At 45.6% G+C, this 254,555-nt stretch overlaps 1 protein-coding gene and 1 pseudogene across 18 annotated transcripts; one reads left to right on the top strand and one right to left on the bottom strand.

Moving 5' to 3' along the window:
* Positions 1 to 40,676: 40,676 nt before the first annotated feature.
* Positions 40,677 to 230,398, top strand: LOC143923970 (FAST kinase domain-containing protein 1, mitochondrial-like). Of its 18 annotated transcripts, none has more exons than XM_077447932.1 (18): positions 40,677 to 40,786; positions 74,296 to 74,386; positions 74,502 to 74,593; positions 75,422 to 75,487; positions 78,581 to 79,040; positions 90,235 to 90,303; positions 96,545 to 96,670; positions 103,552 to 103,944; positions 108,122 to 108,235; positions 117,270 to 117,401; positions 131,652 to 132,123; positions 151,689 to 151,803; positions 155,369 to 155,497; positions 181,318 to 181,449; positions 189,288 to 189,401; positions 206,040 to 206,178; positions 219,218 to 219,332; positions 230,247 to 230,398. In XM_077447932.1, the coding sequence occupies exons 5-18, from the start codon at positions 78,712 to 78,714 to the stop codon at positions 230,337 to 230,339; spliced, it is 2,472 nt and encodes an 823-aa protein (XP_077304058.1). In that variant the 5' UTR covers positions 40,677 to 40,786; positions 74,296 to 74,386; positions 74,502 to 74,593; positions 75,422 to 75,487; positions 78,581 to 78,711; the 3' UTR covers positions 230,340 to 230,398. The 18 variants fall into 18 exon arrangements, 16 of the variants coding, with proteins under 16 accessions (XP_077304058.1, XP_077304062.1, XP_077304067.1 ...); XM_077447931.1 differs by having other exon boundaries at positions 40,678 to 40,786; positions 74,293 to 74,386; XM_077447934.1 differs by lacking the exon at positions 40,677 to 40,786 and adding an exon at positions 40,867 to 41,012 and having other exon boundaries at positions 74,293 to 74,386.
* Positions 164,920 to 166,112, bottom strand: LOC143925180 (gap junction gamma-1 protein pseudogene; annotated as a pseudogene).
* Positions 230,399 to 254,555: the final 24,157 nt, after the last annotated feature.

Genomic DNA, 254,555 nt, shown 5'->3' with positions numbered 1-254,555 from the left:
AGTTCTCTGGTCTCAGGGAAACCCCTTCTAAAAATTAGAAATCTACAACTCATGATACATTAGTGTGATGGTCAGTGGAAAAATGGTCCTAACACTTGTGGTCATTGGGAATAATTATCTCCTTACAGGTAGCTAAAAAGATCAATGGTGTGAGTGGGAACTTATCTGAGAGGCAGAAATTGCCCAATGCTGAAGGAACCCCTAACAACCTCTGGAGGAACCCTAGGGTTCCACTGAAACCCTGGTTGAGAATCACTGCTCTAAGCCCTTACTCATTCCTGCATTCCTGGGTCCCAAATAGACTATTTCCATTTCTGTGTTTATCTGATAGTAAGTACCCAAAATATTTATTTTTAAATGTGTTTTCTCCCTAGCATAACTTGTATCTGAAGCTACTCTTTTCTGCGTTCCTTGAGATTATTGCCAATGATTTTAGTATCTTCCTGCAGCCTCTTTATTTTCCCCTCCCAACTAACATTGTCACAGGTTGTGGCGTGGCTACTGAGCTGTTTTTATAATTGACTGGAATGCAAATGTGTTCCCTATTACAAGCATGGTCTAATGAGCAAAACACTAGTCTCTTGCATGCTGTTAACCCTTAGTGATTTAATGAAACATATTTTTCATATGCATTTTTAAAACACAATCCCTTTAAAAGTACTAGGTATAGTTGAACCCTACTTCCCAATACAACATAACAAGGAGTATGGAATATTGCACCTACCCTTGCTGGTCCATACTAGATTTCAGGGCAAAGAAAAGAGAAGAGATATAGTGAAAGTGGGTTATAATAAAATACATACAGTAACATAAAAGACATACAGAATTTAGAATGCGTTCCCTTAGCTCAGTGAATGTGGTGAAAATTACTTTGCAAAAAATCATGTGCAAGGAGGAAATAAAACAGTATTTTTGCTTGTACATGATAGGATGTGTAGCTTCACCTCCTTCGCCAAGCTAATAGACAATTCCATTGCAAATTGAAAATTCCCTTGGTACATTAACCCCATAGAGTCTTTCATGCAGAATGCCCATATGATTGAGTCAGAGGCTATTTAAAGGAACAGATTCAGGGATAGAAAAGAAAAGGGGAAAAGCAAATATTGGCAACAGAGCTGACATTCATTTGGTCAGCAAAGCTTGTATTCTTGCTTTTTCATCCAGAGGGGGATCACAGGCTTTGCTTGTTGAGAGATTGGTAAAGGCAACTTCATATAACTGTTATAGCTGGAAGCCCATCACTCAAACAACCCTTACAACACCTCTCTTTATTGCCCAAAGACCACTGTACTCTCAGAACTTCTCTCAAGGCCAATATCAGCATTCTCAGGTTATCAGAACTACATTGCAAAAACACTTGGTTTAAACTGCCTAAGCCCTTGCACATTCCTGCATTTATCTGATACTAAGTACCAAAAGTGTTATTTTTAACTGTAATTTCTCTCTAGCATATCTTGTAACTTGTTCCTAAAGCAACTTTTGGAGTTGTTCCTTGGGACTATCTCCAATGATTGTAGCATCCTCCTGCAAGATCTTCATTCTCCACTCCCAACTAGCATTATATCATAGGTAGCGTTGCTACCTGTCCAGGATTCACCTGGACAGTCTGGGTTTTGAATCATGTGTCCAGGTTTCACTCTGCTAAGATGTGTACACATTATTCGGACCAGATTGTGGCTCCCCATGCTCCACGGGGGTCCATGTGGCCTCCCTGTGACACCTGGACAGGAGGGTTTGTGGGGGCAGCATTTACTAGAGCCAATCCACTGTATTTTTCTCCTGCAGCTGCTGACAGCCTGCTTCTCCTCCACTCCCTCCTGCCAGCATTCAGCAGAGGCAGAAGGAAAATAAAGCTGATCAGTTATAGTAAATCGTCCGTAGCATGATCCACGCTAATGCATATTACTCCATAAAAAGACCTTATGCAAAGCCTGGTTATATCTAAACTGACAACACAGATTTATAGCAGACCAGAATAGATCCACCTCTAAAAATAAAGGGACCTGGTTATTTGGGGAATGGCTAAAGGCGGAGTGGTCGTGAGATTAAAGTGGTTGTAAAGTCAGAAGGTTATTTTATCATAATGCATTCTATGCGTTAAGATAAAAAAAACTTTTGTGTGCAGCAGCCCCCCTAATATTTACCTGAGCCCATCTTTATCCAGCGATGTTGCACGAGAGTCTCGGCTGGCCAGGACTCTTCCTCCTCATTGATTGAGTCATTGGCTCCCACTGTTGTCAATCAAAGTCAGTGAGTCAATGAGGAGAGAGAATGTGTCTGAATGGACACACAGAGCAGCAACTCGGCTCGGGTGCCCCATAGCGCTCGCCAGAAGGGAGGAGCCAAGAGTGCCGACGAGGGATCCAAGAAGAAGAGGATCTGGGCTCCTCTGTGCAAAACCACTGCACAGAGCAGGTAAATATAACTTGTTTGTAATTTTTAAATGAAAAGAAATGAGACTTTAGTATCACTTTAACAAAGGAGCAATATTCTGCTGAAGTTCTTAGACAACTAAATGACCGCTCCACTTATCAGCCCCTCAAATTGGATTCTACTAAGCATTTCAGCACAGGTTTACAGGTCTTGATTTATAGAGGTAAAAACATGGGGTTAATTAGCCCTAAAACTGCAGAGTACATAATGGTCCAGGATCCAGTTATGCCCATTTTTTGCTGAAAGTGCATAAAGCGGGTGAACTGATGCAGGGCCGCCCTTTTGTAGCTGGCATCGGCTCTCTGCTGGAAAGACTTAGCCAATGGGTGGACATAAACCACCAACCTTTGGCTCACTGATTACTAGGGTATATAAAAGATACAGGTACAGTGCTTTCACAGGTGCAAAAAATTCATTGGATCCCCAGTTTTGAATGGGTCAATGGGTCACATTAGAGCACTGTTCTCCTGTATCCCCCATCATCTACCTTTTACAGGCTGTAAAATATCACCTAAAACACTATGGGGGTAATTTATGAAAGGAAAATCCACTTTGCACTGCAAGTGCACTTGGAAGCGCAGTCGTTCTAAATTTAAGGGGCAGATCTCAAATGAGGGGAAGCTCTGCTGATTTTATCATCCAATCATGTGCAGGCTAAAATGCTGTTTTTTTTTTCCTTGCATGTCCCCCTCGGATCTACAGCAACTTTAATTCCAAGTGCACTTGCAGTGCAAAGTGGATTTTGCTTTAGTAAATAACCCACTATAGCTCCTATTCTATTGCATTGCAGTATTGGCTCCAGTGTATGAAGTATCTTTTAACTTTTAATTTACAATTTTTTTTAATGTTTGTTGGCTCCTATTATATACAATCATGTGGAGCATTGATGAGAGCAACATTTTCCCCTTCTATGGCAAATTTATTTATGGTATGGTGAGAGGAGCATTTTCTCTTTACACATAAAAATCCATTCTGCATTGGTTCGTTCGCTTTATAGATGACATTCTGGTTATATGGGAAGGTGACACCTTAAGCCCCATACACACTATCAGATTTTCTGCAGATTTTTTCCTTCAGATTTACCAAAACCATACAATATGAGGTCAAACCTTAGGAGTTTCAATGTGTATGTAATCAGGCAGGCCCTTCTACTACATGATTTTGGTAAATCTGAAGGAAAAAATCAGAAGAAAATCTGATAGTGTGTATGGGGCTTTAAAGTTGGAGGATTTTCTGGGATATTTAAATAATAATAACTTTAATCTTCAATTTAACGACAATTATCATGCTACCTGTATAGATTTTTTGGATGTCACTCTACAGAGTAATATGGAAACGGGATCTGTTTCTTCAACAACCTTCCAGGGTCATGTGCAGGGAACACTACCCTGTATGTGACCAGTTGTCATGTGTTTCATACCATTAAAGCTATACCAGTGGGGGGAATTATTGGGAGCTTATTAGGGCGCATAGGAATCGTTCAACCATTGAACTTTTCAGTAAAGAATCTGAAGTTATTAAAAAAAAAGACCCCTGATAGAGGCTTCCCCATTTGGAGTTCAGAACAAGGAAGAAGAATTGCTGAAACAAAAGACAGGAATCACTTCACTGTACATAAAGAAGGAGAGGTTTGTTATATAAGAGGAATGGAGATAATAAAAAAGTTGCATTTGTAACTACCGGTACATTTTCAAAAGAGTACCACCATATTGTAAATATTATTAAGAATCTTCCTATTTTATACACAGACAAGGAACTGCATGCTGTGTTGTAATATGGATTGCAGAGGCTCAGATTTGATAAAAGACATCTCACAAAACGAGACATGATTGATATTTGAAATGGGTACTCTCACCCCCATAGATCTGGATCTAAACTGATTCATCTCTAATTATTGATGGCAGTGCTAGCTGGTGCTCAATATTTGGGGGGGGTTGTGCCAAACCAATGCCCAAAGGTGTTCTATCGGGTTGGAGTCAGGACTCTGTGCAGGCCAGTCAAGTTCCTCCACCCCAAACTCACTCATCCATGGCTTTGTGGACCTTACTTTGTGCACAGGTGCTCAGTCATGATGGAACAAAAAAGGGGCCATCCCCAAGCTGTACCCACAAAGATGGGAGCATGAAATTGTCTAAAATGTCTCGGTATGCTGACACCTCAAGAGTTCCCTTCACTGGAACTAAGGGACCAAGCCCAAGCTCTTAAAAACAACCTCACACCATAATCTCCCTTCACCAAATGATTTGAACCAGTGCCTAAAGCAAGGTCCATAAAGACATGGATGAGTGAGTTTGGGGTGGAGGAACTTGACTGGTCTGCGAGAGTCCTGACCTCAACCTGAAAGAACAACTTTGGGATGAATTAGAGTGGAGACTGCGAGCCAGGCCTTGTCATCCACATCAGTGCCTGACCTCAGAAATGCTGTTCTAGAAGAATGGTCAAACATTCCCATAGACACACTCCCTAACCTTGTGGACAGTATTCACAGAAGATTTGAAGCTGTTATAGCTGCAAAGGGTGGGCCAACTCAATATTGAACCCTATGGACTAAGACTGGGATGTCATTAAAGTTAATGTGCATGTAAAGGCAGACGTCCCAATAATTTTGACAATATAGTGTACCTGTGTAGCATGATCTGCAATGTTTTAAATAAATACAAGGTGGCAGAGTGACTCCTGATGAGTTTACTTCCTCTTTGTCTCCCTGCAAAGGTAAAGCATAATGGGCTACTATGCGTCGCATAGTAGCCCATTATGTGTCACTTACCTGACACAGGAGCCAGTGAAGTCACCGCTGTCCCCTGTAGCACGAAGCGTTCATCTTCTTCTGGGCATCACTGCTCCGGCCACTCACAGCGCCAGAGCAGCGATGATATCACCCCCGCACGTGCGCACAGGAGCTGCCACTAACAGCATATCGTCGTTACCAGCGGCATGGTTAGTGCGCCTGCGCGCCACTGTCTATGGCTTATGCGCTGTAGACAGTGGTGCCTGTCTTTTTGTAAATATCTCCTAAACTGTGTAGGTTTAGGAGACATTTCTTGGACCTACAGGTAAGCCTTAATCTAGGCTTACCTGTAGGTCAAAGTGGTTTGTAAGGGTTTACAACCACTTTAGGTGCCCAGTTGTCAAGTGGTTAAGTGGTTGCATTCATGATTTACTGTTATATGTGAAAAAAAAAAAATAACAACAATTTAGCCCCTTATAAACCTTTAACAAACCCTAATATGTTTTTATTAACTATATCTTTCCCTTCTTGTCTTAGTTTTGTTGGTGATTTTTTTTTTTTATGTTTGTATGTAAACTTTTAAAATTTGCATTTGTTCATGTTTATAGCACCAAATAAATAAAAAAATGCTTTGTACCAGAGTCAAGAATCTGGTAGCATTTTCAGAATAAGATATGCAAAATTTTAAGGAAATATCCACAATTATAATTTACTATACAAATAGTATCAGAAACAGAAAACTAGACATGTAATTTACAATCTCACCTGTGCCAGTGGGAAGGCTGAGTGTAAGAAGCACCAAATAGAGTACAAGTGCTGGAGTTTCCATAATGGTTGGCGGCTATATGAGCACAATGCATATTCTTCTGATGTATTATCTTATATATACACAATTCTGATTCCTGGCAGATTGTTCCAGGAAACTGGCACATCAACGGTACTGAGGTAGATAATAATACCAAGGTAGATAATAAAGGTTTGTTTATGGTTACACATGCTGTTCTTCAATTAGTTGATTAATTAAATGTAACTGAGATTTAATTATTCTGGCTAAACAAAAAAAGAATCAGCCAGCAAAAACAAGACATCATGCCCTGGGATTAACACTAAACTGGATTGTTGATTGTAACAAACTAGTTATTCTCAGCCAACAAATCGCAATGCCACCATCTCTTAAATCTTCTTAAAATCAGAGTTCTCCGCAATCCAAATATACCCGTTGGTCATGGTGGGGAACCATGTTCATTTGCCAAGTGTGTGCACAGAGATCCCCTTTTCATGTGTGGGTTAGCACCCCAAGTGGCTGGAGGCGTAACAATTACATTGAGCCCCACACCGGAAGGATAACATCTTTCCACCTGCCAGTGACACCTGTCCCGACACCGACTATGAAGCTATTTTGAGGGAAAAAGCATTAAACTTTGATTTTCCTACACCAGTTCCTTAATACGTTGCACTTTATACTTTGTTCAGCTCGAAGACATGGAGGGAAACTGCAGTATAATTCCCAAGGCCTTGCATACTCATGGTCTTGGACCAGTCCATAGGATAGCTCTGCTTAACAGAGGGTCCTAACCTAGGATGCCTGCCACTGAGTCAGGTAGACCATACAGCCACCAATCCACCCCTTTGACAGAGAGTCCATTACCGGCCACCACCGCCTCCTTTCTCAAACTAGCTGCTTCTCCTTCCTTAGTTACTTGACACTTTCCATTACCCAGAAAGTTAACACAAGATGTATATTTCATTCCCCATTCCCATACACTGTAGGATTTCAGTCACTTGTCATTCAAGTCAATTCACTTAACCAGTGTAGCCGAGTGCTGGGCTACAGCAATATGGAAAAGGAGACATTACTTTTCTTTGCTTTCTCCCTCTACTGTGATATTGATGTTGTGCTGCATTATTCTCCTCCAGCCAGCAGGGGGAGAGCTAGAGCCAAACATGCCCGTAGACTTTTATGCAGAGCACTGAGAGTGCTGGTAGTTGTGGTTTGAAATGACAGCCATATAATGGGAGGAATAGACTTACAATACATACACCAATAGGTACTGTGCAGTGGGAGTGGAAAGATGATTTTTATTAACCACTTGACCACTGGGCACTTAAACACCCTTAATAACCAGACCAATTTTCAGCTTTCGGTGCTCTCACATTTTGAATGACAATTACTCAGTCATGCAACACTGGACCTATATGAAATTTTTGTCCTTTTTTTCACACAAATGGAGCTTTCTTTTGGTGGTATTTAATCACCGCTGGGTTTTTTATTTTTTGTGCTATAAAAGAAAAAATACAGAAAATTCTGTAAAAAAATGAATTTTTCTTCATTTCTGTTATAAAATTTAGCAGATTAGTAATTTTTTCTTCATAAATTTTGGCCAAAATTTATACTACTACATATCTTTGGTAAAAATAAGTACAAATTGGTGGATATTATTTGGTCTTTGTGAAAGTTATAGAGTCCACAAGCTATGGTGCCAATATCTGAAAATTGATCACACCTGAAGTACTGACGGCCTATTTCAATTCTTGAGACCCTAACATGCCAGAAAAGTACAAATACCCCCCAAATGACCCCTTTTTGGAAAGAAGACATTCCAAGGTATTTAGTAAGAGGCATGATGAGTTTTTTGAAGTTGTCATTTTTTCCCACAATTCTTTGCAAAATCAAGATTTTTTTTACTTTTTTTTTTTTTTTCACAAAATTGTCATATTATCAGTTTATTTCTCACACAGCATATGCATACCACAAATTACACCCCAAAACACATTCTGCTATTACTCCCGAGTACGGCGATACCACATGTGTGAGACTTTTACACAGTGCGGCCACATACAGAGGCCCAACATGCAGGGAGCGCCATCAGGCGTTCTGGAGCACCCAGGACAATTCTGACATTTCTCTCCTACATGTAAAAATCATCATTTATTTGCTAGAAAATTACATCGAATCCCAAAACATTATATATGTTTTTTTAGCAAACACCCTGGAGAATACAATGGTGGTCGTTGCAACTTTTTATCTCGCACGGTATTTGCGCAGCAATTTTTCGAATGCTTTTTTTTGGAAAAAAAAGAGTTTTGTGCTTAAAAAAAAAAAAACACAGTAAAGTTAGCCCAATTTTTGCATAATGTGAAAGATGAAGTTACTCCGAGTAAATCGATACCTAACATGTCACTCTTCAAAATTGCACAGGCTCGTGGAATGGCGCCAAACGTCGCTACTTAAAAATCCCCATAGGCGATGATTTAATTATTTTTTTTACTGGTTATATGTTTTGAGTTACAGAGGAGGTCTAGGGCTAGAATTATTGCTCTCGCACCAACGTACGCAGCGATACCTCACATGTGTGGTTTGAACACCGTTTTCATATGTGGGCGGGACTTACGTATGCGTTCGCTTCTGCATGCGAGCACATGGGGACAGGGGCGCTTTAAAAAAAAAAAAAAAAATTTTATTGTTCATTTTACTTTATTTATTTTAGTTTGACATTTTTTTTCCCCAAAAATAAATTTTTTGATCACTTTTATTCCTATTACAAGGAATGTAAACATCCCTTGTAATAGGAATATGGCATGACAGGTCCTCTTTACAGTGAGATGTGGGGTCAATAAGACCCCGCATCTCACCTCTAAGCTGGGAAGCCTGAAAAAAAAAAAAAAAAAAAAAAAGATTCTGGATTTGATAGTATTGGCGAGTCGGTAAAGAAGCACCGGAGGGCGGCGGGAGGGGGGGGGTGTCTATGGCTGGGTATTGCAGGGTATCACCGACTATGGCTGGGTATGGCTGGGTATATCAGAGTATGGCTAGGTATCTCAGAGTATGGCGTTGCAGAGCATTGCAGGATATTGGAGGGTGTTGCAGAGCATTGCAGAGTGTTGCACGGTATTGGCGGGTGTTGCAGAGCATTGCAGAGTGTTGCAGGGTATTGGCGGGTGTTGCAGAGCATTGCAGAGTGTTGCAGGGTATTGGTGGGTGTTGCAGAGCATTGCAGAGTGTTGCAGAGCATTGCAGAGTGTTGCAGGGCATTGGCGGGTGTTGCAGAGCGTTGCAGAGCATTGCAGGATATTGGAGGGTGTTGCAGAGCATTGCAGAGTGTTGCACGGTATTGGCGGGTGTTGCAGAGCATTGCAGAGTGTTGCAGGGTATTGGTGGGTGTTGCAGAGCATTGCAGAGTGTTGCAGGGTATTGCAGAGTAATGGCAGGGTATTGCAGAGTATTGCAGAGTAATGCAGACTATTGCAGAGTAATGCAGAGTAATGCAGAGTAATGCAGAGTAATGCAGGGTATTGCAGAGTAATGCAGAGTAATGCAGGGTATTGCAGAGTAATGCAGGGTATTGCAGGGTATTGCAGAGTAATGCAGAGTAATGCAGGGTATTGCAGAGTAATGCAGAGTAATGCAGAGTAATGCAAGGTATTGCAGAGTAATGCAGAGTAATGCAGAGTAATGCAGAGTAATGCAAGGTATTGCAGAGTAATGCAGAGTAATGGCAGGGTATTGCAGAGTATTTGCAGGGAATTGAGGGGTTAATTTCGGTGAGCAGCGATGTGGGCACTGCAGATGCAGCCCACATCGCTGCTGACACTGATCTCCTCCCCCTCCGCTGTTCCGATCGGTACAGAGAGGGGGAGGGAGGAACCGGCGTCATAACATGACGCCGGTTTGTTTACAAGTGATCACTCCGTCATTTGACGGAGCGATCACGTGGTAAACGGCCGCGACGAGCGGCCGTTTACCGCGATCCGTGATGCGCCGGGTCCTGTGGACCCGGCGGTCACGGACGCTCTCGAGTGCGCGCCCCAGGGGGCGCGCGAGAGCGGAATTCTGGGAGGACGTCATATGACGGCCTCCCACAGTTAAGAAACCGCCCTAAAGCCGTCATTCGGCTATAGGGCGGTTATTAAGTGGTTAAACTGTCCCGGAAAGTTCTTCCTCTTGGTTCTGAGAGAACCAAGGAGAGCACATCTGCTTCATGTTGACCACACCTGTGAGGGGCCAGACCAGCATGGACTGAGCCTAAGATCTGGGAGTAGAGAGTAGAGCATTCTGTGGAGAGACTGAGCCGGTTCCCTTTCTACAGCGAGAGATCACAGCCACACGACAGGGACCAGTGAGAGGGCACTGCCCATTGTTCACACTGCTAGCAGGGACTGAGTTACTGGAGGCAGGACATTGAATATACTGCACCTATACCGCACCTTGACTGCATCTTTACCGCTACTTTACTGCATCTTTTACCTCAAATATACTGCATGCTGGTTTACTAAATCTGTTGTTAAGTGCACCAACGCTTATGAAAAAAGGCCCCAACAATAGCCAGTGGAAAAACAACCTAGGGACTGCTCCTCCAGTAAAACCATTCTGCAAGTCCCCTTCACTCCTTTATTTCATTTCTACGAACAGTGCATATCCAGTTGATCTAGGCCTAGCATAGTCGCCATTATCGCACTTTGGCAGTATAGTCTCTTCTATTTAGTAAATCAAGCTTTACTACTGCCCATTGCTGCACTTTAGGCCTTATGTACACTACAGCTACTAAACTAAGATTTAGGAGCAATTGGGCATTTTTTTAGCAGTCCCTGAACTCTCCTCTATGTTATCTTATCTTTTATCAGTTGAGTTTACAGGCATTTTTTTGAAAGCAGAAAAATTGCATTCAGGACTGTAGTTTTCTGGCATTTTAAACGCCAAGTGCTTGTAACCACGTGTAACCTTGGTAAAGTGCATTTATGCTCGTGTGCATGTATAAGCGTTTTTAAAGGGAAAACATTTCTGATAATTGTTGATAAAAATTCTGAAAAAACTGAAATTTCACACACATGCTGTTGCCTGCATAAATAGATTAGTCCAGTAGCGACAAACTCTGGTCCTCTCTTTTCTACGTCGGAGCCTCAGCAACAGCAACATCAGGAGCATTTCTCCATAGCGAAAACACAAAATAATAAGACAGCCATCTACAATCACACTGCTCTCTCTGCTGCTGTTCTCTCACAGAATTGCAGAAATAGTTGATAATGTGGTTATCTTTAAAAAATGCTTCTAACGTCAAATGCTCATAACCGCTGCTAAACTTGTATAAATACAGTATGTAAAAGTAATACGGATGTTTTTCATGGTTGGTTTCCAGCTGTCAAGTTTCTAGCATTCAGAAAAGGTTTTCAACTGCCCTGTGTACTCTACCCGCAGCTCTCCTCCTGGTAGCCAGGTATTCTCAGCCCCGCCTGCTGTAGCTGCTGGATCAGCAGTGGGTAGACACATGAGCACCGAGCGGCGCTCTAAAATTAGATATGAAGTGGTATTGTTTTTATAAATAACATGCATGGGGGCACATACTGTAATATAACACTGGGGATTGTAGGAAGAAAAACATATTATTTGCAGCAGGAGGGAAGCGATCAGCTGACAGGCAGGCAGGGAGGAGAGGAAAGACAGAGCAAGGAGAAACAGTGGAAGATGCTTGTAGGAAGAAAAGTGACAAATGCAGCCTCATCAGTGCCCATCAAATGCAGCCTCATCAGTGGCCACCAATTGCAGCCTATCACTGCCCACCGATTGCCGCCTACCAGTGCCCACCAATTGCCACCTACCAGTGCCCACCAATTGCAGCCTCTCAGTGCCCCCCAATTGCAGCCTACCAGTGCCCCTGGATCACAGAGCAGCGCTGGTCTCCTGCTGTCACAGAGCTTGGATTGAAATCTCCTGGGCGGCCACTGTAACAAAGTTCTGCCTCCTACACCGGCCTAGACCTATGATACATGTCACACTGATTCAATTTCACTACATTGGATCAGTGTTCCGTCTATCTCACAGGAGGTGGATCTTTGTTACAGCACCGCCGGGCATTTCAGACCAAAGCTCGTGTTGTGTGTGAAAGCAGTGGCATCACTAGGGCTGATGTCACCTGGTGTGGTACATGGTGTCACAGCTGCACTGCATAAATTGTAGTTTTTCAGTGTGAAAGCAGACTTATAGGGGACTTAGGACAATAAGAGCTCATTCACATTTGTGGGTTGGGGGGCTCATTTACATTTTCGGTTTGGGGAGGAGGTAAAACCCCATAGTTGAGATGTGTTTTTAGCACCCCTCCGACCACTGGTGTAGCATCAGGGTCTATGCTCAGAGGGGCACGTGTGTTTACACTTGGATATGAGGGGGTAGCAGGAGCGGCATATAGAGGAACCTATGCCCTCCATTTTCCTTCTGAAACCACTGAAAGACGGGTTCTTCTTCTCTCCCTCCCATTGGGATTCAGCGGCTGCAGGAGGAACATGTTCACTATGCTGTTCAAAATCAAAAATTCTAAATTGTGAACAATTTCATTTAATTGTGGCCCACGAATAGTTACCAAACCACATAAGTGTCTCTCGCTCTTCAAAAGGTTGAGCACCCCTGCTTTAAGTTGTGAATGTGAATAATAAAGAACACTGTTATACTTATGGAGAACATGGGAAAATATTCCATCACAATCAACACATTGAAGAGCCTTGTTTAAAACCTTAGTATCCGTGATGTGTCAGTTTCCTGGTACTGGAAGAAAAATCTTGTGTACGTGTTTCATAATCATTCTTGTTTGTACATTCACCATTCACCATTCAAAAGAAAAACAGAGGACAAGGGTTTGAAACAATGAATCTTCTAAATGTCACTGGCCAAAATAATCTTCAGTTTTAACCATTTCAGAAACTAAAGGATTTACAAAGGGCATTAATATCAAACTTACACAGGAGCAAGAAAATGGGGGCACTAGTTCAATTGCCAAAAATAACATAAAAAGAGAATCTTTTAGTCCCAGGAAAAAAAAGTCCATAAAAACACAGTGGCATAAAGATGACATCATGGCAGCATCAGCAGTCTCTCTTCCAAGCAGGATCTGGGGAGGCTCCCACCAACAAAACATGTAAAAACAAAAAGAATGAGAGAAAAGTACCACTAATTAAGTGTAGCAATTATTAAAACATACAGTGCCTTGCGAAAGTATTCGGCCCCCTTGAACTTTTCAACCTTTTGCCACATTTCAGGCTTCAAACATAAAGATATAAAATTTTCATTTTTTGTGAAGAATCACCAACAAGTGGGACACAATTGTGAAGTGGAACGAAATCCATTGGATATTTTAAACTTTTTTAGCAACTTTTTTAGCAAATAAAAAACTGAAAAGTGGTGCGTGCAAAATTATTCGGCCCCTTTACTTTCAGTGCAGCAAACTCACTCTAGAAGTTCAGCGAGGATCCCAGAATGATCCAAATGTTGTCCTAAATGACTGATGGTGATAAATAGAATCCACCTGTGTGTAATCAAGTCTCTGTATAAATGCACCTGCTCTGTGATAGTCTCAGGGTTCTGTTGAAAGCGCAGAGAGCATCATGAAGACCAAGGAACACACCAGGCAGGTCCGTAATACTGTTGTGGAGAAGTTTAAAGCTGGATTTGGATACAAAAAGATTTCCCAAGCTTTAAACATCCCAAGGAGCACTGTGCAAGCGATCATTTTGAAATGGAAGGAGTATCAGACCACTGCAAATCTACCAAGACCTGGTCGTCCCTCTAAACTTTCAGCTCAGACAAGGAGAAGACTGATCAGAGATGCAGCCAAGAGGCCCATGATCACTCTGGATGAACTGCAGAGAACTACAGCTGAGGTGGGAGAGTCTGTCCATAGGACAACAATCAGTCGTACACTGCACAAATCTGGCCTTTATGGAAGAGTGGCAAGAAGAAAGCCATTTCTCAAAGATATCCATAAAAAGTCTCGTCTAAAGTTTGCCACAAGCCACCTGGGAGACACACCAAACATGTGGAAGAAGGTGCTCTGGTCAGATGAAACCAAAAATCGAACTTTTTGCCCACAATGCAAAACGATATGTTTGGCATAAAAGCAACACAGCTCATCACCCTCAACACACCATCCCAACTGTCAAACATGGTGGTGGCAGCATCATGGTTTGGGCCTGCTTTTCTTCAGCAGGGACAGGGAAGATGATTAAAATTGAGGGGAAGATGGATGCAGCCAAATACAGGACCATTCTGGATGAAAACCTGTTGGAGTCTGCAAAAGACCTGAAACTGGGACGGAGATTTATCTTCCAACAAGACAATGATCCCAAACATACAGCAAAATCTACAAAGGAATGGTTCACAAATAAATATATCCAGGTGTTAGAATGGCCAAGTCAAAGTCCAGACCTGAATCCAATCGAGAATCTGTGGAAAGAGCTTAAAAGTGCTGTTCACAAACGCTCTCCATCCAACCTCACTGAGCTCGAGCTGTTTTGCAAGGAAGAATGGGCAAGAATTTCAGTCTCTCGATGTGCAAAACTGATAGAGACATACCCCAAGCGACTTGCAGCTGTAATCACAGCAAAAGGTGGCTCTACAAAGTATTAACGCAAGGGGGCCGAATAATTTTGCACGCCCCACTTTTCATTTTTTTATTAGTTAAAAAAGTTTCAAAAATCCAATGGATTTCATTCCACTTCACAATTGTGTCCCACTTGTTGGTGATTCTTCACAAAAAATAAAAATGTTATATCTTTATGTTTGAAGCCTGAAATGTGGCAAAAGGTTGAAAAGTTCAAGGAGGCCGAATACTTTCGCAAGGCACTGTATTTGTGAAATGAAAAACAATATATATACACTCACATTTGCAAGATATTAAAAAGCACATTGATAAGTCTGCAGCAGTTGGCAACCTTCCAGGTGGTCACTCACTACAATGAAAGGCTGACCCCCCGATGCTTAGCCTTTCCAAGGTATCCCAATAAACTATATCACAAACCCAGTGTCCTGGTAATGTTGATAAACAAATAGTAACTAAAAAGTTTTCAAGTAGCAAACAGTTACAGAATGGTAACAAAAGTGCAGCCCTCAAAACACAGCCGATAAACGATACATCTCCGTGTATGTCGATAAATAGAGATGGGCCAGATGTTCGACTTGAACGTAAGTTTGCATCAAACATCGGGTGTACGTTTGTTCGTAGAACAAACTAACATATGGGGCATTCGCGTGATGTTAGCCTGCTGCGGAGCTCCTCGTAATGCACTGCGAGTTTGCAGTGCATTGACGACTGCTGATCGGCCAAAGCATACACCTGACCTGTATGCTTTGGCCAATCACAGTGCAATGTGCTGTGATTGGCTAATGATGATGGCTCATGGGCTAAGTCCACGCCACACACTATATAAGGCTTCTTACACGGCGGCCATATGTAGTGTGTTATAGTGGAGAGCAATAAGGCAGGTTAGTTAATTGATTCAGCGTGCAGTCAGTGTAGAATATATAAAACAGTGCAGTCAGTATAGAATATATAAAACAGTGCAGTCAGTATAGAATATATAAAACAGTGCAGTCAAAGTAGAATATATATATAATACAGTGCAGTCAGTGTAGTGCATATAACACACTGCAGTCAATGTAGTGTATATAGTGAAGTGCAGAGTATATAATACAGTGCAATGCAGAGTATATAATACAGTGCAGTGTGGAGTATATAGTGCAGTGCAGTGTGGAGTATATAATACAGTGTATTGAAGTGGTTAAGGGGAACCCTATGACAGAATTAAGAAAAAAGGCATGGGGTCCCCCCAAAATCCATACCAGACCCTTTGGGTCTGGTATAGATTTTAAGGGGAATTCCATGTCAACATTTGTTTTTAAAAATGGCGTGGGGTCCCCCCCCCAAAATCCATACCAAACCCTTATTTGAGCAGGCAGCCTGAAAGAACCAGGAAAGGGGGGCCAGGAGGTGTAAACTCCCTCCTCCTGAACCATACCAGGCCACTTGCCCTCAACATGGGGAGGGTGCTTTGGGGTACCCCCCCAAAGCACCTCGTCCCCATGTTGATGGGGACAAGGGCCTCTTCCCGACAACCCTGGCAGGTGGTTGTCAGGGTCTACGGGTGGGGGGCTTATCAGAATCTGCAAGCACCCTTTAGGAGTTTTTCGCAAATCCTTTATTTAAAAAAAGGGGAAAAAAAGTGTCCCGCGATTGAAATCTATCATCAATCATGGCGCCCCACAGACCCGAAAAATAGCAAGAAATAAAAATGCTCTACCTGCATGGGATGCCTCCCGCCAACTGCTCTCTCTTCACTTTGACAGCTCTTATATAGGCAAAGAAGGGGTCACCCGGCAGTCGGAAATGCATTACAGCCACGAGCAAGTTTAAATTAAAAAATTTTCCTTTAGAAATGTCATTATTGCTGCGGCATGTTCTATACATTGCACAGATGAGCCACTTTACAGGTAGACTAAGGGGATCCCCAGGCACACTATTTAAAGGAATATTTCACTTTTATTGTTCCACTTTAAACATCTTTAAAATCACTGCTCATTTAAAAAAATATTGTTTTAAAAACCTTTTTTTGCATTGATACATGTCCCCTAGGGCAGTACCCGGGTCTCCATACACTTTTTATGGCAATAACTTGCATATACGTTTTTAAAATGAGGATTTTTTGTGTCCATGCCACATAGACTTTAATAGAGTTTGCACCTTCACTCATGGGTGCTCTAATTCTTCTTTGGTATCAGGTAACTCATCGGGTGTGGCTAATGAGCTTTATTCTTGTATTTCATTTATTGATGAGACACATAAGGATGTTAACACTGCTATCTCATCCACACCCCATATTTCTCACAGTCACCTTTTTCACAACTGCACCATTCCCAAAACAAGCAAGGGCAACAAACCAGTGAACTCACACATCATGAATCTCAAATGAATATAATTAATCTTTCTTCATATACACTTCCAATTTGGAAACCACACTTTTATTTAAAGGTCTAGAATTTTGTCCTACCGCCACCTCGGACAAATTTGACCTTATTAAGGACTTACAAATGTTTTCCCGCAAACTCACACTTAAAAGTATGTACAATAAAGAAGAACAAAATCACACCTAGTTAAATAAACAATGAGGAACAAAAGGCAATTGACCAACTTATTTCACTTTTAGAGGAAAGCGATCAGACTGATTTAATAGATTGCATCGATGTGAAGCAAATTCTGCAAAAATGCGGCCAGCCCATGGATCCACCACCTCCATTAAGCTCTGTGCCCAAAAATAAATCTGATCGCTTCCCCCCCCCCCCCCCCCCAGGACCAACCCCAGTGTGGTGACATTTCTTAGATTTCTCGCTAAAGATATTGACAAATTACTCACTCAGTCCAAATGCAAACAAAATCTGACCAATGATGAACAACAAAGTCTTACGGATCTTGCTGATAATTTTTCTTTAACCAATAAACAGTCAGACAAGGGTGGGAAAATTTTGGTCATGGATAACAATTAATATGTGCTTATGTGTAATAAAAACGAGGACAATCCACAGTGGTATAGACCCATTTCCTCTAGATTGGTCGACAGATTTAATACTCTTTTTTTTTATGAATTTGTCGACAGTGGCTTTACTAATGGCATTATCCCAAAAAAAGAAATGTGACTATATACGTACTGATCCCCACCTTCTATTCCCTTCCTAAAGCTCACAAAAGCCTTAACAATCCACCTGGGAGACCAATTATCTCAGGTAATGGGGCTTTGACAGAAAACATAAGTCGTCTCATTGACGAACATTTGAGACCCCATGTGACTAATCTACCTTCAAAAATAAAGGACACTATACCCTTTTTTTAAATTCTTGAAAATCTCTGTATTCCCTCACGCTCGTATTTGATCACAATTGACGTTGAGGCCTTATACAGTTCAATTCCCCACAATCTTGGTTTGGCCGCTATTAGACACGTCCTCTCACAAAAAAACACAGGACAATTGAGCCTACAATTACTTCACTGTGCAGGCATTGGACTTTGTCCTTAATCATAATGTGTTCATTTTTGATGGTTCCTATTGCCTCCAGGCTCAGGGGGTTGTGATGGGGACATGTTGTGCCCCATCATATGCCAACCTTTACCTTGGGGAATGGAAACGCTTGATCATGTCAGATGAGCGACTTTCGATGTATGTGGACCACATAGCTACGTGGTACTGATACATCAATGTTATCTTCATGATCTGGGATGGTCCTGAGGACCTATTAAAATCTTTTTTAGGAAATTTAAACAAAAATGTATTCAATCTTATGTTTACCATGGGATATCACCCCCACAAGGTTACATTCCTTGATGTCACAGTGACACATGATCCCAATGACATACTACAAAGCCGCTTGTATTGTAAACCCATGGCAGGCAACTCTCTTTTGCATGCTTCCAGTTTTCATCCAAATACCATTATTGAGATCCATTCCCAACAGCCGATACCTTAGAACTAGAAGAAATTGCTCGGATGAAATATCCTTCCAGCAGGAGGCGCTAAAATTAAGAGAATGATTGCTCAAAAGAGGCTACACTCGAACATGTCTAAAGAAAGCCTATAAAAAGGCAATAGGCATTACTAGGAGTGAACTATTATATGATTCTAAAACATCGAATAAGCAGGAAAATTCCACTAGAACCATCATGAAATTCTCCAATCAACATTTCAGAATTAGACACATTATAGAAAAACACTGGCATCTTTTGTCCTTGGATTCAAACATAGGGAGATTTGTACTGCAGGTTCCTCAAATCACATAGACACTCTATGTCACTGAGAGATTCTATTACCCAGAGTGAATACAGGGGAGAAAAGACCCATGCAAGTAAAAGGGCACTTATACCTGTGGAGGATGATGTAACCAATGTAGATATATATATATATATATATATATACACTGTTTAATCTTTCGTATTACCTAGTGGGTGGACTTTTAAGGCAAAACATTTTGTAACTTGTAAAACCTGCTGTGTAGTATATCTTTTACTTTGCAGTTGTGGTTCATTCTATGTTAGAAAGACCAAAAATGAACCGTGTAAGAAAATCTATAGGCATATACTTACTATGCAAATCTCCAATCCTGAATTACCCCTTGGCAGACATGTTTTAGTCATGCATGAGGGGATTTTTCCTAGGGTTAAGTTTTGGGCTTTGGATCGGATCCACCCCAGCACCCGGGGAGGGGATTGGAACAAACGTATCTTCCAGAGGGAGCTGAGGTGGATTTACTCACTCAAGGCCACCATACATCCAGGCCTCAATCAAGCTGTCAATTACATGCCCTTTTTGGAGGGCTTTGTTTCTGGAGGAATGGAAAATTAGTCCAGTTCTCGCCCCCCCCCCCCCCCTTTCTTATTCTTGTCTTTTCTTGTTATGTCCCCTGCAGCGATTTTCTTATATGTATGTGGTTCTATGATGACACATATACACATATGCCAAAAATATTATTCTCTATTTTATATATATATATATATATATATATATATATATATTCTTTTATACTTATAATGTACCTTTTCTGCCCTCTTTCCTTTTTTTTATTTAATTTTAATTTATTCAAGCCACTTTGGTCTGTGATACTTGTTGGCTAAGGGAACTTTAAAGGCACCAACGGCTACCTTCTGAGCTGAGGTTCTTTCCATCTCCTATGGGGTAATCTCCTCTAGGATAAGGTGCATGTTTCAGACACATCTTTACCCTACTTATATACATGTATTTCTATATACACAGATGTGCTCATAAGTTCCTGTCACAGCCCATCTGAGTCCCTGTCACCTCCCTTTAGAGTACCCAAATACCGGTCACCAGCTCATCAGAGTACCCGAGTATCTAACTGTAGCCCATCAGAGTACCCGAGCACCTGTCACCAGCCCATCAGTGTACCTGAGTACCTATCACCAGCCTAATAGAGTAACCAAGTACCTGTCACCAGCCCATCAGAGTCCTCGAGTACCTATGTGCAGCTCATCAGGTTACTCGAGTACCTGTCTCCAGCCCATCAGAGTACCTATCTGCAGCCCATGCTTCATAGAATATACGTTGGGGTGTTTGCTTTACAAAATAGGGTAATTTTGTGGGTAATTCCACTGTCATGGTGCTCAAGGACCTTCAAAAGTGTGATAGGTAGGAATGAAATGAGATGTGTAATTTATGCTTCTAGCACGCCTGAAGGTACTACTTCAATGCTGGGCCTCTGTATGTGGTCAGGTTGTGTAAAAGTCTCACACATGTGGTATCACTATACTCAGGATGAGTAGCAGAATGTATTTTGGCATTTTATTTTGCTAAACACATGCTTTGAGTTAGAACTATCTTATAAAATGACCACTTTGTGTAAAAAAAAAAACAATATACCTTTTAATTTTCTTTCCACGTTTTCCAAAGACTTGTGAAAAAAAAAAATCATTCAAAAGACTCATTATGCCTCATAGCCATAATAGACGTTGGATTGTTTGGTTTCCAAAATTAGGCCATTTTGTGGGTAATTCCATTGTCCTGGTGCTCCATGGACTTCAAAAGTGTGATAGGTCGTCAGAGGTGTAATTTATGCTCCTAGAACCCCTGATGCAGCTCCCTGCATGTTGGACAAGCAGTGTAAAAGTCTCACACATGTGGTATCGCCATACTTGGGAGGAGTAGCTGTATTTTGGGGTGTAAGTGGAAGTATGCATATGCTGTGTGAGAGAAATAACTTGTTATTATGACAATTTTGTGAAAAAAAAAATGAAAAATTCTTAATTTTCCCAAGAAAACTTTAAAAAAAAACAAAAAAAAAACTCACCATGCCTCTTACTAAATACCTCTGACTGTCTACTTTTCAAAAAGGGGTAATTTGGGGGTATTTGTACTTTCCTGACATTTGAGGGCCTCGAGAAATGAGATAGGCCATCGGTACATCAGGTGTGATCAATTTTCAATGATTTGCCCCATAGCTTGTAGACTCTATAACTTTCACTGAGACTAAATAATATCCACTAATTTGGGTTATTTTTACCAAAGAGATGTAGCAGTATAAAGTTTGGCCCAAATTTATGAACAAAAATAACTTATTTCCAAAATTGTGTTTTCAAAATGTATACTCTTTTTTCACTTTCACTTTTTCACTTATGTCTCAAAAAAGAAAAAACCTAGTGGTGATTAAATACTATCAAAAGAAAGCTCTATTTTGTATTTTTTTAGCACTATATATATATATATATATATATTATATATATAAAAAAATAAAATAAAAAAAAAGAGAAGAGAAAAGAGCGAGAGTTTTGAACAAAAAATATATATATTTTTTACTTATTGCTATAATAAATATCCCCAAAAATGTTTTTAACCACTTAAGGGCCAGGCCTCTTTTTCAGACTCTGTGTTTACATGTTTAAAACATTTTTTTTTGCTCGAAAATTACTTAGAACCCGCAAACATTTTATATTGTTTTTTTTTCTAACACCCTAGAGAATAAAATGGCAGTCATTGCAATACTTTTTTTCACACCGTATTTGCGCAGCGGTCTTACAAAAAATTAACTTTTTTGAATCAGAAAAATAAGACAACAGTAAAATTAGCCCAATTTTTTTTTATATTGTGAAAGATAATGTTATGTCGAGTAAATTGATACCCAACATGTCACGCTTCAAAATTGCGCCTGCTCGTGGAATGGTATCAAACTTTTAGCCTCAAAAATCTCCATAAGCGACATTTAAAAAATTCTACAGATTGCATTTTTTGCGTTACAGAGGAGGTCTAGGGCTAGAATTATTTCTCTCTCTACCGATCGCGGCGATACCTCACATGTGTGGTTTGACTGCCGTTTTCATATGCAGACACTACTCACGTATGCGCTCACTTCTGCACGCAAGCTCGTCGTGACGGGGTGTTTTTAAAAACTTTTTTTTTTCTTATTTATTTTAATTGATTTTATTTATTTTTACACTGTTTTTAAAAAAAAAAAAAATGGATCACTTTTATTCCTATTACAAGGAATGTAAACATCCCTTGTAATAGAAAAAAGCATGGCAGGTCCTCTTAAATATGAGATCTGGGGTCAAAAAGTCCTCAGATCTCATATTTGGGCTTAAATGTAAAAAATAAAAATAAAAAAAGTCATTGGAAAAAATTACAGAATTTTCTCCCCTGCCATCTTAGCCTCACTCGTCTCTATACCCAGCTAGGAAGAGGACCCGATCGCCTCCGCCGCTACCGACAGCTCCGGTAAGCGGCGGAAGGCACGGGAGGGAGGCGGGAGGGGGGGTGGCACCTCTCCCACTGCCGATAGCGGTGATCTCGTGGCGAACCCGACGTGGAGACCACCGTTATCTTACAGACGACCAGTGCCTGAAGAGATGGATATCTCAGTTGTGGCAGCAGCTGCTGCCGTTACCGAGATATCCCTCTTCAAAAATAGGACGTACATCGGCGTGTGCTGGTCCTGGTAAGTGGTTAACCACTTTCAGACCGGACCAATTTGCTGGTCAAAGACCAGACCACTTTTTGCGATTCGGCACTGCGTCGCTTTAACTGACAATTGCGCGGTCGTGGGACGTGGCTCCCAAACAAAATTAACGTCCTTTTTTTCCCACAAATAGAGCTTTCTTTTGGTGGTATTTGATCACCCCTGCGGTTTTTATTTTTTGCGCTATAAACAAAAATAGAGCGATAATTTTGAAAAAAACGCATAATTTTTTACTTTTTGTAATAATAAATATCCCCCAAAAATATATAAAAAAACATTTTTTTCCCTCAGTTTAGGCCGATACGTATTCTTCTACATATTTTTGGTAAAAAAAAATCGCAATAAGCGATTATTGATTGGTTTGCGCAAAAGTTATAGCGTTTACAAAATAGGGATAGTTTTATAGCATTTTTATTAATAATTTTTTATTGTTTTTTTTTTTACTAGTAATGGCGGCGATCTGCGATTTTTATTGTGACTGCGACATTGTGGGGGACCCATCTGACATTTTTGACACATTTTTGGGACCATTGTCATTTATACAGTAATCACTGCTTTATAAATGCAGTGATTCCTGTGTAAATGACACTGGCAGTGAAAGGGTTAACCAGTGGGTGGCAGTGTAGGGGTTAAGTGTTCCTAGGGGTGTGTTACTAACTGTGGGGGGGTTGGGCTTTCATTTAGTGTACACTGATCTCTGCTCCAATCACATGGAGCAGAGATCAGCGTCACTAGTTGCTAGGCAGAATGGAAAAATGTTGTTTATACAGCATTTCCTCCATTCGGCCGCTCCGTGAGACGATCGCGGGGATGCCCGCGACGATCGAGTCCGCGGGTCCCGCGACCGGACTCACGGGGGTCCCGACCAGCACGGCGGCAACGAATATTGGACGTACATGTACGCCAATATGCCTGCCCGTGCCATTCTGTCGACGTACATCGTCGTGCGCTGGTCGGGAAGTGGTTAAAGAACAAATTTCTTCATCAGTTTAGGCCAATATAAATTTTTCTACATATTTAAAAAAAATATAAAAATAAAATGCAAGAAGCATATATTGATTGGTTTGTGCAAAATTTATAGTGTCTACAAACTATGGGAAAGATTTATGGCATGAAAAAATGGAAAATTGTATACTTACCTTTCCGTAATTTTCCTTTCCTGACGCATCTTCTTGGCAGCACACACTGGGTTGTGACTCCACCCCCACAACCTGACAGGATTGGATTAACTATAAATTTGAAGGGGAGACCCCCTGCTGCATTCTCTGTAAATAACATCACAAAAGAAACAGGGAGGGCAACTGTGTGCTGCCATGAAGATGCTTCAGGAAAAGAAAATTATGGAAAGGTGAGTATACAATTTTCCATTTTCCTGATGCCTTCATGGCAGCACACACTGGGAAATAACTCGCCAGTCGGGTGGGTGCAAGTAAAATAATATTTATTCCTTATAATGCTGAAGAATTGGCTCTAATGACAGATCTGCCGAAGTCTGCCATGGATAAATGAGCGGAATCCACCTTGTAGTGGGAAATAAAGGTATTCCTGGAGGACCATGTTGCTGCCCTGCATATTGTCTCTGGTGAGACCCTGCAATACGCTGCCCAAGAGGTAGCCACTGCCCTAGTTGAATGAGCCCTGATGTCTTCAGGAATCGCCATATGCTGGGTGGAGTAAGCTTTTTTAATGGTTCTGACTAACCAGGATGCAATAGTGCATGAGGAGGTGGTTTGCCCACGCCTGGTTCCATGGGGAATGATCAAAAGAGAGTCCGTATTCCTAAAAGAGGTGGTAGCAGTTAAGTAGTTCATGATGGTTGTTTTGACATCTAGTGGATGAGGATTACCCTGATCGTCCGTGAAGGATGGAAGGATGATGTCTTGGGTGTAATGGAAGGAAGTTGCCACTTTGGGTATGAAGTGTTCAGAAGGTCTTAGGACTATGTCAGGAAAGAGAACTAAGTGAGGCTCTGAAACCATTAATGCTTGGATCTCTGACACTCTCCTAGCTGATGTAATCACAATGAGAAAAGACAGTTTTAAAGTCAAGTCCCATAAAGAGATATTTTCAAATGGAACAAATGGAGGAGAAGAGAGAGCATGGAGAACTATTGAAAGATCCCATGAAGGAAAGACTGGCCCTCTCGGAGGGATTTAATCTTTAGGCTCTCAAAAATTGGATTACCAATGGGTGGAATGCCCACTTAGTATCTGTTTTAGCTGACAGAGCTGATACCTGAACCTTTAGGGTACTTAAGCTTAGACCCTTGTTGACCCCTGACTGGAGGAATTCCAGGACTTGAAAAGGTTCCGGAGAAAGGGAATTCCATCTTTTCTGTTGTGCCATGAAGCAGAATCTTCTCCAATGCTTTGAATAGATGGTATTGGTAGAGGCTTTCCTGGCTTGCATCAGGGTTGATATGACTTCATGAGAACAGCCTTGCGCTCTTAGTCTAGCCCTCTCAATCTCCAGGCCATCAGGTGCAATTTCTCTGGTGCAGGATGTTGGTACTCCTTCCCAGAGTTCTACAGAAGTTAACCTGCTCAAGGACAGACCTGGTGCTGATAGCACCCTGGTGGCCCAAGAGGGTTTGGTTTCCCACCATTCAGAGTCTCTCGGTAGCTCCCCCGCTGCATCTGCCGGTACAACGAGACCTGCTCAGTAAGGGTCCAGTCTTTCGACAGGAAGCTCTGCCAGCTCCTTTAAATTTCCCAGTAACCCCTCTGCCCTGGCTGGGTCCCTGGGAGGAAAAGTAATAAGAAAATTCTGTGGGGGAAGGCTCTGAAATTCCAGTCTGTACCCCTCCTTTAAGAGATTTAAAATATATGGACTCTGCGTAATCCTTTCCCACTGGGGAAGGAAGTCGCTGAGTCTTGCACCTACCTTTACGGTGGCGTCATTTGCCTTCTTTCTGAAAGGCTCCGGAACTTTCCCCTTATGATGAGTCTTTGAGTGGGGGCCTCGAAAAAATCTCTTACCCCTTTCCCTCTTGGGCCTCACAGGGAACTTCTTTCCCTTCTCAGTAGACCGGGACAGGACCTGATCTAGACCTGACCCAAACAACAGGGAACCCTCAAAGGGAATGCCGCATAAGCGAGACTTGGAAGTGAAATCTCCATCCCAGGTCTTTACCCATAGGGCCCTCCTGGCGGAGTTTAGAAGTGCTGCTGACTTAGCTGTGGTCCTAACAGTCTCCACCGCTGCATCTGCCACATACGCTACCGCTCGACTGATTACCTCCAGCGAGTCTACAAATTCTTTAGTCTCCTTACTCCGGGAGACGTGATCCATCAATCTGCCAAGCCAGGCGTTTGCATTTCTGGCTACACAGGCGGAGGCTAGGGCTGGCGTCATCGCTGCCGCATTCGCCTCCAAGGCCCTTTTGAGTAATGTCTCAGACTTTTTATCCATCTGATCCTGGATGTTTCCAGAGTCTTCAAAGGATAAAGCAGACCTCTTAGATACCTGTGCTAGAGCTGCATCCAAACGAGGAGTTTTAAAAAACTTCTCCTCCTCCTCATCCTTAAAGGGACACCTTCTCTTCCAAGCTTTCAGTTTGAGGAGCTTACGTTCAGGTTCCTTCCATTCTCTGAAGACTATCTCCTTCAGAGACTGGTGGATGGGAAAAGTTCTGGCCTGTAACCTTCCTAGGCCCCTATACCTATCCTGTGCTGAAACCTGAACAGAGGGGACTTGGATATCTTCTGAGGTGTAAATGGCCTTTAATAGGCCTTCCATGTCCTCTGTTGAGAACAAAAGTCCCCCAGGCTTAGCCTCCCCCTGGCTATCCTGGTCTGAATCTTCCTCCCCAGTACTAAAATCTGGGACCTGACCTTCCTCCACCTCAGACAACAGGGAGACCTGGCCCTGGGAACTTTCCGTATAAGATATGGAAAAGTTTTCCTGTGAATGAGGGGTCTCTCTCCCAGCAGGACCCTCATCCTGACTCTTCACTAGAGTAGTCTGTAAAGACTGGAGGGTGGCTAACATCTCTGACTGTAAGGCCCTACATTCTTTCACAACCTGGGCGGTCTCCTTGCCTGCGAGCTTAAAGATACATCTATCGCAGAAAGGCTTGCTGTGGTCTTGTGCTAATTTAGAATTACAATAACCACAACGCCTGGACTTCGAAGTAGCCTTTCCTTTAGACCTACAGGCTGACCCCTGGGCAGAGCCTTCAGTCCCTGGAAACAGTAAAAAATAGACAATTAGCTACTCATGTCCTAAAGGGGCAAGGGGGGTCTGCCTCAGAGTACCCTGCCTCTACAAAACACAGCTGGATCACTAACCCCCTGTGGCGACCTCAATGGCTGTTTGCTCAGACGGACCTTCCACTTCCATAGCGATTTAGCTGCCCTGCAGGATCGCTGGATCAGGTGCTGTCTTGAGCGTTCCCCTTGTTTGCCTTGGAGATGCTGCAATGCATGAAGCGCTTCACCAGAAATGCTGCCTAGGTGCTTTCCACTGCACCCTCTGCCGTTTAAATGACCGCTGATTGGCGCCATTTTTTGGAGGTCCGTCGCCCGGAAGTGACGCCGGACTTCCGGTCTTGCGCAGTGATGCTGGAACGCACGCCGGCGTCCAGAGAACACTGCACCAGCGAGATCTCCTCTATCCGGAAACTCGATGCTCGGAAGTGACGCGTCGCTTCAACGAACTTCCGGACATGCGCAGAAGTGCTGGAACGCACGCCATCTGCGTTCAGCACTGCTATGGAAAGATGCAGCTCACCGCACTCCACCAACGAACACAGTTCTAGGTAAGGCACAAACATAAATGGGGAGCAGTGTCAGGTACTCACCAAAGCCGAAGTGCTGAGAGCGGCTTCCCTTGCAGCTGGGTGCACAGTACCCCTGAGGATGGAACAGCGGGTACAGGGCACAGAGAGGCACGGGTTGCCAGCAGGTGACTGGAATGCAGCAGGTCCACTGAAGGAAGAGATGCCCGTGCAGAAGATCTTGGAACTGGTAGAGGTAAACGCCTGCCAGGGGTTCCAATACCTGGAGTGAAGGCTGAGGGTCAAACACAGGTACAGTCCGTGAGACAAAGGATATTCCAGAAGCAGGCCGAGGGTCAAGCACAGGTATCAGTCCGTGAGACAAGGGATATTCCAGAAACAGGCCGAGGGTCAAGCACAGGTATCAGTCCGTGAGATAAAGGATATTCCAGAGGCAGGCCGAGGGTCAAGCACAGGTATCAGTCCGTGAGCCAGCAAGGCTAAGTGCAGAAAGTCCGTTTAAACAAGCCAGGGGTCAGATCAGGAGAGAAGCAGAGTGGTCTTCAAACAAGCCGGGCACAACAGGAAGTGGTCAACAGGAACAGGAAACAGGAACACAGGAACACAGGAACACAGGAACACAGGAACACAGGAACACAGGTGAGCTGAGGAGACAAACCAGCAAAGACACAGAGCACATTGATGCCTTTTATAGGACTGTCAGGCCAATCAGGTAAGGCCCATAGCCGTGTGCATGGGCTTGCACATGCGTGTACGACATTGTGTCGTACGACGCATATGCATGCGTCGTTGTGCAGCTCTTCCCCGCAGGCGCACGGGGAAGTGCCGACGCTGAAGTCTGGTGATTCTCTGACAAGCAGCACAATTAGGACAACTCCCCTGTCCCATGAGGCTGAAGACAAAGCTTTCCTGAGGAAAAACCTTGAGTGAGGATTACCCTATCCCCCCCCCCCCCCCAGGTGCCCCTGGGGGTTACACAAGACTATCACAGACCCTGTCTGTCTGAGTCCCAGGGAAAATAATCCTGTAGAGAAAAAGGGGTCCCAGACCCCTCAGAAAAACAAAAAAAATGGAGAAACTTGGTTTTGCTGCCATCCTGTGGGAAACACAATCAAGAACTGAGGGTCTGAGGGAGGGGTGGGAACTTTTAAACTTGTTGTTGATTGTGTTTCCTGTCAGGTGGACCAGTCATCTCTCAGGTGTGCCGTCCTGGAAGATGACTGGAGAAAGAAGGTTTTGTATTTTTCCAGGCCCTTCTAAATTCCCTACCAGGACAGTAGGACCTGGACTCTCTATATTTGTCCGGAAGATTACTTCTGTAAACCGGTCCCTTCTGCGTCTTGGGTCTCCTATCGGAAGGGGATTAGGCCTTCTTCAATTCTAGGTCCATCTTTTGGTCGAGCACATACCGAAAGGAAACCGCATCCTCGATTGGTAGTGTGACCTGGCGGTCGAGGCGCATTAATGAGGAATCGACGATGGGAGCATTAATCAAAGGCTTCACTTTTGACTCTTTTAAAGGGTACATCTTGGCTAATCTGTTTTATAAGACTAGATCTTTTGTCAGACTTCCCCCACTCGTCTTTAATGGGATGGATACCGGATCTCTTTTTAGGTTTGGAAAATATTTCCGTATTTTCTGAGGTTCCGCCGCATCATCTTGCCAGCAGATTGCTAAGGGTTCCACCAGGGAAAAATCAAAGCCAACTGACATCTCCTGACCCTCATCTTCAGAGGAAGATTCTGATGCCTGAGTGAGATGGGGGTCTGCTGAAGACGTACTGGGAGCAGCTCTATCTAATGCTGGTGTTGTTTCCAGTATGGACTCCCGCACTGATTCTCTTATGAGGTCTGTAGCAATTCTTGCGTCTGCCTCTTTCTCTTTAGTAGCTTCATTGAAGCAAGAGCGACAGGCAAGTTTATCTGGCAGTGCCGGAGTGCCGCATACCCAGCAAGCGTTTGCTGCAGGTCGGGTGTGGCAGCTTTGACAGTGTGAGGAAGGAGATCTCCTGCGACTTGATCGACTGTGGCGTGAGTAGCTATGTTGTGAGTGGCTGTGTCTTCGGTGCCGTGAAGGAAATCTTGAGCGGCTCCTGCAGGACCTCCTGCTTGACATATGGCTAGATCTTCTCCCATGCCTGGAACATGCGGCTCTTGATCTAGACGGGCTGCCAAAAAAATGCAGCATTTAACGTCTGGCACTCTTTTTTTTTCTCCCCTTCAATACTTACCTTGCCCAGTAAAGCCTCTTACCTAACTTGCTGATGGTGGTCTGCGTGGGCAGTGGACTCCATAGAAAAAAAAGGGGGGGGAGGACAGTCTGAGAAATAATGTGTACATATATATATATATATAATACACACACACACACACACGCACACACATATAATTTATCTATTTAAATATTTATTATTCATAACAAAGTTTATCCGCAAGAAACAATATAATAATAATAATAATAATAATAATAATAATAATATAGGAGTCCCACAGGGACTTACCTTGAGACTGCAGAGTGATCTACATGCAGAGGCAGCAATCTTCCTTAAGTCTTGCAGAGTGCACAGCAGAATCACAGAGAAATACAGCTCTGTATTTGAAAATAGCGCCATTGCGGCAGCTAATTGACGCTCCGCGCATGCGCAGAAGTGTCCCGAGTGTTTCCGGCGCCATTTTGGATATGGGAACATACATTAAAAACATAGAGGAAAAAAATTAAATAAAACTGGCACTACATGTGCTCAGAGCGGCCGAACGGCGTCATCTAGGCTGGAATTACAGCACAGAGAAAACACCATTGAAGGAGAAACAAACGGCGGCCATGACAGGGGACTACAAGAGACAGCAATCCCAAAGGTAGACAAAAAAAATTAGTAGATTATAAATCACCACTTACTATAGAAATAAAATATGGATATTAATATTTAAATAAGAGGGATTAATAGGCAAAAGAAGAAGGGGAGTCCACTGCAAAGGTAAAAAAGCTTCTTTAAAGCTTTGGTAATGCCAGAAATCCAGTAGCCCCCTGAGACACCAGAATGGGGGTTCCCTCCATAGAAGCTCCTTTAGAGACTGCACAGGAGGGACTTCCAAACAGGAGAGGCTTGAATCTGCTGGGGCGAATGCGGTAGAGGCTTATTCATCTGTAACAAGAAAAACCCTTTCCGTCCAACCTGTCAGTCGGAATGAGCTTCGAGTTCGAGTTGAACTCATGTTCGACTCGAACATTGCCTGTTCGCCTGTTCAGCAAACAGTGAACAATTTGGGCTGTTCGCGGCAAATTCGAAAAGCCGGAACACCCTATACAAGTCTTTGGGAGAAATCTAAAGTGCTAATTTTAAAGGGTAATATGCAGGTTACTGTCCTAAAAAGTGTTTGGGGACCCGGGTCCTGCCCCAGGGGACATGGATCAATGCAAAAAAAAGTTTTAAAAACTGACGTTTTTTCAGGAGCAGTGATTTTAATAATGATTAAAGTGAAACAATAAAAGTGTAATATTTCTTTAAATTTCATAGCTGGGGGGTATCTATAGTATGCCTGTGAGGGGGCGCATGTTTCTGGTGCTTAGAACCAGGCCTGTACTGGCAATCGGGACTACCGGGAGTTTCCCGGTGGGCCGATTGGCTCAGTGGGCCGGTTGTCAGACAGTGTGTTATGTGTTTGAATCGCTGCACTCTCCCTGGACTCTCCGTGTCTGTCCTGTGTTACAATAAGGCTGGTGGCGGCAGCTCCGCTCCTGCATCTGGCACACAACCCCCCCCCCCTCGTGACGCTGCCATTTACTCCCCTAACATTACAGGCTGCCTCCTTGTCCTGGCGTCATGACGTCACTCACGGCCAGAGGGCGGAGGCGGCCCGGGGATATGGGAGGAGCCAGAGCATAGTAAGCTGCTGCCCAAGCTTAGCTGCTTGCGACTGCAACCAAGTGGAGCCAGCGCCGCCGAGGAGAAGCCTGAAAATTCCTTGCAGCAAGTCTAGTCCAGACAGCAGCACAGACAGGGTCAGGGGACAAAGAAAAGTCGATCAGTGTAATTCAAGTAAGCACTAAATAATAAGCTAATCGGATGCTATATGGGATGCAGGCTGCATGGCAGCATGATTAATAATAAATTGAGAGTCTGACTGTTACTGTCAGTGTCTGGGATTTCTGTAATATGCAGCATGGCGGGGGGAGGGGGTAGGGGTAAATGTACTGCCACTGGTCATGATAACTGATGAATAATTTAATGTCACTGGTCATGGTAACTGATTATTATTCATCAGTTACCGTGACCAGTGACATTAAATTATTCATCAGTTACCATGACCAGTGAATAATAATCAGTTACCATGACCAGTGGCATTAAATTATTCATCAGTTACCGTGACCAGTGGCATTAAATTATTGATCAGTTACCGTGGCCAGTGACATTAAGTTAAAAATTGACCAGTGGCATTAAATTAATATTAATGCCACTGGTCACGGTAACTGATTATTATTTAATGCCACTGGTCAATTATTAATTTAATGGCACTGGCCACGGTAACTGATTAATAATTTAATGCCACTGGTCATGGTAACTGATGAATAATTTAATGGCACTGGCCATGGTAACTGATGAATAATTTATTGGCACTGGCCACCAGTGGCGGCTGGTGAAGTTTTAGGATGGGGGGGCGCTAGACCACGCCATCCCACTTCTCATAAGCCCCACCCATTATAGAATCCATCAACTCCGTCCCCTGTAGTACATCATATACAAGGCTCTACATTATACACAGGGCTCTATACTTCATATACCAGGCTCTACATTATAGACAGGGCTCTGTACATCATATACCAGGCTCTACATTATACACCAGGTTCTAATGACACATCAATATGTCTGACAGCACAGCCACACTCCTCGTTCACCAGAGAAAAAAAAACAGGAAACACAAAAAAGGTGCTCGGGAAACAGCAATAGGCAGAGGTCACCGCAGACAATGAAGTACAAGAAAGCCTAATAAAATAAAACAAATACAGTCATCACATTTAGTGACTGCAATAATGCAATATCTTACATGTTTTCCTTTAGTGGTGGGATCAGAGGGATGGTGATGATCAGAGACAGAAGGATGGAGGTGGGGTGGGGAGTTGGATCAGTGGTGGGTGGGATGGGATCAGGGACAGAGGGATGGATCAGGGACAGAGGGGTGGATCAGGGACAGAGAGATGGTGGGTGGGATAGATCAGGGACAGAGATATGGTTGGTGGGATGGATCAGGGACAGAGAGATGGTGGGTGGGATGGACCAGGGACAGAGAGATGGTAGGTGGGATGGATCAGGGACAGAGAGATGGTGGGTGGGATGGATCAGGGAGAGAAGGACGGTGGGATGGATCAGGGACAGAGAGATGGTGGGTGGGAGGGATCAGGGACAGAGATATGGTTGGTGGGATGGATCAGGGACAGAGAGATGGTGGGTGGGATGGATCAGGGACAGAGATATGGTTGGTGGGATGGATCAGGGACAGAGAGATGGTGGGTGGGATGGACCAGGGACAGAGAGATGGTGGGTGGGATGGACCAGGGACAGAGAGATGGTAGGTGGGATGGATCAGGGACAGAAGGACGGTGGGATGGATCAGGGACAGAGAGATGGTGGGTGGGATGGATCAGGGACAGAGAGATGGTAAGTGGGATGGATCAGGGACAGAAGGACGGTGGGATGGATCAGGGACAGAGAGATGGTGGGTGGGATGGACCAGGGACAGAGAGATGGTAGGTGGGATGGATCAGGGACAGAAGGACGGTGGGATGGATCAGGGACAGAGAGATGGTGGGTGGGATGGATCAGGGAGAGAAGAAGGTGGGTGGGATGGATCAGGAACAGAGATATGGTTGGTGGGATGGATCAGGGACAGAGAGATGGTGGGTGGGATGGATCAGGGACAGAGAGATGGTGGGTGGGAGGGATCAGGGACAGAGATATGGTTGGTGGGATGGATCAGGGACAGAGAGATGGTGGGTGGGATGGACCAGGGACAGAGAGATGGTAGGTGGGATGGATCAGGGACAGAAGGACGGTGGGATGGATCAGGGACCGAGAGATGGTGGGTGGGATGGACCAGGGACAGAGAGATGGTAGGTGAGATGGATCAGGGACAGAAGGACGGTGGGATGGATCAGGGACAGAGAGATGGTGGGTGGGATGGATCAGGGAGAGAAGAAGGACGGTGGGATGGATCAGGGACAGAAGGACGGTGGGATGGATCAGGGACAGAGAGATGGTGGGTGGGATGGATCAGGGAGAGAAGGACGGTGGGATGGATCAGGGACAGAGAGATGGTGGGTGGGATGGATCAGGGACAGAGATATGGTTGGTGGGATGGATCAGGGACAGAGAGATGGTGGGTGGGATGGACCAGGGACAGAGAGATGGTAGGTGGGATGGATCAGGGACAGAAGGACGGTGGGATGGATCAGGGACAGAGAGATGGTGGGTGGGATGGACCAGGGACAGAGAGATGGTAGGTGGGATGGATCAGGGACAGAAGGACGGTGGGATGGATCAGGGACAGAGAGATGGTGGGTGGGATGGATCAGGGAGAGAAGAAGGACGGTGGGATGGATCAGGGACAGAAGGACGGTGGGATGGATCAGGGACAGAGAGATGGTGGGTGGGATGGATCAGGGAGAGAAGGACGGTGGGATGGATCAGGGACAGAGAGATGGTGGGTGGGAGGGATCAGGGACAGAGATATGGTTGGTGGGATGGATCAGGGACAGAGAGATGGTGGGTGGAATGGACCAGGGACAGAGAGATGGTAGGTGGGATGGATCAGGGACAGAAGGATGGTGGGGTGGGTGGGATGGATCAGGGATCAGGGACAGAGAGCTGGTGGGTGGGATGAATCAGGGACAGAGGGATGGTGGGTGGGTGGGATGGATCAGGGATCAGGGACAGAGAGCTGGTGGGTGGGATGAATCAGGGACAGAGGTATGGTGGGTGGGTGGGATGGATCAGGGATCAGGGACAGAGAGATGGTGGTTGGGATGAATCAGGGACAGAGGGATGGGTGGGTGGGGGGAGGCTTCATATGGGCTGTGTGTTTCACAAGAGCCTCCACTGACACTGCCAAACCGAGACACAGCAAAACCAGTGGAGATAATAGAAGTGCTGATCGTCAGTGCTGCCCGTGTGAAGCCTCCCCCTCCATCCATCCTGTAGCTCTGCCCCCCTCCTGTAGATTTCCAGCAATGCATCGCCATCTACCTTGTTGTTTCATAGTGCAGCAGCAGTTCACATTCCTCTGCTCCTCCGCTCCTCCGCTCGGCGCACTGATCCGACAGGGGAAGACCGGAAGTGACAGACTAACTAGTCTGTCACTCAAAGCCCATAGCATAGTAAACCTATGGGTGCCGGGCGGATGCAGATCGGCATTTGTAGTTGCGCCACAAGGCGGGTTAAAACCCCGCAAATGAAGCGCCGCGTCTGCAATCTTGTGATTGCGTTGACGTGGCGCTTCACATAGTGCACTGTGTCCAGCGCTGCACTGTGTCCGGCGCTCGTACACAGTGCACTTAAGGACTCTTTTTCATTTTTTTTTTTTAAAGGGCCATTTCAAAAAAAAAAAAATTTTTTTTGTGACTGCCTGGAGGGGGGGGGGGGGGGGGGGGGCGGCGCCCGGGCGCCCCCTATGGACGGGCCGCCACTGCTGGCCACGGTAACTGATGAATAATTTAATGGCACTGGCCACGGTAACTGATGAATAATTTAATGGCACTGGCCACGGTAACTGATGAATAATTTAATGGCACTGGCCACGGTAACTGATGAATAATTTAATGGCACTGGTCACGGTAACTGATGAATAATTTTATCTTATTTTTTTACGCAATTGTGTATAGTTTACATACTGTTTTTGTGCATGTTTGCAAAATTAAAGTGGGCCGGTCTGAATGAAGTCCAGGGCCAAATTTCTGTCCCAGTCCAACCCTGCTTAGAACTGTCCCTGCACAAAGTGTAATTTGTGCAGGAAAAAAAGTCTTTTAAAATCACTTGCGGCTATATTGTCGGCTCCCCATAATACAGTGAACACTCAATGAGTGTTCTCTGTATTAGCCGACAATTCATTCATTCATTGATAAAAAAAAAAAGCGTGGGGTTTCCCTAAATTCAATTACCAGGCCCTTCAGGTCTGACATGGATATTAAAGGGAACCCCGTGTCAAATTTAAAAAAAAATTGATGCGGGGGTCCCCCTAAATATACATACCAGACCCTTCAGGTCTGATATGGATATTAAGGGGAACCCCACATCAAATGAAAAAAAAAATTGACGTGGGGGTCCCCCTAAAAATCCATACCAGATCCTTTATCCGAGCACGCAACCTGGCAGGCCACAGGAAAAGAGGGGGGATGAGAGAGCGCCCCCCCTCCCTCCTGAACCGTACCAGGCCACATACCCTCAACATTGGGAGGATGCTTTGGGGGTCTGTGACCCCTCAAAGCACCTTGTCCCCATGTTGATGAGGACAAGGGCCTCATCCTCACAACCCTGGCCGGTGGTTGTGAGGGTCTGCGGGCGGGGGGCTTATCAGAATCTGGAAGCCCCCTTTAACAAGGGGACCCCCAGATCCCGCCCCCCCCATTTGGTACGGAAACCTGCGTTACATCAGAGGGGGCGGGGTCACCCATACGTCACTGGGGAACCCCTGGCTCCCCTCACCAGCGTCAGAGGGGCGGGGTCAGGTGACGGGTGGCCCCGCCCTCCTAATATAAGAAACGTCAGCGCTGGGATCTCCGCAGTGTCTCCGCAGTGGAGACAGAAGACGGATGTATGGACAGCGCTGGACTGAGAGATCCCCCGTCGCTGAATATGATCATCCATCGCTGGACCCCGGAGATTCGTCGCTAGATAGCAAGAGTGGATTAGCATCGCTGGAATCTTTTTTTTATTTTTAATAAAGTGTGTTTGTCTTATTTAACCATTTTTACACTTTCTTTGTGAAATGGTAGGGGTACCCCCTTACCATTTCAAACAGGGGGGGCGGGATCTGGGGGTCCCCTTGTTAAAGGGGGCTTCCAGATTCTGATAAGCCCCCCGCCCGCAGACCCTCACAACCACCGGCCAGGGTTGTGAGGATGAGGCCCTTGTCCTCATCAACATGGGGACAAGGTGCTTTGAGGGGTCACAGACCCCCAAAGCATCCTCCCAATGTTGAGGGTATGTGGCCTGGTACGGTTCAGGAGGGAGGGGGGGCCGCTCTCTCGTCCCCCCTCTTTTCCTGCGTCCTGCCAGGTTGCGTGCTCGGATAAAGGGTCTGGTATGGATTTTTAGGGGGACCCCCACGGCAATTTTTTTTTAAATTTGATGCGGGGTTCCCCTTAATATCCATATCAGACCTGAAGGGTCTGGTATGGATATTTAGGGGGACCCCCACATCAATTTTTTTTAAATTTGACACGGGGTTCCCCTTAATATCCATGTCAGACCTGAAGGGCCTGGTAATTGAATTTAGGGGAACCCCCACGCTTTTTTTTTTTTTTTATCAATGAATGAATGAATTGTCGGCTAATACAGAGAACACTCATTGAGTGTTCTCTGTATTACGGGGAGCCGACAATATAGCCGCAAGTGATTTTAAAAGACTTTTTTTCCTGCACAAATGACACTTTGTGCAGGGACAGTTCTAAGCCCCAGAAACATGCGCCCCTTCACAGGCAGACTATAGATACCCCCCAGGTACCACATTTAAAGGAATATTACACTTTTATTGTTTCACTTCAATCATTATTAAAATCACTGCTCCTGAAAAAACTGCCGTTTTTAAAACTTTTTTTTGCTTTGGTCCATGTCCCCTGGGGCAGGACCCAGGTCCCCAAACACTTTTTAGGACAGTAACTTGCATATTACCCTTTAAAATGAGCACTTTAGATTGTGAACGTTCGAGTCCCATAGACTTTAATAGGGTTCTAAAGTTCACACGAAGTTTAGGTCTGTTCGCAGGTTCTGGTGCGAACCGAACAGGGGGGTGTTCGGCTCATCCCTACCTGTCAGGTGAGAATAAAAAAGAGAATGCAGCAGGGGGTCTCCCCTTCAAATTTATAGTTAATCCAATCCTGTAAGGTTGTGGGGGCGGAGTCACAACCCAGTGTATGCTGCCGGTGTAGTGTCATATTTTGCTGCCTATCACAGCATGCTACGGAAGTGACGTTGCCGCCAGAAATTGCGTACTGCGCATGCGCAAAGCGTTCCAAACACTCGCGCCGTGCGTTCCAACATAGTTTCGGCAATACAGTTCAGCGAAACCATCACATAATGTTACGGAAGTGACGTTACAGACAACACAAACACTGGGCCGTGCATTACAACACTAATACTTCTCTTGTTACCTAGTATCATTTTTTACCAACCATGCTGAGCTACGTGCCGTGTTAGGTTCTGCATTGCTGGGACTTGTAGTGCCTATCCTGAGCTACATGCTTCAATGTTCAGTGTCCTCATCCCTATCCCCCTGCTTCAATGTTCAGTGTCCTCATCCCTATCCCCGAGCTTCAATGTTCAGTGTCCTCATCCCTATCCCCGAGCTTCAATGTTCAGTGTCCTTATCCCCGTGCTTCAATGTTCAGTGTCCTCATCCCTATCCCCAAGCTTCATTGTTCAGTGTCCTCATCCCTATCCCCATGCTTCAATGTTCAGTGTCCTCATCCCTATCCCCCTGCTTCAATGTTCAGTGTCCTCATCCCTATCCCCCTGCTTCAATGTTCAGTGTCCTCATCCTTATCCCCGAGCTTCAATGTTCAGTGTCCTCATCCCTATCCCCAAGCTTCAATGTTCAGTGTCCTCATCCCTATCCCCCTGCTTCAATGTTCAGTGTCCTCATCCTTGAGATTCAATGTTCAGTGTCCTCATACCTATCCCCCTGCTTCAATGTTCAGTGTCCTCATCCCCGAGCTTCAATGTTCAGTGTCCTCATCCCTATCCCCCTGCTTCAATGTTCAGTGTCCTCATCCTTATCCCCGAGCTTCAATGTTCAGTGTCCTCATCTCTATCCCCGAGCTTCAATGTTCAGTGTCCTCATCCCTATCCCAGAGCTTCAATGTTCAGTGTCCTCATCCTTATCCCCGAGCTTCAATGTTCAGTGTCCTCATCTCTATCCCAGAGCTTCAATGTTCAGTGTCCTTATCCCCGTGCTTCAATGTTCAGTGTCCTCATCCCTATCCCCGAGCTTCAATGTTCAGTGTCCTCATCCCTATCCCCATGCTTCAATGTTCAGTGTCCTCATCCCTATCCCCCTGCTTCAATGTTCAGTGTCCTCATCCCTATCTCCCTGCTTCAATGTTCAGTGTCCTCATCCTTATCCCCGAGGTTCAATGTTCAGTGTCCTCATCCCTATCCCCGAGCTTCAATGTTCAGTGTCCTCATCCCTATCCCCCTGCTTCAATGTTTAGTGTCCTCATCCTTATCCCCGAGCTTCAATGTTCAGTGTCCTCATCCCTATCCCCCTGCTTCAATGTTCAGTGTCCTTATCCCTATCCCCGAGCTTCAATGTTCAGTGTCCTTATCCCCGTGCTTCAATGTTCAGTGTCCTCATCCCTATCCCAGAGCTTCAATGTTCAGTGTCCTCATCCCTATCCCCCTGCTTCAATGTTCAGTGTCCTCATCCCTATCCCCGAGCTTCAATGTTCAGTGTCCTCATCCCTATCCCTGTCACTGAACATTGAAGCTCGGGGATAGGGATGAGGACACTGAACATTGAAGCTCGGGGATAAGGATGAGGACACTGAACATTGAAGCAGGGGGATAGGGATGAGGACACTGAACATTGAAGCACGGGGATAAGGATGAGGACACTGAACATTGAAGCAGGGGGATAAGGATGAGGACACTGAACATTGAAGCAGGGGGATAGGGATGAGGACACTGAACATTGAAGCTCGGGGATAGGGATGAGGACACTGAACATTGAAGCTCGGGGATAGGGATGAGGACACTGAACATTGAAGCTCGGGGATAGGGATGAGGACACTGAACATTGAAGCTCGGGGATAAGGATGAGGACACTTAACATTGAAGCAGGGGGATAGGGATGAGGACACTGAACATTGAAGCAGGGGGATAGGGATGTGGACACTGAACATTGAAGCATGGGGATAGGGATGAGGACACTGAACATTGAAGCTCGGGGATAAGGATGAGGACACTGAACATTGAAGCACGGGGATAAGGACACTAAACATTGAAGCTCGGGGATAGGGATGAGGACACTGAACATTGAAGCTCGGGGATAAGGATGAGGACACTGAACATTGAAGCAGGGGGATAGGGATGAGGACACTGAACATTGAAGCAGGGGGATAGGGATGAGGACACTGAACATTGAAGCTCGGGGATAAGGATGAGGACACTGAACATTGAAGCAGGGGGATAGGGATGAGGACACTGAACATTGAAGCAGGGGGATAGGGATGAGGACACTGAACATTGAAGCTCGGGGATAAGGATGAGAACACTGAACATTGAAGCTCTGGGATAGGGATGAGGACACTGAACATTGAAGCTCGGGGATAAGGATGAGGACACTGAACATTGAAGCAGGGGGATAGGGATGAGGACACTGAACAATGAAGCAGGGGGATAGGGATGAGGACACTGAACATTGAAGCATGGGGATAGGGATCAGGACACTGAACATTGAAGCTCGGGGATAGGGATGAGGACACTGATCATTGAAGCACGGGGATAAGGACACTGAACATTGAAGCTCGGGGATAAGGATGAGGACACTGAACATTGAAGCTCGGGGATAAGGATGAGGACACTGAACATTGAAGCTCGGGGATAAGGATGAGGACACTGAACATTGAAGCAGGGGGATAGGGATGAGGACACTGAACATTGAAGCATGTAGCTCAGGATAGGCACTACAAGTCCCAGCAATGCAGAACCTAACACGGCACGTAGCTCAGGATGGTTGGTAAAAAATGATACTAGGTAACAAGGGAAGTATTAGTGTTCTAACGCACGGCCCAGTGTTTGTGTTGTCTGTAACGTCACTTCCGTAACATTATGTGATGGTTTTGCTGAACTGTATTGCCGAAACTATGTTGGAACGCACGGCGCGAGTGTTTGGAACGCTTTGCGCAGTACGCAATTTCTGGCGGCAACGTCACTTCCGTAGCATGCTGTGATAGGCAGCAAAATATGACACTACACCATGAAGGCATCAGGAAAAAAGGAAATTCAGAGTGAGGCTTGGCTCTAGACAAGGGAAGAAAGGGAATTCAGAATGAGACTTGGCTCTAGACAAGGGGAAAAGGAATTCAGAGAAAGGCTTGGCTTTAGACAAGGGATGAAATGGAATTCAGAGTGAGGCTTGACTCTAGAGCAGGGAGGAAATGGAATTCAGAGTGAGGCTTGGTTCTAGACAAGGGATGAAATGGAATTCAGAGTGAGGCTTGACTCTAGAGCAGGGAGGAAATGAAATTCAGAGTGAGGCTTGGCTCTAGACAAGAGAGAGGAAATGGATTTCAGAGTGAGGCTTGGCTCTAGGTAAGGAAGGAAATGGAATTCAGAGTGAGGCTTGGCTCAGGAAGCGCGAGGTCTGTGGATGGTGAAATGTTTTGCCTGCAGTAGTGTACTATTGGAAGGTAGAGTATCCTGCTGTAAGGTATTTGGGATCTCTTTTATTGTTTACCAGACTTTTTTTTAAACTAGTGTTCTGGAAATGAACTCTGCGTGTCAGTTTGCTGCATGACTTTCAGTGACATCAGATGGAACAGGAAGTGAATGCTAGACTAGATAGTACATGCTTCTGTTGTCAGAGATCCTATCTTCCATGCCACTCTCTAATAAATGGAAAGTCTGCTTGTCTTTGTAAGTATTCCAAAATACTGAACATAATGAGAGAGACTCTTATATTTTTCTTATAATCACAACCCTAATTTTATAATATCCAGGGAAAATCCTATGAAATAAATTTTATGATATAATACTGTCATATATGATACAAATTACAATGCACAGTCATGCACTCTTTATTGCTATTGTGTTTTAAATTATTTTATTTTTTTAAAGCAGAGGTTCACCCAAAAGTGGTGAACTCCCACTTTCTGCTCCCTATCTTTGGTCGCCCAGGCGGCCCCTCCCTGCTAGCAATTTTCTGGGACACAACTCAGGTCCCAGAAGATCGGCTGGCCAATAGGAGAGCACAGCCCGACCTGCGCATGCGCAGTGCATGCCCGGCTGTGAAGTCGTAAGCTGTCAAGGCTTTGTGCCCACAGAGGAGAGGAGGGCGAGAGGAGCTAGCCTCTGGGAGGCCATATCGCTGGCCCATGGGTCAGGTAAGTGTCTGTTTATTAAAAGTCAGCAGCTATGCTTTTTGTAGCTGCTAACTTTTAATAAACTAAAAAATGGGTGGAACTCCGCTTTAATGATAAAGCAGCTTCAGTGCTAGATAAACAGCCTGTCTTCTGCCAAAAGGTTGCAGATAAAGACGACTGCTTTCTGTAGTAAGCTGGCCATACACTATACAATTTCATTACACCATCTCTGTACAATCTCCTTTACTTTCACAAAAAACAATTAACAGGACATCTAGGGGGGCTTGTTTACACCAGATGCTGTCAGGTGAGTTTTTTTAAATGAAGTACAAATGCACCTGCAAGAAAAAATGAATGCATTTAAAGAGCCCAGTGTACACCATTGCAGTGCTTTCATGTACATTTAAAAGAAGTGCAGAATACTGCATTTTTCTGCATCAAAATGTTCTAAACTTCGACGAATAGTCATGTTTGCATGAAAATGCAATTTAGTAAAGAAAATTAATTGAAGTGGAAAAAATGATTACACAATCTTACCACAAATGCTTTTAAATGCTCTGTAAACACACATGCTGAAACGCGGTGAATGCAGAGATTGTGATTTAAATGAGCCCTAAATAACCCACTAAGATTGTTTCAAATAATGCAGGGATGTTGACAGTACATCTTAAAATGATTCTAAACAAGTTATACTTACCTGCTCTGTGTATTGGTTTTGCACAGAGCAGCTCTGATTGTTCTCTTCTCAGGTCCTTGAGAGTGCCTATATAGCCAGTTGTTTGCTCTGGGGCACTCGTGCATGCTCGCTCCTGAGCCAGCCCTGTGTGTCTATTGTTTGGCTCCACCTTACTGGCTTTGATTGACAGCAGCAGGAGCCAATGGCTCCCTCTGCTGCCTCTCTGTTCATTGAGGAGAAAGAGACGCTGATCTTGTGCACATCACTGGATCGAGATCAGGCTCAGGTAAGTATAAGAGGGGAGCTAAATGTAATATAATGCATAAAGTTCACCTTTAAAAAAACTAATGCACATGTGTTTGCAGGTAAATATATGTGCCTATATTATTTTTTTTTTTACTTGGAAACTGTAAAGCTTTAGCAGATTGCGGGTGCCATGCAGAACTCCTGCAGACTTGGCAGTGTATCTGTCTGCTCGTACCTCACACAGGAAGAGCAAACTACCAGAGCGCTCAACAACGCCATGGTCGTTCATTGAGAACTACAAGCTGCAAGCCGCAAAGGCTTTTGGTACTTGTAGTTTCCCATTCACAGAAATTTGGGGGTGAATAATGCGGCCAGGCGGGCTTTTAAAAAACAAAACAAAAAAAAACAATAGAGACAGTCACTAGAAGTGGGCAGAGTCTGTGGGGGGGGGAACATAGTTACATAGTTAGTAAGGTTGAATAAAGGCACAAGTCCATCCAGGTCAACCTGACTGAGTGTCTACAATTGTCCCTATTCCTCTGCACATTGGTCCCTACCCTCAAGGAGCCCACAATCCAAGGTCCCCATTCATTTACTAGGGTAAATTTTGGACAGAAGCCAATTAACCTACCCGCATGTCTTTGGAGTGTGGGAGGAAACCGGAGTACCCGGAGGAAACCCACGCAGGCACAGGGAGAACATGCAAGCTCCAGGCAGGTAGTGTTGTGGTTGGGATTTGAATCAGCGACCCTTCTTACTGCTAGGTGAGAGTGCTAACCACTACACCACTGTGATGCCCACATGTTCTATGTTCCACTCTAAAAGCAGGTAGAACAGGCAACCTGTTCTCAAGGGTGAAAATATCCTTTGAGGTAAAAAACCTTATGCCTTCAGAACCAAAGGCAACCTTTTTTTTTCATTTTTACATAGAGTACAGGAGGTTTATAACCCCTGTTTTATTTTTATATATATATTTTATAATATAATATAATTTATATTTTAAATGTGTCCTGATTATCAGTGCAGTCCCACCAGTGCCGCCTATCAGTGCCCATTAGTGAAGAAGAAAAATTACCTGTTTGCAAAATCTTATAACAAACTATGAAATTTTTTTTTTTTTCTAAAATGTTTTTGTGTGACACAAAACTATTTGTGAAAAAAATAAAAATGTCATATGGGTACAGTGTTGCATGACCACGCAATTGTCATTCAAAGTGTGACATCACTGAAAGTTGAAAATTTGCCTCGGTAGGAAGGGGGTAAAAGTGCCCAGGAGGGAGACAAGTGGTTAAAGGTGACCTTCGTGTGTGTGTGTATATGTATGTGTGTATATCTATATCTATATATCCCTGTTACTGATTCAAGTTTTCGATTCATTGTGTTTTTTTTTTTTCTCAAATCGCCTTTCAGGAGAACCCCGGAGAGTGTAGCTCCACCTTGTCATTAGGAAACACATGCCCACTTTAAAAACACCTCCTCTTCCTCCATGGCTTCAGTTATTGTGTTTCCTCCTTGGAGGAAGCATGTGCCTGAACCAGGGGAGAGCTACACTCTCTGCAGGGGAGTAAGGCTTACCTTTCGTTACAGGTTGTTTCTTCTTTTGACCCCCAGCAGCATCTCCAGTGGGAGAGGACTCCTGGAGCTCCTGGTCCCGCCATCTCACGGGAGTAAGGACTCTCGGAGTGCGGGCGTCAGGTGCCCGGTGTCCGCTGGTTAGCGCAGGGAGGGCTCTGTCGCTGGCGGAGGTCGCTGCAGGTCAGCGGCGTGGCTCTGTTTTCGGCGCCGGGTCCCGGGCGGCGACGGCGTCGTTTACGGTGACGCGCGGGCGCTCTGATGGGGCGTGGCGCCGTGGTTCAAGCGCCTGGAATGCAGGGATCATGGGGCAGGTCAGGTGAAAATTTGAAATAATGACGGAGCTGTTTGTGATAGCTGCCTTACTCAAGCGATGGAGGAGTGTAAGCCAGCTATGGTGGAGACAGGCGCCCCTAGCACCGGTCCAGCCCAGGTACGTAAGGTGCACGGGCACCCTCTGCTTCACTGTTGGGCTATGTCTTTGTCTGTTCCCCCCTCTTGGGGGGCCTGTCGCTGCAGGTCAGAGGTGACTTCGCTCTGACCTTTTGCAGCCTAGTTCTGGGGTCTCACTAGTGGTCTGTTTGGTGGTGGGTCTCTGCACTGGCTTGGTGTTAAGCAACTGGTTGTTGAGAGCTTTTAGTGAGTTAAACCTGCATGTCGTTTCAGGAAAAATCACTAGGAAAAGCTAGACCAGGTCAGAGAAAATGTCCTTCTTGCAAGACCCCCCTCAGAGATTCGTGGCAGAAGGCAATGTGCAGAAATTGTATCAGAGAATTGGTGGAAGAGGAAACATCCCAACCATATAAGGATTTGTTTTCTTCGGTTAAAGAGCTGACAAACTCCTTGAGTTCAGTCAGGTCCATCCTGATACAAAACCCTCCCGCACAGACCGAGCCTCAGAACTTGCCGCCCAGCCCCAGGGTGTCATCGTCCAGACAGGTGGATACCGAGGATTCTGGAGACGAAGGGGGTAGTACTCTCATCTCCTTCAGGGATTCTGGGGAGGAGGAAGAGGAAGAAGATAGCAGGGGCTCTAAATATAAGCTATCACTAGAGGAAGTAGATGACATTCTTAAAGCAATCTACACTACTCTAGAAATTCAAGAAGAAAAAGTACAACTGTCAATTCATGACAAAATGTACCAGGGGTTGGACGAAACAAAACGGAGAGTTTTTCCAGTCCACAGGGTCCTCTCAGATTCGGTGAGAAAGGAGTGGAAGGACCCAGAAAAAGCCCCTTTCTTCTCTAAAGCTCTCAAGCGAAGGTTTCCCTTCAAAGATAAAGACTCAGAGGTTTGGAACAAAAAACCCAGAGTCGATGCAGCTTTCTCGCAGGTATGCAGACGAACGGATCTAGCCTTTGAGGATATGGGGATCCTTAAAGACCCAATGGACAAAAAAAGCTTACTCCATCCTTAAAAAGGCTTGGGATGCTGCATCAGTCAGTCTAAAGCCAGCTATGGCAGTTACGGTAGTGGCCATGAATCTGGAATGTTGGGTAGAGAAGCTGAAGAGCCATATTGAAGCGGGGACTCCCCGCAAGGATCTCTTAGAGTCCTTTCCACTGATCCTGAATGCAGTCAAATATATGGCGGATGCATCTGCAGAATCGGTTAAACTGGCCGCCAGGTCCTCTGCTCTTGTAAATTCAGCCAGGAGAGCAGTTTGGCTGAAAACGTGGTCTGGAGACACGGCCTCTAAGGTCAAACTGTGTGGTCTGCCCTTCTCGGGTGACTTGCTCTTTGGACCCGATTTAGAGTCTGTGCTGGATAGGACAGCCGATAAAAAGAAGGCTTTTCCAGCTAAGAAAAAGCAGGTTGCCAAAAAGAATTTTCGTGCTTTTCAGCAGTCCCATAAAAAATACCAGGATCGCAAGAGCAGATGGGGTTCACAGAAGGGCAAAGGCAAGTGTGGAGTCCTCTTTAGATCTCCCCCAGAGCAGTCCCCCTAAGAGCAAGTGACAATATCTCCCCAGTGGGGGGGAGACTGTCAGGTTTTCGCGAACAATGGGACAGGCTGTCTCCAAATCTGTTCGTGAAGAGTATTGTCGATCAGGGGTACAGGTTGGAATTTTCAGAACCACCCCCGAGCAGGTTTTATGTGACAACATTGCCAAGGGATCAGGAGAAGGCCTCTGCAATGAAGCTTTTGTTACAGGAGCTGATACAGCAAGAGGTTCTGATTCAAGTCCCAGTAAACCAGCAGGGCAGGGGTTTTTACTCACATTTTTCTGGTGAAAAAACCCTCAGGGAAGTACTGTTTAATCCTGAATCTGAAAGTTCTGAACAGGTTCATTCGGTACAAACATTTCAGGATGGATACAATTTTCTCCATCTCAAAGTTTTTGACCCCAGAATGCTTCATGGCATCCCTGGATCTAAGGGATGCCTACCTTCATATACCCATTCATCAGGCATCGCAGCAGTTCCTGCGCCTGGCATTGAAGGTGGGGAGTTCGGTATGACACCTCCAATTCAGGGTTCTGCCATTCGGACTCTCGTCCTCTCCCAGGGTCTTTACGAAGATTATGGCAGAGGCTTTGGAGCCCCTGAAGTTGAAGGGGATTCCAGTCGTCCCTTATTTGGACGACCTTTTGTTTTTTGCAGACTCCATGGAGCAGGTCCTAATCAATCTCCAGAGGGCCCAGTCTCACCTCGAGGGCCTGGGATGGCTTCTAAATCTAGAGAAGTCAATCCTGACCCCCTCACAGGAAATGAAATTTCTGGGGTATACGTTAAACTCGATTCTCCAGAAAGTTTTCCTGCCGCTGGAGAAACAGGAAAAGTTGCAGCTAGCTGTACAGCGGATACAGAGCAACCAGACAGTCTCAGTCAGGATGGCTTTGGCAGTTCTGGGCCTGCTTACGGCAGCAATCCCGGCTGTTCAGTGGGCCAGGTTCCATTCCAGACCCCTTCAGAGGGAGGTTCTGTCAAGCTGGTCCCATCAGGATCTTTTTGGAAAGACAGCTAAAAATTTTGTCAAGGACGAAAAGGGCTCTTTGGTGGTGGAGAGACCAGGCAAACCTCTCAAGGGGCCTGGTGTGGACCTTTCCTGTGGACAAGCGCCTTACTACGGATGCAAGTGCCTGGGGCTGGGGAGCCCACCTGGATGGTCAGACATCTCAGGGGGTCTGGTCCAAACAGGAAGCTCAAAGATCATCCAACTGGAGGGAGTTGAAGGCGATCTTTCTGGGATTCGTGGCCTTTCAGCAGAATTTGAGAGGCCACCATGTCCAGGTGTTGTGAGACAACACAACAGCGGTTACCTACATTATGAAGCAAGGGGGAACCAGGAGCAGGATGGAGTTGGCCAATCTGTTGTTAGCCTGGGCAGAGCAGAACACAGCCTCACTATCGGCAGTGCATCTGAAGGGCTCTCAGAATTTGTTTGCGGACCTCCTAAGCAGGCGCAAATTGCTAGAGGCAGAATGGAGTCTGAATCAGGAAGTGTTCCTGATCTCCGAGGCCTGGGGGTTCCACAGGTAGACCTTTTTGCCAGCCAGCAGAACTCAAAGGTGGACAGATTCTTTTCTCTTCACCGAGGAGATGCAGCAATAGGGTTGGATGCATTTGCTCACCCCTGGCATTACCAGCTGTGCTACGCCTTTCCCCCCTTTCCCCCCTTTCCTCTAATTCCACTAGTACTGAGGAAATTCAGGGAAGAAGGGACGGACTTAATACTAGTCACTCCTTTTTGGCCAAAAAGGCCTTGGTTCGCGGGTCTTCAAAACCTAGCCTGGAAACCCCCATGGAGGTTACCACTCAGAAAAGATTTGTTATCCCAGGGGACAGTAAATCATCCAGAGGTGGAACTTGTACAGCTAACCGCCTGGTTTCTGAGGAGGACCTATTAAAAGCCAAGGGTCTCTCAGATAAAGTAGTAAAGACCCTGCTGTCTAGCAGGAAGGCAGTTACACAGGCAATTTACATGAAAGTCTGGAAAAAGTTCAACTCCTGGTGCAGTTCTAGAGAGCTCAAGGTCAAGAGCACGGTGTCCGTCTTGGAGTTTCTCCATGAGGGAATGGAGAAGGGTCTCGCAGACAGTACCCTGAAGACTCAGGTGGCGGCCTTATCAGTTTTCTTTGAAAAGACTTTATCTAAAGAGACTTTAATTTCTAGATTTTTTTAGGGCTCTTGCTCGAAGTAGACCAGTAGCCCTTAAAGACTTTCCCAGTTGGGATTTGTCTACAGTTTTACAGGGTCTCTCGGGAGCACCGTTTGAACCCTTACAAGAAGCTTCTTTACAGAAGGTGGTTTTAAAAACAATCTTTTTGGTGGCCATTGAAGGAAATGTAGATTGTCTAAAGGTGATTTCTTAACCCCTTCATGTCTGTCAAAGTGTGACGTTCAATCCCCACACAGGCCTGGGAGATTAGCCCATTGAGACAATGACATAAAACAACAAAGTCTCTCAGAGCAAATCTAATCTTTATTCTTTGGTGTGAATATTTAAAGGGGGCTTTCGGAAAGTACCACCCTTTGAACGTGTCATACAGATTATCCAATCATATACAAGTACAGCCTACAATAAAAGTGAAACTAGCGGGGGCGTGGCTTGGCGCGCAACGGAGATGGCAGCCTAGAAGGAGAGCTCCGTCGGAAAGCGGCCCCAGCCCGTCTGATTACAGCAGCAAACGGCACAATAATGAGCAAGCAAACTAAGCACCAGCACCAGACCCGTCCCCGCCGCTCAGTAGCAGTTAATCCCGGCCGGGATATCTCTGATATCTTCAAGAACCAGGCCTCAGCATTACAGGCCCCGGGGGAGGACAAGATGGCGCCGGTCCATGCGGACGAGGAATACAGCGAGGACTCGCAATCGGCCACCGAGGACAATGGTAGGCACAGCTCCCGTTCCACGCACCCACTTACCTACGAGGACATGTCTGGCTTCGCAGCCGACATTAAGGCCTCATTCTCCGCAGCGATCACGGACTTAAAGACCAGCTTCCTGGTCATGCAGGAAAAAATGGCGGCTGCGGAGACGGCGGGGAAGATGAGAGACAGGTCCATACACAGACTTGACGAGGTTGTCACAGCTCACTCCCTACATTTCATAGAAATGAACAGACATTTAGAGGACCTGGATAACAGGGGGAGACGTAATAATATCAGGGTACGCGGCATACCAGAGTCCGTTGCGCCCGACCAAATCGCCTCAGTCTTACAAAGAGTTTTCAATACTCTACTCGAACGTCCGGAGGACTCGGCTATTGACTTCGTTAGAGCACACAGGGCACTCAGAGCGAGAGGCCCTGATACCCTACCCCCACGCGATATCATCTGTTGCTTACAGAGCTTCACACTTAAAGAGGATGTAATGGCCAAGGCTCGCAGGAACGACCAAATAGTGTTCAACGGGGAGAATATAAAACTTTTCCAAGACCTGTCCCAAATAACTTTGAAAAACCCAAGGGCTCTACGTCCTCTGCTTGATAAGCTGAGGGAGAAAGATATACGTTACTCTTGGCGCTATCCCTTCGCCCTGCTGGTTACACATGGAGGCAAGCAACATATCCTACGAACGCCTGCAGAACTCCCGGAATTTTGCGAAGCCCTCCAGCTTGATCCGATCGTTCTACCCGACTGGTATCAGGAGTTTTCCATGCCAACTAAGGACAGAAGCCCACCATTCTCACCGTTCGCCTCGCCGGAAAAGCACCTTACCAAACGACAGAGGCAGGGACGAGGAGATTTCTCACCAAGGGGAACTCCCCGAAGTTGCCCACACTCCTCCAGGAACCTGATGGAAGCATAAGAATTGTGATGCATTCATACCTGCCTACTTCCCGGGCACTTCAACGTTGCTCTTTTCCCACCTAACCACCGTCTAGCCTTTGGGGATTCCATGTTCCGCCATCGCCAACCACAGAGCATTTTTAAATACCTGCTTATATATCGTAGAAACGACTCCATATGAAACCACGATCCATTCGACTTAACCCTGTTTCTTAGGTGTCTCTTCGGAAATACCGCACCAGAACTAAACAATTGCATCCGTGGGGTATATAGGCTGTGGGACAACGGCTGACTTTCTGAGTAATGCAGCCCTAGCGGGGTGATGGTGTTTGAGGATCCGTGATCAATGGGCAGGGATGCTTACCTAGGGCAGTAACAGCCCCCTCAGATCGTTTTCAAGCGGGTGGCGGGTGGGTACGGTTCATTGGAGGGTCGGAAGTGCCTTAATTTATCATTTATTGCCATTTGCTAGGCTTGCTTGTTCTATTTCTATTTTTGTTTTATTTCTGTTCTGGTTTTTGTTTACTGTTTTTCCGTTTTATTAATCAGCTATCAGTTTGCATTATATGTTTGCCGCTGTGACAGACCAATTAGCACCTTCTATATGCTTTGTGGAGCCGCCCACGACGGCTCCTTACACATACAGTTGAGTTACCGCCGTAATAGACGACGGTACGGTGCCTTTAGATACATACCTTCTCAGGGCAGACACCGGGTTCATTGGCCTGAGGTGATCTGCACGGTGAAGGTTGCTATCTCCGGGAAGGGCCTTCCCGAACCCCACAATAGTGCTCCAGGCGGGTTACTTAGGGACCAGTCTCACGCACTAATTTTGACCCCCTTGAGACGGTTATTTACTCTTAAGGGGGTGTGACCTACAACTCCGTCTTCATCTCATTTTCTCTTCTCTATTTTCTTCACTGCTTTCTTTCTTTTTATTTCGCCTTGCCACGATACAAACGACAGTGTAAATATATTGTGTACTACTGACTATTGTGTACATCATAACTTTCTGCTGTCTTGTTGAGATTGTTCCTGCAGGTGTCGGATCCCGCGCCTCCCTGAGCCTGAACCATGGCGTATTCTTTTTTAACAAAGATTTTTATTTATGTTTCAAACAAAGAAAAACAGAAAACAGACATGCATCAGCAGGGTACATACATATTTTGAGTAGACAGATAATCAAATTGTATCACATAGAAAGCACAGACAGTTCTTAACAGTGTGTAGAGTCACTAATCATTGCAGCATAGAATGCAAAACCTCCCCGAGACCTCCCCCCACCACACAAAAAACCACAGAAATTACAAAAAAGGGGAAACCACCCCCCACTCCCCCTAGCCTAAGCAATGGTCAAATGCTTCGCCTCAACCCATGCCGCCCAAATCTTTCCAAATTTCCCAGGGCAGTTCCTGCCCAGATATGTGAGTTTGTAGAGCGGCAAAGCCGCATTCACCAGGGACTGCCACAGTTGTTTAGTAGGAGGGAGAGGTTGATTCCATTGCAGTAATATTGCTTTCCTCGCATAGAGTGTAGTGTAAAAAATAAACAGTTTCTTCCCCCAGGAGATATCCAAAAAATCACAGATACCCAGCAGGAGAGGTAGCGGGCTAAGTGGAATCGTAAGCTCCCCCACAGCATTAATGTCGGCCAGGACCCCCCTCCAAAATCCCACTACCCCAGGGCAGGACCACACCATGTGAAAAAAGTCAGCATCATCTTCGTTGCATCTAGGGCAGGTAGTCAATCGGTCAGGGTAAATCCTTGCCAGGCGTGCCGGTGAAAAATATACCCAGTGGAGGAACTTCAATTGTATAAACCTATCCCTTGCAGAAATCGCCAGGGTCAGGTATTGCTGTAAACCCTCCTCCCAGTCCTCCTCAGTAAGCTCCGGAATGTCACCGTGCCAGAGCTCAAACAAATGGGAGATCCTAGTCTCGTCCAATACGGTCAGCGCGGCATACATCGTGGACAGTGTGCGCGTCCCTCCCCCCGCAGGACCAAGCGCCTCCTCCACCGCCGACACCCCCAGAGTCACTCTAGATGGGAATTGAGATCGGAAGGCGTGTCGCAACTGCAGAAATCTGAAAAACATATGGTTCGGGAGGTCCCTGGCCTGTTTAATAGCATCGAAGGAGAGTAGCTGCCCCTGAGACACTATGTCCCCTAGTGTTGTAACTCCATGCCTGGCCCAAACAATCGGATCAGGGATGGATTGAAAATGGGGCAAGCGGGGGTTCCCCCAGAGGGGAGTCCCCGGGGCCCACACCCCTGCGCCCACCAACCTTTTGTTCACCAGTTCCCATATTTTAAGAGTCGTGCGCATCGGAAGAGTTATCCCAGGGTTAGATCGGGGTCCCCTATAGATCAGGTTCCTGAGTTCCGCATAAGAGCCCAACAACGCCGCCTCCAACGAGGATGCGGGGTTGGCTGGGCCCTCGGAGAGCCACCACCTGACAGTCACTAGGACTGCCGCCCAGTAATATTTCAGAAAACAGGGCAGTGCCAGACCGCCACGCACAAGGGGCCGTTGGAGGGTTGTTTTAGCTATTCTAGGGGGCCTACCATTCCAAACGAAGGACGAGACAATGCCATCTAGTTTCTTAAAGAATCTAAGCGGGATGTGGACTGGGGTCTGACGGAAGAGATAGGTAAACCGAGGAAGAACCGACATTTCAATTAAATTGACCCGTCCCACTGGCGAAAGCGGCAAGGACCTCCACCCAATACACCTCTGGGTCAACTGGGTGACCACCGGACTCAAATTAAGGGTAATAAATTGTTTCAAGTCTCTGTGTATTTCCACTCCCAGATATTTAAATTGAGAAACCCTCTGCAGTTGCCCATCCACCCGGGAACCACCCGCACCATTATGTAGTGGGAATAAAATTGATTTCGCCCAGTTTATGCGTATACCCGAGAACTGTCCAAACCGGTCGATATGCGACAATGCCACCTGTAGGGAGGCTCCGTCGTCCTTGAGATACAACAAGGTATCATCAGCGTATAACGAAACTTTTTCCTGCAAAGGACCCCGGACAATACCCCGAACCTCAGGAGAGGAGCGGAGGAGAGCCGCCATAGGTTCAATTGCCAGTGCAAAAAGCCCCGGGGACAGGGGGCACCCCTGCCTGGTTCCCCTGTGGAGGGGAAAGAGCGGGGAGAGGACCGCACCCGTACGCACTCTGGCCGTGGGAGCTCTGTACACCGCCCTGACCCACGAGATAAAGGCTGGACCGAATCCAAATCTACGGAGGACTGCCCACAAATAGTCCCACTCCACGGAGTCAAAGGCCTTCTCCGCGTCCAGGGAGGCCACAACCTCCTCCCCGCCTTCTGCATCCCCCGAGGCCAAGACAGTAAAAAGCCTGCGAATATTAATATCTGTCCCCTTCCCTGGCATAAAGCCAGACTGATCCTCATGGATCAAAGTAAGTATAACCTCATTCAGTCGCCTGGCAAGGATTTTGGTCAGCACTTTCGCGTCCGAGTTGAGCAGGGAGATGGGTCGGTATGACGAGCACAGCTGGGGGTCCTTCCCAGGTTTAGGGATCACCACTATGATGGCTTGTGCCATAGATGGAGGAAGATCTCCCTCCCGGAGGGACGCGGTAAGCATATCATGCATTCTAACTGACACCTCCTCCAGGTAGTGCTTATAAAATTCCGGGGGTATCCCATCCTCCCCAGGGGTCTTCCCCGGCTGCATGGACCCCAGTGCAAGTCGGACCTCCGCCAGAGTGATCGGGGAGTCCAGGCCATCCCTGGCCTCAGAAGTAAGGGCAGGGAGTGTCACCCCCCTCTAAAAAAGCACTTAACTCCTGCGCTGAGTACTGCACCCTAGATGAGTAAAGGGTGGAGTAAAACTCTGCAAAGCAAGCGTTAATGGCAAGGGGATCCGTCACCAGTGTCCCAGCACTATTCTGTATTCGAGGGATAGTGGAGATTGGGGCCTGCTCCCTAGAGATCCAGGCCAACAACCTCCCCGTCTTTTCGCCCTGTTCAAAAATCCTCTGCGTCTGAGCCATTTGACGTTTGCTTGTCTTAGCCACCCTAAGCAGCACCACCTCTCGGTACGCTACTTTCATATCCTGAGCCGTGAGCGGGTTACCCGCGAGGGTGAATCGGGTCTCCAGTTCTTGGGCCCTGGCTTCTGCCTCCTCCACCGTGATCCTATCATTCCTACGCTCCCGACCAATGGAAGAGAGGTAACACCCCCTCATATAGGCCTTGAAGGCATCCCAGACCATCCCCCCCAGAAGCCGTGCCAACGTTTGAGGCCCAAAATCCCCGGATTTCACCGCCCATCTCAAAGGCAATAGTGGGGTGTTCAATCCAGTACCTAGACAATCGCCATAGTCTATCCCTCTGAGGGGTAGAGGTCTGCAATGAACACAACAGTGGGGAGTGGTCAGAGATGCCCCGAGGAAGTAACTCTATTCCAAGGACCCTGGGAAGCATGGGGGCACCAGCGTAAACAAGGTCAATAAGGGAGAGTGTGTTGTGGGAGGAGGAGTGGCACGTAAACCGGCGATCTGATGGGTGTTTCCACCTCCAGACATCCTCCAGCCCAAACACCTGTGCCCAGCGAGAAACTGGAGAGTCTGTGGCCCGGTCAGGCGTCAACCTATCCAGGGAAGGATTAGGAGGAATATTAAAGTCCCCTGCTATAACCACATTGTCAGTATGAAATTGAGCTATCAGGGCAGTCAATTTATGTAGTAAAGACAGATCCGCAGGAGGAGGCATATAAAGACCCACCAGCACCATCTCTATCATGTCTATTGTGGCGTGCACCAGCACGTATCTCCCGTCCTTATCTGTAACAATATCAAGAGGCTCAAAATTAAGGGACTTATGGATCAGGACGCTAACCCCCCGGGCATAGCCGGAATATGTGGCATGATAGTGGTATCCCACCCAGGGCCTCTTCAAACCCATAATCCTTCCCCCCACTAGGTGCGTCTCCTGAAGAATACAGATATGCGGAGCATATTTTTTCATGTAGTCAAAAACAAGAGAGCGTTTAATCTTCTGGTTAAGCCCCCTAACGTTCCAGGAGAGGATCTTCAACGGAGCCATAACCTGGAAGGACAGGGGGGACCAACGGATATGACCGCCCGACCGGGGCCAAGGCACAAATATCTCATCTTAAGCAATGCAATGATATACCCTGTACATTCGTTATAGTAGCGCTGTCCATAGCAGAAAACATAGAAGCATGTAACAAAAAAACAACAACAAAAAAAACAGAACAAAAAACAGAACTCCCCTCCCTACCCCACACCCCAGAAAAACAGCCCCAGGGTGTTTGAGAACCCAAACCAAACGTAGTTAAACCCATTTAAAAGGAGAAATCTCCCGTGGGGGCGGTGCGTATCAACCAGCACACCTAGGACAGAGTCTCCTGCGCAGAGTAGACAGACTCCAGCGCAGCCGCTTCCTGGAGGCAAAAAAACAAGTTAAAGGGGAACAAACAATAATATAAGTGACGCCTCAGATTGAAGTGCAAGATTCTCTTGGAATGTTCCAAGGGCCCATTCTTAGTTACAACTCGTCCAACAAAAAGGAGACAAAAACCAAAAAAGAAAAAGAAAAAAAGTTTGGACGACCACTTCGGAGTAACTGGGTCCAGCATCCTCGGTACAGTGTGTCCACGTCCAGAAGTAATCATGCAAACCCCCCCGGGCATAAGCTAGGGGGGGGGGTAAGGCCCGTAAGGCAGTAATATGGAAACATGAACCCATCGACCCCCCCCCCCCCCCAAGGAGCATCAGAATATCAGGTCGGCTCCTCGCCCCCTGCCCAAAACCACTAATGGAAAGGAGGGGGGCACTCCAACCGGAGCTCCAAGTTCAGAGATGGAGGGACAGAGCTGGGGGGGAGGAAACCGATCCGCGTACCACTGGGCGAAACTTGTGATGCTTGTGGACCCCAGTCAGGTAATCCCCATCAAAAATTATCCCTGCCGGGGAAGGGAATCGATCCATCTGGAGGCCTCACTCGAGGAGGTAAAGAAACGAACGGATTCTCCGTCAATCACTCTGAGTTTCGCGGGGAACATCATGTTGTACTTGAGACCTTTGGTGCGCAGCTGGGCCTTGACTTGGTCGAATGTCCTGCGTTGCCTCTGCGTCTCCACAGAATAATCAGGAAAGAGCATTAATTTAGCATTTTCAAAGCGCAGGTCCCCCACCTTCCTCGCCTCCCGAAGAACCAGGTCTCTGTCTCTAAAGTTCAAAAGACGGAAAATAAACGTGCGCGGCGGGACTCCCGGCGGGCCACGAACCGACGGCATTCTATGCGCTCATTCCACGACAAAGTGAGGAGAGAACTCAGCGAGCGGGAGAAGTGTACGTAGCAAACGTTCGGTAAAGGCTTCGGTGTCACGGCCCTCCGACCCCTCCGGCAGGCCCACCAACCTCAGGTTGTTCCTCCTATTCCTGTTCTCGTGGTCCTCAGCCTTGGATTCCAGCGCCTTCACCCGCACCTGCAGGGTACGGAGGGAGGCATCATGGTCGCGGGTAACATCTTCCACGTCTCCAACCCTCCGCTCCGCCTCGGTAAGCCGCTCCCGGTGTTTATCCATATCACGCCGGATAAGCCCCATGTCGAGCTGTATCTGCTCTATCTTTGTGGTTAGGGTAGTCTGGCCGCCTGTGATCGCTTGCCTAAGAGCTTGGAACTGATCAGCACCCAGCGGTGGCGTGTCAGCGTGGTCCGTTTGAGACGCCATGTTGGTGTAGGCCTGCCCGCGTGCCGCGCGGATCTGTAGCGGGGTTCCCGGTGCTGTGTGCTTCTTCCTATGGGAACCGGAGCTACCCCTGCGCATCCCCGAGCCTCACCACCACTTCACCGGCCCACGAGGATAGATATATGTCCCTAAATGCCGGATAAATAGCCTGCCAGGTGCGGAGCTCTCTGCAAACACGTCCTAGCTGGTTGCCATCTTGGCCACGCCCCAACCATGGCGTATTCTGATTTGGGACGTAACCCAACGGTAGTTTCCCATAATGTCAAAGGGCTTAATATCCCCGAAAAAAGAACCACTTTACTAAGAGAACTTAAAAAAGGTAGGCCCAATTTTGTATTTTTACAGGAGACTCACTTTAAGACAGGACACACACCAAGACTGACTGACTCCTACTTCGTGGACGCTTACCATGCCACCAGCCCTGGGACTAAATCAAAAGGGGTCTCGATACTGGTGAGCAGGGATGCTGACTTTGAGGTTACAGACAAGCTGGTCGACCCTGAAGGGAGGTTCCTTTTACTCAAAGGGACCTGCAGAGGGACTCCCCTGACTCTGGCAAACGTATACTTTCCCAACTCGGCTCAACTCACTTTCTGCCGGAAACTGATTGATGAACTGAAGTGTTTTGGTTCGGGTAGACTGATTCTGGGTGGAGACTTTAACGTACCCCTTATACCGACTGAAGATACCTCCAATGGCAAAACCGCCATCCCTTACAGGGCCCTTAAGAGCATTAGGAAGCTCCTGCATTCTCTGAGTCTGGTGGACTCATGGCGTCACCTGAATCCTGAGGGCAGGGACTACTCCTTTTTTTTCTATTCCTCATAACCGCCACTCACGAATAGACTATATCTTAGTTTCTCAGAGAGACTTGTCGCGGCTGAGTGCTGCCCACATTGGGATACAATCCATCTCTGACCATGCTCCAATATCTATGACACTAGACTGGACAAATGCCCCAGCCAGACCCAATACGTGGAGACTGAACTCGTCACTACTAACAGACCCCGCGCTACTACCGGACTTGGTCTCCTCCTTGACTGAATTCTTCAAGCTAAATGACACACCTGGGATGAACCCCTTAGTGATCTGGGAAACTCACAAATGTCATATTAGGGGCGAGCTGATACGCATGGGATCTCGTAAAAAACGGGAGAGAGACAAAATGATCAATGAATTGACCGCAAAAATAAGATCCCTTGAATCGTTGCATAAACGCTCCCTCACAGTACACTCAGCAGAATTACTACTTGAGACACGGAAAGCTCTTAAACAGCTCCTAGACAACACTACCAGGAGGTTTTTATTTTTTAGAAGGAAAGTCTACTATGAACATGGGGACAAAACGGGTAAAGTCCTGGCGAGGGCCCTGAACACCCGAATAACACACAATCACATCAGAGGTATCACTGGTAAGGAAGGGAAGACAGATATCGAAACCGAGAAGATTGCCCAACATTTCCAAAACTACTATACAAACCTATACAACCTTCCGAATCAGCAGAGACCGCCGGATCTGGGGGGAGACAGGACCCAAGCGATTCGGAATTACTTAGACGCATTTAACCTCCCCAGACTTAACGAGGAGGACAGTAACCAGTTGGACAGACCCTTTGACGACTCCGAAATTAAGACAGCTATAAGAGAGTTGAAGACGGGCAAGAGTCCGGGGGCCTGATGGGCTCAGCGCCATTTATTATAAGACATTTACGGAGATTTTACTCAACCCTTTTAGAAATGCAATGAACTCCTTGACAACCCAGAGACCAAACTCAAACGACTTCTTGTCCGCCTTTATCACTGTTCTTCCCAAGGAGGGGAAGGATCCACTTAACTGTTCCAGTTACAGGCCCATATCCCTCCTAAATACGGACGTGAAACTGGTAGCAAAGATCTTGGCTAACAGACTGAAACCCCTACTCCACAAATTGATTGGACCCGAACAGGCCGTATTTATGCCGGGCAGGGAGGCAAAAGACAATGTGACGAAATCCCTGAACCTGATTCATATGGCGCACCAGCGAAAGATCGAGGGCTTTCTCCTGTCAACCGACGCGGAGAAGGCCTTCGATCGAGTAGCCTGGGATTATATGTTCGAGACGTGTAGGCGTGCTGGCTTGGGCCCCGGCATGATGGCCTGGATTTCGGCACTGTATTGGAACCCTTTGGCTAGGCTTAAAGTGAATGGTTCCCTCTCAGAGACAGTGTTTATCAAGAATGGCACAAGGCAGGGGTGCCCTCTGTCACCCCTGCTTTTTATTATTGCTCTAGAGCCATTCATAAGACACACCATCATGAACCCATCGATTAGGGGATTTCAACTCAAAGAGAGAATTTTCAAAATTGCGGCTTACGCCGATGATTTGCTGTTCTATTTAACAGAACCCCACACTTCTATTCCTTCGCTTTTGAGTGAATTTACAAAATTTGGGTATATCTCCAACTTCAAAATAAACTATTCTAAATCGATGGCAATGAATGTGTCTCTTCCCGAGGCCCGACTGTCGGTGGCCAGAGCCGGTACCCCCTTTAAATGGACAGCCTCAGCTATTAAATACTTGGGAATTTGGCTGACCCCCAGACTTGCACTGACGTATGCGCAGAATTTTCCCCCCCTACTTAAGAGCATTACACAGGACCTTCAGAGATGGGGGTCGGGCTACTCCTCATGGTTTGGCAGGGCGGCCATTTGTAAGATGGCTGTACTGCCAAAGGTACTTTACTTGCTCCGAACATTGCCCAACAAGATACCCATGAGCTTTTTTAAATCGCTACACTCCCTTCAAACAAGTTTTATCTGGTCCCGCAAACCCCCCCCAGGTTGAAAAAGTCTCTTCTAACCAGGCCCAAAGAAAGGGGTGGCCTAGGTATACCTGATTATAAACTTTATTATTATGCTGCGCATATTGCACGTATCATAGATTGGCACTGTCACTCCCAGATTAAAGATTGGGTCTTGTTGGAAGAGGAAGCGAGTACGATCAACCTCCAGTTCTCTCCCTGGATCCCAAGGCTTAGATATCCCAGATCCATGCTATCCCACCCCACTATAGGCACTACTCTTCATATTTTTCATATACTGGCCAAACAACCCGAATTCTCCACCCCTCTGAGCCCTTTAACCCCTATCCGAGATAATCCGGACTTTGCGCCGGGCTTACAGAACCCGTTACTCAGAATACAGAGACCGAAAAGACCGCTCTTATCGCTAGATTGTTTTAATGGTAGCCTGATGAAAGACTTTGCAGACCTTAAAGTAGATAATGATTTGCCAAGACTACCACTCTGGACATACTTTCAACTTAGGAGCTACTGTAATGATGCCACACGTAGATCACACTTGACGAGAGCAGTGACGGATCTAGAATCAGTTTGCTTGAAAGGTGAACCCACCCCAAAAACTACTTCGCTTACATATGCATGGTTGAGATCATTGGGTCCACGAGAGGATCACAGGCTCAGGGAGAAGTGGGCTCGGGCTTTAGGTTCACCGATTTCGGATGACCAATGGGACAGGGCCTGTATTCTATCACACAAATGCTCACTGAGCACGAAAATGCAAGAAACGTCCTACAAACTGTTGACTCATTGGTATGCCACTCCGGAGAGAATTCACAAATGGTTCCCGCACTCACCAGACAGCTGTTGGTGTGAACGAGAGGAGGGCACTCTATTCCACATTTGGTGGCAATGCGACCAACTACAACAATACTGGTCAGGGGTGAGGGAGCTGATTGGGCGGATCACGGAGACCAGTCTAGGGTTGGATGCGGCATGTTGTTTGCTCCACATCACCAACACCTCCTTTAAGAAATACAAGAAGTCGCTCACCAGACATATGATAAATGCAGCCAACTCTCTAATCCCACTATATTGGAAATCCAATACTACCCCAACCATAAGAGAATGGCTACTTAAAATTGCTTCTATCTGCGAGATGGAAGACACGGCAGCCCAATCTAATGAGCGTGTGGATGGTTATCACAAGACCTGGTCTCCGTGGTTTGCCTTTAAATACTCCCAGTCCTTCGGGGACTACATGGGTCGCGGCCTGACAGCCTGATGTGCGGTGGGGCTCTGACAACTAGTTGATCACTACCCTATACCATACAAACATAGCTCCTGTTCGCGTGCTAGAGCCTCAGGAACAAGGCGAATTTCTTCTCCCTTTCTTTCCATTTGTCTTTACTCTCTATTTCTATCCTTGTATATTTCTATACTTGATTTCTTCGATAAACTACTAGTTTCTCTTGATATGTCTTTTAGCTGTACATCGAGCTTGAAGGGTTCCCGAGGGAATCCGGGGTTGGATAATAAATTACCCTTCTAGGTCCGGTAGGGCTCGCAATGGAAGGACTTGATGTTTAGATGATACCCCTATAATAGCCGACTAAGAAATGTTGTTGACACAATTTTAATCTTGTTGAGCATAGTTGATTTCTGCAGTGTCTTTTGCATACTCTTGTAATATGTGTTTTTATTTGCCAATAAACCTTTCTTGAATGTTAAAAAAAAAAAAAAAGTGAAACTAGCAATTCCTCAAAATCATGTGCTTTCCAAGAAACGAAACAACTAAATAAGATAACAGTAACATGGGAAACGAAACTAGACTAGCAAAACTTGAGCATACATTTTGTGAGGTGGATGTTAGAGAGAGACACAAAATGGAAACCAAATTTCTTAACCACTTGCCGACCGCCGCACGACGATGTACGTCCTATTTTTGAAGGGGGATGTCTCGGTAACGGCAGCAGCTGCTGCCACAACCGAGATATCCATCTCTTCAGGCGGCGGTCGGCTGTACGATAACGGTGGTCTCCGCGGCGGATTCGCCGCGAGATCACCGCTATCGGCGGCGGGAGAGGTGCCACCCCCTCCTCCCGCACCTTCCGCCGCTTACCGGAGCCGTCGGTAGCGGCGGAGGCGATCGGGTCCTTCCATCTGCTGGGCATAGAGACAAGTGAGGCTAAGATGGCCCCCACTCGTCTCTATACCATAGGAGGGCGGAAGCGACTTCAAAACGTCACTTCCGCCCATACCTCTTAAAGGTATATATTTTTTTTTAAATGTCAGATTTTTTTTATTTATTTTTTTTATTTTTTGCATTTTAGCCCAAATATGAGATCTGAGGACTTTTTGACCCCAGATCTCATATTTAATAGGACCTGTCATGCTTTTTTCTATTACAAGGGATGTTTACATTCCTTGTAATAGGAATAAAAGTGATCCATTTTATTTATTTTTTTAAAACAGTGTAAAAATAAAATCAATTAAAATAAATAAGAAAAAAAAAATTTTTTTTTAAAAACACCCCGTTATGACGAGCTTGCGCACAGAAGCGAGCGCATACGTGAGTAGCGCCCGCATATGAAAACGGTGGTCACACCACACATGTGAGGTATCGCCGAGAGCAATAATTCTAGCCCTAGACCTCCTCTGTAACGCAAAAAATGCAACCTGTAGAATTTTTTAAATGTCGCTTATGGAGATTTTTGAGGCTAAAAATTTGACGCCATTCCACGAGCGGGCGCAATTTTGAAGCGTGACATGTTGGGTATCAATTTACTCGGCATACCATTATCTTTCACAGTATAAAAAAAAAATGGGCTAATTTTACTGATGTCTTATTTTTTTATTCAAAAAAGTGAATTTTTTCCAAAAAAAAGTGCGCTTGTAAGACCGCTGCGCAAATACGGTGTGAAAAAAAGTATTTCAATGACCGCCATTTTATTCTCTAGGGTGTTAGAAAAAATAAAATATAAAATGTTTGGGGGTTCTAAGTAATTTTCTAGCAAAAAAAAACTGTTTTAAACATGGAAACACCAAGTCTGAAAAAGAGGCCTGGTCCTTAAGTGGCTAAAGAATGAAAGCTGTTAAGCTAAATATCCCTTCAATCCCCTCTTAGATCATATAAGATGATCTCTACATTCTATGTTGTGTCTTAATAATTCTTTGGGATTGTGGCATTGATTTCCTGATGACTCTTCATGTATGTCATGTAGGATAGAACCTTATCGGGAGATTGAAGGCGTGCAACTATGCAAGTGCAACACTTAAAGCAGAGGTAAAGAATCAGAGCAAGGATAAATATCATAACAATAACAAGGACAATTTCTTTTAACCATGAAAATATACCTCCAAGCCCAAATCCTGCATTGGCAAATGGGCTCCATGTTTTAGCAATGTCCCTAGCTTCCTGCTGGAGCTGACTTCTAAGGGATGTCCCCTTTTATCATCCCCTACCACTCCCATGACAGGTACCAAGTATGCAAGGTAACACCATCCCTTAAAGCGGTAGTAAACCCGCAATTTTTTATTTTTATTTTTTAAACCTGCAAAGCAAAATGCATAATGAGCTAGTATGCACCGCATACTAGCTCATTATGAAATACTTACCTTAGAACGAGGCCCCGACATCTGGCCCGATCCACGCCGAGGGAGCCGACATGCTCCCTCGGCGTCTCTTCCGTGTATCGCGGCTCCGGCGCTGTGAGTGGCCGGAGCCGCGATATCGTCACTCCCGCGCATGCGCGCGCGGGAGATTTCAGTCCGGCCGCACGAGCGCTGCGGGATTTTCACGGAGAGAACCCCCCTTGTGCGCATGCGCCGCTGCAGTCAGCGGCGCATACCGAGGGGAATATCTCCTAAACCGTACAGGTTTAGGAGATATTAGTTTTACCTACAGGTAAGCCTTATTATAGGCTTTCCTGTAGGTAAAAGTTAAAAAATTGACCATACTACCACTTTAATATGAAGGGGCACCCAGGGATAACACACTTTCCCACAACATACATAAATACTTTGTCCTAGTGCAAAAGGTCTCTTAGCGACAATCTCATGAGTGTACTTGTCCTGTGTCGCAATTATTGGTGCAATATTTCACCTACATTTTTAGGGACAGAAGAAAAGTTATGCAAAGTTCAGTTTAGCCCTGGGTCAGATACTTGAAACAGTGAGCAGGCATTCCCACATCTTGATGTTAAATATTGACCTGCTGCAGAAAGAAGGGTTAGTCTGTGTCTCATTCCCTAAATTAAAACATCAATCAGGGGAATGACTTCTACCTGCTATTGGAAAGGTAACAAAGTTGTTTATGTACAGAGTGTATATGTTAGTCAGGAATACCGGAGGAGGAGTCTCCTTGAGAAAGCAGGAAATATTTAAAGGTACAGACAAAAGGGAAATTCAGGCAGTGCTAGGATGTAATTTGTTACATATCCTACATTCTTCATACCCTGATTTTTTTCCCGAGCATAAGCATACTTAAATTTTAGCAAAAGCATCTTATCAGTAAAACTATCTCCAGTCTCTCTCTTGATTCTAACTTGTGTCACTGTAATGTTCTCTTGTGTGTTTGTGTGTGTGTTCCAAAAGATACTTTTAATTGCACCCAAATCTTCAGGTGGGTAGGAACACTGTCAGAGAGATCAGGATCAGGAGGCAAAATGCCTTGCCAGAAGTCTGTGGTGAAATAAGCGAGGTCATCTTCTCTGGCCGGACCTGCTTTCCCAGGAACTCCTCCATCGTCTGCTTGGACTTCTGCTTGAGGGTCCCCGGTATCCAAGGTCTCCTTCCTGCTCTTGGGGCTTTGGGCAACCTTTTTTACTCTGCTGGCATGGATCCAGGACTGGCAATTTTCCACTAGGATGGCTGTTCTGGTCACTGCAACCACTGTGGTAGGAGGTCCTTAGGGATACTCTTGCTTCTTACTTCTGTTCAGCTATTGGGCCACCACGGTGTCTCCCACCTTAAAGAGGTAAGTAGCTTCCTGTGAAGAAAAAGGAGAGGTGCGAGCAACATTTCTCTCAACTGTATCGAATGTTTCAACCAATTTCCTTACATATTCTTCCTGTATTAAGTCTAAATCTACCTTTTCCATCATTAAAGGTGCTCTGGCCCATGGGGTGGGGAAAGTTAGACCCATCAAGACTTCAAAAGGTGAATACCCTGTTGTCTTGGAAGGGGTCATTCTTATTTCTGCCAGGACTGCTGAGAGGACCTTCTTCCAGTTGGCAAAGATTCCTCCTGTGGCCTTTCTTATTTTGTCTTTTTTTAATTGTTCTGTTCATTCTTTCTCTTATCCCTGAGCTTTGAGGGTGGTAGGGAATGTGAAACTTCCATTCTATCTTGAGAGTTTTTACCAAGTCCTGGCAGACCCTTGATACAAATGTAGGTCCATTGTCTGAGTTTATTTGAAGTGGGCATCCCCATCGAGGAATGATTTCCTGAATGAGGATCCTCACTACTGTTTGCATCTTCTTTTGTGGTTACAAAAAGTTCAACTCATCTTGAGAAAATGTTCACAATTACCAAAAGATATTTCTGTCTTTTGCCTAGTTTGGGCATGTGTGTGAAGTCAATCTGCAAATGTGTAAAAGGAGTGTTTGGCCTTGTGTGGGTTGCTCCTGATGCATGTGATGCATATTGATACATAATCTTTAATCCTTCAGGAAAGTTCTGGAAAATAAAAATCTTTCTCCAATAGTTCACAAGTGGCCTTCCAGCCTCTGTGAACTATTCCATGGTACTGAGAAATAAAAAGTGATGCACTAGCTACTGGTATACATGGCTTCCCCTCTTTGCAGAGAAGTCCAGTCTTTGGATCTTTCTGCACACTTATTTTGTCCCAATCCCTGAGATCAGCTTCTACTGCACATCCCTGCAAATCTGAAAGAACCTGATCAAAGAAGGGCAATTCTGGGGCTAGCATGGGCATTTAGATCTGTGCATTTTGTGAAATATCAGCTTGTTTAGCAGCTAAACCAGCCAGAGCATTTCCCTTGGCTATCTGTTGGTTGGCCTGTGTGTGCTCTGCAGTGCTGTGAAAGATAAATCAGACCTGGGTGATGTGTCTTGGTGAATGAGGTTTATGCAATCATGTTGTGGCACAACCTCATCCTGCTCTCCTTTTAATTCTAAAGGGCATTTAAGATTGGTGCTGGTCCTGCACTGGGAGAAGCATATTTGATGTGCAATTTTGGATTAGACAGCACGATCACCTCATAGCCACTCAACCTCTGAACAGACGTGCTGTGTATGTACATTTTTCAATAGGATTGATACATTGGTGGTGGTGTGAAGTGTCGTGTCGTGCCCCAGAGAGAGTGAAAGAAGTGGTCATCTGAACCATCATCGCACAGGACACGAGAGCTCCGAGACACACAGGCATGCCCTGAACCTGCACCGGAACCATCTTTGAGGAAAAAAAAAACAATAGGGTGCAACTTGCCTCCATGCTCCTGAGCGAGGACACCTGACAAAGTCTTACAATTTTCCCTTGCAAACAAATGAATTTTTTTTCCATAATTAGGGAGGCCGAGCCCTGGAGCCATTACCATAGCATTTTTCAAATACACAAAAGCATTGCACATTTCATCTGACCATTTTATACAGTCTGGCATTTCTGAACCTGTGGCTTGTCTCAGGAGATTGTCCTAGTAGGAACAGTCAGGTATTCATTGGCGGCAGTAACCAATCATACCAAGAAAGGTAAGCATGTCTTTCTTAGTAAGTGGGCGGGGCAGACCCACAAGAACCATAGCTCTTTTGTGATTGACTTTCCTTTCTCCTTTTGAGAGTACACAACCAAGATATGCAACCATTTCCTGACACCATTGCAATAATTTCTTTGACACTTTGTGACCACTTTCAAAAAAACATTTCAAAAGATCCCTCCCATCCTCCAGTGCGGCCACCGAGTAGAACTGCAGATGAGGAGCCACATACTGCAGCAGGGATGAACAGTGTCCTGGTATCCAAGCTCTGAGAGTTTGGAGTACAATGGGATAGACTGCAGAGGAGTCTACATAGCCCTGGGGCATTCTACACCATATATGTTCGTTAGAAAGCAAAGATTGGCTGTGTCTCCTCATCCACAGGGACGGAAATAAAAAAAGCATTCAATAAATCAATCACAGTAAAATACTCTGCATCCGGTGGTATGGCAGTATTGATGACACATCAGGCACTATTGGAGCAATCGGTACCATTAGGCTATTGATGGCCCTTAGGTCTTGTACAAACCTATAGTCACCATTTGCCTTCTTACTGGGTTAATGTAGGGCGAGACAATTTAACTCTTGGTTGTCTCTGTGTGTAACCCCCTCTTTGTCCTTGCCCCCTCCCTTTTATAAAAGTTACCCCTTTTATTTCCTGAGAAATCATTTAGATAATGTGTCTGCACTGGTGTTTGCTTAACCACTTTCAGACCGGACCATTTTGCTGGTAAATGACCAGAGGTCTTTTTACACTTTGGCACTGCGCTGATTTAACTGGTAATTGCGCGGTCATGCAATGTTGTACCCAAACAAAATTTGCGTCCTTTTCTTCCCACAAATAGAGCTTTCTTTTGATGGTATTTGATTGCCTCTGCGATTTTTATTTTTTGCGATATAAACGTAAAAAGACCGCAAATTTTGAAAAAAAATGATATTTTCTACTTTTTGTTATTAGAAAAATCCAATAAACTCAATTTTAGTCATACATTTAGGCCAAAATGTATTCAGCCACATGTCTTTGGTAAAAGAAAAGTCAATAATTATATATTTATTGGTTTGCGCAAAAGTTGTCACATCTACAAACTAAGGTACGTTTTCTGGAATTTACGCAGCTTTTAGTTTACGACTGCCTATCTCATTTCTTGAGGTGCTAAAATGGCAGGGCAGTACAAAACCCCCCCAAATGACCCCATTTTGGAAAGTAGACCCCCTAAGGAAATTGATAAGAGGCATGTTGAGCCCATTGAATATTTTATTTTTTTGCCTCAAGCGATTGAATAATGACAAAAAAAAAAATTTTTTTTTTTTTTACACAAAGTTGTCACTAAATGATATATTGCTTACACATGCTATGGGCGTATGTGAAATGACACCCCAAAATAAATTCTGCTGCTTCTCCTGAGTACGGGGATACCACATATGTGGGACTTTTTTGGGAGCCTAGCCGCGTACGGGGCCCCGAAAACCAAGCACCGCCTTCAGGCTTTCTAAGGGCGTAAATTTTTGAGTTCACTTCTCACTACCTATTACAGTTTTGAAGGCCATAAAATGCCAAGATGGCACAAAACCCCCACAAATGACCCCATTTTAGAAAGTAGACACCCCAAGCTATTTGCTGAGAGGCATGTTGAGTCCATGGAATATTTTATATTTTGCCACAAGTTGCGGGAAAATTACAAACTTTTTATTTTTTTTTTTTTTCACAAAGTTGTCACTAAATGATATATTGCTCACGCATGCCATGGGCATATGTGAAATGACACCCCAAAATAAATTCTGCTGCTTCTCCTGAGTACGGGGATACCACATATGTGGGACTTTTTGGGAGCCTAGCTGCGTACGGGGCCCCGAAAACCAAGCACCGCCTTCAGGCTTTCTAAGGGCGTTACAGTTTTGAAGGCCATAAAATGCCAAGATGGCACAAACCCCCCCCCAAATGACCCCATTTTGGAAAGTAGACACCCCTAAATTTAGGGGTACACTAGTGAGACTAGGTAATAAATGGCGGGTGCCCTGAAACTATAAAAAAATAACTAACCAACCAGCGTCACCTGTAACAGTTATATGGTGATCACTGGTGAAAGGGTTAACTAGGGGGCAATTAGGGGGCTTTATGCGGTAGTATATGGGGGTCCCTGGCGCTATAAAAAGCTGCAGCGAACCTAAATACCTACCTGCCTAACTAGCGTCACCTGTGACACTAATACAGCGATCAGAAAAACGATCGCTTATTAGGCTGGGTTCACACTGGAGCGATGCGGGAACGCCACGAATGCGCGGCGGGTTCCCGCATCGCATGCCTCCCGGCGGCAGTTCACACTGCCCTATGCGAACTGCTGGGAGTGTCAGTGAAATGTTACTGACACCCCCAGATCAGTTCGCATATCGCAGTGCGATCTGCAAACTCGGATCGCATGGTGTGAACACCCATGCGATCCGATTCTGCTGCGGGCCAAAAAAAGGGTCCCGTGCGAATTTGCGGCGGGTGTGGCGGGTGCGGCGAATGGCTGAACTCGAATCGCACAGAGATCGGATGTGATTTGCACTGCAGTGCGGTGCGAATCACATCCGTTCTCATAAACCGCTGCAATGTGAACCCAGCCTTAGTGACACTGGCGACGGGGGGTGATCACGGGGTTAAACCTTTATTGGGGGGGGTTAGGGGGGTACCTTAGAACTAAAGGGGGCTAACCCTAACTGCCCTAACAGTTATTAGTCACAAATGACACCCGCCGGGTGATCAGGGGGTTAAACCTTTATTAGGTAATAAATGGCGGGTGCCCTGAAACTATAAAAAAATAACTAACCAACCAGCGTCACCTGTAACAGTTATATGGTGATCACTGGTGAAAGGGTTAACTAGGGGGCAATCGGGGGGGCTTTATGCGGTAGTATATGGGGGTCCCTGGCGCTATAAAAAGCTGCGGCGAACCTAAATACCTACCTGCCTAACTAGCGTCACCTGTGACACTAATACGGCGATCAGAAAAATGATCGCTTATTAGGCTGGGTTCACACTGGAGCGATGCGGGAACGCCACGAATGCGCGGCGGGTTCCCGCATCGCATGCCTCCCGGCGGCAGTTCACACTGCCCTATGCGAACTGCTGGGAGTGTCAGTGAAATGTTACTGACACCCCCAGATCAGTTCGCATATCGCAGTGCGATCTGCAAACTCGGATCGCATGGTGTGAACACCCATGCAATCCGATTCTGCTGCGGGCCAAAAAAAGGGTCCTGTGCGAATTTGCGGCGGGTGTGGCGGGTGCGGCGAATGGCTGAACTCGAATCGCACAGAGATGGGATGTGATTTGCACTGCAGTGCGGTGCGAATCACATTCGTTCTCATAAACCGCTGCAATGTGAACCCAGCCTTAGTGACACTGGCGACGGGGGGTGATCACGGGGTTAAACCTTTATTGGGGGGGTTAGGGGGGTACATTAGAACTAAAGGGGGCTAACCCTAACTGCCCTAACAGTTATTACAGTCACAAATGACACCAATGCAAAAAAAAAAAAAAAAATGACATTGGTGTCACTGTGACTGGGGGGCAGGGGTAATTGGGGGGGTGATCGGGGGGTAAAGGGGGGGTGTGAGTGTGCCTGGCATGTTCTACTGTGTGTGTAGAGTGTTGGTGCAACTCACCGATCCGCTCTCCTCCGTGTCGGAACGAAAAATACCGACACGGAGGAGAGAATACATCACTTCCTCTCCTGTGTTTACATTACAGGAGAGGAAGTGATGTCACCGGGGATTTCTATTCGTCGGGAGCGATCGCGAGGGGGTGGCCATGAATGAATGGCCGCCCCCTCGTCCCGGATCGCTCCCGGACGAAAACCGACCGCCGCAGGCACCGGGCGGGGGCCCGATCGGGCCCCCGACCCGCGGGAGGCAAGGGACGTACATGTATGTCCTTATGCCTGCCCGTGCCATTCTACCGACGTACATCGGCGTGCGGCGGTCGGCAACTGGTTAAGGATGTCAAAACATCCTACAGCATCCTTCGCTGTCAGAAATCAGTTATTGTGCTTGTAGCCCACTCTGATATTTACTGTGTGTCCTCATGTAATGAAGTCTTTCATGAAACTCTTATCTGGTTGTGGAATGTAAGGGGGAGGAGGGGGGCGCATGGTACATGCATAGAAAACATTGATTTAACCCTTAAATCCACCATCTCATGTCTCTGTTAAACCCATCGTGGACAATGTTGTGGCTAGGATGCTATAGGGAGCCTCGGTCCAGCCGGGGATCTCCACAGCATGTTTATTTTCATCCTTATTTTTCTTTCTAAACATTCTGACTTTTATTTCCTTTACTTTCTTATTTATTTATTTAATTATTTTTTGGGCAAAATTCCAACAAGCACTCCTTATGGCCAGAGGTTCCCCTGATTTGTGCATTATTACTTTTCTTATTTTTATAACTAAACAATTTTTATTTATATTTCAAATTTTTGGCAGAGTGCCAACAGGTTCAAACAGTACTTTCAATTGCTGTAGTACCAATGCCGCAAACAATTCCTCACTATCTATTACGGTCAGTGAGATATTAGCACTTGAACCCTGTTGGCAAAAAGCCAAATGTCCAAATTTTGCACCTGACTTCCCCTGTGCAAGAGATGTCAGTAGCAAAAAGAATTATTCAAATAGCATGTTTTGATCAAAAGTTAGCCTCAGAGTATACTACCGACTATGCCAATTCATGTATTACCTTAAGAGAGTGTTATTAACACTGCTACTATGCTCACTATCTCATACATTGGAGTCAAAACATTCATATGTAAATCATTAAGAGAAAACATAAATACATCACCGGATACTGTAGCATCGCTCTACGTCTCGGTTGGGGAACTTCCATCAATCACAAAAAGGAGCCGGGAGTTCACCGCAAGACGCGTCTGTCGCCTTTTATTTACGTACCCTTATAACACAGTGCAGTGGAAAGCGTTGTCTTACCTTACAACGCTGACAAATTCCACACAAACAGTTAACAGATCATATTATAAACTTCTACAGGCGATAGGAAGATAAGCAAAGAGAAGGGTTTTGTCCATCACACTTTAGCAGACTTTTTCTTATAATTACAGTACTGTATAGATTATTTTCCTACGAACTTCTCAGAGTCCGTGAAAGCCCCCCCAGAGCTTTCTCCTTGTTCACACGGGAACAAGTGCTGCTTCTTAAAGCAGTCTTATTAAATGAACTTCTCAGAGTCCATTAAAGCCCACCCAAGGCTTTATCACTGTTAACTCAGAACAGCTTTTTTTACTGCTTCTCGGAGCAGTTAAACTTATCAACGAGGTCTGAAAACAACTTCTACATAAATCACAGGTTCAAAGAACGATTTCTGAATAATGTCACAGTGAGAGATGCATATATCAATTCAACTCACCATATAGACATATATTATAATCGAGCCCCCAAACTGAAGGAAATGTAGATTGTCTAAAGGTGATTTCCTAACCCCTTCATGTCTGTCAAAGTGTGACGTTCAATCCCCACACAGGCCTGGGAGATTAGCCCATTGAGACAATGACATAAAACAACAAAGTCTCTCAGAGCAAATCTAATCTTTATTCTTTGGTGTGAATATTTAAAGGGGGCTTTCAGAAAGTACCACCCTTTGAACGTGTCATACAGATTATCCAATCATATACAAGTACAGCCTACAATAAAAGTGAAACTAGCAATTCCTCAAAATCATGTGCTTTCCAAGAAACGAAACAACTAAATAAGATAACAGTAACATGGGAAACGAAACTAGACTAGCAAAACTTGAGCATACATTTTGTGAGGTGGATATTAGAGAGAGACACAAAATGGAAACCAAATTTCTTAAAGAATGAAAGCGGTTAAGCTAAATATCCCTTCAGCCATCACCTCGGCCAGGAGAGTCAGCGAGCTCCAAGCTCTAGCTATTACAGAACCCTTCCTTAGAGTTCATCAGGACAGGGTGGTACTGAGGACGGATCCAGCATTCCTACCGAAAGTATCCTCAGCTTTCCATCGATCGCAGGAAATAGTGTTACCTACATTCTCTGCAACCCCAGCGAATGCAGGAGAGGAAGTTTTTCACACATTGGATGTGAGAAGGTGTCTATTACAGTTTCTGAAAATGACTAAAGATTTTAGAAGATCAAACGCCCTTTTTGTGATTTTATTTTTTATTTTTATTTTTTTATTTTTTTATTTCTGGATCACGCAAGGGGGAGAAAGCTTCTAAAAGTACGCTGGGTAGGTGGCTTAAGTTGGCTATAACAGAAGCCTATAAAGCAAAAGGAGAAATACCTCCCTCAGGTATTGCTGCCCACTCTACTAGATCCACGGCAGTTTCCTGGGCTGAAAGGGCCGGTGCAACGCCTGAACAAATCTGCAAGGCTGCCACTTGGTCCAGTTATTCGACATTTCTCCGGCACTACCGGTTAGATCTACTGTCTGCAGCAGATCAGGCCTTCGGCAGGAAGGTACTGCAGGCAGTAGTCCCGCCCTAGGGTAAGTTTCTCGGTTATCAGGGTTGTCCTGAAAGGCGATTTGAGAAAGACTAAGTTAGACTTATCGGTGACGGTATTTCTAAGAGCCTTTCAGGACAACCGTTACTTCCCTCCCTAGGTTATGCTTAGTAAATGTATTAAGTTCTACCATGGTGTTGTGCTTTCTGTGCTTTGTTTTCCAGTGTCGGAAGGCCACAATAACTGAAGCCATGGAGGAAGAGGAGGTGTTTTTAAAGTGGGCATGTGTTTCCTAATGACAAGGTGGAGCTACACTCTCCGGGGTTGTCCTGAAAGGCTCTTAGAAATACCGTCACCGGTAAGTCTAACTTAGTCCTTTTTTTTTTTTTTTTTTTTTTTATCGACTAATTTTGATTAATTATAACGCACATACAGATCCAACTACCTTTAGGTGATCTTGCATTGTAACTCTGCATTAGTTAGTGATAAATGTGGTATACACTATATACAATCGCCCGACACTAGTTTGTTTCCACAATCCATGACTTAAAGCGGAGTTCCACCGAAAAGTGGAACTTCCGCTCATCTGCACCCCCCCCCTCACCTTTCAGGTGGGAGGGGGGTGCAGATACCTGTATAATACAGGTATCTGCACCCACTTCCGGGAATAGACTCCCCCGCGGGAGTCACGCCCCTTCCTGCATACCTCCGCTGTCTCCTGGGAAACACACAGGTCCCAGGAGATAGCGTGGACCACTTACAATGCGCAGCGCAATTTGCGCATGAGCTTTAGGGAATTGGGAAGTGAAGCTGCAATGCTTCACTTCCTGATTCCCTCAATGAGAATGGCTCTCGGCTGCTACCGCCACCAATCGATTGCTCGGCTTCGGCTACTGACATCGCTGGACCCTGGGACAGGCAAGTGTCCATTTATTAAAAGTCAGCAGCTGCAGTATTTGTAGCTGCTGGCTTTTAATATTTATTTTTTTATTTTTTTTTTATTTTATTTTTTTAGGTGGACTCCCTCTTTAACTCCACCGTTCACACAACTACGTTTTAAATTCAAACTGTAGCACTGACTTGTGAAAATCCCTCCACCTCTGGTCTAACTAGTCACTCTCGCCTTATGGCATAGACCCCTGTGCAATCAGGTGATCATGCCAGGGGGTATCAAAAGGGTTAACACAGACCATAGACTTCTCTCGCATCTCCTTAGATCTCAGCAAGGACGCCAGGTCATGGGTAGAAGATCTAAGTGCTCACTGCTTAAGTATAATGCCACGTAGACGCGATCGGACTTTTCGACAACAAAGGTCAGAAGGAACGTATCCGTCGGACAATTCGATCGCGTGTGGGTTCCGTCAGACCTTTGCTGTCCAAAAATCTGACGGACTTTAGAAATAGAATGTTTCAAATTTTTTGGCCGGAACTCCACCAGACCCAGTTAGTTTCATAGTTGCTAAGGTTGAATAAAGACACCAGTCCATCCAGTTCAACCTGAGTGAGTGTCTGCAATTGTCCCTATCCCTGCATATTGCACACTCACATCGGTCCCTACCCTAAAGGAGCCCACAATTTCCTATGGAGAAATCCGTTCGTGTGTATGCTAGTCTGACGGACAAAAACCGACACTAGGGCAGCTATTGGCTACTGGCTATTAACTTCCTTATTCTAGTCCGGTTGTAGGTCGTCACATTCAAATCTGTCAGACTTTTGGTGTGATTGTGTGTGTCCATATCCGTTCATTCGGAAAGTCCGCCGGAACACCGCTGAAAGTCCGATGGGGAGACTGTCGGACCGGACCTAGTCTGTTGAAAAGTCCGGTCGTGTGTACGTGGCATAAGATTTAATTTTTGTTTTCAAACGCAAACTACTCACATAACACAGTGTGCTTGCCCATCAGTAGGTCGGCTGCAAGAGCCCAGAAGAGACAGCTGGTTCCCAAAGATGGTGATATGGTGGTCTTTCGCAGATTACAGCAGGACAACACTGGATGTGTAAGTGTATGTTTTAAAAGTAACCCCGGAAATCGGGTAATAGAGGAAAGAACAATAAAATAACACAGGCAGGATTTTAGGAAATTCAGCTTCCTATGTCACTTCTCTGCCTTAGATGAGCTCTTGCGTGGTCAGATCCTGGTCCAAACTCGCCAGAGAAAAACCGCCAGGAAACAGTCACTTACGCAGATGAGGCATTCCCTGCAGGTATGTGTGCAGCTGCTGGGCGGGGAATGCCTTGGTCATTTATGATTGGCACAGTACAGATGACAGATATAGTTTTTATTCAACTCCAAAAAGGGGGAGATGATCCCCCACAGTACAGAAAAACAAATGTGCATAATAACAACATCATAAGTGATGTACATCTACAACAGAGGCTATGCTTCAAACATATCATTGCATTCCAGTGCACGATAAACATTGTGTGGAGATTCAAGGTCACATAAATCTATATCCTCTAAGGCCAATCCACTCCGAAAAGGGGAAGGGTGGAGGCCGTCATCCCCAACTTTTCACTTTTTCTTGAAGGGGAGAATAAGGGGAGAAAGAGACAGAAGGGGGCGGGGGGGGTGAAACACGATGGTAGCTGAAGATCAAGGGCCAACCGGGCAAATGGGAAGCTTTAAGACGACAAAAGGCGGCGGTCCTCAAGTGAGTAGATAAAGGCATTCCATTTGTCCCATGTTTTTTTTTTTTTTTTTTTTTTAAAGGTCTCTTGTCTATTCTGTACTGTGAGGACAAGATCCTCCATATTCTTTATCTCCTCTAATTTCCTAATCCAATGTGCGATTGGGGGGGGGGGGGGGGTGCTTTGTTTCCAATAAAGGGGAATGCAAGACTTTGCTGCATTTTAATAGGTGCCTTAATAGCGTTTTTTTTTTTTTTTTTTTAAGTACGTCCTAATGGGAATCTGTGAATGGTGTAAGAGGAAGAATGCAGCCTCCTCTGGGATAGGAAGTTCTGTGAATTCTTGTGTTTTATGTGGTACAGGACTAAAAGATATTAATCAGCGCGCCCTCCTCTTCTCCGCAGCGCCAACACCGATCGGAGGAAGAGGGGAAGCGTATATGTAGTCTAGATGGTGTCAGGTACCAGCGGGTGAGAAGCTTAAAATTAAACTCTTGTATTTTGGTGCATATAGAGGTTTTAAGGGCTGAAGTAATAATACGCTATCTCTGTACAGGAGAAAACGTACATTCAAGATCTCTCTCCCAGCTGGCCTGACAGGACAAATGTGGTTGGTGTGTTCAGGAGGGTGTATGTTTGGGATAGGGTGTGGGCTAATGGGCCGAGGCCCATACAAAATTTTTCGAGCACCGTCTGTTGTCATGCGAAGTCTTGAGGATTGGGAAAGGAGTGGAGGAAGTGGTGTAGTTGTACCGCCCTCCAGAAAGGTAATCTAGTCAAAGCTAATATGGATGGCCATTTCCCTTCAACTAAAAATTTAGCTGCATGGTCTAGATTGGAGTTTCTAAGAGGGGTATATTCTAAAGAATGTATCCCAGGTTCGAAGTTCAGGTGGTCGAGTATGGCGAGCAGGGGGGAGGCAGAGGACGTGAGTGCAGTTTGGTTAGCAATTAGGTGGCTATGTTTCAGGGTGATAACCATAGTGGGATGCGATTTCAATATTGAGGGTAAGTCGTTTGGGATTGGTCAATTTTGTACCCATAGCTTGGATGATTTGTTACGGTTCCAATCCAGTATATGACCAAGATGGGAGGCCAGGTAATACCGTCGTAGGTCAGGAAGCGCCACCTCTCCCTGCTGTTGAGAAAGTGTCATTTGTGATCGTTTGAGTCTGGGCTTTTTATGGGCCCACACAAATTGTGTGAGATGGGCTTGTGCTTGCTTGAAGTAGGAAGATGGGATCTCAATCGATGGGGCTTGAAAAGGGTAGGTGAATTTAGGCAGTATACTCATTTTGATGAGATTGCATCTCCCAAACCAGGAATGGAAGCCAGTGTGCCATTTGTGCAGTAAACTATGCATCTTGGTAAGTAAGGGAGTGAAGATGGGCTCAAATGTGCGTGAGATTTCCGGTGAATGTACGTACCTAGCTATTTTAATGCTGTGGTGGTCCATTTGAATCGGAAATTAGATTGCATGTCTAATAATGTTTGGGGGGGACTGCAACCCCCATGGCCTCTGATTTGGAGAAATTTATTTTTAAGTGTGAGTGTACCCTAAGTCTTGAATTCTTGAGAGAGATTTTGGGCTTTAAGGAGAACATCATATCATCAGCGTAGGCCGATATTTTGCAGTGGATGCTACCCACCTGGAGCCCTGTTATGTCCTGGTTTTGCCTAATTGTGGAGAGGAAAGGTTCTAAAGACAGGGCCAATAGGAGGGGGGACAGGGGGCATCCCTGTCTGGTTCCATTCCCGATGGCAAAGGGGGTCGAGAGCACTCCGTTTGCCTTTACTTGGGCTGAAGGGTGCGAATAAATATTGCCTATCCACCTCATCATGCTTTCTCCTAGACCAATGTGACTAAGAACTGCAGACATCAAGTTCCAGTTTACCCGATAAAAAGCTTTTTTGGCGTCGGTGCTCATGAAAATGCAGGGGTTTCCTGAGGATTTTGCCACGTGAACGAGATTAAGCACCTTAACTGTGTTCTCTCGCGTTTCTGGAGAGGATGACTCCTACTTGGTCAATGTGTATGAAGGACTGGAGGTGTTGTGCTAGTCTTGTAGCTAAGATTTTGGAAAACAACTTCAAGTCTAAGTTCAGGAGGGAAATGGGCCTGTAGATCTCGCAGAGACCTGGGTCTTTGTGGATCAGAGAGATGTGGGCTCTAAGGGTATCCCTTGGAAAACTTTTATCTAAACCCAGAGCATTAAAGAATGTCACCAAGCTTGGTCCAAGGATGGAAAGGAAGGGCTTGTAATATTGGGCTGTATATCCATCAGGGCCTGGGGCTTTACCAAGCTTCAGGGAACCTATGGCTATCTGTACTTCCTCCAAGGTGATCGGCTCCTCTAGAAATTCTTGGGACTCCGGGGGAAGTGTCGAAAGGTGGAAGTTTGTGATGTAGGTGTCTGTCTTCCTGCCTGGAGCCCGGGTTAGGGAGATTGTAGAGGTCGGAGTAAAAATCTCTGAATCTCTTTGCTATCTGGGTTGGGGTGGAGGCTATTTGACCATTCGGGTCCACTAACTGTGGTATGTAGGATTTAGATTTTATGTCTTTGACCGACCTGGCTAAACTTTTCCCGCATTTGTCACCCGACTCAGCTTATGACGGAATTGTAGCGCCGCTTTCGCTTTGTAATGTAGCAGGTCTGTTATCTGTGCGCGTAAAGTTCTTGGCTCAAGCTCTAAGCGCTGTGAGGGGGCGCGTTTGTGTTTTTGCTTCTAGTGAGGCCAGGTTAGAGAGTAATTTAGCGAGTTGTTCGCTCCGTGGTGTGTGTTTTTTTTTTTTTTTTTTTTTTATACGTACCCTGTAATTAATAAAGACCCTGTGAAGTACAGATTTCTGTGCTTCCCATACTATCCCCGGGTCACAGCCCTGTGTATCGTCTTCTTGTAAATAGAGGTCCAACTCCTTAGTCACATCTGCTAATACCTTGGGTATTTGGAGGGGACTCTCATTCAGCCACCAAAACAGGGACCTGGGTGAAGGGTTTTTGGAGAGGGTGTAAGTAAGGGAGATGGGTGCATGGTCTGACCATGTGATAAAGCCAATGGTGAAGGAGCTCACTAAATGTAGTTGATCATGTGGTATCATGAAAAGATCAATCCTTGAATATAGTTTGTGTGGGGGGGGGAATAAAAGGTGTAGTCCCTTTCCCTGTAGTGTTGTAGGTGCCAAATCTCAATTAACTGGGCATTGAGGAGAGTTTGTGCTATACATTTTCTGTTTGCCACGGGGATCGAGGAACTGCCCGTGGAAGTGTCTGATGATGGTGTCAATGGAACGTTAAAGTCCCCTCCTAGTAATAATTGGCCTTCTCTGTATTCCGTCAATTTGTCTAGGGTTATCCTAATAAATTTTGTCTTGGTGATCATTAGGGGCGTAAAATGTTGCGAAAGTAAATGGAGTTTCCCCAATTCAACCTTTTAAGAAAAAGTTAGCAACCTTCAGGGTTGGTCAGCATATCCTGATAGCGCCATGGTAGTTTGCTAGAGATCAGGATGGATACTCCCTTGGTCTTGGATGTACCATTGAACGCTTTTATCCTTTTCTTTTCAGGTAGATACGTTTGAAGCATTCTCACATGACCTAAAAATGTCCATGAAGTTAAAGCTTGGAAGATTGCAGTACAGCAAAATGAATGTTCCATTCTACTGAATCTTATAAGACTGCCTCCCTGTAGCCCAGACATGTTCCGCTGCAGCAGGATTTTGCAATTTTCACAGCGCTTGATTCAGACCTGTAGTAACAGGTCAGACGCACTGCTGAAGCAGATGAAGCATTGCAGACATGAATATCAGTTATTCCAACTTGTTGGGTTAAATAAACCTTTACTCTCTGACAATCATATCAGCTTCGCATTCAAGTTGCTGTTGAAAATTCAGACTATTAATGGGTGCCTAACCCTCGAGGAAGTCCATAATCACCCGGAATTTATCGCTCTTCGTAGCTTAGCAGAAAAGAAAGTCAGATGTATGAGGAACTATTACTTGGTGAACATTTTAGATTCTGTTACAAGGTAAAGCTTACAAAGATTTGATTCAACGGAGTCAACTTTTAGTGTGTGTGTGTGTGTGTGTGTGTGTGTGTGTGTGTGTGTGTGTGTGTGTGTGTGCTGCAACGAACGATTAATTTGTCTGTCGACGAATCTATCGATTATTTTTTCGATTCGTCAACGACTATCCGATTTATTTTTTAATGAATCTAGTGTTTTTTTTTGTTTTTTTTGATTAGCTAATTAAAGCGGGATTCCACCCTAAAGTGGAACCTCCGCTGATCGGATCCCTCCCCCCCTCTGGTGTCACAATTGACACCTTTCAGGGGGGAGGGGGGGGAGATACCTGTCAAAGACAGGTATTTTCACCCACTTCCGGGCATAGACTCCCACGGGAGTCTACGCCATTTCCTGCCCTGGGACACACACGGGTCCCAGTGACAGCGCAGAGATTTCCTATTGCGCGGCTCGCGCATGCGCAGTAGGGAACCGGGAAGTGAAGCCGATTCATTTCACTTCCTGATTCCCTCACCTAGAATGGTGGCGGCAGCAGCCGAGGGCCAAGCGATCGATCGGCCTCGGCTGCCGACATCGCTGGAACCCGGGACAGGTGAGTGTCCATTTATTAAAAGTCAGCAGCTGTAGTATTTATAGCTGATGGCTTTTAATATATATTTTTTTTTTTGGTGGAATCCCTCTTTAATCCTTTGGATAACCTTGAGTATTTGTATTGTCTGGCAGAGTATTGGCTGGCATTATATGGCAGAGTATTGTATCGCACAGATCAGTACAGAGAGGGGAGAGAGAAACCGGCGTCATGTCATGTCATGTCATGTCATGTCATGTCATGTCGGTTTTTTTACAAGTGATCGCTCCGTCTGAGCGTTCACATTGTAAACGCCTGGGTGTAGAAAGATGACCGCCGTTTCGGAGCTAGGCCGAAGCCACGGCCTCTCCTAAGGCCGAGACCGTGGAGCGCTCTGCGGATTGCGGCATGTGCCGATCCGAGCAGGGTGACCCGTTCGGATCACGGATTGGTGACGATCCGTTGCACCTCTAGGGACGGTGGCACAGAGGGGGAGAAGAGAGTGAGGAGAAAAGAGGGGGACGGCGGCACGGAGGGCAGCGGTAGATACTAAGCACTGCCACTGTGAAGCATCGTCGCCCTGCACGCACGTCAATGTATTTTTGTAGTCGACTTAATCGATTACATCGACTCGTCGTGGCAGCTCTAGTGTGTGTGTTTGTGTGTGTTAGGGGTGCTGAAATTAATCGTTGCATCGGGATTCGGGTGTCCCCGATGCAGTAGCAATGCATACGGACCAGAGAATCGATTGCGGGTGACGTCATAACCACTTGCCCCGCCCCTCCCGGGAAAGCACTCCGAGCATATTTTTAAAATGACTTTTGGCATTTCTTAAAAAAAAATAAAAAAAAATAAAAAAAAGTTACATTGAATGATGTGACCCGCTGTATGTGCTTTTTAAAAAAATTTGTCACTTCATACCGCATTTCACAGTAAATACATCCCAATCATGTGCTGAGCCCGGCCCGCCTCTTGCCTCCCACCTCTCTCCTCTCACGTCTCTCGAGTCCTGACGTCTGCAGGGAATTCTTAGCCCCATCCGCCTCTCTTCTGATATAATTATAGTCAGCGGGTGAGGCTTAGAATACCCCGCCCGTCAGGACTCGAGAGGGGAGAGGTGAGAGGCAGGCCGGGCTTGGCACGGCACATGATCGGGATGTATTTACTGTGAAATGTGGTATGAAGGGACGCATTATTTATTTATTTTTTTTAAGAGACATTAACAGAGTACAAATGGGTTTGTACTCTTACACCTCACGCTGACTGCGTTTGACGGGCAAAGGCGTTTGATGGGCACAAGTGGCTGTGTTTTTGATGGGGGAGGTTCAGTATTTTTCAGTTTTGTTTGCGCCCCCCCCCCCCAAAAAAAAATTTTGAGCACCAGCCGCCACTGGTCAGCACAGAGATAGTACAGGGAACTTCACAGGGCTGTTTGTAAGCTGTGGATTTTTATCCCTCCTGACCTCCAAGCAGCTGTGTGTGAATGTCTGTATCTTCACTTTAAGGGAGTGAGGTTATTTTTAATTCAAAGCGGAGTTCCAGTCAATTTTTTGTTTATTAAAAGTCAGCAGCTACAAAAAAAAATGTAACTTCTGACTTTCAATAAAAAGACACTAGGCGGCCCAAGCGGAAGTGGGAGCTCGTCGGAATCGAATTGAATCGTTGAACAGATGATCGTAATCGAATCGTGAGACCAGTGAAGATGCACACCCCTAGTGTGTGTGTGTGTGTGTTGGAGAGATATATAATATGCTGTGTGAAGTTGGCACCCCATGTTTGTAAAACCTGAATAAAAATATACCATTCGTTTGTGCCGCGTTTGTGCTGATTTGTGCCGCAAAAATTAGCGTTTGTGCCGGTTCGGTTTCTGAGATATTAAACATTCAATTTAATGCAAGCCCCGCCCACTTTGCACCCCACGTTGCTGAATTTGAAAAACAAACGTGCCATTTGTTTGTGCCGCGTTTGTGCTGGTTTGTGCTGCAAAAATAAGCGTTTGTGCCGCTTTGGTTGCGGAGATATTGTGCGTTATAGTTGCTGAAACCCCGCCCACTTTGCACCCCACGTTACCGAATTTGAAAAACAAACGCGCCATTCGTTTGTGCCGCGTTTGTGCTGGTTTGTGCTGCAAAAATAAACGTTTGTGTCGCTTTGGTTGGGGAGATATTGTTATATGTTGTGAAACCCCGCCCACTTTGCACCCCACGTTACCGAATTTGAAAAACAAACGCGCCATTCGTTTGTGCCGCGTTTGTGCTGCAAAAATAAACATTTGTGCTGCTTTGTTTGCGGAGATATTGTGCGTTATAGTTGCTGAAACCCCGCCCACTTTCCACCCCACATTGCTGAATCTTAAAAACAAACACACCATTTGCTTCTGCCAGGTTTTTGCTGGTATAGTTGCAGAGATATTGAGCAGTATATATTGTCAAACCAACAACTTAGCACCTCGTTATTAAATCATACATACAACTAGATTTATTTGTTAATGGTTTGTGCAGATTTGGTGGATATTATACATGTTTTACTTCATATGCATAGTTTTGCCACCCCCCCCCCCCTTTCCGATTCTCTAGTGCTGAATGGAAGAACAGACAGGGAGGGGGCGGGCACAGATGGCTGTGGCTCTAGTGAGCCAGAGCAGTTGTCAATCAGGCGGCAGGGTGGATCTCGACAGTATTGTCAGGATCTGTACCGGTTGCAGCATTGATCTGCACTGGCAACATATAGTGGGCAATGGCCCGCCACATGCACATGAGTTTTTTTTGTCACAGGAGAACATACTATATGTCACCTTGTGAACAAAAAGAGAACTAAGGCCAAAAAAGGTTGGGACATAGTTCTCTTTTAACATAAGTTTAAACCAGACGTTAACCAAGAAAAACAGCACTCCAGCAGGAAAGAGAGGTTCGGAGTGGCCATCTACAACTTTCAAGCAAAAAAAATGAAGAACTAAGCTTACAGGTGGGAGATACAGTGCAGATATTTGATTTGTTCCTCCAAGTGAATCCTCTGTACCACCCTTCATATGTCTCAAAGTAGGGGATATTTCCAGCTGCACATATTCATCAGAAAGAAGTGTAGATGACGGAGGGGCGGAGTTACTACATGGCGCCAAGCAGCAGTGTGATGCTGTGAGCTCCTAGGCATTCCCCCCGAGCGAATATGCTAAGTGAGCCTGAATTTCCGTGTTAAAGCTGATTTGTGCCCCCACCATGGTAGCTGCTTATCGGTCTGTTACATGCTGCTATCCACCTGCTACCTACCCAGTTTCCGGATCTCAGCTGGTCAGTCGTCTGTCTCCACACTGTCCCTGGTTGATCGACCCGCAGCGAGCCATCTACTGGGCGGCAGTGGAGTAGCATGGGTTGTCAGCACCTGGGTCAAGGCAAGTAATTTGCACCCCCTAACCTGCGGACTTTTAGCACTCCCCGAGTCCCTTCAAATACAATAGCAGTGACCTACCTGATTCCTATACTGACCACTACACTAACCTACTTGATTAATTCCTTTACTGACCATTACACACTACACTGACCACTATACTATACTGTCCACTACACTGAGAACTACACTGACCACTATACTATACTGACCACTACACTGACCACTATACTGTCCACTGCACTACACTGTCCACTACACTGACCCCTATACTATACTGTCCTACATTACACTGACCACTACACTGTCCACTATACTGACTACTATACTGTCCACTACACTGACCACTATACTGTCCGCTACACTATACTGTCCACTACACTGTTCACTAGGGATGAGCTTCGTTTTCGAGTCGAACATACATTCAACTCGAACATTGGCTGTTCGTCTGTTCGGCGAATACCGAATGTTATGGGCTGTTCGCGCCAAATTCGTGTGGCGCTCACGGCCCACAATGCACTGCGCCACCGCAGTGCATTGCTGGCTCATGATTGGCCAAGCATGCACTGTGACCCCGCATGCTTGGCCAATCACAGCGCCGACAGCAAGGAGAGCCATGATTGGCCACAGGCAGGATGCCTGTGGCCAATCATAGCTCAGGCTGTGTAGTACACGCCCCACACTATATAAGGCCGCCAGCGCGGCGGCCTTGTGTAGTGTATTGGCGTCTGTAGGAGTTAGTGGGTGTTCTGTGTACCTTCAACACAGTATACACCGTTTTATTATCGGCCGATTTTTCGTTCTTGCTCTTCTGTAGTGGTTGTTGTCTGCGTGCCCGCAGTATACACCATTATATCCACCTATATAGCTAGCTATATTTCTCTTTTTTTAATAGAGCTTGCAGTCAGTTGTAGGAGATTGTGCGTGCTGTCTGCGTGCCCTGACCGCAGTATACACGGTTATATCCACCTATATAGCTAGCTATCTTGCTATTTTTAAATAAAACTTGCAGTCAGTTGTAGGAGATTGTGCGTGCTCTGAACGCAGTATACACCGTTATATCCACCTACATAGCTCTTCTCTAATTGAGCCATCTGTAGGAGTTAGTGGAAGTTGTGTGTGCCTCCAGCACAATATACACTACCCGAATGCTGGTTTTCCCATCTCTCTTCAGGCCATTACCATGTCTGGAAGGCCAACAAGGAGAGGCAGACAGACACGAGCCGATAAAAGAGGGCAAGCAGGCTCTGTGTCTAGAGACATCGTCATCATCAGCACGTGGCCATGGGACACACTTGTCCTTCTTTTCGGCAGCTGGACATGTTAAGCTGCAACATGCCGAAGACTTGGTAGAGTGGATGACCAAGCCCTCTTCATCCTCCTCATCCTCTCTCACCCAGGCTCAGGGTACTAGCAAAGAAGCTGCCAACCCATCGTCTTCCCGCCTCTCAATGTCATCAGTGACTCCTTCCCTTGACCCACCACGTCCTCCTGAGGAGTCTCCTGAACTCTTTGAGCACAGTGTTGGGTACATGCTTCAGGAGGATGCCCAGTGTTTTGTAGGCTCTGATGATGATACTCAGCTAGCGGAAGGCAGTAGCGTGAGCGCAGAGAGAGGGGATGCTCAAGAAGGACAGCAATCTGGCAGTCATGTTCCACAAGCTGCAGCATACTGCCAGGTTTGCTCCAGCGATGAAGAGGGAGGGGATGATGAGGACACTAGGAGGGAGGAGGAGGAGGCACATGTCCAATGAGGCAGGATGCCCTCCGGGGGCCAGCTTAGGGGCAGCACATTGACTGAATCACACCGCAGAGCTCTGCCTGTGCAGGGCGCTGCCTCTGCGCGTTATTCTAAAAGTTCTAAGGTGTGGGCCTTTTTTGAGACGAGTGCATCAGATCGCACTGCTGCTATTTGCAACATATGTCTCAAGCGTATCTCGCGTGGCCAAAACATCACCTGCTTGGGCACCATATGCTTGACCAGACATATGTTGACCTGCCATGCAGCTCGTTGGCAAGCGTACCTCAAAGACCCACACCAAAGAACAAAGCGGACCTCTCCTTGCTTCTCATCAGCTGGCATCTCCAACCTCACTAGACCTTCAGTCCTCTCTGAAACCTGCTCTGAGAGGAATGAAGGTGTAGAATTAGGTGTGTCACAGCCAAGTGCTTCCGGGCACTCTGCTAGCAGTACACCCACGTCCGATAATAGCAGGCAAATGTCCCTGCCCCAGCTGCTGGACCGTCAAAAGAAGTTCACTCCCAGCCATCCACATGCCCAGCGGTTGAATGCTAGCTTGGCTAAATTGCTAGCACTTCAACTGCTGCCTTTTCAGTTGGTAGACTCTGCCCCCTTCCGTGAGTTTGTACAATGTGCGGTCCCTCAGTGGCAGGTCCCCAAACGCCACTTTTTCTCACGGAAAGCGATTCCGGCTCTCTACCGGCATGTGGAAGGCAATGTCCTTGCCTCGCTAGACAGAGCGGTCAGCGGTAAAGTGCATATTACCGCTGACTCATGGGTCACTCTTCTGGCAGCTGGCAAGGATGCAGGACAAGGTGCAGTAGTGTTGGAGGTTGTTCCGCCACCACGCCTCCAAAATGCTACTACTGGTTGTGACACACCTCTCTCCTCCACCCCCTCCTCTTCTTCTTCCTCCATGGCCTCTTCCAGTGCTCTGTCCTCAGAACCAGCGGTGCTCTGTAGGCGTTCCAGGGGCCACGCAAGTACGCAGGCAATACGATGCCATGCCGTGCTTGCGCTGGTTTGTTTGGGGGACAGGAGCCACACTGGGGCAGATGTTTTGTCAGCTCTGCCGGGGCAGGCCGAGAGGTGGTTGATGCCACGGCAGCTTAAAGCGGAGGTCCACCCTAAAGTGGACCTTCCGCTCATCGGAACCCTCCCCCCCCCCTCCGGTGCCACAATCGGCACCTTTCAGGGGGGAGGGGGGTGCAGTTACCTGGATAATCCAGGTAACTGCACCCACTTCCGGGATAGCTCTCTGCGGAAAGGGGCGTAACGTACGCCCCTTTCCGCAAGTGCCCCCCCCTTCCCGCAAGTGCCCCGCTGCCTGCTGGGAAACACACAGATCCCAGAGGCAGCGGGGAGCGTCCTTATTGCGCAGCGCAATTCGCGCATGCGCAGTAGGGAACCGGGAAATGAAGCCGAAAGGCTCCATTTCCTGATTCCCATACCCAAGATGGCGGCGGCAGGACCCGACAGGCGACCTAGAGATCGGCTTCGGGTGCCGACATCGCGGGCGCGCTGGACAGGTAAGTGTCACTATTTTAAAAGTCCGCAGCTGCAGTATTTGTAGCTGCTGGCTTTTAAAAAAAAAAAAAAAAAACGCGGAGTCCCGGTGGACTTCTGCTTTAAGCCAGGAATGGTGGTTTCCGACAATGGCACCAACCTCCTCTCCACCCTCCGACAAGGACAACTGACCCATGTGCCCTGTGTGGCTCACGTCCTTAACCTGGTGGTGCAGCGGTTCTTGGGCAGGTACTCGGGCTTACAGGATGTCCTGAAGCAGGCCAGGAAAGTCTGTGTGCATTTCCGCCGATCATTTAATGCCTGTGCTCGGCTGGCTGAGCTCCAAAAGGAGTTGAACCTGCCCAAGAACCGAATTGTATGTGACATGCCCACCAGGTGGAACTCAACGTTGGCCATGCTGCAGTGGCTGCACACGCAGCAGAGTGCCATCAATGAGTACCTGTGCGACTATGGCACCAGGACAGTGTCAGGGGAGCTCGGTTTTTTCTCACCACGCCAGTGGGGCATGATAAGGGATGCATGCACTGTCCTGTCACCGTTTTAGGAGGCCACAAGGATGGTGAGCAGTGACAGTGCATGCATCAGTGACACTGTACCTCTTGTCCACCTCTTGGAGCATACGCTGCATGGAATAATGGACAGGGCACTTGAGGCAGAACAGAGGCAGGAAGAGGAGGACTTCCTTGCCTCTCAAGGCCCCCTTTATCAGGACAGTGTTCCTGCTGTGCCACCCATCACACAGGAAGAGGATGAGGAGGAGGAGGAGGAGGATGATTGTGTCAGCATGGAGGTGGATGCTGGCACTCGGCATCAGCAGCAGCAGCAGTCTTGTAGGGATGATTTACATTCCCAAGAAACCCGTGGACTTGTACGTGGCTGGGAGGAGGTAGCTGCAGATCATGTTGTCATTAGTGACCCAGAGGACTCTGGACCGAATGCCTCAGCTACCCTATGCTGCATGGCCTCCCTGATCTTGCAAAGCCTGCGGAAGGATCCTCGTATTCTTCGGATCAAGGAGAGGGACCATTACTGGCTGGCCACTCTCCTTGATCCACGGTACAATGGTAAGGTTGCCGACCTTTTCTTGCCGTCGCAGAGGGAGCAGAGGATGAGACCTCTCCGGGAGGCCTTGCAGAAAGGTCTGTGCAACGCGTTCCCAGAGACTGGGAGGTTACAAACTCCTGGTCCTGGACAACGTGTTGCTGAGGCATCGGTCAGAAGGAGCGGTGGAGAAGGTGGCTGTCTGACCGATGCGTTCAGACAATTTTTTAGTCCGCAGCCCCAAGGTATGATCGGTTCCAGCAACCATTGCCAGCGTCTGATTTACATGGTGCAGGAATACCTAGGGGCAAGGTCAGACTTGGACACCTTTCCCACCGAAAATCCTCTGGCTTACTGGGTCTTGAGGATGGATCACTGGCCAGAGCTTGCACAGTATGCAATTGAGCTACTAGCCTGTCCTGCATCCAGCGTTCTTTCGGAACGCACCTTCAGTGCTGCTGGTGGCTTTGTTACCGATCACAGGGTGCGCCTGTCCACCGACTCAGTTGATCGACTGACCTTCATCAAGATGAATCAGTCTTGGATCACCCACAGCTACCAAGCACCTGAAGCTGATGTAACCTAATTTTTTTGGAAATATCACATCCCTTCAAGACTGCCTATGCTGATGCTGAGTCACTGTACTGTTATGTTGATTGTCTATCCTCTTCCTCCTCCGCTGATATGTTGGAAGAACATTTTTGGTTCTGGGTGATGCCACCAGCCCAATTTTACAGCCCCTGTTTAACAGGGGCGTTTAATTACAATTTTTGATGCAATGCTTTGCAGCAGGGCTCATTCCTGCACCACAACTAGAGTACATGGGAGAGGTTGCAGTGTCGTGGCACCAGCACCAGTGCCTAAGGCCCAATTTTTCAGCCCCTGTTTAACAGGGACATGTAATTACAATTCTTGATATAATAGTTCACAGGAGGGCCCGCTCCTGTGCCCACCCAGAGTAACTGTGAGGACTTATAGTGTTGTGGCACCAGCACCACAACCACCAAAGGTCAATTTTTCTACCACTGTTCAACAATGGCATGTAATTACAATTCTTGATATAATCGTTCACAGCAGGGAGCTCCAGCGCCCACCAAGAGTCACTTTGAGGGCTTACAATATTGTGACAACACCAACACCTTGTTCCGCCATTTCTGCAGAGCATATAGGGCAGGCCCCTACTTTCAAACATCCAATTTACAAACATCTGCTACTTGCAAACGGAAGGAGACAACAGCAAGTGAGATGAAAAAAGATGGACGACAAAACAAATTATACAGGGGTGATAACCATTCCCTATGTTTTCCAAAAAGCTTAAAAATAGATTTTTTGACTGGAGCTACACTTTAAAAATGTACCAGTTGAAAATTACAGATTCTACTTAACACAACAAACCTACACAGTCCCTGTCTTGTTTGCATCGACTGTATACTGCTGTTCTGAGTATATAGGGCCTGGTGTCCCCACGTCTTTCCTTTTTGTAATATGGGTACGTGGTTCCCCTTAATATCCGTACAAGATCCAAAGGGGCTGGTAATGGGCGGGGGTGGGGGGGGGGGGGGTGGCTACCCATGCCATTTTTCTCAATGATTTTCATCCATATTGCCGGAACCAGATATAACATTAAATGGTGTTATTTCCGTTTTAATGTCATTTTGTGCAGGGACTGTTCTAAACACGGGAAACACGTGGCACTTCACAGGCATACTACAGACACCCCCCCAGGCACCATATTTAAAGGAATATTTAACTTTTTTTCACTTTAATCGTCATTAAAATCAGTGCTCCCGCCAAAACGGCCATTTTTAAAAACATTTTAGGCATTGACCCATGTCCCCTGGGGCAGGAGCCAGGTCCCCAAACCCTTTTTAGGACAGTATCTTGCATATTAGCCATTAAAATTAGCACTTTTTATTTCAAACGTTTGAGTCCCATAGACTTCAATGGGGTTCTAACGTTCGTACGAATTTGCGGTCCGTTCGAAAGTTCTGATGCGAACCGAACTGGGGGGTGTTCGGCTCATCCCTAGTTTAAAGCATTTCTGTACGTTACTACAATGATTTTACATTCTGGCTACCCCTGAACAAAGGATGTATACAGTACATGGGGACATCAGTTATTAACACAACTAGTGTTGCCACCTGACCACTATATTAGGTTGATGTGCTAGTATTGCAAAAAAAATAGTTTGTATACACACCACAAACACACGATCACCTATTCCAAATGTATTATTTTCACTGCAATTGAATACATTGCATAATTATTAATAATAAGTAAAATTAAAGATGTTAAAAATTAATTTACCCTGGATTCCCTTAGCTAGAATGAAACCATCAAGCAAAAAGTTGTTCGAGCTCCAATGCTGCCTTTTCCAGGGTACAGTATGAAGTGCAGTGCTCGGCACAGTGGGAGGAGCTTTACATTAAGGAAACCCAAGCTGAGTATAGGTTCTGTAGGTTCTGTATGTAAGATGTAGTAACAAGGTGTAAAGTCAGTGTGGTTTCACAACATATAACACACAATATCTCCGCAACCAAAGCAGCACAAACGTTTATTTTTGCAGCACAAACGCGGCACAAACGAATGGCGCGTTTGTTTTTCAAATTCGGTAACGTGATGCGTAAAGTGGGCGGGGCTTCACAACATATAACACACAATATCTCCGCAACCAAAGCGGCACAAACGTGGCACAAACGAATGGCGCGTTTGTTGTTCAAATTCGGTAACGTGGGGTGCAAAGTGGGCGGGGCTTGCATTAAATTGAATGTTTAATATCTCAGAAACCGAACCGGCACAAACGCTAATTTTTGCGGCACAAATCAGCACAAATGAATGGTATATTTTTATTCAGGTTTTACAAACATGGGGTGCCAACTTCACACAGCTATAACATTATACACATTATTATTAATATTATTTTATTTTTTTATTTCAAGGCTTGGAGTGATGGGTCATCACACTCTGGTGCAGCAGTTGACTGTGGAATGTTGGAAAAGACTAGAAAGGTATGTTTTAAACTATCTAAACCCCAAAACAAAAAAATGTACCGTATTGCGCTTTGCCAGTCCATAGATGTGGTGGCTGCATTCTTTTTCTTTTTTTTCAGGCTAAGACCATTTTTAGAAAATGCAGAGAGTATCTGTTGATTTTTGTCTCGTCATTGCATTTTAGCTGAAAGGACAGTATAAACAATGTTATCTTTTCTTTGTAAACTACTTTTCCCATCAATCCACCGTGCCCTAGAAATTAACATAGACACAAATTATTGAAGTCCAGCCTGGTACACACAGGCACAGAGGAGCTTGCTGTACTAGCAATGTTGGTACAGTGAAAAGATAAAATGGACTCTTATATCATAAATTACATATCACCATAGTGAATTATCAAATAAATACATGGTGTTTGAGATATGTCATTTCCGGTCAGGTGGAGAGCAAACCAGCGATTCCTATACAGTACATGCTGATCCCTATATTCTTTGATGTAAGTGCAATACAATTTTCTTTTTAAAATTTGAAATACTGCACCATGGGAGTTGTCTTTCCTCTCCCTCTCTGTATGGCAACACTGGAGCTTTGAATACGTTATCTACATAAAAATTTAATTCTCTGATTGCTGACTGACACAGCTCCTTTACTTAGACCATCGGGTTGTTACGCCACCTTCAGGAGAGGACTAGGCAGAACATGTTAACATGTACAACAAAACCAGAACTTCCTAGTTCTGCCCAAGGGGCGGTCCCTTCAGTAACAACCCCCCCCCCCAGCCTGCATACTACAGCCTCAGTTTTTTTTCTGCCTAGTGAAGAAGGGCCTAGGAACCCTGTGTGCCCATCGGTCCATGGATTTTTCTGCAGAAGCTTGCCTTTTTTGCGCAAAATTTAGATCTTGTCATCTGCTATCAACAGCCGGCTGGGTTACAGACTGTATGCCCTTATTCTTGTAGTCTCCCCAGCCTGGCCAGCGAGCGTGTTCAGACCAGAGCTCCGCGCTGGGTCGGCCATGACATGCCCCCCAGGCTCCATGGGCGGCCAGTGAACATAATGCTCCGGGGCACACATATGAACGGGCTACTGATGTCTGCATCACAGTGTGTCGGGCCAGCAGCTACCCTGTACTGATCGGAGAGTGGGTCTGTAATGGAATGTTCCCCAGCTCGTCGGGACTGGTAAGTACAGCTCTCCCTGCCTTGGTGGGGCTGAGCAGCTGGGCATTCCCTGGGAGGTTGACTCGGGGGTCCTTTACCTCCCTCTCTTCTCTCCCTGTCCCTATCTCCCCCCCCCCTCGTGGGGGATGCTGCATGGGCTGCTGAGCAGTGTGCGCCACATAGACATGGGCCACTGGGGGGGTCTCTCACCTTTGTCATTGCACAGGCAGAGCTCTGCGGTGTGATTCAGTCGGTGTGCTGCAATGACTTGGAGACGGGGGGGCGGCGACGGCGCTGCTATCTTCCCCTCACTCGTCTCCATGTCAGGCCAGGGACAGGTCCGGATCGCCGTCACGGACCTGGCTCCTAACTTTTTAAGCTGGCTCCTAGATTCCAAGCAAATTTGTCAACCCCTGTGCTAGAGCTACAAGCGATCAGGCTATGTCGCTCCACATGGTCAACAAGACTTCGAGGGCGTCTGATCAGGATCCAGTCAGACAACGCCACGGTGGTGCCATATGTCAATCATCAAGGAGGAACAAGAAGCTCGGCTGCCTCACAGGAGGTCGCTCACATCCTTCAGTGGGCAGAGCGACATGTACCAGCCATATAGGCCATTTACATCCCGGGAGTGGAAAACTGGCAGGTGGACTACCTAAGTCGCCAGATGCTGGACCCAGTAGAATGGGTGCTGCATCCAGAGGTTTTGGGCTGCTGTGCCTACATTGGGGCACACCAGATGTGGATCTTCTGGCCATCCGTCTCAATCGGAAGGTGCCGAAATTTTGTGTCCAGGACAAGAGATCCTTGGGCAAATGCGTCAGACGTGCTGGTGGCTCCGTGGGGTCAGTACTAACTGATCTATGCCTTTCCTCTGCTAAAGCTGCTACCATGTCTGCTTCCAAGGGGATTCCAGTAATCCAGATTGGCCTCGGCATCCCTGGTACGCAGACCTAGTGCGCCTGGTGGCGTATGTCTCCTGGCGACTGCCGTGTCTCAAGGTCCGATTCTCCATTCTGCTTTACCATCGCTGGTTTTAACGGCATTACTATTGAGAGCCAGATGTTAAGGAACCGGGGCCTATCAGACTCTGTGATTCCAACTATGTTGAGAGCACAGAAATCTTCTTCTCTGAAGATATATCATCATACCTGGAAGGCCTACATCTCCATGTGTGAGGAGAAAGGATGGCAGCCACGCTCCTATGCTATATCCAGGATCCTGCTGTTTTTGCAGCGAGGAGTAGACCAGAAATTGGCTTTAAGCACCATTAAAGGTCAAATATCAGCTTTGGCTGCCTTTTTTTTTTCTTTTTTTTTTTTTTCAGCGACCCCTGGCGTCTCACTCCTTAGTGAGCATGTTTGTTCAGGGGGTCCGACCATGTAGTTCCTCCAGTGCGTCCACCGCTACCCCCTGTGGCATCGCAACCTGGTGTTATCGGTGCTTCAGAAACCGCCGTTTGAGAATATCAGAGAGATTCCTCTGTTGACTCTTTCCCAGAAAGTGGTCTTCCTAGTGGCCATTACATCGGCCAGGAGGGTTTTGGAACTGTCGGTCTCGTCTTGCAAGTCGCCCTATCTGGTTATCCACAAGGATAAAGTGGTGTTGCGTCCGCAACAGTCTTTTCTGCCCAAGGTGGTTTCGGCATTCCACATCAGTGAAGACATTGTGTTACCATCTCTGTGTCCTTAAGCCAACACGTCCTAAGGAGGTGGCTCTCCATTCCCTGGACGTGGTCCGGCTCTGAGGGTGTATTTGTCTGCTACGGCTCCCTTTTGGAAGTTTTGGTGGCTGGTCTGAAAAAAGTCATGGCGGTCTCGTCGGCCACCGTTTCCAGGTGGATCAGACAGATGTTAACGTGTTATGCCTAGTCCTCTCCTGTAGGTGGCGTAACAACCCGATGGTCTAAATAAAGGAGCTGAGTCAGTGAGCTAGAGAGAAAAGGATTTTACGGTGAGTACAAAAAAATCCTAGTGTGTGTGTGTGCATACATACATACATACATACATACATACATACATACATACATACATACATACATACATACATACATACATACATACATATATTTTTTTTTTTTTTTGTTTTTTTTTTTGTTTTTTTTTTGCTAAACAAAGGGAAAAAAGATGAAAAAAAAAAGTTGAAAACACTAAAACATTGCGAAAATCCTGGAAATCTCCCATAATCCTTGATCTCTTAAAGGTTAAGTTGATATGGATCATGATAAATGAATGTTTGTCGGCGATTCTACATGACTGAATGGCCACCTTTTGGGAAAATATGGGATCCCTGGATAAAATGCCTTTCGGATTCCTCTTGAGGGACCGAAACCACCTGTGTTGTGGAGTGTACTTTTTTCTTTTCCTATTTTCTTTACCTTATTTTTTTTCTACTTCTTTCCATCCTCTTCATCTGCTTACTTTTATTTTGTTGTGTTTTTTCCATTGCATGTACTACATCGTACATAAGTTGATAAATTTTGTGCAGCGTGATGTAGGTGAAAATTGTGTTCTGTGAAGCTGGCGTGACGCACACTATTGACGACTTTTCCAGCATGGAAGGTGGATCTGCCCTTCTTTTCCTCAGGATGGAGGAGGTCAGGTTTATGCCATGGTTGATATTTACTGATGTTGCCATATACTTCACCATAGTCAAACTTCTAACAGAGAGGCAGAGAAGCTATTTAAAAGGATTCTCTTCTGTTATATTTCCTGAATCTAAATCGCAACAGATGACTCTAGAATTAGTAGGTTCCTCTTTGGACTTTAATCATTATACTATTGTAACACGAATGTATCCAGAGATGGTTCTCAACCTTTTCTGCCATATGTTTTTCCAGTTGGCTTTCGTATTTCTTTGATGCATATTAGGCTACTTTCAGACTGGGACGGGCGTCAGCGGTAAAGCGGTGCTATTTTAAGCGCCGCTTTACCATTGTTTTAATGGTTCTATTTGGCCGGAAAAGGGTTAAAACCGCCTGCAAAGCAGCGCTATGCCTGCGGTTTGGTGGCCATGCCCCATTGTTTTCAATGTATACACCGCTCCTATAGCGCTGCAAAGATGCTTCTTGCAGGACGTTTTTTAACGTCCTGCAAGTGCACTATTCGAGTGTGAAAGCCCTCAGGCTTTCACACTGGAGAGATATGAGAGGCGCTATGCAGGTGCTATTTTTAGCGCCTGTAAAGCGCCTCAGTGTGAATGTAGCTTAAAGCGGACCTCCACCCTGAAGTGGAAGTTCTGCTCACCTGATCCCTCCCCCCCTCCGGTGCCACAATCTGCACCTTTCAGGGGAGAGGGGGTGCAGATACCTGGATAATCCAGGTATCTGCACCCACTTCCTGGACAATATCGCAGCAGACCGCCGCAGATGCCCCCCCCCCGTTTGGTTCTGGGAAACTCGCAGTTCCCAGGACACAGCGGGGATCAGTAGAGACGCGCAGCGCGACTCGCGCATGCGCAGTAGGGAACCGGGCAGTGAAGCCACAATGCTTCACTTCCCCATTTCCTGGCGGCGGGGGCAGCAGAGAGACGAACGATTGCTCGTCATCTGCCGCCGACATCGCTGGACCCTGGGACAGGTAAGTGTGATTTTATTAAAAGTCAGCAGCTGCAATATTTGTAGCTGCTGGCTTTTAATATATATATATATATATTTTTTTTTAAAAGGTGCAGTTCCTCTTTAAATAATTAAAAGTAATGGAAACGAAAATAAAAGGCTGAAATCTAAGGCAGCCTTCTCCTAACGTTTGTGTTTGGTGAGCATTGAGCATTGAGCATTGAGGAACATGCGGGTTTGTACGTTTTGACTTTTGTGTGATGGACTTGTGTACAGACGATGTGGAAATCTGACAACAGACCGAAAATTTACTAGCCTTTCATCCAACATTTGTTGGCCGAAAGTTGGACGACAATTGTCTGAAGGAGTTGACAAAGCAAGAGGTAAAGGGAAATCGTCCATTGGGAATAAATGTTCCAGTGACAGCTGTTTAAACTTTGAAATTTTTTGTTTAAAGTTGCATTATTTTTAATGCAGAAGAGACATACTATGTGTCTAGATGTCGACATAGTTGGAGTGAAGGTAAGTAAAGCTTCCCTTTTTAAGATGAGACTATTCCTCACTTTGGGGAGATGTTCCCGAGTGAAGGGAAATCCCACCAGCCAACTGCAAGAATATATTTGTTGGGGGTTATAAACCTTACCCACACTATCGAAAAAGTAAACCAAAAAAAGTTTTGACTATACGGGCACTTATGTGTGTATCTTGGGTGATACGTAAACCCTTGTTGTTTATTCCTAAAGGAAAAAAAAAAAAATTACCTGAGAGCCACACATTTTTAAAATCGGATTCTATTTGAAAATTTTATGAATTTTTTATACAAGACGGTCCATATATACCTATATCTGTCTTGATATCAATGTCCTGTCTTCCCTTGAGAAACAGCAAATAGACTAGGAGTCTGAGTGACAGCAGGGCTAGGCCAATCAGAAACTGATACATGCACATGTGCTGACAGGAGGAGAAAACTGTGGCGCATCACTGCATAATTATCATTTTAAATTAATATATTTGTAATTTTTCTACCTGTTGCTCCAGTTTTCTGTCAGTGTCATTAGACTGAGATGGACTAGCTAGAATGTAAGTTCTATTTATGGCAGTGGGATATGAATATCTCTGCCATAGATTATGCGATTTTCTTTCCTGCAATAACAGGTCAGTGTTGATATGGGGGGGGGAATCCTCTCTCACAGATCTATTGTGTTCTGCTGGCAGGGGGTCGCGGGGTACTGTCTGGGAGAACACAGTGATTACTGCTGTCGGCTATAGCCACTGGCCATACTCGCATTCAAAAAATCCAACATGGTGTTTGTACCCAAGTCGACTTGGGTACAATCAGCCTGCCCATAGATGGATCCGATCTCAGCTGGTCCCTGCTGAGCCGGCCAAGATTCGATCCATCTATGGCCGGTTTAAAGCAGGATGTAATAAGTTCACAATACCTTTTACAGTTGACAAAGCCATTTACCATTCTACAGATTTTTTCCAATGTAATCTGATTAGTATTTTTTTGGGTGATTCAGTTGTCTGTTCTTTTGTTACAGTTGTGATATTCGCTCGCTATCAAAGTTTTCCGTTCATTTGCAAGAACAAGGTATTCATTTAAGCCCACTGTTGGGAAAAATAGCCAACATTGTGGACAAGAATCTCGATAATATGCAAGATCTAAGGTAACCAGTGCTTCTAAATTATGTTTAATTGAACCCAATACTAGCATGCTTGATTTATTGTGCAACACAGTAAAATAGACCAAGTTCTCTAAAATGTAACACCCAATAAAACCCTGTTTTGTCTATTGCATAAGCTTTAGATTCAGTACAACAGAACTTAAGTACAGGTCAACCTTATGTATGCACATGTACCCCATTAAGCTGCAAGTTCACTTTTAGAAAAAATGAAAAGATGTCACCCTACACCCTCCCCACCTCTTACTAAATCCTGCTGTGCTTACCTTGATGGGTGAAGAGCCGTCAGTGCCTGCACAGCCAAGTTTTGGAGGCCTGGGGTTGGGACATCTCCACTCCTCTCCCCCCTCTGTCTGCAAGCTTCTAGGATGAGTCGGAGCAGTTGTGATTGGTCAGCACCAGCACCGAGAATTGCTCTGTTCCACCCCAAAAGCCCTGTAGAAAGAAGGTGGGAGGGGAGAGCAGTGATTTATTTTTCCTAGACCGCTACACAGGCGGCACGGGCAGTAACCAATTGTGTCACTAATTCGCTTGATAACTGTCCCTTATGGTTATAATTCTTAACACGACGTGGTTCTTAGAAGCGTAGTCTGAACCATGCAAACGTATTTATACTGTTTATTGTGTTGTAGACATTTAAACATATGAGAGCAGATATGGCATGCTAAGCTCACATGTTATTGCACCTCTTTGTTACTGTAGTAAAAACCCACTTGCTGATCAGGCGATTTTTTTTTTTATTTTATTTTTTTTTATTTTTTTTGTGCTGCGTTAACTGACAATTGTGCAAAGATGTTGGGCTATAAACAAAAAAAAGCGACAATTTTGAATCCCAATATGCGTTTATAGGTTGGTTTGCGCAAAAGTTATTGCATCTACAATTAATGGGATCGATTTTATGGCATTTTTATTTATTTTTATTAGTAATGTCGGGGATCAGCTCTTTTTTTTTTTTTTTTTTTTTTTTTTTTTTTTTTTTTGTTTTTTGGACTACAACATTGTGGCAGACAAATCTCACCCTAAGCCCAGGTTCACACTGACAGCGGGAGGGGCAAAAACTACTGGGAACCAATTTGGACGATTCAATTGTGTTGTGTTTTTTTTTTTTTTTTTTTTTTTTTTAACCGAGTGGCTTTTGTCTGGCCACTCTACCATATAGGCCTGATTTGTGGAGTGCTACAGAGATGGTTGTTCTTGAGGAAGGGTCTCCTCTCTCCACAAAGAAACGCTGGACCTCTGTCAGAGTGACCATCGGGTTCTTGGTCACCTCCCTGACTTAGGCCCTTCTCCCTTGATTGCTCAGTTTTGATGGGCAGCCTGCTCTAGAAAGAGTCCTGTTGGTTCCAGACTTCTTCCATTTACGAATGATGAAGGCCACTGTGCCCATTAGGACCTTCAATGTGGCAGATCTTTTTTTTGTTGTTTGTACCCTTCCCCAGATCCGTGCCTCGATAGAAATCCTGTCTCGGAGTTCTGCAGACAATTCCTTGGACTTCATGGCTTGGTTTGTTCTCTGACATGCACTGTTAACTGTGGGACATTGCAAAGATTTCAAACAAACTACTTTCACATCATTATGGGATATTGTTTGTAGAATTTTGAGTAAAATAATGAATTTAATCAATTTTGGAATAAGGTTGTAACATAACAAAATGTGGAAAAAGTTAAGTGCTGTGAATACTTTCCTGATGCACTGCATATACCAGGGGTGCCCAACCTGTGGCCCGCGGAGCCTTCTGATGTGGCCCGCGACCTCCTGCTCTGGGAGCTAATAGAATACTGTTATTAAAGGTGTATATATGGGCATATCTTTTCTGCAGTGGTTACTGGGCTGCTTTCAAACTGATCCGCAGGTGCCGAGCAATTTACCTGCAGGTTACCTGCACTGAGCCATAGACTTCTATTATATTCTGCAGGTTTGGTGTACTTTCAGAAAGCTCAAACTCACAGGTAATAATAGAAGTCTATTGCAAACTGAAGGAAAGCCAAAGGTACACTGTGTTGCACATGTGGTTCGGGTAAACCGCAGCACATCAGAGTGAAAGCAGCCTTGGACCCCTTTCACATGGTCAGTCTGACCAATTGGACCCTCAATTCATTTCTAAGTAGCGGCAGACATAAACTGACTTGTGTTCTACCTCCAATACAGTCCACTAAAAAGTATTGTGGGCCGCATCCGTGTCCACTCTCAAAATGCAGAGTGGACACAGACATGCCATCCACCCACTCCGCTCATTGTGGCCCGCGACCTGTTACCAAGTTGCTTAACCACTTGCCGACCGCCGCACGACGATATACGTCGGCAGAATGGCACGGGCAGGCATATGGGCGTATATATAAGTCCCTGCCTGCCCGCGGGTGGGGGGCCCGATCGGGCCCCCCCCCCGGTGCCTGCGGCGGTCGGCATCCCTTCGAGAGCGATCCGGGATGAGGGGGCGGCCATTCATTCATAGCCACCCCCTCGCGATCGCTCTCGACGAATGGAAATCCCCGGTGACATCACTTCCTCTCCTGTAATGTAAACACAGGAGAGGAAGTGATGTATTCTCTCCTCCGTGTCGGTATTTTTCGTTCCGACACGGAGGAGAGCGGATCGGTGAGTTGCACCAACACTCTACACACACAGTAGAACATGCCAGGCACACTCACACCCCCCCTTTACCCCCCGATCACCCCCCCAATTACCCCTGCCCCCCAGTCACAGTGACACCAATGTCATTTTTTTTTTTTTTTTGCATTGGTGTCATTTGTGACTGTAATAACTGTTAGGGCAGTTAGAGTTAGCCCCCTTTAGTTATAATGTGCCCCCCTAACCCCCCCCAATAAAGGTTTAACCCCGTGATCACCCCCCGTCGCCAGTGTCACTAAGGCTGGGTTCACATTGCAGCGGTTTATGAGAACGAATGTGATTCGCACCGCACTGCAGTGCAAATCACATCCGATCTCTGTGCGATTCGAGTTCAGCCATTCGCCGCACCCGCCGCCCCCGCCACACCCGCCGCACCCGCCGCAAATTCGCACGGGACCCTTTTTTTGGCCTGCAGCAGAATCGGATCGCATGGGTGTTCACACCATGCGATCCGAGTTTGCAGATCGCACTGCGATATGCGAACTGATCTGGGGGTGTCAGTAACATTTCACTGACACTCCCAGCAGTTCGCATAGGGCAGTGTGAACTGCCGCCGGGAGGCATGCGATGCGGGAACCCGCCGCGGATTCGCGGCGTTTCCGCATCGCTCCAGTGTGAACCCAGCCTAATAAGCGATCATTTTTCTGATCGCCGTATTAGTGTCACAGATGACGCTAGTTAGGCAGGTAGGTATTTAGGTTCGCCGCAGCTTTTTATAGCGCCAGGGACCCCCATATACTACCGCATAAAGCCCCCTGATTGCCCCCTAGTTAACCCTTTCACCTGTGATCACCATATAACTGTTACAGGTGACGCTGGTTGGTTAGTTATTTTTTTATAGTTTCAGGGCACCCGCCATTTATTACCTAATAAAGGTTTAACCCCCTGATCACCCGGCGGGTGTCATTTGTGACTAATAACTGTTAGGGCAGTTAGGGTTAGCCCCCTTTAGTTCTAAGGTACCCCCCTAACCCCCCCAATAAAGGTTTAACCCCGTGATCACCCCCCGTCGCCAGTGTCACTAAGGCTGGGTTCACATTGCAGCGGTTTGAGAACGGATGTGATTCGCACCGCACTGCAGTGCAAATCACATCCGATCTCTGTGCGATTCGAGTTCAGCCATTCGCCGCACCCGCCGCAAATTCGCACGGGACCCTTTTTTTGGCCCGCAGCAGAATCGGATCGCATGGGTGTTCACACCATGCGATCCGAGTTTGCAGATCGCACTGCGATATGCGAACTGATCTGGGGGTGTCAGTAACATTTCACTGACACTCCCAGCAGTTCGCATAGGGCAGTGTGAACTGCCGCCGGGAGGCATGCGATGCGGGAACCCGCCGCGCATTCGTGGCGTTCCCGCATCGCTCCAGTGTGAACCCAGCCTAATAAGCGATCGTTTTTCTGATCGCTGTATTAGTGTCACAGGTGACGCTAGTTAGGCAGGTAGGTATTTAGGTTCGCCGCAGCTTTTTATAGCGCCAGGGACCCCCATATACTACCGCATAAAGCCCCCTGATTGCCCCCTAGTTAACCCTTTCACCAGTGATCACCATATAACTGTTACAGGTGACGCTGGTTGGTTAGTTATTTTTTTATAGTTTCAGGGCACCCGCCATTTATTACCTAGTCTCACTAGTGTACCCCTAAATTTAGGGGTGTCTACTTTCCAAAATGGGGTCATTTGGGGGGGGTTTGTGCCATCTTGGCATTTTATGGCCTTCAAAACTGTAACGCCCTTAGAAAGCCTGAAGGCGGTGCTTGGTTTTCGGGGCCCCATACGCGGCTAGGCTCCCAAAAAGTCCCACATATGTGGTATCCCCGTACTCAGGAGAAGCAGCAGAATTTATTTTGGGGTGTCATTTCACATATGCCCATGGCATGCGTGAGCAATATATCATTTAGTGACAACTTTGTGAAAAAAAAAAAAAAAAAAAAAAAGTTTGTAATTTTCCTGCAACTTGTGGCAAAATATAAAATATTCCATGGACTCAACATGCCTCTCAGCAAATAGCTTGGGGTGTCTACTTTCTAAAATGGGGTCATTTGTGGGTGTTTTGTGCCATCTTGGCATTTTATGGCCTTCAAAACTGTAATAGGTAGTGAGAAGTGAACTCAAAAATTTACGCCCTTAGAAAGCCTGAAGGCGGTGCTTGGTTTTCGGGGCCCCGTACGCGGCTAGGCTCCCAAAAAGTCCCACATATGTGGTATCCCCGTACTCAGGAGAAGCAGCAGAATTTATTTTGGGGTGTCGTTTCACATATGCCCATGGCATGTGTGAGCAATATATCATTTAGTGACAACTTTGTGAAAAAAAAAAAAAAAAAAGTTTGTAATTTTCCCGCAACTTGTGGCAAAATATAAAATATTCCATGAACTCAACATGCCTCTCAGCAAATAGCTTGGGGTGTCTACTTTCTAAAATGGGGTCATTTGTGGGGGTTTTGTGCCATCTTGGCATTTTATGGCCTTCAAAACTGTAATAGGTAGTGAGAAGTGAACTCAAAAATTTACGCCCTTAGAAAGCCTGAAGGCGGTGCTTGGTTTTCGGGGCCCCGTACGCGGCTAGGCTCCCAAAAAGTCCCACATATGTGGTATCCCCGTACTCAGGAGAAGCAGCAGAATTTATTTTGGGGTGTCATTTCACATACGCCCATAGCATGTGTGAGCAATATATCATTTAGTGACAACTTTGTGTAAAAAAAAAAAAATAATTTTTTTTTTGTCATTATTCAATCGCTTGAGGCAAAAAAATAAAATATTCAATGGGCTCAACATGCCTCTTATCAATTTCCTTAGGGGGTCTACTTTCCAAAATGGGGTCATTTGGGGGGGTTTTGTACTGCCCTGCCATTTTAGCACCTCAAGAAATGAGATAGGCAGTCGTAAACTAAAAGCTGCGTAAATTCCAGAAAACGTACCTTAGTTTGTAGATGTGACAACTTTTGCGCAAACCAATAAATATACAATTATTGACTTTTTTTTTACCAAAGACATGTGGCTGAATACATTTTGGCCTAAATGTATGACTAAAATTGAGTTTATTGGATTTTTCTAATAACAAAAAGTAGAAAATATCATTTTTTTTCAAAATTTGCGGTCTTTTTACGTTTATATCGCAAAAAATAAAAATCGCAGAGGCAATCAAATACCATCAAAAGAAAGCTCTATTTGTGGGAAGAAAAGGACGCAAATTTTGTTTGGGTACAACATTGCATGACCGCGCAATTACCAGTTAAAGCAGCGCAGTGCCAAAGTGTAAAAAGACCTCTGGTCATTTACCAGCAAAATGGTCCGGTCTGAAAGTGGTTAAGTGGCCCTTGCTCTTCAAAAGGTTGGGCACCCCTGGTATATACCATAGGCAGCGCTTCTTGATGCATTAGGTTTTACATGTTTTTGAATGTAAAGTGTATTAAGGGGATTATTTTGTGGATAATTTTTTGTTTACTGTGTTTTAAAAAAAGATTTGTATTAACTGTTTGGGTGATTGATTGTAAGTGATTTTTCTTTGTGGTTTAGCATCCTAGCTCATTTGTCATGAGTGTTACTGCTGTAAGGGCCAGTTCACACCAGATGCAGTTCCGTGCAGTTCCGTTTTTTTTTCTGCACCAGAAATTCACCAGAAACTGACTGCATGGTGTGAACTAGAGCCAATGGAATACATGGAAAACACAATGTATGCATTTTTAGTGCAGAAAAACACGAAACTGCATCTGGTGTGAACTGACCCTAAATATAAAAATTTCACAAGATTGGAGGAGCAAGCCACTGCATAGTTAAGTCTGACCTAGAGTGTATCCTATTTTTTCCTTTTTGAACTGGTGGGATTTTGTGGTGTGACATCACAGCAATAACGCTGTGATGATGGCATGGGTGTGACTGTGGGTGGCCCATAAGTCAAAGGATCTGGCAATGCAGGAAGGGTTGATCTCTGCGTAACTAAATGGATTCTGAAAATGTATTAAAAATTATGCATTTGCATATTTTGGTGGCAGGGTCTCTTTTTAATCATCAGTATTATATAACGGTACCGGGTTGTAGTCTTAAAAAACCTACATTGCTTTTTATAGGCACAGAAGATAGTACTTTACTTTAAAAACATTTATAGGATGTTATAGCTATATCTACTTGCCTACAAAAAGTTAAAAAAACACAACATTGTAGGTGCTTTGGCTTTCTTTTATGTTTGTCTGACATTCAGTATGTGCTGAAAACTCCCCCCCCCCCCCCTTTTTTTCAGAATCCTCTCCATTTTGATGAACCGCTTACAGTCTGTCTGTTCAACAAGCCTACAACATCGAATGGTGGCAAAGGCACATTCTCTAATACAAGGGGAAGAACTAGTTGATGTACATACCATGGAAAGAATTCTTAATTTTGCAGAACGCATGGGTCCTATTAATCCATCCATGAAGGACAAGTGGGTCAGAATTATTGTACAGCAGATGAAGCAAGCAGATTTTAAAACATTTTGTTTTCTCCTTGATCGGTCTCTAAACCTTAATAACTCGGAAGGTCTAGTAATGTTAAAGTCAAGATTGCAGGAGTTATCGAAGCTGAATGTCTCTACTAAAGATTTCACCAGAATATGTTGTATATTGCTACCTTTGACTTCTGGAAAGACAAAAGAAAGGTAGGGATTTTAAGCCAAGGTTAAAACAGTTCAAAATGCCTTTCAATTTAAAATTGCACCAATTCATGATTTTTTTTTTTTTTTCATACCTTCCAAAAAGGAATCCTATTCCTCTACTATGGGGGAGAATTACTAAAACTGGTGCACACAGAATCTGGTGCAGCTGTTCATAGTAACCAATCGGCTTGTATCTTCATCTTGTTCAATTGGGCTTTGACAATCAAACCTCTAAACTGATTGGTTGCTATGCACAGCTACACCAGTTTTAGTAAATCTCCTCTGTGCCTAAACAGCTGGCTAAATTTATTAATTTTTATTTTTTTGTGGGGAATTTCTAGAATCTTTACCCCTGCAGGTGTAAATATCCTTCTATCAGAGCTATGCACACAGCAGTGTGTTATTGAAGATCTAAACCCAATAACCTAAAATGTAATGTAATATATTGTAGCTTACAAGTCCTTAAAGTGGTTGTAAACTCTCCCCCACAATGTTGTCCCATGTAAATCGGCATAAAAAACCCTAATGAACACTGCTTGTAGATATCTCCTTACTTGCTTAGTATTGTTGTAATCCTTTTTGTTTTTTAGAATGACGTCACTGAGCATGCCCAGATCTCCCCTGATTTATGGCACACTCTCTATGTGCTTGTCTATCTTTTATCAGAACTTCCTACGGCACACCACTGATATCCCAGGAGACTGCAGAATCATTCAGAGCTTCTTCCTACACACCATGTGACCATGTGACATCACATGCAGTGTAAATCTGGCCATTACTGCAGTCTTATCAGCTGAAGCTGATAAGACTTGCAAAGGCAAACCTTAGACAATGGTACAAGTAAATACTATGAAATAAAGCAAGTCCGCTATGAACAGGGAAGCAGGGTTGCCATAGAAACGTTGGATTGAGAAGGAGGCTTGGTTAACAGCACAGGAAGTGCTCAATGTAAGGGCGGAAATACACTCCTCTGTGGACTCGGGGAAAACAATATTTAAGATGGCGCTGCCTAACCCCTGGAAACAATTTTTATTTTTTTTTAAAAGTTTCTTTAACCACTTTCAGACCGGACCAATTTGCTGGTCAAAGACCAGACCACTTTTTGCGATTCGGCACTGCGTCGCTTTAACTGACAATTGCGCGGTCGTGCGACGTGGCTCCCAAACAAAATTAACGTCCTTTTTTTTCCCACAAATAGAGCTTTCTTTTGGTGGTATTTGATCACCCCTGCGGTTTTTATTTTTTGCGCTATAAACAAAAATAGAGCGATAATTTTGAAAAAAACGCATTATTTTTTACTTTTTGTAATAATAAATATCCCCCAAAAATATATAAAAAAACATTTTTTTTCCCTCAGTTTAGGCCGATACGTATTCTTCTACATATTTTTGGTAAAAAAAAATCGCAATAAGCGATTATTGATTGGTTTGCGCAAAAGTTATAGCGTTTACAAAATAGGGATAGTTTTATAGCATTTTTATTAATAATTTTTTTTTTTTTTTTTTACTAGTAATGGCGGCGATCTGCGATTTTTATTGTGACTGCGACATTGTGGGGGACCCATCGGACATTTTTGACACATTTTTGGGACCATTGTCATTTATACAGTAATCACTGCTATATAAATGCAGTGATTCCTGTGTAAATGACACTGGCAGTGAAGGGGTTAACCAGTGGGTGGCAGTGTAGGGGTTAAGTGTTCCTAGGGGTGTGTTACTAACTGTGGGGGGGTTGGGCTTTCATTTAGTGTACACTGATCTCTGCTCCAATCACATGGAGCAGAGATCAGCGTCACTAGTTGCTAGGCAGAATGGAAAAATGTTGTTTATACAGCATTTCCTCCATTCGGCCGCTCCGTCAGACGATCGCGGGGATGCCCGCGACGATCGAGTCCGCGGGTCCCGCGACCGGACTCACGGGGGTCCCGACCAGCGCGGGAGCACGCCGCCGGCGGCGCGCTCCCGATGGCACGGCGGCAACGAATATTGGACGTACATGTACGCCAATATGCCTGCCCGTGCCATTCTGTCGACGTACATCGTCGTGCGCTGGTCGGGAAGTGGTTAAACAGTAAGTAATATGCGATTTGGGCTGGATTACAGTGGCCATAATTTGATTATTACTTATTATAATGAACTAAATGAAAAGAATCATCAGAGTGGGAGAGTTTACTTCCTCTTTAAGACCCCTTTCACACACACAGACAGATCGATCAGGTCCGCCTGTCCTTTTTCAGGCAGACCCGATCGCACCATCCATTGCTTTCTATGGAGCTCCGAATGACATGTGTCCGTTGACACCCGCCAACATCCGATCCGCTAAAAACAGATAGTCGGGGATCCATTCCCTGTCTCTCTGGTGGATCAGATCAGATGACAGCAAATGGACAGACTGTCTGCTTCCATCCGATAGCCCATAGAAGACAGCAGGCTGTGTCAGCGTCTGCTCTGCATCAGAGCAGACATGGACCTGTCATCCTCCTGATCAGCAGAGAGATCCCCTGCTGGCTTGGCGGATATTCTGGCGTACTCCCCCCAGTGTAAAAGGGGCCAAAATGTTGTGTCTGCATGAGTTTCTTTTTGCCATTCATTCTTGATTTTTTTGTTTTTTAACCTATTCCTGCTAGTAACACACTTCCTGTTCTAGGGTGACAACTTTCACTTCCAGTACTAGGGATGCAACGGATCGTCGCCGATCCGTGATCTGAACAGGTCACCCCGCTTGGATTGGCACACTCCACGATCTGCAGAGTGCTCCGCGGTCTCGGCCTTAGGAAAGGCCGCGACTTAGGCCTAGCTCCGGAGTGGCAGCCATCTTTCTACACCCAGGCCGTTTACAATGTGAATGCTCCGTCAAAAGACAGAGTGATCACTTGTAAACAACCGGTGTCATGATATGATGCTGGTTCAAATTCAAATTTGCTGATCTGAAAAATGATCCGAGCCGTGACTCTGATCCGAGGAACGATCCGATCCGTGAGTTTTTTGATCCGTTGCGCCCCTACACTGTACTATACTTGCCTTTGCTACAATTACATTTAATCCTCCCAGTGAGCCCCCCCTGGTATAAATGTTTCTCCAGCCCCTTCATCCTTCTCCCCTCGGCTCACATCCATTCCTCTCCGACCACCTCACTCCACCACTGACATCCATTTCTCCCAGCGAGTTATACTCTAACACTGGATATTGATCCCTCCCCGACCCCCTTCATTGCGCACTCCTCCTGACATCCATCCTTCCCTGGACATATCACATTTTCTTCACTGACATCCATTTCTACCTCACTGCCTCATCCTACTGGCATCTATCCCTACCCTGACCACTTCACCTACCCCATCCACTGACATCTACGCTGTGTCGGCAACCTCCCCTTTTTTACTGGTATGATATTATAACCTCCTCCTTCCCCCCCCATGCCATACATTCCTTGACTATCCTTTCCAAGTCGATTCATCTTCCCCCATTGACATATTTTCCTCCTCGATTTTGTCACCCAAACCCTCCAATAACATTCATCCATTCCCAGCCACTTGACTTCACTACCCCTCCCCTTTTTCTGGGCATTCATTCTCCCTTCCATCTCTCACGACCACCTTATCCCTGCTGCCATCCCTTCCTCCCTGAGCACCTTACTTCACCCTCTTCACTCCTCTCCTGCAAATCTGTTAAAACAGTTCTTGAACATTAATTGTAATATCTCCAAGCTTGCCTGTCCTGTAATGAACTTATTTTTGCTAGTGACTTTTTAAAGGACTATCCTTTTGCCTTTTGGATATACTGCCCAAACCATGTGGCCCTTGTGATCTTTGGTTGGGGCTGCTGGTGCTGCATAGCCATTTCAGAACAACCCTGCTGGGTAATGCTGTCTAGACATGCGCACCTCCATTCCCATTCCTATCTTTGTAAGGATTGCTTATAGATTTTAAAGGTAGTGTGGGGGCTAGTAACCCACCTGATGAACACGTGGTTTGTTAAGATTATTTGATAAAGTTCCTTGCGGGTGTTGGACTCTAAAACCGTGGGTTCACTTATCCTGTGATGTACTGTTGTTTGTAGATGACAGATCAAGTTTAAAGGGCAAATGAGCAGATTTGAGCAATAATTCCTGAATAACAATATTTATTGCAGCTTGTAGTTTTTATGATGTTTTTATGTTATTATTTTTTTTTTTTCCCCACCAGACTTGAAAACAGTCTTTTGGGTTTGATAGATGGTGAAACTAATTACAAGCAATTATTTAGAATTCTAAGAAGTATGGTTACAGCCAAGTGTAGACATCCCATCCTGATTGACAAGTAAGTTTTTATTTTCAGCTAGATTCGCCCCCCCCCCCCTTCTTCTTTTTTTTTTTTTTTTTTATTTTTTTTTTTCGTTCTAATCTCCAAAAGACTATACAAAGGTGTGTAAGGGAAGCTTGTTATAGAGCTGTGCAATGTAGCTATTTTTATGTGTTTATGAACTGCGACTGAATTCTTTTTGCACATATGTGTTTTCCTTGGAGTGTGTGAGGTGAGATTGATTTAAAGAGATACATCAGTTTAAACTACAAATTATACTTTTAACCACTTGACCCCCCCAGGCCAATTCTGACTTTTTTCTCACATACATGTAAAAAATCTGCATTTTTTTTTTTTTGCTAGAAAATTTACTTGGAACCCCCAAACATTACCTATTTCTTTAGGCAGAGGCCCTATAGAATGAAATGGTGGTTGTTGCAATTTTTCATGTCGCACTATATTTGTGCAGCTGTTTATCAAAAGCAAATTTTTCAGAAAAAATACACTTTAATGAATTAGTGCTCACAAACATGATACACTACCCATTTTTTGGGTAAAAATAAAAGATGCGGTTACACCAAGTAATAGATACCAAACATGTTACACTTTAAAATGTTGTACTTCTGTGGAATGGCGACAAACTATGGTACCTAAAAAAATCTCCTTGGGCAACGCTTTCCAAGCCTTTACAAGTTACCAGTTTAGAATTACACAGGAAATGTGTCACTAGCATTATTGCTTTCACTTGGACATTCACAGAGAACTCGCGTGTGGTGCAATCACTGTTTACATGTGTTCGGGACCTATGTATGCTTAAAAATGTATTTATTATTATTTATTCAAATTTATTTTTTAACCAACTTTATTCCAAGGGATGAACAACATCGTTTCTGATGGCATAGGCCGTGACTTCTTTAAGGAGAGATTTTGGGGTCTTTTATATCTCTCTTCTGGCCCCCAAAACATTTGATGAAACCTAGTTTGGTTTCATCAGATGCTTTAGAAGCCAGTAATGGCTTGCAAACAAACAAACCAAAACTGGAATGGAAGAAACCCTCCTCTCTTACGGTTTCTGAAATCAGGGGGGGTATAATAATGTTGGGTTGTCTCACTCTTTGCAGTGCAGCTGTGCCCATCGGTTCCTGGTCTGCAGAGGTGGGAGGAGGTTGCCTGTAAAAATGATGATGAAGTGATTATATAGCCGCTCAAATCACTTTTGCAAGATAGGGAAATGCCTCCTGTACCGGGATCATGGTTGAAGGTTCAGCCATAATCCCTGTATAACCACCTCAATACGAGGAGGTGTGTGTGTGTGTGTGTGTGTGTGTGTGTGTGTGTGTGTGTGTGTAATAATAATAATAATAATAATAATAATAATATATATATATATATATATATCTCACCCTAGAGAATAAAATGGTGGTTGTTGCAATACTGTCTGTCACACCGTATTTGCACAGCGGACTTACAAGAGCACTGTTTTGGGGAAAAATAATTTATTTAATAATCATAAAAAAAAAGACAACAGTAAAGTTAACCCAATTTTTTTTATATTGTGAAAGATAATGTTACGCCAAGTAAATCGATACCCAACATGTCATGCTTCAAAATTGCGCCCGCTTTCATATGCATTTGCTTCTGCACACAAGCTTGGCAGGACAGGGCGCGTTAAAAAAATTTTTTTTTCTTATTTTAACTTTTTTTTATTTTTTTCACTGTTCTTTAAAAAAAAAAAAAAAAAAAAAAGTGTGTCACTTTTATTCCTATTACAAGGAATGTAAAAATCCCTTGTAATAGAAAAAAGCATGACAGGTGGGTGGGTGTGTGTGTATATGTGTGTGTGTATATATATATATATATATATATATATATATATTATATATATGATCTGGGGTCAGAGAGACCTCAGATCTCATATTTACACTAAAATGCAATTTTAAAAAAATGTCATTTAAATAAAATGTCCCTCTAAGAGCTATGGGCAATGACTTGGAGACAGGTGGGGGGCTGGGGGCTATCTTCCCCCTCACTCGTCTCCATGTCAGGCCAGGGACAGGTACAGATCGCTGTCGCAGACCTGGCTCCTAGATTCCAAGCAAATTTGTCAACCCCTGTTTTATATATACTGTGCTGTACTATATTCTGTACTTGCCAAATATGCTGCAGAAATCTCCCTCCACTGAATCTGGCTGCACCCATTTTAACTGTGGGCAGCTGCTGCCTGTTCACTTCCTGGATTTACACAGAGGCACATCTCCAGCTCTGCAGCTCTCATTGGCCCTCTTTTGACTCATCCCACATCTTCCTGCCAAACTCTCACAAGAGTGAGAGAAAGAAATGGTCATGATGTCATAAGCCTAGGCTTTTTAACAGACAAACAGGAAGTGAGCTGTATAAGGTATTTACTGGCAGAAAAAAAAAATGTTTTACTATCCATAGTTAAAACAACAAGGGTCAGAAGATTTAATGGATGGAAATTTTGAGAAAATGACTGAAGTTCCACTTTAAACCTGAGTCAGTAGTATGTTCTTGGGTCAAGTAATATCCTCGGAGTATAACTGCATCTGCAGCGTTGTCTACAGACATTGGATGATAGTAGGAAGGTTGCAGAGCATAGGACACTATGCACAGAAAATTGTAAAATCTAAACCTGTCTGCAAAAAAAAAAAATAATGATAAAAAAAAAAATGATTGGATTAATGGGCAAAGGATTTGCCTAGCCTTGAAAAATTCTGCCGATTTTTCAACAGATGTCAACAATGTCTGTTATAGTAACACGTCCATAAAATTTTAGCAGCATCATACCCTGAACCTGTATTATCTTTATTAAACAGACGCTTGTCATTCTGACCAAACTTTGCTTAATAAAGTGACTTCTTCCAATTATTACCTGTCCTATCTAGTGGTCATAATGTGGTATATTTTTTTTCTGAAATGTCTGAATCGGAAACAAATACTGAATTAAAGGGGATGTAAACCCTCACATATACCCAATGAAGTGAACAGCCTCAGATGATGCACAGAGATAACAAAAATCTCCCTACATAGGTTTTACTCGTTTATCTGCAATAAAAATGGTGTTCTGAATAGACCAGCTCAGTTCTGAGCTCCCCTCCCTCCCCACATAAATTGGTATTGTGTTGGAGAACTTGTCAGAAGTGACTTATGCTGATAACAGGAATGAAGCACCAGAGAGAAATTGCACTAGACTGGGTTCACACATATGCAATGCGGGAACCAGCGTGATTCCTGTGCAGGTTCCCGCATTGCATGTCTCTCGCAGGCAGTTCACACTGCCCTCTGCGAACCGCTGTGGGTGTCAATACAAACTTAATGACACCCCCAGATCAGTCCACAGATCTCAGCTTGAAATGTGAAAGGGTGCAGGAATCGGATCACATGGATGTGAGCACCCATGCGATCCAACTCCAGTGCAAACCAAAACAAGGGTCCTGCACCGTTTTTGTTCAAATACAATGCAAATTCAGCCATACGATCTGGCTGAATTTGCTTTGCACAGAAATCGCATGTGATCTGCACAACAATGCAGTGAGAATAACATGTGATGTCTGACATTGCTATATTGTGAACCCAGCCTTAGAGCTTTGCAGAGAGATAAGTAAAGAAGGCTGATAAGTACTTTTGCTCAAATTTAATGGCTGAGGTTTACAACCACTGTTTAGCACTAGATAGAGCTAACATTCATAGGAAATCACTGTAATAAAGGAGAAGTCCAGCCTGAGCTTGTTTGGCTGGGCTTTGCTTATGGGTCACAGGAGTGCAATTTGTTTTGCACTCCTGTGTTCTGTTTTCAGCAGCGAGCGGTCTGACGTCCGCTCTCTGCTGATGTCACACAGATTAGTCCAGGCACTATGTCATCCTGACTCTGGAAGTCTGGATCTGCCCGGTGGCCTGGGCTGATGGCCTTCTCAGCCTCTCAGTGAGCCGCTGAGACGGCGCTCCCTGCCCCTCCACAGCTCAGAGCTCCAGTGAGCAGGGAGGAGTAGAGCAGGAAACCTAGTTTTTGACAGTCAACAGCTCTCCGCTTGGGGAGCCGTGAGAACCAAGCCATCGTCTGTGTTCGATGGCTCGGTTCTCAGTGAAGAGGTGCCGGGGGACAGATGCAGCATCCACCTAGGTAAGTATGATTATGGGGAAAAAAATTCTCTTTTAACTCTTACGCAAAATAAGTCAATTTTTCAAGACTGAGAATTCTTGAGTTTTTTTTTTTTTTTTTTTTAAATCAACCCCAAAGTATATGTCAATGCAGCATAATATTTATATAATACTGCTTTAACCACTTCAGCGCCAGAAGGTTTTACCCCCCTTCCTCACCCCAGAGAGCTTTTTACAATTTGACACTGTGTTGCTTTAACTGGTAATAGCGCGGTCATTCAATGCTGTACCCAAACAAAATTTGCATCCTTTTTTCTCTTTTGTTTATTGACGGACACAGCTCCTTTTAAATCTTGACCATAGGGTTATCACGCCACCTTCAGGAGAGGACTAGGCAGAACATGTAACGCATGTAAAAATAGCAAGACTGCATAGTTCCGCCGGGTTCCTCTGGCAATAACCCCTCAGCCTGCTTCCTGCAGCTCAGTTTTTTTTATGCCTAGTGAAGAAGGACCTAGGCTCCCCTGAAGGGACATTTGGTCCTCGAATTTATTTATTTTTTTTTTTTGTTTTTCCACAAGATTTTGATCTGGTGATCCATTATCAACAGCCGGCTGAGTGGCAGGCTGGATAATGTAGATCCTTGCAGTCTCCCCAGCCTGGCCATTGAGCGTGAGCAGGCCCTAGCTATGCACTGGGTCGGCCATGACATGCCCCTTGTGCTCCAGGGGTGGCCGGCGAGCTATATGCTCTGGGGAACACATATATGACTGGGCTACTGCTGTCTGTGTCATAGTGTGCCGTGGCCAGCAGCCACCCCGTACTGCTCGGGTGATGGGTCTGTGATGGAATGCGTCCAGCTATTCCGACCGGATGGGTAAGTACAGCTCTCCCTGCCTCAGCAGAATTGAGCAGCTGAGCATTCCCTGGGAGGTCGATTAGGGGGTCTCTAACTCTCCCTTTCCTCTCTCCCTATCCCTTTTTTCCCCTCCTCCCCCTGCGGGGGCCGCTGCATTACTGGACATGGGCTCTGTACCTTGGCAGGGCTGCACTGGCTGTTTGGGTCCTTTCGTTGTCTTTCTGACCCTTTTTTTAGTTTCTATGCAGAGCATGGCTTTCAGCCATTTTATAGAGGTCCGGTGGCCATTTTCTTGGTGTTTTCTGTACAAAAATGACTGGCGGCCATTTTCTTATAACCTCAGTGCGGTTTTACCTCCAGTGGTGGCTTGTTTTGCCTCAGAACAGTGCGGTTTTTCACTCTGGACACCTGTGACTGGACACAGAACACAGCAGTGAGTGACAGCACTCGGTCAGGGTGGTGAGTCCTGCGGTTGGGTCCCACATTCTGTGAGCAGCTAGGAGGGTGGAATTGTGTACCTTGCCCTAAGTCCCCAAGTGTGGGAGGCAAGGTGGGTCAGCATGGCATCAGAAGCTGGCGCTTCTTCCCCAGATATCCCTGTAATTGCAACTGCATGCAGGCGCAAGGGGGGTAAAAACATTCCCTGCCACCCCCGTCCTCTGGGGAAAGCTCTGATTCAGACTCGAGCCCCGGGTTAACTGGCTGCCCCTGTTCTGACGTGTCAGAGGATGCAGACCAGGACCGTTGGGACAGTGAGGATGATTCTGTGTCTGGGTCAGTGCAGGAAAAATCGCAAGTAGGAGCACTTATCACCGCTGTGCACGATACCTTGAAGATACAGGAAGCAGCAGGATCTTCTGCTGAGGTGTCAGTCCCTTTTGGGTCCCGTAAACCGACCCGTACAACGAAGGTGTTTCCGTATTTGACTTATTTTGATAAGTTCATCTACAAGGGATGGGGAAGCCCAAAACGGGCCTTTTCAGTCCCGAGAAGAATGGCGGTGCGTTACCCCTTTGAGGAGAGCCTCCTTAAAAAAAAAAAAAAATGGACTGTTCCTCCGGTCGTTGACCCCCCGGTATCCAGGTTGAATAAAGTAACCACGATTCCGGTAGAAGGGACTCCTGCATTCAAGGACCCTACCGACAGGAGAGCCGAGGAAATGGCCCGATCCATGTTTACAGTAGTGGGGTCAGCATTACGACCTGTACTGGCCACGGCCTTGGTGTCGCAGGTGCTTACTGAGTGGGCAAAGTTATTGCACTGTGAATTGGAGAAGCAACAGTCTCCCCCAGTCTGCATAGAACTAGCAGACCAGTTGGTGCACGACTTTAAGTATGTCTATGATGCGGCCCTGGATACAGTCCCCCTGCTCTCTAGAGCATCGGTATCGGCAGTGGTGCTACGTCGCCTGATTTGGCTGAAATGCTGGTCTGCGGACCAAGCATCTAAAAAAGCTCTGGCGGATTTTTCCCTTCATTGGTGAGAGGCTATTTGGAGCTTCGCTGGATGACATTATTAAGAATGTTACAGGTGGGAAGAGCACGTTACTCCCACAGTCCAGGAAGGGTAAGAGCCGGTTCACACAGGAGCGACTCAGATCCGACTTCAGGTCGCCCCTAGTCGCCTCAGGTCGGACAACATTTAAAAATCTATTTAAGTGAATGAGAGCCATCTTAATGTACGCTACTGAAGTCGCTCAAACTTCAGAAAAGGTTCTTGTACTACTTCAATCTGACTTGTAGGCGACTGGTACCCATTAATTTCAATGGAGGTTGCCTCCAAGTCGGATCTCCGTCTATACAGAGGCGACTCTGACAGAATTATCAGCTCTCAAGAGGGAACTCCACGCCAAATTTATTAAAATAATTTGGCGCGAGTTGCCCCTCCTAGAGCATACCAGGCCCTTAGGTCTGGTATGGATTCTAGGGGGAAACCCCTACGCCAAAAAAAACGTGTGGGGGTCCCCCCAGATCCATACCAGACTCTTATCCGAGCACGCTACCCGGCCGGCCAGGAAAGGGGGTGGGGACGGGCGAGCGCCCCCCCCCCCCCTCCTGAGCCGTACCAGGCCGCGTGCCCTCACCATGGGGGGGGGTGCCTTTGGGGAAGGGGGGGCGCGTGGCCCCCCCACCCCAAAGCACCTTGTCCTCATGTTGATGAGGACAAGAGCCTCTTCCCGACAACCCTGGCCATTGGTTGTCGGGGTCTAGGGGCGGGGGGCTTATTGGAATCCAGGAGCCCCCTTTATAAGGGGGCCCCCAGATCCTGGCCCCCCACCCTGTGTGAATGAGTATGGGGTACAATGTACCCCTACCTATTCACCTGTAAAAAAAAAAAAAAAAAAAAAAAAAAAAAAAAACACAACACACAAGGGTTAAAATAGTTTATTGCACAGCTCTGGGGGTCTTCTCGCCGGACTCCTCTGCTATCTTCTGCTAGCTCTTTTACTAGCGGAGGAGCCCGGCTTTCTTCTTCCGACTTCGGGAGTCTTGTCCCCCTCTTCGGTTCTTCTTGCCGGGCTTCTAGCTCTTTTACAAGCGGTGGCCCGGTCTTCTGTTGCCGTCTTCTGCTCTGCTCTTCTTTTCTTCTCTTCAGATGTTGCCACATCGCTGCCTCCGCTCACAATGGTAGGGACGCGGCGACTTATATAGGGCCATCACCGGATGATGTCCCCGCCCATTATGATGTCACAGTCTCCGCATCCTCTGGGCTTTCCAATATCAAGCGTTTGTCTCCCAGGTGTGTAAGGTGGCGACTTAGTCGTCCTTTCGCACTTTCACAAAATTCTAAAAAGTTGGTGTTAGCACATCTTTGGATGCTTGCCTTTTGCAGGCGGCTGTGTAAAGTGGCAATTTACACTTTTTTAAAGATACAGTGTTGTTGTACACGTTTTTGATGCACACATTGGCCGCAAGTTTTTCAGACGACAACGCCTCCGTTGCTTGGGGACGACCTTACGGTCAAGATTTAAAGGAGCTGTGTCCGTCAATGAACGAAAGAGAAAATGGGATTTTTGTACTCCCTTTCTCTGAGTTCATTGACGGACACCGCACCCACCCCTCCTATTTTACGTTCTACTGCTTGTTGACGTACTGAGCTGCAGGAAGCAGGCTGAGGGGTTATAGCCAGAGGAACCGCCCCCTGGGTGGAACTATGCAGTCTTGCTGTTTTTACATGTGTTACATGTTCTGCCTAGTCCTCTCCTGAAGGTGGGATGATAACCCTACGATCAAGATTTGAAGGAGTTGTGCAATGAACTCAGAGAAAAGGATTTTACGGCGAGTACAAAAATCCTATTTTTTTTCCCACAAATAGAGCTTTCTTTTGGTGCTATTTGATCACCTCTGCAGTTTTTTATTTTTTGCGCTATACACAAAAAAATATTTTTTACTTTTTGCTATAATAAATCTCCCCAAAAATGTTCAAAAAAAAAAAATAGATTCTCTTCTTCAGTTTAGGCCAATATATATTTTTCTACATATTTTTGGTAAAAATAAATAAAAAAAATCACAATAGACGTATATTGATTGATTTGGTTTGCACAAAAATTATAGCGTCTACAAACTATGGAAAAGATTTATGGCATTTTTATTCTTTTTACTAGTAATGGCGGTGATCTGCGATTATTGTGATGTATTGCAACAGACAGATAGGACACTTTTGACAAATTTTTGAGACCATTGACATTTATATAGCGATCAGTGCTATAGAAATGCACTGATTACTGTGTAAATTACACTGATTAGGAAGGGGTTAACACTAGGGGACGATCAAGGGGTTAAATGTGTGTTCCCTCAGTGTGTTCTAACTGTATGGGGATAGGACTGAGTAGGAGAGAAGACATATCGCTGTTCCTACTTACTAGGAACAAATAAGATGTCTCCTCTCCTCTGACAGCACAGGGATTTGTATGTTTACACACACAAATCCCCATGCTAGCACTCGTGCACGTGATCGCACCCGCCGACCACACGCATCAGGTCCCTCGCTATGCAGCGGGTGGTCGGTGGTTAATAGTTTGGAGATTATGAAACATTTTGCTGTCTTTTGAGCTTTTCTCCTGATCTGTTCTTTTAGGATTTTTTCCTTGGTAATGAAAAAATTGCATCTCTACAAGTCAGAAGATCTATGCATAATAACAAAGGCAGTGTCATCTTTGTCATACCAAAATAAAGACATGCTTGCATATTTACAACAGCACTTAATATGGTATGTATGGTGTGTGTTTTTTTTTTTCCTTTTTTTCTTTTTTTGTCTCAATTGAAGTATAAATTGCAGAATAGTTAGAGAAGTCTTAAGCCCCATACACACTATCAGATTTTCTGCAGATTTTTGTCTTCAGATTTACCAAAGCCATATAATATGAGGTCAAACCTTAAGAGTTTCAATTTCTATGCAATCAGGCAGGCCCTTGGTTTTGGTAAATCTGAAGACAAAAATCTGCAGAAAATCTAATAGTGTGTATGGGGGTCTAACTTTTGGAGAACTGCAAAAAGAAAACCCTTTTTAATTTGTTTTTTAACCACTGCAATACAGGGCACTTAAACACCTTCCTGCCCAGACCAATTTTGAGCTTTCAGCGCTGTCGAACTTTGAATGGCAATTGCGCGGTCATGCTACACTGTACCCAAATGAAATTTTTATCAGTTTTTTTCCCACAAATAGAGCTTTCTTTTGGTGGTATTTGATCACCTCTACGGTTTTTATTTTTTGCGCTACAAATAAAAAAATACCGAAAATTTTGAAAAAAAAAGTTTTTTCTTTGTTTCAGTTTCAAAACTTTGTAAATAAGTACGTTTTCACCTTCACTAATGGGCACTGATAAGGCGGCACTGATGAGGTGGCACGGATGGACACTGATAGGTGGCACGGATTGGCATGGATGGGCGGCACAGATGGGCATGGATAAGCGGCACAGGTGGGCACTCATAGGCGGCACAGGTGGGCACTCATAGGTGGCATTGGTGTTATACTGTACTAATGGATGCCAATCAGTGCCAAACAATGCATGCCAATCAGTGATGCCCATTGTGGGCACTGATTGGCATCCATTATGGGCACTGATTGGCATCCATTGTGCTGACTGGCATCCCTGGTGGTCTAGGGAGGATTACCTTTTCCCTGGTGGTCTGGTGGCGTCCCTGGTGGTCCAGTGTGGGCATCCTCGGGGGGGGGGGGCTGTGCTGATAATCAGCACAGACCCCCCCCTGTCAGAGGAGCAGCCGATCGGCTCTCCTCTACTCGCGTCTGACAGATCACCGGCTCTTCCTATTTACACTGTGATCAGCCGTGATTGGACACGGCTGATCACGTGGTAAAGAGTCTCCGTCGGAGACTCTTTACCGAGATTGTAGTTGCCGGGTGTCAGACTGACACCCCGCAACAATGATCGCCGCGATGCGCGCCCCCTGGGGCGCGCAGCGGCTCATAATCCTGATCACGTCATATGACGTCCGATCAGGATTATGAAACCACTTTGCCACAGTCGATTGTCTATAGGGGGGGCGGCAAGTGGTTAATATCCAAAGTAACGCCCATCCATGCATGTCTCCATACTTTTGAGATCACTTTGAAAAAACACTCCAGCATTTCTAGCCATGGCTAAATTGAGTAAGGCAGAACACTGTGAACTCTTATGCTTGTAAAAATGCTTTTTGGGGGGAGTGGCCTGGACCGGAATGGGAGCTCTGCCTGCTATACATCCGACATTGCTATCGCCGCTGCCAAATAGCTTTAATACAGGCTGTACTACAACCTGCACCTGCGGAAGCCACGTCTTCACCGAAAACGAAGCGGACACCTCCGCTAAGCTGGCTAAGTACCTCCACATGGAGAGGGAGACTGTGGAGGAAGATGGTGCCAGCTCCTCTTCTACCTCCACGGCTGATCCGAATGCCAGAGTGCTAGAGGCTATTTCCGACTGCAAGAGTGTCCTGATGGGTAAGATCGAGGAGGTCAAGGTGGATGTCTCCCTGCTCCATCAGGACATGCAGAAGTTAGAGAGCAGGTCACGGAAACGGAGACCCGTATCAGCCACGTGGAGAATGAGCTACCAGCATTACAAATCGCCACAGAGTGCCTACATCACCAACTTACTGCAGTTATGGCAAAGCAGGACGATATAAAAAATCGTCTAAGAAGGTGCAATCTGCGCTTTGTTGGGCTGCCCGAGGGGGAGCAAGGACCCGACCCCCCCCCCCCTACATTTTTCGAGCAACTACTATTCACCACATTTGGTCGAGCGGAATTCTCTACATTCTTCATTGTGGAAAGGACAAATCGACTGTCCGCCAGACCCCCTCCACAGGGCGCACCGCCTAGAACATTTATTGCTAAGAGGCTAAACATCCATGACCATGGCGCAGTTGTTCGTCTCACGAGGCTAAATTGAAATATTCCGTACAAAAACATTGAAATTAGGGTCTTTTCGGACTTCTCGGCAGAGGTCCAGAAGAAGAGAGCACTTTTTACTAGGACTAAGCGTCAATTGAGAATACGCCATTACTCCTACGCCATGCTTTTCCCGGCCAGGCTTCGGTGGTGGGAGAAGACCGGGTGCACTTCTTTGACACCCCAGAAGCTGTCTTTGCATGTCTGGAGAACGAAGCAGCACCCGCACGTAATGCAGCCTGAGGCCCTGATGGTCGAGTTTGAACCTGCGACCGCCTTACAGTGAAGGGACTATGCTGGGGAGCCGCCGTATCCGAACTCTTCCTCTTTAGGGATTGAGACAGCCCTACTCAAGGTACTGTATACTATACTCCTAATGGGGGGGAAAAATGTCCTGGGTAGTACTTGTGCCCCCACTGGGAACCATATCACCATATCACTTGTACTGCTCCCAATCCCATCCGTTTCCTTTTATTATGCAGCCCCCTTGGTACTCCCAGGCTTATATCCTCACGGACTTCTCTTTTCCACAGTCGGAGTGACTCCCAGTCCCTTGTTGTACACCTCTGGCACGCTGCCAGTCTGTTTACGCCTGCATAAGAAGCCCCACATTTCCAAATGTTGCAGCAGGCCTTGGCCCGTCTTGACAACTGGGACATGTCCTGCTTTACCCCCTGCACAACAGACTGTGAGTGGATGTATCAGGGGGTCGTGCCCCTTATGTTGCTGCCCGTTTTGCAGCAATTAATCGCCCCCCTAGGTTTATCAAAGACCAACAGAGACCTGCTTAGGTCCATTCGGAACGCTGATACAAGTGTTATTGTACAAGGTTGATTTCCCTGGACGGCCCGGCCTTTGCACAGCACCCTGGTAGTTACACCGCGGTGGGGTCGTGCCGGCCGGTCCAGTGTGTTATTTAGAGGACTGTTTATAGTTAAAGTTTGGGTTCTAGATTTAAAACATTGGTGTTCACTGCGCATATGTACAGATGGTAAATGGTGGTTAAAAGTGTTTTACAGGAAAATGACATGCTTTGTACTTGTACTCGGTGGGGGGCTGGGGGGCTAGATTGGTATCCTTCCAGCACTGTCATGCATACCTGTCACCATGCCTAACATGAAATGCCTTACCTGGAATGTCAGGGGGATAAGAGCCAAGCCTAAACGCAATGCAGTTCTTTCTTACCTTAAGGCCCAAAAAGCAGAGATCATAACACTAGTAGAAACACATCTGATGGGCCAACTCATGATGATACTTAAAAAACCCTTGGTGGGATGGGTATATCAAGCCCCCTACTCTGCCAATTCCAGGGGTGTGGCAATCCTTGTAGCGAAAACGGCTTAATTCTCATTATTGTTGCTCAGGTCAGATCCTCAGGGTAGATGCCTATTCTTACATGCGAGAGTAAATGGCCTGGAATTATTAATATTGGCGATATACGTACCTCCTCCTTTCTGATTTACAGTCCTGAATGAAAGATTAGCATTTATGTCCCAATTTCCCACAATATGGATGGGAGATTTTTAATAATGTGATGAACAGGGAGATTGACAGTCTCACACTGACTCCTCTAGACACGCACAGCCCCGGCCCAACCAGATTTGGCAAATTTATCCCGGACCTCGCGCTGGTGGATACATGGAGGCACAGACATCCCTCGGACAGGCAGTACTCGTGCTTCTCAGCTTTGCACACCACCATGTCGCGTATTGATTTTGTGTTTGTATCCCGCACCCTCCTTCCCAGATTGGGCGATGTTGGCTTCAATCCCCTGGTACTCTCTGACCACGCTCCTTACTGGATCAAGCTTCGGCTTGAGGGGCCACCTACATCTTACACTTGGAAGCTCAATCCTTTTTGGTTGAGCGTGACCCTGGGGCTGGAGGAGGCGTGATCCGATTGGGAATTTTATTTTCAAACCAATCGTAACACAGCACCATTTGAGATAGTTTGGGGCTCATTTAAGGCCCACGCTCGTCTATACCTTTCCCAAAAAATCTCTCGCTACAGGAAGGCATCGACGCGGGTGTTAGTACAAGTGGAACAACAGTTGGCCACTGCCAAACAGGAATTTACAAACAACCCTTCCCCTATCACAGCAGACCTTCTTAGATTGCAGTCTAGGGTGGTGAATGGTCTCCACTTTGAAAAAGCTGAGAGGAACATCTTATATATAAAACAAAGGTCATACAAATGCGGAGAGCGTGCTGGTCACCTGTTGGCTTATCTGGCCCTTTTGGACTACAAACCTCCAAATGTGGTCTCCCTACGCAATTCCAGTGGGGCGCTAATAACAGACACTCATGAAGTGGCCGAAGGAGTTCCGGACGTTCTTTGCATCTCTCTATTACTCTGCAGTTGCAGACCCTGGAGAGGGAATAGCCACACTTTTAAATGATATAGATTTACCAGTACTCACACAATCCCAGGCTGAACAGCTGGAGGCCCCATCACCGTTGATGACATCGCAGAGGCATTCACATCAAAGGCACCCGGCTCAGACGGTCTACCCTTTTGAATTTTATACTACATACGCCGAAACCCTAACGCCAAAACTCCAGGAACTCTTCTCGCATATGTTTGAATCTGAAACCTTGCCCCCTTCTATGCGCAAAGCCTATATCGTACTTATCCCCAAACCGGGAAAAAATTTGGAACTCCCCGAATCATACCGCCCTATTTCTCTGCTCCAACTTGACACCAAGATCCTGGCCAAGGTTTTGACAATACGCCTGAACGTGGTTATCCCCAAGATTATCCACCCTGACCAGACGGGGTTCATGCCCACCAAAAACAGCTTATAACTTAAGGAGACTCCACATAAATATACAGGCACACCACGATCAGCTTGGCTCTAGGGCGGTGGTGTCCCTTGACGCTGCTAAAGCGTTCGATTCAGTGGAGTGGGGGAATCTTTGGGGATACCTGACAAGTTTTGGTTTTGGACCCTGCTTTATTAGGTGTATTTGTCTCCTCTATTGCGGCCCTTGTGCCAGGATCTTGGTTAACGGGAGACTATATGACCCTTTTCCCCTCTCCAGGGGCACACGGCAGGGGTGTACTCTGTCACTGTTACTGTATGCCATTGCCGTAGCGCCCCTGGCTTCAACGCCTAGAAATCACCTTGGCGGTTTGAGGTGCGGAGATCTGGAGGAAAGGATTAGCCTTTACGCAGATGATATGCTGCTATACCTGGCAGACACAGGTCCCTCTCTGCAAACGGCTCTTGAAATATTCCAGACCTTCAGTAATTACTCAGGACTTAAAATTAACTGGGAGAAATCCCAGATACTCCCCATAGACGTAGGTGCTCCATCGGTGCTCCAGGCCTCCACTCCGCTCCTCAGAGTCAGCTCCATGAAATACCTAGGTGTCACAATTACCCAAACTCCGGAAGACTATGTAAAATTAAACATAGAGCCCCTAATTGCGAGTATGAAAGCCAGGATTCAGACATGGGCCAAACTCCCTCTGGGAGTAATGGGCCAGATAAACTTGATAAAAATTATTCTTCTCTTCTTCTCCCCAGGTTCTTATATGTTCTTTGGCATGCCCACGTCTACCTGCCCCTTAGATTGTTCAAATCTATCGAAGCCCTACTTCTTCTTTTGGGGTCATCACAAACTATCGTGGCACACGTTGAAAAATCCAGCGGAGCTAGGGGGAGCAGCCCTACCCGATTTCAACTTGTACTATTTTAGCGGCGCAGATCTCCCACCTATACCACCTAGATAAACAGGATAAGGATCGTTACTTAGTGCTCGTCTGCTCCAATTCCGGACTGCGTACTTACACATGCATTCCAGGTTATATTCAGAGACCACACTGTGGCAGGGCCACTGGACAGTCGGAGGGGACTGCTCTACCACCACTGCAAGGTCTGGGAAGTAGTTAGGCACCAACTGAAACTCCTGTTGACACTCTTACACACCCCTATGGAACAACCCTGGGCTGCCGGAAACTACAGATGTTACCTGATCACGTACTTTGGCTCAATCATGGGGTGAGATATCTATCCGATGTTTATCAGGGAACTACAGTAAAATAATTTCAGCAACTTAACGACGACTTTGGCCTTTCCAACACTATGTACTTTCGCTACCTCCAGTTCCGCCACGCCCTGCAGACAGTTTCCGAACACCCCACCTAATTTGGAGAGCTTAGACATTGTAGATATTATTACGGGACAAGACCCACGTAAGTTAACATCAATTTTCTACAGTTTTTTCCTTAGGCTCCAGGCAGTGATACAGGCATATAAGCTGAATGAGCGATGGGCTGGGGATGTGGGGGAGCTGGAGGACAAGGAATGGGAGGAGGCACTTGATGCTTGTAAGAAGGTCTCAACTATCTGATCGCCTCACACAATTATACATCCTGCATAGGACATATTTAACACCAGGGCGAATAGCTAAATATAAACCAAACTATAAACTCCCTTTGTTCCAGATGTAACCATCCCAACAGTACCTTCTTCCATATCCTGTGGTCGTGTCCAGAGATTCAACGTTATTGGGCCCACGTTGTGCAATTTATTCACGATGAAATGGGCTCGCCCCTGACACGAGGTCCTAACCAGTGTCTGTTGGGAATATTCATAGACCCAGACTCGGACAAGTTCCATAAGATATTTCTTCATGAAACTCTTTACATGGCTAGGCTACTCGTAGCACGGAAGTGGTTGCAAGCTCTACCCTCTTCACTTCAGGAATGGATAACCGCAATTAAAGTACTCCCATACAAAAAATAAACTTACGCCCACAGGGTATGTCAGGCCAAATATAGCAAAATGGGGGAAACCTGGTTAGGCAATGCTGCCACATGCAGTGAGCTCCCTGAAGGAGACTCGGGGTGAGGTCTCACCCTCCTCCCTGGCAAGCTAACAAAAGCAAGAGGGTGCTGGTGGATTGATTTGAGGGAGTAGGTGGGATTCTTCACCGGGCCTAATTATTGTGTGATATATTGTGTTGTGGAATGTAAACATGTATACCAACATATGTTATATGCCAAAGACTCTCCCTGTTATTTGCCACTTCATAACTGTATTGCCAATGGGATGTAATGGCCCTACCAGATATCTATAATAATGTTTCAATGTATGTCATATTATTGTATACTGTGTACACCATTTGAACTTTTTTCAATAAAACGCCACGTTACTTGTAAAAAAAAAATCAATTCAATCTTGTGCAGATTTGTGAAAATATCGCCACCGACAGCAATACAAGCCGCTCACCTTGCACAGTAGACCTATTGAGGTAACGTGTCAACAAAAGCTTTCCCCGCACAAGGGGTTAAATAGACCTGTAGGTGCTTTTCCAGACATCCAGCTCATAATAAACACCCACTGTTTTTTACTGCACCAGATTGGATAGATGTGCTTCATAATGCTCATAATAAACAAGTGTTCACAGCGGAGGACTTTTTCTGCCTTTACTCCCTGGTTACATGCATGGACTATCTCTCTGAAGATTTTATAGCTATCCATTTTATAATAATCTTTATGTATTTTTTGTTTCGTTTTTAATTAGCGCTGCACTATTTATGATTTTAAAAAGTGTTTATTGAGGATATGTATTTTGACCTTGAGTGTTATATCGGCTTTTTAGGTTAGGTTACTTGTTTGCGCCGATTGATCACAATTTTCTTTTTATATTGCGTAAGGGCAGATGATTCATTTACTAGTTACTCCCTGGAATTCATCTGCCCTTAGCTCAGGCATTGCCCTACTGCAGACATAGAGAAAGGACTTCACCACTCCCAGTTCAGAGCATATTCCTGCTCTGCACTGGTTGTTGGCTTGTAGCAGCTCATTCTGCTCAGCACATATAGTTAAAACGAAGAAGAAAAGCTGCAGTTCCATAAAGTCTCACCATGAAGTTCAATCAAAGCAGTTGGCTTCCAACATATTACCCATCACCCCCCCGCCAGGCCATGCCCTCCTGATGCGTTTTGCCATGATTAGGCTTACTCGTAGAGGCCCTGAACAGAAACCAGGAAGCAACTGAAGAAGTGTAAAGAAAATGTAAAGAATTTTTTTTTCAAATAGTAAATTATATTATATTTACTTATCTAATTACTAATTCTAGCAGTATAAGGATAGTTAGTGAATGTTTGTTTCTTTATTTAGAATGTATAGGTTTAAGGGTAATTGTGTGCTGATACTTTAATTGTTGGTGAACCAGCAGATGACACAAAAAACATAATAGGACTCTTATTTAAAACAATTGTTGCCTTACTCCCTCCCACTCCTGTCCCCATCATTGTGGCCAGCTTTATTTTTCCTGGCTTAGGTTCAGTTGAAATATGTTAACCGCCCCACGCATATTTACTGCAGCATGGTGGCCCGCCTGCGCGAAATCGCATACCTGTACGTGATTTCGCTCTTCTGGGTCTGGGGCGTGCATGTTTGCCGCCAGCAACCTGGTCCCGCTGTGATTGGAGGCGGTCTGCCTATGTAAACAATGCAGATTGCAGTTCTGCTAGTAGGGAGGATAGAGATCTTGTGTTTCTGCTAAGCAGGATCACAGACATCTTCCCACAGTGCAGCTATACCCCACACATGAAGCATTCCCTAGGGGCAAATGTAACCCTTTTATCCCCCTGATGTTAACTCCTTCCTTGCCAGTGTCAATAATACAGTGACAGTGCATATTTTGTAGCACTGATCACTGTATTGGTGTCACTGGTCCCCAAAAAAAGCGTTATTTAGTTTTTGACCTTTGTCCACTGCGATATCACAGTCCCGCTAGAAATCGCTAATCTGCGCCATTACTAGTATAAAAAAAAAAGAATTCCGTAATACTATCCCATAATTTGTAAACACTATAACTTTTGTGCAAACCAATCAATATACGCTTAATGGGATTTTTCTCTTATATTCACCCACCGACACAGCTCGTCCCTGTGTGCTAAAAACCATCACTAGGCGAATACTATGCATAGTTGTAATACTATCACTACTGTCCCTCACCTCCCTCTCTTCTTTCCCCTGTCCCTATCTTCCCTCCCCCCCCCCCTCACGGGGGGGGGGGGGGGGGGGGTTGCTGCATTAGTGCTGAGGTGTGTGTGTGTGTGTGTGTGTGTGTGTGTGTGTGTGTGTGTCCGTCCCTGAGGGCTCTCACCTGGGATCTGGCTAGCTGGTGAACAGCGCGGAACTCCTCAGGGCGGTGAGTCCGGCGGGTTAGAACCCCTCAGTCAGCGGCAGCAAGGAGGGTGGGACTGTCACTGTCCTAAGTCGCCTTCGGGTTGCAGACAGGGTAGTGTCGGCATGGCTTCAGAAACTGGTGCTTCTTCCCCCAAAATCCAGGCAATTGCAACATGAGTCCCCATGGACACCCTGACAGCGGTCCTCAATTTGTTCGTTGCCAATATGGAGGCAGTGCGTGGGAAGAAAGGTGCTAAACGGCCCATGCCCCCCCCCCCCCCCCGGTCCTCTGGGGAGAGCTCTGATGCAGACTCGGGTCCTGCTAAGGCAGGCGACCCCTGCTCCGTCTTGTCAGACAACGCTGACCAGGACTGTTCGGACAGTGAGGATGAGTCCCCGTCCGGGTCCGTGCGTGAAAAAGCGCTTGTTGGAGCACTTATCACAGCTGTGTGTGATACCCTGAAGATTCAGGAGCCAGTGGATCCATCTGTTGATGTACCTGTACCTTTTGGGTCCCGCAAGCCAGCACGTTCACTTAAGGTGTTCCGGTATCTGACTTATTTTGACAAGTTAATTTACAAAGAATGGGGTCGCCCGCAACGGACATTTTCGGTCCCCAAATACATGGCGGTGTGTTACCCCTTTGAGGAAAGCCTTCTCAAGAAATGGTCGGCTCCTCCGGTCGTGGACCCCCCCCCAGTATCCAGGTTAAATAAAGTAACCACGATCCCAGTTGAGGGGACTCCTGCATTCAAAGATCCCACGGACAGGAAGGCCGAGGCGGTGGCTTACGGTTGTGGGGTCTGCCGTGCGACCTGTACTGGCATCTGCACTTGTGTCGCAGACACTGAGTGGGTGAAACCACACCACGAATTGGCAGAGCAACAGGCGTCCCCTGTCTGCGTGGAACTAGCAGACCAACTAGTGCAAGGCCTTAAGTACATCTGTGTCCGCTGTGGTATTGAGGAGCCTAATTTGGCTAAAATGCTGGTCTGCTGACCAGGCATCCAAAAAAGTCCTGACGGATCTTCCTTTCCTTGGCGACTGGCTCTTTGGGGCCCTCACTAGATGACATTATTAAAAATGCCACCGGTGGTAAGCGTAACCTATTCCCACAGGCCAGGAAAGCTAAGGAGCCACGTCGTAGGCAAGGGCCCTCTTTTTCCACTCGCAAACTGCTTTTTCGTCCGCTCTGAGCTTCGATGAAACGTCCCCAGCCCGACATGACGCCCACGGATGGTCAAAAACTTCCCTGGAACTGCAAGCCTGCGAATAAAAGTGCTACCGCATGAAGGTTTGCCCCCACCCATGTCTCGGGTGGGGGGTCACCTTCGGAGTTTGCAGCCCGGTGGTCCTCCTGGTTATCCGACCAATGGGTCTGCGATCTGATTTCCACAGGCTACAAGAGTTTCTCTCTTGGCTGCCAAACAGATTCTTCCCCCTCCAGCATACTCGTATCCCCGGTTGGCTGGGAGGCCCTGTTGGGGGCAGTAAGGGATTTGCTGAATCGCGGGGTGATTGTACCGGTCCCGGACTCGGAACGCTTCCAGAGATTCTACTCAAATCTGTTTGTGCTTCCCAAGAAGGAAGGGGTACGATCTTGGACCTAAAAGCCCTCAATCACGTTTTGAAACTGCAGAGGTTCAGAATGGAATCAGTTTGCTCAGTAGTCGCTGTACTCCATCGAGGGGATTCCCTGGTGTCCTTAGACATCCAGGATGTGTACCTGCACATACCCATATGCCTTCGGCATCAAAAGTTTCCGCGATTTGCAGTCGGAGAAGCCCATTACCAGTTTTTGGCTCTTCCTTTTGGTCTGGCATCAGCCCCCCGAGTCTTTACCAAGGTACTGGCTCCAGTTTTGGCATTGTTGCGACAACGTGGGATACCTAGACGATCTCCTCCTGAGAGCATATTCCGCCTCAGAATTAGAGGAGGATGTGGCGATCACCATGCAGACCCTGCAAGAATTTGGGTGGCTGTTGAACCTCAAAAAGTCGTTGATTGTGCCAACTCAGCGTCTGGAGTACCTAGGTTTGCTGTTGGACTCCAGGGAAGCGAATTTTTCTCCCTTCAGACAAATTGCAGACTTTCAGATCCACGGTCAAGCTGCTGATGAACCGCAAGTGGTCGTCGCTCCGTTTTTGCATGCAAATACTGGAACTTGTGGTAGCCTCCTTCGAGGCAGTACCTTATGCCCAGTTTCACACCAGAGTCCTGCAGGAGATTTTGACAAAATGGGACAAGTCTCAGTCAGAGACTCACTGATCTGGTGGTTTGAGGTCCACAGTGGTAATGCCTGTTTTGGCCGCAAAGTTTTGCAGGTGGCCATGTAGTTGCAATTGAATATGCAATAGATATTTTTCCTGATTTTTCTATTAAAAACGCAGTACTGTTATGTTAATGCACTGTTACATCTGCAGTTTGCTGCGGTCTTGGGGATCACTCCTGTTGAGGATACCCTGTTTGTGGTGGTTTTTCACGCACTGTTGTATTTTTGTGGGTTTAGTTTCACTAGTTCACTAAGTTTTTTTTTTTTTTTTATTTATTTATTTTTTATGCTGATTTCTAGCCACCCCCCCCCCCCTCGTTTATATTGAATATTGTGCATTTTCTGAATGAATGCTAAGTGTCCCCTAATTGGAAGAGGTGGAAAGCATGCCATTACTGCCCTGCCTCTCCACCTGGTCCAATCAGAGAATGCCTTGCATTCATAAAAAAAAAAAAAAAGCAATCGTTCTCTGATGATGAGTTATAGTGTTTACGAAATAGGGGATGGCATTTTTATTGAGGTGTGGTGTTTTTTTTTTTTTTAATACTAGTAATTTCGGCGATTAGCGATTTTTCATCGTGACTGCGACATTATGGTGGACACGTCGGACATTTTTGGGACCGTTGTCATTTTATACAGCAATCAGTGCTATACAAATGCACTGATTCCTGTGTAAATGACACTGGCAGCGAAGGGGTTAACCACTAGGGTGCAGTGTAAGGGTTAAGTGTTCCCTGGGGAGCGTTTCTAACTGGGGGGGCGTGGCTACGTGTGACACATCACTGATCTCTGCTCCCGATGACAGGGAGCAGAGATCAGTGACACTGTCACTAGGAAGAACGGGGAGATACTTGTTTTTACATTAGCATCTCCCTGTTCTTCCTCCCCGTGAGACGATCGCGGGTATCCCCGCGGTGATCGAGTCTGCGGAACCCACGATCCGAGACTCGGAGGTCCCGGCCACGCGCACGTGATGGCATGGCGGCAAATTTAAAGGTACGTACAGGTACGCCCGTTTGCCTGTCTGTGCCACTCTGCTGACGTACATCGCCGTGCGCCGGTTGGGAAGTGCTTAAATAAAGTACAGATGGAGTCCTTTTTATATTTTCTTGTGTAGCCTGCTGGGCCCCCAATATTTAAAGTGGTTGTAAAGCCTTAAGGTTTTTCACCTTAATGCATTCTATGCATTAAAGAGTAACTCCACTTTTGTTGAGAGAGAAAAAACCTTCCCCTGATCTATGTACAATACAAAGATTTTAACAAACTTGCTTTCAGACTTTAACTTTTTGTTATTCTGAAGAAATCATTGTTTATTCCTCGTTGCCCATATGCAGAGTGAGTCTAATGGGAGTACTTTCATAATTATCAACCAACTGCTGCAGAATTAGGGCTCTGATGAGGAAAATCTGCATCTTTTAGACGTTATTTCCTATTGGGAGTACCCAATGCAAAAAATCTGACCTGTATTTTAGTGCAGACTTCTGGGGAAATCAGTGAGCCAATCACACAAGCAGGAAATGTTTCTGGGGGGCGTTCTGTACACATTCTGCATACAGAAGACCTCCAAGTAGCCATATTGCATTGCATTTTACAGAAAATTACAGAGCTGCAGATTGAAAAGGAAAAGGTAATTTTTAATAATCAATTACAATATGATGTTTGTTACAATTGTATATGCTAAATTTATTCATTTTTATTTTTATATGCTTTATATTTATATTTTTTTCCCAATGAAAGTGAAGGTACCCTTTAAGGTGAAAAACCTCCTGTGCTGTAGAATGCCCCTAGACAGCCCCCCCCCCCGCCCACCCCCTTTTTCTTAAATGAACCCGATCTGATCCAGTGATGTGTATGAGCCCAGCGGCTCCAGCCGCTGTCATTCTCCACATTGGACAGATTGATAGCAGTAGGAGCCATTGGCTCCCACTGTTGTCAATCAAAAGCTGTGACACAGGAGAGGAGGTCTGTGTCAATGGATGCAGCTGCAGGACTCGGGATGGAGCCCACACAGGTGCCCTCCATGGAAAGCGACTTCCCGGGGGGGTACCTCATGAAAAGGAGGAGCCAGGAGGGACCCCAGAAGAGGAGGATCTGGGCTGCTCCGTGAAATATCATTACACAGAGCAGGTAGTTATAGACATGTTTGTTACAATTACTTTAAAGTATCTGCATTGAAAGCACACAGTTACTTTTTAAAGCAGAGTAACTGTGCGCAGTACACTGGCACCAGCCAGATATTGTATATGCATAGTTATATTGAATGCATCACAAGAGTGACACGTGTTTTTCACAAGTTTCATAAATGCATGCCGAAGTGATTTTGCATGTGCTCAAAAAAAAACGCTATAGTGTGAATACAACCTTTAGAATGGACTTCAGAGTCTTTGTTGTGCTCATTGAGAATCATTCACTACACAATACAATCAGCTAGAGAGGTCAGAGACTTGTATTAAAGCTTTTTTAATTCTGGTCAAGACTATGTAAATGACATAATGTCCTTTTAGTCTGAAAATCTGTGCCCTTTTAAGGTGTTTTTTTTGGGGGGGGGGGGGTTAACTGTAATAAAAAGGTGTAAAAATGCGGGTTTGGGCTTTAAGTTTCATTCCATCAAATGATATTTCTAAAATGCTTTTATTTTGTCTTTGCACAGCAAGTTAAAGGCGAGTTTTATCCCAAGAAATATAATAGCGTATACCCATGCCCTCTTCCTGATGTCCCCCGGAAGTGTGGATGAGGCCATCATTTCTAAGCTGGATGCTGTTGTTCTGCGGTGTAGTCTGTCCCAAATAATTCAAATGGCTGCTGATGTCATATTTTGGTTGTTGAAAAATCCACAAAAAAAAAATAACAATTTGTACAAAAAAATGAACACGTATACACTGGGAAAGATCAGGAATATGGAGAACCTTGACGTTCTCTTAGAGGAGATGAAGGATGTGATTATGGAACAGCGGTTTCAGGATGTCTTTGTGGAAGCCACCTTGGATACCTGCCAGCATTTGCTGCCTCAAATTACCTATAGGAATGTTGCACCTTTGTCTAAAATGATTCATTTCAGCCGAACAAGGTGCACTCCAATCCTAGATAAAATTGCAGCAGAGACTATAGCAAATGTCCCAAAGGTAAGGGTTGCAGTCACTTTCTGATCTTTTCCTATTGCATTTGCTGCCACATGGATATTTATGGAACGCAATGATATGTTTTCTTTTTCTGATCACATCACAAGAAGAACATAATCTAGAAATTGACTGACTGATAGACCCAAAGTAAATACTTGGAGGAGACTGCATGTTCATCTGTTTAGGTTTCAGAATGCCCTGTTGAAGCAAAATCTCACCCATTGTGCATCACCCAATGTTGAGCCTTTCTAGTTGATAGTCATATGCTGCATTAGATCATTTTTCAGAGGATGGCTGAACAGCAGCTTCCAGACAGGAGGCAGTCCTACCACCTCCTGAATGCTTGTGTTTTTTTTTTTAAATGTTAAACACCCTAAAACCCCAAGGCAAGAGATTGTCTTGTGGTCTTGCTGATTTGAATGGGTGAGTTTGACAGGTGTTGCAAAGCATCACGGTCTAGGCATGTGAACAGAGACTCCTCCAGCTGTATGCTACACTACTTGCATATGAATAGTACATTTTAATGATGTGTTAACAAATAATGACATTAAGGTCTCATGCACACGGACGTTTTTACAGCCGCTTTTTTGAGCTTTTTTTGCAGCTTAAAAACGGCTGTCCATGTTAGTCTATGGCTTCATGCCCACCTAGGCGTTTTTGAGCTGCAAATGGCATAGGCGTTTTTAAGCTGTAAAAAAAACCCAGGACCAGTGCGTTCCGTGGCGTGGAGCTAGAGCTGTAAAAACGCGAATCGTGGGAAAACGCGCATAAACGCGCAACATATTTTCTTTGTTTTCTGAGTGCTATAGCCAAGAGATGTGTTTCTTAAAAAACGCTACTTAACGCTAACGCTAAAAAACGTGCAAAAACGCCAATGCAAAACGCAGTAAAAATCACGTTTTTAACGAAGATTTTTCCAGGCGTCGGAGCTAGCTTTGCAGCCAGTTTTTTTAAAACGTCCGTGTGCATGAGCACTAAAGGCCAAGTTTCACCTTATTTTTTTTTCCTCTAAATTCTAGTTCCCCATGTAACAATATAGCATTAATGTACTTATTTATCAAAAATAAAACCTCTTTCCATTAATTCTACACAGGGTTACCTCACTCACTTCATAGCTGCCAACCACCTTCCGCATATATACTGAAGCAAGGCTGCTAGGTTGCGCAAACCAACTTGCATGTAGGTCAGTCTGTGCATGTGGTACTGCAGGCGCATGCCCACCCACACCACTTGTTGCGGGAGTTTGCCCGTAGGTCCAGTGGATTCGATGTCCACCCGCCACCCACCATCAGTCAAGTGAGGCAGAACAGGAAGCTGCCAATGTAAACAAGGCATATCCATGTTCTGACATGGGAGGAGAGGGAGCTGTTCCTAGTGATGAGGAACAGGATCTCTCTCTACCCCCAGTCAGTCTGTCCCCCTGACAGTTAGAAACACCTCCGCCATGTCACAGCCCTGCTAAATATCACTGATCCCTGCCATTACTAGTAAAAACAATAGGAAAAATAAAAGGTCCCAAAATCTTTCCCCTATTTTGTAGATGCTATAACTTTGGTGCAAACCAATCAATATAAGCTTATTGCGATTTATTTATTTATTTTTATTACCAAAAATAATATGTAGCAGAATACATATTGGCTTAAACTGATGAATAAATTATTTTTTTTTATATATATTTTTGGATATATATTCTAGCAGAAAGTAAAACACATATTGTGAGAGCTTTATTCATGGGGGAAAAAAAAAGGACGTCCATGTTGTTTCGGTACAGTGTTGCACAACAGCGCAATTGTAGGTTAACCACTTCAGCCCCGGACCATTTTGCTGGCCAAAGACCAAACCACTTTTTGCGATTCGGCACTGCGTCGCTTTAACTGACAATTGCGCGGTCATGTGACGTGGCTCCCAAATAAAATTGACGTCCTTTTTTTCCCACAAATAGAGCTTTCTTTTGGTGGTATTTAATAACCCCTGCGGTTTTTATTTTTTGCGCTATAAACAAAAATAGAGCGACAATTTTGAAAAAAACGCATTATTTTTACTTTTTGTTATAATAAATATCCCCCAAAAATATAACAAATTTTTTTTTCCCTCAGTTTAGGCCGATATATCTTCTACATATTTTTGGTAAAAAAATCGCAATAAGCAATTATTGATTGGTTTGCGCAAAAGTTGTAGCGTTTACAAAATAGGGGATAGTTTTATGGCATTTTTTATTAATAATTATTTTTTTTATTACTAGTGATGGCGGCGATCATTCATTTTTTTTTTTTGTTTTTTTTGTGACTGTGACATTATGGCGGACACATCGGACATTTTTGACACATTTTTGGGACCATTGTCATTTTATACAGCAATCACTGCTATACAAATGCAGTGATTCCTGTGTAAATGACACTGGCAGTGAAGGGGTTAACCAGTGGGTGGCAGTGTAGAGGTTAAGTGTTCCTAGGGGTGTGTTACTAACTGTTTAGGGCTGGGCTTTAATTTAGTGAACACTGATCTCTGCTCCAATCACATGGAGCAGAGCGCGTCACTTGTTGCTAGGCAGAACGGGGAAATGCTGTTTACAACGGCATCTCTCCGTGCAGCTGCCCCGTGAGACATTCAGCCGCCCCATGAGACGATTGCGGGTATGCCCGCGGAGATCGGACTCATGCCGGTGGCACGCTCATGATGGCAGGGCGGCATTAAAGATTGGACGTACCTGTACGCCAGTATGCCTGCCCGTGCCATTCTGCCGACGTACGTCGGCGTGCGCTGTTTGGGAACAGGTTAAAGTGACACAGTACCATTTCGCAAAAAATGCTGGTCATTAAGGGGAAAAATCTTGGAGCTGAAGTGGTTATAGGTGGTAAATCCTTCCGGAGTACACTGCTCCATTACTTCTGCCTTACTTCCTGGTCAGAATTTAGGTCAGGAAGGAGTTGACCAGCTGATCTCATTAGAACACACCCTGCATCATCTACCCTTAGCTGGTCAACTCCTTCCTGTGTCGTGACCTAAAGTCTGACCAAGAAGTAAGGCAGAAGTAATGGTGCAGTGTGTTTAAATAGCTATGTAGAGAGTGAGGTAATCTGCTGTAGAATTAATGGAAAGCTGTTTTTATTTTTGCAAAATAAGTACATAAATGCTATAATGGTACATAGGGGAGCTGGAATTTAGAAAAAAAAAAAAAAAAGGTAAACTTGGCCTTTAATCGGTGCATTTTATATCCGCTTGGCGCACAGCCTTAAACAAAGATACAAGAACCTGCAGATGCCTACATGAGCAGTTGTGAATTGCTGCTTGTTGTGAATAATTTTTGTTTCACTTGTTATATAATTTTATATCTCATTTGTAGATTTGTGAAGGAAAACCTGAAAGTATTTTAAGAATGTATTTTTATTTTTTTTGTGGTTACATTTCAGACTTGCCCCAGTGAGGGGGACTTAAGAGTTTTCTTTACTGCCCATTGAGGGACACATGAATTCTGAACAACTGGGTTATACTGCCACCTATCAGATTACTGGACACTAGAAAACACAAAAATCAGGCCAGCCCCAAGGGCTATAACACTTCCTGCATTCAGCATGCTCATTTTCTTTCTAATGTCCTTATAAGGATAGATACCCCCATTCTTCAGCCAAAACCTGCTAGTGGATTCCTGCCAGGCCTCGAAATTCTGGTCATGTCACCATTGCAGCTAAGAAGACCAGTTTCATCCCAGCCAGTGTGCTATGGATGTCAGAGACAGCTTTATTGAGCTTTGTGACCGAGTGTTGAATTCTACTTCATAGTGCCCCAAGTTCTAGTTGGTCTGTAACTGCAGGATGCTTTCCAGGTCCAGATTAGCGGCAATGCTTTGCTTGACGCAGTCTCTTTTTAGATTCAGTTTACCTTTGTGAGTCACTATACAGGAAAGCATAGCAACCACTTAGGTGATGACCATGTTGTGCATTTAAACCCCTCTCTTATGGAGGTGTTTATGTCCCTGGGGAAGACCAGAGGACACCCAGGCCTCCTCTATTCTCCCTAACTGAAGAACCGTTGTTCTTTGATGCGTTGGGCATTGCACTAAAATTTCAAGATCAGCCTGTTGCTACAACACATTCAGACTCTCTTTGCACCAGTCTAAGGTGTTCCCTTATCTGCTATTTGCTGACTTTATTTACAAGGATTGGATGCATGCTAAAAAGCTTCTTTTTTTTTTCCCCTTCTGAAGTATTTTCTTTTTCTTTTTATTATCTGGGTGAGGATTTTCTAAGACAGTGGTCTACGCCTCTCCCATGTCTCAGTTAAAAGTAAATTTTTTCCAGAAATTGGCTTATGCAGTCAAGGGGCCCCAGTATATACGAAAAAAAAACTGTGCCGCTTTGTAAAATCATTAAACTTATTCCTGACGCCTTCAGGGCAGCACACACTGGGTTGTGACTCCGCACCCACAACCTGACACGATTGGTTTAGCTATAAATTTGAAGGTGAGCATAGCTACTCACGCCACAGTCGATCAAATCGCAGGAGATCTCCTTCCTCGCACCGTCAAAGCCGCCACACCCGACCTGCGGCAAACGCTTGCTGGGTATGCGGCAGTCCGGCTCTGCCAGATAAACTTGCCTGTCGCTCTTGCTTCAATGAGGCTACCAAAGAGAAAGAGGTGGATGAAAGGCTGGCTACAGACCTCATAAGGGAATCAGTGGGAGAATCCATACTGGAAACAGCACCAGCATTGGATAGAGCTGCTCCCAGTACGTCTTCAGCGGACCCCCATCTCACTCAGGCATCAGAAGCTTCCTCTGAAAGTGAAGGTCAGGAGATGTCGGTAGGCTTCGATTTTTTTTATTTTTTTTTCCCTAGTGGAACCTTTTGCGAAGTCCGTCAAGGAAGCAATCGGCTGACAAGACGGCGGAACCCCCAAAAGTACGAAAATATTTTCCAAACCTAAAAAGAGATCCTGAATCATTTCCGTTCATAGAGGAACTCGATGATCTCAATAAAGACGAGTGGGAGAGATCTGATAAAAGATCTAGTCTTACCAACAGATTAGCCAAGATGTACCCCTTGAAAGAGTCAAACGTAAAATCCTTGATTAATGCTCCCATCGTCGACTCCTCTTTAATGTGTCTTGCCCGCCACGTCGCACTACCAATCGAGGATGCGGTCTCTTTTCGAGATGTGCTCGATCGAAAGATGGATTTAGAATTGAAGAAGGCATAGTCCACGGCTGGGGGAGCCTATAGGCCAGCAATTACCACAGCACCAGTGGCCAGAGCCATCTCGGGATGGACATCTAAAATAAAGAAAGACCTACAAGATGGCGTCGTGATGGGGAAGATGATAATATCCTCTCTGCAAGAAATCAGACTAGCAAGGGACTTCGTAGCAGAGGCCTCTGTAGATATTATAAGATCTTCAGCCAGGGCAATGCTGGCCTCAGTAACAGCAAGAAGGGCTATATGGCTCAAACCGTGGATGGCAGATAAAGCATTCAAAATGAATTGGTGCAGGATTCCGTATGATTGCTCAAACCTATTCGGTGCCAAGTTAGACTCTGCCATCTCCAAAGTAACAGGAGGGAAGTCAGGCCTGATTCCCTCTGATAGGAGACCCAAAACGCAGAAGGGACCAGTTTACAAATGCAATCTTGCAGATAAATACAGAGAGTCCAGATCCTACCGTCCTGGTAGGGAGTTTAGAAGGGACTGGAAGAACACACAACCTTTTCTGAGGATACAAATCAAGGCTACCCCGGCAGGGGAACAGCAGAAGTCATTTTGAAATTTCGCCCGCCCACCCAGCTCAGATGGGCGCCAGGCTGAGAAACTTCATCAAAATTTGGTCAAACCATATAAAGGATTTATGGACATTATCCACAATCAGATTCGGACACAAGTGGAAATTCAAAAACAGACTCCCATCAAATCACTTCCAGACTACCATCCTCACTACCCGAAAGGAATCTGCTAGTAAAGTGGATAGCAGAATTGAAACAGAAGGAAGAAATCCTGGAGGTTCCATCATACCGAAAAGGGAGAGGGTTCTACTCCCCCTTGTTTCTGGTTAAAAAGAGGACAGGCAACGTGCGACCTGTATTAGCCCTCAAAAGGTTCAACAAAGGCATCAAAGTGGAGGCTTTCGAAATGGAAAGTCTTCAGTCCATACTTCTGGCAATAAATCTGGGCGACTGGATGCTTTCAATAGATTTATCGGATGCTTATCTTCATGTGCCAATTCATCCGGCCTTTCAAGTTTCTTCGGTTCACCATAGACCAACGTCCCTTCCAATTCCGGTGTCTCCCATTCGGCATCTCATCGGCACCCAGGACATTCACTAAAGTTTTGTTACCATTAGTGGCATTTCTTGGGAAAAGGGATTGCGAATCCACCTGGACGACATCCTGCTTTTAGCAGAAGATCAAGAGACGCTGATCCATCACCGGGAAATCCTTACAACTCTCCAGAAGTTTGGATAGATAATCAACTGGAAGAAGAGCAGTCTACAACCCACACAAAATATGGTATTTTTAGCAGCGGATCTAAACACCAAATCAAACAGGATACAGCTCCCACAAGAAAAGGTCAAGCCTCTAATACAAAAAATGCAGAAGCTGTTATCAACAAATCACTTGTCAGCCAGATGCCTGTCTGAGTGTACTGGGGTCCATGTCCGCAACCATACCCATGGTGCAATGGTCGCAGTGGCACATGAGAACCCTACAGAACTCATTTCTCAGGCAGTGGGATGGAGTATCGATGCTTCAGACCATTTTTATCTCCAGATCGGTGAAGCAATCGATATGGTGGTGGACGTGCAAGAGCAATCTCAGGAAATACAAACCAATAGTCCCTGCGGACCCAGAAGTAGTCACTTCGGATGCCTGCCAGAGCGGTTGGGGATCCCACTTTCAGGATCAAGCAGTCCAGGGGCAGTGTCATTTTTAGGCACAAGGTTTGGTCTCTAACATACTGGAACTCCGGGCAGCCTTCCATGCTTTAAGAGCATTCGCGCCACTCCTGAGTGGCAAGAATTTGATTATTCGAATGGACAACAAAGTGGCAGTGTCCTATGTTCAGAGGCAAGGAGGTACCAGGAGTGCCACATTAATGGAGAAAGTTCGGCCCATCTTGGAATGGGCCCAGATACATCTAACGAGTTTGAAGGCAGTATATGTCCCAGCGGCATAGAACATATTAGCCCAGAGGTTGACAAATTTGCTTGGAATCTAGGAGCCAGCTAAAAAAGTTAAAAGCCAGGTCCGTGATGGCGATCTGGACCTGTCCCTGGCCTGACATGGAGACGAGTGAGGGGAAGATAGCCCCCTGTCTCCAAGTCATTGCCCATAGCTCTTAGAGGGACATTTTATTTTTTCAAATGACAATTTTTTTTTAAATTGCATTTTAGTGTAAATATGAGATATGAGGTCTCTCTGACCCCAGATCTCATATATAAGAGGACCTGTCATGCTTTTTTCTATTACAAGGGATTTTTACATTCCTTGTAATAGAAATAAAAGTGACACCCTTTTTTTTATTTTTTATTTTTTTAAAGAACAGTGAAAAAAATAAAAATAAAAGTTAAAATAAGAAAATTTTTTATTTTTTTTAAATGCACCCTGTCCCGCCAAGCTTGCGTGCAGAAGCGAACGCATATATGAAAGCGGTGTTCAACCACACATGTGAGGTATCGCTGCGATCGGTAGAGTGAGAACAATAATTCTAGCCCCAGACCTCTGTAACTTAAAACGTGCAACCTGTAGAATTTTTTAAACGTCGCCTATGGAGATTTATAAGGGTAAAAGTTTGTCGCCATTCCATGAGCACGCGCAATTTGAAGTATGTCATGTTGGGTATCAATTTTGGGTTGGGTATCGATTTACTCGACGTAACATTATCTTTCACAATATAAAAAAATTGGGCTAACTTTACTGTTGTCTTATTTTTTTTGTTATTAAATACATTTTCCCCAAAAAAGTGCGCTTGTAAGTCCGCTGTGCAAATACGGTGTGACAGACAGTATTGCAACGACCACCATTTTATTCTCTAGGGTGTTAGAATAAAATATATATATATATATATATATATATATATATATATATGTGTGTGTGTGTGTGTATATATATATATATATATATATATATATATATATATATGTGTGATGTGTGATGTGTGATGTGTGATGTGTGATGTGTGATGTGTGATGTGTGATGTGTGATGTGTGATGTGTGTGTGTGTGTGTGTGTGTGTGTATATATATATATATATATATATATATATATATATATATATATATATATATAATGTTTAGGGGTTCTGAGTAAAGGGAAGGAGATGGAGCTTCCCCTGCCTGCCAGCCTATTAGCATTGCTGGTTGTAATTCCAACGGCCACCACAAGAGGGCGCCAGATTCAAGAAGGAACCATATGATCGTAGAAAGCCTCAAAGCCAGGGGGCTCAGTTACCGGCCGCCGGCGGCGCGGCCCGACGCGATCACGCCGGGGGGGTCCGCGGTGACAGGATACCCCAGCTGTGATGCCCCAGGTGCCAGGTCGCCAATTCTAGTCGCAAATGTGACCTGGCGCCCGGGTTTTGTCGAGCCCTGTATTAGCCGACTACCCGAGTCGAGAGACACTATCCAATATTGAGTGGTCATTGAACCCTCGGGCCTTCTCTCTCCTTGCAGAAGTCTGGGAAATGCCGGAAATAGGTTTAGCAGCCGCACCGATGAATACCAAGTGCCACAGATTCCTGTCAAGAGGTTCGTTTCCATCAGCGGAGGGAGTGGATTGTCGGAGTCACCCATGGAACTTCAGGTTGGGGTATATATTCCCTCCAACTCCGTTAATTGTGAGGTTCCTATCCAGGCTTCGCAGATCCTCAGTGACAGTAATCTCGGTTATTCCACTGTGGCTGAGGAGACCGTGGTTCACAACACTCTTAGCCCTTGTACACACGGTCGGAGAATCCGTCGGAATGTGTCCTATTGGACCGTGTCGTCGGATAATCCGACTGTGTGTGGTATGCATCGGACTGATTCCGTCGGATTATCCGTCAGACCCAATTTTCCAACATGTTGGAAATATTTCCTGACCAACTGGGTCGGTCGGACATACTCCGATCATGTGTAGCGAATTTTGATCGGACCAAGTGCCACGCATGCTCAGATCAAATTCCTACATCAAAGCTATTGGCTACTAGCCTGAAAGTAGTCCCATCTACGTCATCACGTTCTGAAAGATCGGATTTTTCGACAACTTAGTCCGACCGTGTGTATGCAACAGTTTCGGATAAGATCCGACGGACAAAATCCGACTGAGAAAATCCGACGGATTTGGTTGTCGAAATCTCTGACCGTGTGTACAGGGGCTTACAGCTCAGCCTTCAACCTCCAATTCCTCTTCCAATAACTCTGGATCTTTTATCTTAAGGTCAATTCTTACATTCGGCACCAGCGAAATTGCACCTGATGGCCTGGAGATTGAGAGGGCTAGACTAAGGGCTCAAGGCTGTTCTCGGGAGGTTATATCAACTCTGATGCAAGCCAGGAAGGTCACTACCAATACCATCTATTCTAAGATTTGGGAAAAATTCTGCTCCATGGCACAGCAGAGGGGATGGAATAACATTTCTCCGGAACGTTCTCAAATTCTGGAATTCCTCCAGTCAGGGGTTAACAAGGGTCTAAGCTTAAGTACCCTTAAAGTTCAAGTATCTGATGTCAGCTAAAACAGGTACTAAGTGGGCATTCCACCCTTTGGTAATCCAATTTCTGAGGGCCTATCTAAAGATCACACCCCCTAGGAAACCAGTCTTTCCATCATGGGATCTATCAGTAGTTCTCCATGCTCTACTCACTCCTCCGTATTGTCCCATTTGAAACCATTTCTCTATGTGACTTGACTTTGAAACTGTCCTTCCTCATTGCAATTACATTAGCAATAAGAGTGTCAGAAATTCAAGCATTAATGATTTCGGAGCCTCACTTGGTTTTCTTCCCCGACAGAGTAGTTCTAAGACCCACAGAACGATTCATACCCAAAGTAGCAACTTCCTTCCACTACAACCAAGACATCATCCTTCCATCCTTCACTGACGATCAGGGAGATCTGCATCCACTGGATATGAAGACGACCATCATTAATACTTAACTGCTACCACCTCTTTTAGAAGGACGGATTCTCTTTTGATCATCCCCCATGAAACCAGACGCGGGCAAGCAGCCTCCTCACACACCATTGCATCCTGGTTGGTCAGAACCATTAAAAAGGCATATTCCACCCAGCATCTGGCAGTTCCTGAAGACATCAGGGTTCATTCAACTAGGGCAGTAACTACCTCCTGGGCAGCGTATTGCAGAGTCTAACCAGAGACAATATGCAGGGCAGCAACATGGTCCTCCAGGCATACCTTTATTTCCCACTCCAAGGTGGATTCTGCTCACTTGTCCATGGCAGACTTCGGCAGATCCATCGTTGGAGCTAATTCTTCTGCATTTTATATGGAATAACATTTTATTTTACTTGCACCCACCTGACTGGCGAGTTATTTCCCAGTGTGTGCTGCCACGAAGGCATCAGGAAAACGGAAAATTGTATACTCCCCTTTCTGTAATTTTCCTTTTCCTGACGCATCTTCATGGCAGCACACAGTTGCCCACCCGTTTCTTTTGTGATGATATATACAGAGAATGCAGCGGGGGTCTCCCCTTCAAATTTATAGTTAAACCAATCCTGTCAGGTTGTGGGGGCGGAGTCACAACCCAGTGTGTGCTGCCATGAAGATGCATCAGGAAAGGAAAATTACGGAAAGGTGAATATACAATTTTCCGTTTTTTTTTTTTTTTTAATCTCCAGGCCATTTGGGTCCCCCCAGAAGCCTGGCTCTGCAACCCCCTCTTCCTAAGTTGTTGTGATCGATGTGAAAACCTTTGGATGCTCGATGCTCCCTGATGGTTTTCACCTCCTAGCAACAAGTCAGGATGAGGGGGTTGCTAATTAGGAGTTTTTTTTAGCTAGGTTTCTGAGGGGACCCAAATGGCCTACAGGTAAAACAATACAATTAATGATCATTTTACAAAGCTGCACAGGTGTTTTTTTTTTTTTTTATGTATATCTAATGAGGCCCATTGACAGCATAGATTTAGGGTAATAGGTTAACTTAGTCCTTAACCACTTAAAAACTGGCCCATAGCCGAATGACGGCTACAGGGAGGTTGCTTAACTCTGGGAGGCCGTCATATGACGTCCTCCCAGAATTCCGCTCTCGCGCGCCCCCTGGGGCGTGCATTCGAGAGCATCCGTGACCGCTGGGTACACAGGACCCTTCACATCAGGATCACGGTAAATGGCTGCTCATCGCGTCCCTTTACCACGTGATCGCTCCATCAAATGACGGAGCAATCACTTGTAAACAAACCGGCGTCCTGTTATGACGCCGGTTCCTCCCTCCGCTCTCTGTACAGATCGGTACAGCAGAGGGGGGAGATCAGTGTCCGCAGCACTGTGGGCTGGATCTGCAGTGCCCACAGCGCTGCTCACCGACAATTAACCCTTCAATTCCCTGCCAATACTCAGCAATGCCCTGCGAATACCCTGCAATGCCCTGCCAATACTCTGCAATACCCAGAAATGCCCTGGCAATACCCTGCGATGCCCTGCCAATAATCTGCAATAGCCTGCCAATAATCTGCAATAGCCTGCCAATACTCTGCCATACCTAGCCATACTCGGTGATACCCAGCAATACCCAACCATAGTCGGTGATACCCTGCAATACCCAGCCATACCCGGTGATGCCCTGCAGTACCCAGCCATATTTGGCCATGCTCAGTCATACTCAGTGATACCCAGCCATACTCTGTGATACCCTGCAATACTCGGTGATACCCAGCCATGCCCGGCTGTACTCAGCCTCTGTATGTTGCCAGGCTGTGGAAGTCTCACACGTGTTATCGCCGTACTCAGAGGAGTAGGAGAATCTATTTTGAGGTGTCATTTTTGATATGTACATGCTGTGTGTTAGAAATATTGTATAAATGGACAACTTTGTGTTTAAAAAAAAAAAAAAAAAAAAAAAAAAAAAAGCATATTAACCACTTCCCACCTGCCGGCCGTCATATGATGTTCTTGACTTTGTGCGGGGATATCTTAATGATGCCTGTAGCTACAGGCATCATTCGGATATCAGCTTTTTCAGCCAGCGATTCCCTACACCATAAGAACAATCATAGCGGCTGTTCTGCTGCTTGATCCTTCTTACAGGAGGTGAGAGGGGACAAACCGCCGCCCTCCGGTGCTTCTACCGACTCGCCAATACGATCAAAGCTAGAATCGTGTGTTTGTTTTGTTTTTGTTTTTTTGTTTTTTCAGGCTTCCCAGCCTAGAGGTGAGATATGGAGTCTTATTGACCCCATATCTCACTATAAAGAGGAGCTGTCATGCCATATTCCTATTACAAGGGATTTTTACATTCCTTGTAATAGGAATAAAAGTGATCAAAAAATGTATTTTTGGGGGAAAAAAATGTCAAACTAAAATAAAAGTAAAATGAACAATAAAAAAAATAAAAAAAATGTAAACCGCCCCTGTCCCCATATGCTCGCATGCAGAAGCAAACGCATACGTAAATCCAGCCCACATATGAAAACTGTGTTCAAACCACACATGTGAGGCATCGCTACGAACGTTGGAGCAATAATTTTGGCCCTAGACCTCCTCTGTAACTCAAAACATGTAACCAGTAAAAAAAAGAGTCGCCTATGGGGATTTTTAAGTAGCGACGTTTGGCGCCATTCCATGAGCGTGTGCAATTTTGAAGGGTGACATGTTGGGTATCTATCTACTCTGCGTAACTTTATCTTTCACATTATGCAAAAACATTGGGCTAACTTAACTGTTTCGTTTTTTTTTTTTTTAAAGCACAAAACAGTGTTTTTTTCCAAAAAAAAAAAAAACGGTCGAAAAATTGCTGCCCAAATACCATGCAAGATAAAGTTGCAACAACCACCATTGTATTCTCTAGGGTCTTTGCTAAAAAAAAACATATATAATGTTTTGGGGTTCTATGTAATTTTCTAGCAAATGATGATTTTTACATGTAGGAGAGATGTCAGAATTGTCCTGGGTGCTCCAGAACGCCTGATGGTGCTCCCTGCATGTTGGGCCTCTGTATGTGGCCATGCTGTGTAAAAGTCTCACATGTGGTATCGCCGTACTCTGGAGTAATAGCAGAATGTGTTTTGGGGTATATGTGGTATGCATAGTCTGTGTGTGAGAAATAACCTGATAATATGACAATTTTGTTAATAAATAAATCTTGATTTTGCAAAGAATTGTGGGGGGGGAAAAAGGACAACTTCAAAAAACTCATCATGCCTCTTACTAAATACCTTGGAATGTCTTCTTTCCAAAAAGGGGAAATTTGGTGGGTATTTGTACTTTTATGGCATGTGAAGGTCTCAAGAAATGAGATAGGCCGTCAGTACTTCAAGCGGGATTCCACCGGGACTCCGCGTTTTTTTTTTTTTTTTAAAGCCAGCAGCTACAAATACTGCAGCTGCTGACTTTTAAAATAGTGACACTTACCTGTCCAGCGCGCCCGCGATGTCGGCACCCGAAGCCGATCTCTAGGTCGCCTGTCGGGTCCTGCCGCCGCCATCTTGGGTATGGGAATCAGGAAATGGAGCCTTTCGGCTTCATTTCCCGGTTCCCTACTGCGCATGCGCGAATCGCGCTGCGCAATAAGGATGCTCCCCGCTGCCTCTGGGATCTGTGTGTTTCCCAGCAGGCAGCGGGGCACTTGCGGGAAGGGGCGGGCACTTGCGGAAAGGGGCGTACGTTACGCCCCTTTCCGCAGAGAGCTATCCCGGAAGTGGGTGCAGTTACCTGGATTATCCAGGTAACTGCACCCCCCTCCCCCCTGAAAGGTGCCGATTGTGGCACCGGAGGGTGGGGAGGGTTCCGATGAGCGGAAGGTCCACTTTAGGGTGGACCTCCGCTTTCAGGTGTGATCAATTTTCAGATATTGGCACAATAGCTTGTGGACTCTCTAACTTTCACAAAGACCAAATAATAATATCCACCAATTTGTACTTATTTTTACCAAAGATATGAAGTGGTATAAAATTTATGAAGAAAAATTACTAATCTGCTAAATTTTATAATGGAAACTAAGAAAAATTATTTTTTTTTTTATAGAATTTTTGGTCTTTTTTTTTTTTTTTTTTTTTCTTTTATAGCACAAAAAATAAAAAACCCAGCGGTGATTAAATACCACCAAAAGAAAGCTCTTTTTGTGTTAAAAAAAAAAAAAAGACAAAAATTTCATATGGATACAGTGTTGCATGACTGAGTAATTGTTATTCAAATTGTGAGAGCACCGAAAGCTGAAAATTGGTCTGATTATTAAGGGCGTTTAAGTGCCCAGTGGTCAAGTGGTTAAACCTATTTAAAAAAAAAAAAAAAAAAAAAGTGCATTTACTATTTATAGTTTTAGGAGCCTGGAAAGCTGTCTCCGTGCACCCCCCGGCGTGATCGCGTCAGGCCGCGCCGCCGCCAGCCGGTAATTGAGGCCGCGGCTTTGAGGCCTTCTGCGGTCCTATTTTTACTTCTGGAATCTGGCGCCCTCTAGTGGTGGCTGTCGGTATGACAGCCAGCAATGCTAATGGAGCTTTCACTGCCCGCCCATCTCCGCCCCTTTACTTAGAACTCCTAAACATTATATATATTTTTTATTCTAACAACCTAGAGAATAAAATGGTGGTCGTTGCAATACTGTCTGTCACACCGTATTTGTGCAGTGGACTTACAAGCGCACTTTTTTGGGGAATATTTATTTAATTAAAAAAATAAGACAACAGTAAAGTTAGCCCAATTTTTTTTTATATTGTGAAAAATAATGTTACGCCGAGTAAATTGATAGCCGACATGTCACGCTTCAAAATTGCGTCCGCTCATGGAATGGCGACAAACTTTTACCCTTTAAAATCTCCATAGGCGACGTTTAAAAAATTCTACAGGCTGCATGTTTTGAGTTAGAGGAGGTCTAGGGCTAGAACTATTGCTCTCACTCTACCGATCGCTGCGATACCTCACGTGTGGTTTGAACACTGCTTTCCTATGCGGGCGCTACTTACGTATGCGTTCACTTCTGCACGCAAGCTTGGCGGGACAGGGCACATTTAAAAAAAAAAAAATTCTTATTTTAACTTTTTATTTTTTATTTTTTCACTGTTCTTTAAAAAAAAAAAAATTGTCACTTTTTATTCCTATTACAAGGAATGTAAAAATCCCTTGTAATAGAAAAAAGCATGACAGGTCCTCTTAAATATGAGATCTGGGGTCAGAGAGACCTCAGATCTCATATTTACACAAAAATGCAATAAAAAAAAAATTGTCATTTGAAAAAAATAAAATAAATAAAATGTCCCTCTAAGAGCTATGGGCAATGACTTGGAGACAGGTGGGGGGGGGGGGGGGGCGGCCCGGCCCACGCTATCTTCCCCTGACTCGTCTCCATGTCAGGCCAGGGACAGGTCCGGATTGCCGTTACGGACCTGGCTCCTAACTTTTTTTTTTAGCTGCCTCCTGGATTCCAAGCAAATTAGTCAAGCACTGGTGTAACATGTTCCCAAACTTATCCTTTAAAGGACCCCATGGATAAGACTGTCTTGGTCTATGTTTGCGCTGACTGGTAATATACCGCAACAGGTATTGATTTTCTACCCCATGGACTGCTTCCACATAGTCCCCCACCTCTGCTACAAAATATTTTGGCATCCCGAGGGAACGAAACGTGTTAAGCCCTCATTGTCGTCGAGGTGTTGGCTTCTGTCCTTTGCAGACACTTAAAGGTAGTGCATCTTTGATGCTTGGGTACGTAAGGTTGTGTCTCAGGGTTACACATCAAGGCATTGAATCTATTCATCTATGAAAGCTAGATTCCTTGCAGTCCAATATTTCCCTCCTGTACCTAGGCGATTTCTTGGCTTTGATGGACATCAAACTTGCATAGCTTTACATATCCAATCTCCATGCCCTTTGGTCTTTCAATTAATTGACTTTCCTTATCTGTTTCAGGGTCTTGGGTTTGATAGTTGCTTCCTTCAAAGCACTCCCTTTTGTACAGTTATGCCACGTACACACTACCGTACTTTCCGGCAGACTAGGTCTGACAGTCTTCTCGATGGACTTTTGGCAGAGTTCCGACGGACTTTCCGAACGAACCGACTTGGCCACACACAATCACACCAAAGTCCGACGGATTCGAATGTGATGACGTACGACCGGACTAGAATAAGGAAGTTCATAGCCAAAGTTGCCCTAGCGCCGGTGTCCTGTCAAATACTGTTCCCCGTCGGATAGTGTCAGCTGTGTACTGCGCATGCGCAGTACACATGACAAGCGGAGTCCGAAAATAACCGAAGATGGACGGCGCCTGCGCCGTGAGTCCAGGTTCAAGCCCCACCATCCAAGTGGACATAGAGTTAGAATAAAGAGGCCCTCTAACTATGTGTAGCCCTATGTCCACTTGGATGATTGGGCTTGCACCTGGACTCATGGCACCGTTCATCTTCGGAGATTTCAGAATCTCCTTGTGCTCTGTGGTGGACAGTATTCGATAGGTGGACATTTTTGGACAGAACACCGGTTTTCGTCCATTGGACTAGCATACTGACGAATGGATTTCTCGATAGGAACTGGTTCTGGCGGAAAGATTTGAAACATGTTCTATTTCTAAAGTCTTTATGATTTTTAGACAGCAAAGGTCAGATGAAGCCCACACACAATCAAATTGTCTGGTGGATTCGTTCTGTCGGACCTTTGCTGTCAAAGTTCCGGTCGTGTGTACACGGCATTACACTGCCAAAATATTCAGCGGAGCATCCTCTCCACATGTGTCAAATCCCCCTATCTATGGACAGGCTGATACATTTAAATCTAGGAACTAGCATGTCCCTGCATTGTGGTTTTGTACTCTGATCAAGTCATTTTTCTCTTTTGGAAGATCCTGATCGCAGATGCCAGCTTTAAGGGCTGGAGAGGAGTTTCTTATCACCTTGTCAGTGCAAAGGACTTGGTTGATGGAGTCTTGTTTTCCAATCAACATCTTGGACCTTTTAGGTGATCTGGGTGTCTCTCCAGCACTAGACTGATCATCTGACGGGGTATCCAGTTTGAATTTACTCAGATAAAGCTACAGTTTCAGCATCTATCAACTATCAGAGAGAAACAAAAAATCTCGCTGTTGCAGGGGAGGTCATAATTATTATTCTGACCTGCACAGAACATGTTCCAACTCCCTCTGTCTCGTGTATCCCTGGCATAGAACACTAGCAGGTGGATTTTCTCAGCTGAAAGACAAAAACAGAACATTTCATGGCTCAACTCACCAACTAGTCTGCCAACTGACCAAATTAACCTGTCCAACATCCTTAAAAACAGGGATTTAGTTAGCATGCATTTACAAAGCGCATTGCGTAAGCTGCAAGGCCTCTTCACGGCACCCTGTATATTGCTTGCTGTCCTAACGCTATTGAATTTTTCAGCATCTCCACAATGGAGGCACATGCATTAAATGGATAGATGAGGCAGGTGGGCCTGGAGGTAGCCCAATCCCCCTTAAAGGAACAGGAGCACACTGGACACCCAACAATAGCACAGAGGCAACAATGGATTTTCTCAGCTGCCGGCATCAGGACCTAGGAGAATTGTCCCTGAACCAGTTTAAAGATAAAAATAAAATAAAAATTACAAGACCATTGCATATAAACAAGAGATGCTAGATGTTCAAATACCAGTACAAAATCCTCAAAGTCTTACTTTCCAACTTGAAGTACGTTGCCTCATACTAAATACCAAGCGCCAACCCAAGGTCTCCAAGCATTCTTAATTGAGACAGTTGCATCTTTCCTGACATTTGATTCTGATCTGAACTTTTCATAAACATAATGAATTTGAATTGGGTCATGGTTTCAGATGGGTTAGGTGCAAGATTTTGTTTCCAATGCCTAGTAATAGTCAACCATGTTGCTAAAAGGATGTGGGTAACCACAGTAGGAAACTATGGGGGAAAGATATATAAGTTTTTTAATTCAAGATGGCTAAAGTTTGATTAAAGTTATAAACTCCATTACTGCTGAGATTATTTGAAAGATTTTTATGCCAGAAGCTATTAAGGTTCCTACATGACCATAAAATATTGTATGTATTGAATTATTTATATGGCTACAGGCTTTCCAGTAAGGGCCCTTTCACTCTAGCAGACCAATAAGGTCTGCCTGTCAGTTTTGCAGGCAGACCCAATCTGAGCCTCTAGTCTCCTCTATGGATCAGCGGGCATCTGATCATATCCGCTGAAAAGAGATGTATAGGGATCCGTTCCGCATCTGTCTGGCAAATCGGATCAGATGGCAGGCGGGTGTAAATGGACAGACGATCCACTTTAAATGCGACCACCCATACAGGAGAGTGGGCTGTGTCTGCATGACCAGACAAAGGCCAACTATCTGCCTGCTCTGGGGATTAGCAGACAGAATTTCCTTCTGAGCATGCGGAGTTCTTCCGGGGAAAAAAAAAAAATAATTATATAGCTTCAAATCCAGCAACTGCTGAGAAAAAAGTCCCTGTCCCTCGGCTCCCAGGTGTAGGTGCCGGTATGTTCAGTAAGGGGATCAGGAAGTGGAGCCTTGTGGCTTCACAGCCTGGTTCCCCACTGCGCATGCACGAGTCACGCTGCACGTTCTGAGTGGTCCCTGCTGTCTTCTGGGACTTGTGTGTCTCCCAGGGGACAGGGTGGGGGGGGGCGGAGGAGGGGCCGTACATGGCGTAGATCTCCGGAAATTCTGCAGAGATCTTTCACCGGAAGTGGGTGCAAATACCTGTATTAGACAGGTATCTGCTCCCCCAAAAAGTGCAAAATGTAACACGGGTGGGGGGGGGATTTTAAAAGCAGAATTTCCATTTTTGGGTGGAACTCTACTTTAAGATCTCTCTCCCACTTTAGAAAGGATGTTGTTTTGGTAAAAATCTATTTATCTTACAATATAGTAAAAATTAGAGAACTCTTTAGTCTTTGACGTTAGGGAGTTGTAAAAGTTGGGGACAGACAGCTCCTCATCATAGTATTGGAATGAATAAGATATTTGAAAATAGTTAAAGATTTCTATATTTGAAAGGCCAAATTCTCAAACCAGCTCCTCAAAGCTTTTTTTAGGGTGTGGCCTTTGTATAGATCATGTAAAAAAGCAATAAGATTTATAACATTTGCTAGATAAAGGTTCCTTAGGAAAGGAGTTTAAAACACTCGAAGCCATAATGGATGATTGTATAGAAGGAGAAAGAGCTTTTGTAGGGGAATAGACTACCACATATCGGCAAATAAAACGAGAATAAAAATCATCTGTAAAGACTCCATAAAATTTCTTGGGATGGTTTGAGCATTGTTTGTTTTGCATTTTCTTTTTATATTTCAATTACTTTACACTGTCAAGTAGAACCTGCAGTTTATGAAGTATGTGAAAGAAATAATAATGCTAAACTATAAAGCGCTATGCCGTTATTCACATATATAATAGTTTTTTTTTTTTTTTTCAGCTTTCTCAACAAGAGCTGTACACAGTTTTAAAAACTTTCAGCTATTTGACATATGAGCCTCCCAATGCAGAGGAGTTCTACAATGTGTGCATACAGCATTATCTGGCTAATCTTCGTAAGTACATATGAATAGTTTGTAAAAAAAAAAAATCTTTCTGTTGGAAAGTGCAAGAGGGTTGTTGATGACTAAACATACCAATGTTCATGAGAGAAAGATGAAAAAAAGGGAAATATGTATCAACTAGTCAGTTTCAAACAATTTTTTCGGAAAAAATACATAAAATTTTAATGCACAAAAAAACAATATAATATCCAGTTTTTTGTATTTTTTTTTTTTTTTGATCGATCAAAATTATTTTCATCGGTACTCACCTCTCCGCGGCTTCCGGGTCTTCAGGGAGTTCCGTTGAAGATTTGGTGATGTCATGGAAAGCCTGGACAGTGATGGTAAATATGAATGTGGTTAACTGGGATCATTCAGTGAGCTGAGTGTAGGCAAATTTGGTAACCTCCCATTTTTTTTTTTTTTTTTTGTAAAAAAAAAAAAAAAAAAAAAATAAATAAATAAAAAAAAAAAATTTAAACACTCATGTCTGCATGACTGGCTAAAGTGATGCCTACTTGCCTGCTATAAAGTGACAGACAATTAATATACTAGATAAGCTTTATAATTAGTTAAACTAACGTTCTACATTTTTCTTAAAGTTTAATAAAAAAAAATTACTCATGTCAGTGCTACAGTTTTGAATTTAAAACACATTTGTGTGAACTGTGAAGTTAAGTCATGGATTGTGGAAACTAACTAGTGTCAGGTGATTGTATATAGTACACCACATTTACCAGTGACTAATGCAGAGTTGCAATGCATGGAGATCAGCTAAAAGTAGTTGAATCTGTATGTGCGTTATAATTAATCAAAATTGGTCATAAAAGTAAAAAATGGTCCAGTGCAAATCGACTATAATCATAAATAAAGTGCTACGTGCGTTAAACAAAAATAATAATAATATATATTATTGAGTATATAGAAAGCAGGCACAAAATAAAGTCCATATAATAGATCTCAAAGTCTTGTTCAATGGCACCAGAAGTATTCAAAAAAGTTATTTAGGAAAACAGCAGGTAAAAGGTACTACTAAAACACGGGGGACTAAGGGCTCCCAGAACTCTCACCTCCAATTGTAGAAAAGTAGGCACATCAAGCAAAGCAAACAATCTCCATTCTTGTTATTAGCCACCAGGGGGTCTTCAGGTATGGCTGACTAGGGAACAATAATCTCCACACTGGGCCACAAGGGGACCATATATCCCTGTGTAGACTGTTTTATAACTGCGATGGTAGTTTCCACAGGAGTATGCAGCTCAAAAAAATATTAACATGGAGAGAGAGATGATAGTGTAGTATTTAATTAAAAATATAAAGTTTAATCAATAAAAAATATAAATCGGACTCTCGTTTTTCCGCCAGTCCTACTTCACTTCCGGTACGACGTCACGGCCACTCCCTACGCGTTGCGTCAATCACGTGACTTTTTCAGGAGATTGACTGACAGTTTTGTGTAACGCTATCAGGTCCAGCTGCCGTTTTTAGCACTTTATTGCGATATTTGCACGTGCACTTATTAATTGCATTATTTGTTTAACGTATTTATTTTAATTTGCATACTGATTTCATATATGAGGTATATTACCCTGTTCTTTATTCATATTTTTCACCTGTAAATAGTAGCACAAAGGCTTATTTTTTTTCAATCAAAATTAGTCACTTATTCGATTAAAAATAAAAACGATTAATTGAGCACGAAAATTTTAATCAGTAACAACCCAAATATATATATATATATATATATATATATATATATATATATATATATATATAGTATGTGTGTGTGTGTGTGTGTGTGTATGTGTATATATTTATGTGTGTGTATATATATATGTGTATATATGTATGTATGTATGTATGTGTGTGTGTGTGTGTGTATATACTATCACAATGATTGTAAACATCCCTTGCGACAGAATGACAGAAATAAAGCATGACGGGTCCTCTTTACTGAGACATCTGGGGTCTATTAGACCCCTGTCCTCTCAACTGTCCTTAAGAGCATCTGATCAAACCAAGATTGGTTTGAACAGATTATTTTCCAATCTAAAAATTTATTGTTTACAAACTGCCCATACCAGAAGTGACCCCTCCCGCTGATTGCAAAAACTATTCAGGGGCTGATTAGCCGCTAGGATCACTTTCACATTGTAGAGCATCGCCGGCTCTAAAAAAAGATGCCAGATCATGACTTTAGCCATGGCCCCGGTATAACCACTCCAACTACTGCGACGCTCCAGTACATAATTTGTCATAAACTCTGAACGTCAAGAACGTGGTGATGTACAACACATATGACGAGCCAGGAAAAATTAATTTTAATAGCCAGTGCGGCTCTACTGCTTGATTCTGAGCATGTGTGGACTTTTGTGCGTCGGACTTGTGTACACATGCTGTGCATTTCTGACAACAGAACTTGTCGGAAAATTTGAGAACCTGCTCTCAAACATTTGTTGGGGGAAATTCGAGCAACAAATGTTCGGACTTTCCAACAACAAGCTCACATCCATCATTTGTTGTTGGAAAATCCGATTGTGTGTACAGGGCATAAAAAACAAATAGTAGGAACATTATCATAAAGGCTGGGTGTTGGAAGGCTTACTATGTAGATATAGTCACTTTTTATATTACTTAGTTTTTATATACTATGCAGGACGTTTATCAAGCCACTCTGCAACCAGATTATATGCAAATAAAACTGTAATAAAGTATTTGTAGAGGTGTTATGTATAATTGTGACCCCTGTGCCTGGAATCCTGATTATCAGACTGAGACAGATTTAGCACTGGAGAGGCGACAAATGTTTACTCAAAAAAAAAAAAGACACAATTAAAGCAGTAGTAAACTGCCAAGCTTTTTTTTTTTTTTTTTTAAACCTGCAAGGTAAAGTTCTAATATGCTATAGCAACGAACAACACATGTATGGGAGTCTGATAAGGCTGCACACCCCGATACAAAATATTTGAATGAAAGTGGACAATTCCCCATGGGGCATTTTAGCAGCAAATAGGAGTCAAAAAATGTTTTTTCATAAAAAATATATACATTTTATTCATTAAGAGACATGTTTTAATATGTTAGTATGCATCGCATTAACTAGCACATTATGTGAAACTTACCCTAAAACAAAGCCTTCCAGTGACGAGCTGTCACTGCTGACGGGGCTTCCTTCTTCACCAGTCTTCGGGTTTGTGTCCTCCGGTTGTCTGATTGGCTGCGCTGTGATTATGTCACTACCGTGCATGCAGGAGTTGCTATTCACAGGACTCTGAAGGTAAGGCATGGGCATGCTGTTCCTTCAGAGTGCATGCACCAGCGATGTCACCAGCCCATTCACAAGTAAATATCTCCTAAACGTGTACAGTTATTAATGTAACTATAGGTAAGCCTTTTTATAGTCTTACCTATAGGTAGATATCAACCAAGGGAGTGTACTCCCACTTTAAGAAGGTGAAGAGCAGGTTTTATTTTGTCAAAGTGCTCCTTTAGAGCAGACAAGTATGGAATTTATAAATGGAACTGCCTTGCTGTGTGACAGAACTGACAAATGCATCGTTGTATGTCTTATTTACAGATTCAATGAAGCCTCGCCACTTGGCATTTCTGGCTTATGCGTTATGTTTGTCAGAACGCTTGCCAGAAGACTTGGTAAGAGCTATATTCAATGTTGACTTCCTAAGCAGACTGGATCTAGAGCTTGATGGTAAGTTGCAAGTATCTGTATGGCAATAGAGCATTGTTTTATCTGTGTGTCTGCATTTAGGAAAGTTCCACATTTCTAGAGGGATGCCCAGCCCACAGTGCTTTTATTACTTAGACCTGTGATTGTCAACTTATGAGTAACAGGGGGCTCAAATGCAGCTTACTAGAAGAAATGGTCAGATTGAGCTAAGTGAGTGGTTTAAGACCAGAGATGTGTCACATGAGATTGCTAGAGTTATCTGCTAGCACAGCTTCTTTACAAATTGTCCCTCCCCTTACTGACTGCTGGGGCCAGGGGCCCCACTGCAAAACACCAAAGGCTGCACGTTGAGCACTGAGAACTTGGACGATCATAAGATGGTGCAAGAGAACCTCCTTTCCTCTCTTTAGTTATTGGGGGTTCCTTTATACACAGAGCATAGGTCTGCACTAAATGTATGTTAGCAAGCAGCAGGGCATAACTGTGTTTTAAAACCGAGGTGGTTCCCTTGATTGCCCCTTGTAGCAAGATGTTAGGGTTGAATTAATATAGGTAAATAGACTGTACACTTTGCAAGTGCAGTTTGCAACAATTTTCCCCAGTGCTTAGTAAATTTGGTAAAGCTGTGCTGATTTCCATCATCCAATCATATGCATGAAATGTGTTTTTTTTTTTTTGTTTTTTGGGTAATTTTTACAAAGAGAAGCTTTACCACATTACATTTACTAAGGAAAATGAATGCTACTGCACTTTCAAAGTGCACAGTCGATTTGGCGTTGGTAAATCATACAGTAATCCATGCCATTCTTTTTGCTACAATATCTAAAGCCGCGTACACACGTAGCCGTCTGTCCGACGTACTTAGCCTGGCGGACTTCCCGCCAGACTGTCCGTCGGACTTTGCGAACGGGCTACTTGCCAACACACGGCACTTTTTCAGCGGACTAATACGGCGTACTAAGTCCACCGTACTATCCGCCCTACTTTTGAAATGAACGGACTCGCCCACACACGCGGAGGAAAGTCCGCTCATTTCGAGCGCATCTCCAGGTAGGCGGGGCCCGCGAAGGAGAGGTCGCTGGCCCTGCCGCCTGGTATGGACTTAAAGGGGAACCCCAACGCCGGAAAAAATTGGGGTGGGGGTCCCCCCCAAAGTCCACAACAGACCCTTGTCCGAGCACGCTACCCGGCCGGCCAGGAAAGGAGGGGCGAGCGAGTGCCCCCCCCCTGAGCCGTACCAGGCCCTCAACATGGCGTGCCCTCAACATGGGGGGTGCCTTGGGGAAGGGGGGGCGCGCGGCCCCCCCACCCCAAAGCACCTTGTCCCCATGTTGATGAGGACAAGGGCCTCTTCCCGACAACCCTGGCTGTTGGTTGTCGGGGTCTGCGGGCGGGGGGCTTATCGGAATCCGGGAGCCCCCTTTAATAAGGGGGCCCCCGGATAAAGGCCCCCCACCCTATGTGAATGAGTATGGGGTACAATGTACCCCTACCCATTCACCTGTAAAATAAAAGTACAAAAAAACACAACACACAAGATAAAATACTTTATTGCACAGCTCCGGGGGTCTTCCGTCTAAGGGGGTCTTCTCGCCGGATTCCTCCGCTATCTTCTTGTAGCTCTTTTGCTAGCGGAGGAGTCCGGCTTTCTTCCTCGCCGCCGGCCTCTTCTTCCGACTTCGGGGGTCTTGTCCCCCTCTTCGGTTCTTCTGCCGGGCCACCGCGCCTTCTTCTAGCTCTTTTACAGGCGGTGGCCCGGTCTTCTGTCGCCGCCGCCGCCTTCCGTTCTTCTGTTGTTCTCTTCTTCTTCTTCAGATGTTGCCTCGCCGAGTCCTCCGCTCACAATGACAGGGAACAGGCACGCGGCGACTTATATAGGGACAAGGGGCGGGTCTTCCGTGGATGTCACATGGGTTCATGTCACATGGGTTGATGTCACATGGCGACAGTCCCAGCATCCTCCGGGACTGTGACATCGTAAGGGGGCGGGGTCACCATGTGACATGAACCCATGTGACATCCACCGCCCCGTGCCCGTTCCCTGTCATTGTGAGCGGAGGACTCGGCAAGGCAACATCTGAAGAAGAACAGAAGAACTGAAGGCGGCGGCGGCGACAGAAGACCGGGCCACCGCCTGTAAAAGAGCTAGAAGAAGGCGCGGTGGCCCGGCAGAAGAATCGAAGAGTGGGACAAGACCCCCGAAGTCGGAAGAAGAGGCCGGCGGCGAGGAAGAAAGCCGGACTCCTCCGCTAGCAAAAGAGCTACAAGAAGATAGCGGAGGAGTCCGGCGAGAAGACCCCCGAAGACGGAAGACCCCCCGGAGCTGTGCAATAAAGTATTTTATCTCGTGTGTTGTGTTTTTTTTGTACTTTTATTTTACATTGTACCCCATACTCATTCACATAGGGTGGGGGGCCGGTATCCGGGGGCCCCCTTATTAAAGGGGGCTCCCGGATTCCGATAAGCCCCCCGCCCGCAGACCCCGACAACCAACGGCCAGGGTTGTCGGGAAGAGGCCCTTGTCCTCATCAACATGGGGACAAGGTGCTTTGGGGTGGGGGGGGGCCGCACGGCCTGGTACGGCTCGCTCGCCCCCTCTTTCCTGGTCGGCCGGGTAGCGTGCTCGGACAAGGGTCTGTTGTGGACTTGGGGGGGGACCCCCACGCCGATTTTTTTCGGGGTTCCCCTTTAAGTCCATACCAGGTGGCGGGGCCGGCGGCCGTCTCCTTCGCGGGCCCCGCCTACCTGGAGACCCGCTCGAAATGAGCGGACTTTTCTCCGGGCGAGAAAAGTCCGCTCATTTCAAAAGTACGGCGGACTGGCATACACACGGCCGGATTGTCCGCCGAAATGCGAGTCCGGCGGGAAGATTGGAGTGTAACACGGCATTCTAAGTCCGCCGTACTTTCGGGTCAAAAAAGTATGCCGGAGGCTACACACGGGGGGATTGTCCGGCGGACTTGAGTTTGCCGGACTTTTCCACCCGCTTGTTTGATCGTGTGTACGCGGCATAACAGTACCTGTTCATGGAGGCTGCTGTAAGCAAATTTTTTTACTTTCTATATAATGTTTCAGCTTTCTAGACAAGGCTGTCTTTAAGGCAGGGCAAAAGGGGCATCTGCCCTGGGCCCCATCATTGTTGTGGGGCCCCATACTTGCCAACTATCCCAGTTCAAATTCCCTTGTCCCTTGAAGTTTTAGTCTGTGTCTCAATATCTCAGTGTGAAGTTGTTACCAATGCTTCTCAGCTCTGCCTATTGTGTACAGGTGACTCACCTGCAGACTCTGTTTACATTTAAATAACCTGCATTGATAGGTAAATAGCGGCGGCATTAATATGTAAATAGCTGCGAAATGGCTGCATGGATATGTAAATAGTTTGGCATTCATATGTATATCATGCCACCCTGAGGTAATATCCACCATCAATTCTACTGAATGCTGCCCACTGGGGAGGTAAAAGGGCATGCTTGAAAGTCCTGCCTACAACTGTGATCATTAAGCCTGTTCTGCAAAGGTAAGCAAATCGGAGGTGGAACCCTTTTTTAAAATAACATGGTGCCACTGCACCCTGAATTTTGGTGCAATTGAATACGCACATCTCAGCAGATGTGTGAGGGTGTCATTAATGATTAATGGCACTGCTGTGTATCTGCTAAAGGGCAGCACGTTTCTGTGGTGTCAGAAAAGCGATTTCTCTTATATTCACCGACCGACGCAGCTCCTCTGTGTAAAAAAATGGGTTGTTAGCCCTATCGCTGGAGATTACTAGGCAAAGTTGTAATACAACAATAAAGAAGTTTTAGTTCCACCCAGGGGGCGGTCCCTAGGTTACAATCCCCACAGTCTGCCCTAGCAGCCTCAGTTTTATTTTGCTTAGTGAAGGAGATACACCAAGGAACCCTGCAGGCACATAGGTCCGTGCTTTTTGATGCAGACGCTTGGCTTTTTGCTCAAGATGAATGATCCTGTGACCTTCTATCAACAGCCGGATGGGTGACAGGCTGGTACACTTATCCTTGTAGTCTCCCCAGTTCGGCCATCGATCGTGTGCAGGTCGCAGCTCCGGCTCGGCAGGCCACGACATACCTCAGCTCCAAAGGTGGTCGTGAGCTTTTATGCTCCGGGTCATACATATTACCGGACTACTGAAGATCAGGAGTTGGCTACAATGGAATGTCTCCCAGCTCTTCAGGACTGGTAAGTTCAGCTCTCCCTATCTCTGCAGGGTTGAGCAGCTGGGCATTCCCTGGGAGGTCGATTTAGCAGCCCCCCTCACCTCCCTCTCTTCTCTCCCCTGTCGCTAACTCTCCTCCTTTCCCCCCCTCACGAGGGGGGGGCTGTACATGTACTGAGCGATGTGTCTGTGCCCTGGGCTCTCACCTGGGTTCTGGCTGTGCTGGGGTGCCTGGGTCCTGTGTGCCTTAATCCCGGAGGGCCCTGTGAGGTTCCCCCTGTGTTGGTGCAGCGCTGTGTCTGCCACGTGTTTTCTTTCTGCCTCTCATGGTGCTGGCTGGCGACCATTTTCGGTGTGGGCAAGGGATGGCATGGTTCTGGGCTTCAGGCGGCAATTTTCCCGGTGATTCCCTATTCAGAACACTGGCAGCCATTTTCTTGAAGCTGGACCTTTGTTTTTGTTTTTTTGTGCTCTAGCAGCAGCTCATGTGCCCTTAACTTGCTGTTTTGTCATCGCAGAGCGATGGGAGGCTTTCTGTGTAATCTGGACACGTGTCAGATCGCTCAGCGATCGTTCACAGATCATGCTGACGGACTACCACCGACATAACTTTGGTCCTTCTGCATCTGGGAGCGCTAGGGATCTACAGGCACTGCTGTAAAACAGCACAGAACTCCTCAGGGCAGTGAGTCTGGTGGGTTAGAACCCCTCAGTCAGGGGCAGCAAGGAGGGTGGGACTGTCACTGTCCTAAGTCAGACAGGGTAGGGTCAGCATGGCTTCAGAAACTTGTGTTTCTTCCCCCGAAATACAGGCAATTGCAACCGGGTCACCTGCGGACTGCGCGTTCCCTATGGATGCCCTGACGACGGTCCTCAATTTGTTCGTTGCCAAGATAGAGGCGGTGCGTGGGAAGAAAGGTGCTAAAAAGCGGCCCATGGGGCCCCCCCCATCCTCTGGGGAGAGCTCTGACACAGACTCGGGTCCTGCTGAGGCCGGTAACCCTTGCTCTGTATTGTCAGATGACGATGACCAGGACCGTTCGAACAGTGAGGATGAGTCCCTGTCAGGGTCCGTGCACGACAAAACGCTTGTTGGAGCACTTATCACAGCTGTCCATGATACCCAGAAGATTCAGGAGCCAGCGGATCCATCTGCTGATGTACCGGTCACTTTTGGGTCCTGCAAGCCAGCACGTTCACCTAAGGTATTCCCGTATCTGACTTATTTTGACAAGTTCATTTACAAGGAATGGGGTCGCCCGACTGACCTTTTCGGTCCCCAAATACATGGCGGTGCCTTACCCCTTTGAGGAAAGCCTTCTCAAGAAATGGTCGGCTCCTCCGGTCTTGGACCCCCCAGTATCCAGGTTAAATAAAGTAACCACAATCCCAGTTGAGGGGACTCCTGCATTCAAGGATCCCACGGACAGGAAGGCCGAGGCGGTGGCTTACGGTTGTGGGGTCTGCCGTGCGACCTGTACTGGCATCTGCACTTGTGTTGCAGACACTGAGTGGGTGAAACTTTTGCACCACGAATTGGCAGAGCAACAGGCTTCCCCTGTCTGCGTGGAACTAGCAGACCAACTAGTGCAAGGCGCCTAATTTGGCTAAAATGCTGGTCTGCTGACCAGGCATCCAAAAAAGTCCTGACGGATCTTCCTTTCCTTGGCGACTGGCTCTTTGGGGCCTCACTAGATGACATTATTAAAAATGCCACCGTTGGTAAGTGTAACCTACTCCCACAGGCCAGGAAAGCTTAGGAGCCACGCCATAGGCAAGGGCCCTCTTTTTCCGCTCACAATCGGCTTTTTCGTCCGCCGTAGCTTCGACAAAACGTCCCCAGCCCGACATGACGCCCACGGATGGTCAAAAACTTCCCTGGAACTGCAAGCCTGGGCATGGAGAGATGGAGACGTGCACTTTTTGAGCTCCCGGCTGTCTCTCGCCTTATCTGATGACTTTAGCTGATTAGACGCAATATGTACACCTCGAGAAAACGTTCTACGCAGAGGAAGAGTAGACCCACCAGACCCACGGCTCAAACTCCACAACCGGGGGAGATTGAACGGCTTTTCCAGCTTTCCCAACAACACTCGCCAGGACCCAAGATGGCAACTGCACGTGGAAGCATTGAGGGTGACCACGCTGCCTGTCTGCCTCCGCAGACCCAGAGCACATTCACAAGAGGATTCCCAGGAGCTGTAAAAGGTAGCTTACAGCCATATACCCCCCCGCTGGAGTTACTGACCAATGGAGGTTCTCTGGTAGTTATGCCTGCTTGCACCACTGACTTGGATTGATTGTCTCCCCCTGTCTGTTTCCCGGTAACACTGACCTGGACGGCTTCCCCCCGCCGTGTAGCTATGAACACGGCAGCCCTGCCCAGAACGGTTTCCCTTCTCGTTAGCCCAGCTGGGGACCCGCCTTGAGACTCTATGCCACCACTCTTAACCGGACTGATCTTCAGCTAACAACTGACCGGCCCTACTGCCCTCATGAAGACGTCCTACCCCGGCAGGCACAACGGATCCCTCCAGACTTTACTGCAGGTCTACTCTATGCTGTCAGAGTACCTGGCCCTAAGCGCTCAATCCGGTTCCTCTACAGACCCTGAGCTGGCGGTTCCCCATGGCTCCGTGACCGTGTCTTGATCTTTAATGCCTTCACTGCCTATGGGGATGTGAGCGGACACCGACCCCGCTGCGGTGGCGGAGAGCCGAGACCTCCCAGCTTCGGTAATTTCAACCCAGAGGACTGTATCAGATAAGCCTGTCTCCAGCAGCCTTTCTGACCCTGATATTTACTGACTTTACCATGGGGGACCGGACGCATCGGCTACTGGCTGTGAGTGAGGAGGCCCGGATGTGACATTGAAGGTACCTGCCTCTGGGGGATACTGGCTGACCTGCTGGAATTTTTCTATTTGTTGTTGTCCGGGCGTGCCGGCGCCTCCCGGATTCGAGGGGACTGCAGACTCTGTGAAGAGAAGGGAGGTTGTGCTTTTTTCTTCTTTCTTTTTTTTTTTTTCCTGCCGAGTATTAAGCAGAGACTGGCTACGTTGCATGACTCCAGAGGTACATTGGTCATAATGCGGCTGCTCAGGGTTTATTGAACTTTTTATGTTTACTGATTTATCTTTAAAGAAAAGTTTTTTTTTATTTCTTTGGTATTGGATTTGAGGTGTACACATCTGGTGCAATGTGTATGGAGGTGGGAGACAAACCTTGTCCTACTCGCCCCCCCCCCCCCCCCCAATAGTCTAGCATGTCTTGCTAGGGGGCACGGTTTTAACTCCTGAGGCACTATATGCAAATAGCTACCTTTTTAAAAGGGGACATGGGGCAGTAGGCCCGATCCTATACAACTGTTCTTTTATTTCCTACTCTTTCTCTCCCTCCTACTTCCTGTTCTACACCCCCCCTTCTCTTCCTTTCCCCCCCTTATCTCTAACCTACCCCCTCCCCTTTTTGTTTGACCATGGCATTACAACATCTCAAAATACTATCGCTTAATGCGAAGGGCCTTAATACGCCAGAAAAAAGACGTATCCTGCAAGATGACCTGAAAAGGTCTCACGCAGACGTTGCTTTTATCCAGGAGACACATTTTAAACCCAATGCGCTACCATATCTACAAGATAAAAAAAGAGGAAAAACCGCGCTTATCAAATAAGAAACTAGGGAAAAAGCAGCAACCCAAATGTTATACTACATTTGGCATAAAGGGAAAAAAGGGTGGGTTGCGCTGAAAAAAAGTTACTAAACAAAAAGTACACCTGTGTGGGAAAACTCCGATACCTTTAACTTAATAATTTATCAATCCTATGCGGAAAAATTTTAAGTGCAAGGAAATTTAAGCAATCACATCATAATAAGTGCTGAATTTATCAAGACAGCAACTATACCAGAAGATAAAATTATATTAGGTGTGGGTAACAAATATATATCAATATTGTCAGTGAAGATACCATAAATAATAATGAATTATCCTAATATGATGTGAACATTCAAAAAAGGGCAATGTGACATCCAATGGCCAATTGCCTTAAAACATTCATAAAACATCAATATATGTGAAAAAAAGTCATAACATTGAATATTAAAGTGTTCATAAAGTCCATGAAAAGTATCTATTTTCAAAATATTCCACGGTGATATGGTGACAGCATAAATATCCAAAACGAACGTGAACCGTGCACAACCTCCACCACAGATATTACTGCTGCTTACCGAAGGTGTATGGTTCCTTATTACAGAGAACCATGCAGAGCGGATGACTGATTCCCCCAGTCCAGGGTTTTCACATATGGATGCAAAAGAACTCTGGAACCCATTCGCCTCCAAATGCACTCCCTCTCACCAGTTTACATAGAAGGTAATAAAACTCACAATAGTGTAAAACCCAAATAAATTTTAATCGAACGTAAGAGACAAATGCGCACTTACAGAAATCATGTTTAAAACGATCGTTAAGCAAATCCGAGCCGGCCGGTCTCGATTCGCGCCCAATACTTCCGCAAACAACGCGAGCTGGTGGCGTCAGGACGTCGCTCCTCCTCCCTACGCGTTTCGTCACTATAGGACATGGTCACGGGGGTCCTCCGCTGTGGCCAGGCCTTCTAGATTTAAACCGAGGAGGCTCTATCTGTACCGATAACTTCCACACTGCTGCAGTTGTGGTTACATTAACATTATATTATAAAAAAAAAATTCTGGGCAAAAAGCCGTCTCCCTTTTTATGAAAAACATTGAAATGTTCCCGTACCACTACGTTCAAAACACATTTCAACCAATGCAACATTCTTCAAATGGAAAAACAAAGAGTGACAAATAGAAAAAAGGAGAAAAACAAAAAACCCAAATATTAAAAAATGTTACAAAAAAAACAACAAAGTTAAGACAAAAAAGATAACGGAGCCAGCCAGCCATAGCCCTTGCTGCCGCTCCTGAAGCGGGTGGCTGGTAGTCCTTGTAAACCAGTAGCATTTACTTCTGCTGGGGGGGGGTTGCACTCCAAGCCATCAGCAGGGAGCGGGATCAACAGCAATATTTCAATAACTTTCCAGAAGACGATGCAGCTTTTGCAGTCAGAAAACAGAGAGCCATTCATAAACCGCTCTCTCCCTAGACGTTCCCTTTTCTTCACCCTCCGCAGAGTTTCCTGGCCGGGGGAGGGGTCAGGACCCTCATGGTAATTCAATTCCAGTTGTCGTTCACGATTGGCAATGCTTCAAGTCCCCCGTCTCCCCAACGCCATCCTCTGAATATCACAAACCTTTTTCACTGACTCCTCCCCCCTTCTCCTGAGCAAAGTTGAGTCTGTTCTGCTCGGCCGCTATGCTGTTTGCTTCTGGACTGCTACTCCTTGACTGGTGGGCGGTGTTCAACTGAAAGGCCAAGTCCAGTTGCTCTTGGGCCTGCTTGAGATGCTGACGCAGTTGGTCCAGCTCATGTAGTCCTGAATGGGCCACTGGCAGCTCAAAGGCTTCAGACACACCATTTTCTGGATACAGCTTGCCATTGGGGATCTTCCCTTTTTTTAGCACAGAGTGGTAGTTAGGTGGGGCACTGGGGGTCTTTTTAGAACCCCGGACCTCCTCTATGTCCCGACTTTTCCGCCGCAGGGAATCACGAATGCCACCAATGCCCAGGTGAAAGAGTTCACAGAGGTTGAGAAAAAAGCACAGCCCACTGACAGCATACATGATTAAGAGGAAGATGGTCTTCTCAGTGGGACGAGACACAAAACAGTCCACGGTATGAGGACACGGGCTTCGTGTACATATATAGGATGGGGCGACTTCAAAGCCATACAAAATATATTGTCCGAAGAGAAACCCGACTTCAAAAACTGAGCGGAAGAGCAGCTGCAGCACGTACACCTTCATCAGCCCGTCCTGCTTGATGCTTCTTCTTCCGTCGTGTTTTTCTGTCCTTCTCCTCAGCATCCTTCTCTGGAACCAGCTCTTTGCTGATCATTGGGTCTTCTTCATTGTCATCTTCTGCTTCTTCATAATCCCGCTTGGCCCCGCGATGAACCATCGGTGCCCTTTTCTTGACGCTTTTTGCCTTTTCCAGACGCCTCCTGTACTCGTCCGGCTGGCGAGCGATGCGGTGCTACCATATCTACGTAACAGACATTACCCGCTGACGTACCATTCTGTTAACCCATTAGGTAAATCAAAGGGAGTTTCCATACTGATATCTCGCAAAATCCCGTGGCACTGCCAAGGCTTCTTGGTAGATCCCTCTGGCCAGTATGTTTTTCTGAAGGGCCTTATTGGCACTGTCCAAGTGACCTTGGCGACCATATATGCCCCTAATGAGCTCTTCAGGCCACGTTTTTAGAGCAAACTATGGAGAAACTCCAGGAATTTAAGGCAGGACAACTACTGCTGGGAGGAGACTTTAATGCCCCGTTGATCCCTTCCATAGACACTTCGACAGGCAAGACATCCATGCCGGCGAACCAGCTTAAGTGGGTTGCAAAGACATTGCATAACTCACAACTTATTGATATCTGGCAGCTACAACACTCTGGGGAAGGAGATTACACATTTTACTTGCCCATGCACAAGGTTTACACCAGAATTGACTACTTCCTGATCCCCCACTCCCAGCTGCAAGCGGTGGAGAGTACCTCCATAGGAAATAGGACGTGGTCAGACCACGAGCCAATATTCATAACTTACAAGCTATCTGACATATCCACCCCCACACACACATTTTGGTGCCTTAATGAAAGCTTACTGCAAACCCCAGAGGTGTTTGAGGACGTGGTTGCGACCTTACACCACTATTTCCAAGAAAACTATCTACCTGACTGCGAGCCGGGGGTTCTGTGGGAGGCCCGCAAGATGGTAGTAAGAGGGATCCTTATTAAGCACGGCGCCCGGATTAAAACAGAACGCACTAAACAACTTGACCAATTACTAGAGAAACTACACGCTATTGAGGCCAGACACAAACACGCCCCCACGCAGTCTTCTGAAGCCGACCTGCGGAACACCAGGAAACAGATCACGGACATTCTTCACTATAGGGCTAAGGCGGCAATACAGTTCTGTCGCAAGCTGACTTATGAAGCAGGGGACAAATGTGGGAAACTGTTAGCAAGACTGGTCAGGGAACACAAACTCTTGACATGTATACCTCACATCACCACGGCGTGGGGGGGGGGCAGAAAGTTACTATGCCCACATGCATCACACAAGAATTTAGAAACTTCTACTCCAGGTTATACAACCTCCCAGCAACGTCACCGTCCCACGCAGATATGTCCGCTTACATCACATCGTCCCAACTACCCTCCCTCACACCAGAAGCCCGAGAGGAACTAGATTCCCCAATAACTTTGCTGGAAATCCAGAGAGCCATAGGGTCGATGATGCCAGGGAAGGCCACGGGGCCTGACGGATATACCCTACAATATTATAAAAAGCTATCCGCAATACTAGGACAACACATGCTGGTTGCAAGCTGAACAGTGGAGCCTTGAGTAGAGTGTGAATAAGTATTGCTTTTTAACTGCTGGTGACTGCTGGGGTGCATTTTTAGGTTCTTTGGGGCTTTTTCTTGTAGCTTTTTAATACCCTTTTCTGACACTTTTTTTAAATAGTTTTTTTTTTTTTTTCCTTTCCTTCCTTCAGCCTACTAATTAAGGGGAGGGTTTAATTGGGCACAGGTGCTTGAGGTCTATATAAGTTTGGGTAGAACTCATTGGAGCCTACACATCTTGAGTCTGTGAGAACTCTGTCTAATGCCGCGTACACACGTAGCCGACTAAGTCCGTCGGACTTTCTGAACGAGCTACTTGCCCACACACGGCACTTTTTCAGTGGACTAATACGGCGTACTAAGTCCGCCGTACTATCCGCCCTACTTTTGAAATGAACGGACTTGCCCACACACGCGGAGGAAAGTCCGCTCATTTCGAGTGAGTCTCCGGGTAGGCGGGGCCCGCGAAGCAGAAGTCGCTGTCGCTTTTTTCGGCGTGGGGGTCCCCCCCAGGTCCACATCAGACCCTTGTCCGAGCACGCTACCCGGCCGGCCAGGAAAGGGGGGGACGAGCGAGCGCCCCCCCTCCTGAGCCATGCCCTCAACATGGGGGGGTGCCTTGGGGAGGGGGGGGGGGCGCGCGGCCCCCCACCCCAAAGCACCTTGTCCCCATGTTGAGGAGAAGGGCCTCTTCCCGTCAACCCTGGCCGTTGGTTGTCGGGGTCTGCGGGCGGGGGGCTTATTGGAATCCGGGAGCCCCCTTTAATAAGGGGGCCCCCGGATACCGGCCCCCCACCCTATGTGAATGAGTATGGGGTACAATGTACCCCTACCCATTCACCTGTAAAATAAAGTACAAAAAAAACACAACACACAAGATAAAATAGTTTATTGCACAGCTCCGGGGGTCTTCTTCTAGCTCTTTTGCTAGCGGAGGAGCCTGGCTTTATTCCTCGCCACGGCCTCTTCGTCCGACTTCGGGGGTCTTGTCCCTCTCTTCGGTTCTTCTGCCGGGCCACCGCGCCTTCTTATAGCTCTTTTACAGGCAGTGGCCCGGTCTTCTGTCGCCGCCGCCTTCTGTTCTTCTTTTCTTCTCTTCAGATGTTGCCTCGTCGCTCGCTCCGCTCACAATGACGGGGACCGGGCGTGCAGCGACTTATATAGGGACATCACCGGATGATGTCCCCGCCCATTATGGTGTTGCAGTCCCAGAGAATGCTGGGACTGTGACATCATAATAGGCGGGGACATCATCCGGTGATGTCCCTGTATAAGTCGCCACGTGTCGCGCCAGAGCCATTGTGAACGGAGGGAGCGACGAATCAAGATATGAAGAGAACAGAAGGCGGCGACGACAACAACAGCGACGACAGCAGCGACAGAAGACCGGGCCGCTGCCTGTAAAAGAGCTATAAGAAGGCGCGGTGGCCCGGCAGAAGAACCGAAGAGGGGGACAAGACCCCCGAAGTCAGAAGAAGGGCGGCGGCGAGGAAGAAAGCTGGGCTCCTCCGCTAGCAAAAGAGCTGGAAGAAGATAGCGGAGGAGTCCGGCGAGAAGACCCCCTGAAGACTGAAGACCCCCGGAGCTGTGCAATAAAGTATTTTATCTCGTTTGTTGTGTTTTTTTTGTACTTTATTTTACAGGTGAATGGGTAGGGGTACATTGTACCCCATACTCCTTCACATAGGGTGGGGGGCCGGTATCCGGGGGCCCCCTTATTAAAGTGGGCTCCCGGATTCCGATAAGCCCCTCGCCCGCAGACCCCGACAACCAACGGCCAGGGTTGTCGGGAAGAGGCCCTTGTCCTCATCAACATGGGGACAAGGTGCTTTGGGGTTCCCCTTTAAGTCCATACCAGGTGGCGGGGCCAGCGACGCATCCTTTGCGGGCCCCGCCTACCTGGAGACCCACTCGAAATGAGCGGACTTTTCTCCGGGTGGGAAAAGTCCTTTCATTTCAAAAGTACGGCGGACTGGCATACACACGGCTGGATTGTCCGCCGAAATGCAAGTCCGGCGGGAAGATTGAAGTGCAAAACTACTTTCTAAGTCCGCCGTACTTTCGGGTCAAAAAAGTATGCCGGAGGCTACACACGGGGGGATTGTCCGGCGGACTTAAGTTTGCCGGACTTTTCCACCTGATTGTTTGATCGCGTGTACGCGGCATAAGTGGAACTGGTCCAAGTGGTGAGTTAAAAACCACAGTTTAAAACAGGAGGTTATAACAGGGGGGTCATAGTAGCTGTGTAGTGTGAGTACCTGGGTGTCTGAGTAGTGTGTGTGTGTATATATATATATATATATATATATATATATATATATATATATATATATATATATATATATATATATATATATATATATATATATATATATATATATATATATATATATATATATATATATATATGTGTGTGTGTGTGTGTGTGTGTGTGTGTGTGTGTGTGTGTGTGTGTGTGTGTGTATGTAATATATATATATATATATATATCTCTATCGTTGGTACTTGTGTATTGTGGGTGCATGCTGGTCTGTGAGTACCTGTGTACTGTCTTGAGTATTAGTGTCAGGAAGCTAGTTGTTAGGTAATTTGGACTGGGTATAATCTCTAATCCTCATTAAATTAATAGGTACGATGACTGGCGGGTGTGGTGGAGAGGCGACTCGGTGTACATCTTGCAGCATGTATGCATTCCTTGATCATCTGATCGAGGGTGAATACTGCTGTGCAAAATGTAAGCACATTGTTTCCCTGGAAGCCCAGGTTCTGAAACTGGGGAAGCAACTGTCAGCACTGAGGACCCTCCACCCTAAATGAGAGCCAGGAACGTACATGGCAGGTGCCGGCTGGGGCCAGCACAGAGGTGGGTGGAGACAAAGAGGTGCAGGCACTAGCAGAGAGTAGATGGGTGACAGTCAGGAAGGGTAGAGGGGCAAGTGCCAGGGAGGCCGATCCAGGGCTGGAGCATCCCAATAAGTACGCTCCATTGAGTGACATTGGTGATCCCAGTCAGGGACCAGCACTGCTGGAGCTGTGGAGGGATTCTCCTAGCTGCCAGGAGAACTCCTCCAGTGAGAGTGGGGGGGGGGCGAGTGAAGGGAAAGGAACGACAGATTCTGGTGGTAGGGGACTCAATTCTTAGGAGGACAGAGAGGCTGAAGTGCCGAACTGTATGTTGTCTGCCGGGCGCTCGGGTTTGGCACATCACGGATCTGGTGGACAGATTACTGGGAGGGGCTGTGGAAGACCCAGCTGTCATGGTGCACGTTGGCACCAATGACAGTGAGAGGCAGATGGAGTGTCCTAAAGAATGATTTTAGGGACTTGGGAGCTAAATTGAGGAAATGGACCTTCAAGGTAGTATTCTCAGGAATACTACCAGTACATCGAGCCACACCAGAAAGGGCGATTAGGGAAATAAACAAGTGGCTCAAAAGCTGGTGTAGTAAGAAGGGGTTTGGGTTCCTGGAGGACTGGGACGACTTCTCAATCGATAACCGGTACTATAGAAGGGACGGACTGCACCTAAATGAGGAGGGTGCAGATCAGCTGGGATTAAGGATGGCCAAAAAGTTAGAGGGGTTTTTAAACTAGGCGATGGGGGGGAGGGTTCAGAGATAGAGATAGTCAGCGTGGAGCATATTCCAGAGGGTAATATTAGGGGCATTAGTGGTAGGGTAACCAAAGCACATAAACCCAAGGTAAATATAGTAGCAAGTCCTAGTTGTAATCTTGGAATGTGACCTGTCAAAATATATTCATGCATTAAAATGTTTGTTCACCAATGCCAGAAGTCTGCCAAGCAAAATCGGCGAGTTGGAAGCTCTGGTGCATCAGGAGAGCTATGATGTAATCGGTATTGCTGAAACTTGGCTTCATTCCTCACATAACTGGTCTATTAATATTCCTGGCTATGCACTCTTTCGGAAAGACAGAGTAAAAAGGAAAGGTGGAGGGGTCTGTCTGTATGTGAGAAGTGATCTCAAAGAGAGTGAGAAAGAGAGGACCTGGTGGACGGAGAGTGTGATGAGTCTGAGGCATTATGGGTGGAACTGCATACAGATGTGTGTAGTTCAAAGTTAATCATTGGAGTTTGTTATAGACCACCCAATGTTAATGAGGAGGTGGAGACTCAGCTCCTTGCACAGATAGAAAGGGCTGCAAGGGCTGGGACAGTGATAATGAGGTATTCTAACTACCCAGAAATTGACTGGGGTAATGGCACTGCTGGAACAGTTAAAGGGCAAAAATTTGTAAACCTATTACAGGACAATTTTATGGTCCGGTTTATTGAAGCCCTAACTAGGAATGATGCTCTGTTGGACCTGGTAATCTCAAACCATGCAGAACGTATTACTAATATTCAGATAAAGGAACATCTGGGTAGCAGTGACCATAACATAATTTCATTTGATGTTAGCTATAAGCAAAAATCACATACGGGAAAGATAAAAACACTTAATTTCAAGAGAGCAAATTTTCCAAGGATGAGGGCTGCTCTCCAGGACTTAGACTGGGAGAGAATATTGGCACCAATGGGCACAGAACAGAAATGGGAATTCTTCAAAAAGACTGTTTGTGATCTCACGGCAAAGTATATTCCCATGGGCAATAAGTTTAAAAGGTTGAAAATAAAACCGATGTGGCTCACAGCCAAAGTTAAAAAAGCTATAAAAAAGAGCTTTTAAAAAATATAAAAATGAAGGAACGCTAGTGTCATTGAAATGTTACAAGGAATATAACAGAATGTAAAAAGGAAATCAAGGATGCAAAAATTCACAATGAAAGACAGATTGCAAAACATAGTAGGACAAACCCCAAGATATTTTTCAAATATATTAATAGTAAAAAGTTCAAGTCTGAGCATGTAGGCCCTTTGCAAAATAATCTGGAGTGGGTGACTGGGGACAAAGAAGGCTAACTTATTAAATACTTTCTTCAGCTCTGTGTATACAAAAGAGCATGGGGGAGCTCATATCCATAATGGGGGTGGTACTGACGCAGCCCCAAATCCACAATGGCTCAAAAGTGATATGGTCCAGAAATATTTGGACAGAATAAAGGTGGATAAAGCACCTGCACCTGATGGCATCCACCCACGGATCCTAAAAGAATTGAGCTCTGTAATTTCAAAGCTATTGTATCTAATTTTTAGGGGCTCATTAATGACAGGAATAGTACCACTGGATTGGCGCAGGGCCAATGTGGTGCCTATATTTAAAAAGGGAATAAAGTCTTTAGCAAGTAATTATAGACCCGTTAGTTTAACTTCTATAGTTGGGAAGATACTGGAGGGATTAATAAAAGGACCACATAGACGAGTACTTTCAGGAAAAAAATATTTTGAGCAACAGACAGCATGGATTCCTGAAAGGCAGAAGTTGTCAGACAAACCTGATTTCTTTTTATGAGGTGGTAAGTAAAACCTTGGACAGAGGGGTGCCGGTGGACGTGATATATTTGGATTTTGCAAAAGCGTTCGATACAGTTCCGCACACACGGCTCATGTGTGAAGTAAAGTCTACAGGTTTGGAAATATCAGTTTGTAAATGGATAGAAAACTGGCTAAAAGACAGAATTCAGAGAGTCGTGGTTAATGATTCTTACTCTGAATGGTCTAAGGTTATCAGTGGTCTACCCCAAGGTTCAGTGTTGGGATCCTTACTTTTTAATATCTTTATAAATGATATTGGGTCTGGGATCAAAAGTAATATTTCCGTGTTTGCAGATGACACCAAGCTATGCAGTGGAATAATGTCCTTATACAATGTCTCCAATTTACAAGCCGACCTCAATGCTCTGTCTACTTGGGCAACTATGTGGCAGATGAGGTTTAAAGTTGAGAAATGTAAAGTTATGCACTTGGGGGCTAAGAATATGCATGCATCATACATTCTAGGGGGAGTACAACTGGGGGAATCCATAGTGGAGAAGGATCTGGGGGTTTTGGTAGATCATAAGCTCAATAATAGCATGCAATGCCAAGCTGCGGTTTCCAAAGCGAGCAAAGTCCTTTCCTGTATTAAGAGAGGTATGTACTCCAGAGAGAGAGATATCATTTTGCCCCTGTTCAAATCATTAGTAAGACCTCATCTGGAATATGCAGTTCAGTTTTGGCACCAGTTCTCAAAAAGGATATTGGTGAACTGGAGAAAGTGCAGAGAAGGGCAACCAAACTGACAAGAGGAATGGAGGAACTCTGCTATGAGGAAAGATTAGAGGAATTGAATTTATTCACTCTTGATAAGAGGAGATTAAGGGGGGATATGATCAACATGTACAAATATATAAGGGGTCCATATAGGGAACTTGGTGTCGAGTTATTCACTTTACAGTCAACAAAGAGGACAAGGGGGCACTCTTTACGTCTAGAGGAAAAGAGATTTAATCTCCAAATACGGAAAGGTTTCTTCACAGTAAGAGCTGTGAAAATGTGGAATAGACTCCCTGCAGAGGTGGTTCTGGCCAGCTCCGTGGATTGCTTTAAGAAAGGCCTGGATTATTTCCTAAGTGTACATAATATAACTGGGTACTAACATTTATAGGTAAAGTTGATCTGGGGAAAATCCGATTGCCTCTCGGGGGGGGGGTGGAATCAGGAAGGAATTTTTTCCCCTGCTTTAGCAAATTGGATCATGCTCTGCTGGGGGTTTTTGCCTTCCTCTGGATCAACTGTGGGTATATGGGCTGGTATGATATTTATTATATATATATATATATATATATATATATATATATATATATATATATATATATATATATATATATATACCGGTATGTATATATATATATACCGGTGTGTGTGTGTATATATATATATATATATATATATATATATATATATATATATATATATATATATATATATATATATATATATAAATATAATATTAATCTTTTTTTTTTTTGGGGGGGGGGGGGGGTTGAACTGGATGGACTTGTCTTTTTTCAACCTGAGTAACTATGTAACATGCTTAAGTTGTTTAATGCACTAGGGACCGGCAGTGGATTTGCTGATTCCCTGAGCGCCCCGTATTTCGGTAATTCATAAGGAAGGGAGGGACCCAGCGTCTTGTGGTAGCTATAGACCGAAATCTCTTCTGAATATAGACCTCAAAATCTATACTAAGATCTTGGCTACCAGGTTGGCAGACCACCTCCAACAACTAGTACATCTTGATCAGGTAGGCTTTATCCCCTCTAGGGAAGCACGGGATAGTACCAAGCTAAGCCTGCTACATTTTGTGAGAACCGCGAACACTCGGTGTGTTCTGTTAAATACCGATGCCGAAAAGGCCTTCGACCGGGTGAGCTGGTCGTTCATGTTTGCGGTGCTCAGACATGTAGGTCTGGGAGAAAGAATGATCAATAGGACAGCTGGAGTATATTGTAGCCCTACGGCCCAAGTGAAAGCCAATGGGCTCCTGTCGGAACCCTTCCCGATAACTAACGGGACGAGACAGGGATGCCCTCTGTCCCTTCTCCTGTTTGCATTATCCCTGGAACCTTTCTTGGCCATGGTCAGACTGAACCTCGATATATAAGGGGTGACTGTCGGGCGGTCGCAACACAAGATCTCGGCCTATGCCGATGACATGCTCTTTACGCTAACCAACCCGGGAGTGTCACTACCAAACCTGATTAGGGAATTTGAGAATTATGGGAAATGATCTAACCTGAAGATAAACTTCTCCAAATCGGAGGCTATGGGAATATCAATACCGCCACGTATGCTCCCTACCCTACAATCTAATTTCCAGTTCAGATGGACGTCCGCCACCCTGACTTATCTAGGGACTAACATCCCGCCTGACCTTTCGAGCTTATATGAGCGCAATTCCCCCCCCCCCCCCGTTGGCGAAGGTGAATTTGCTTTTGGACTCGTGGCACAAAGGGACTCACTCCTGGTTTGGAAGGTGTAACTTGCTGAAAATGAGCATACTGCCAAAATTTCTATACCTCCTCCAAGCCCTGCCGATTAAAATACCACCTGCATATTTTAAACAGGTACAGGCTCTATTCAGCCACTTTGTCTGGGCACAAAAGCAACCACAGACACCACGCTCCCAACTCTCCTTGCTGAAGCACTGCAGAGGGTTGGTGCTACCAGATATAAAAAAGTACTATCAAGCTATCCATTTGGGTAGGATAGTTGACTGGAGTCGCCACCTTGACACTAAGTTGTGGGCACAAATTGAGCAACGTCAGTGCTCTGTCCCGTTAAAGACCGCTCTGTGGTGCAGAGGTTCTCTACCACAGTAGACGAAAATCACACCCCCCTGATAGGTAACACTCTGTCAGGGCATGCAGGCAGCACTACATTACTCTGACGACCAAAACGTCGTCGTTAACCCCGATTCTAGGTAACCCCAAATTCTCACCAGGTATAGCAGCCACACAATTTCAGACATTACAGGACTCCAACCTCAACACAGCCTCTCAGTTTGTAACGCGTGATAGCTGGCCTTCCATACCAGATCTTATGGACCCTATTGGTCCTTATCAACTGGATTTCTGGAATGCTGTACGTTTACACCACTTTCTTCAGTCAATCTCGAATCCCCAAGAATACGCCAGACCTATGACCATGTTTGAAGAATACTGCTCTGATATGGAGCCAGTATCGTGAGTCCTTTCCAAAATGTACTCCATAAATACACCAGCCCAACAACCACGCATTGCAGGTATTGCAAAATGGTAAGTGGATCTAGGTCGTACTTTCACGCCAACCCAACATCATAACGTATTACGGTTCTCTCTCAAGTCCTTGCTATGCACAAAAATACATGAGACAAATTACAAAATTCTTATTAGGTGGTACTTAACACCTAGTCTCCTACACCTTATCTTTCCTGGCGCTGTCGAGAAGATAGGGGCACAATACTACACACCTTCTGGTCCTGTCCCAGGCTGACTGAGTTCTGGACAGCGGTCTGGACCATATCCCAAAAATTTACAAAGTGGCAGATCCCGAATGACCCGGCGTTCTTCCTGCTGCATGTCTCGACTTTGTCCCCCAGGAAATACAAGCAGTCACTATTGCGCCACCTGACGAATGCGGCCATGTCCTGCATCCCTCTACTTTGGAAACCACAAACCCCACCGACCACAGCAATGTGGCTACGGAAGGTGGAAGATATCAATAAAATGGAAGATCTGATACTAACGGCCAAAGACAGACAAGACGCCTATAGAAAGACTTGGTCTCTTTGGAATAGGTTCATGTGCTCGGTAGAGGGCTATGCCCTCTTCGGAACCTGAGCTACCGATTAACAGCACATAGATGGCCGCAAATGGAATGCCACCCCCCCCCTCCCTCCCCCCCTCTTGCCCTTCCTCTCTCCCTTCCCCCTCTACCCTCCCTCCCCCCCTTCTATTCTTATCTTGCTTTATCTATTTTCCAATTCTCCGTCCTGGCCGTAGCCCCAAACCCGCTTGCCTCGACCTCTTGGTAAGATGTTTGATTAGGGCCTCAGAATAACCGATAGCCACAGATGAGTTCTGACTTTCCTACCAATTATATTTGATGAGGCAATATCCGTACAGCTAGACAACTTTTCACGACAAACTGAAAAGTTATGCGGTCAATATTTTTGACTGTAATGTATGTTTGGGAGGCTGCGACCTTCACTGTTTCAGTTACTGCTGTATTCTTTGGGGCTCTACCCCACATATGTAAAATTAATAAAAATGTATATTCGCAAAAAAACAAACAAAAAAAAACGTCCCTGGAACCGCAAGCCTAACAAGCTTGTGACTAAAAGTGGTACCGCATGAAGGTTTGCCCCCACCAATGTCTCGGTGGGGGGTCACCTTCACGAGTTTGCAGCCCGGTGGTCCTCCCGGTTATCCGACCAATGGGTCTGCAATCTGATTTCCACAGGCTACAAGATAGTTTCTCTCTTCTCTCAAGATAGAATCTTCCCCTCCAGCATACCCATATCCCCGGTTCGCCGGGAGGCCCTGTTGGGGGCGGTAAGGGATTTGCTGAATTGCAAGGTGATTGTACCAGTTCCGGAATCGGAAAGGTTTCCAGGGATTCTACTCAAATCTGTTTGTGGTTCCCAAGAAGGAAGGGGTACGTCCGATCTTGGACTTGAATGAAAGCCCTCAATCACTTTGTAAAAGTGCAGAGGTTCAGAATGGAATCAGTTCGCTCAGTAGTCGCTGCGCCCCATCAAGGGGACTCCTTGGCATCCTTAGACAGGATGCGTACCTGTACATACCCATATGCCTTTGGCATCACAAATTTCTGCGTTTTGCAGTTGGGGAAGCCCATTACCAATTTGTGGCTCTTCCTTTTGGTCTGGCATCAACCCCCCGAGTCTTCACCAAAGTTCTGGCTCCAGTATTGGCGTTGCTGAGACAACGTGGGATCGTGATCGTGGGCTACCTAGACGATCTCCTCCTGAGAGCATCTCCCGCCTCAGAATTAGAGGAGGATGTGGCGATCACCATGCAGACCCTGCAAGAATTTGGGTGGCTGTTGAACCTAACGAAGTCGGTGATTGTACCAACCCAGCGTCTGGAGTACCTAGGTTTGCTGTTTTGACTCCAGGGAAGCGAGAGTTTTTCTCCCTTCAGACAAATTGCAGACTCTCAGATCCGCAGTCAAGCTACTGATGAACTGCAAGTGGTCGTCGCTCCGGTTTTGCATCTGAGTACTGGAACTCATGGTAGCATCCTTCGAGGCAGTACCCTACGCCCAGTTCCACACCAGAGTGCTGCAGAAGGAGATCTTGTTAAAATGGGACAAATCTCAGTTGTCTCTAGATCGACAGATTCAGGTGAGCCAGCCAGTCTGGGACTCTCTGATCTGGTGGTTGATGTCCCAGTAACTCAGTGCAGAAAATCGTTCCTTCCACTGAAATGGGCGGTGATCGCTACGGATGCCAGTCTATCTGGCTGGGGTGGAGTGATGAGGGTTCAGTCGGCTCAGGGCCTCTGGTTGGCGGAAGAATCAGAGTTGCCGATCAATCTGCTCGAATTGAGAGCAATAAGGCTGTGCCTCCACACATGGTCGGTGAGTCTTCAAGGGCGTCCGATCAGGATACAGTCGGACAATGCCACGTAAAGCACCAAGGGGGAACAAGAAGCTCAGCCGTTGCTTGGGAGGTCGCTCACATACTTTGGTGGGCAGAGCGACACGTACCGGCCCTGTCGGCCATTTACATCCCGGTGGTGGAGAACTGGCAGGCGGACTATCTGAGTCGACAGATGCTGGACCCAGGAGAATGGGCATTGCATCCAGAGACATTCAAGCTGCTGTGCCTGAAGTGGGGAACACCAGATGTGGATCTACTGGCCTCCCGTCTCAATCGGAAGGTGCCAAGATTCGTGTCCAGGACAAGAGATCTGTGGGTAGACGTGTCAGACACGCTGGTTGCTCCGTGGGATCATTACCAGCTGATTTTAGCCTTTCCTCCACTGAAACTGTTGCCACGTCTGCTTCGCAGAGTGGAAGCTGAGGGGATCCCAGTAATGCTGGTTGCCCCAGATTGGCCTCAGCATTCTTGGTACGCAGACCTGGTGCGTCTGGTGGCAGACGCTCCCTGGCGACTGCCGTTGCGAGAGGACCTCCTATCTCAAGGCCCAATTTTCCATCCTGCTTTACCATCGCTGACTTTAATGGCATGGCTATTGAGAGCCAGGTGTTGAGGAACCGGGGTCTGTCGGACCAGTTATGTTGAGGGCACGGAAATCTTCTTCTCAGAAGATATACCATCATACCTGGAAGGCCTACATCTCCATGTGTGAGGAGAAAGGATGGCATCCGCAATCCTTTTCCATATCCAGGATCCTGCTTTTTCTCCAGCAAGGAGTTGACCAGAGATTGGCATTAAGCATCAGCAAAGGGCATATATCAGCCTTAGCTGTCTTTTTCCAACGACCCTTGGCATCGCACTCCTTAGTGAGTACCTTCGTTCAGGGGGTGCGACGCGTAGTCCCTCCGGGGGGTCCACCGTTACCCCCATGGGATTTGAACCTGGTGTTGTCAGCGCTTCAAAAACCGCTGTTTGAGTATATCAGGGAGATTCCCCTTTTGACTCTTTCCCAGAAAGTGGTCTTTCTAGTGGCCATCGCCTTGGCCAGGAGGGTTTTGGAATTGACGGCCTTGTCCTGCAAGTCGCCCTATCTGGTTATCCACAGGGATAAGGTGGTGTTGCGTCCGCAACCGTCTTTTCTACCGAAGGTGGTCTCGGCTTTTCATATCAATGAGGACATTGTATTACCATCGCTGTGTCCTAAGCCGAAGCACCCTAAAGAGGTGGCCCTTCACGCTTTGGACGTGGTTAGGGCTCTGAAGGTGTATTTGTCTGCCACTGCTCCCTTTCGGAAGTCAGACTCACTGTTTGTTTCGGTAGCTGGTCCCAAGAAAGGCATGACTGTCTCGTCGGCCACCATTTCCAGGTGGATCAGACAGATTGTAGTACAAGCCTATGCCTTGAAGGGGCAGGTCCCCCCCTTTCTGGTCACAGCCCACTCCACAAGGGCAATCGGAACATTTTGGGCCTTCCGACACCAAGCGTCGGTCGCTCAGGTGTGTAAGACGGTGACCTGGTCGTCTCTCCATACGTTTACCAAGTTTTACAAGGTAGATGCCCGTGCATCGGCTGATGCCTGTTTTGGCCGCAAAGTTTTGCAGGCGGCCGTGTAGTTTTAATTAAATATGCAACCAATATTTTTTTTCCTGGTTTTTTGAAAAAACGCAGTACTATTATGTTAATGCACTGTTACATTACTTCCGCAGTTGGCTGCGGTCTTGGGGATCACTCCTGTTGAGGATACCCTGTGGTTTTGTGGTGGTTTTCCACGCAGTGCTGTTTTTTTTGTGGGTTTAGTTTCACTAGTTCCCACCTGCCATGGTGGATGAAGTTTTTATGCTGTTTTTCCCACCCCTCGTTTGGCACTGCTTGGGGGCGTCCCATTTTGTTAGAGAGGACCTATGTCGGTCGGTAAATATAAGAGAAAATCGGATTTTTGTACTCGCCGTAAAATCCTTTTCTCTGTAATTCATTGACCGACACAGCACCCGCCCTTCTTTTTTTTTCCTCTTTACGTTATTCTGCTTGTTGACGTACTGAGGCTGCTAGGGCAGACTGTGGGGATTGTAGCCTATCGACCGCCCCCCTGTGCGGAACTAAAAGTTCTGAAGTGTTGTATTACAACTTTGCCTAGTAATCTCCAGTGATAGGGCTAACAACCCATTTTGTTACAGAGAGGAGCTGTGTCCGTCGGTGAATTACAGAGTAAAGGATTTTACGGCGAGTACAAAAATCCTATTTTTGCATGCGTTCCAGACACACACAAATGTGGATGCAGGCTCACTGTCTCAGTTACATTAGTGGTCAGTGTAAATCGAATCATTACATTGGGGCTTGGTGTACACTCTTCATTCACACCAATGGCCAGTGTGAATGTCCCCATTACATTAATGGTCAGTGTTACATTAGTGGTGAATGTGAATCCCAGTTACATTGGAGTTTTCTGTCTATTGATGGGTCCCCTCACCCCCCCCCCCCCCCCCAGTCCATGGTGTACAGGCAGTGAGGAGATGATGTGATGTAACGTTTAGCAACCGATCAGTGAGCAGTAAAGGATTTTCAGTAACCTCTAGCAATCAATTAGTAAGCAGTAACAATGTGCAGTTACCTCTAGCGACTAATTGGTGAGTGGTAATGATGTCCAGTAACCTCTAGCAACCAATTAGTGAGCAGTATTGATGTACAGTAATATCTAGCAACCAATCAACAAGCAAAAGTCATATGCTGTAACCTAATGCAAATAATCAGTGAGCCATAATGTGTGCTGTAACCTCTAACAGCCAGTCAGTGAGCGGTAATGATTGCATGGGGGGGCCCAAGAAAATGTTTGCCCAGGGTCCAATCAATATTAGGCCATGTTTATAGATAGTGGCTAGATAATGTAAAAATTAGAAATCAAATCTGCTGAGCCTTAGTACCAACAGTCTGCCTAAATACAATGACATCATCCCTCCTTTCTGATGCTTTTTTTTTCTATTGACTAAACTTGAGTCTTTTAAAAGCTCAGGCTCACTCTTCTGTTTATGTGTAGCTTTATTGACTAGCACATCATAGGCATTAGCAATTGTAGAGCTGTGAATTTAATTATATCGACTTAACTCTTTCTTGTTTGTTTTTTTTGAGACTCTCCTCCTCTGCAATGTATGAGAACTAAGAGGTGCCTAATGGAATTAAACCGAGCATTATGTATCGAGTGCCCAGAATATCAGATTCCCTGGTTCCATGACCGGTATTTTCAACAGCTACAGCAGACAGGTGAAGTCTTGGTTGAGTCTTGTATTTAGAGAACCAGTGACCAGGATATGGATTGCAGTTAGTTTAGCCACTTGCCTACTGGGCGCTTTCACCCCCTTCCTGCCAAGGCCAATTTTCAGCTTTCAGCGCTGTTGCAGTTTGACAGTTGCGTGTTCATGCAACACTGTACCCAAACAAATTTTTCATCATTTTTTTTTGATAGAGCTCTCTTTTGGGTAGTATTTAAATGCCACAGTTTATTTTTTATTTTTTGCTAAACAAATGAAAAAAAAAAATTTTGATGGGGGGAAAAAAAAATAATAATTTCTTAGACCTCATACACACTGAGATTTTCTGCAGATTTTTGTCTTCAGATTTACCAAAACCATATAATATGAGGTCAAACCTTAAAGGGGTTGTAAAGGTAAATGTTTTTTCACCTTAATGCATTCTGTGCATTAAGGTGAAAAAACATCTGACAGTCCCGGCGCTCCCAGCCCCCCCCCCATTTTACTTACCTCACCCCTCGAAAGTCCCGCGCTCGTCCCCCGGCGTCCTTTCCACCGTTCAGCCTGGCCGCTGATTGGCTGGAGTGGATGGATGGAAAGCAGCGCAGCCATTGGCTCGCGCTGCTGTCAATCACATCCACTGACGCAGAGTGCCGGGGGCGAGGCCGTGTGATACAGCGAGTGGCTATAGCCGCCGGCTGTATCACGGGAGCGCGCCCGCAGATGCTTCTCACCATGCGAGGGAGCTTGCATGAACGTGAGAAGCACCTGCGGGAGGAAGCAGAGACCGCTGCCGAGGGACCCCAGAAGAGCAGGTTCGGGGCCACTCTGTGCAAAACATGCAGCACAGTGGAGGTAAGTATAACATGTTTGTTATTTAAAAAAAATAAAAAATAAATTCACTTTACAGGCTGCTCTGATGGGCGCTGATGAGCCTGCTCTGATGGGCGCTGATGAGCCTGCTCTGATGGGCGCTGATGAGCCTGCTCTGATGGGCGCTGATGAGGCTGCTCTGATGGGCGCTGATGAGGCTGCTCTGATGGGCGCTGATGAGGCTGCTCTGATGGGCGCTGATGAGGCTGCTCCGACGGACGCTGATGAGGCTGCTCCGACGGACGCTGATGAGGCTGCTCCGACGGACGCTGATGAGGCTGCTCCGACGGACGCTGATGAGGCTGCTCCGACGGACGCTGATGAGGCTGCAGCCATCTTTTTGAGGCCCGGAAGCCTGCAGACCCAGTGCGCAGGAACGTGCGACAAACACAACATCATTACGCCTCCGCGCACTGGGCCTAACATTCTGAGTCTGACAGGCCTCCCTCTCCTTCTCCTCGACACTATCAGGCGAACACGCCAGTCCGCCATCCAGCAGCCAGGCCACTGAGGCTAGCCAGCAGCCACCCACCCGCAGCAGGGTGCCAGCCAGCAGCCACCCACAGCAAGGTGCCAGCCGCCTACCCACGCACAAAAGCCAGCCACATAGGGGTGCCAGCCAGGCAAGCCCACCCACATAGGGGTGCCAGCCAGGCAAGCCCACCCACATAGGGGTGCCAGCCAGGCAAGCCCACCCACATAGGGGTGCCAGCCAGGCAAGCCCACCCACATAGGGGTGCAAGCCAGGCAAGCCCACCCACATCGGGGTGCCAGGCCAGCAAGCCAGTCGCAGCAGGGTGCCAGGCCAGCAAGCCAACCCACAGAAGGGTGCCTGCCATTTTTAACCTTACACTTTGCAAGGTTCTAATGCAGATGGATGCAGAGAGAAAAAGTAAGTGTGATTTGGAACTATTTCTCCTCTCAACCATCTCCAGGAGAAGCAGCAGTGTGCAACACATGCACAAACAATGTGAGCATGGGATCAACAACTGCAAAAACCAAAAATGCATAAAATCTTTGGGCCCATGTAAGAGTTCATCATGTTGAATTATATAATGAAGCACAAAGAAATACCACAATCCCACCAAACAACAATAAAGGTTAAGTGGCTAAATTTTGATGGAAGATCCCAACAGCTGGACAAAGCAATCATAGAGATGATGGTTACGGATAACCAGCCATTTATAATGGTGTCTGACTCTGGATTTCAGGGGTTGATGTCCATAGCCGAGCCCTGATACCCACCGAAGAGTGAAAAGTATTATCAAACCGAAATGCTGGGAAAGCTTCACCAAAAGGTAGTTGAGAATGTAAAGGCTATGCTGCAACCAGAGAATGCTGGCAACTTACTCTCATTCACAACTGACTGCTGGTCAGGAACTACAGAGACACTGCTGAGTCTTGCATGCCACTTCATTGACAGCAGATGGACAAAAAGGCAATTGGTGTTGGAAAAAAAAAGGTGATGCAAGGATCCCACACTGGGGAATAAACAAAGACTGAGTGATGCTTGTGCTTTGTGACAGCAGTGCAAACATGGTGAAAGGAATGAGGCTTGCTGAAGTATTCAACCTCAGTTGCATGGCACACACCCTGCAACTTGTGGTAAATGATGGTCTGTCAAGCCAGAGCGCTTTGATAGATATAATTGGCATGCCGAAGAGATGAGAAGGCCATTTCCACCATTCAGTCCTTGCCAAGCAACGACTGAGGTGCATTCAGGCAGACCTTGGCCTACCCAAAAGCAGCTTAATTCAGGCTGTTCTAACCCATTGGAATTCAACACTTCACATGCTGCAACGAATGCTGGAACAGAAGCGAGTTTTGAGCATCTATTCAGGCAAACATATTTGTCCTACTGCTGAACAGTGGGACATTGTAGCCAATGTCATAGACTCTCTTCCCCATAGAGCAGTGGTCATCAACCCTGTCCTCGGGGCCCACTAACAGGCCAGGTTTGCAAGATAACTGAAATACATCACGGGTAATATCATTTTCTGCTCAGTGATTGCAGTATTCTAGTTTGCATCTCCCCAAGGTAATACATAAAACCTGGCCTGTTAGTGGGCCCTGAGGACAGGGTTGATGACCACTGCCATAGAGGACGTGACCCTAGAGGTGAGTCATTATGACTAATTTCTGTCATCCCACGTGTGAGTGCTGAAGATGCTTCTTCAAGAGAATTAAGGACCCAACACGTGTGGCAATAAAACATTCGGGCAGGTCATGAGGGACATCCTCACCAAACGCTTTGAGAAGCCTGAAGAGAATAAAAATGTTGTGCTGGCATGTGTTTTGGCTGCACGATACAAGAATCGTGCTTTCTCTGATGATGTATTGGCCAAGGCAAAACAATGGCTGATGGAAAATCAACATGAGCTGCTGGAGTTTCCTGCAGAAAGGTCAAGTTTGGAAGAGCAAGATGCTGCAAAAACAGACCAACGTCAAAAAAGACAATGAGCAGAAGAGAATCTTTATTGTGGTCAAATTAACCTCCTCGCGCCCGCCCTATAGCCGAATTACGGCCGTAGAGCAGGCGCGTTCGTTCGGGCGGTCGTCCCTGGACGGCCTGATGTTTACTTCCGCAATGCGCGCCGCCGCGGGCGCGCATCGCGGAAGTTCTGTGTTCGCCGTGTCCCCCGGGGACAGGCAAACACAGATCGCTGTAAACGGCCAATCACAGCGGCCGTTTACAGCGTGATCGGCGTGTCCAATGGGAGATGATCTCATATGTAAACATATGAGATCATCTCGCAGCGCCGCTCTCCTTCCTCGCACAGACAGTGCGAGAGGGGAGAGATGAACGGCTGCAGCGGCAGCCGTTCTGATTCTGGAAAAAAAAAAAATTTAAAAAATGAAATAAAAAGTGCCATCCGCCCCCAGCAGTGCCATCCGCCCCCAGCAGTGCCATCCGCCCCCAGCAGTGCTATCTGCCCCAGTGCCATCCACCCCAGTGCTACCTGCCCCCAGTGCCATCCACCCCAGTGCTACCTGCCCCCAGTGCCATCCACCCCAGTGCTACCTGCCCCCAGTGCCATCCACCCCAGTGCTACCTGCCCCTAGTGCCATCCACCCCAGTGCTACCTGCCCCCAGTGCCATCCACCCCAGTGCTACCTGCCCCCAGTGCCATCCACCCCAGTGCCACCTGCCGTCAGTGCCATCCACCCCAGTGCCACCTGCCGTCAGTGCCACCTGCCCCCAGTGCCACCTGCCCCCAGTGCCACCTGCCGTCAGTGCCACCTGCCGTCAGTGCCACCTGCCGTCAGTGCCACGTGTCATCAGTGCCACATAGTGCCATCTGTCATCAGTGCCACGTATCAGTGCCATTTGTCATCAGTGCCACCTGTCAGTGTCACGTGCCATCTGTTGTCAGTGTCACGTGTCATCAATGCCACTTATCAGTGCCATCTGTCATCAGTGTCGCGCGTCATCGGTGCCATGTATTAGTGCCATCTGTCATCGGTGGCACATATTAGTGCCACGTATTAGTGCCATCTGTCATCGGTGCCACGTTTCAGTGCCACGTGTCATCAGTGCCACGTATTAGTGCCACGTGTCATCAGTGCCACGTATAAGTGCCACGCGTCATCAGTGCCACATATTAGTGCCATCTGTCATCAGTGCCACATATTAGTGCCATCTGTCATCAGTGCCACCTGTCATCATTGCCACGTATCAGTGCCATCTGTCATCAGTGTCACGTGTCATTGTCCTGGTGCTTCAAAAGTGTAATAAATAGTCAACAAGTTAGATGTGTAACTTATGTTCCTAGAACACATGATGGCGCTACCTGCATGTTGGGCCTCTCTATGTGGCCAGGCTGTGAAAAAGTCCCACACATGTGGTATTGTAATACTCAGGAGGAGTAGCAGAATTTTTTGGGGGGTGTCATTTGTGGTATACACATGCCACGTGAGAGAAATAACCTATTACAATGACAATTTTGTGGAGAAAAAAAAAAATGAAAAATCTTAATTTTGCAAAGAATTGTGGGAAAAAAATGACAACATCAAAAAGCTCACTATACCTCTTACTAAATACCTTGGAATGTCTACTTTCCAAAAAGGGGTCATTTGGGGGGTATTTGTACTTTCCTGACTTGTTCGGGTCACAAGAAGCGAGATAGGCCACCAGTACATCAGATGTGATCAATTTTGTGCGATTCGCACCACAGCTTGTAGACTCTCTAACTTTCACAAAGACCAAATAATATCCACTAATTTGGGTTATTTTTACCAAAGACATGTAGCAGTATAAATTGTGACCAAAATTTATGAAGAAAAATTAATAATTTGCATAATTCTGTCACAGAAACAAAGAAATATGCGTTTTTTTTCAAAATTTTCGGTCTTTTTTCATTTATAGCGCAAAAAATAAAAACCCCAGAGGTGATCAAATACCACCAAAAGAAAGCTCTATTTGTGGGAAAAAAAGGACAAAAAATTCATTTGGGTACAGTGTTGCATGACTGAGTAATTGTCATTCAAATTGTGAGAGCACCGAAAGCTGAAAATTGGTCTGGGCAGGAAGGTGTTTAAGTGCCCTGTAAGCAAGTGGTTAATGTCATGTTCAGCGTGTTATTCGGGCCTCATGCAGAGGATTCTTCTAAATGTGCATCAATAATCAGCCTGGATGATGAACTTCATTTCTATATGAAAGAAATAGTAATTGATAGAAATGGTGATCCTCTTCGGTGGTGGTAAGAAAATGAGTCGCGCTATAAAAGACTTGCCTCTCATGCTAAAAATACCTCTCTGCTCCTCCATCTGTACCAAGTGAGCATGTTTTCAGTGAAGTGGCAGCAATTTATGAAAAAAAAACAAAAAAAACAACCAGTTTAACAGGTGAACATACTGAAATGTTATGCTTTTTGCACTATAATATTTTTCTACTTAAAGAGGGAGTCCACTGGAAAAATATTAAAAGCCAGCAGCTATAAATACTACAGCTGCTGACTTTTAATAAATGGACACTCACCTGTCCCGGGGTCCAGCGATGTCGGCAGCCGAGGCTGATCGATCGCTCGGCTCTTGGCTGCTGCCGCTATTCTCGGTGAGGGAATCAGGAAGTGAAGCATTGTGGCTTCACTTCCCGGTTCCCTACTGCGCATGAGCGAGTCGCGCAGCGCAATGGGAATGGTCCACGCTGTCTCTGGGACCCGTGTGTGTCCCAGCAGACAGCATAGCGGGACAGGAAAAAGCATAGACTTCCGTGGAAGTCTATGCCCGGAAGTGGGTGCAAATACCTGTCTTAGACAGGTATCTGCACCCCCCTCCACCCTGAAAGGTGCCAACTGTGACACCGGTGGCTTCCGATGAGCGGAAGTTCCACTTTAGGGTGGAACTCCACTTTAACTGGGAGTATTGAAGAAAGTGTAGTGTCAGTGTGTCCTATCCACTGTCAAGCTTTTTGCGCTGCAGTAGGGTAATCAGTGCAGTGCAATGCACTAGTAAGTTCAATTTTTTCTATGTTTTGGGAAGCCATTTACGAAGTTATTGTTTTTCAAGCACTTTGTTTTTCCCAGTTTACTTTTAGACCTCATTCATCACACCATGGTGCACTGAAGACGAGACTAAGACGAGATGTCAGTTTTGAAATCTGTGTATTTTTCTCCCATTAGTTTTCATGTGAAGAACAAGCCCTTAATATTTAATTTTAATAAACATTAAAATGTTCAGCTTATACCAGTTTTGTGCATAAAATTTGGTGTTATTTTTGTAAAGTTTAAATGTACAAAATATCCGCTAGCGGCAGGAGAGGTGGCTGGGATATCGATATTGTATCGGCGCCAAAAAAAAATATAGGTCAATCCCTATTTACGACCAGTCTAAATGGTATTATTTGGGTATGCCCCTGTGGTACTACCTATCGCTAAACCTAAATATGATTGATTAAATTGTAAAGTGTGCGACCAGCTTAAAGCGATTGTAAAGGCCACTTTGTTATTTAAAAATAAATAAACATGTCATACTTACCTCCACTGTGCAGCTCGTTTTGCACAGAGTGACCCCGAACATCCTCTTCTGGGGTCCCCCGGTGGCTCTCGCTGCTCCTCCCCGCATCAGATAACCCCCTAGGAGTAGCGTCCCCCCCCCTGTCCAGCATTTGGCGTCCATAGCTGCCAAATGCAGGACTCAGCCCCCCCCCCCCTCCCCCGTTCGCGTCATTGGATTTGATTGACCGCAGCAGGAGCCAATGGCTTAGATTGTGCACAGCCTTGCACCAGGGATTAAACACAGTCTCGTGCACCATCGGTTCTGCCACTACTGTTTGGTATGCAGAGTGAGCGCATAGGTATACTCCTCCTTCTGTGAGTGCGGGATGACGTTGTTTACTGTTGGACGTGGCCTTTTTTGTGCTGGCGTCTTTTTAGGGGACATCAGTGATACCCTTCCGATGCTCAAACGAGTGTCTCTGGATCTTCCCAATCTGATCACTGTGTTTTTGGCACTTCAGGTCACTCACACAACCGAGCAGGGTTGCACTCCTTGTGGGCAATAGGCCCCTTCCTCCAGGAGGCCTCCTCACAAGTCCTCACAGGCAGGCCATGCATTCCCAAGAGACCTAAGATGGTCGCTTGAGTTCCTTTTATGCCCTACCCAGCATGCACTGTGAGAGAATGTCCATGGGTGGGTCACCTGCAATCCTGGGTAAAAAGGTCAACTCTCCAGTGTTTTCTTGTACCAAGTTCAATGCTTTGGCACCATCTTTTGCTTTATCAAACACTAAGCCATAGAAACGTCCATAGACTTTCATTGTAAATGCTAACATAATTTAGTAGGCAAGAATGCCAGCGCTACACCTGTATAAGCCCAGTTATGGTATTTTGCATTTCTTAAAGTGTATTTTTTTGGGGAAAAAAACTAATTTATATTGTTAACTTCAGGCATTTGGTATAGAGGTCTGTGCTGGTGACTTTGCAGCTGATGAGACATAATTTTTTTTCTTTTTCTTAATTTCTTTTTCCCCTCTTTTAGATGGTGACCATGAAAAAAACATACATCACGTGATTCAGCATCTGTTAGGACATGCCCTTGGAGGAATACATTATACCAGAATGTTCGTTGTTGCACCATATAATTACTCTGTAGGTAAGACTATGTGAATAAACGTAACCAATTGTGCACTTTAGATGTGATGCTTTATGTCCTTAAAAACTTTGATGGGTGTACTGCAGGGACATGCCCTGTATGACAGCCGTGGCTGCTCTGTAAAACAAACGCCAAAACAATGTTCAGAAACATAGAAAGACTCTTGGACGTACTGCCCAGACTAATTGTAGACTTTCAAGGTGCTTGCATATCTCTGATTAGAGAGAGCGTTTTTCTTTGTGTATGTATGGGATGTGGTAGATGAAAAATATTTTCTTTGTAGTAACTGTTCACATTAACATTATGACCTTCGATCTGCATATCTGTTAGTTAAAGCAAACTTACAAGTTTTAAGGCTCCATTCACACTTAGGCAATTTTGAATCACAGGTGGAATCACCGCAAAATGGGGAACGCAGAAGTTGAGCGGCACGTGCGCCTTGCGATTTTTGCTGCGATTGCAAAAGAGAGATCTACCTGTGCTCAGATCCCAATAGCTTTGTACATGCATTTCCCCACTTACAGACAGGAAGATTTTCCTGCTTTATGACCAGGCCAATCTTTGCGATACGGCACTGCGTTGTTTTAACTGACAATTGCACGACGCTGTGACGCTGTACCCAAACAAAATTGACGTCTTTTTTTTACCACAAATAGAGCTTTCTTTTGGTGGTATTTGATCACCTCTGTTTTTTTTTTTTTTTTTTTTTTTTGCGCTATAAACAAAAAAAGAGCGACAATTTTGAAGAACAAAACAATATTTTTTTACTTATTGCTGTAATAAATATCACCAAAAAATGTTTTTAAAAATCAGATCTCTTCATCAGTTTTATGATAGTTTTATGATCAGTTTATATATATTCTTCTACGTACTTTTGGTAAAAAAAAAAAATTGCAATAAGCGTATATTGATTTGGTTTGCGCAAAAGTTCTTGTGTGTACAAACTATGTGCTAGATTTATGGCCTTCTTATTTATAATTTTTTTTAGTAGTAATGGCAGTGATCAGCGAGTGTGTTCTCTCGTTTGTGTTTCTAACTGGGGGGGGGGGGGGGTGGAACTGACTAGAGAAGGAGACATATCCTTGTTCCTAGCTAGTAGGCGCAAACTATCTGTCTCTCCTCTAAGAACAGGGATGTGTGTGTTTACACACACATCTCTGTTCTGGCTCTCGTGAAAACGATTGCTCGTGGCCGGTGGTCATCATGACCGCCTGCCATGCGCATCGGCTCCCCCACCGTGCAGCGGGCGCACGCATGCCTACTATAGGCATTTAAAGGGCCGAGATACAGCTACGACGGTTCGCGGGATTGTGCCGACCTGCCGTAGTTTAATGACGGCGGCTGGTCTGCAAGTGGTTATACTACCAGGTGCTAAAGTGGTATGACCACATGTTAACACTACAAAATCTGGATAGACTCTCTGCACACTGCTACACCCTTCCCAGCGATCTATGCAATAAAAAACGGGGATATTTAATTCACATATATTGCAATACATGTTTTAGCCAGCCGACTGGCTAACATGTGGTCACACCCCTTTAGCACCCGGTAGTTTAAATACATGTACAAGCTATTGGGATCTGAACACAGGTATATCTTTCCCTAATCGTCTTTCAGGACAGCCACTATGAGAGATGGACTCCTCCTCTTCCTCTGGAAACACTGCGCCAGCCCATAAATTCTTACTTCCCCTGCCGGACCTCAGTTATTAGTGTTTCCTCCGGCGGGGAGACACTGGGCAAGGAACCAGGCCGATGAGTCGGGGAGGCTGTGGCCGTTTTGTCGTTGAAGAACCCGGTTGAAAGAAGCAGGGGCTTCGTTTGGAAAAAGCTGGGTTCAAACCGTTCGAAACAACGTCCGCGGGTCGAACGGTTTACTTACCTCACCAGGTACTGCCACCCCTTCCGAGTCGATCGCGGCTTCAGGTCATGGGGGACTCCTATTGCGTCTACAGGGACGCAGCTGGCAAGCCGTTCGGAAGATTTCCCTGAACAAGGGTACAGTCCGCCCTTTTTTTCTTTGAACCGAGCGGGCCGAACGACGGGCGACGTCGTATCCGGCGGAAACTAAGGCTTGACCTCAAACGATCGACTTCCGGGTCGTGGAGCCGATAGGAGGGCCGGGCACAAGCTGGAGATGAGTTCGGAATGCGCACAGGCAGCGTGGAACTCTGTAGTAAGCAGCCACCTGCAGTCATGTCGGAAGCTGAGGCTCAAACAACAGACTCTATCTCCAGCATTCCTAAGGTATGAGCACCCTGGGGAGGGGTACTCTCTATCTAGGATCCCTCCACCCCATGTATGGTTCTATCATGGGGGGGGGGGGGGGGGCAGACCCCCTGGGTGGCCAGGGGGGAGGGGAGGCTCAGATTCCTTCTTCTAAAAAAGGGTCTAGTGCACTCCCAGGGTTGTATCCCGAGCTTTGGATTGACTTTGTCTTTTTCTGTTTTTTTTTCTTTTTTTCCTTTTTTTTTTAGAAAGCTACGGAAAAAACTAGATCTACGCATAGCTCTAAAAAGAAGTGTGCCTCCTGTAGGGACATTTTAGGGGAATCTTGGACCAAAGTGTTGTGCAAAGGCTGTATTGACTCCCTCGTTAGGGAAAGGGAATCTGAACAGGGGTCAGGACTAGCAGCTTCAGTCAAAGAGCTCTCGTCCACCTTCTCTTCTTTTAGGCCCTTTTTTGAAAACTTTCAGCTTCCCACGAGTCCATCTCCCCAGGATACAACCCCACCTCTAGCACAGAGTTCTGCTCCGGTCCAACCTGCTAGTACAGGGGGGACAGAGGTTGCAGGCCCTTCAGGGACAGGTAGGGAACTTCCAGACAGTTCCTCTTCCGATTCCCAGGAGGGTTCCGAGGGGGAGGACCAGGACGGGGGGTCCAGGAAAGCCTCCGGATATAAATTATCCCTTGATGAGGTAGAGGACCTCTTAAAGGCAATTTATGCAACCCTCGGTATCCAGACGGATAAAAAGCCCCTAACCCTGCATGACCAAATGTATTCAGGTTTGGGGGAGCCAAAAAGAAGGGTGTTTCCAGTGCACGAAGTTTTTTTTTTTTTTTCAAATATAGACTTTATTTAAACAATGCCCAACCTGGGCGCACATATAACATAAGACATACAGTTGGGATACATGGGGGGAAGGAAGGGAAAGCGCCCAGTAAGTTCGATACAGGGATAGAGGGGGAGGCAGACATAGCTTACATACAGTACATCTCAAATTAACATGAGTTCTTGTAAGGTCACGTTCATCATCATTCCGGCTACCACAGCCCATGTGGGCCGAAGCACTGCGCGGAGTAACCATGGACTCACTAGACGCCTAATTCTGAGCCTCCTCCCCCCTCTTCCCCACACCAGAACCCCATTGCCCCGGTAAACAATCGAACATCCGAGGTCAGAGTCTAACAGTAAAGGGGACAAGGACACACAAGGGAGAAAGGCCGGGGAAGGCTGGGGGAGAGAGAGGGGAGAGAAAAAAAAAGAAAAGGGGGGGGGGGGGAAAGGGGGGGGAGAGATCTGGTTGATTCCGGAACACCGCGTCATATACTTGGACCAGGTTGCAAACTATCTCACAGGGTCCTCAGGGAAACTCCCTCAGGGGAGAGAATAAACTGATGCCAGAGAGCCCACGTGGTTTTAAATCTTTCCTGTTGTTGCCTCCCAGATAGCACCAGGTCCTCTAGTTTACTAATGTCCTCCACCCTTCGAATCCAGGACGCCACCGACGGTGGGGCCTGGCTCTTCCAGTGAAGCGGAATGCAGGCTCTGGCTGCATTCACCAGGTGACACATAATGGACTTTTTGTATTTTTTAGTAGACATGGTATTATCATGTAGGAGAAAAAAGGCCGGGTCATCGGGGACGTTGTATTCCGTGAACTTTTGGGTAATGGACCTGACTGTAGACCAGAAATGGGACAACTTCGGACAGGACCAAAATATGTGTAACAATGTGCCCTGCCCCTGACCACACCTCCAGCAAAGTGCCGAGGTGTTCGGATAGAAGGAGTGCAGTACCTGAGGGGTTAAGTACCACCTCGTCAGGAGTTTGTAGTTAGTTTCCTGTATTTTGGTACAAATGGTAGATTGTAGGGCAAAGGTTAACATACGTTGAGTCTGGCTCGAAGTAAATGTGCAGTTCAGCTCCCTCTCTCATTTAGTCAAGAAGGTTAAGTGAGTGTCATCGACCGGGGCGATAAGGAGGTTGTACATTGTTGACAATGTCCTCGGGAGTGCCCCGCATCCCGAACAGTGTTCCTCAAATGTAGTCAAAGGTACACCAAACTGCTGCGGAGATGGGAGGGCCCAAAGAAAATGTCTAAGCTGGACTGCAGTCCAGAAAGCCAGTTTGTAGGGGCCCGACGCGTCACACAGCATCTCTATAGAAGGCCAGTCTCCATTTGTCTGGAAGTGCCTCGCTTGTGTGCAGTTCCTAGTAAACATAGCTGACATAATTTGGCGGTCCAATCCTGGAGGGAATCGAGGGTTCCCCAGAATGGGATAGAGCGGAGAGTTAGCTGTGGATAGTGGCCCGTCTGAACAGTACGTCGATCCCACCCGCAGCGTTACCCCTATCAGGGGATGATTTTTCATATCCTTAGGGAGGTGTGCATAGCACCAGATAGCTCCCTGTAGTGGCACCTGCGTTTGGGCTTGTTCTAATCGGGTCCACAGCTTAAAATCCCGGTGGCGACCCCAGTCAATAATCCTACCGAGATGAACCGCATGGTAGTATTTCTTCACATCCGGGACTGCGAGGCCCCCGTGAAGTTTGGGTAGGGAGAGTAGAGTCCGGGCCAGTCTCGGTTTTTTATTTGCCCAGATAAATCTAGTAAACATCCCATGTACCTGTCGAAAGAACGAGGCGGGGACCAGGACGGGCAGTGCATGCAGTAAATATAAAAATTTGGGTAAGATGCACATCTTGATAAGGTTGCACCTGCCAAACCAAGAGTGTAGGCCTTTATGCCAGGACTCCAGCAGGGCGCGGGCTCTAGTCAACAGGGGTGGAAAATTAAGCTTAAAGACGTGGTCTAGATTCGCAGGAATCAAGGTCCCCAGATGTCAGTGCCACGGTTGTCTATTTAAAATTAAAACTGGAGTGGAGTGTGTTCATGGCGGCTTGCGGGAGTGCTACTCCCATAGCCTCCGATCTAGTGTAATTAATTTTCAGGTTAGAGATCCGTCCGTACTCCTCAAATTCCCTGAGGAGATTCGGGAGGGATATTGCCGGGTTCGAAAGGGAAAACATCAAGTCGTCCGCATAAGCGGAGACCTTGTATTGGACACCCCCCGCTATCAGGCCTTGGATATCAGGATTGTTTCTAATTTTGCATAAGAAAGGTTCTAGGGAAAGGGCAAAGAGAAGGGGGGACAATGGGCAGCCCTGTCTAGTTCCATTTTTAATAGAAAGGGGGTCTGATAGGACCCCATTCACTTTAATTTGTGCTGTCGGGGCAGCATATATCTGGGTAATCCAATTAATCATTTTTTCACCTAGTCCCACATGCCGGAGAACCGCGAAGAGGTACTCCCAGTTAACCCTATCAAAGGCTTTTTCTGCATCGGTGTTTAAAAATACGGAAGGTGTGCTGGTTTGATTAGCAATATATATTAAGTTCAGCACTTTAGTCGTGCTGTCTCTAGCTTCCCTCGAAGGGACAAAACCCACCTGGTCTAGGTGAACCAGGGTCTGTAAGTGACGGGCTAACCGGGTCGCTAAAATTTTAGTAAACAGCTTGAGATCAGTGTTCAGCAGCGAGATTGGTCTGTAGCTACCACAAACCAAGGGGTCCTTACCGTCTTTAGGGATGACCGTGATATGGGCCCTGGTGGTGTCATGAGCGAAGGTGGCCGCGTTCCCTATAGCATTAAAGAGACCCACCATATGAGAGCTAAGGGCCGGAAGCAGGGTCTTATAGTATGCAAGGGTAAAGCCATCTGGCCCAGGTGCCTTTCCAGGTTTAGTCAGCTTAAGCGCCAGTTCCAGCTTGTCTGTAGTGATCGGGGCCTCTAGTTCAGCGATGTTTTCAGGGGACAGAGTAGGGGTCTGGCTGGATGATATATAAGCCTCCATCTGGGGTTGTCCCCCCTGCGGGGTCGGTAGGTTATAGAGTGTCGTAGAAATCCTTTAAATGTTCCCGCAATCTGATGCGGGAGGCCGACAGTTACGTTCGCTGTCGTCTTAATCCGGGGGATATAGGTCCGCGTCTTAACGTCTTTGACCGCCCTCGCTAGGATGCGACCGCATTTATTCCCGGATTCGTATGCCATGAGCCTACATTTTTGTAACGCAGCCTTAGCTTTATGTCCCAGAAGGTCATTTATCTGACTCCGGAGAGAGGACAGTTCAGCCTCCACATGAGGATCCGGGGAAGCTTTGTGGTGCGACTCCAGGACTTGGAGTTTAGCCAGAAGCGACTCCAGAAGTGTCCCGGTTTCTTTTTTGATACGCGAGCCGTGTTTTATCAGGATACCCCTAATAACTGTCTTATGGGCTTCCCAAACTGCTCCCGGTGAGGAATCGGTCGTTGTGTTAGTCTGAAAATAATAAATAAGTTCCCTAGTCACCTCCTCTAAGACCCCCGGTTGCTGCAGAAGGCTTTCATTTAGTCGCCAAAATCGCGTCCTCTGGGACGGGTTATTGGAGAGTTTATAGGTCAACGTAATGGGCGCATGATCCGACCATGTCCGCTGACCTATAGTGGATGCGTGAACCGCATGGAGTTGACCGTGGGGTACAAGGAAGTAATCTATTCTCGTGTATATTTTATGGGGGGAGGAATAGAATGTGTAGTCCCGTTCTCCCGGGTGTTGAAGTCGCCAAATATCGATCAACTGCGTCTCATGCAGACATTTAATAATGCGTTTACGGGTTCCCGCAGGCATAGAGGATACACCCGACGACGTGTCGACGTTAGGGGCCAGGGGTATATTCCAGTCTCCCCCCAGGATCAATTGGCCCTCATGAAATTCCGACAGTTTAGCAAGCGTGCGTCGCAGAAAAACATCCTGGCCGTCATTTGGGGCATAGACGTTCGCCAACGTCAACTGAACATCGCCAATGCGACCCTTGAGGAACACATAGCGACCTCCCGGATCGATCCTAGAATCCTGAAGAGTCCAGGGTATTCTACCGGAGATGAGAATGGAGGCCCCCCGAGATTTCGTTTTATTGGTGGAATGGTACGTCAGGGGGAAAAAATCAGTTTTTGAGGACCGGCAACCTATCCTCCCTGAAATGAGTTTCCTGGATATAGACTATATCGTTGCGATCCCGCCTCAAGTCATGCAGCAACATACGCCGCTTCTCAGGGATATTGAGGCCTTTCGCGTTCAAGGAGTATATTCGGAGGCTCTCCATCCTCAACCAGAGGGGGAGGGTGGGAAAGGGGAAAGAAAAAAAAAAGGGGAAATATATATATATATATATATATATATATATATATATATATATATATATATATATATATAGAAAGGGGAGAGGGTCACTACCCCAGCCACCCAACCAGGAGCGTCACCAGGGAAAAAGGGGGGGGGGAGGGCAAGGTAAGGCACGAACAGAGGGGATTAAGGGAAGGGAACTAGCTAAGGGCAAGCAAAAAGCTTGCGTGGCACGTCTCCACCAAAAACGGCCGAGGACGTGCCGGCCTACGTGGGGGAAGTGGCTGGAAACAACTGAGGAGGGGCGCTCCCGGCCCTCCCCGGGGCCCCAGGAGCAGCTAAAGTATGGACCAACGGCACCAATAAGATCACCCTCCCCCGCAGCCCCACGGCCTAGCCGCGGGGGGGGGGGGGGGGAAACCCCGAGGGTGTCAGGAGGGGGGCCCTCAACTCCACCCCGAGGGCTCCGCCCCATCATGCTCTAAAAGCGGCTAACCGCCCCAGTAACAACGGAGCACAGAGCAGGACCCCTGGGCTCCCAAGGGGCGGGGGAGCAAGTATGGCACATCCCCGGGAGGGGTGTAGGTCTCCCGTCTACGGTCCAGCGCCCGACCCACCTAGAGGCCAGGCTCCCTATCAGGAGGCGGCTCCCGATAGGCACGCCTGTGCCAACATCTACCATTCTCCCGGCGTGCAGACAGATGAAACTGAACCCGCCAGGAACAAGGGGGGGATCCAAAATAACACATAAAACAATATAGTAAAATAAACACATAACAACATGGAACATTGCGTATCTGGGGAGAGTCCCCAACCGAGCATCAACAGTCCCCCCTGAGTCAAAAAGGGGGCAGCTACCCCGACCGGGGAAGGGGGGCAAAACCCCAAGAAAGGCCCCTCCCCCCGAGACAGGGGCGAACGGATTCTGCAACTGATAAAAGGTTGTGAAAGCAATGTCCCAAAGACCCTCAGCTGCCCCCCAGTGCATCAAAGAAAAATACCCACATGTCTCCCTGGGCTCCACATCTCAGCCAGGCGTAGTCCAGTGTTCCCAACAGACCTCGGGCATGGGGGAGGGGGCAATCCTTGGTACACATGGGAGTTGCGGTGTTAAATCCTCCAGTCACCGACATAGCAGGTACGGGGGGGTTCACCAGCCCGTGCACGAAGTTTTAATGGAAACAGTTAAGGAGTGGCAGGATCCGGAGAGAAAACCCTTTTTATCTAGATCCCTCAAAAGAAGGTTGCCATTTTCAGAGGACCCGGCTTGCCTTTGGAATAAAAATCCCAAATTGGATGCCGCTTTCTCCCAGGTCTCCAGACACACAGATTTGGCGTTTGAAGACATGGGGGCCTTGGCAGATGTCATGGACAAAAGGATTGACTCTCTGCTTAAAAAAAGTGGGACTCGGCTATCGGCAATTTAAAGCCTGAAATGGCAGTTACAGTTGTGGCTCGCAATTTAGAGCACTGGCTCTCACAGATCCAACAACATATTGAGGCAGGCACAGATAAGGAAACCATTCTGTCATCCTTCCCTACTATGCTGCGAGGCATCACTTACATAGCAGATGCCTCTGCTGAGTCCGTCCGCATGTCGGGCAGAATGGCGGCTCTAGCCAATTCGGCCAGAAGGGCCCTCTGGTTAAAAACATGGCCAGGGGATAATGCCTCCAAGATAAAGCTATGTGGGATACCCCTGACGGGGGACCTCCTTTTTGGCCCAGGGCTAGAGACTGTTCTAGACCGGACAGCGGACAGGAAAAAATCCTTTCCTCTTAAACGGAAAACCCCCGTACCAACTAAAAAGGGGTTTCGTCCGCAAGGGCGTAGGGAAACCTCTAAACCAGAGGGGAAAAAGAAAACCTGGCCCCAAAAAGGCAGGGGCAGAGGGGGGGCGATTTGTCGCCCTCCTGTCCAACCCCGTAAAACCCAGTGACATTCCAGCTACAGTGGGAGGAAGACTGGGGGCCTTTCTACCACAGTGGGAGACAATATCCCCCAATCAATTTATTTTAGGGGTAATAAGAAGGGGGTACCTCTTGGAATTCTTAAGACCACCCCCTCAAAGGCTCCTTGTCACGCATCTACCCAGGTGCATGGTAAAGGCCGAGGCCTTGCTAGAAGCTCCGAGGGAATTGGAGAATCAGGATGTTATTCTCAGGGTCCCAAAAGCAGAAGAGGGAAGGGGGTTTTATTCTCACATCTTCGTAGTGAAAAAACCCTCAGGGAAGTTCAGGTTGATTCTGAACTTAAAGCCCCTGAATGCTTCAGTGACATACAAAAGATTCCGCATGGAATCGATCTTTTCAGTAAGGGCTCTTCTGCCCCGCAACTGTTTCATGGTATCTCTGGACCTAAGGGATGCGTATTTACACATCCCTATAGCGGAAGCCTCGCAGAGTTTTCTACGCCTTGCCATAGATTTAGGGGGAGAAACAGTACACTTTCAGTTTCAGGCCCTGCCATTTGGGCTATCCTCTGCACCCCGCATTTTTACCAAAGTCCTGGCAGAAGCCATGGCCTTTCTTCGGCTCCAGGGGATATGTATAATAGCCTACCTGGACGACCTGCTTTTATTTGCAGCATCCCCAACACAGTTGGTCAAGGATCTCGATCTAGCCAAAAGGGTCCTTACAGATCTGGGGTGGCTTCTGAACTTGGAAAAGTCCAGCCTGATCCCCTCACAACAGATCTCCTATCTAGGTTTCCTGTTGGACTCAACACTGTTGAGAGTTTTTCTACCAAGAGAAAAGGTACAAAAGCTGGACAAAGCGGTGGCCTCTCTTCAGAGCAACCAGCTGGTTTCCATAAGGGTTCTGATGTCAGTATTGGGTCTCCTTACATCTACCCTCCCAGCAGTGCAGTGGGCAGGGCTACACTTTCGTCCCCTACAGACCTTCATCCTAGGGGTGTGGGACCACAGTCAGGAGGCTCTAGACACCCTAGTACATATTCCACACCAGGTAAAGAGATCCCTCTGGGGGTGGAGGAAAATGACAAATCTGTCGCAGGGGCGTCTGTGGCTCATCCCGGTTTCTCGGGTAGTGACCACAGATGCAAGTGGAAAAGGTTGGGGGGCACATTTGGGTTCCCTTCTAGCCCAGGGCACTTGGGAGGACGGCGAGTTGACTCGATCGTCCAACTGGAAAGAATTAAGGGCAGTGGGACTAGCCCTCAGATTCTTCAAAAAAGAGCTCCGGGGTCACCACATTCAGGTGCGGTCGGACAACTCTTCCGTAGTGGCCTACTTAAACAAGCAGGGTGGCACGAGAAGCGGAGCCCTGTTGTCTTTAGCGACAGAGATCCTGTCCTGGGCCGAAACCTACACCCTTTCGCTCTCAGCAGTTTTTCTGAGGGGAGAGAAAAACGTGGTGGCAGACTTTCTCAGCCGAAAGAGGCTGAGGGAGGGCGATTGGGTTCTCAACCAGGAGGTCTTCAATCTCATAATAAAGAGATGGGGGTCTCCAGAGGTGGACCTGTTCGCGTCCAAAAACAATGCAAAAACCCCCTGTTTTTTTCTCCCTAAAAAGAGGAGAGGGAGCCTTAGGTGTGGACGCCTTGAACCAGAATTGGCACTTCAGAACTTGCTATGCCTTCCCGCCTCCAGCGTTGTTGCCAGCAGTTCTGAGAAAGTTTCAAATAGAAAGCACATCTCTAATTCTGGTGGCTCCACATTGGCCCAAGAGAGCATGGTTCTCAATGCTAAAGCAGTTGGCGGTAGAACCTCGCCTACTCTTGCCCCCTCGGGACGATCTCCTCTCTCAGGGGCCAGTCCTCTGCCCACGAGTACGCCAGTGGAAGTTAGCGGCCTGGCTACTGAGGAAGGTTTATTAAAATCTAAAGGATTTTCAGAGAGACTAGTTTCTACTCTCCTGGACAGTAGGAAGAAGGAAACTCGCCAGATCTATGAAAAGGTCTGGTTACGTTTCAACAAGTGGTGTGCAGAGAGCTCCTTTCCAGTACGGAGCTCCTCCGCAGTTTTGGAGTTTTTACAATGTGGGGCAGATAAGGGCTTATCCATTAGTACCCTTAGGGGGTCAAGTATCAGCCCTCACTGTTTATTTGGAAGATCATTTGGCTGCCAACCCATGGGTAGTCAGGTTCTTTAGGGCCCTGTCCAGGCAGAGACCGGTCCAGGGTCTGTCCTTTCCCAGATGGGATTTATCTTTAGTTTTACAGAGCTTAACTGGACCCCCCTTTGAGCCTTTAAAGGAGTGTTTTCTGAGAGAACTTACTCTGAAGACAGTGTTTCTGGTAGCAGTAACAACTGCCAGGAGGGTCAGTGAGATGGAGGCCTTATCAGTCAGGGCTCCCTTTTGCGTTATTTTTCCGGACCGGATAGTTTTAAAGACCGATCCGGCCTTTTTGCCGAAAGTGGCATCCAGCTTTCATAGAAGCCAGGAAATTGTTTTGCCCTCTTTTTGTCCCAATCCCTCCGGTGAGAAGGAACTAAAATTTCATTATTTGGATGTTAGGAGATGTATCCTACACTATCTGGAACTGACCAAGGCATTCAGAAGGTCAGATTCCTTATTTGTTTTGTTTTCCGGGGCCAGAAAAGGTTGTAAAGCGTCCCGACGCACTATTGCTAGATGGCTCAGAGTAGCCATCGAGCAGGCTTATTCAGTTGCAGGGAAAGAAATCCCAGTGGGTATTAAAGCACACTCCACTAGAGCTATGGCAGCCTCCCAGGCAGAAAGAGCGGGAGCAACGCCAGAGCAGATTTGCAGAGCAGCAACATGGTCCAGCTATTCCACTTTCGTAAAACACTACAGAGTGGATCTGGTGTCGGCAGGTGAGCAGACCTTTGGGCGAAAGGTTTTGCAAGCTGTAGTCCCACCCTAACTGGTAAGTGCTCGCTTATCCTCTCATAGTGGCTGTCCTGAAAGACGATTAGGGAAAATTAGAGTTACGCTTACCGGTAACTTCTTTTCCAGTAGTCTTTCAGGACAGCCCTATTTCCCACCCGAAAATTGGGGGGAGTCTTACAAAAGACCAGAGCGCAGCAAGATAATGGTATTTGATAAATATGTTATTAATGTGTTCTTGTGTCTCCCCAGCTGGCCGGAGGTATTCTCGATATAAACTGAGGTCCGGCAGGGGAAGTAAGAATTTATGGGCTGGTGCAGTGTTTCCAGAGGAAGAGGAGGAGTCTATCTCTCATAGTGGCTGTCCTGAAAGACTACTGGAAAAGACGTTACCGGTAAACGTAACTCTAATTTTTCAGTGTTGAAACACAGGTCAGTGGCCAAATCTGAACCTAGTAGCTCTCCCCCACTTTGTTTTTATGCCTTGTGCTGGCATGGTGTCCACCGTAGCATTTACAATGGCAGGGTAGTGTATGACTGACCATAAGAGAGATTACTTTGATAGTCATCTGGCTTAAACATGTATTGCAATATATGTGAGCTGGAATATCCCTGTTTTTCAATGCATAGTTTGCTGGGAAGGGTGTAGCAGTATGCAGAGGGTCTATCCAGATTTTGTAACCACTGCAAAATCGCACTGCAATTGGGGTGCTGTTAAGTAATGGCCATCACAAAAGCGTCCCACAATAGCAAATCTGCAAGTCAAATCACCTTGATGTGAATGAAGCCTAAATATAAAAAATGTTTAAAGTACCATTTTACATATTTTACAAGAGCGAGAAGAAAAAAAAGGGAATTTTGAAATTGATGGCTGCAACACGTCTCAAAAGTTAGGACATGGCAACAAAAAGCTGACACTAGTGAAACTAAAAAGGAAGAACTTGAATAACATTTGGCAACCGGTCATTAACATGATTGGGCATAAAATAAAAATCTTCGAATGTCTCAAGAGTAAAGATTGTCAGAGGTTCACCAAACTGTCAAAAGCTGCATCTAAAAATCATCCGATATCAGAATAATGTTCCTCAGTGGTTGTAAAGGCTGAAGGATTGTATCCATGAAGGCAAATAACCTCTGAGCAGCAGCTCCCCCCCCCCAATCCTTACCTCAGCCCCATCGCAATGTGCACTAGAGCCTCTCCCTTTTCATTGGCTGAGACAGCAGCGGGGGGCATTGTCAATCACAACCAGTGACCCGATGAAGAGAGAGAGGGTCAGGGCAGAACAGCGGCTCAGTGTGTGTGAATGGACACACAGAGCAGTGGCTTGGGGGTGAGCCTGCTTGAGTGGCCCCATTGCAAAACTTTTCTATGGGGGCACTTGCAGGAGGGAGGGGCCAGGACCACCAGCAGGAGACCTGAGAAGAGGAGGATCATGGCTGCTCTGTGCAAAACTGCTGCACAGAGCAGGTAAGTATAACATATTTGTTCATTCTAAACAAAATGCCTTTTAAGATCACTTTAAATATAACATCACAGTACATAATATCAAAATATTCTGAGAATCTGGAGAAAGTTCTGTGCACAAGGGACAAGGCTGAAACGCAACATTGGATGCACGTGATCTTTGGGGCCCTCAGGTGGCACTGCATGAATGGCGGGCATGATTCTGTGATAGACATCACTGCATGAGCTCAGCAATACACAAATCACCGTCTGTGAACACAGTTTGCTGTGCCATCCAAAAATGCAAAACACTCTGTCTCATCTGGGCCAAAGCTCATTTAAAATCTTCTGTTTCAAAGTGGAAAACTGTTCTGTGGTCAGACGGATCAAAATGTGACACTCTTATTGGCAACCATCGGCACCATGTCCTCTAAACTAAAGAGGAGAGGGATCTTCTGTCTTGTTATCAGCGCTCTGTTCAAAAGCCTGCATCTCTGATGTGTATGGGGGTGCATTAGTGCTTATGGAATGGGCAGTTTGCATATCTGGAAAGGTCACGGCTAAAATATATATCCAGGTTTTAGAGCAGCATTTTCTCTTTTCCGAACTAAGGGGTTTATTTACTAGAGCTGCAGAGTGCAAAATCTGGCTCACTACTGCATAGAAACCAATCGGCTCCTAAAGCCGCGTACACACGGGCGGACTGTATGGCCAACTTAGTCCGTCAGACAATCCGACGGACAGTCCGTCCTACTTTCGAATGAACGGACTTGACCACACACGGATGAAAAACAGTCCGTTGAAAGCTTGCGCGATGACGTGTACAGCGCGTACGACGGGACTAGAAATCGGAAGTCCAATACACAGCAATGCAACCTTTCGCCGTGTAAATCCTTTCTGAGCATGTGCCATACTTAGTCCGTCCAACTAGCCTACTCACGAGCGGACTGTCTGCTGAAACCAAAGTTGGACGGACAATATTACGGAAATTCCGAAAATACTTAGTCCGCCAGACTGCACGCTGAAAAAGTCCGCTAAAGCCCACACACGAGCGGACTGTCCGCTGAAATGTGTTTCGGCGGACTAAGTTGGCCAGACAGTCCGCTCGTGTGTACGCGGCTTAACTTCAGCTTGCTTTGACAATACAACCTGGAAGCTGGTTGGTTTCTATGCAAAAGTGAGTCTGATTTTGCACTCTCCGGCTTTAGTAAATAAACCCCAATGTCTTTTTCAGAGAAGGCCTTGCATATTTCATCAGGGCAATGCTAAACCACACGTACTGCATCTATGACAACAGCATGGCTTCATAGTAGAAGAGTCTGGTTGCTTAACTGGCCTGCCTTTTGTCCAGACCTTTCACCAATTAAAAATATTTGGTGCATATTGAAACCAAAAATACAACAAAGAAGACCCAGGACTGTTGAGCAGTTAGAATCTTGTATCAGGCAAGAATGGGGTAACATTCCTCTCCCAAAGCTTCAACAACTGGTCTCCTCAGTTTTAAGACATTTTGTTTTGTTAGAAGAAGAGGGGATGCTACACTGTGGTAAACACAGCCCTTTTCCAATTTTTTGAGATGTGTTGCTGCCAAACATTTTAAAATTGTCTAATTTTTTTAAAAATAAAATTGTGCACTTTCTTAGTTTAAAATACTTGATATGTTTTCTATTGTGAATAAAATAGAGGTTTATGAGATTGGCAAATCCTTGCATTACAAAGCCTCACAACTTTTCTGGAATTGGGGTTGTGCTCCCCTACATGCTGCAGCATCCATGTGCAGACCAATCTAGTTCCTCCACCCCTTCCTTGCTCATCCAAGTCTTTATAGACCTTGTTTGTGCACTGGTGCGCAGTCATGTTGGAACAGGAAGGGGCCATCCCCAAACTGTTCCTATAAAGTTGGGAGCATGGAATTGTCCAAAATGTCTTGGTATGGCTGACGCCTTAAGAGTTCCCTTCACTGGAACGAAGGGGCCAAGCCCAGCCCCTGAAAAACAACCCCACACCATAATCCCCTACTCACCAAATTATTTTGACCATTGTACAAAGCCAGGTTTATAGAGGCAAGGATGAGCGAGTTTGGGGTGCAGGAACTTGACCTGATCTCAACCCGATAGAGCACCTTTGGCATGAATTAGAGCGGAAACTTGAAGCCAGGCCTTCTCATCCAACATCAGTGCCTCACCTCACAAATGCGCTTCTGGAAGAATGCTCAAACATTGCCATAGACACACTCCTAAACCTTGTGGACAGCCTTCTCAGAAGAGTTGAAGCTGTTATAGTTGAAAAGGGTGGGCCAACTCAATATTGAACCTTTATGGACTAAGACTGGCATGTCATTAAAGTTCATGTGCGTATAAAGGTAATATCTATACCTATACCTAATATTACGCCTTTTGGTAATATTATAGATGGTATTGAAATAAAATAAAGCCTCATCTGCCCCCCTCCAACAAAAAAAACTATATATGTATTATTTCATTGGCCAAAATTCTAGCTATTTAAATGAATTGGAACTCAAGCGCTTCTGCACGTTTAGATGCATCTACATGTGTCAATTGCCTTTTTTTGCCAAAACGCAGCTGCTCCTGGACGTGCTGGCAGTGGGTTTTTTTCTGCTTCTAAACATCCCTGCCTCTAAACACCCATGTGTTCAGGAACATTGAGGGGTTATTAGAGGCAGAAAACAAAAACCGCCAGATGTCCCTAAAAACAGCACTAAAAATGTTGTGCGTGCATGAGCTCTAAGTCAATTATTTTAACTCCCTCCCTGACTCTGTCTTCAATTTTTTTTTTTTTTTGTTTTTTTATTGATTCTGCCAGCTGAGATTATTATAGGAAAACAACAAAATGTCAGATTTTCCTCATGTCTGTTATTCCAATTTGCAAGTTTCTAAAGCTTTCCCTCTAAAACAGAAGGTACTAGTAAAGTAGTTTCTAGAAACAGAGAACGTTGACCTCAAAGCCCTTGATATGGTGTTGTATTTGCTGTCTGTAGACCTTGAATGTATTCTGGACAAGAATAAAAACCCAATTTCCTACGTGGACCTAAACCTTTCTGAGGATGATTCCAAACTGCAGTCTGGGATTGGCAGTAAGATGCAAGAAGATAAACCTTTGCCACCAGGAGCTCAAAGGTCAGTACCCAGAGAAGTTAGTTTTCTTGACCTATTGAAGATCAAGTCTGCCACTTTAAACAAGAATTCCACCTTTTTGCAAAAAATAAAAATCCTAAATGCACCCATATTGCAAAACTGTGCCTTTTTTATTTTTTAATTGGAGCCTGCAAAGCATTGTAGTCGCAATCAGTGGATCATGGGTCCAATGCCCTGGCCTCTGCAGGAATCTTCCTCTACCTAGGTGAAGGGATGTGGACTCTGACCATGTTACACTCCTAGATATGGGTGTAACCTGAAACATGGGCATAAAGATGCAGTTTTGCAGCAGAAAGGGTGTCCTTTTGGCAGCTGCTTTTAAAAGCTAATCCTTCCAATAATCATATTGTTTCTTATTTTCCAAGATTTTAAAAGCAGTCACTTGACTAAATTATAACTCCTTTTGTCCATGGCAATGGCTGCAGTGTGGAGACTAGAGGTGTCTACCCTGCACATCCTCTCCGGATGGCAAGAAAACTCCAACTCTCTTCACACCTTGCTGCTGTTCTTATGTCTGTCGAAGGTGTCACTCAAGAGTGAGAGGCAATGTTGACCATGACAGCCATAATGAGAAGAACTAAGCATTTAGCCAACCGTTACAAAAATGCAATGCAAGAAGTGAATACTGGGGGCCAATGCAGTCTAGTAATATTGTAGGAATGTGTGACCACACTACTTTACGTTCGGTAGCCACCATCCCACGTTGTCACCCTTCCTAGGAAATGCATACACTGTTACTGGCAGCAACAATAGGTTTGTAGCAGAAGCATAAGAAGCGATAACCGCGTCGCATGTATACAGCAACATATGCAGCCTAAAAGCCTATTCATAGCAATGCATTGTGGCAGCACACATTACATGTGTTGGTGCAGTTGCTTTGCCATTCATTTTCTAAAAAAGTATCTCCAGTAGATTTTACAAGTGCATCACAATGCATGGTGGTGTGTTAACATCTATTATGCATGTGCATTCAGGTGCCCCTTAATTGATTGTGCTGTAGAGGTGTTTTGGGGTGCTATTGAAAATGAGTTGCACAGTGGATTTCCATCGGGGTGCCATTCAAAATAAACTATAGTATGCTTGCAAAGTAAAAAAGAATAATTATTGTACTTGTTCAAGATGTTGCTTCTCTCAGGTGCGCACAATGGAATATTTTTCTACAGCAATGGCTTTTCAAAATTGCACTGGGATGGGGCCAACATTTTGCATGTGTAGGGGTGCTGACTTAGCTGGTTGGGAGTCAGAATGAAAAAATGGAGCTTCTTTATGTGAAAATAGCATAACTATTATGCATGCATGTGTAGCATTGGCTTTGGAATAACCCAAAATGGCCCCTGACAACAGCTGCATGCACAGTGGTTATTTAAATTGGCTTTTGGGGAAAAAAGGGTGCATCGCTGGAGGAGAAAGGGAATGGTCACCACAACCATACAGGCAAGTAGGTGGTGTAGATCCAATGTGAATTACTCTTCAGGGCACAATGCAAGTGTAAAGAGACATAACAGTGTAAAGAGATATATCAGAAGGTGGTATTAGATGAGGCCACAACGTCCATGTAGTAGAACTTTGATAAGTGTGAACAGAAGACCAACTGGCCTTGCAAACCTAGGAAACATTTGCTTGTTGCTGAAAAGCCAGATCTAGTAGAATGTACTTTAATGGAAATGGAGGGAACCTCATACTTGAGACCATGCGCTTTAATAATGGTCTGCCAGAGTAGCCTTGGGGTGGTGGAATGAGAAGGTGCCACTTTGCTGGATCCATCTGGAAGCGGGAAAAAAAATGGTTTTCTTGAAACAAACCATGGCTGTGAGATTCTCACAGCTCAACTTACTGACAGTGAAGGAAGTAAAGCACAACAATTACCTAAAGCAAGAAGGGAGTCCCCAGGCCTCAACACCACCATGTCCCTATATAGAGGCAGAAAAGGTTCCCAGAAAGATAATGCTGACACTTGCCTTGCAGAAGTGAAACACTATCTTGTGATTGAGAGTGGAGAAAGAAGAGAGAGCTGTAGAAAATATGTCAATCTATCTAGGACACTACCAAAAATGAGAGGGGTTATTCTGGGCTGGCTTACAGTTTTTGTTTGCCAGCGTCCATTCCCCCTGTAGATGAAGGTAAAACTTGGGTTTTTGTTTAAGTTGATTTCTAGATTTAGTGAAGTTTTGGTTCAGTCTAACTATCCAAACTAAAAGCTGGAGATCTACTTTATGGACTTCCTGTGTTCCTCTATGGACGAGAAAGAGAAAATGAAAAAAAAGTGTATTTTTTTTTTTTTTTTGTTCATGTAAATTGTCCTTCCTGAGAAGCACAACACACTGGTTGTTCCCGACTGTTTCTTTCCCCTATGTAACAGAGCATATGAGGTAGTTAAATTGAAAGATGTGGAAGTGCCACATGGGAAAAACCTTGCTAGCTCAGATTAATAACAACCTAGTATTGTGTATAGTACCTCTGCGCTAGACCCTATAGGTATAATATGAAGGGAAGATGGGCTACTGCTGCACGCACTGATAAAGGGAAAACTCTGACCCTAGTAAAAACAATTTTAAATGAATGGGCTGCTGTGCTCTCACAGAGCTGCATACATGTGAACCAAGCCTAAAGTATACTAGGTTGTTAAAACAAGTGAAAGTGTAATAGTGCTGCGCTGTATAGGGGAAGGGGAAGGGGAAAAAAAAAAAGGGACAATGGAAACAAGGGGGGGAGGGGAAGTGGATGGTCGGGGGTGGATGAAAAATAAAAAATATATATATTACACCATAAAAATAACTAATCGTGAACACGTTATATATTCCCTATGGTAAATGATTAGTATTAAAATGAAACAGCAATTATTGAATAAATAATGTGAATCAAAGTGTCATGGTGATCTATGTAAGATACACTGACAAGTGCTAAGAGTAAGGCTGGGTTCACACTGCTGCGGGGGGAGATCCGGATGTGATTCGCACCGCAAATCACATCCGATCTCCGTAGCGCTGCGAGTTCAGCCATACAGATAGTATGGCTGAACTCGCAGCGGTCCCGCAGCAAACTCGCACGGGACCCTTTTTTTCGTCCGCAACAGAATCGGATCGCATGGGCGTTCACACCATGCGATCCGATTCTTGTGCGAGTCGGCAGATCGCACTGCGATATGCGATCGGATCTGGGGGTGTCATTAACATATCATTGACACTCCCAGCCGTTCGCATAGGGCAGTGTGAACTGCCGGCGGGAGTCGTGCGATGCGGGAAAACGCCGCGGATTCGCGGCGTTCCCGCATCGCAGCGGTGTGAACCTGGCCTTAAAGTGCAAAAACTCAAATAAAACTCAAAGTGACTAGTGCACACACATATAAAATGATCAAATAAAATAATCACACTCAGAAATAAATCCGTAAAACAATCCGTATAAATAAAGTGATAAGTGCCAATGAGTCCAAGTAATTAGTCGCATGGATGAAAAAACTGGAAGTAAAAGCAGTGCAACTATTGCTGTCGTGTTGTTCAGACAACAGACAAATCCATATTTTGTGCTGTGCAAATCATGCAGACAATTTAGTGGCAAACTCCTCCTTTACCCTTCGTGGGATAAATGGGTGGATGTCCCCTTACCTTACCGCTGTAAGGTTACAGCGTATAACATCATATGTTGGTCACTATGGGGCTTCCTCTCTCTATCGGCTGATATTGTGGCAGATGAACCTCATAAAATGTAAGAAATGTTGCCAAATAGTGTAGTATTTTGATAAATCATTTTTTATTAAATAAAGTTATCTGGCTACTCACATTTTAGAGGTTAAAAACAGGCATAGAATGTAAACAAAACGATGGACAGCGGGTCTAGGCGTCACTTCCGGTGTCTCACTCTCTCTCTTTCCGCACGTGTTCTTCACTGTCACGTGACTTCATCAGGGAATAGATAGAAAGAAGTGTCCTTTATATACCCTTATTTTATTTATTACGGCGGCCATTTTGTTGAAGTCCGATGGCCAGGCCACCGCCTGTAAAAGAGCTATAAGAAGGTGCGGTGGCCCGGCAGAAGAACCGAAGAGGGGGACAAGAGCCCCGAAGTCGGAAGAAGAATGCCGGGCTCCTCCGCTAGTAAAAGAGCTACAAGAAGATAGCGGAGGAGTCCGGCGAGAAGACCCCCGAAGACGGAAGACCCCCGGAGCTGTGCAATAAATTATTTTATCTTGTGTGTTGTGTTTTTTTTTTTGTACTTTTATTTTACAGGTGAATGGGTAGGGGTACATTGTACCCCATACTCATTCACATAGGGTGGGGGGCCGGTATCCGGGGGCCCCCTTATTAAAGGGGGCTCCCGGATTCCGATAAGCCCCCCGCCCGCAGACCCCAACAACCAACTGCCAGGGTTGTCGGGAAGAGGCCCTTGTCCTCATCAACATGGGGACAAGGTGCTTTGGGGTGGGGGGGCCGCGCGCCCCCCCCCCTTCCCCAAGGCACCCCCCATGTTGAGGGCACGCGGCCTGGTACGGCTCAGGAGGGGGCACTCGCTCGCCCCTCCTTTCCTGGCCGGCCGGGTAGCGTGCTCGGACAAGGGTCTGTTGTGGACTTTGGGGGACCCCCACGCCAATTTTTGTTGGGGTTCCCCTTTAATTCCATACCAGGCAGCGGGACCAGCGACGTCTCCTTTGCGGGCCCCGCCTATCTGGAGACCCACTCAAAATGAGCGGACTTTTCTCCGGGCGGGAAAAGTCAGTTCATTTCAAAAGTACGGCGGACTGGCATACACACGGCCGGATTGTCCGCCTAAATGCAAGTCCGGCGGGAAGATTGGAGTGTAAAACTACATTCTAAGTCCGCTGTACTTTCGGGTCAAAAAAGCATGCCGGAGGCTACACACGGGGGGGATTGTTCGGCGGACTTGAGTTTGCCGGACTTTTCCACCCGCTTGTTTGATCGTGTGTACGCGGCATTACATAGATCACCATGACACTTTGATTCACATTATTTATTCAATAATTGCTGTTTGATTTTAATACTAATCATTCACCATAGGGAATATATAACGTGTTCACCATTAGTTATTTTTATGGTGTAATAAATATATATTTTTTATTTTTCATCCACCCCCGACCATCCACTTCCCCTCCCCCCCTTGTTTCCCTTGTCCCTTTTTTTTTTTTTTTTTTCCCCTTCCCCTTTCCCTATACAGCGCAGCACTATTACACTTTCACTTGTTTTAACAACCTAGTATACTTTAGGCTTGGTTCACATGTATGCAGCTCTGTGAGAGCACAGCAGCCCATTCATTTGAATGGGCTTTTGTGCCTTTTTTTTTTTTTTTTTTTTAAGCATGAAAGGTTCCTGCATGTTTTATTTATTTATTTATTTTTTTTAAGGTGCAGTCAGAGGGAAATTGCATGGTACTTTTTGCACCATGCAGTTTCCTGCAGCCGAAAATGCTAGAGGTGCACTGAATCCAGTGATGTAGTGACAAACAGTGCTGTGTTTGTTTGTGTTATATACAAGTCCAAATACAGGTGCTGTACAGTGTTCCAGAAAACAAAATAAAGGGCAAAGTAGAAAAACACAAATCCTAGCTGTGTCTCGGCTCTAACTATACAATCTGCAGGCCCTCACTACCAAGCTGAACAAGCCTAACGCTTGTCAGTCTCTACAAAAACTGCTTAACAGCTTTTACCAACCTTACTCTCTTCACAGACCAACTTTGTGTTTATGTCCCAGGCAGAGAGCAAAGGCTGTCTGCTCAGGTGAGCTTAAATTAGCCTGGGGAAGAGGACCAAGACCCGAACTGGACCATGGATCAGAGATTTCGGAATGTGTACGAGAGGAGCCTGGGAGACGTATAAACCCCGAACAGGACTTTTCCTGTCTCTCTCTCTGGGACGCTCTGCTACATATCCTCCCCCCTTATTTCAACCCCAGGGTTGGAACACCTGTGGCCCAACAGGAGTGAACACGGGACAGGGCATCTACATTCCCCATCTCAACACCCGGCCTGTGTTTTACGGTGAAGGAGTAATCCTGTAGAGCCAAAAACCACCGGTTCACCCGTCTATTAGTCTCCTTCTTTTGGGCCATCCATTTCAGGGGAGCATGGTCCGTTATTAACTCAAACTGGCGCCCCAACAAATAGTACCTGAGCGCATCCACAGCCCACTTTATGGCTAAACATTCCTTTTCAATGACTGCATACTTTTTCTCATGGTCATTGAGCTTTCTGCTTAGGTACACCACAGGGTGTTCTTCCCCATTGTGTACCTGCTATAGTACTGCCCCGATACCAACATCAGACGCATCTGTCTGAACCAAAAAATCTTTGGAAAAATCGGGGGAGTACAGTGCTGGCTGTGCACAAAGAGCCTTCTTCAGGATTTGGAAAGACTCCTCTGCTATTGAGGACCATTTCACCATTACAGAGTCTTTACCTTTCGTCAGGTCTGTCAGAGGGGCAGCTATAGTTGCAAAAAAAAAAAAAAAAAAATAAATCTTCTATAATACCCCGCAATGCCAAGAAAGGCCTTGACCTGCTTCTTGTTTGCAGGACGTGGCCACTCCTGGATGGCTTCTATTTTACTCACTTGAGGTTTTATGACACCACGGCCAATAGTGTAGCCCAAATACTTGGCTTCCTCTAGACCAATGGCACATTTTTTTGGATTTGCCGTAAAACCGTATTTGAAGAGGGAATCGACAGCCTGAACATGAGGCAAGTGAGACTCCCAGTCAGTGCTATATACGACTATGTCATCTAAATAGGCTGCTGCATATCGCCAGTGGGGTCTTGGGGTCCTATCCATGGCCCTCTGAAATGCAGCGGGGGCATTTTGCAACCCAAAAGGCATTTTTTTTATATTTGAATGAACCCTCCGGGGTCACAAATGCAGTCTTCTCTTTGGCGCTACCAGTCAGGGGTATTTGCCAATACCCTTTTGTCAAGTCCAAAGTGGTAATCTAGCGAGCTTTGCCAAGTTGGTCTATAAGTTTGTCTACTCTTGGCATTGGGTATGTGTCAAACTTTGTCACTGCATTAAAGAGGAAGTAAACCCTGATGGGTTTACTTCCTCTTTCATTCCCTGCAAAGGCAAAGCATAATGGACTACTATGCATCGCATAGTAGCCCATTATGTGTCACTTACCTGACACAGGAGCCAGAGATGTCACCGCTGTCCCCTGTAGTCCGGCGCATCCATCTTTTCGGTGGGGTCTCGCAGCTCCGCCGCTGTCATTCGGCGGAGCCGCGCATGCGCACGGGAGCCGAAACACGCGGCAGCTCCATTGTTGGAAATGCCGCGCTCAGTGCGCATGCGCGCCGCTGTCTACGGCGCATGCGCCGTAGACAGCGGTGCCTGTCTTCGGGCAAATATCTCCTAAACCGTATAGGTTTAGGAGACATTTCTTGGACCTACAGGTAAGCCTTAATCTAGGCTTACCTGTAGGTCAAAGTGGTTTGTAAGGGTTTACAACCACTTTAAGCTTCCTGAAGTGATTACAGAACCTCCAAGTGCCATCTGGTTTTAGGACTAACACGATGGGGCTAGACCAGTCACTATTGGGCTCCTGAATAACATCTAGCGCCAACATTCTTTTAACTTCATTGCTGATGTCTTTTCTCCTCGCTTCAGGAATTCTGTATGGTTTGAGCTTGGCATGTACCCCAGGTTCAGTAACAATATCATGCTGAACTGCTGAAGTCATGCCAGGTAACTCTGAAAATTTCTCTCTATTCCTTATCAGGAACTCTCTAGCTTCCGGTTTTTTGTGAAGATGACAAGGTATCTGGAATTGTGACCTCAGGGATCAGAGGTTACTCGGTACCCTTAGGCGTTACCGGGAGGGATCTCGCAGTTAACGCCAGTCTATTCTTCCAGGGCTTTAACAGGTTTACATGGTAAACCTGCTCGGGCTTCCTTTTTTCCTGGTTGATACACCTTGTAATTGCCTTCCCCAACTCTTTCAATTACTTCAAAGGGACCCTGCCACTTAGCCAGGAACTTGCTCTCAACAGTAGGAACCAACACCAGGACCCTGTAACCAGGGGAGAAAACCCGGAGTTGGGCCCCCCTGTTGTATATTCTCTGTTGGGCTGCCTGGGCCTGCAGTAAGTGTTCTTTTACCATGGGCATGATTGCTGCAATCCTCTCCTGCATTTGAGCGACATGCTCAATGACATGGGGTGTCTGCTCCCCCTCCCATGTCTAAAAGTCCCGAGGGTGTCTCCCATATAGCAACTCAAATGGAGGGTACCCCGTAGAGGACTGGGGAACCTCCCTGATGGCAATCATCAAGTATGGTATCGGGAAGTCCTAGTTTTTCCCATCCTTGTCAACAACCTTTTTTAACATGCTCTTTAACGTCTTATTGAAGCGTTCCACCAAGCCAATCCATTTGAGGATGGTATAATGAGGTTCGCAACTGTGTCACCTTAAACAACTTGCAGAGTTCCCTAGTTATTTGCGACATAAATGGGGTGCCCTGGTCTGTAAGGACTTCTTTATGGATGCCCACCCGACTGAACACCATAAACAGCTCTTTGGCAATGTTTTTAGCAGATGCGGTGTGTAAGGGAACCGCTTCAGGGTAACGGGTAGCATAATTCATGATTAATAGGATATGCTGATGACCCCGGGCAGACTTGGGAAGTGGACCCACAAGGTCCATGGCAATCCTCTCAAAGGGCACTTCAATAATAGGTAATGGCACTAAAGGACTTTGGAAGTGGGGTAGTGGGGCTGGCATCTGACACACAGGACAGGATTGACAATAATTCTTAATATCTTTCTGTACCACGGGCCAGTAAAATCTACGCAACACCCTTTCAGTAGTTTTTTCAACCCCTAAATGGCATCCTAGCAAGTGCCCATGGGCAAGTTCCAACACCACCCGTCTGTAAGGCTTAGGGACCACCAACTGTTCAACCACTTCATCGTTCAATTTACATACACGATACAGTAAATCCTCATTGCTGCTGAAATAAGGAAAACAGGGCCTGTCCCCTGGTTCGACAGGTACCTCATTAATCACTGTTACATTTTTCCCAGGCCTGGGCAAGGGTCTGGTCTTTTCTTTGCTCAGTACCAAAATTTTCTTTGTGCACAATAAGGTCAGCAAACTCCAATGTAGGCTCGGATTTAGCAGACGGCTGTCCAGCTCTACTGGTGGTGGGGACTTCCTCAGACTCCTCCAGTTCTCCTGCCATAACCGATAGAGGAAAACCCGGGGAGCCCTGAAAGGAATCCCCTGTACCCACATTGTCAGTAGTGGCCAGGAGTTCTAGCTCTGCCACGGAGTCAGGTACTGCGACCGGGTCGGGACGATCCCACAGTTCCCAAAACTTAGGCAAGTCCCTACCAATGATGGCCCTGTGCAACAAGTTGGGGACAACTCCAACCTGATGGGTCACCGTACCTAAGCCAGTTTTAAACCGAACAGTGGTTATAGGGTACTCCTTGGTATCCCCATGAATACAGATCACAGCAATTTTTTTAGCATGACAATTTACAGGTTCAATCATTTCAGCTGTAACCAAAGTCACTAGACTTCCAGAGTCCAGCAAGGCTGTAATAGGCTTATCATTAACAGTCATTTGGCACATTGGTTTTCCCATATTTGGCACTGCAGCGCATGAAACAGCTGCAAACAGACTGTCTCCTAATGGAAAAATCGCACTGCATCGGTTCATCTGTCAATGGACAATTTGCTGTGACATGTCCCAGTTCTTGGCAACGAAAAACACCTGACGTTTCCCCAGTTTGGTTTGCTGACAGGAGATGGCTTCCCTTGTTTGCGACACCAAACTTCAGTCCTGGCAACAAAATTTCTCCCCCCTATTTCCTTGCCATCTTTACCACCCACTTCCCCTGGAACAGTCTTACCGGTTGCCTAGGGAGACTGTGGCTTTGGGTGGAAAGTCCGCGCAGTTGTAGGGGTGGTGACCAGGTTTTCTGCAGCAAAATACCTTTCAACGAGTTCCACCAGGTTGTCTGCCGATTTGGGGTCTCCTTGACTCACCCACTTCTGCAGGGGAATTGGTAGTGACCTCCAGGAACCGGTCCATGACCACACGCTCCACTATTTGTGGCCCAGACAGGGACTCCGGCTGTAGCCATTTCGTCACCAGGTGAATTAGGTCGAACATCTGCGATCTTGGGGGCCTCTCCCCTTGAAAGAACCAGCTGTGGACCCGCTGTGCTCAAACTGCCAAAGTGACACCAATTCGTGCCAGGATTTCCAGTTTTGACCTTTTCATAGTCTCCCGCTTCTGCTGATTCCAAATCATAGTAGGCCTTCTGCGATTCTCCAGAAAGCAAGGGAGCAACCAGTCATGCCCACTGTGTTTTAGGCCAACCTTCCCTCTCAGCGTTCCGTTCAAACGTTAGCAGAAAGGCCTCTGGATCATCATCTGCAGTCATCTTAGAAAGAAAGCGACCCACATGGATGACTGAGGACTTATCTCCAACATCATCAACTTTAGCAGGTGACCGCTGTGCTAGCATCTCTACAACCTCAGCCACGGTTTTCTTATCCGCTTTTGCATCAGTGGCTAGCTGTTCAAACAGCCTCTGCGATTGCTCCTGTGTGATAGCATTAGCTTTCTGCTGTGCAGCATTGACTTGCTGTTGTGCAGCATTGGATATCATCAATTGTTTTAGGATTTCCTCCATGTTTAGTCACTCTAGGTACTGGCCTTTTAAGTAGTAACTTACTGCAGCTGCCCGCATTCTCCACCATATATGACCTGGGGGACAGGTAGCAGGTACAAAGCTCCCCGGGATGAGCAGTTTCTCAGGCACAGATACCGAATCCAGTGATGTAGTGACAAACAGTGCTGTGTTTATTTGTGTTATATACAAGTCCAAATACAGGTGCTGTACAGTGTTCCAGAAAACAAAATAAAGGGCAAAGTAGCAAAACACAAATCCTAGCCGTGTCTCGGCTCTAACTATACAATCTGCAGGCCCTCACTACCAAGCTGAACAAGCCTAACGCTTGTCAGTCTCTACAAAAACTGCTTAACAGCTTTTACCAATCTTACTCTCTTCACAGACCAACTTTGTGTTTATGTCCCAGGCAGAGAGCAAAGGCTGTCTGCTCAGGTGAGCTTAAATTAGCCTGGGGAAGAGGACCAAGACCCGAACTGGACCAAGACCCGAACTGGACCATGGATCAGAGATTTCGGAATGTGTACGAGAGGAGCCTGGGAGACGTATAAACCCCGAACAGGACTTTTCCTGTTTCTCTCTGGGACGCTCTGCTACAATATAAATATATATATTGTATTATTTACAACTTTAATTAATATCATGAATTTAAATGAATATGAATTTATTTTTGGTTGTTATTGGCACCGTTTTAGCACAGAAAAAGTTCAAGTAAAATGCATCCTTTTAGGTTCAATGTATGTCTTCACACTGGTCCATTGTGCTTCCATTGTGGTATTAAAATTCTGCTTGCTGCATATTTGGTCAGTTAAAAAAAAAAAAAAAAAAAAAAAAAAAAAAAAGCACCTCCCCGTTGAAATGCATTGAAAACACAGCAAGAACACATCAGTAACGTACCCATATTAACTGTTGATGCAGTCGCATGACATATGAAAAGCACCCCATATACATTGTGAAATCCTGGTAAAATTGCAGCAACATCGTGGCCAAATCGCTTGCGTTTTCAGTGCCATTATTGCCACCTTTTTCTCTTTTCTTTTCACAGTTTTCGGCTACCAAAAATGGGTACATCTCTAAAAAATGTGCTGCAATTTCAAATGCATGGGGGTACTATTAAGATTAAATGGCAGCCTCGTGCATCTGCAAAGGAGCAGTGCAATTTTTGGCTGCGGGTGGTTGCAGGTGCGGGAATAGGTACGATTTACCTGCTGTCCTGCACCCACAACATTGTGAACCTAGCCTTACAGTCTCCACATGCTCTGTTCTGTAATAGATTTTCTTACAAAGAGTGTACCCTCTGGTGCAGATTTTCTCAATCAGGATTCTCAAAACCCTAGGATTCCTCCAAGAGTTTTACTCTTCCAGTGAACACTAGGGAATTAGGGCCTTTCTCTAATGACCGCAAAGCTGGGAGGAGGGCAGATCTTCAATGACCACTAACGTAACTGAGCACTTTACTGACCACCAGTGTATAGGGACACTACACTGACCACGAGGGTACAGGGTGACAAATACCTACTAGCCAGTTTCCTTATGCATTTATTCCTCTATTGACAACTTTATCTTAAAGCGGAATTTCACCCAAAAGTGGAACTTCCGCTCGTTGTACACCCCCCCCCCCCCCCCGGTGCCACACATGGCACACATGGGAACATCAGTTGCGGCGTCGACATCGCTGGACTCCAGGAGAGGTAAGTGTCTGATTATTAAAGTGGTTGTAAACCCTTACAAACGACTTTGACCTACAGGTAAGTCTAGATTAAGGCTTACCTGTAGGTCTAAGAAATATCTCCTAAACCTATAGTTTAGGAGATATTTGCCAAAAGACAGGCACCGCTGTCTACGGCGCATGCGCCCTTGACAGCGGCGTGCAGGTGCACTGAGTGGCTGCTCCCGTGCGCATGCGCAGGAGTGACGTCAACGCGGCTCCACTGAATGACAGCGCCGGAGCAGCGAGACCCATCAAGAAGATGGAGGCTCTGTACACTAGGGGACAGCGGTGACTTCGCTGGCTCCTGTGTCAGGTAAGTGACACATAATGACACATAATGGACTACTATGCGATGCATAGTAGTCCATTATGCTTTACCTTTGCAGAGAATCAAAGAGGAAGTAAACCCATCAGGGTTTACTTCCTCTTTAAAAGTCAGTGCATCGGTGGGCGGACCTCCGCTTTTAACTCTGATGCCCTGTGAGCTGTAGTTATAATAACTGTTAGCAGGAATCCTCTAAGACCTGAAAATTATTTCAAGGGCTCCTCCTTTTTGAAAAGGTTTAAAAGGGCTGCTCTAGTGGCTACACATATGTGCAAGAAATTTTATTCAAATATGATCACCAGGGCTTATTTCAGCCACATAAATAACACATTGTTTTTAATGTTGTCAGGGTTGCTGTGGATTTTCTTTCTTCAAAAAGTTACTGCAGAAACTCTTTACATCCCAGTGGACAGACAGCCATGAAGAAAAGACATCTAGAAATACTAGGATATCGTGTGATTCAGGTAAACAACATTTGCAATGGTCTACGTAAACAAACTGTCCTAAAAGGTGTCCACTAGAACTTTAGGTTTCAAAAAATGTAATAAAAAAAGAGTAAAGCTGTGCTTAAAAAGACATGAAAACCATATACAATGATAATATGAAAAATAAATCCAGATATGAAGCTCCACCATATATAGCTCATTAAAGCATTGACAAAAAAAATAGCATAAACAGTGAATAAATACTGAGAAAATCTGTGAATAAGATGATTGTGATTAAATATATATATATTGTGAAAAGGCGTGATTAAAGATGATCAGATGGAGGGGGGCGTGTCCGGATGTAACAGAAACTAGACGTGTTCCAGAGGAGCTCCGCTGATCCTGATACAATCAGCAACCATCCTGTACCTACATAGCGCGGGGAGGCCTCAAACTTTCCCCACTGGACACCAGCTGCACCAGCCCCGGTGAAAATTGCGGTGCTTACCTGATTGATTCAGCCTTGACAGGGTCGCGGCCAGCGCTGTACTCTGGCCGCCATCTTGGGGCCTACCTGCCTCGAACATCCTCAGGCTTGGTATCAGCGATCCGAGGGAGGAGAGGTGACTCTTCCACACACCTCGGCATCGGTCACCCCCGGGGGTTATAGGATGAAGAGGGAGCCCACGCCATCCAGGGAGATTCGCGGGGCCGCTCCCGGGAGCTTGCGGCCGCCGCCATCTTGCGGCCTAGCAATCCACGGCCATCCTGCCACCGCCTGAGGGCTTCCCGGGTTCCCCCCACAGACTCTCGGGAGCCTGCTGCATCTGGCCCAGCCTATATTGTGAAGCGCAGCCGGCCAATTGCATCCTATCGGGCCGCGGCCTGTCCCACACTGCGGAGAGCTGCCGCCATCTTGAGACCTACCTGGCCTCCGACATCCCCGGGCTCAATTTACAGCGATCCCCGTAGGGGGGGGGAGGCGGTGCACCCCCCCACACTTTTGGAAGAGGCTGAGTTGAACGGGGGCCTTGAGAGACACCAGGAGATCCATCCAGGCTGTTTACAGGCGCCATCTTGTGGCCTACTGCATCAGGCTTCTCCCCCACCTCAAGGTACAGTGCCAGCTTACTGAACTACCCTCCCTGTGTCCCAATCTGCTCCCTGGAAGCAATACTCCCCTCTCCTTGTGCCACCAGCTGGATCTCAGAGCTGCTGCTTCCTTCTTCCTGTGTCTTCATCCTCACGGCGGCAGCCCTTTGCCGGGGGTCCTGTCCCTGTGCAGAGGCTCACCACTACCTCTCCCACTCTTCCAGCGGAACCCCGGAACTTGCCCATTGCCCCCCCAATAGGGAGAATTAGCTCCTGTGTCAGGGTATTTTACTCTACTGACAGACCGCAGGCTCTCAGCTCATACACTCCTTCCAGATTTTCCTCATCCCAAGGGGAACCTCGGATGGGCCATCCCAAAACCCGCTACTCCAAATCCGGCTCCAAAAATCACCGTGCCTCCCCGCCGACGGCAGCCTCGTCTGCAGGGCGGTCGGCGGCTGAGATGGCGTCCGGTACGCGGGCAGTGGTGGATTCGGGGGAGGTGGGGGCTCCCACAGGGGCAGAGATCCTAGCAGCCATAACATCCTGCAAGGAAACCCTCACAGCAAAGATCGACTTCTTGACTGTGGATGTCGGGCTCATCCGCCAGGATATGGATAAGTTCCGGTCGCGCGTTGCTGAAGTGGAGGACAGGGTTTCCGCGGTGGAGGACACGGTCCGATCAGATTCCAGGGAGGTGAAGGCCTTGTAGCTCCAGGTGAAGGCACTCCAGGAACGGGCAATAGGAACGTGCCGTCCACCTTTGTAGTGGAAAGAGCCCACCGCTCCCTCCGAGGCCCGGGGCACCTCCGCGCCCTTTCCTGTTGTGGCTGCTAAACTATCGTGATTGGGACCGCATCCTGGCGGCGGCTCGTACCATGCCTGAAATCAAGTATGAGAACACCAAACTGCTCTTTTTCCCAGACTTCTCTCAGGAGGTACAGCAAAGACGCAAATCCTTTACTGATGGAGACGCCGGCTTCGAGAACGAGGAATCCGTTTTGGTCTTTTGTATCCCAGCAGATTACGGATTACTGATGGTGACATCACTCGCTTCTTCGATACTCCAGAGGCTGCGGCGACTTGGCTGGACGCCCGCTAAACATAAGCGATCACGAGGAAGAATGACCGACCACAATCAGTTGCTAAGTATCCCTCTTCTTTTCAACAGGACTGTCTTTTGCTGCTTCCCTGCATTGACTGCTCTCTGCCCCCAGTCCTCTCCTCCCTATTGCATCCCACTTGTACCCATACCAAGTATAAAAAGTAACACTTTTTTTTTTTCTTTTATCTTCTGTTGCTGGCTGAAATACTGTTTACTCCTGCCTAAGGAGCTCCAATGACTACCACTGAATTACCTCACCTTTGTTCAGAAGCGCCCCCTGTTTACCCCTCTGTTCTCCCCTCCACACTTGGATTCCCCTCCCGCACTAGAGAAAGACTCTCTCTGGAAGGTCTGTATCCACCTTCGGCCCAGTGGCCCAACGTCCAGGGGTCCCAGTGACCTAAAGACTCTGTTTTTTCTAGTTAAGGGACAAAACCCTGCATCAGTTTATATGGCTCTCTGGCCTACCGTTTGGGCCATTGAGCTTGGTTCTCATGATGTTTGGGTAGGGTGTTTTATGTTTTGGGGGAGGGGTTTTTCTGTTTTAAAGTAATGAATAAGTACTGTGCTGCTCATAGGCCGCTGATTGTATGTGCTCAATTTGGGTCAGTCTATATTTCTTGGTTGGTTAGGTTCATCCTGTTTCGGTTTCCCCCTGGTGTTCCATGATGGCCCCATCAGATGCTGAGTTGCTGACCGTTATATCGTGGAACGTCAGGGGGCTTAATTCTAAATACGGTCGCTGTTATTCCAATATTTAAAGCTACATAACCCCCACATAGTACTGCTACAGGAAACGCACTTGACTGGCAGTAAGGTTCTGGCTTTGAAAAAACCCTGGGTGCAAAGGGCGCTTCATACGACCTACTCCTCGTACTCTCGGGGGGTTCTATATTGATTAGTAAACGAGTCGCGTGTACAATCCATGAGGTCCATTTGGACCCCCAGGGGAAATTTGCTATGGTGGTGTTGAGTATTTGTGATAAGAAATATGTCATTGTGAACGTCTATCTGCCTCCGAGCCAGATACACATTCTGTATACACTGTATGAGAGGCTGGCTCCGCATTGTCCGGCGAGTGTCCTGTTTATGGGAGATTTTAATGCCACACTGTCACGTGATCTTGATAGACCCTCCCCACAATCTGCTTTCAATCCTGATCTTGGTATGTGGGCCCAGGCAACAGAATTCCACGAGGTATGGACGTGGTTACATCCCCAAGAAAGAACGTACTCCTGCTTCTCATCTACATTTAAAACGTCCTCCCGCATTGATTTGGCTTTTGCCAATGATACCCTCCTGGCTAGTATCCGGGAGGCTAGTTATCTTCCCTCTGGCCTATCTGACCATCACCCTTTTAAGCTTATCATTGGGACCTCCAGGACAAGGAGCAAAGCCCTCTGGAGGTTACAACCCTACTGTATCAACAATGAGACAGTACACGATAGGGTTTCTCCCTCCTTGCGGGAGTATTGACTGCATAATGCAGGGTCAGCCTCCCTGGAGACAACATGGGATGCTTCCAAAGCCCACAGCAGGGGTCAGTACATCTTGGCCGTGGCGGCGGTTAGGGCGGAACTCGGGGATAAGGTCTCTGACCTTCAGCACAAGGTGGAAGAGGCTCTCAGGCAATACTCAGCCTCGGCTACGGTATCTAACTTTGAACACCTTTCATCGCTTCGGCGAGAATTACATCTCCATGTCTCGGACACTACCAGGCTTGGTATACAGCATAGTAGACAGAAGTACTTTGAACATGGGGACAAGAACAGTAAGCTACTAGCGATGTTAGCACGGCAGGACAGGCCCTTAGCGGTTATTTAAGAAATACTCACGGCAGATGGGGCGTTAGTTACCTCTCCGGAGGACATTCTACTTGCCTTCACCAGGTTTTACACCTCCCTATATGTTTCCTCGCTCCCCGATGATTTTGATCCTACTCCTATGACCGCCAGGTTGGACACGTTAGCATTGGGGTGGCTCTCTGATGCAGAGAGACTACTCCTTGTCTCAGAGATCACACCGGAGGAGGTGGCGATGGCCATCGGGTCTTTCCCGGCTGGGAGGACCCCAGGGCCAGATGGACTACCCATAGAGTATTATAGAGCCCACGTAGAACTACTTGCCCCCAGGTTGGCTCAGCTGTATCGTAAGTGTCTTCAACAGGGTTTCCTGCCGTCCTCTATGAGGGAGGCCCATATTGTCCTAATCCCAAAACCTAATAAGGACCCCAGGTTGTGCGCCTCCTACAGGCCAATAGCACTCCTAAATTGTGACTTAAAAATACTAACAAAAATATTGGCCACTAGACTCAATAAGGTGATTAAATCTCTGATTGACCCGGACCAAACAGGCTTTATGCTGGGTAGATCCACAGACATCAACATCCGTAGACTGTTTTCTAATATTCATGCCCCCCATACTAATCCAGGCACTAGGACTATTGCCACCCTTGATATGGAGAAGGCATTTGACACGGTAGAGTGGGTGTATCTGTGGGAGGTGCTCAGAAGAATGGGTTTTCCACTGAAGTTTATTGCCTGGTTGCGCACATTGTACACTGGTCCCCTAGCATGCATTAAACTGAATGGCTCCTTGTCTCCTCAGTTCCCCCTGCGGAGGGGCACCAGGCAGGGATGCCCTCTCTCCCCATCCTTGTTCGCCCTGGCAATGGAACCTATTGCGGAGGCCCTCAGATGCTCGGCCGAGATCCGTGGACTTAGGATGGGCTGGCTGGAGGAGAGAGTGGCTCTCTATGCGGATGATTTACTGCTTTTTTTTAAACGATGCTGGTGACTCTTTGCGGGGAGCACTCGGAATTATGGACGATTTTTCCGCCTTCACCGGGTTAAGGGTGAACTGGCATAAGTCTCAGCTTTTCCCAGTGGATGAGGGGGCCAGGTCCTCCTCGTCCCCCTCTACCCCGCTTCAATGGGTGGATAGGTTCACCTATTTAGGTATCATTATTTCAAGGGAGAGCGGGGATTTTGTCCGGCTTAATCTTGAACCTGTTCTGATAGTGATTAAATCCAAACTAAGGGCATGGGGCAATCTTCCCCTCTCCCTCATGGGGCGCATTAACCTTCTAAAAATGAAAGTCCTCCCCAAACTAACGTACATATTTAGGAATTCCCCACAATGGCTAAATAAAACTTTCTTTAATTCTCTTAAACAACTCTTCCTTTCATTTATTTGGGGATCTGGAACGCCTAGATTCAAGTATACCACTCTGACCAGGCCTGTGGACAGTGGAGGCTTGGCTCTCCCGGACTGCCACAAATACTTCTTGGCTACTCAGCTTGTAACTGTCCACTGTTTACAGCCAGATCTGACCAATTCTGCTACGGTGTTGGAGGCAGCTATAGTCGGGTCTCTGGAGGCCTTGAAAGGCTTGATATTCAGGGGGCCAAAAACGTCTCATTGCCTCACCCCTTCCATGCGCACCACTATGAGGGCATGGAGGGTGGGAGAGGCGCTGAGAGCGTCTCCTCACACCCCCCTGTGGCTGAATCTGAACCTACCACAGTTCATCACTATCTCAGATCCTCAGGCCTGGACCAGATACAAAATACTGACTCTGGAGCATGTTATCACCAATGGGGAGCTTGCTCCCTTTCATGTATTGTGTACAAAGTTCAACGTGCCTGCACGGGCTCATTTCAGGTATCTCCAGATCGCCCATGCTCATAGATGTCAGTTCTTAGGTCAACCAGTCATAATGGAATACTCGGAGCTCGAGTCCACCCTTCGGGTGAAGGATTTGGAGAAACCCACTTCTCAGATTTATGGGTCCCTGTTGGTTGCTGCCATCCCCGAACTGTCCTCCCTACGCAGGAAGTGGGTGGGGGACATACCGGAACTAGACGACGATGATTGGAGGGAAATTTGGGTATTCCCGTTCTCTCCTCTGGTCTCGGCCAGGGACAAACTTGTTCAGTATAGAATTATACACAGAGCTCACTACACACCCCATAGACTGCACCAGATGTCGCCGACACATTCCCCGGCGTGCTGGAGATGCTCGTATCAGCCAGGGGAGTTTTTTCACATTTTATGGGCTTGTCCAGCAATTGGGCATTACTGGAAGGAAGTTCTCCAGGTGATAGTTAACATTACTAAGATTAGTATTCCTTATGATCCTAAATGTTGTCTGCTGGGGCTGGTGGAGCAGCTGATAATCCACAGAGCTAGGAAAATACTCATATCCTTATTACTATACTATGCACGTAAGGCCATCACGATGAATTGGAAGCAATCATCTCCCCCCTCTGTCAAGTTCTGGAAGGGTCTAGTGAATGCCAGTTTGCCCCTTTATAGAGCCACCTACGAGGGCAGGGGATGCCCAAAAAAATTTGAGAAGGTGTGGACTTGTTGGTTAGCTGATAGCACTACGGCGACTGATGCAGTAACTAACCCTTAGACCAACATTAAGGTCATAATATGGTAATAGACTGACCCAGGTACTACTTGTATTTCTATGCTATGAAATTGTGTACTTATGCTTTTGAGCACGGATTCTCCTGCTGTTAACCTCTCCCCACATGGGGGTTTAGATACGTTTTAGTTTTGTTTGTATCGGTCTGCCTGGTTGAGGCATGTTGTTGCTTCAGAGGCAGACCGATCATGTTGTGTTACCTGATATGCCCTGCTGCGGTCTGTACCCGCAGCAGAGATTTTGCCCCTGCGTGGGTACTGTGGGCAATTTTCTATGCTATTGAAAAACTAAAAAAAAAAAAAAAAAAAAAGATGATCAGATGAGTGACAGCCTAGGAATAAAGTCAATCCACAAAATCACCAAGAAGCACCAAGGGACTAGTGCGCCTCCACCGTATAAAATGCAAGCTTTCGGGACAGCCTGTGGCTATAACCCAGCCAGGGTCCTTGATCTAAGGCAGCAACAACCGTACTTCCAGGTATAGCAGATTGACAAATTACAGCAAGCTTCCAGGTAAGCATTTGCAATCGATTGCATTTTAATATGGTGGAGGCGCACTAGTCCCTTGGTGCTTCTTGGTGATTTTGTGGATCGACTATTCCTAGGATGTCACTCATCTGATCATCTTTAATCATGCCTTTTCACAATATATATATTTAACCACTTGACAACTGGGCACTTAAACCCCCCTTGTGACCAGACCAATTTTCAGCTTTCAGTGCTCTCACACTTTGAACGACAATTACTCATGTAATACTGTACCCATGTGAATTTTTTGTCCTTATTTCCATACAAATAGAGCTTTCTTTTGTTTGTATTTAATCACCTCTGGGTTTTTTATTTTTTGCGCTATAAATGAAAAAATACCAAAAATTTGGAGAGAAAAAAAACACTTTTTTTAGTTTCTATGATAAAATTTAGCAAATTATTTATTTTCTTCATAAATTTTTGCCATAATTTATACTGCTACATATCTTTTATAAAGATAACCCAAATTAGTGGAAATTATTTATATTTAACTGGAGTCTACAAGTTGTGGTGCAAATCATAATAAAATGATCACACATGATGTACTGGTGGCCATTTCTTGCGACCCGAGCAACCCAGGAAAGTACAACTACCCCCCAAATGACCCTGTTTTTGAAAGTAGACATTCCAATGTATTTAGCAAGAGGCATGGTGAGGTTTTTGATGTCATTTTTTCCCACAATTGTTTGCAAAATTAAGATTTATTTTTTTTCACACAAAATTGTCATTGTAATAGATTATTTCTCTTACGTGACATGTGTATACCACAAATGACACCCCAAAATACATTCTGCTACTCCTCCGCTACTCCTCCTAAGTATGGTGATACCACATCTGTGGGACTTTCACAGCCTGGCCACATAGAGAGGCCCAACATGCCGAGAGCACCACCAGGTGTTCTAGGAGCATAAATGACACATCTAACTTGTTGACTACCTATTACAATTTCGAAGGCCCTGGAGCCCAGGACAATGGAAACGCCCACAAAATGACCCCATTTTGGAAAGCTAATACCCCAACGTATAATGTATGAGGCATAATGAGTCTTTTGAACAGTTCGTTTTTTTTTCCAGAAGTTTTTGGAAAATGTGGGGGGAAAAAATGAAAATGCTTTTTTTTTTTTTATGCTTTTTATGCTTTTTTTTTTTTTTTTTACACAAAGTTGTCCATTTATAAGATATTTCCAACACATAGCATATACATTAAAATTAAACCCCAAAATACATTCTGCTACTCCTCCTGAGTATGGCGATACCATATCTGTGAGACTTTTGCACAGCCTGGCCACATACAGAGGCCCAAAATTGAAATCGCACCTTCAAGGGTTTTAGGAGCATAAATTGCACATCTTATTTCTCAACCACCTATTACACTTTTGAAGGCAGATGCCACTGATACGTGTTACTGATGACACGTGACACTGGCATATGGCACTGATGAAACGTGGCACTGATGACACGTGACATTGATGTGGCAGGTGGCACTGATGTGGCAGGTGACAGACAGATGACACTGATGATAGCTGGCACTGACACTAACAGCGATGAACACTGATGTGGCACTGTATGTTGCACTGTGTGGGCATTATTTGGGCTCTGATCTGTGGTTTCACTGTAAACTGTAAAATGTTGGCACTCACAGATCTGCAGCACAGCTCTCACTCCTCACACGCGGTCTGTGTGAGGAGGGAGTGCTGGCAATGAGAGATAATCTCATATGTTTACATATGAGATCATCTCCCATTGGACACTCAGATTGAGTGCTAAATGGCTGCTGTGATTGACCATTTAGCACGATCTGTGATTGGCTGTGTCCAAGGGACACGGCCAACACAGAATTTCCTTGATGCGTGCCTGCGGCAGCGGGAGAGTAAATAGGGGGACGTCCGGTGACACCCTCCCGGCAATTGAGCACAGCGCTATAGCCGAACGACGGCTACATCGCGGCGCTTAATTGCCGGGAGGGCGTCCCTGGATGTCGTCCTATTTACTTACCCTCTGCAACGCCTAGTGCTTAATCACAATCATCTGATTATTTTATTCAGACTTTTCTCAGTATTTAATCACTGTTTATGCTATTTTTTGTGAACGCTTTAATGAGCTATATATGGTGGAGCTTTTTTTCATATTATCATATTACTCTTTTTTTTATTCTTTGTTGGTGTGCATCTTACTTTTTAGCTGCTGTTCTTAGGGGTTGATTTTGTGTTAGCGCAGTGTTCCCTATTTTTCCCAAAAATGTAGCAGGAAGCATATTTATTGCAGAAGGAATGGGGGGGGGGGGGTCACTAAAACCAGAGCATGCAAAATCTGGTGCAGCTCTGAATAGAAACTAATCGGCTTCCAGGTTTTATTGTCAAAGCTTAAAGGAGAAGTAGAGCCAAAGCTCATTTGGCTGTACTCCTGAGGATCACTGTTCGTTCTGCACTCCCGTGACCCTTTTTCAGCAGACAGCTGGCTAAAACCTGCTGTCTGCTGAAGTCACAGGGCTGGTCCAGGCTGGGGAAAGATTGCAACAATTTGGCCAGGATCCACCCAGATGCCTGGACCAGCACCCGACTCGGCCTCTCAGCAAGCCTCTCAAGTGACGCAGGTTGGGGGGCAGAGCAAAGAGCCGGTGACTGAGAGTCACTAGCTCTCTGCTCACAGAGCTGTCTTTGATCCCTCAGTTCTCACTTTTAGATTCGATGGGAACAGATGCAGCATTGGACCTAGGTAAGTATGATTTAAAAAAAAAAAAAAAAAAACAACGTCTCTTTAATTTGAACAAGCTGAAGTTTGAAGCTAATTGACCACCACACAGCTGCACCAGATTAGGAGTGCTCTAGTTTTAGTAAATTTGTCTCTTCTGCAATAATGTTTTAACTTCCTGCTCAGTTTTTTTTACAGCTTTCTTTAGACTGTACACTGAGCTGTGCATGTGGGGCTCAATGCACAGTTTGTGACGTGACGGATCAGAGGTAGCCTGTTGTAAACAAACACAGGTCTGTTTTATATCTGGCAGCCCATACATCCAACATGGGTCCACTACAGTCCACTGTAAATATTCATACAAAACACTTTTGTGACATCTGTGCTGTTCCTCTGTGATTCAGTTCGTGGACCCCCTGCGGAATATTTGTGTGAAAGGACCCTTTTGTGTTTGTAAGTTTTTTTTTTTGTTGCTCCTGCAACTTTGTTTTTTATTTAATTATGAAAACATTCGTGTTACTAAACCCAGGACCCTGCAGTCACTATATTGGGTCTTCCACAGTACACAGAACATTGGAAATGCAATAATTTGAATAAATACAAGCTGCTACAGTAAATACCTTTTCTCAAAAGCAGTATATAGCAGTCTTGTGACTTCTATCAGTGTCTGGTCAAAGCTTGTAGGAGGAGTTTTCAATCTACTCTGACTATCCTATGAGGCTGCAGGACCCCTGACCCTCTGCCTGGACAGTGCTAATTGGCCCTGTGTTGATCACATGCACCCGTCCAAGAAAAAAAAAACTCTAGCAATACACACCAAACCGAGCATGTGCAGAGCATCTCCAAAGGCTCTGTACTAACGGAAGATGAATTGGGGACAGTGGAAGAGGGGGAGTATCAGAGGAGACAGGATCAAACAGACTCTTTACACAATGTAGAGGATTAACTCCTTAGGTTCAGCAGTGAGTATAACAAGCATGCTATGCTGCATATACAGACTGATTTTACTGTTGTGGGTTTAATAACACTTTAACTAATGCACATTGATACAGAGACTGTTTCATGCGGTTCCAAGACTAATCCATTTTGTTTTGTGTTTCTAGATCCCTAGTACTGAATGGAATTCAATGAAACTGGGAACAGTTGGGCGCAGGATAAACTACCTCAGGGAAAAGATATTTTCCGATGCATTTTGATGTTTTATTTAGATATAAAAAAAAAATTATTGAAATAAAGTTCTACCTTTTTACAATAACAGGACAATGTTTACTCTTCAGAACAATTCAACTGTATTAGTGTATGTTTTGTTTTTTAGGGTAGCAGATGTTGCTATTAGGAGTTGACTAGCTGTACCACTGAGTCTCCTGCTCATTGAGGCTGCATTCACACCTGAGCGTAGCGGTTTCAAGCATTTTTTTGCCGCGTTTTACCGTGATTTTGTGCAGGGCAAAACGTCACCAATGTTAAAAGAAGAAAAACGCCCAAATCTGCTCAATTCGAGTGACAAAAAAGGGTCCGGAACTTGTTTGAGCTTCAGGCGACATGTAGTGGAGATGTGAACCATCTCCATTGAGAATAATAGAATTTTTCCCCTCTAGCGTTTTGTAGCTTCAGGCTTCAAGCTACAAAACACTCAGGTGTGAATGGGGTCTAAGTGTCCTTCGGGCCTTGTTCACATGGGCACGGCTGCCGTAAATGGGCTGTTTTTTTTAAATTTTATTTATTTATTTTACAGCTTCTTTAGACTCCAGGTGCTGCATGCAGGCAAACTCATCAAGTGTATTAGGATGCAGTGACTGCACAGACAGGTGTGCAGGTGACCAGCCCTGAATGCACAATGTCTGCATTCAGGCTCCTGTTCTTGCGCATGCGCAGTGGGAATGAATCACGATCCACTGTGTGTATATCAGGTTGCCATAGCGACCGCCTAGCATCGCATAATTTCCACTTGCGAAATAACATTATGCTAGCAGTGGGGGATGCCCATTGACTCCTGGGATTGATGACACCGCTATCCCAGGAGCCAATGGAAATACTGACATCACGGAAGGCAAAGAAAAAAAAAAGGATCCGAAAATGAATGGGGGTGCAGTCATCTATAATTGCAGCCATTGTTGTAATTTAGGCTGGAGCTCCGCATTAATGATAGTGGCCTCTATGATTAAAGTGGAGTTCCAGCCTAAATTACAACAATGGCTGCAAATATAAATGGCCAAACCCCCATTCATGTTGAATCCTTCTTTTTCTTTTAAAAATTTTTTTTTTTTTTTTAATTTTCTGTAGGCTAAAGCCCACAGTTACGTCCAACCTTGCATCGGCAAGATATGTACTATTCACTTTTCCATTGGCTCCATAGCTGTGTCATCAATCCCAGGAGTCAAAAGGCATCCCCCACTGCTAGCATTGCGTTATTTCGCAACTGGAAATTACACAATGCTAGGTGGTTGCTATGGCAACCGGCTAGACACACAGTGGCCTGCAATTCGTTCCACTGCACATGCGTGAGATCGAGGCATGCATCCTGGGTAAAGAAAAGGGAGAAAACACTGCGCTAAAGCCCAAAAAATTAAAGGTCAGCTGCTAACACTTAAAGCGGTTCTTCACCCTAAAGGGGAAGTTCCGCTAGTATTATCCCTCCCCCCCTCCGGTGCCACAATCGGCACCTTTCGGGGGGGGAGGGGGGTGCAGTTACCTGGATAATCCAGGTAACTGCACCCACTTCCGGCCAGACCGCCGCATGGCTCCGCCCACCCCCGCATGGCTCCGCCCCCCCCCCCCCCCCCCCCGTTGTGTTCTGGGAAACACACAGTTCCCAGAGACACAGCGGGGAACCAGCGCAGCGCGACTCGCGCATGCGCAGTAGGGAACCGGGCAGTGAAGCCCTCTTGCTTCACTTCCCGATTCCCTGACAGAGGATGGCGGCGGTGGCTGCAGCGAGACGAGCGATCGCTCGTCATCTGCCGCCGACATCGCTGGAACCTGGGACAGGTAAGTGTGATATTATTAAAAGTCAGCAGCTGCAATATTAGTAGCTGCTGGCTTTTAATATTTTTTTTTTTGTGCAGCTCCTCTTTAAACAGAGTTTAGTCAAAATGGACAAAAAAATTGTGTAGCGCTAGTAAATCAATTAGTATAGGGATCTAAAACTGTGTTTAGAGAAATGGTAATAGAACCGATCCTATGGAGTGCACACATGAAATTATGTGAATAAAAAATAATGGTAATAAGAAACAAACTACAGAGCAATGAATTAAATGTAATCAATAATTCACTAAATATATAAATGCAATATATAGATGGACATGAATCCTAATGAATATCAACAATTGAAACATGTGTCCAAATGTATAGTCCACATGCATTAAATGGTGGAGGATATCAATGTTGATCTTCCCAGCAGCAAAATGGACCACCACACAAATCAACCAAGGACAATGGCTTGTCTGGAGTTATATCAGTTATAAAATTGGATACTCTTACCAGAGGGATTGGACACACCTGTCATATGACAGTGGGTCATAAAATCGTGACTGGTCTCGATCAGGTGTTGTGCGTTTTTCAACAGGTCCTGGAGGTGAGTCGTCACTATATCATCTCTGGATTTCGCGGTTGGATGGAACTCCTGATATAGATGGCTGTATCATACGTCTCCAGGTTCCACAGAGTCAAAAACACTCACATTTGAATGGCATCCAAGGTGTGATGAATCATGTAAAAAAAAAAAAGGTCAAAAAGAAAGAGGGGCTCCAAATGGTGCAGGTCAGAGAGTAACCAATAGGTTTATTGAAAAAGTCATCAAGAAAGTGACATAAAAGCAATGAGTGATCACAAATAAAATCGGACAAAAAATAACGTTAAAGCAATGTGGGGTACAAAAAATGCAGGCCCGATGTGTTTCGACAGCAAAAGGTCTTCAACAGGGGCATATACAGAATACACATACACTGAGCAAAACTTCCTGAAATAGCTTAAAGCTGAACTCCTGCTGTAGATAAAGCTAGCCATTAACTCCCTTGCTATTTGGTCCCTTCTGCTCTCTCTACTTTTGCCTGCTTGGATAAAACGGTTGCAAATTGTGTACATTAAGCCTCGGTTCACACTATGAACTGCATGTAAATTGCACAGGAACCGCACCGCATTCTTGATGACTTCACATGCTATTCAGTGATGTGCAAAACTGCATCGTACCAAAATCATGCATGCATCCATTTTGGAACTGCACTGCAAGCTGATCACATGGTACTTTTGTACCAATTGATACGGTGCAGGCAAACGCACCATGCCTAGTGTTTCTGAGCCTCTTTGAGTGTTTCTGAATGCATCCAAGTGTTTTCCGAGTGTCTCTGGCGCTCCACCCCCACCTCTGGCCACATGTGGTACTGCATACAATAGAAGTCACTCTGGAACGAATTATCTGATATATGAGTGCTTTGGATTACAAGCATCCTTCTGGAACGAATTATGCTCATAATCCAAGGTACCACTGTATCTGTTTCTTATCTGCAAAATTAATATAGTTCTAGAACATCTTCACAAGACCCATGTGAAAAGCAGACAATGAAATGTTCATTATACTGAAAATGAGAAACCTAGCAAGATGGAAGAAAACGGGTAATGTGTGTCCTGTAGAGATATAGAGGTCAGCAAGAGGAACCACATCATCCAGCAGGGAAACCAAGCATTTGACACAACTGAATGTGTGTGTCAGTGCATCAGTGTTGGCAGGTCTGTAACAGAGTGAAGATCTCAATTACAGGCTGTTGAGAAAGCATAAAACGGAGAAAAAAAAAACATACTTTTTCCTTTCCGGCTTTTCATTATGACCAGATAACCCTCAAAAAATTAGTAGCAGATGTCTGTTGTGGAAATTTTATTAAGATGTATTTGATATGTATTGTCACAGTGTCTCCCAGTGTTAGTTCTCCTGCAGCCCGGTCTAAGGAGGGGACTGGGGCAGACTGATGGCAGTTGAGACCCGTCTGGTAGTGAAAGGCTTCCTTAGGATGCAGAGAAGTGTTTGCAGAGTGGGGATATTTCCGGTGAACGGCACCTGTGCAATGCACAGACCATCGTCTGGGGGGAATGTGTTCACTCTGCAAAGACATTATTAGTTATAGGGGGAAGCGTGATTTTGTCTTTCTGTGCATCTGATCAGTACATGGAGGAACCATGACTTGCCCCTGCAGATAATCTTCCATCCACAGGAATGGTAGTATAATCCGGGTATGCATTGTGTTCTCAACAAAGGAGAATGATTCACTGCAAGTGGTAAAAATTGGAGTGTTGCGTGTGTTATGGTTGGACAGCATCCATGATTTCCAGGCCAGCCATGTGGTTTCCTTTGTCTTACTGGAGAGTATGGCTTACAGGTACAGGGGGTGGGAAATCATACACACTGCCCCTGCATAGACACACCTATACACCGACCTAGTCATTGTTAATTGGTTTTTAACTCCTCCTGTTTGCATGTGCTTGATTGGCTGATTGTGAAAGCAACCAAGCTCTAGTGTTATAGGAATAAAGATTGCTCCTATGGTCAGACAGTCGAGCTGTGGAGATAAGGATGTAAGGGTGGTGGTCATGTCTGTGTTACCTCAGGGAAACAGGATTGTACTAATGCATTATAGCAAAAGGCTGAAAGTGACATGGATTACACGCAGTGTATAGTGGAATTTCCACGACATGCCTCATGTTGAGGGACCAATCTTTTAGATTAAGAAATTCCGGCTCATCGAATTTACCCTGGTGTTCTAGGGCCCTACTATGCAAATTGCCAAGAACACCTTAAGGCAAAGCTCAAGCAAAGCAATTTTTTTTGTGGGGGTCTCTAGTAGACTTAGGAAAAGTGATTCAAATCATTTGGATCAGTTCAGTGAAATTATTCAAATTGCTGAATCGACTCATGACTCATTTCCTCCAAGCTAAGATCCTGTGATACACTTGGTCAGTGGCGTTGCCAGGTTATTCTGTGCCCTCTCACTAAATTAGCATAGTTGCCAACTGTCCCGATGCTGAAGTGCATTCAATCCGCTGCTCTGTGTGCTGCTGAGTGGGTTCATGAACACATGTCCATAAAGAAAACTATAATTCGAGATGAGCAGCATAGCAAACAATAGCGCTGCTCATCTGGGTCAGAGGATGGAGCTGCTGATGAGTTACTCTGCCTCCTTGGCCAATCTGCGAACCTCCTATAACCTGCCCCTTCCCTCCACATTTGAGGGGTGGGGTGGTAGGTACTCTCGTCAGTAGGAGATTTGGGTAGGAGACACTGTGGGGGGAGGGCTTGTGAGATGGGTGTCAGGAGCTTTGGCTGGGTGGTTGAAAGAGAAGGGAGGTGCTGCAACTGAGAGAGAGGGGATGGGGTAGTGGTTGAATGGTGCAGTAAGATGGGTGATAGGCACTGTGGCGAGAGGGTGAATTGGGTGTAATGCACTGTAATGGATAGATGAGGGAGTTGAGGTGGATCAGTGAGGGGCACTGTGAAGTGGTTGCTGTGGAAGGGGGGATAGTGAGGTGGGTGGGTTGGAGGCACTGTGGCAGAGCAGGGCACTATGGTGTATGTTGAGGGGTGCTATTAGGTGGACTATAGACCTTTATGGGGGGTGATTTGTGACTAAAGCACTGCGTGAACAGGAAGGCGTTGAGTGTAGACACTTTGATTGGAAGGGTGGGTGTTGTGGCAGGAAAGTGGTGAGGTGGGGGGATTGGAGGTGAGAGTTATGATTCTACTAGTGTATGGCCATCTTTAGTTTGGAGGTGCTGTGCTATATTCTGCAATGCGTTCTTTGGAGTTTATTGCCCAGTTTGTTCTCTTCTTGTTTCCAGACAATTCATTGTACTTTGTGTGAACAGGTCCTGCTGTCAATCCTCGCCCTCTTCCCACATGTTACAGCTGAACATGTGCACAGAGAAGAGATGTACAGCAAACACTGTAGTCTTGTGTAGTGTAGTCCTAAAATGGATGGTCTACAATCTCTTTATAGTCCTTTGCACATAAGAGAACTGTCTAAAGCTCATATTTTAAGCATTTTTCTCTCTACATGAGGTTAGAGACAACACAAACAAATATACTACTGTGACTGGCAGGGGGGTACCTACCATGATGCATACAAGGCGTTTTCCTTGGGTGCAGTTTTTTTTTCGGGGGGGGGGGGGGGGGCGGTATCACCACTATGCAAAAGGGAGTCAGGGACACTATGAGCCAGTGGGGGGGGGGGCACCCTGCAGCGCTTTCATTGCTGATTCCAGTTCCGGCTAATGTGCAGTGGCAGGGAAACCCAGCAGCCCGCCTCTGCCCACCAGGAGTAGACAGTGATTATCGCTAACGGCTTTAGCAGCCGATTGCGATAGTCGCAAGTGAATCCAGCAGGCTGGTTGTACCCAAGTTGATCGATCGATCAATTTGGAACATTCACCCTGTCCAAGAATGGTTTGAATCAGGAACATTCAGCCTACCCAATAATGGTTCAGCAGGAACTGGTCAAGGTTCGAACCATGTATGGCCGGCCTAAGAGACAATTTTTGAGCTATGTTTAATCTCCTACAGTCCTTACATCTGAGGGTCTTATTATTTAAACAGGCTTATTCTTTCCTGATCAAATAGCAAAATAAAATGAATGAATTTCCCAACCATAATAATCTAATGTGCAATGGATGCTGCCTGAGTGATTATTTACACACCATACAGTACACTGAGTAGTTATTGCAAGACATGCCCCATCATTGATTGTATGGCCACATGTGACCTGAATATGCTTCCAAATCTGGTCTCCAGATCTGCGAATGCCTAATAGGTGCTTTGATCTTCAACAGATTTCAACAAATTTGTATTAACTGGTCACTCAGCACCCTACACAAATGTAAATACAGCTAAATACAATTATTTGCAAAAAAATAAATCTACCGCACCCAAACAATATCCAAGTGGATAGCATTTTGGGTAGGGGAGTCATGTCCTTATGAAACACGTGTTCTTGTTGCCAAATTGGATATAAAATTAACTAAGATGTGTATCCACACTTCCTCTTTTGATTAGTGACTTGATATAATAGAGCATACAGCCAATGATAGGTGGTCTGCCGAATCCAATCTGCAATCACCAGTTTAATAAATAGAAATGACCTTGCCTTGCCTCTGCCTTATTGGGCATGTAGGGACATGTTTAGTCCACAGGTATCTGACACTTGTAGTTTATGCCAGGTTTAGATGTCACACTGTCAGTGTCCACAATAGGAATAGATATCAGAGAAACCTCTAGCAGCGTCATGTGCAGACAAACCCCCATCATGGGCCATGTATAGTAAAACTCTTCTGGCTGTGAAGTTTTTATATTTTTGTAAGTAGAGCTAAATGTGAAGTGGTCAAGCTATACGACAATCAACTTTTGGATTGGATATGAACCGGCTATTGTAAGTTTATGTTGTTTAAAGCAGAGTTCCAACATATAACAAACTATTTTTTTTTCTAAATTCCTAAGTTCATCTAATGAAAATGTACCACTCACTTGTTTTTGTTAAAATATCCCGATGTCTGGTTTCCTATATAAAAGCAACTTATATTATTTGTGCGTGGTAATTCTCATCTTACCTGGGGGCATGTGAAGCCCACAAGCAAACACTTCCGGAATTCGGTGATGCTGAGCTACTAGCATCCCCACCGTAAGTTTCCGATGTTGCCATCACAACGGGCATCGTCAGTGCCTGCCCAGTTGTGATGGCAACTAATCTCACGATAATTAGCGGCGCCTAGCCACAATGACTCTTGGGAAGATTGATTCAGTGCGCCGCCCCAGGAGACATTGCGCCGCCAGATCTGACGGCAATACCCGCAGGTGGCTAGGACAGGAAATGCCACATCAATAATCAATAAAAAGGTAACCCTTAGGGGAAAAAAACAATTCTTGCCACTTGCCACTGTCTATTATGCCAGTTTGGGAATAAGCTTAATTTGTGAAATTGTGTGAAACTCTGCTTTAACTCATGACCTGAAGAATAAACTGTCTATTAGCCTATAAATGTGAAATATATGTAGCCAAACAAGTTCTTCCTAGAGTGTGGTGATCATCTTCTCCCAAAATGACAGAAAATTAACTATGTATTGTCAGTGCCCCTTAAAGACCTTGTTTATAAATCTAAAGGAATCTGGACAACCCAGATAAACTATTGCCTTCTGTCTGATTTTGATCGCACGTTGTTGGACCTCTGAATGAGATGCCACCGACTTCAGTATTTCTTCTATATTCTAGTGAATAATTCTCCAATGGAACACCAAATGCCACCACCAGTGTGAGAAGTGCACACTCACCATCACTCCAGTGACCTTTAAATAAAAATCAACAAGCGTCAGTTCCTATTTTTTGTTTTAATAGTTTAACTTAGCTGAGTAAGATAAAGACTTGTGCAGAATAAATGATCTGACAAATGTGTATTCGGGGGAATTACTATGAATTGTAGGGCCCCAAAGCAAAATTTTGATGCAGCCCCCCCCCCCCCTCCAGTTTGCTTAAATCAAGGTGGGTGTCAGTATAGTCAAAACACTACTAGAGTTGAAATATATAGTTGCAGTACTAATAATCATAATGATATAGTAGATTATGAAAATATTACTAATGTTCTTGTATGCAATTACTCTATAACCCTAACTAAAATCTAGATGCTTTAAATTTTTCATTTAAATTCTTAGCTGTAGGATTTTGCAAAGAGAACCTTGGGGATTTGTGACTGCATTAAGCATAGATTAATTTCTATCAGTTCAGAGGGCAATAAATCTACACTGCTAGAGATAAGCAAATATTTCTTATTGCGTAGAGGAGGATCTACTGTATGACTAAAATGATACTGAGGTCCTTCTATACTGGAAGTTTTACGGTTTTGTTTTCCTTAACAGGCCCCTTAAAGAGGTTAAGGGCCGGTTCACACAGCGAGGCGCGGCGAGGCGTCTCCGACTTACCTCGCCGCGACCTGCGGGGAGCTCAGCGGCGACTTGCAGAGGACTTCTGTATAGAAGTCAATGCAAGTCGCCCCCGAAGTCGCCCCGAAGTAGTACAGGAACCTTTTTTCTGAGTCGGAGCGACTCGAGTCGCTCCTCTCAGAACGGTTCCATTGTACAGAACGGGGGCGACTTGCGGGAGCGAGGCGAGGCGAGCCGTGTCGCCTCGCCTCGCCTCGCTGTGTGAACCGGCCCCAACAGAAAAAAGGGGAAAACACCGCGCTGTATCAAACTAACAAAAAAACAAGTGAAAAAACAGCTGCCAACACTTCAAACAAACAAAGTTAAACAATTTAAAACAGTAAATAGTGTAGCGCTTCTATTAAGTGAATGTGTAATCCCATGAGGAAAATCCGAATACGATCACAGAAATACAAGTTAATCAGAAATCACATGGGAAAATCAGTAATCACATGGGGAAAGTCCATATACGATCACAAATAATAATAAATAGAGTCCTCTGTAGTGTGACTGGTGCACAAAGAGTGTAATAAAACTTCTTCAGAAGAAATAGGCGTTTCACTAGTCAAGTGCAACCCAATATGTCAACTTGTCTGAAGATATCAAAAAGGTGGGTAGAATACTCTTACCGAATATGATGGACTCACACGGTCTTACGACGGTTGAGTCGGAAACGCTTGGGGTCCAGACCTAGGACCAGATGGTAGGTTGGTGGTGGTCCGACCGGATATTGAGAAGGCTCCAAACGACTGAAGACCCTAGGGGGCGTCTCACAGGGGGTTCTCCGGAATGTTCCTCAGGTTGTCCAATTCGGATGTGGCTCAATTGGAATTACAACCCCAAATGAGGGGTGAGGGGTTTGTAGAAATTAGAACAAAAAAGAAAGCTCCACATGGTGCGGGTCAAAAAATATTAACCATCAGGTTTTATTAAAAGGTCATATAATTGGATAAAAATTATGACTGGTGATCACAAGTGAACAAAATAAAAGCAATGTGGGGTGCCAAAAGCGAGCCCGACGCGTTTCGACATAGAGTGTCTTCAACAGGGGCATGATGGAACCCACCACATTGCTAACAAATTTATAGAGTTTCTAGAGTAGGTCCGCCTAGAAAGGGGGCGGAGACTGCAATCAGAAACAGACTATGTATAAATTAACAGTCCAATGATATCGAGCTGTGGGAGGGCCCACTCAAACACAGTCAACAATGTATACAGCCGATCCACCGCTTATATACGTTATTTAAATGTCATAAACTTATATATATTCAGATTTAGCCTATACCGAGCACAAAAGATAGATACAAGTAAATATACCAATTAAAATGTTCTTACATTAATGTGTTTCATATGTATGAATAAAAATCATGTAACAGCAGGACAAATAACACATTGGTATTCAACTTATATCCAATGTATAAAATATGGCTGTCAGATGAAAAACACTATCTCCAGTATATTAGGTGTCAGATCGGCCTGCTTGTATCAAATGGTTACTCACATTAAATGCAAGGCTGTGGTTCATCAAGATCAATCCATATATATATAACATTAGTGGCAGTGATGTCAGTTTAGACCCTGTGTATGGTCTTGGCAACCTTAGAGTTACATTAGATCGTACAGGGACCATAACGCCAGGCTGAATGTTTATGGGTTGCCACAGCAACCAATGACGCGCTAGGTCGACACGTGATCAGTCAAGGTCATGTGACGTAGTCACGTCATGACCCAGAGTACATCGGGGCTATCTAACCAATCTCCTGGTCCGCGTAATGCGTCACCATGGAGAGAGGACGTAGGGAGGACGTCCGTTTTCGCGCCAGAGGGCCCGCGGCGTGCACGCCACGGGTCACGCGGCGGGTCTCCGTCGTCACCTCCCACTAAGGATAGATGGGCCATGTGACGAAAAGGTCATGTGACGCAATCGCGTCATGACCTAGAATGCATCGCGCCGTCAGAACCCATCTCCTGGCCCACGCAATGTGTTGCCATGGAGAGGGGACGCAGGGAGGATGTCAGTTTTCACACCAGGGGGCCCGCGGCGTGCACGCCGCGGGTCACGTGGCGCGTCTCTATCTCCACCCCTCACTCCAGATGTAGAGGCCGGCATGGTAAACAAAGTGCGGCCATATCACCCGGAAGAAAATACAGGAAGGGCATAGGTTTAACCCTAATCGTCACTGCCCAATCAGGGAGTAGCGAGGGGGAAACAAACATTAATAATAAAACGGAAATATTGTATTTTGAATGGATAATGTGATCCAAAACAGGCTAGAATGCAGCCTGTAATAGAATAAACCACACATATTAAAGCCATACACAATACATATTAAAACTGTATTTATAACATCAAGGGGCGGTACAGGAACGTCCCAAGGTATAAAAAATATAAAAAGATAAATTAAAATAAACAAATAACACCGCACGTGTAGAGAAACAGGGGTTCTGTTGCACGTGATAGTATGTAATAACAATATATATGATTGTGCAGAAATTCAAGCGCAAGGAAAGTTAATAAAAGAAAAAGAAAACAATGAGATTGCATATAGTTCTGCATGAATAACAAATATGCAGATAATTAGAAGTAATAACACTACCTAACTAGGACAAATCAATAATAGAATGACTATCGTGTATACTTCGCCTATCGACTATGAAATTCCATGAAACCAATAAAGTCGCCATAAAATCGCAAGAAATCGCAAGGTAATGCAGTGTATATAACAAAAAATGTGTATATAGTATCCAAAGGGAGAGCGAATGTCCCATGAAATTAAATATTAGTAATGAGAGCATTCTTAAGAGAATTATTGGAGACGGTAATGAAAAACTCCAATGAATGAACCGAATTGGACAACCTGAGGAACATTCCGGAGAACCCCCTGTGAGACGCCCCCTAGGGTCTTCAGTCATTTGGAGCCTTCTCAATATCCGGTCGGACCACCACCAACCTACCATCTGGTTTTAGGTCTGGACCCCAAGCGTTTCCGACTCAACCGTCATAAGACCGTGTGAGTCCATCATATTCGGTAAGAGTATTCTACCCACCTTTTTGATATCTTCAGACAAGTTGACATATTGGGTTGCACTTGACTAGTGAAACGCCTATTTCTTCTGAAGAAGTTTTATTACACTCTTTGTGCACCAGTCACACTACAGAGGACTCTATTTATTATTATTTGTGATCGTATATGGACTTTCCCCATGTGATTACTGATTTTCCCATGTGATTTCTGATTAACTTGATTTTCTGTGATCGTATTCGGATTTTCCTCATGGGATTACACATTCACTTAATAGAAGCGCTACACTATTTACCATTTTAAATCCCTTAAAGAGGTTGTAAACCCTGGGGGGAACGGACCTGTAAGACAAAGGCATAATGAGCTAGTATGCAATACTTACCTTAGAACTAAGCGCTCCAGTGGTGCTCGCACACTACTGAGACGGCTGGCATCTTCCCCGATGCTGCTTCTGGGTCTGCCGCTCTGAGAGGCCGGAGTCACAATGATGTCTCTCCAGAATATGGGTCTGAGAACCTATGTTTACAGTACAGGCTCTGAAGGTTCGGAGTAAGTAAGTTTAGGAGATATTCACAGTACCAACAGGTAAGCATTATTAAAGTATTAGTTGTAGTATAAGTAAAAAAAATCAGACTTACACTTTAATGGGGCCCAGTCTTACCCCAGGCCCAATAGGAGTCACATTGGCTGCTATGGCTATTGTTATGCCACTGTGTGTATCATTTCCAGTTATAAATGTGCATTCAAAATCTGCACCATTGGCTGAGAGCGCCGATCAGCAGACATTTTTCAGTCATGCCCGACTGCAGTACACACAGGCTGAATGTCGGCCAGTTTTTATTAAACTGACATTTGGACTGTATGTAATAGGCTTTAACCTCCCTGGCAATATGATTATTTCATATTTTTGATGCTTAAAGTGGTACAATTATTTTGCATGGAAATTTGGCATTTTATATTGTAGGCCTGTAGTTCTTAGGAATAACTCACTTAAATCTGTCCAAACAAGAGTCTAGTAGAAATCCCAGGTATGATAAAATTTGAAAACCAAAATCATCAATTAAAATATAATAAATAACTATAAATAATTATACCAAATAATAATAATATAATAATAAAAATTATTCAATAATGTAATCAAATCAAAAACACTGAAATTTGCTCAGTTGCAGAATTGTCACTGTCATTATTTTTCAGTATTTGACAGATCTCCCCACAAAGCACTATTGCTAAATTCTGCGAGTGATTCTAATTTATTATCGCTGTTTTCTAGCGGGTCTAAAACCTCTTTTGATGAAAAGGCACAGTTTTTGGTTGCTATGGACAATCTCCAGTTTCCAGGCAGAAAGAACAGTTTTTATAATATAAGACTACATGAATTTGAATTTGACGCCATTCTCTTCATCCCCGTGCGTCGCAGCACTCGCAGGGAACGGAGCTCGGCTCCATGATACATCGAGCGGAGGATGAGCCACTCACACAGCAGGGGTACATCGCAGGATCCAGGGGAAAGGGTAAGCAAACTCTTCCTGGATCCTGCGATGCGATCCCAAGTCTGGCTCGGGGTTACCGCTTTTGGTTTTGAAATTCCACCCCGAGCCAGACTCGGGAATACCACCAGGGAGGTTAAGGAAAGGTTTCCAGCTATCTGTCAGATGCTGATGACCTGTCTTTTCTAGCATCCACCAAAGACTCCTCTCCATTAGCATCACTAATTAGTGATTTGTGTTTTTAGGTCTTTTTTTGGACACCTGATTTAGATAAAAAAAACTTTCAATATTAATGGAAATACAGTATCTGTGAGCACATCCCTCACATTTTTGTAAATATTTTATTATATCTTTTCATGTGACAACAGAAGAAGAAATTACACCTTGCTACAATGTAAAGCAGTGAGTTAACAGTTTGTATAACAGTGTAAATTTGCTGTGGCCTCAACACACAGCCGTTAATGTCTAAACCGTCGGCAACAAAAGTGAATATGTTAAATGAATATGTTAAATTTGTTGTCATCACCCTCACTCTCTCATACTGGTCACTGGAAGTTCAACATGGCAAAGAACTCACTAAGGTTCTGAAAAAAAGAATTGTTGCTCTACATAAAGATGGCCTAGGCTATAAGAAGATTGCCAAGACCCTGAAACTGAGCTGCAGCACGATGGCCAAGACCATACAGCAGTTTAACAGGACAGGTTTCACTCAGAACAGGCCTTGCCATTGGCCCACCATAGAAGTTGAGTGCATGTGCTCAGCATCATGTTCAGATGCTGTCTTTGGAAAATAGACATATGAGTGCTGCCAGCATTGCTGCAGAGGTTGAAGGGGTGGAGGGTCAGTCTGTCAGTGCTCAGACCATACGTTGCACACTGCATCAAATTGGTCTGCATGGCTGTCATCACAGAAGGAAGCCTCTGCTAAAGACAATGCACAAAAAAACATGTAACCAGTTTGCGGGCAGCACTCATGCAGCCCCAGACCATGACCCTCCCACCACCATGTTAGACTGTAGGCAAGACACACTTATTTTTGTACTCCTCACCTTGTTGCCGCCACACACACACGACTCCATCTGAATCAAATAAGTTTATCTTGGTCTCATCAGACTACAGGATATGGTTCCAGTAATCCATGTCCTTAGTCTTCAGCAAACTGCAGGCTTTCTTGTGCATCATCTTTAGAAGAGACTTCCTTCTGCAACAACAGCCATGCAGACCAATTTGATGCAGTGTGCAACGTATGGTCTGAGCACTGACAGGCTGACCCCCCACCCCTTCATCCTGTGCAGCAATGCTGGCAGCACTCATACGTCATTTCCCAAAGACAACCTTTGAACATGATGCTGAGCATGTGTACTCAACTTCTTTGGTCGACCAATGGCAAGGCCTGCTCTGAGTGGAACCTGTCCTGTTAAACTGCTTCATGGTCTTGGCCACTGTGCTGCAGCTCAGTTTCAAGGTCTTGGCAATCTTCTTATAGCCTAGGCCATCTTTATGTAGAGCAACAATTCTTTTTTTTGGATCCTTAGAGAGTTCTTTGCCATGAGGTGCCATGTTGAACTTCCAGTGACCAGTATGAGAGTGTGAGAGACATAACACCAAATTTAACACACCTGCTCCCCATTCACACCTGAGACCTTATAACACGAATGAGTTACATGACATCGGGTGGGAAAAATGGCTAACTGGGCCCAGTTTGGAAATGTTCACTTAGAGGTGTATTCACTTTTGTTGCCAGCGGTTTAGAAATTAATGGCTGTGTGTGAGTTTTTTTGAGGGGACAGCACATTTACATTGTCATACAAGCTGTACGTTCACTACTTTACATTGTAGCAAGGTGTAATTTCTTCAGTGTTGTCACATGAAAAGATATAATAAAATATTTACAAAAACGTGAGGGGTGTACTCACTTTTGTGAGATACTGTATATCAATTTCAAAATGTGAATAGGTACATTGATGTTCATTTCTAAATATGTAAAGATGGGAATGTGGTGGTGGTAGGAACAATCAACCAGTAGTTAGTTTTCACTTTGTAGTTAAGACTAGACATGCCAAGTTGCAATAAAAGTATGTGAAATAATTTATAGTATAGCAATCACAATTTATAAATACCGGTACATTTGATTGAATTTAAGTCTTTTTATTAATAAATCATATTTATTTGTTTTGCCATTCTGAATTTCTTGTGGCTATTTTCTCTTTTACCTACTATGTTGACTCTTTGGATGTTTTGGATGTGTATTGAGTTGTTACTGTAGACAAGTATGCTAAATAGGGGTGTTCAGCGAGTCCCCCCTATCTGTGTATTGTCTTGCACAGCACAAAACATAGTAGGGATAGAAGGTAGACATTTGTTTCACTGTTAGTTACAGACCCTTCCCCACCTTGCTTTGAATAGGCCAGCAGTAGACGCATTCCATTCCACATTTACATATTTTAGCTGGAAGGTTGAGTGTATAAAAGCAGTGGTCCTCTCCTTCCCTGTCAGATTTAAGGGAAGCATCTCACCTGGGTATCCTCTGCTGAGATCAAAATGACAGAACTAGAGAAGACCATTAAAGGTAAGTGTATCACATATTTGAGAGGTTTGGGTAAGAATCTAAAACAAGGCTTTATGGTGTCACATTAAGTTGAAAATGGTTTCCAAATTATAACTTTGCCATAAACTACTGTGGCTGTGCACACATCAAAGGTTTAAAAAATTGGCAGCCCTCTTGATGTTGTGGTACCCTGTGCCCTAGTATGACATGACAGTTGTAGCTGGTCAGGTCATATGTGTACAATGACAGTCACCTGATTTGTCCAGGTTCATCTACATTGGCCCATGTTAATTATTTCTCTGAGTATCTTGATACACTTCCAAGCAGATCTCCTGTGGACAGTAGATTGCTCTGGATGGATTTTCCCAACCAATGCTACTGTTTGCCTGGAGATAAGGTTGGCACTAGGGTATTCTGCCAAGCATATAAATGTGCATAATTAAACAATATGACTATGCATACTTATAAATATCACTATTGTTGGAACGGGAACTGTGGCAGCACACCCAACCCATATCTTATGTTTATGGGGCTAGCTTTAGGGATGGCTCATACTAAATGCCTTTCCATGCATTTTCAACAAAGTAAAATGTATGGGAAAAAGAAAATGGTTTTTGTTAGGGCCTGTTAACACTAATGTGTAGAAGTGCATTATAAAAAAAACTCCTGTATACAATAAAAGTAACAATACAAATAAAAGCCATTTGGATAGAACTATTTATATATGTGACTTTAATAAAGGTGATTTCAGTGTAGAAATGAATATCAAATATATCAAAAATCCTATTTGTCCAAACAGCTTTTTTTGTATTATTGCATGCATCTTACGTGTACATGAATATCACTTGTTATTTTTTATGCATATTGTAACTAACTTGATATTTGCTTTGTTTTAGATAAAGATTGTGTTTTGGCAAATGGCACCAGCTCCATCACGGCAAAAGTCAGGAGACGGCGTACTGTCTACAGCCGATCCCACCTGGAATTGTTGCTTAAAACCTTTGACACCAACCCTTATCCAGGCATTTTGGTGAGGGAGAAGCTGGCCCAACTCACAGGTGTACATGAATCCAGAATTCAGGTATGGAGCTCATATTTATATCCTCATTAGTACAAGCTCAGGAAGACTATCTTTTTCTGTTTATGGTTAGTTTGGCTATCAGGATGCATGTTACAATGGCAATATTTAGCTACCATTTAGCCAAAGTTTCCCTAAGGGCCCAAATGCACAGCTGCCTCTTCTCAGATGTAGTTTGCTATCAACTTAAAGGAAACCTGTGCTAAGCTAAATATGGAAGTTGCCATTGACAACTTTTCCCAAAAATGTACATTATCTGGCTGCCACGCTACTCTACTGGTTTCCATATGTTAAGTCATTTACCCAGAATAAGTCGGTAGGTAATGATTTCTGACTACTCTTTGACACAAGTGAGTGACTCAGAGTTTTCTATTTTAGAGGCTAGCATTTTCAGATGAATAATGGGAATAACGACAACCTCCATATTTTTATAATACTAGTTTCTTTTATGTCCACATTGCTGATGCTGGCTGTCATGTAAAATAAAGCCACCAGTGCTGGAAGACTCTTCAATAGACAGAAACACACAAAGGTGCATGCCTCCATCCATGAATTGTGCTACAGTTCTGTCTCACCATGGATTTTCATTACAGCCCTCTATTGCAACAACCAAGAATCAGGCTGTCATAAAAATAATGAGAATAACAGCATGGGCTAGTGCTTCAGCATTTATCAGATCTGTGCTAGTGCACATGCTCCATTTATTAAATAATAAGTTTGATGTTTTATGATGTATGACAACAGTCCACGACCATATCAACAATGTCAACATGTCCACCTTGTCAACAATGACCATGGACAACAGACCATGACAACAGTCTTTTATGAGTAATAATAACTTAGTGCAGGTGTTCAAGTCAGATTAGGCGACCTGTCAGAATTTGTAACGGAAGTGATGTTAGTTCGCCGCCATCTTGCTACACCCCGCACTCCTCCACAGTAAGGATACAGTGAGAAGGTGGTTTTAACAGTAAACGGAGCTTATATGGTGAAATACAGTATTTAACATGTTGAATTATAAAAGCAGCGGTGTTCTGTCAGATTAGCAAACCTGTGAGATCAGCAGGCTTGCCGCTTCTTTTAAAATTGAACATTTAAACAGTCCGTCAGATTTCTAAATACTGTATTTCACCATATAAGCTACTGTTAAAAATAAGTCTGAAATGCATGACTCCGGTGGATATAACAAGATGTCCACTTTGCACCTTCTCACTGTATCTTAACTGTGGAGGAGTGGGGGGGGGGGGGAGTAGCAAGATGGCAGTGACGTAATATCACTTCCATTACAAATTTTGATGGGTAGCCTAATTTGAGGAAACACAAGCTTTGACATGGTATTTATTTTATTTCCCTTACTTCCTGTCCCAGAGGCAAAACAGGATGGGGTCATCCTACCTTCCAAAGCTATCCTGTTGGAAAAGTTGCCTCTTTATTTATGTAAAGATTTAGATTTCCCCTCACTTCCTGTGCTGGTGACAGTGGTAACCATTGAGTCTTTCCAACAATGACACATCCAGTGGCAAAAATCTGACAGATGTTCCAGACTTCTTCCACGGTATCCAAAACTAAAAAAAATATGTTGTAACGGTTCTTTAATTTTAAGTATATATTGTTGGCTTTCGCCTAAGAGCTGCTAGCAATTCTCTACACATTGAAATGTTCCACATTACTGTTGATGCATTTTGTGTTGAAGGAAGAAATCAAACATTTCTCTTTATATTTGTAGGTCTGGTTTCAAAACCGAAGAGCCAGGAAGAATACAAAAGTGACTGCAGAAGAAGATAATCGGCTACATGATATGGCAAGGCCACTGTTTACTCAGATCTCCCAAGAAGGCCAAGTAGCCCAGCCAGAAATAAAACTTTATGGGGTAGAATATACTGAGAAATCTGAAGAAATCTATAAGACCTGTGCCCTTCCTCTGCAAACACGGAGCCACTTACATATGAACAATTTGGCAGGTCCCCAACCTTTCAGTTATGTGTGGCCAAATCATTGTCAGCCAACGGGGCTGATAGCACCATCCTGTTTTCGGAACTCCTCAGATATCACACAACCACAGCTCCAGCCAATGCCATATATGGAACCGCAACTGTTTTCCAGCAGTAACCTGCCCCATGCCACAAGCCCCCCAGTGACACATAGCCCAGAGTACACATCTGCTTGTGCCTCAGCCTCTGAGCCTGGTACGAGCGCAGATCAAAAATTTTCATTGCAAGACATCCTCGAAGAGTTCCAGCCATGCTGGACAGAAGCTGCTATCAATTCCATTGGTGTTAATGATGACCTGCTGTTTTGATTTGATTTAGCTTTGGACATTTTAACAATATATTGAGCAAACAAATTGTTTTACCTACCTAATGATCTGGTTTATGTGCTGCACATCAATAGTTCCTTATGTTTTTAACATCCTAGGCATACTAGCTCTCTATTTTATTACTACATACATTGTATTATGATTTTTTAGTATTTTTTATTAATTATTTTGCATGTTACTAGTGCATTTACAAAAAACCCCTTTTACATTAATCCTTTGTTTCTACAAAATCATCACATTGTGATGCACTTAGATAATTAGAGAATAAAGTCATGAGACATATTAACTGGTAATTAAATTGCTAATTATTGACTTTAAACAAACAATACCCTTTACTCCAAACCCTGCTTGTTAAAATAACTACTGCTGTGCATTTCTGTATTTTTGGATGAATAAATGTTATGTAATGATATACGGTTTTCTGACTTTGAAATATCATATTCTGCATCAACTAGATTGTGTACAAACATATGATTAGGAGGTATTAAAGCTGAAAACCTATGTTGATTAACGCTAATGACTTACAATCAATTAACTAAGTAATGAGTAATGGGTGTCTCAGAGTCCAGACAACAACATTGCTGCTGTGTGCCATCTAGACAGTGTGAATAAACACTTTGTGAAAATCGGCATTGTATTTACTACTAGAGGTGTGAAATTGGCTGGGTCAAGTAAATGCAAATACAGGCGTGGCTACAGTGCCTAGATTTTAGGCTTGCAGGCTGGACAGTGTAATAAAGGGTATTGAAAAGGTATTTAAATTCACTTTACTTTCTGCATACACTATTTTCTATAATGTTTATTAAAATATACTATTTTCTCCTACACACCCAAAATAGTGCCCTTAATATCAGAGGGAAAAAAAACAAACTTGCTCTTATTATCCAGTTCTGGGTGTCAAATAGCGGGTGTGTCGATGGCCTTTGCAACAAAGGTTTTTCTTGCAAAATATCTTTTCTTGAATGTGCACCATTATTTTAGTCAAGCATCCATGTTTATGCAGCTTTCAGTCATCCCCAAATCTTGGGCCCCCTTTACACTGTGCCATTCTATTGCTGTCAATTACTACATGCACCTTAACATGCAGTACTTCGCACATTAAAGTGGAACTCTTTCCTGCCCCTTCCCCCTCCTCCCCCTTACGAATTAGCAGAAAAAAAAAAAAGAATATATATTTTTTTTTTACAAAGTAAAGCATTTTTATATATATATAATTATTTTACTTACTAAAGTGGGGTACACACTATTAGAAAATCGGGCGAACAGTCGTCCAATACAGTCGTCCAATTTTCCTTGTTTCACAGCAAGTTGGAACTGAGGAAGGAAGTAATGTGCGAAAATTTTCATATAACAAAGGCTTATTTTGTTGTTTATTGTTTCTGATCATGCACAGTCTTTCGTTTTCTGATTTTTCTCATACGAGACTTGGACAAAAAACGGCACACATTAAATGAAAATCTTTGTTCTGTTCTTGTAGGAGGAAATTTTAATTTGGAAGGTTGGAATCAGCTGTCGAAAGTTATGTACACACTATCAGAAAATTGTAAAAACGTTCCTCGGAGGAAAATGTTTGCCCGATTTTCTTATAGTGTGTACGAGCCTTTAGTCCTGGCCTAGGCTAGAATGATGTAATGTTCCTGTAAACATGGCAGAGACTCTCTGTGAGTCTGCAGATGTGTCAGATCTCCATTACAGATAGCAGCCCTGGAGAAGAGGGGCAAAAGGCGAACTTCAAGCAAGACAATGCTGGACTCCATGGTCTAGTAAGTATATTTCACTTTATTTTATTTTAATACAAGGACAAGTGTTCGGGATTGTTAAACAGAGTGATGTTTAACTTTAACATGTGCTATGTTCATTTAGAATAGGCTGCCAATTTTGGTCAATGAACTGGAACTGCACTTTTTTTTTTTTTTTTTTACACCGTGCACGCCAACGTACCTACTACACTACTGTGTGTTGGGATGCCATTCTAATTGAAGTGCACGATTTACTCAACACATAGGTGTGAAGCCATATATAACAGTGATCCATAACAAAGCTGGGCAGTTAAAGGGTAATGCCTGGTACACATTACTTTTTTTTTTTTTTAACCTAGTGGGTTGAATGAAAAAACCTGACAGCTCCGGTCGGAGCCACTGTACTAACGATCCAACGTTATTACAGAGATCTTCCCCGTTGAGCTGTTGTGTTCTGACAGAAGGACGGCCCCTGCCAGAACACTCCAATCAGCACTCTCCACCATTGGCTGAGAGCGCTGATCGGGAGCTGGTTTTTCAGCATGCTCGCCTAAAAGACTCCAGCCAAACGGCCGGGTTCTATCAGACAGGGTGCTATCCACACGGGCCAAATGTCAGACGTTTTTTTATTGAACTGGCCGATATCGCAAGAGGACATCGGAATAAGATTTCCTCTTCCCATACTCTCTCTTTTGTGTATTTTGTCCTTTCAACAAAGCTTTGGGCCTGTGAATTATTTTTCCCTCACTTTTCCCTCTTACCTATTCCCCATCACACCCGTTGCTTGTTGAACTGTCCAGGAGCAGCAGAATTTGGGCAGAAAAAATGCTTGACACTACTTAAAGCTGCTAAATGCTAGGCACACTTAGTGCTTGAGCATTCATCCACTTACTTCAATAGCCAGAATAAATGATTTATTCTGGCCAATGAAATGAATAAATGCCTAAAAGTTTGTAAAAGCTTTAGTAACTTTTACAAGCGTCAGCCATTTTCTCTGCACAAAAACGCTGCTGGCTTCTGGGAGAGTTAAATAAACATCCTGTGTGCATGAGGCCTAACTCTCCAAAAGATCTGACATACATTTTTCGGTTCCACTTATGCAAAAACTATATCTGGAATCTCATTCTGTGCTATCTTGCCAAGGCACCGTAGCAATCAAGGCTTAGAATTAGAGGCATTTTTTATTTATTTTTTGTGAGAAAAGACAAATCTAGAAAATTCTTCACCTCGTCCTTAAGTAGTAGGATCTTAACTAACTGTTTATGTGTCAAACAAAACCCAGGTACTGGAGAGACTAGCAAGGCTAAAGACTTTTTATCATTTAATTTATGAGCCAACCAAAGGATCAAGATGCTTCAGTATTAGGTTTCCGATGACCATTAGCTCCTCATTGTCTCTACAAGCTGAAGTTCTTCCAAGTAATGGTACTGGTTTACTACAGGGGTATACCTAGAGCATTTGGCACCCTAGGCGGTTCCTATATCTGACACCCCCCCCCCAACTTTAAAATGTAAATCATCCCACTGTGCCCCCTGCATACCTCTGCACCCTCCAATATCTCCGCTTTACACTAAACAGCCCCCTCCCCCCCACAGGTCTGGACTCCTGCACATTACGCAGCCCCCCCCCCACACACACACACTATCTCTGGATGCCAGCACATTACACAGCACCCCCACAGCTCTGGACCCCTGCACATTAGACAGCTCCCACACAGCTCTGGACCCCTGCACATTACATAGACCCCCCTCCACCCCAGCTCTGGACCCCTGCACATTACACAGCCCCCCCAACCCAGCTCTGGACCACTACATTGTCCCCCCAGCTCTGGACCCCTGCACATTACACACAGCCCCCCACCACCCCCCAGCTCTGCGCCTCTGCACATTACACAACCCCACGCCATCTTGGGACCCCTGCACATTACACAGCCCCATGCCAGCTTGGGATCCCTGCACATTACACACAGCCCCCCCAGCTCTGGATCCCTGCACAATACACACAGCCCCCCTCCAGCTCTGGACCCCTGCACATTACATACAGCCCCCCCCCCAGATCTGGACCCCTGCACATTACTCATAGAGCCCACCCCCCAGCTTGGGACCCCTGCACATTACATATCCCCCCACCCCAGCTCTGGACCCCTGCACATTACACAGCCCCCCACCCCAGCTCTGGACCCCTACATTGTCCCCCCAGCTCTGGACCCCTTCACATTACACACAGCTCCCCACCACCCCTCAGCTCTGCGCCTCTGCACATTACACAACCCCCCGCCAGCTTGGGACCCCTGCACATTACACAACCCCATGCCAGCTTGGGATCCCTGCACATTACACACAGCCCCCCCAGCTCTGGATCCCTGCACAATACACACAGCCCCCCTCCAGCTCTGGACCCCTGCACATTACATACAGCCCCCCCCAGATCTGGACCCCTGCACATTACTCATAGAACCCACCCCCCAGCTTGGGACCCCTGCACATTACACACAGCCCCCCCAGCTTGGGACCCCTGCACATTACACACAGCCCCACCCCCCAGTATGGGACAGCTGCACATTACACATTGCCCCCTCATACCTTACTGGGGCATGCATGCAGAGCTGGAGACCAAGCAGCACAGGACAGGGTGCAGGAAATGCTGGATTAAATTTTTCATATTAACAAGCTAATGATTGGTTGCTAGGACCACCTTCTGGCTAACCTGAAAAGTTCACCATTTGCCACCCGTCCTCTATTCAGCGCTGCTCACTGTCTCTCTCCCCTGGCTGTGAGCTTCGCAGAGTGAATCCGGCGGCCGGCCCTGAGTGTCAGTGACTCAGGTAAGGTCCGCACACAGACACCCCTGCACCCTGTCACAGCTCTCCTCTCCCTGCCATGACTGTCACAGCGCTGGCGCTGCTGCCTGTGCCCGGCACCCTGCTGCCATCGCTTCACTCGAGGAGTGCCAGGGGCACCAGGTGACCAGGTGAACACCCCCCCAATGCGTGCCACATGGACTGACACCCTCCAATGTGTGCCACTCGGGCTGTCACCCCCCCAATGCGTGGCACCTGGGGTGCCCCCCAGTTGGTACGCCACTGGTTTACCCCCAAGAGGCTTATCCATACTACTAGAGCCAGCAATTCTGGGAATTTTGTAAAACTGGTAGTCAAGGTAAACAGCATCTTTTCATCTTCACCTCCCCTGGTCTCAGCATTCAGCAGACTCTGGCAGTTGACTCCAGCCTTCCTCCAGATCCTACACTTTCTGCTTCCCACCTTCGCC

Source organism: Lithobates pipiens, unplaced genomic scaffold (assembly GCF_037356315.1).
Source record: "Lithobates pipiens isolate NorthernLeopardFrog02 unplaced genomic scaffold, aLitPip1_a1.2 Scaffold_22, whole genome shotgun sequence".
Lineage (NCBI taxonomy): Eukaryota > Metazoa > Chordata > Amphibia > Anura > Ranidae > Lithobates > Lithobates pipiens.
This window is presented reverse-complemented; position numbering and strand designations above follow the sequence as displayed.

What these genes read in the sequence shown, in the direction of transcription:
- LOC143923970 (XM_077447941.1), top strand. Translation starts at nt 78,712, where the DNA reads ATGTTCCGCTGCAGCAGGATTTTGCAATTTTCACAGCGCTTGATTCAG. An exon ending in ATTTTAGATTCTGTTACAAG is followed by an intron (nt 79,041 to 90,234) that starts GTAAAGCTTACA and finishes TTTTATTTCAAG; the next exon opens with GCTTGGAGTGATGGGTCATC. An exon ending in GATAATATGCAAGATCTAAG is followed by an intron (nt 96,671 to 103,551) that starts GTAACCAGTGCT and finishes CCTTTTTTTCAG; the next exon opens with AATCCTCTCCATTTTGATGA.